We start from the raw sequence: 234,372 nt of genomic DNA on the forward strand, positions 1-234,372 counted from the left end.
CACTGTAAGGCTTAGCGTTTGTGGAGCCGTCTGACAGTGTGTTGTGTGTATGTTGTCTGTCTGTGTGTTTGTTAGGACCGGGACATGGACAGGAAGCGTATTGAGGAGTTGCTAGAGGAGAACCTGGTCCTGGAGATGGCCCAGAAACAGAGCATGGACGAGTCTCTCCACCTGGGGTGGGAACTACAGCAGCTTTCCATGACCCCTGACCTGACAGAGGGTGAGCAGCCTGGAGCAGCAGCCCTCAGCACTGGGGCCCTGGCTTTGGTCCTTCATACACACACAACAGATTGAACAGGGTTTATCTACACATGACTAACTCCTGTAATTAATATTCAACGACTCCAAGACCCAGATTAGCACTGGGCCTGGATTTGGAACGATGTTAATGGGGTTAACTGGTCTTGGATCAGGATAAACCCTGTCAGTAACTACAGTTAGGGATATTCCATACTTCCTCTTCCCTTGGGGGACTTCTTACCACTATAACAGAACCTGTAGCCTTTGCGTACAGTATGTTGTTGTGTGCCTAACCATAGATGGTTTCATTGTGCAGTGCCTCAGAAGTCCCTGGGCCACGAGGTCAATGAGCTGACATCCAGCCGGCTGCTGAAGCTGGAGAAGGAGAACCAGACCCTGCTGAAGACTGTGGAGGAGCTGAGGGGCTCTGCCAGCAAACACGTCCCCTCACGTCTCCTCAAGGCCGACAAGGAGAACCAGAGGCTCACCCAGAGGGTCAGAGCAGCTTCTGTACTTGTATAGAATGTATACTGAAATCCACTCACTTGTTTCCTGAACATTTCCCCTTCTCTAGCCCACCCAACATGGGATCCACACTTGTTCCTTATGCATCAACAACATAACAATGGCTGCTTGCTCTTTACCCCTACAGTAGCATCTTGGTCCAGCCCCCTATATTTCACCTCAGGACTTGGCGTTCAGGCCTCTTAGCTCCATGATACCAGAGGGAATTGAAAGAACAGAGTAATTCTTGAAGACCGTTTCCTATTCTCTCTCAGACTTGACACTTGAAGGCCCCTCCATAAGCTAACTCTCGGCTATTTTCAGACACTTAAGCCTTCTCTGTGCTCTCTGCATAGAATGCATGAAATGTGCCTTTCTCACACAAAGACAAGAGGCAAGACTGAGTTAGGCAGCACCACTGGATCGGTCTTTATGAGAGCCCATTTTAAAGTGAATCCAAGCAGGAGCTCTTGTACAATAACAGCCGTTTAACTGGCTGCCTGTAGATGAGCAATACGTAGGCAGTTTTGAGTTAAGCTGCTTTGACAGAATTAGGTGCTTGTGGGATATCTATGATATGATTAGTAATAATCAGTCTGCCTTGTGAAGAGTTTACCCTGTAGACTAGCGTCCTGTCCAGAGGGTGTACTTGTACATCAAGCTGCCTCGCGCTACACAAACAGGAGATGGGCTCCTGCTCCTATGAGCCGTTCCAGCTTGTGCAAGATTCATCAGAAGGGCTTTATATGGACCTGCCAACGAGTCCCTTTAATAAAGGACATGTATCACAACACTGCCACTGTGACTAGAGAAATATAAATAACATAATCAGCGTCAATTCAGTTTTATTTTTGCAAATTAAAATTCAAAAACAGGCACTTCAATTTAACAGTGACCGAATCCCAATAGAATGGTGGCCAACTGTGATGGGTAATGGTATGGTAATGGTATGGTAGACAAGTACCTGCCTGTACTGCACACTCTCATTGTGTCTGTGATCTAAGTGACTGGGTGCCATGGTAACACAGTGCGTGTCCTGTGTGTGCCTGCAGCTGGTGCAGCTGGAGAGTGAGCTGAACACAGAAAGGGAGAGTCTGCACAGTGCAGAGAGTCTCGGCACTGACCTGATGAAGGAGAAGGCTCTGCTGGAGAAAACACTGGAGACACTGAGGGAGAATTCTGAGAGACAGGTACACACACACACACACACACACACACACACACACGGTGGGTCGAGGGACTGAATCTGTTTTGATCTGGTCTGGTTCCAAGAGTCTCCAAATGACATTACTACCTATGTATCCGGATAGAGTTTTCTTAGGAGATAGCAGTCTTTGTGCTTGCATTCTCCCAACTAGTTGGAGAGCTCTGTGTGGCTTGGGGGGTAAAGCAGACAGAATGTAATGAGGTCACAGGGTGTATAGATTGATGATGTTTACAGTGAGAAGACATGGATACAAGCCAGATCTCTGGTGAAACTACACTACAGCATTAAGAACTAGGGCCAGGAGATTTTCCTGACCCCTCGACCTGACTAGAAAGAATTCAGAACCCTAGATATAGTCTTCTCAGTTCCCATATTCAGGAAAGACTCAGGGTTCTCTTCATATTAACACCATACTGAAACATGACTTGAGTTGATCTACCATACTGCCACTCCGACGTCCTCTATGTCGTGTCCCAGGTGAAAGGCCTGGAGCAGGAGAACGAGCATCTGACCAATACCGTCTCATCGCTGAGGCAACGCTCCCAGGTGGGCCCTGAGGCGCGGGTCAAAGACGTGGAGAAGGAGAACCGCGTGCTGCACGAGTCCATCCGGGAGACCAGCTCCAAGCTCAACAAGCTGGAGTTTGAGCGTAAGCAGCTGCGTAAGGACCTGGCGGTGTACAAGGAGAAGGGCGAGAGGGCCGAGGAGCTGGAGGTGGAGGCGCAGCGGCTGGAGAGGGAGAACGAGGCCCTGCAGAAGCGAGTAGCCAGCCTGGGCATCACCTGTGACAAGGTCTGCCTCTCTGCATGTATTGGAGGCTGTATAGTTCACCTCTAGTTGTCTGTGTACCTGCTGTCTATTCTGTGCCCCCATCATATACCATAGATGGGACTTTGAATGAGGAGAATTTATTATTTGATACATTTTCCCACATTCTCTCAAATCATCAGGTGGCGTCTCTGGAGAAGGAGAACGCAGAGCTGGAGGCAGAGGGCCGTCGTCTGAAGAAGAACGTGGAAGGCCTGCGGAGCACCTCCTTCCAGCTGGAGGCCCTGGAGAAGGAGAACGCCCAGCTGGACGAGGAGAACCTGAAGCTCCGCAGGGCTGCAGAGGCGCTCCGCTCGGCCGGGAACAAGGCGGCTCAGCTGGAACTGGAGAACCGGGAGCTGGAGAGCGAGAGGAGCCAGCTGAAGAGAAGCCTGGAGCTGCTCAAAGCCTCTTCCAGGAAGACGGAGAGGCTGGAGGTGAGCTACCAGGGCCTGGACACGGAGAACCAGCGGCTGCAGAAATCCCTAGAGAACAGCAGCCGCAAGATCCAGCAGCTAGAGGGGGAGCTGCAGGACGTAGAACAGGAGAACCAGAGCCTGCAGAGGAGCCTGGAGGAACTGAAGATCTCCAGCAAACGTCTGGAGCAGCTGGAGCAGGAGAATAAGACTCTGGAGCAGGAGAGCTCTCAGCTGGAGAAGGACAAGAAGCAGCTGGAGAAGGAAAACAAGAGGCTGAGACAGCAGGCGGAGATCAGGGACTCCAAGCTGGACGAGGACAACCTGAGGATCAGCCACCTGGAGAAGGAGAACCGCTCGCTGGGCAAGGAGATGACCTCCTTCAAGGACTCCTGCAACCGCCTCAAAGACCTGGAGAAGGAGAACAAAGAGCTGGTCAAACAGGCCACTATAGATAAGAAGACCCTGGTCACTCTGCGAGAGGTAATGGTGTAGCTACTACCCCAGAGAGGCATGTTGTAATGTTAGGAGATATATTGTAATGCATTGGGTGAATGCCCATAAGGCTTCAAATGTGCATTTAGATGATCAATAAAGTTCTGTTATAGTCATTGCACCTGCATTATGCAAGAAGTAATAGAACCAGAGCACTATGTCAACACACCTGAAACTTGGAACTACACTGTGCTCCATAAGATTATATTATTCATTAATAAAGGATTGGGTTCTAGGGACTACAAATGTAAAGTGATTCTGGGTTGGCGTTTTATGTTCCAGGAACTGGTGAGTGAGAAACTGCGGACTCAGCAGATGAACAATGACCTGGAGAAACTGACCCACGAGCTGGAGAAGATAGGCCTTAACAAGGAGAGGCTGCTGCAGGCCGAGCAGAGCTCTGACGACGACAGGTAACACACACACACACACACACACACACACACACACACACACACACACACACACACACAAACCACTATGCTGCTGCTCAAAGGTACCACATCAATGAAGGTTCATAGTAGGCACTCTGCCATTAATGCACTGTCAAGACCTTGAATTCTTTCCAGGAAAGACCCTTGGACTTTAATGATTGTGAATGTCCCTTATCTGCAGGTACAAGCTGCTGGAGTTCAAGCTAGAGTCCACTCTCAAGTCTTCTCTGGAGATCAAGGAGGAGAAGATAGCTGCCTTGGAGGCCAGACTGCAGGAGTCCTCTAACCTCAACCAACAACTGCGCCAGGAGCTTAAAACTGTTAGTTCCCAAACAATACATTACAACAGCCCAGAAGACCAAAACATTATCCCGGAGAGATTCTGTATTATGTTCTTTAACACATGACTCAGAGAAACGCTGAAATGCTTCTGAGGCCATGTATTATGTATTCATTCCTTGTTCATTGTGTTATCTATTCCTGAGGCACCAGGATCCTGGAAAACACGGAGAATAGTCTCCACAGCACGTTTTTCAACTCTGTGATGAAAACTAGAACCCTTGCTGGGGTGGCAGAACAGAGAACAGTATATTTTTGGAAGATTTGGGGGGGGATGGAGGTTTAACCCTTTGACCTTTCCAGGTGAAGAAGAACTACGAGGCCCTGCGACAGAGGGAGGAGGAGGAGGAGAGGATGGTGCAGAGCTCGCCCCCCAGAGGAGGGGACAGGGAGGACTCTCAGGCCGTCAACAAGTGGGAGAAGGAGAGCCACGAGACCACCCGGGAACTGCTCAAGGTCAAAGACCGCCTCATCGAGGTGGAGAGGAACGTGAGTACACACTATCTAATCAACAACTCAAAACAGCCGTCTTAGATACTGCATGTGACAGTGATGTGTCACTGAAGTGTGAAGGGCCTCTGCATATAATTAATGCCTGCGTATATCTTGTCTGTCTGTCTACCATCTCCAGAACGCCACCCTCCAGGCAGAGAAGCAGGCCCTGCATACCAACCTGAAGCAGCTAGAGACCCAGAGCAGTAACCTGCAGGCCCAGATTCTGGCTCTGCAGAGACAGACTGCATCTCTACAGGAGAACAACACCACCCTACAGACCCAGAACGCCAAACTACAGGTAAGCCCTGGTTCCCTCTGTTGCTCCCTCACTGCTGGTCCCTGAACTCTATTTTCTGGCCTTGTCTACACTGCATCTATAGCCTGTATTGTAGTTGAAACTCTCCCCAAGCGTGTCTCTTCTCTCCACTCTGCCCCGTGGCTAGAGATAATTCCTTTCTCATTGAGCTTTGCTCCACAACATCTATTTTGATATATTTTATGGCAGCGGATCAACAAAATCTTGCTTTCTGCTGCAAGCCAAAACGAATTACAACTTTGAACATGTCTGTGCTTGTGATTTGTACTGGCAAAAAAACATTTGACCACTGATGTCTATCCAAATCAGACAAGGACATGCAAAGTCTCAACCATCAGAGTGGACTGGAGGGACAGGCTGGCTGTGTACACAGTGCCCCCTGTTGTTCAGAAGTGACACCTGTGTCTATTCAAATTATTTTGTGGGATCTTACCCTGATTTTCACATAATCAGTTAATCTAATCCATTGCTATTCCTAGCAGGACATGACAAAACCCTTGAAAAAACAGTTATAGTTAAGGGCATTTCCGATTGAGTTCAGACTGCTCAGATCGTCCAATCAGAAGTCTTGTTTCCCTCCCCTAGGTTGAGAACTCAACGCTGAACTCCCAGAGTGGCGCTCTCATGGCCCAGAATGCCCAACTGGCGACGCAGCAGTCCAGTACGGAGAACGAGAAGGAGGGGGCGGTGAGGGACAGGGAAGACCTGAGGTCCACCTATGAGATGCTGCTAAGGGACCATGAGAAACTGGCTGCCCTGCATGAGAGACAGGCCTCCGAGTACGAGGGCCTCATCGGCAAACATGGAGGCCTGAAGAGTGCCCACAAGAGCCTAGAGTCACAGCACAGAAACCTGGAGGACAGGTGGGCTTTCTACTGGCACTGTTATGTGCTTAATGCCTACTGCAGCACAGCTGGCCTACCATCACACACTTAACCACACTCACGGCCAAACACACACGTGCACGACAGTCTTATTATGAATTCACCTCCACTCTACCATTGCACAGCACTCAAGTCAGAGACGCGTGTAAACGCACAGCTGCTGTTCACTAACAGGTAGTACTGTATTTACAGGTATAACCAGCCGCTGTTCACTAACAGGTAGTACTGTATTTACAGGTATAACCAGCCGCTGTTCACTAACAGGTAGTACTGTATTTACAGGTATAACCAGCCGCTGTTCACTAACAGGTAGTACTGTATTTACAGGTATAACCAGCCGCTGTTCACTAACAGGTAGTACTGTATTTACAGGTATAACCAGCTGCTGTTCACTAACAGGTAGTACTGTATTTACAGGTATAACCAGCTGCTGTTCACTAACAGGTAGTACTGTATTTACAGGTATAACCAGCTGCTGTTCACTAACAGGTAGTACTGTATTTACAGGTATAACCAGCTGCTGTTCACTAACAGGTAGTACTGTATTTACAGGTATAACCAGCTGCTGTTCACTAACAGGTAGTACTGTATTTACAGGTATAACCAGCTGCTGTTCACTAACAGGTAGTACTGTATTTACAGGTATAACCAGCTGCTGTTCACTAACAGGTAGTACTGTATTTACAGGTATAACCAGCTGCTGTTCACTAACAGGTAGTACTGTATTTACAGGTATAACCAGCTGCTGTTCACTAACAGGTAGTACTGTATTTACAGGTATAACCAGCTGCTGTTCACTAACAGGTAGTACTGTATTTACAGGTATAACCAGCTGCTGTTCACTAACAGGTAGTACTGTATTTACAGGTATAACCAGCTGCTGTTCACTAACAGGTAGTACTGTATTTACAGGTATAACCAGCTGCTGTTCACTAACAGGTAGTACTGTATTTACAGGTATAACCAGCTGCTGTTCACTAACAGGTAGTACTGTATTTACAGGTATAACCAGCTGCTGTTCACTAACAGGTAGTACTGTATTTACAGGTATAACCAGCCGCTGTTCACTAACAGGTAGTACTGTATTTACAGGTATAACCAGCCGCTGTTCACTAACAGGTAGTACTGTATTTACAGGTATAACCAGCCGCTGTTCACTAACAGGTAGTACTGTATTTACAGGTATAACCAGCCGCTGTTCACTAACAGGTAGTACTGTATTTACAGGTATAACCAGCTGCTGTTCACTAACAGGTAGTACTGTATTTACAGGTATAACCAGCTGCTGTTCACTAACAGGTAGTACTGTATTTACAGGTATAACCAGCTGCTGTTCACTAACAGGTAGTACTGTATTTACAGGTATAACCAGCTGCTGTTCACTAACAGGTAGTACTGTATTTACAGGTATAACCAGCTGCTGTTCACTAACAGGTAGTACTGTATTTACAGGTATAACCAGCTGCTGTTCACTAACAGGTAGTACTGTATTTACAGGTATAACCAGCTGCTGTTCACTAACAGGTAGTACTGTATTTACAGGTATAACCAGCTGCTGTTCACTAACAGGTAGTACTGTATTTACAGGTATAACCAGCTGCTGTTCACTAACAGGTAGTACTGTATTTACAGGTATAACCAGCTGCTGTTCACTAACAGGTAGTACTGTATTTACAGGTATAACCAGCTGCTGTTCACTAACAGGTAGTACTGTATTTACAGGTATAACCAGCTGCTGTTCACTAACAGGTAGTACTGTATTTACAGGTATAACCAGCTGCTGTTCACTAACAGGTAGTACTGTATTTACAGGTATAACCAGCTACTGTTCACTAACAGGTAGTACTGTATTTACAGGTATAACCAGCTGCTGTTCACTAACAGGTAGTACTGTATTTACAGGTATAACCAGCTACTGAGGCAGAAGGATCAGCTGGAGGAGCTGGAGAAACAGCTGAAGGCAGAGCAGGAGAAGATGCTGTCTCAGAACAAGAGCCACGAGGCCACGGCTGCAGACTACCACAAACTGAAGGAGGAGAATGAAAGGTTAAACTGAATACTTTATGTATAATGAACCGAGGGGGAGGGGGGTGTGCCCTGAGGTTTACTTTGGGGTGCAAGGGAACATCCCTAAACTGTCAATCCAGCTGCAGAGAAACCTGTACAACAAGATTTTTTGAGAGCGAGGGAAAAGAAAGTCTATGTTTTGAGTGGCAGTATGCAGACATTTTAAGTGGTTGGTTACAATTAGAGAACTAACCATTTAGCTGTTATTTTCCTCGTCAATTAGTGAATTTTCCCCTTCTCTCATAAAGGTCTCTCCCTCAAGCCATGGTTTGACCTGTACCAGGGGCTATGAGTAAAGAATGTGCTGTTTGAAACCCGTTCTGATGTTTCTGTGTGTAGGCTGAACATGGCACATCGTCAGCTGGTGAAGGATAATGAGGGCCTGCAGGTCGACCATAAGAACCTGAAGAGCCAGATGAACGGTGCCAAGCTGGAACAGACCCGCATGGAGGCAGAGTTCTCCAAACTCAAAGAGCAGTACCAGCAGCTGGACATCACCTCCACCAAGCTCACCAACCAGTGTGAGGTACGGTTACATACCCCTCAACCCCACTTCTCTACCTCCCTCTCACCAACCAGTGTGAGGTACGGTTACATACCCCTCAACCCCACTTCTCTACCTCCCTCTCACCAACCAGTGTGAGGTACGGTTACATACCCCTCAACCCCACTTCTCTACCTCCCTCTCACCAACCAGTGTGAGGTACGGTTACATACCCCTCAACCCCACTTCTCTACCTCCCTCTCACCAACCAGTGTGAGGTACGGTTACATACCCCTCAACCCCACTTCTCTACCTCCCTCTCACCAACCAGTGTGAGGTACGGTTACATACCCCTCAACCCCACTTCTCTACCTCCCTCTCACCAACCAGTGTGAGGTACGGTTACATACCCCTCAACCCCACTTCTCTACCTCCCTCTCACCAACCAGTGTGAGGTACGGTAACATACCCCTCAACCCCATTTCTCTACCTCCCTCTCACCAACCAGTGTGAAGTACGGTTACATACCCCTCAACCCCACTTCTCTACCTCCCTCTCACCAACCAGTGTGAGGTACGGTTACATACCCCTCAACCCCACTTCTCTACCTCCCTCTCACCAACCAGTGTGAGGTACGGTTACATACCCCTCAACCCCACTTCTCTACCTCCCTCTCACCAACCAGTGTGAGGTACGGTTACATACCCCTCAACCCCACTTCTCTACCTCCCTCTCACTAACCAGTGTGAGGTACGGTTACATACCCCTCAACCCCACTTCTCTACCTCCCTCTCACCAACCAGTGTGAAGTACGGTTACATACCCCTCAACCCCACTTCTCTACCTCCCTCTCACCAACCAGTGTGAGGTACGGTTACATACCCCTCAACCCCACTTCTCTACCTCCCTCTCACCAACCAGTGTGAGGTACGGTTACATACCCCTCAACCCCACTTCTCTACCTCCCTCTCACCAACCAGTGTGAGGTACGGTTACATACCCCTCAACCCCACTTCTCTACCTCCCTCTCACTAACCAGTGTGAGATACGGTTACATACCCCTCAACCCCACTTCTCTACCTCCCTCTCACCAACCAGTGTGAGGTACGGTTACATACCCCTCAACCCCACTTCTCTACCTCCCTCTCACTAACCAGTGTGAGGTACGGTTACATACCCCTCAACCCCACTTCTCTACCTCCCTCTCACCAACCAGTGTGAGGTACGGTTACATACCCCTCAACCCCACTTCTCTACCTCCCTCTCACTAACCAGTGTGAGGTACGGTTACATACCCCTCAACCCCACTTCTCTACCTCCCTCTCACCAACCAGTCTGAGGTACGGTTACATACCCCTCAACCCTACTTCTCTACCTCCCTCTCACTAACCAGTGTGAGGTACGGTTACATACCCCTCAACCCCACTTCTCTACCTCCCTCTCACTAACCAGTGTGAGGTACGGTTACATACCCCTCAACCCCACTTCTCTACCTCCCTCTCACCAACCAGTGTGAGGAACTACAATATCTGCACCCCTTTCCCACAGACCGACTAGATTGGAATTTGCATGTGCCACATATTTCCCAACTCTATCACAGGAAACTCTTGGTAAATATGCCCCCATGTTATGGAAGTGTTCATAGCTGATATTGGGCCACTGTCCAGACATGAGTGTTTGCCTGACATCTGTCTGTTGGAAAGGAAGGCTGATTGAGTAGTTGTGCCTGGGGATACACAACTGGTTTCTCAACACTGTGCTCTTTGAGGCTTAAAGAGTGTCAGACAACTATTCACACACTGCAAAAGGCACAGCCCACCTGCAGTAATACATACAACCATGGAAAAGAAATGTGGAAACTTGCTCAATAAGCATTTCCATTGAAAATGTAGGTAAAAAAAGGTTTATTTCTCTCTCCCTAGTTGCTGAGTCAGTTGAAGGGGAACCTGGAGGAGGAGAACCGCCACCTGCTGGACCAGATCCAGACCCTGATGCTGCAGAACCGCACCCTGCTAGAACAGACCATGGAGAGCAAGGACCTGTTCCACGTAGAACAGAGACAGTACATGTGAGAGATGACCCCACTATTACATTTTGCAAGCCTGTAACCGGTGTCAAACATGTCAACAGGAGAAATGTCTGTTTCTTGGCTATGTAGCTAGATGTCATTTGTCCCTGATCCTAACTGGTCTAGATGTCATTTGTCCCTGACCCTAACTGGTCTAGATGTCATTTGTCCCTGACCCTAACTGGTCTAGATGTCATTTGTCCCTGGTCCTAACTGGTCTAGATGTCATTTGTCCCTGACCCTAACTGGTCTAGATGTCATTTGTCCCTGACCCTAACTGGTCTAGATGTCATTTGTCCCTGGTCCTAACTGGTCTAGATGTCATTTGTCCCTGGTCCTAACTGGTCTAGATGTCATTTGTCCCTGACCCTAACTGGTCTTTCCCTCCTTCACAGAGACAAGCTGAACGAGTTGAGGAGACAGAAGGAGAAGCTGGAGGAGAAGATCATGGATCAGTATAAGTTCTACGACCCCTCACCTCCACGGAGGTCAGTAGCTAGGAGGGATCCACTCACTGCTGTCACTGTGGTTGGTGCTGTGGCCAGACTCGGGAATGCTGCACTACATCATGTCCATAGATATCTGTATACTATCTGTCATAGTAAACAACTGGCTGAGACAAAGCAGACATCCCCCACATGAAAATGAAATGTACAACTGCAGTCGATTGCTGCAGTCGTCTGGTTAGGGTTCATTCTAGTACCTAATCGACTGCACTATACCTAGCCATTCCGTTCTGATTCATTTCCGTGCCTGACTAAATGCAGATGGTTTACGTCTGAACGTAACCAACCCCTGCATATGGTTGAAATTTCTACCTAACCAGGCAGCTCTGGTTCATATTTATGCCTAACCAACATCATCATAGCTGTAAATGATGGCTGTCTCTGGGGAATTGGTATGCTGTGGTTTACAAGAACACCCCAGATGCTGGACAACCCCTGGTTCAATAGGCATGAAATGGGAAAACAAACGAAATGCATTCCCTTCATTTCAAAACATTTCCCCCCCTTTTCCTTCCTACTGAACACTAGCCAGAGTCAAATAACAAACCCCTCCTCCCCATCTCTCTCCTTTCCCTCCCCTTCCCTCATCTCTCCCTCCCCTCTCCCTCCCTCATCTCTCTCCTTTCCCTCTCCCTCCCTCATCTCTCCCTCCCCTCTTCCTCCCCTCCCTCATCTCTCCCTCCCCTCTCCCTCCCCTCCCTCATCTCTCCCTCCCCTCTCCCTCTCCCTCCCTCATCTCTCCCTCCCTCATCTCTCCCTCCCTCATCTCTCCCTCCCTCTCCCTCCCTCATCTCTCCCTCCCCTCTCCCTCCCTCATCTCTCTCCTTTCCCTCTCCCTCCCTCATCTCTCCCTCCCCTCTCCCTCCCCTCCCTCATCTCTCCCTCCCCTCTCCCTCTCCCTCCCTCATCTCTCCCTCCCCTCTCCCTCCCCTCCCCTCTCTCGTGTCAGACGGGGGAATTGGATCACCCTGAAGATGAAGAAGCTGATCAAGCCGAGGAGTCGGGAGCGGATGCGTTCCCTGACGCTGACTCCCACACGCTCCGAGTCCAGCGATGGCTTCCTGGGGCTTCCTCTGGACAGCCAGGACTCCTCCTCCATAGGCTCTGGCTCCAACTCCCTGGACGACACGCTGACACACAAGAGGAGCAGCAGTGAGTAGACACACTCTCAGGCCTGCATGGAATACTCCCTACTGAACAGATCAAATCCAGCTTTATTTGAAGTGCAATTAAAACACATCAATATACTTTACAGTAAAATAAACACAATAGAAGGAAGCAATAGACCTTTAAAAAACCTGACCAGGCAGTCTAGGACTAGGTCTTCCTCTCTCAGTACAACTGACCAGAGGGACTGACACACAGGAAGAAGGACTAGATCACATGTTAGCTAAAAGACCCAGGAAGCAGAGCACGTATTGTATTAATAAATACATGCAGGGTTGGACACAGGAAAGGCAGGCACAGGAAATATGATCCACACAGAGACCAAAGGACACTGGGTCAGACAGGAAAGTACACTCTGTCACTAGAACATGAGAGGGTCAGATTCAGATTCAGGAAATGAAGAATGAGCAGGGTCAGATTCAGGAAATGAAGAATGAGCAGGGTCAGATTCAGGAAATGAAGAATGAGCACGGTCAGATTCAGGAAATGAAGAATGAGCCGGGTCAGATTCAGGAAATGAAGAATGAGCCGGGTCAGATTCAGGAAATGAAGAATGAGCAGGGTCAGAAATGAAGAATGAGCAGGGTCAGATTCAGGAAATGAAGAATGAGCAGGGTCAGATTCAGGAAATGAAGAATGAGCACGGTCAGATTCAGGAAATGAAGAATGAGCCGGGTCAGATTCAGGAAATGAAGAATGAGCCGGGTCAGATTCAGGAAATGAAGAATGAGCAGGGTCAGAAATGAAGAATGAGCAGGGTCAGATTCAGGAAATGAAGAATGAGCAGGGTCAGATTCAGGGAATGAAGAATGAGCAGGGTCAGATTTAGGAAATGAAGAATGAGCAGGGTCAGATTCAGGAAATGAAGAATGAGCAGGGTCAGATTCAGGAAATGAAGAATATGGGCAGGGTCAGATTCAGGAAATGAAGAATGAGCGCAGGGTCAGATTCAGGAAATGAAGAATGAGCGCAGGGTCAGATTCAGGAAATGAAGAATGAGCGCAGGGTCAGATTCAGGAAATGAAGAATGAGCGCAGGGTCAGATTCAGGAAATGAAGAATGAGCCGGGTCAGATTCAGGAAATGAAGAATGAGCAGGGTCAGAAATGAAGAATGAGCAGGGTCAGATTCAGGAAATGAAGAATGAGCAGGGTCAGATTCAGGAAATGAAGAATGAGCAGGGTCAGATTCAGGAAATGAAGAATGAGCAGGGTCAGATTCAGGAAATGAAGAATGAGCAGGGTCAGATTCAGGAAATGAAGAATGAGCAGGGTCAGATTCAGGAAATGAAGAATGGGCAGGGTCAGATTCAGGAAATGAAGAATATGGGCAGGGTCAGATTCAGGAAATGAAGAATGAGTGCAGGGTCAGATTCAGGAAATGAAGAATGAGCGCAGGGTCAGATTCAGGAAATGAAGAATGAGCGCAGGGTCAGATTCAGGAAATGAAGAATGAGCGCAGGGTCAGATTCAGGAAATGAAGAATGAGCAGGGTCAGATTCAGGAAATGAAGAATGAGCGCAGGGTCAGATTCAGGAAATGAAGAATGAGCAGGGTCAGATTCAGGAAATGAAGAATGAGCCGGGTCAGATTCAGGAAATGAAGAATGAGCAGGGTCAGATTCAGGAAATGAAGAATGAGCAGGGTCAGAAATGAAGAATGAGCAGGGTCAGGTTCAGGAAATGAAGAATGAGCAGGGTCAGATTCAGGAAATGAAGAATGAGCAGGGTCAGATTCAGGAAATGAAGAATGAGCCGGGTCAGATTCAGGAAATGAAGAATGAGCAGGGTCAGATTCAGGAAATGAAGAATGAGCAGGGTCAGATTCAGGAAATGAAGAATGTGCAGGGTCAGATTCAGGAAATGAAGAATATGGGCAGGGTCAGATTCAGGAAATGAAGAATGAGCAGGGTCAGATTCAGGAAATGAAGAATGAGCGCAGGGTCAGATTCAGGAAATGAAGAATGAGCAGGGTCAGATTCAGGAAATGAAGAATGAGCCGGGTCAGATTCAGGAAATGAAGAATGAGCGCAGGGTCAGATTCAGGAAATGAAGAATGAGCAGGGTCAGATTCAGGAAATGAAGAATGAGCCGGGTCAGATTCAGGAAATGAAGAATGAGCAGGGTCAGATTCAGGAAATGAAGAATGAGCAGGGTCAGATTCAGGAAATGAAGAATGAGCGCAGGGTCAGATTCAGGAAATGAAGAATGAGCGGGGTCAGATTCAGGAAATGAAGAATGAGCGGGGTCAGATTCAGGAAATGAAGAATGAGCAGGGTCAGATTCAGGGAATGAAGAATGAGCAGGGTCAGATTCAGGAAATGAAGAATGAGCAGGGTCAGATTCAGGAAATGAAGAATGGGCAGGGTCAGATTCAGGAAATGAAGAATGAGCGCAGGGTCAGATTCAGGAAATGAAGAATGAGCGCAGGGTCAGATTCAGGAAATGAAGAATGAGCGCAGGGTCAGATTCAGGAAATGAAGAATGAGCGCAGGGTCAGATTCAGGAAATGAAGAATGAGCGCAGGGTCAGATTCAGGAAATGAAGAATGAGCGCAGGGTCAGATTCAGGAAATGAAGAATGAGCGCAGGGTCAGATTCAGGAAATGAAGAATGAGCAGGGTCAGATTCAGGAAATGGAGAATGAGCAGGGTCAGATTCAGGAAATGAAGAATGAGCAGGGTCAGATTCAGGAAATGAAGAATGAGCAGGGTCAGATTCAGGAAATGAAGAATGAGCAGGGTCAGATTCAGGAAATGAAGAATGAGCAGGGTCAGATTCAGGAAATGAAGAATGGGCAGGGTCAGATTCAGGAAATGAAGAATGAGCGCAGGGTCAGATTCAGGAAATGAAGAATGAGCGCAGGGTCAGATTCAGGAAATGAAGAATGAGCAGGGTCAGATTCAGGAAATGAAGAATGAGCGCAGGGTCAGATTCAGGAAATGAAGAATGAGCAGGGTCAGAGCCAGGAAATGAAGAATGAGCCGGGTCAGATTCAGGAAATGAAGAATGAGCGCAGGGTCAGATTCAGGAAATGAAGAATGAGCAGGGTCAGATTCAGGAAATGAAGAATGAGCCGGGTCAGATTCAGGAAATGAAGAATGAGCAGGGTCAGATTCAGGAAATGAAGAATGAGCAGGGTCAGATTCAGGAAATGAAGAATGAGCGCAGGGTCAGATTCAGGAAATGAAGAATGAGCGGGGTCAGATTCAGGAAATGAAGAATGAGCGGGGTCAGATTCAGGAAATGAAGAATGAGCAGGGTCAGATTCAGGGAATGAAGAATGAGCAGGGTCAGATTCAGGAAATGAAGAATGAGCAGGGTCAGATTCAGGAAATGAAGAATGGGCAGGGTCAGATTCAGGAAATGAAGAATGAGCGCAGGGTCAGATTCAGGAAATGAAGAATGAGCGCAGGGTCAGATTCAGGAAATGAAGAATGAGCGCAGGGTCAGATTCAGGAAATGAAGAATGAGCGCAGGGTCAGATTCAGGAAATGAAGAATGAGCGCAGGGTCAGATTCAGGAAATGAAGAATGAGCGCAGGGTCAGATTCAGGAAATGAAGAATGAGCGCAGGGTCAGATTCAGGAAATGAAGAATGAGCAGGGTCAGATTCAGGAAATGGAGAATGAGCAGGGTCAGATTCAGGAAATGAAGAATGAGCAGGGTCAGATTCAGGAAATGAAGAATGAGCAGGGTCAGATTCAGGAAATGAAGAATGAGCAGGGTCAGATTCAGGAAATGAAGAATGAGCAGGGTCAGATTCAGGAAATGAAGAATGGGCAGGGTCAGATTCAGGAAATGAAGAATGAGCGCAGGGTCAGATTCAGGAAATGAAGAATGAGCGCAGGGTCAGATTCAGGAAATGAAGATTCAGGAAATGAAGAATGAGCCGGGTCAGATTCAGGAAATGAAGAATGAGCGCAGGGTCAGATTCAGGAAATGAAGAATGAGCAGGGTCAGTTTCAGGAAATGAAGAATGAGCAGGGTCAGATTCAGGAAATGGAGAATGAGCAGGGTCAGATTCAGGAAATGGAGAATGAGCAGGGTCAGATTCAGGAAATGAAGAATGAGCAGGGTCAGATTCAGGAAATGAAGAATGAGCAGGGTCAGATTCAGGAAATGAAGAATGAGCAGGGTCAGATTCAGGAAATGAAGAATGAGCAGGGTCAGATTCAGGAAATGAAGAATGAGCAGGGTCAGATTCAGGAAATGAAGAATGAGCAGGGTCAGATTCAGGAAATGAAGAATGAGCGCAGGGTCAGATTCAGGAAATGAAGAATGAGCAGGGTCAGATTCAGGAAATGAAGAATGAGCAGTGATCAGTTGCAGACGGTGAGGTATGCCGGGCTGGAGACTCCAGGACAGTAGATGCTTGTTGCTGTGTGGTGGTTGGTTGTGTGGACCTAATGCTTGCGATGCTTGTTTTTCTCTCTCTGTGCAAAAGGGAAGAGAGACTCTCAGAGAGTGCAGCATTCCCATGTGCAGGGTAACCAGGGTAACCAGGGTTCCTCTAATGGTATGCTAAGAGGGGAGGGCTGGGCGCGGCTTGTAGTCGAGCTGTCCTCTCACTCAAATCATGTCAACGTGTCATGACTCATCCTTCAGTCAATGTCCATACCTATTAAAAGGTGCAATGCATTATGGGTCACCTCAATGCACCAGCTATTAACACATTTTTTGTCTTCAACTATAGTAAAGACAACCTTTTATGCAACTATTTGATTTGTCTTTGAATAGCTCTAATAACGTTTAAGTAACACACAATATGAGATATGTCTAAAAAAAAAAGACTGAAGTTCCGCTTCTTTATTTCTGTGAAATGCAGACTGGAGCTGGAAATCTAAAATGGTGTCTCTGTATAGTCAGTGTCCCAGAATCTTCTGTTTCCCTGTGAATACTCCTTTCACTGCAGTGCCACTCCCCTTGTCTCATCGTTTTACCTCCTAATTGCACCCTTTAATAAACATCACTGTGTGTGTGTGTGTGTGTGTGTGTGTGTGTGTGTGTGTGTGTGTGTGTGTGTGTGTGTGTGTGTGTGTGTGTGTGTGTGTGTGTGGTGTGTGTGTGGTGTGTGTGTGGTGTGTGTGTGTGTGTGTGTGTGTGTGTGTGGTGTCTGTTGGCAGCCTGATGCCTTCTATGTGACAACCCTCTTCACAGCCATCCCACTGAGCTGGTGTTTTGTGTATGAATTTGTTTGAACAGTGAGTGTTAGTGTGTGTGTGCTCATTTGCATGTAAGCGTTTTCACTTGTGTAACTCTGTGTGTTTGTTTTCGGTCCCAGTTGGGTCTTCAGGGCACTACCCTGGTTCTCTCCCCCTGGTTCTCTCCCCCTGGTTCTCTCCCCCTGGTTCTCTCCCCCTGGTTCTCTCCCCCTGGTTCTCTCCCCCTGGGTTTCTCCCCCTGGTTCTCAGCATTAACATCCATCTGTTTTCCCCTCCTTTCTGTTCCTCTCCATCTCCCCTGGTCTTTCTGTTTCTCCCCTCTCTGCTTTGGCTGTAAACTGACAGCTCTGAAAAGGTTGCCCTTTATGAGGACCAGATCGAAGGAGAAAGACAAAGAGAAGGCCATCTACCGCCGGTCCATGTGTAAGACCTCCAATAGCCCGCCCAGCGTCCTACCACCTCCCCCCATCGCTCCACCTCCTCTGGCCTGCGCCTGCCTCCCTCCATCACCTAGTCTCCTCTCATAGCTTCTAGCTGGTTTCTTTCCTTCCATTCTAGGAATACAAAACTCAAACACTACTGTATCCCTAATAGTAGCTGCATCTATCTTAACACATGTTGTTGTGTTTGGGTTAGATTTGTGTACAGTCAAAGTAATGACATACAAGAACTAACATATGTTGATATTAGAACAAACTAACACTCTCTTCAGTGATTAAGGACACGAATGTGAGTTAGTGTGATTGTAGAGGATAGAAGTGTTCTGTGAACTGTAGGGTTCACAGATATCGCTGTAGTGTTGTGATATCTGTAGATGAGCTGTAGATTATTTTTAGTCGAGGTCTAGTCCATGTATATGTGTGTGACAGTGCAGTCACGAGGAACTGTATGCCAGTTCACTTTTCTCTACTGTACCGTACTGTATGGTGTGGTGTGGTCTGTGGATGTGTGTGGCCTGCACTGTGTGACTCTGGCCCCATCTATATATCTCAGCCTGTGGTGTGAGTGCAGCCTGCCGTCTCACCCCTCTCTCACTACAGTGCTGATGCAGGCATGGCTTGGCAGAACCACACTGCGCGCGCTCTCTCTCTCTCTCTCTCTCTCTCAGCCACCATGTAGGAATTGAAATGGAGCCTTCCATTGATTTCTTTATCTTTTTCTCTATCTTGTTTTTTCTTTCTTTCTTTCTCTCATTTTCTCTATCATTCCCTGTCTTTTCTTTTATCTGTCACTCTCTCTGCTATTTTTATTGAGTCTTTTTTCATTTTGGCTGCATTTCAGCTCTTTTGCATGCCTTGCCAACATGGGCTTGCCGACACTGACTGTGTCACATCTCTGAATGCTGCTGCTCTGACTCTTAGCAGCCACTGCATGCCTAGCCTACCGCTGCTCCCTGTGCCCTCCCTCTGGGGCCAGTCAGCCCACCACATAAGGGTAGGAGGTATCGGCTAATTGATCTTCATCTCCAACCCAGCTATGAACGACTTGCTACAGACCATGGCCCTGGCGGGGGGTCAGTGGGCAGGCAGCACAGAGAACCTGGAGGGGCCCGTCGAGACCAACGGGGGCAGCAGTACCCGGCGAATGAAAGAGCTGGGTTCCATGGCCTACTCCACCAACGCTATCAACTACGCCACCCTCACCCTACCTTCAGGCAGCAGGGCCAAGAGGAGCCTGAAGATCAAAGGTAGAGACTACAGGACCGCTAGTCTATCCCCTCTTCCTCTGTGTGGTGATCTGAACTATCGTCTAGGGAAAGGGGATACCTAGTCAGTTGCACAACTGAATGCATTCAACCAAAATGTGTCTTCTGCATTTAACCATCTGAATCAGAGAGGTGCGGGAGGCTGCCTTAAACGACGTCCAGGTCATCGGCCCCTGGGGAGCAGTTGTTGTTGGGGGTTAACTGCCTTGCTCTGAGGCAGAACGGCAAATTTGTCCACCTTGCTGGCTCGGGGATTCAAACCAGCGTCCTTTCGGTTACTGGCCCAATGCTCTTAACCTGTGTATTTACTGTAGTAGAAAGATCTGCCGTCATTAATTTCATTTTTTTCATACTCTAGCTTTCAGAAGATTGGCTTACTGATTGGCTGACGCAGACTTTGCTTCCCTCATAAGCCCTATTCTCCTATAGTCTCTCCATCCCGCCAATCATAACTCATATTTCCTCATCTCTTTGTCTTTCTTCCAGACAACGCTTCCTGTGAAGATGTCCCAGCATCCTCAGACGACCCCATTGAGGTCAAAGGACAAGGTAAAATAACTGTTGACCTTAAGGACAGAAACTCCCATTACTATTATATACCACAGGGATTAACACCAGTTTACTACTGGAATGAAATATCAAATGGCCCCCAAAAAAGTCCCTGTTTTAAAAAGCCCTACAGTAAGTGTAAATGTTGTGTCACCATGATGTAAAGATAGCCCACTAACGTTAGCTAGAAGCTTGGCCCATATCTCGGCATTTCAGTTTGCTACCATTAGAAAGGGATTCTGCCAAAATGTTATCATTAACCGTAAACTCCACCTAACAAATGGTCTAAAGCTGCCTGCCTCCATTAGCTGGTAGATCAGGTTTTCTGCTTACTCCATATCCCCACTCACACACACATATAACACACACAAGTTATCTCTATTTCCTGTTCACTCTTGGCTAGTTAAAATGTCCTCCCACTGACATGTACATTGTGTAATACAGTAATTATACTTGTTTTTTTTTAATTGCATGAATTTCACAAGGACAGTCTGTTTCACTTACACTCTGTTACATTAATGTTCTGGAATGTTTGTGAGTTAACTAATATAATGGAAGATAGTCTAGAACCATGCAGTATTTCCTAGTGAGCGTAACTAGCAGTAGCTCAGTATTAGTGAACTGCACTGCTGTAGCCCAGTGTAGTGTCTAATATCTGTGGGAGCAGGTTAACCCAGGCAGTTATGTGTGTTGAATGTGCCAGGCCTGCAGGTCTTTAACAGTACTCAGGCTCTCACCCTCTGTTCTCGACCCATCCACTATGTGCAGAGTCCCCTGTAGCATCTGTTGGAAGTCACACGTCTGTCTAAGACCACTAAAAGTACCACTTCAAGATCGCTACCACTATAAATGATTACCGGCCTCATACCTGCTGACATCACTTTCCCAAATCTGAACCATCCTGAACCATCCTGAAGCCCACTAATAACAGCAACAACACTATCAGTTTGCATCTCACACACCTGTCCTCTAGTATAATCCTCCTCTCCCTCCCCTGTTGGCCTCTGGGTCATTCACAAAGCTCCTTTCCTCCAATCAGGTTTTAATATAGATCCTTCCTCTTGAATGATTCTTCCCTTCAAGTATGTGTGCCCCTCCCTCCCCACTCCCTTTGTGTGATCGGGCATGTTGTTGGAGTAGCATGGCACCGTGCCACCCTTCCTGCCTGCATGCACCATCTGCTGCCCTGTGTGACGTGCTCTCTCAAACTGTGTGCACTCGTCTCCCTATCCAGCCTCCAGACCCTCCAGCCTCCATAGTATCAAGACCATCAGTAGTAATGGCAATAATAACTCCCACTTCTCTCCACTCCAGACCAAAGGTACAGTCACCCCCCTCTCTCCCACGCTCCTGTATACCGTTGTTGATTCACACACACAATAGATTCAAACAATAAGAAACAGAAGGAAGAAATGAGTATACAACTCTTGGGAATTGCTTCTTCTCTTAGTCTGAGGGATGTTCTGGGAGGGTCCAGGTTTAGCATATTTTGTATTTATTTGCTGTGTCACAAAAAAGCAGGTTCCAGAGCTATGTTCCTGAGCGATGCTTTATATCCAGAGCCTGTCATCACCTTGGGGTGGTACTCTAATGTTAGTACTTGAGTTAGTCATACGCCGTTAGTACAGAACTCACCTACAGTACTGCTTCTCTTCAGGCACGTTGAACGGAAACCTCAGCAGGCCCCACAGTGAGAGTAGTGGGGAGTTCAGTCTCAGTCTGGACCAGGAGGAGTGGTCCAGCGGGAGCAGCCCTGTCCAGCACCCCCTGTCCCGCTCCTCTCACCAGAGCCCCATGCTGCTGCGGAGGTCCCTGGACCCCCAGGCCGCTCAGGTCAGGAAGAAGACGAGCAACTCCTCGGGCAGCACCAGTGAAGTGGTCTCTCTACAGCAGTTCCTAGAGGAGAGCACCGACCCTGCAGAGGTGACAGCCTGGAACACACAGCAACACTAGATTACAACACTGTACTATACCATTTTGGGATAGGAGTACTGTTTTATTCATAGGCTTCAGATGTGCTATGATAAGAAACAAGTAGAAGTTATTTCACCAATCAAGTCTGCTATAAAGCCCAGGTAATGTCATGGTATGGAAACTTGAATGTCTCCTCTCCATCTCCAGTCTGGCAGCCAAGAGAATCTGACCGTTGAGTCTCCCCGCCTCTCTGGAGGCACTGAGCATGTGCAGAGGGACCGGGCTGAGCGAGGCTCCACCTCCTGCACCGGCACTAAGGGGCGGGGCATCCTGCGCTCAGCCAGTGGGAAGGCAGCGCCAGTGCACTCAGACGGCCGCCCCGCAAGGGGTGGCCAACCAGGTCGTCCCAGTCTACGGAAGGCAGAGAGTACGCGTGTGAAGGGCACGGTCCAGCCCCGGGTCGTCCTCTCCTCCCAGAGTAAAGCCATGTCTGTGTCTGAGCGTCTGGACATCTCTTCCACCTCCTTCTCCACGCTGCCCCGGGCCAGCAGCGTCATCTCCACAGCTGAGGGCTCCACGCGTCGGACCAGCATACACGACCTGCTGTCCAAAGACGCCCGGCAGCCTGTGTCTGTGGACCACTCACCCTCCTCAAAGGCCTCGCCTCGCGCCTCCACCACGCCCAGTGAGTACCCCACAACCAGTACCCCCTCACAACACCCCAATCACCAGTCCATCCCCCTAGCCCCAGCCCTCGTGCCCAAGTCAGTCAGTATGCCCTGCACGGGCAGTCAGCAACCCCCCAATAGTAAGGAAACTGATCTCTCCAGCCTGGAGTCCTTCTTTGGAAAGTCCTTCACAGTAGAGTCAGTGTTTATGGACTCCATCTTCAGCGAGCCAACCTTCACAGGGGCCAAGAGCCATACCTTCCTCTCCCTCAACACCTCCCTGGTCAGTAACATCAGCGGCCCCCCAGGCAAAACCCACCCCCAGCCCAACTCTGTTCAAACCGCCCAGAACCAACCAAATGGTCAAAAGCCCTGCCCACCTGATCAGAATGGGGAACAGGAGGTAATTGACACCAATCGTGTGCTCGATGCTGACCAATCCCCATCCCAACCCCTTAGCCCAGAGGACCAACAATCGTTGTGGTATGAGTATGGCTGTGTCTGAATGTGTGGCGCCCTGGTCAGCTACTGATCTGGGACCTGCATAAGGACCAGTGATGGTGGGGGAGAAAGAAGGAACTCTGCATGCTTTATCAAAGCACTATCATGCTATGTTTCTGTTGAGCTTTCATGTTTTCATGGCTGATTTGTAAATCACAATTCCTCACCTCTGGTTTGGTCTATCCCTTTGTCTTGTGGAAGTGGGGTTCTCTGGATGTCTTTGCTTCAATATTCATTAATCAAACCTCTTGTTTGGCTCACATTTTAAAGCTATTACATGACTGCATTATGGGGGACATGAATAGCTGTTCTTGTTATTTTAATCAACATTTACCATTTATTTATCAATCACAAATGCATCTTCAGAAAACATGTTGCAACGCTACATTAACTATCATTTGGACATTCAGTTCAACTTTTTTTAAATTAATCTCCATGTCAGAGGTCCTCCAGAGTTATAATGGAGCTCTGTTTAATATTAACGTTATGAGACGTGCTGTCCCATGATAGGCTGTCTGAGGAACACATTAGCTGCCAATAAGCTCTATTTATGGAGTCATTAAGTAATCTAGCCCTTCAGAGGAAAGAGCTACTATCTTTAACAGGAAACCAGTTTCTCATCTATTAATGAGATATAATAGATTCTGTTTCCCTTTTTTTCTTATTGGGTGTTTGGTATGTGGGGGAATCCTGTCCTCTCTAAAGTACTGTGTCGCATTTCATTACCAGTCTAATTCTACTGTATCGACCTCAATGCATATTCACTGAACTGCATGGCTTTATTCTGTCTTGGTTTGTTCTGGACCTTTCATTTTGATTGTTGTGATCAAAATGGTTTTGTCTTTTTCTTTGGTGTGTTTGTGTTTTGTGCATATGACACGTTTTTTCTGTTCTATTTAATTTTCTGAACAAATCCTTCTCAATTGGGGTTAAGGGATGGTTTTGGAAGAAATGTCATTCACTAAATGATTTGAGAGGAAATGTAAGTTGTAGAGAGAATGTTGCCTTGCTAGTGTTAGTGATGAGAGAAATTTGCAAGTGAGACGAATGTGATTGTAAGATTATTTTGTGAATGAAGGTTCTTCTACTCTTGGTTGTCATGGTATTGGATCTGGGTAAGGTGTCGTGAGAATGCTCACGGCCACAATACAAATTCCAATAGCACAATAACTCATTTTAGGTTATGTATTATTGTAGACTGACTGGGTCCACCTTGTACAAACGTATATTATGAACCATATGAAGTTATATTCAAGGGCAGAAAGCACTCCTTTATGCACCAGTAGTAGGAGTAGTGATGTCGTTGGTAGTTTAGATGTATTTATTTCTGCTTCGTTATGTATTTACCATTTTGAAATAGTTTTATCGTATTTATCTTGTGTGTATAAACCATTAACTGCAGCCTTTATTCAGATGGAATATAACATGCTTTTGTTCTGCAGATGTGGAAGTGTTACAAGAGCGCAGAAAGTCAAAAAGCGGAACTGGGGAGCAACAAAGCTCCTAAACATTATTGATGAGCTCAAGTGGTGAGTGCTGCTCTCCAAGTCCAACAGGGAGATGGGGGGGGGGGGCTCCATGGTAACCCAAAGTGGTGTAACAGATGTCCCATCCTGGACGTGCTTGCTTATGCTACGCTGGTGTGTCGTCGTCGTCGTCCCCCCCGGCCTGGCTTGTGCCACCCGGTAAAGGGCACATGAATGGACCGTCTGCATGGCGTCTGGTGGAACACGCTTTGTCCATTTTTGTGCCCAACCCCTAATAACAGGAGGACCTGTCTGTCCTGCTACACCTACATGCACCCCCTCCCTCCCGTCCTCCCTGCTCCTCAGTGATACTGTGTGTGTCCATAGCTGGCTTTACTTCACTTTTTTCTGTTGGTATTCAGGAAAAAGCACTGGTGGCTGTATACGAGGTTGTGGTCCCTTTGCGAGCTTATCTATCTGCAGTACTGCATGGCTTTGGTGTCGTGCAGCTGAAACCCCTCCCCTTACCCGGACTGTCGATGCATGTAGACTGCTTTCCTGTGCGTCCATATCTACATGTTCATCTTCTTCTGTCATTTCTGCCTCTAACATTTTTCTGTCCCCTTCTCTTCTTCTCTTCACTCTGTCTGCCTCCAACTCAGAGGAAAGTGACCTTCGAGCTGTCTGTTTGACTTTGAAGCCTTTAAAAGTTGGTCTACTGAGATGGTCTTCAGTGAGAAAAGCTTGTAAAAACAACAACATTTAAATCAATTTCAAGAATGCTTCAATAGAGAAAAGTAAACGTCCTCTTTTTTCCTTGAATCAAGGAAACAAAACTCATAAAGGGACATTTCTAAAATGTTCAATTTCATATTCATCATCTCCAGCAACCACCCCAACAACAACATATGAGAAAATGCCACGTTTCTATGTTTTGTGGTAAAATATAGAGGAAGATGTGTTTCCAATTACATCATTGTTGTGCATGGTGTGATTTTGAACCAATTATGAGTAGGTATTGCTTACTAATTGGTTGATGTCATTGGAAAATATATTTTTTACTGCAAAACATAAATGCACCTTTTTTTTTTTTACATATGTTGATGTTGGGGTGGTGCTGGAGGTGATGAATATGAAGTAGAAACATGTTGAAATTTCCCTTTAAGACATACAGGTAACTGCCAAAATAAAAGAAACGCCAACAAAGTGTCTTAATAGGGCGTTGGGCCACCACGAGCCACCCAGAACAGCTTCAATACGCCTTGGCATAGATTCTACAAGTGTCTGGAACTCTATTGGAGGGATGCAACACCATTCTTCCATGAGAAATTCTATAATTTTGTGTTTTGTTGATGGTGGTGGAAAACGCTGTCTCAGGCGCCGCTCCAGAATCTCCCATAAGTGTTCAATTGGGTTGAGATCTGGTGACTGAGACGGCCATGACATATGGTTTACATCGTTTTCATGCTCATCAGACCATTCAGTGACCAATCGTGCCCTGTGGAGGGACATTGGGCCCGTTTGTTTCACATGGCCCGGTGCCCCGGGTGGGTGTAGATTTCACTTAAGGACCAATGGGAGCACCGGGCCATGCAAAACTACCTTGCCCATTGTTGTCCTGGAAGAGACCACTCCCATCAGGATTGAAATTCTTCACCATCGGTTGAAGGTGATCCTCAGAATAGATGTGTATATATTGGTGTTTACCTTGCCATCTAAGGGGTTGAGAGGATCTAAACCATGGCAGGAAAGTGCTCCTCACACCATAACAGTGCTGCCAGAACCCTCATTTACTCAAGTTTGTCCTTTATTTTGGCAGTTACCTGTATGTGGTGACAATTGTTTTTCTAAAACTGACTTTCTGGCAAATTTTTACCTTTATTTAACTAGGCAAGTCAGTTAAGAACAATTTCTTATTTTCAATGACGGCCTAGGAACAGTGGGTTAACTGCCTTGTTCAGGGGCAGAACGACAGATTTTTACCTTGTCAGCTCGGGGATTTGATCATGCAACCTTTCGGTTACTAGTCCAACGCTCTAATGACTAGGCTACCTGCTATGGTGACAGACTGCTAACGTTCACTCTACACGGACCTACACTTGGTGCCAATGTTCACGCAAAGCCAAATGGGTGAGCTTCAACTAGACCCTGGGGACTCCACATTGTCCTCTGTGTGACTTTGAATCAGCTGGACTTTTGCAGTCTGCCATTTGATGTTAATGATACTCTTTGTAAATGAGCATGCACATGCAACATCTTTCTTCTGTGGAACAGCTGACATCTACTTTCAGCAATATGCACAGGAAATAAAACTGCATGTGGACACAGAACAACAAGGTCAACCACATTCTGCATGGAGCAATCAATCAACACGCTTTCCTCCCAATCAGAATGGACTATGTTTTAAGTTGTGTTCCTCTGAAATGCCAAAATGACTATCGCAGGAAGCCATGCCATCTGTTTGATTGACAGCCAATCCAATCAAGATAAAGGTTGTGTGAGCTGAATGGCACAGCTGTGTATGTGTACAGTGCTGTCAGATTACTGTGTCTGTGATGATGACCTAGTGTCCATTTCCTTCTCCACTTTTACATAAATCTATTTGATGTAATGAAAATTCCAGAAGACTCCTGTGTGTCATTTCATCTTCACTGCCCACAGCGCCAAGTCTTCATCTCATAAAGGACTGTAACTGTCAAGTGTCATCTATTCTTCGTCTGATGAATAATTTGTAATCTAATCACCAACTGAAGTTGGATGATTGGATGAAAGTAATGTCATGATTTCTACAGACAGATTAATGTAATGCCCCTTTAAATATTATATATGACACTTTAGGGGGAATAGGCCTGCACTGTTTATTCTGCTTTATTGAAAATGTTTTGCTCCAAACCGGTGGATTGGGAGCATATACAGTGTGCAGACCTTCCTGTTCTTTACAGGTGTTCTTTATTAGCCCAGCACCTAAGTTAAGGATGTGCATAGAAAGATAGCGTATAATCCCAGATGATATGAGTGGAGTTCCATCATCTCCTTTATTACACTGCAGTGTTTAGTATCAAAACAGTGTAAATGACTAGATCTCGCAGAGGGAGATGCAATGCAAACACCGTAAATCACTACGACACTGTCTTTCAACCATGTACATATAACCAACTATCTACTGGCCTCTTGCCCATAGAAAACAAGGGCTCTCCATCCATTATTCTGTCCCAAATGTTTGATTATTTTTTTTACAATAATGGACATTTCTTGATAACCCGAAGTAAAGGCACAAAGTAAATAACTTTAAAATAAATCCTTGTACCAAGCCAAAGCACAGTCTGACAGGATAGTAAGTATGTTAATTTCAAGGTATTTACTAGTCAAAGCTCTGAAGAACTGGTTCATGTCCTGTCTCCTTTAAAAACTTCAAGAGATCCTCTGGCTTTAGTCCCATAGAGACAGCATTGGTCATGGGATGGAAGTAAACTCGCTCATGGCCTCCGTTGACCAGGTCGCTGTCCAGGACAAACTTGACGCTGTGGTCCTTATCACAGAAGAGTGCCAGGGCAGTGGCACAGCCTTGGCCCACCTTCAGTTTCTCCAACATGGCTGCCTCCTCAGCAAAGCGGAGGTTGCCGCTACCCAAGCCTAGCTTCTTAGCCAGGTCGTTGAGGTTGACCGGACGGTCATGGCGGACAGAGACTAGCCACAGGCCCTTCTTCTTCTTGTCTTTCAGGAAGAGGTTCTTAGTAACTGCTCCACTGAGGTCTTGCAGGTGAGGCATCATTTCTTCCACAGTGAATACCTAAGGGAGAAAAAAATATCACAGCAAGTTAGAGGACATGTTACTTTGGTATCTGATGTCTAAAATGTCTCCCTCTCGTTTCATCTACTCTGAAATGGAAGATCTGGACAAGTACAAATTCTAGTAGGCATCTATCCTACTGCTTTCACCTAGACTGGTAACAGATCAGCACTGGAGAGGCGACTACTGAAATGAAATACAATCCTACCAAAAATCAGAAGGAACAATTCACTGAAGAATAGTATAAGAGAACATATGATACGTCTATTAAAAGTCGCATGCGGGATAATTGTCACATTTTCTACCTGTAACGTTCTACACATCGAATAAGCACCAGTACTAAAATGAACATGGCTTGCGACACCTAGTTGTGGTTGTTAAAGGGAACACAAAATAAAGCTCAGTAAGTGTCAATTATTTTCCAAAATAGCAAAACAATGCACGGCTAAATTCTTATTCTAGGAGTGATGGTGGGGATGTGCATTTGTTCTCCAATCCAGTGCATTGAAATATTAAACTCACTGGACCACCTTAGCAAGCTAGCTAACGTTAGCTAAACTAACATTATTGGTTCTTACCGGTGGATGGTCTACGCAGACCGTCTGGATATTCAGACTTTCCAAATACTTAACCAACTCTGTCCGGAGCTCAGGTGTTGCCATTGTTAATTTGAAGAGGAAAGAAACGCTATTCAGGACAAATCGGAACACTCACGTAGCATACACTTCCTCAGTCTACTCATTCCACAAACCTGTATTTACACAACTGCGCAAGCGCAGCCGAACGTCTGAGCAAACCCAGTCAATGGAAGATTTTTGTTTCATGGTTTGTAGATGTATATGTGTCACCCATTAGTGTTTTTCAGTAGTTGCGACTCAATTCTGAAGCTCCATTGTATTAGAATATAATTAAAAGCCGCCCAGGGGTAAATTATTTCCTTGAAGTGATGACATAAGTGATGAACACAATTGCATCAATACAATGCAGTAGTTAAGCGAGTTTACACCTTTAAAGATTCGTTCAAAACCAACGGAGGACATACAAATGCCGCGTTCACGTGGTACAAGGTAGACGGCAAACATGTCAGTTTTCAACGAGAGCACGAACGTAAATGCCGTCAGCTGCCACACAAAATATTTCAACTTATGCCGTAGCGTTCCCTGCCCGGTGCTCAGTCGTGCTGTCACCAGCTCTCTTCCTTTCTTGTCCCACTACGTGAACGGGTATGACGGTTTTTGTGCCCCTCCGCTAAATGAAGCACAAGCTATGTGGAACATCCAGTGACAACTGAAAAGTCGCATTGTAAAAATCCATAGTTTTACAATGCCCATTTTATTTGAAATAATGTTCGAGCCTAAAAAGACAATTTTATTGGTAGCCCTGCTAATAACAACCCTATGAAAATGTCCAAATTGGAAACCAATCTATCCATTGTGAAAAAGAATATAAGAATCAAGCCATCACAGTGATTGGTAAAAACATTTTATTTACTCCAGTCCAATAGATTATTTGTCCTCAGGCTTGTTGAAGCAGTAGGTGAGGCAGCACTTTCCACAGTAGTGCCTATCAAAGTGGCTGGCCATGAACACGCCAGCGCCACACTCATCAGCGGGGCACTCACGACGCAGACGGTGGATCTTGCCGTTTTCGTCAACCTGAGGAAACACCATGGAAGCAATAAGTACAGCAATGGAACACAAGACAGTGGCTGTGTTCAGTAGGACACAACATAGCAAAGGGTTTGCAAAAAATAGTGCTATTTTTACAACAGGACTCATTGATGAGGAATTCTTGACAACACATGAAGTCTGAATATTAATTTTAATCATCAGCCAAAAATGTCCTTGGTTATTAGACAAGTTCGGGTTGCAGTATGTCCCCAGTTTCATTCAGCTTGAAAACAAGTAACAAATGTCTACAAAACAATAGTTGGCTCCAATCACTAGAGATATGGTAGTGGTCACAGCCAAAACAGCCTACTACCAAAATTCATAATATAATTACTTGAATCTAGCTGAAATCCACAATAAAGAAAATGCCTTACCTTGTAGTACTTGAGAACTGCGAGTTTGACCTTCTTCCTCTTGTGCTTGTTCTTCTTAGGAGTGGTGTAGGACTTCTTCTTCCTCTTCTTGGCACCCCCACGCAGTCTCAGCACCAAGTGCAGTGTGGACTCCTGCAGGAAAAAGCAACAGTTGAGCCAAACTGACAACATATAGCTATGGCTTCAATGGTCAACACTGCATATGACAAAATACTTTGACTGTATGATGGTAAGGAGAAACTCCAATAAACAAGGATTATTCACCAGTCACAGAATTAAAAGCACCCAGAAACAAAATATCAATACAATGCTGGGAAACAATTAATTATCTTACCTACCACCAATAATAACTCCTGATGGCAATAGATGTTGCATTAACATGAATTGGTATACTTTGAACGTTAACTGAAAATTCAGCACACCTCTTAAATGTGATCAGATAAATGTAACAAAAAAAGTATCTTTGTGGGCCTTGGGAGGTTAAAGGGGAGGCAGGTAGCCTAGTGGTTAGAGCGTTGGGCCAGTAACCGAAAGGTTGCTAGATCGAATCCCTGAGCTGACAAGGGAAAAATCAGTAATTCTGTCCCTGAATAAGGAAGTTAACCAACTGTTCCTAGGCTGTCATTGTAATTAAGAATTTGTTCTTAACTGACATAACTAGTTAAATAAATGTTTTGTAAAAATTTAAGAGGATGAACATCAGACCCAACAACACCCAGACCTATATTATAATATAGTTAAATTAGTTAGCCGAGCTGACCTGGTCATTTCCACGTGTATACTCAGGGCCATGCTATCAAAATGTTAGACTTGAACCGAGAGAGAAAAAAATTATTCCACCAAGTTGCTCTTCTGGTTACTGAATAAATCTATATATTTTGGCTAGGCCTTTTGAACAGAACCCACCCAGAGTCCCAGGTCAGGTAAACATAGAGACCTCTGAGAAACACTGGTCTAAGGGAATTCTGTGTTGGCACTTAGTTGATGTAATCTACTTCCTGCAACACCTTTACTAAAGTGTAGTATTGTCAAATGTTTAGGGAGGCTAAAATGTTCTCACCTTCTGAATGTTGTAGTCAGACAGTGTGCGTCCATCCTCCAGCTGCTTACCAGCGAAGATCAACCTCTGCTGATCAGGAGGGATACCTAGAGGGGGACCCGAGTGCAGAGTTCAGTCTTTGACAGCCAACGTCAGTGCTCTCTTATATTCAATTCAACGGATGAAAAATGTATGTAATTACCTTCTTTGTCTTGAATCTTAGCCTTGACATTTTCAATGGTATCTGAAGGCTCAACCTGGAAATATGAGAACCTGTCAGTTTTTAAAACAGTAACGTGGCTAACAAGCCTTCCCAGGATATTGATTAACGTCGACTTGTTACCAGCCAAACGTCAAGAACAAATATCACTTATTTGGAAAGTTATTAACATAGGGATGTTACAATAGTTAAATTAGTTATCCGAGCTGAACTGGTCATTTCCACGTGTATACGTAGGGCCATGCTATCCAAATGTAGCTAACTACTGTAACATTAGCCTACGTAGCATCTCAGAATAAAAAATATTAAGATCACAGGTTGGCAAATTCCGGCTAATCCAATTAAGATTTGTGGAGTTACAAATATAGAAGGCTGATTGATTACTGAAATAACGCACTCTAGAATGATAACAGAAAATGTACACATGCCCCGCTAGTAGAAGCAAGAAGCCCTCCATCACAACGCGTGACACAAGCCCTAAGTGCCCACCTCGAGGGTTATAGTCTTCCCCGTGAGGGTTTTGACGAAAATCTGCATCTTGGCGTTCAATCCACCTGCACATATGAACGACAGCGTTGTATTTATAACTACTTCAGCTTTAACACAGTATACAATTTCGTTATTATGGTAAATAATGGCCTAAAACAGAGAGCACGATCTTACCACAGGTCTCCTGCTAATGGCGGATCATGAGAAGAGGGCTTTCGAAGCGTGCGACGGGGTTTTCGGGGCTCGTCTGCAGGGAGTAGGTGTTAAATAAGATGCCTGTTAAAAATACCTCTCTCAGTAAAGTTTATTTACATAACGCTTATTTTCACCTTAACATATGTTGTTTAGTTTTTATCTGAAAATATTAAATTAGTTTTGATCGTTTTTTGTTGTTGTCGATGTTATAACTACATTACCCAGCATACCCTCGAGATGTCCATAGCAACCTTCCTGTTTATCTTTTGGACATGTCTCTGCGATTTTTCTCAGTGTTGGAGAAATGAAACCATGCTCTAAGCAGCAATTGAAAAACATAAGAAAATCATGTTTGGGGCTGGAAACTTACATAACTCCGCAGATGAATCTGAAAGAAGAACCTTGCCACCTATCAAATCTGCCAGTGACAAGTATTTCCTAGAATCTCTTGGTGAATACATTCAACATGAGAAGGAACGTCTGATGTGTCCAGATAAGGGACCTGATGAGCAACGTTACATCATTTACAGTTCTGCATTTGATAAGGTATCAACATGAATCACCATACCCTTTCGCCTTGTTTCAGCATCATCACTCAATCATTTTTTAGGCCTACACACGTGAACTGATCAGAATGCCTAGGCTAACTTGTTGCGTTGTAACTATGCCTGTCTCTTGCTTGTTTGATTTTCTCAGGTAATTGAGTATGCAACTGCATACAAAACCATTCTCACCTCCATCAAGAAAGAGTATGATGAGTTCATCTGTGCCATAAAGAAGAGTGAGCGTGATGCCAAGTTAGCACATGGGAAACTGAAGGCCATGGTGGCCCAGCCCACCTCCCTTATGTACTGTCAGAGAAGAGCTGTCCAGCTTCAGGAAAGGCAAGAGAATCACTTCAATTTTTCAACATGGCACAATGCGGCCCCAGAGTATAGTATATCATCCATGCCTGAACCTTGTTTTTTCCGTTCTAGGATTGCTATCATTCAGAGAGACACTGCAGAGCTGCAGGCTGAGTTAAATAGACTACAGGAGTCAAGGAGAGTCAAGAGACCCTCATTGCATCAGAAGACCTCAGACAGCAAGACATTACGGCCCGTTGGGCAAATTCCAGGCATGGCCCTACATTGCTGAACTCATTGTGCCGTTTTGTCTTAACATTATAATGGCTGTATGTTTCCCAAGTACATATTGTCATGTGTCATGTCATGTCAATATGTCATTCATGACCGGTGCTTACAGTATAGTTTTTTCCAGGTCTGACATTTGATGAGTCGATGAACCCAGCAGCTCTGGCAAAGCATTTGGAGTACCTTGAGCGAAAGCGAGACGACCTGCAGATAAAGAGAAGGAGCCAGTATGTATCTGTTTCTGTCAAGGATGACCTGGACAATAAAATGCGATCCGCCCTGGACCAGAGGGATGAGCTGGCAGTGGAGAATGAGAGACTCCAACTCCGGTGAGACTGTGTCTCACTTTGGTCAAGACTCACTGGCACAAGTGGCTATAGAATACCATTGAAGACACCTATGTTGTTGCTAAAGTTATCGGTTCTTCTGGTTTTCTAGATACAAAAAGATGAAGTTTCTGAATGACTCCCTCATGACATGGGAAAAGACAGGAAAAGAAGTCACTCTACTAGAGTTCATCACATCAAAACTGGAGAATATATTTCATCTGAAAAGTATTTTACACTTCCACTTTAGCATACAGTGTATGTTAGTATTAGTGACACTGGCAGTGAATGAAGTTCTAGTCAGGGATAATGTAGCCTAGCTTCTTTTTGTGTTGTAACCTATTTGTCTTCTACTTATGATGCGGCAGGCCTATAAACCTCACGAGAGCTTTTGTGTGTTTTTTAACTATGATAAGGCTGATGATACAGCAGCAATAAAGTGATATGATTTTCATTCTAGTGAGCGACACTGATTTCCTTGGCATTAGTGCAGTAGTGTTTGAAGAGGATGATCCCAGCAAGGTCAATGAATCGGAGCTCTTGGTGGATTACATTGAAAGGTACTTCAGTTCTTTTCCGAGTTCTAGTACTATGCTCTCAACCAATGCATACTGTATGTATAGATCATTCCTCTATGTGTTGTGTCTCCCTGCAGGTTCATTGACCTATTTGAGGGGGGTGAGTATGAGGCAGCTGCTTTCCATGCTGCCAAATCCCCTCATGGAGTTTTGAGAAACATGGAGACAATGGAAAGGTTCAAAGGTGGAAACTCTTTATTTTCTATCTTATACAGACGTCCTATAGTGTTGTGGTCCCTATGCACACATCATGTGGGTCATTGTGGTCTCAACCATAAAGTAACTCTGCATCTTGTACAGGCATACAGCACATAAATCTAATTTCATTTGTCACATGTGCCAAATACAACAGAAGTAGACCCGTAAATGCTTACTTACAAGCCCTTAACCAACAGTAAAGTTCAAGAAATAGAGTCAAGAAAATATTGACAAAATAAAATTATGTAAAAATAAAAAGTAACAGTAGATTTACACAACAATAATGAGACTATTTACAGGGGGCCATGTGCAGAGTAAATGTGCGGGGGTACAGGTTAGTCGAGGTCATTTGGACATGTAGGTAGGGGTATATAGAGTATATAAGTCTGTATGAACTGTTTTCAACCTATGTCATCTTTGTTTCCCCTCTAGCGGTCACAGTGTACCAGGGCCAGGGGGAACTGCCCCCTCTGCTTCTCTTCTTTCAGGCACTCATGATCTCGGTGCATGCTGGGAAACAGCTTCCTGGGGAGACCCTGTCAGTGGAGGGGGTCCGGTGTGCCATGCAGCTCAACTATGTAGAGCTGGTCACACACTGGGTAACCCAGAAGAGGTCAGCATATCAGAGTGTATAAATAATATGAGCATTAGGAGTTATGAGTCTTTTTGTTGTAGGGTTTGAATGGTATAGCTGGGCATGGTTGTAGCAATCACGATATAAGATATATAGATATTGTGTTTAGAGCTCTTTGTTATTGAGTCTATGTTGGGTTACAGCTTTCTCCATAACCTTCTCAGGCTAACATACAGCGAGGCTCTGGGGGATGTGATCTGTGAGCATGGAGACAGGAAGCCGCGGATGGCCGACACATGCCTGGCTCTGGCCCACATCGTCTACAAGGCCTGCGGCGTGCTCAGGAAGGCCGCACTGAGCATGTGCAAGAGAGGCATGACCAGCAGTACTATGGAGTTCATCTATCAAAGCAAAGGCTTTACTGCAGGTTTGGAACACTCATTTACAGATACTATTCACACACATCCTATGTAGTAAATGTGTGAGTGACTCAGTGTGTGTGTATTGTTCTCTGTGTGTATGTTTGTGCGCAGGTGACTGTCTGTTTGTGCTGAAGGGTTGTCCCAGTCTGGCTCTTCTCCAGGCGTTGACTCAGGAGTACCAGGGCCAGCCTGCAGTGCTTTCTTTGGGCTTTGCCTGCCATGCTCTGCTCAACTCTGATCTGGAGGACCTGGCACTGCAGATGGTGGAGAAAACACATTCAAGTGGGCAAGGTAGGTAGGCTATACCCACCCACCAATCAGCAGGGCAACCACACATGGTCGCGCACACACATACACAAGTTGAGTTGACTTGTGGTGCTGTGATTTTCAGGTACTTTGGAGAAGGTGATTCTGGATGATACTGGGTGTTCTGCAGAGAACTGGGGTGAGATAGCAGGTTGCTGTGGCCAGAAGAACAAGCCTTTACTGGCCCAGGAGATCCTCTCTATCCTGCTGTCTCAGTCAGGGACCATGTGCCTCTCCCCTGGCATAGAGAGCTCTGAGCTGATGCAGCATGTGTTCATGTAGAGAGACAGCCACCAGAGGGCGCCCATGGGACAGATCTGCATCACCAATCCAAGAGGCCTCCAACCATGGCAAGCCCATTCATAACTCACTGCGTCATCCTGCTCACTGCTCACAGAGAGAAATGCAGTCATCCACACTGGTCCTCCAGATCATTAAATCATTTGAATGTGATTTCACTTTGATTAATATCACAAGTGCCAAGTTACATCTTTGTCAGAAAGCACAATGCATTGCCATGTTATTAAATTGATATCACTTGAACATTGTCAAACGTCACTGAATAGTTGGTTTATTAGTTATTCCTCAATATAATTTACTCTTAACTAGACTCAGAATTTGAAACAGTTTAAACTTCATCTAAGAAAATGATCACTACGTGTTTAGATTTGGATCAATGGCATCTCCGACATCCAAAATAATTAATGGTGATAAGCTCTACAGAATATTGAATTTCCCTGTAATAAATTCCCCATTTCCTGCCTCCAGAACACCACTGTCTAATCCTTGGTGGTGTTAGTCATCATCCCCACAGAGATAAGACCTGATGGCCGCTCCCTGAGAGGCGTGCTATTATCTATATACACTGTATCACCAGAAATACGAGGAGGACACAATGGTAGATTGACCAGTAGCTCACTAACCTTCCACTCACACAGTGGACCCATTGTCCCAGACAGTGCAGGGCCAGTCTCAGTCACCCTGCCATATTAGAGTGAATGAAGCTTCCACACAGCACAAACAACGCCCACCATCAATAAACACAGCCTCCAGTTTCCTCTGCCTCTGCCTAAGAGACATGAAGCCACACTGAGCTAACTGTGTGTCTATGATTCCCACAGTTAATCAATTCCGCTTATGTCTGGGGGCGCGTTTCAGTGTACATCTGTTTGATCCGTTAATGGGTTAGTGAATGGACGTGTGTAGTTGATGGCCTTATATGTCATACTAATTTAAACTCAGAGCCGATCAACTGATATTGAAAGCAGGGCTCATATGGAGACTTTTATTCATACACATTGTGTACATTTAGCATCAGTGTTGTGATTATCAATATACTGTTATTGATGCTGGTATCTCTCCAGGCACTAGAGCTGTTTAGCCCCCACAGTCTGTGCTGTTGGCTCTTTGAACATCACTACTTGTAGTGTTAGCACAACGATACTAGCACTGTGTTGTCAGACGGCAGACTGGAGGCAGCTGGTATCCAAGGGAGACGGAGAGAGGAAAAAAGAGGGGGTTGGCAATACGTGAGGCAAAGATGGAGAGAGAGTAAGACTGACATGCTGGTATAGCATCTCTATTACAGAGAGGAAGGAGCAGAGAAACATTGTGTAGGGGAAAAAGAGGAACAAAGTGAGAAACAGGGAGAGTGTGAAAAGCAGAAAATGGTAGCGGGGGGTGAGAGATTATGCTGAATCAGCGCTTCGTGGCGCCACCCCTGCTGCTGTTATTGATCTCCCGCAGTAAGAGGAGCTGGAGCTGGCCTGGCTTGCTGATGGCCCCACTGCATGAAACAGCTCCCCAGACACCCTACCTCCCTGCCCCCACAGCTCACAAAGAACCCTAGTGCCCTGCCCTGAAGCCTACCTCAGCCCTGAATCTCTGTGTCAAGGGTAAAAGGTGTTGAGTTCTGCCTCCTCACATCTCTTGTTTCCTATGCTAAAACTATTATCAACAAGAAAAAGCATTGCAATTCATCTTCCCAAAACGATGCAATCAAGAGTTGTGTTTTACAAACTGCCTATTAGTCAGGATTCAGTTTATGACAGGATGTAACAAGATGCACTTAGTGTCCTTGGATAGCACTTCTGGAAAATGTAAAAATATTGATGGTCGTTTTTGCTAGTATCATATTGTCTTGAATGGTCCTTTAAATAGGTTTTTGCCTGCACCATCCTCCCTGTCAGAACCTGTTTAACAGCTCAGGATTTTTCCTCTGTATTCCAGCCCCAGCGTGTTTCTCATCTCCCAGAGTGTGGCACAGATAAGGGCCCTCTCCTCAGTCCAGCAACGTAATGTGAACTGACAGCCGTGTCTAGCTCACACAGTCTCTGGTCTAGATAGAGCTCAGTACAGCAGACCAGCAAAAATAGAAAGCAAGGGGGGCGTTGGACCTCATGTTTCACATCATTTTGTCCAGACAGTGTCCACAGTGGTTTGACTTACTTCTAGGCCTTTGTTTGATAGAGCAATGCTAGTGGTATACATGGTTTTAAAAGGAATGTGCTCAGGACTAAATAGCTGTGTCAAGCCTTCTATTTCTGATCCGTGATTGAGCAGACTTGCACATTTGTACTGGGGTGGGAAGGGGAATCTTTGGATTAAACAGCGCCTCTCTCACACTTTGTATTGATGTCTCCTGGCTTGACTGTGTATATTTAGCCACTGTGGTAGTGCCCTGTCCATTTTGTTGATATTTCCATGGATTAAAGCAGTGCCACATTAGGTTTGCAATGGGGATGGAAAATAGTCCATTGATTTCCAGCATGTCAGATGGGCAGAGAGAGAGTGCTTTGTTGTGCAGCTGTCTTTATTATATTGGCAGCAAATATCTCCTCTCCAGGGTTAGTTTATGTGACATACTCTGTAAACAGACTGGGGTCGACGGGGGTCGGAGAGGGGTCATTCACATAAAAGAAAAACACTGTTTGGAACAGGATCAATAGGAAATATCTAATTTTGCCATATCACTGATGAAACTCTTGGATTGTTAAACCTGATAACTGCCAGCTCTAAAATATCTGTTCTCTAATCTCCCAGTGCGTTTCTCCATCTTCAGTGTGTGGCTGGGTTTCTGTGTCAGAGAGAACAGAGATCTATCTGCCTTGTAATTACATTCTGGGTTTAATCTCCGGGGAATGGCAGCCAACCAGGAGGCCTGTGCTACAGAATTAAGGCTTCAAAGACGATATTCAATGAATCATCACTCTGCTAGTCCTAGCACGCCTAAAAAAAAACTAATTAGAGACATGGGGAATTTGCATATATGAATCATAATCTCCAATTAAGGGGTGAAAACAGTAGCCTTTGTTTTGTGTCCCAGAGGAGACGGGAACATGTTACGTAAGTATTTCCTCTTTCAATTAACACTGGCCTGCTCCAGTCACAACAGGAACAGCATGCTTTTAGGACAGTATATCGATGCACAACCTCCTGTAGACAGCCATTTTGGGCTTCCACCCTGAGAGGGGACTGCTTGTTTTCATTGGGGTTGATTAGTCATGCTATAAACATCTTTAGGGTGTTGTATGTAGATTCTGTTTGGCAGAATCTCCTTTAATCTTTCAAGTTGCTCGCCCACTGCCTTGGTCGGTCAGTATAAAGATGCTCATCAACACAATCTTTTAGGTTTTTAAGAATGTCCTAGTCTTAAGATAACCAATTAATAATGTAGAAAAAATTGGATTAGGTAACTTATTCAAAACAATCAAAAAATGTGTCACAAACCGTTACCCCGACAGTCTTCACTTCCCATCAGCATTCAAATAGAAGTTTTTTTTCTCATCAAGTGATGATTCTGTCTTAAAAGGCCTTATCACTTCCTCACTCTCCTGCATAAATGAACAAGGAAGTATGTGATCCGTTTGCTACATGATATCCTCCCACTGCCAACAATTTTCAAAGCTGAATGTGCATGTGAATTGTGAATCAATTACTTAGGCTGACATCATACATACCATAGATCAGGGGTTCCCAAACTCGGTCCTGGCCTCCCCGGGGGCACGTTTAGTTTTTTTCTCTAGCACTACAATGGTGGTTCAAATAATCAAAGCTTGATTATGAGTTGGTTATTTGAATAAGCTGTATAGTTCGAGGGCAAAAAAACAAAACGTGCACCCTGGGGGCCCAGGACCGAGTTTGGGAAACCCTACCTTAGATGATGATGTTAATGGTATTGTCTAATGATTAAAAGTTCATGAAAGTGCTGCTCACTGGGGGTGATACATGTCGTTATACTGGTAGTTTTACCGATGTATAATCATTGGTCTGTGCTGCGTCTACCTCGTGGTGCCTCAGAAGGTTGTCAGACTGTTTACTGCATCCTATCACAGGTTTCACTTGGCAAGCAGCCTGCTCAATGCAGCAGCCAGTGTTCATGGATTATGGGTATTCTGAAGTTTGCTAGGAGAGACAGTGTTGGCCAAAAAATATTGATGAGGTAATTCAAGGCATTTACCACTGACCTTCAGTCCCTTGTTCACACACACACACACACACACACATTACAATTGTCAATCACTTCCTCTGTCATGAACATAGCATTCTGTCATATTTGCTGTCTCATGCACTCAGCCTTTATTTCACATTTCTGGAGGACTCCACTGCCCCTCCTTCTTTGTCGATCTCTCTCACAACCATACATAGACACACCTACAGGATGAGGCTTTAGAGTCTGTCTCATTGCTGAGAACAGAAATGGAAAACTGTCTAACATCAACTGCAACAGAAAACTGGGTCAAATTCATCACTCTATCAAATAAGAAAATCTACTTGAGTGAAATGTTCTTCAAGCAAAGGCCTCCTCTTACTATGTTTGCTTTGAATCATATAATCGTTCCAAATATTGACAAACGCTAAATAAAATGAAATGTCAAAGAGACATACAGAGCATTCTTACTCATCAGATGCCATTGAAGAAGCTATGATAAGTGAACATTACAGACATTTCTGACCGAATACCAGCGTGTCTGTGTTATCAGAGCTATTGTGAGAGTTGGACAGGTTGAGTTAATTCTGGTTCTTCACCAAGGAGTCCACCAATCTGGTGAATCCAGTTCTCCCTCCTGTAGGGAAGCCATGTGATAAGAAATGGAGCTTCTGTAATTAGGCCTCTTATGTGGGCCACTTCTGCAGACTCATCAATAAAACAACATGTTAGTGTTGCTATACCGCTCCAGCTGGAGCAGAAACAGACCATAACATCATCTGTGCCATGATCCTCTACCAAAACAGACCAAAACAACGGTGAAAGTGAAAGCACAGTGCCCTTCTTTAATCTACTCAAACACTAGTGTCATGAGTATACGTACATTATGTATTATATTGAGCTGGTGTCCAATATTCTTTTATATCAGCTTGTGTTCCTTATATGTTCACATTTATTCACCCTGAGCTGTTTAAATGCCATATTATTTCCTTTCTCTGTGTTTTATTTCTGTAATCTTCATGGCCAGGCTCCGAGATGGCTATCTCTATATATCAGGGAGGTATGACTAAGCTGTGTGAGTCTGCTGATGACTGATGACTTCACCTCTAAAGCCACTCCAGGCCATAGTTTATAACAATGATGTAAAATACTGTAACAAAGATATTCAGAGGAGATGGAGTCACACCGGATAAAGGTCTTTTGCAACCACCAACACATGTCCAACAAGCTGAGTGGTTACCAGGAAACATTACTAAGCAGAACAACTGCCATCCTCCCACTTTTCTATTCACATTCCTTGAGTGCAGCTATGGATTAAACAAACATTTTACTTGTAAATGCATCTCTCATTTTTAATGAAAGTTTGACACCCTAGTCCTGCCTATGCCAGAGTTTGTCTGATGGAAGGAGGTGCCACATGCCTGTCCCATTTAAAACAAAGGCTCAAGTCTAGCCATGCCAATGGTGCTGACACCCCACTCTCTCACACCTGTTCTACTGAGGATTACCCCCTTATACTGCTATGCCAGGGCAATGCCCCTCTTCAGCCTCCATGCCTGCCCTACCATGACTCTGCACATTACCATTCAGGCAAAGGGTCATATCACAGGGCAGGGTCATATTCAAGGCCATAAGACCCATATGAGTAATTGTTTATGTTTGCCCTGCCTTGAGGCATGATTACATATTCCACGTAGATTCCAACTGTGTTCCCTTCAGAGGAACTGCACACAAACCTCTATAGTTCTACTCATTATGCCCATATCTACAGTTGAAGTCGGAAGTTTACATACACTTAGGTTGGAGTCATTAAAACTCATTTTTCAACCACTCCACAAATTTCTTGTTAACAAACTATAGTTTTGGCAAGTCGGTTAGGACATCTACTTTGTGCATGACACAAGTAATTTTTCCAACAATTGTTTATTTCACTTATAATTCACTGTATCACAATTCCAGTGGGTGAGAAGTTTACATGCACTAAGTTGGAAAATTCCAGAAAATTATGTCATGGCTTTAGAAGCTTCTGATAGGCTAATTGACCTCACTTGACTCAATTGAAGGTGTACCTGTGGATGTATTTCAAGGCCTACCTTCAAACGCAGTGCCTCTTTGATTGACATCATGGGAAAATCAAAAGAAGTCAGCCAAGATCTGTTGTAGACCTCCACAAGTCTGGTTCATCCTTGGAAGCAATTTCCAAACGCCAGAAGGTATCACGTTCATCTGTACAAACAATGGTACGCAAGTATAAACACCATGGGACCACGCAGCCATCATACCGCTCAGGAAGGAGACGCGTTCTGTCTCCTAGAGATGAACGTACTTTGGTGCGAAAAGTGCAAATCACTCCCAGAACAACAGCAAAGGACCTTGTGAAGATGCTGGAGGAAACAGGTACAAAAGTATCTATATCCACAGTAAAACGAGTCCTATATCGGCATAACCTGAAAGGCCGCTCAGCAAGGAAGAAGCCACTCGTCCAAAACCGCCATAAAAAATCCAGACTACGGTTTGCACCTGCACATGGGGACAAAGATCGTACTTTTTGGAGAAATGTCCTCTGCTCTAATGAAAAAAAAAATAGAACTGTTTGGCCATAATGACCATTGTTACATTTGGAGGAGAAAGGGGGTGGCTTGCAGGCCAAAGAACACCATCCCAACCGTGAAGCACGGGGGTGGCAGCATCATGTTGTGGGGGTGCTTTGCTGCAGGAGGGACTGGTACAATTCACAAAATAGATGGCCTCATCAGGTAGGAAAATTAGGTGGATATATTGAAGCAACATCTCAAGACATCAGTCAGGAAGTTAAAGCTTGGTCACAAATGGTTCTTCCAAATGGACAATGACCCCAAGCATGCTTCCAAAGTTCTGGCAAAATGGCTTAAGGACAACAAAGTCAAGGTGTTAGAGTGGCCATCACAAAGCCCTGACCTCAATCCTATAGAAAATGTGTGGGCAGAACTGAAAAAGCATGTGCGAGCAAGGAGGCCTACAGACCTGACTCAGTTACACCAGCTCTGTCAGGAGGAATGGGCCAAAATTCACCCAACTCATTGTGGGAAGCTTGTGGAAGGCTACCTACCCGTAACATTTGACCCAAGTGAAACAATTTAAAGGCAGTGCTACCAAATACTAATTGAGTGTTTGTAAACTTCTGACCCACTGGGAATGTGATGAAAGAAATAAAAGCTGAAATAAATCATTCTCTCTACTATTATTCTGACATTTCACATTCTTAAAATAAAGTGGTGATCCTAACTGACCTAAAACGTGACATTTTTACTCGGATTAAATGTCCGGAATTGTGAAAAACGGAGTTTAAATGTATTTGGGTAAGGTGTATGTAAACTCCCGACTTCAACTGTATAATTCACATCGCTTCCTATCTCACTCATCCGCATATCTGGTATTTATGTGGTAGCGGTTACAATGTTACCTTATTAGCATACCAGGTATTTATGGTAATGATTATATCGTTACCTCATCAGCATAGCGTCACATCCTACCTCCTTTACTATTAGCTACTGTGTGGAATGTCATTCACCTATTAACATTTACATTTACGTCATTTAGCAGACGCTCTTATCCAGAGCGACTTACAAATTGGTGCATTCACATTAACTTCAGCCTATGAGCGTGGCACACCAAGGCAATTCCACCGCTCTTGTTGATTAACCTACGGGCTCACTCGTGCATTAAGCACTCTCCTTTCTTTCAACCAATGGGCATGAATCTGGAGGAGTATTTACTGTATATGTCAACTCAAACCTTTGTGCCTCCCACTTGTTGTTTTGTAGCTACGACCTTCCAACTCCCCACCACCACCAGCATAATAACCTCCTTTCCCCCAGCAGGGGGGTTTTGATGCCAGCGGCCCAACACAGGACAGTCTGTCAACAGCATCTGGCTCTGAGGAGCATTCCTCGTAGGCGAGGCCTACCCCAAACTATTCAATATAATTCCATTTTTTTAGTCTGTCTATTTTGTCATTCAGTTAAGCCTATACTGGATTGAACTGAATTATGGGCCATCCTCCCCTCACCAGCCTCCTGTCGTCTCACCCACTCCAAAGAGAGGTCTCTGTGGCTCAGAATGTGATGTGTCTCTGACAGTCAGTGGCTGATTCTGTGTGACTGAAACTGTCGAGGGCCGCCACACTTGAGATCACTGGCAGATGCAGGCCGGCTTTTTCTGGCTCCCTATCTTCTCCACTTTCAGCACAAGGCCCCATTCCTCAGATAGCAGATGCTTTGGAAGACTCATGTAGTGAACTTACACATACATGCCTGAGCTCTGGCATGGACCTCGATCTGCTAACTATTCCCTCTCAGCGCCAGACAGGAAAGAGAGTGGATTTTTTTCAGCCATTGTGTGCCAAATTACCCGTATGACAGGCCAGCACCACATTACTATTGCAGTTTGCGTCACAAGATCGTAGTTTATGTATGTGTTTTAGCACCTCTAGTTGTTTGATGCATTGTCTGTAATGAATAAGTTACTTCATCACACTTGATGGTTGTGCACAATCTTGCTGAGAAGGTTTATTTTATTTTGGGGGGGGGGGGGGGGGGGGCATCTGTCCCACAAAGAGATGACTGGAAGCAGCACTGTCAACCTTTTTGAAGCCGAGGACTGTAGTAACTTAACAGGAAGTAGTGGGCAGGGTGATTCAAAATATTGTAGCATGGGCTATGTTAAACAGAAGAGGTTTTTACAAGCCTTGTCGTACCAGTTAAAGCAAGATACTATTTCAGGCTGACCATTTTCAAAGCTATCGGGTGTCTCCTCTGGATATTTGTATGTGAATGTACAGTAAGAGTACTCCCCTCCCCCTCATCTCTCTCACACACAGGTATGCAAATATGCGCACATATATCCACCGTTATGAGCTTGCAAAGCTATAGGAAAGGGTAAACTGCAAAGTCACAGTAGGATTTCTGTCCAGCTTCCACCAAGTGCACAGCTGAAATTCCTAGAAGAGAGGGGCAATCATGGTTATTTGGGAGATGATTGATATCCTAGAGCAAATGCCCCCCTAACATGGCCATGCTATGTTACTCTGAGGGAAAGCAATACAGTACTGGAAATGTAATCTAAAATCAAATTTTAGTCAAATAAATAATGTAAAAGTGATTTCCTTCTGCTCTCTATCTCTTTCTCTCTCTCTCCAGTGCGTGTAGGGTGCTGTTTATATTTTGTCAGCCAAGGAACTGACCATAACTAGAGCTACTGTATGTCTACATGTTGCAGTAATTCAAGAGCTGGCCAAGAGGGAATTGTCACCCTAATCACATTGCAAATCCATTGTAAGGATTAGACAATTTGACAAAATAGATAGGAATTTCGTAAGAATTTCTTAAGGAGAGTTTCTTTACATTGAATATATTGTGTCTAACGTAGTAGATATATCACATCACATAGACCACATTTAATCCATAACATCTATTTTGTAAGGTAGGAATCTGTATCACTTTGAGATGCTTTTTCATGCATGTTCTTCTACAGTTTCCCATGCTTCAACACACCTCTTAGAAAATGATCCTGTGCATGCCAAAATTGAGACTGCGGAGCAAAAATAAAAAAATTGCAGCGCCAGCCCTTTAAATTGAATGGTTTAATTGAGCTTGGGAAATCCATTCTACAAATTAAATATTATTAATTAGGATATCACTATATACAAAGCACAGAGCACCCACATAATAATCCACAAACAATGCAGTCAAAAATGCTTATTACCTAAAGCATGTGTCTCAAAGTTTTAGAGTGTTTTGAGGTGTTCATTTGATTGGTGTATGTGTAGGAAGAGCTGCTGTCCAGCCAAGGATTAAAGAGTAAATTAAAGTGATGTAACAATGTTCCATAAAAACGTAACTTTGTCTCATGCAACTGTAATGTTAGGTCATCCAATGACTGTCTGACATTCCAACATGTGTTCCTGAAACTATGGTTCTGACTGGAGATGCTGTTCCTGAAACTGTGGTTCTGACTAGAGGGAGTATGGGACACACTCTTTTCACGGCACTTTGATACAAAGTGATTTTCGTAGCAGGTTAGGTGAGCATTTTCTCGAACCCTAACTCTTTTCCTAACCTTAACCTCAGTCTCCTAACCTGCTGTGTACATTTTTACCTGCTACGAAAAAGTGACATCGGTATCGAAGTGGCATGAAAACCATGTTTCCAGAGGGGTGAGTACAGCTACATCCAGAAGTTACTTTCTCGTAGCAGGTTAGGAGAATTTACACAGCAAGTTAGGATAATTAACGTGGCAGGTTATGAGACATAGGTTAAGGTAAGGAAAAGAGTTAGGGTTAATTACAATTCTCTGTCACTTCCGGTCGTAGCTGTACTCCCTCTTGTCACAACCCTGAACTATTTTGGCCAACAGTGCAAGGTTTGAGAAAGGGGTGTTAACAAATTCAGCAATTCCCCCATCTACTGGGCGGGAACAGTTTACTTTTACAAACACGTATTGGTCACAGGTGGCATCGCTCAGGGTTATTCGGTAGTTATTGGTCACTCAAATCTTGTTTCTCGGTTTCAACATTCTGGTAGGACGCATGAGAGCGGATTGTTCTGTGGCAGTGGTCGTGGCGCATTTCTGTTACTTTAGTTTATTCGGCTCTTGAAGGTAGTCAACGACCGTATTGTATTGTTTGTTAGAGGTATTTTGGAATTTTTGAGTGTAGTTAGTTATTTTGGGAACTTGCCCTCCAAAGTATTAACTTTTTACGCAGATAACCGGCAATTAGATGGAAGACAGTGAACAAGTAGTATCGTCCACAACTCCGTCTGAAGACGAAATGAGAAGCTACAGACAATTCGGGAATCATTATGGCAACGAGGCCACAGCTAAAGTTGGCAAAGATGATATTCTAGACTTAGTTGGTGGAGCACAGGATGCTATTGAGAGGCACATGGCTTCTTACCCCGATGATTTAAAAGAATTTACGGAGGAAGCAAAGGAACAACTGACAAAAAAGGTGATTTCAGATATAACTCCATCAGATGAAGAACAGGAGGAAGAGGTGACTGACACATTTTCAGAAGCTGAACCAGTGATTGTTAATCCTTTGGAAGCAGACTATTTGCCAGAACTCATAAGGCCAGATCCCCCAAAAGCACCTCAAGAAGAAGCACCAGCCCCAGTCGTAGAATCCGCTCCAGTAGTAGAAGTGCTCCCCGAAGCGGCTCCAGAGAAAGAAGCGATTGCGGCTCCTCCAGCACCATCCCGTGAGTAGTAAATTATTTTAAACATTTTTAGACAATCTGTTTTTGTAATCAGTCTCTTGGTAAAGCATTATTAAAATAGACGTTTGTGTTTTCTTAACTATTATTTGCAAAATCCTTTACCGTTGACTAGCTAGTTAACTAACGTTAGCGTAGCTATGTGGGATTGCTGCGACAACCATTTTTAATAAAGGAAATGTGTGTAACCAGGGCATTGTGGACGTCTCGAGACAACAAATCCCTGGCATTGCCATTGGTATAGTTCGAAACGCCAAACCGGTAGAGTTGGCTAGGTAGCTAACGTTTCTGAAGTAAATACTGTTTTATTGATGGCCAATCACGCGAGGTAGCTAGCTTTGTGACGATGCGGCCCACCTGTGACAATCATCAGCAAGAAGGTAGCTAGTTAGCTAATATAACGTTAATGAACTGGCAGAATTGAGGTACCTATTTCAACAACTCCATTAAAAAGGTGATACAACAGTGTGGTAATTTTAAATTGCATGCAATGGTAGCTAACAAGAAGATAACACATTGGGTCATAGATTAATTCTGAGACTGTCATGCTCCGACCTGGTTTGGGTGTTTGCGCTAGCTAGCTAGCAGGCGCTGTATTGACTCAGTCAAGATGGCTTGTATTAGTCGTAACAAAGGAATCATCTAAAATCGACCACTCCCATTTTAGTTGTTTCTCCCAAAAATAGCCAAGTTATTTTCGTGAACTGGAACTAACGTTAACTATCTAATGGAAGTAAGCTAGCGAACATTATTTTTCTGATAACATTTTTGAACGCACGATGTTTTGGTTTTTCACACAAATCTTCCATCTGACCCTTCTGGTTAATGTTATTAACTCCCAACCATTTCGGCTGAAAAATAACATTAGTTGGGAGCAATGTTTGTAACTTGGTTGGCTAGCTAACTAACCACTTTCCCAACCATGTTAGGCAAGACAGTCAGGGCGGGGTTGGGAGACCATTACATTAGCTTCAAAGACCTGGTTGAATGACTGTCCATTTAATTGGTTTAGGCCCTACTATTGTCTTCGGACTAGCGAATTCTCATTTTGGGAGGACAGGCATGCTTTATATAGTCTACTTTGGTTTCCTGCAATAATTTGTGTAGACTTGTTAAACAGTAGAGATGCTAAAGACGTTCAGGAAATGGGCCTACTGGCTCCGACATGCCTGGTGGGTTTGCTCCCACTGTTTTGCTGTGTATTGTAGTCTCCATATCCTACAAAGGGCAAGTAGAGATAAGGGAATAACCCCCTACCCCACCTCTGAATGTTTTGCTCTTTACCACAACAGCAGCTGGGTTTGTCAGCTACCAGGGCACTGATTCATTTGCCTACTTTTATATATTGGCACACTGTGTAGGTGTAGCCAACTTCCTCAACTCCACAATGATTTCATCCAGAGTATATTGTGGAGACTAGAGTTTTTGAAATAATCTCAACTCGCTATGCCTTTAATACTTCATAAATGTATAGTCTTAAACTCTTCCAGTATATCTGTTTGTCCTCTGAGAGCCTTTCTATGTTTGCTTTATTCCATACTTTTTAATTAAACGTTAATCAAATACAACCACCAACTGTTTCCTTGTTGCGTTTTAATTGGCCATGCGCACTGTTGCCATCTTACAGCAACAAATTAGGAAACAGTCTGGTTGTATTTTATTAACAAGTATGGATTTCAACAAACAATGGCACGCAACAGGGGACCAACATAGGTACACGGTAAGGGTTTAAGTATTTACATTGAAGTATCGACTGCAATGCTCTAGTATTTGCTCAACTCTGTGTATAAAATCATTGTGGAGTTGCGGTATCTTGGCTAGGTTAGGTGCTGTAGTTGCTATGGTATCAGGTTAATTAGACCTCTGTTTCTTGACAAAAGGCGTGTTCTTCTGTATGTTATGTTATAGTAGGGAGTGCGTTTTGACAGCAAACATTCATTGGGTGTTTCTTAATATGCATACTACCATACTCCACACTCTCACGCTTCGACCACACTGACAGCATCACTGCGCGAAGTAGTATGCAACATCTGGATATGTATGCAACAAAAGTAAAACATTCACCTTCTGCAACCATGGCAATAGAGACAAGATATACATACACAAGCAAATGTTTTACTTCATAATTATCAGCTAGCTATATGTGAATCATAATAATCTAGCTCGCCGGCTAGTTAAACAGCCAAAAATATCCTTACGCCCATGTTACGCAAGGTAGATGCCAATTCTTCGTGGCTCGCAGGCAACATATGAGATGTGAAGGCTGAGTTTTTTTTTTCTCTCGCTTCAGCTCAAATAATGGCCAACATCGAGTTAAAGAAATGGGGTCCTTTTTACGTGGTTGCGTGACATTTCTCACCATACTTTTAGTTGAAGCTTGCAACAAGTGGAGTACGCATCCGAGAAGTGCCCTCCGTGCTCCTTTTGCATACTTTGATTTGAACTCATGCTTCAGCCCTCCCGTGCTACAGACTGCATGCGTGAAGCACAGTAGTATGCATATTGAGAAACACCCATTGTGTTCTTTGGCGAAGATAGCAGCAGGTGGATTATCCCACTGCATCTCATGTCGATGCCATGCAAGAGTTTTCCTCCCCCATTTAAAATCACACCACCAACAGGAAGGCCCCCTTCTCATGTCTAATACTGGCTTGACTAGAGTTAACATGACTTCCATTGCAGTTGCCATACGTGTAGCCAGCACATCCGACCTCGGATTGCCTGTGCAGAAAAGCATGAGATTGGACATCAGCATTTCTTGAGTTTTCCCCTTTAGTTAATACTATCAATGTTTCGCTCTACTGTGGGAAATGTGGTCGAATAAACGCCATATTATCCACGTTCAGTGTAATACACTGAAACAAAAAGAACAATGCCAGACTTAGTATGCAAAATTAACTGCAAGAGATTTTCTTGTAGGCCGAGCACATTGCATTGACAGGCACTGCTCAGGCCTGTACTCTACACCGACCGGTGCACCACAACCAATCAGAGCTGCAGTAGGCTTATATGCAAATGTTCATTGCCATATTTGGATCTGTGCAATTCACTTTGAACTGGACTGTGTTTAGGCTATGTATAAGCGGTCCTGGAGTAGATGTAAAGTGGTTTCTTGCGTCAAACACATTTTCAGTCACCACCTAGTGGATAAACGGGTTAATGTCAAGCCCTGCGTGTTTTTTATTTTTAAGTCTCATGGAATGTAGGAAGTTGCACAGAATTTTCACAATGTTCCAGTTTGCGTTCATCAGACCTGTTAGAGGGAACATTGGTCATTGTGAGGCAAGTGTTGGCTAACTTTTAGGGTTCCACAATACACTATTCAAGCAAAGTCATTGCCATAAAGGCCTTTAGCTTATGCAGAACAGGTGGACAGAAAATTTGAGCATCTTGGATTTCGTTATAGCTAATGTATAATGTCTATTGGTTAAATTTTAGGTGTACTTCAACGTTGGAACCTAGACAAGAGAGGTAACCGGCCTGGAACTGGTCTCATCTGAATAATCCACAGATTGGAATAATCAATGTAAAACATTAATTTTGTAATAAGAAATATTGCCGGCGTTTAATGAGTAAATGCTTGATCTCTTTTTTAATGATTTATTCAGAAGCGTTGTTGATTGCAACTCGTGAGTTTCAATTGTTCCATTCATGATCATTGAATCAACCAAGTATGATTTTTGTTTTTGACCTACTGAAATATTCCAAGATGTCTTAATCGGCAGGCTATTGAGAATATTGAAATTGTGGTGATCTGGCTGAAATTTAGCTCATAGCATTCAAATTACTCAAATTACAAGATTTATGCAATTAAACATTTCACATTTTGATTAAATGGTCTTGATTTGAGTATGTGCTCTTTCTATCTTTTTGCCAACTCTCACCTAATACTCTGCTACGGTGTGTCAGTCACGGATATTAGGCCAATGTCTTAAACAGTTGGGCCTAATATCTGGAATCAAGGGTTGAAAGAAGGATTACTGTTGAATAATACTCTAGACAAGAGCCAGAAGCACTTTTTTTTCCTACTTCGTTAAGCAATGCAATAAGATTATTGACATTAACATTTTGTAATATTTGTCATGTTGTTTGTCCATTGACCATGTCCATTGGCTAGATGGCACAGGTCGTTTCCCTTTTTATTATAGGAAAGTATTGAAAATGGTTTCTGTTGGGTTATTTTTCACTTGTTCCGTTTAAGGCGAATCTTCATTCTGCTACATGAAAAGGGAAATTCTTCTGTATTTCTGCCAAAAATATGACCATATTCCCTGGCTTTGTTGCATACCTGACATCTATTCCTGTCTTGTATGCTCTAAGCTGCCTGTGCAGAGAGGGTGTCTGCAATGTGTCCCGCTGTTAGGATCTGGTTCACATTATTGTGGTCTTGCTTGAATAACTTTCTACTCTGGTGTAAAACTTATATTATCCTCCTCTCAACTACTGGTATTGTCCATTTCACACTGCTACTGTCTCTCTTTCAGATGAACATTTTCTTCCTTCTACTCCGCTGCAACCTCTGATGCAATTCCCAAAAGGCAAGTTCTTTGCTGGCTGTGTCTTTACCCTCCTGCATCTTCTTTTTCAGTTCGTTCCTTTATACCTGAATTACATTTTGACTGTCTGTGAAATGCATGCCAAGTTTAAGGAATAGTTTTCATAGGATTTGCATTTGGGGGGATAAAGTGTCTTTTGTTTGTATGATCCTGTATTGTGAATCCCTGTGACCAAAGTCCACTTACTGTAGATATGACAGAAGAAACTAACTTTATAGTTACAAATTCATGAGGTTTATAAGTGATGATTCCCCTCATTGATTCCGCCCACGTTAAGTGACTAAATTGACACATTACACAGGGTTGTCTTAGAAAAAAATATGTTCATAACTGGTTTTGCATCTTTTGGCATGCCAGACATTTGGCATTTGAGATTTATCTGATGGGAATCACCACCTTACCTCTACAGAATGCTGGCAGGGCTTGCCCAGCACGGCTTGCTAGCACTGAAGGAATGGAGTGTGTCTTGATGTATTGCATTTTCCCTCTCTACTCAAGAACTTGGGCAGAAGGGTGATTCCCCTGCTCCCATCTCCCCCCTCTCTCCTCTTCACTCTCCTGACTCTCTGGAGGACCTCTCTTTGTCAGAGAGTCCAAATCCAACGTCTGCTCCATTGGGCTTCTCTTCTTGGCCTTCAACTGAGCCTCCCAAAATACAGACCAAGGATATGCCTTGTGATGAAGAGGGTAACACCAGATTAGGCTTTATTAAGAACGATGAGGATATCGTGAAAGGGTTAGAAGCTGCTTCCTACACTCAAAGTAAACATGATCAAAACATTTGCTCGGAGAGAGATGTAAGGCCCAAGTCTCTGTGTGAAGACAGTGGGGTTGTCTCTCCTGAAGAGCAGATTTGTAGCTCAGTCAGGTCTGCTACTCCTTCCCAGTCCCCCCAAAATCCCCCGATGACCCCTGAATCTTACATTGCACCTGCCTCCTCTACCCCAATAGAACACTGGGATTCTCCATCCCAAGCTTCTCAAGAGAACACAAGGGCCTCCATGGATATGTTCTCCAAGGACTCAGCCTCCAGAGGCTCCTCTGGGTATGTGCCAGATATGCTTGGCCAACCAGATGATGACTTAATGTTTGAGTTGAAGAAAAATCCATTCCAAGGCTTCTCACCTGTAGCAGATGCTGGGTTCTCCCATTTTGGGGATACCACTTCTGACAGCATGGCAGCTAAAATGTCTGAGAGTCCCACTCCAGACCTGGTCCAGTATGGCCAGGCTGGAGACTCCCAAGATGGCAGCCCACCATCATATTATGATGAGACAAAAACGTACGTGTCTGTCAAGATGGCTGCGGACTCACTCATGGAGCCACTCAATCAGTTCTCAACCACCCCAAAAGAGAGCGAAGACTCTGCACCTCCATCTCTCCCAGATATCTTAAAGCCCTTCCCTCTGAACCCTGACAAAGTGGACTCTGGCTCTTCTGAAGGAAGCACTGAGCCGAGCCCTGCTCCTGTCCGGAAGATAGTTGAGTCACCCACTGTCCCTGTCACTCTGTCAGCCACAAATCCCTTTGCTTTCGATTCCAAAGCTTTACTGCTAAAGGAGCTGACTGAGGAGACTGAAGCAAGATTAGCGGTGAAGACTGAAGATAAAGGCTTTAGTGCCTTTGACCTTGTAAAGGAGGCAGGGACCACACCCCAGAGCAAACAACCTGTCCAGATAGAACAAAAAGATTGGATGTTTTCCAGTCAAGATTCACCCAAAATAGTGAACAAATTAGAGCCTCTTAATATCCAGACTAGAAAGACCCCTGAAGATTCTGATTCCGAGAGTCCGTCCGCAGACTCTCTGTCCCCTGTTCTGGAAGCAATGGCCAAGAATCCTGCAAGTTTCCAAGTGGAGACTGAGAATGATGACATGAAAGCGGAAGAGCCAGAGGCAGTAGAGGAGAACTCTGAGCCTGAAGTCTCCTCGGAAGAGTTTGAGTTCATCGAAAGGCCCCCCAGGGGTGTGATGGATGAGTTTCTAGAAGCATTTGATGGTGCCAAGTTTGCCAAGGCACCAGAGCTAAGTATGGATGACGACGATGATGATGATGACATGAGCTTTGGGCTGCAGGATGTGACTTCTGCAAATGTAGCCCCAGAAGTTCAGGAAGAAGTTCCCAGTCAGAGCGCTTACCTCCTACTTACCCAGAAGGGTAAGGCGGACCTGGAGAAGGGTAAGGCCGACCTGGAGAAGGATGATATCAACAAGCCTGCGTCTCAGGCCCCTCTCATCCACTCGCCAGTTCGCGAACCGGAGATGCTCGCTAAGGACACAGAGGGCCCCAAAACTGCTCAGATGCCCAACCTGAGCACAGAAGCAGGTAATTTCCGCATGGAAGTTCGTCACCATTGCACTGACGCGTCGTCATTTCACTCTCCTTGGTCGTTGTTTAGCTCCGCCCATAACTCATTTTTCTCCCATGCACAGTTTTCACTTCTTTTACATCACCTTCTCTGCCTCGTCCCTTTTTACATATTTTTATTAACCATTACATTTGTGTGAGCATGTGTTGGCATGAGATTGGTTTCATGATCTTGGTTTTCATATTCAGTAGTTAATCCCCCCCCCCCCCCCCCCCCATTAGTAAATGTCAGTGTCTTAAATCTTGTCATTGTATTTTGCAATCTATCCTCTACATGTGGTAAGTACAGAATTAATTTCTCATGACTTCACTGTACAGAAATGGAATATAAATGTGTAATGGGGGGGGTGTTTATGTTACAAAGAGATTACGTTAAAAGGACATTGACATGACACATAATATATTTATAGGAAGTGACCAAGCAGTGTATAATCCCATTTCTCATTAAGGTATATCATACAATTCAGCCATCTAGTAATATTTGAATGCCTGTTATTACGTTTTTCATAATATGCCTGGTCAGAAAATGAACTTATCTACAAGGATTCATTTACCTTCTGGCCAATGGGGCCTGGTAAGAACTGCCCCTCACATGGGTAGTCACTAGTTAACACAGCCAAAAAGTCATAATTATGGCTAAACACCCATTTCTACAATTGATCTACTTAAAATGTTATTTAAAACTTAATCTTATACCTAACCTTAAATTAAGACCAAAAAAATTGTAGCCAATTTTGACTAGTGGAAACCTCACATGGAACAGGGCGTGGCAGTTTGCAAGCCTGCCTTTGTCTTGCTCACCCCCCAGTGGTTTTAGTTTGCCTAGAGCTTTTTGCTCTGTGGAATTAGATTACCTCTGTCTGCAGTCTTGTTTTAGCCCTACTGAAAATAACCAGAGATATGAAGCTGAAACTGTAGATCTCCTTATAGGCCTCATAGCCTTTGAGCCCCCATGTCCAGATGAAAAAAACAGCTCAGTGAAAAGGGCAGTGTTAAAGCAAAACAATTCCAGATGTTTAGTACGGTTTACCTCACAGGGGCAGTGCCCTTAAGATCTAGTACTTTAGTACGTATTTTTGTTGTTGCATGATTGCTTGAAATAACATAAATGAAGATGAAAGCAATAGCCTTTAGCCTTTACAGATGAATGGCTCAGTTGAATCTTGCTGGTTATTTACCCAGTGATGCACACGAGGCACCGATATCAGTGTACAGAGATTTATTTATCTGATTGTGACATTGCTCTGAGCCAGGCTGGCGGGCCCCAAGACAGTGTGCGAGGTATCTCCCTCCCTGCATTGCGACACCAGCCGATGAAGAATAGAGCTTGTCAGCAAGTGTTCTCTTATTTGTTCGACCGGATATGCAATACCATCTGAAACACCACCACCCCTGCCATCTCATTCGCAAAACCCCGTTAGTGAGATTGTGTGTTCGAATCCACATAGATCTGTAGTGACCGACCACACTGTATGATTAATCATTCACCCATCTTCTTTCTTCAGTACGACTACACCCTTATTCTAGAAAAATGTACCTTGTACAGTACCTGCTATTGACTCCAGCTCAAGTGCTGAGTGTTAATATACATTGGGGAGCTGTGATCATTTGTCAGCTCTCTGAAAGACTTAATAAAAGCACTAACGCATTATGAATAATTTGAAATTATAATTAAGTGTAAACCTAGGCAGACATTTAAATGAAATGAGCGGTGCCCTCTAGTGGACTAATACAACAATCACAATTTTCTTATGTGAATTTCGACTTCTGATGAGGTTTGATTGAGATGACCAGATGTGTTAATTGTTTGGCTGATTGATGATATGATACAGTTTATGAAGATGTGACAGTACACACTCTGTAGTCTAGGGATTGTCTATCTAATCTATGCGTTTGTAGTAACTACATAGAACTTTGGGTGGTGTACGCCGTATACCCTTTCAAAGTTTTTAGTGTGTATACGCCATATCCGTTATGTGTAACAGAGACATCATGCACAAAGTAGTCTACACAATCGCAAAGCATGTGAAATACACTATATACACAAATGTATGTGGACACCCCTTCAAATTAGTGGATTCGTCTATTTCAGCCACACACGTTGCTAACAGGTGTATAAAATCGAGCACACAGCCATGCAAACTCCATAGACAAACATTGGCAGTAGAATGGCCTTACTAAAGAGCTCAGTGGCTTTCAATGTGGCACAGTCATAGGATGCCACCCAACAAGTCAGTTTGTCAAATTTCTGCCCTGGTCAACGAAGTGCTGTTATTGTGAAGTGGAAATGTCTAGGAGCAACAGCGGCTCAGCCACGAAGTGGTAGGCCACACAAGTTCACACAATGGGGCCGCGGAGTGCTGAAGCGCGTTAAAATAGTCTGTCCTCTGCAACACTCACTACCAAGTTCCAAACTGCCTCTGGAAGCAACGTCAGCACAATAACTGTTAGTCAGGAGCTTCATGAAGTGGGTTTCCATGGCCGAGCAGCCTCACCCAAGCCTAAGATCACCTGAGCTGACAAGGTAAAAATCTGTTCTTCCTCTGAGCAAGGCAGTGTTCCCGGGCGCCGAAGACGTGGATGCCGATTATGGCAGTCCCCCGCACCTCCCTGATTCAGAGGGGTTGGGTTACATATGGAAGACACATTTCAGTTGAAGGCATTCAGTTGGACAACTGACTAGGTATCCCCCTTTCACCATGCGCAATGTTAAGCGGCAGCTGGAGTGGTAAAGCTCGCTGCCATTGAACACTGGAGCAGTGGAAATGCAGTCCGACGGACGAATCTGTTTGGAGGATTCCAGGAGAACGCTACCTGCACGAATGCATAGTGCCAAGTGTAACGTTCGGTGGAGGAGGAGAAATGGTCTAGGGCTGTTTTTCATGGTTCGGGCTAGGCCCCTTAATTCCAGTGAAGGGAAATCTTAACGCCACAGCAAACAATGACATTATAGACGATTCTGTGCTTCCAACTTTGTGGCAACAGTTTGAGGAAGGCCCTTTCCTGTTTCAGCAAGACAATGAATGAATTGGAACGCAGACTGTGGACCAGGTTTAATCGCCCAACATCAGTGCCCGACCTCACTAATGCTTGTGTGGCAGAATAGAAGCAAGTTCTGGCAGCAATGTTCTAACATCTAGGGAAAAACAATTGAAAAAGAGTGGATGCTGTTACAGCAGGAAAGGGGGGGGCAACTCCATATTAATTCCCATGATTTGGGGATGAGATGTTCAAAGAGCAGGTGTCCACATACTTTTGGTCATATAATGTGTGTTATTGCGAGCCACTCACACAGCCCAGTTTCAGTGGAATATCATCTGTCAGGCAGCAAGAGGGCGCAGCTGTCAACTGGTTGTCGCATGGAGTGGCTCACAGAAGAATGACATCGGTAGCTGGTAGGGTAGATAAGTTGAAACATCTTTCCTATCTACCAGTATCTATTGAAAAGGTTTGGTCCGTAGTCTTGGTTGAATCTTTGCTGCAGTCATCATGCACTGTTTGGATAAAAATGTAACGGTTCCCAATAAACCTAACCAATTAAATGTTGACTGCAAAGTAGGCCTACCTGGCAGAACAATATGATTTCTATCAATCCGGAGTGCATTTGTTTTGCTAACTGCCATCACATGTAGGCCTACATTGTTGTACAGAAACACTTCTAGCCAAACGGTCTCTTGCTAGGTGTGGAACTGAATTAAAGGGCAACTACACCCTCCCAAAAAACGATTTACATTTTTTCCAGACCTACATGGTCTATATGGTTTAAGCGTTATGGATTTAGAACATCCAATTTGTCGTTTTTGTCTAAAGTGTGATTTGAGAGTGAACCTGAAAAAACAAAGGGAAATACACAGGGCACCTTCACTGTGCCTTTGGGAATTATTGAGCTAAATTGGAGCATACCTACTTCTCCAGGCACCACTATACCACTGGGTGGAGTCATCTACTCACTGATTTGTCATATGTGGGGAGGGAAAAACACGTGTACATTTGCACAAGGGGAGGGAGAGTATCTCTCTGGGAGGTAGGGGGGAGGGAGGCGGGGGAAGTTCATAGCTGCTGCGTCAGAGCATTAGACGTTTTCTGTGCTAGCAGACAGTCTGCTGACCTCAGTCGTACACCCTGAGAGAAGGGGCGAGAGGGAGGGGAAGAGACAGAGAAAGGGAGAGCGAGGCAAGGAACACTGCAGTCTCACAGGAGGAAGGTTTGGTTGTCCCCCCCATCTTCCACCTCGGTCCCCGCACCCCACCCGACTGCAGGCCAACACACCGCACGCTGTCTGGAATGCCCTGCTGATACCTACATAGCGTCTCTATCATGGAAAACGGAAAAACTGAAAACGGAGACTCCCAGCCTCCGCCACAGTGGAAAGACAAGGGTATCCCTCTTCCTTATTTTACTGTTGCGGCAACATTTTCGTTTTTTTTTATTTTGCCCTGATGGCAGGGTTCTATAGACATTTCATTTGTGAAATGGAAAGTAGTCCATTTGTTTTTAGATGGTAGTTATTAAACAATGAGCAGGTATTGTGGACATTCATAGGATGTTACTGGAAATGACTTTGGTAGTTTTGAGTGGGTTGTCGGAGGTTGCTTGTCCTTTCCAATCATGCAAATCATTTACTCTATGAATGAGTAGCTGTCTGTAGATAACCGATTGTTGGTAAGAGGCACTCTTAAAATGCTTTTTTCCCCCCCTCTGGATTGCTGGCAGATGACCTTTGGTCAGAGTAGTGCTGACGGGAGGAAGTCTGTCCAAAGGTGCATGGTGGGAGGAGGGGCGTTAAGCGAAAGTGAGATTATATTGTCTAATGATTCCATGCAGCCTGGAGGTGACTCACCAGTGCACCAGGAGTCTCTTCCCCAGGGGTCTCTCTAACCCCTCGGACAAAAGTGCATGCTGAATGCAGGGCCAGCCTTCAGCCCTACAGTTTGAGGTGTTAGGAAGGTGTATAGAAGTAAATTGTTCAGCATGTGCAAAACAGTGGTCAGTAGCCTCAGGTTTTTAAATGGATTCACATTTAACCTATATGGCAAGCACCAGATGATCCATGTGGCTTATGGCAGAAGAGGTCTTCTAGTGTTTTCCAGGCCCAGCTATAGCCATCTGCTTTCAGATCAGACTGGGACATGGGTTGCCTAAGCATCACACTGGTGCTGGGGCTGTGCTAATATCTGCTGATTGTCATGTGCTGCTGCCTTTGCATCATTCTGGGATGGAGCATGGCAATCGGCACACATTGCAACAAAGGGCCTCTGTGTCAACTCTATTTGACTAAATGGTATGTCATCCATTCTCGCAATTACTATCTAGCCGAGCACTATCAGTAAAGCATGAAAGAGGCACTTGGCCACTATCGGATAAGGTAATGACATTAGTGTAGTAGTTTTATTAGGCAAGCATAGGTGGCCTGACAACTTCTCTACACATTTTAGTCTGCGACTGCAGTCATTGGACCGTCTCCAACCGTTCTGGGTATCAAACCCAATGGCAAATTTACGAACCGCCGCATTACCCACGTGTGTTCGGGCTCTGGGCCGACCCATTGGTTTCTGGACCAATCAGACTGCCCGAATGTTTTCGTATTCGGTGAAGGGTTGACAAGGTACTCCGATCCAGACTCCCGTGGGTGGTGTAGCCAAAGACCATACGGTATGAAGATGGGCAGAAACTACATTTCCAATAGAAATCCTTGGTCACACTTGTAGGCGATGTCATGGCGACGTTAGCTAGCAAAGCTTATGTGTAGAAACACGACACTGGGTCTTACAGTCGTCTTACGGCGAACTGCTCATGTGCAGTCTGTCAAATCAAAGACATTCCTTTGAGATTAAGTTGTTTTTTTTACCAAAATGAAAGCGTATCAGTGTCACTTTCACGGGGTTGGAGTAATAACATGTTCAACTACTTAACTAAGGAAGAATTGTTGACTTCCCTCATTGACTTCTCAAACCCCGGCCTGGTCTGTTCAGCAAGCGTTCCCGTAAATCTTGTGATGTAGCGCCCCTAGGTTTAGACCCCTAGGTGTAGCGTTTGGCTGTAGCTAGCCTACGCTAACATCCGGTTTTCAGGGATACAGTATTTTCAACATGACTTCTGTTTCCCTTGTAAAAACGGAAGTGGAAACTCCACTCTCTGCTTCTTTCTACGCCTGCCATGTTATGTTAGGCCGGAGCAAGGAGTCTGGGTAGCAAGGCAAAAGCATAGGCCTCGTTTTTCTTTGAATATGATAAAGGGTGAATTGATTTCCATTGGGGATATATTGTGACTCAAGAGTTTGACTGGTTCCAACTGGGGCATTAGGGCTACAAAAATCTGTTCCTACTAATATGAAATCACTGTCAGACACTAGTTGCTAAATATTGGTCCACACCTTCAAATGGTTGTATGAAAGACTTTAAATAAATTGCAAACTGCCTCTGGTCAGTTTCTGCATTTGTTGGAATATGGCTTTGTTACTCCTAATTTTAGATTTGATCTGGCTTTGTATGTCTGCAAGATGCACTGTTGTTGATTTGAGCTGGTCAACATTTGCGGAGTTACGTAACATTTACCACACCTCCTACTCCCCAATTTTCATTCTGTGTTGAAACCAAAAGATTATTCATGCCAAGCTTTACCACACTTCACCCGAATTGTCGAAAAGCTAATTCACATATTTGCATTCGTCATGTATTGAAACGTATTATGGGTTAAGTATTAAGGGCTGAGGCGCTGCAGAGCTGCGCATACAATTAGACCTCAAATCGACCGAGCAGGAGGTGAACTGCCTCGCTCTCCCTCGCGCAGCTGAGCTGGTGCTGAATGCGAGGAGGCTCAAGATGGATGCCAAACGGGGTTAGTGCTGTCATGCTCTTGTTTACGATGCTGCTTTTTTTCTTATCACATTTATATTCGATTGCATTGCAATTTTAATTAACCACTTGGCTTGACAAATGCTTTGGTGGGAGGCAGATGCGTAGGAATTGAGCTGTGCGTGGCACGCTACTGACGTTTCTTTATGGGGGCTACACTGGGCTGAGAACGATATGGCGTTATGGACGATTCATGGCCATTTCCCTGTTTATCTATATCCCCTATGGATATATTAAAGACGAGTGTGTGTATATATACTAATAGGGAGATGTATACGGAAGGACTTGATTAAAACATGGCGTGTTTATAGGATCAGATCAGCGTTGTTGATGATGCGTGGGCTATTTTTAGGTCCTCATGCTAGTGCATGCTTACCATGTGTAGCTAGACAGACACGTTCGGACCCCTTCACGTTTTTATTGATTGCACGTTAGCTAATATTGCTAGCAACATTATAGACCAAGGGCCATGGTGATGCACATTTTGGGGCTGGCCAGCTAACCGGCTAAGGCTAATATGCTAGCTAGCTATGTATGGAAAGATATGTAGCCAAGCTAGCTTAAGTTAGCTTTTCATTTGCCCAAAACCCTAACGGCGTCTCCGCCCAAAAACCGACACCGCACGACGTGGTCCATTTTTAAGCTAAGGGTATTGATTGTCTGACTTGTACCTCTGATTTGATGCCTCTCAAGAATCATTGTGACTTTTGACAGTCAAGTGTGTCCCTAGGCTGGCTAAAACTGCCGATGCTGCTTATGGTCTTGGTCCTGCAGTGTTTTTGGCATTCGACTTTTTAATTGTCAGCTGTATGATCATATCAATTCAATCACATTTATGCAACAAAAGTCGTTGCTTTGGTATCACGTACTTGATGATCTTTTTTGGCAGAAACTTGTCAAATGTGATTTAGGTTTTTAACTATAAACTCATTCATCACTTGTTAAGCCATTTGAAATCTGGCAGCCTGCTAAGTCATTTCACATTGCAGACTCCAATAATGTCAGCTTGCTGGCTAGCCTACGTTTTTGAAATCGTCTGTTTCACGTCTAATATTGTACACTGACCTGCTAGGAATTCATGGTGAAACACAAGCATGGGTCTGTCCTGCCCCCAGCTCTGTAATTTTAGCCAACCCCCACCCTGTCACCCAATCTTCACACAGAAATGGGCGCTAGGCCAATAACATGACTCCTATGAATGGACGATTAACTGCAGTGCTATACTGGTACAGCAGTAAACTAAAACACCCAGGATTTCCTTTTATTGAATTGCACGTATCCATACATGTGGCTAGGAGCTAAGATTTTCATAGATTTCTCCCTGATTCATCCCATCTCCACATCACCGCCATGATATAGCATAATGTGTTGAAAGGAAGCCCTTTTTTTTCTCATGCACTGCAGCTATCTGACCCTGTTCCTTCTCCCCTGCAGTGGTAGAGCTCCTGTACTGGCGCGATGTCAAGACCTCGGGCGTGGTGTTTGGCGCTAGCCTCTCCCTGCTGCTCTCCCTGACACTGTGCAGCATTGTCAGTGTCTCCTCCTACATCGGTCTGGCTCTCCTCTCTGTCACCATCTGCTTCAGGATATACAAGGGGATCCTGCAGGCCATCCAGAAGTCTGATGAAGGGCACCCATTCAAGTGAGTAACCCACTTCTCAATTTACACCATGATGTATTGCAGACATCCATATATTCTATTACATCATACATGCCATGACATATTGCAGACAACATCCATATATTCTATTACATCATACATGCCTTACTTCCAAGAGGCAGATTAGGATGCCTAGCAGAGTAACTTTGACGTCTCGCTTACATTTCTAATACCGCAGCCTTGTGGGCCCATTAGAAGAATATGAAAGGGGGATACCTAGTCAGTTCTACAACTGGAATGTGTCTTCCGCATTTAACCCAACCCCTCTGAATCAGAGGGGCTGCATTAATTGACATCCACGTCTTCGGGGAAGAACGACAGATTTTTACCTTGTCAGCTCGGGGATTCTATACAGCAACCTTCCGGTAACTGGCCCAACGCGCTAACCACTAAGACCATGGAACGGTGATCAATATACCAAGGAAGTGTTTCCAAAGAGTATGCATCTATACAGGGTTTTAGGATAATTCCATTTAGTCAATTCAGGAATTGTCAATTAAATGAAATTCAATCTGAATTGAAACCCCACATCTGTTATAGGAATTTTCCATTTGAACATTAATCTAGCTACTTGTCTGATTGATAGATGATTCTGTTGGAGGAAAACATTGACTTGAAAGCTGTTCAGGAGAAGTGAGCATCACTTGATTTGATGGGTTGCAGTAGTGGATATATTCTCAGCTATTAACCTCTCTGGGGTAGGTGGGACGCTAGCGTCCCACCTGCGGGACACACTCCCAACAGCCAGTGAAATAGCAGGGCGGCAAATTCAAAACAACAATCTCATAATTCAAATTTCTCAAACATACAACTATTTTACACCATTTTAAAGATACACTAATCCTTAATCCAACCACATTGTCCGATTTCAAAAAGGCTTTACGGCGAAAGCAAAACATTAGATTATGTTAGGACAGCGCCTAAAAAATAAAAGCCACACAGCCATTTTCCAAGCAAGGAGAGGTGTCACAAAAACCAGAAATACAGCTAAAATTAAGCACTAATCTTTGATCTTCATCAGATGGCACTCATAGGACTTCATGTTACACAATACATGTATGTTTTGCTCGATAAAGTTCATATTTATATCCAAAAACCCATTTTTATTTTTACATAGGCCCGTAATGTTCAGAAATGTTTTTCCTTCAAAAACTTCCGGTGAATGAGCACAACAATTTACAAAAATACTCATCATAAATGTTGATAAAATATTAAACTGTTATTCAAAGTATTATAGATAAACATCTCCTTAATGCAACTGCTGTACGGCGCTCAGAAAACAGGCAATACAGATACCCGCCATTTGAGTCCTCTAAAATCATAAATAGCATTATAAATATTCACTTACCTTTGATCTTCATCAGAATGCACTCCCAGGAATCCCAGGTCCACAATAAATGTTGTTTTGTTCGATAAAGTCCATTTATGTCCAAATACCTCCTTTTTGTTAGCGCGTTCAGTAAGCTACTCCAAATGTAGGAAGCGTGCGGAAAATTTCACAACGAAAAGTAAAAAAAAAGTTATATTTACGTTCGTAGAAACATGTCAAACGATGTATAGCATCAATCTTTAGGGCCTTTTAACCTCTCTAGGGTAGGTGGCACCAAATCGTCCCACCTACGTAACAGCCAGTGTAATCCCGTGGCGCGTTATTCAAAAACCTCAAAAATGCAAAAACTTCAATTTTTCAAACATATGACTATTTTACACCATTTTAAAGACAAGACTCTCGTTAATCTAACCACACTGTCCGATTTCAAAAAGGCTTTACAACGAAAGCAAAACATTAGATTATGTCAGCAGAGTACCCAGCCAGAAATAATCAGACACCCATTTTTAAAGCTAGCATATAATGTCACATAAACCCAAACCACAGCTAAATGCAGCACTAACCTTTGATCTTCATCAGATGACAACCCTAGGACATTATGTTATACAATACATGCATGTTTTGTTCAATCAAGTTCATATTTATATCAAATACCAGCTTTTTACATTAACATGTGACTAGCATTCCCACCAAACACTGCCGGTGAATTTACTATATTACTCACGATAAATGTTCACAAAAAGCATAACAATTATTTTAAGAATTATAGATACAGAACTCCTCTATGCACTCGATATGTCCGATTTTTAAAATAGCTTTTCGGTGAAAGCACATTTTGCAATATTCTCAGTAGATAGCCCGGCATCACAGGGCTAGCTATTTAGACACCCAGCAAGTTTAGCACTCACCAAAGTCAGATTTACTATAAGAAAAATGTTATTACCTTTGCTGTTCTTCGTCAGAATGCACTCCCAGGACTTCTACTTCAATAACAAATGTTGGTTTGGTTCAAAATAATCCATAGTTATATCCAAACAGCGGCGTTTTGTTCGTGCGTTCAAGACACTATCCGAAAGGGTAAATAAGGGTGACGAGCATGGCGCAATTCGTGACACAAAATTTCTTAATATTCCATTACCGTACTTCGAAGCATGTCAACCGCTGTTTAAAATCAATTTTTATGCCATTTTTCTCATAAAAAAGCGATAATATTCCAACCGGGAATCTGCGTTTAGGTAAACAGACGAAAGAAAATAAAGCATTCGGTCGACTCGGGCACGCGCCTAAGCCCATAGTACTCTGATCGGCCACTTGCCAAAAGCGATAATGTGTTTCAGCCAGAGGCTGCCTCTATCGTTCAGCTTTTTCCCGGGCTCTGAGAGCCTATGGGAGCCGTAGGAAGTCTCACGTTATAGCAAAGATCCTCAGTCTTCAATAAAAAGAGCCAAGATGAAACACAACTTGTCAGACAGGCCACTTCCTGCATGGAATCTTCTCAGGTTTTGGCCTGCCATTTGAGTTCTGTTATACTCACAGACACCATTCAAACAGTTTTAGAAACTTTAGGGTGTTTTCTATCCAAAGCCAATAATTATATGCATATTCTAGTTACTGGGCAGGAGTAGTAACCAGATTAAATCGGGTACGTTTTTTATCCGGCCGTGTCAATACTGCCCCCTAGCCCTAACAGGTTAACATAAATCTTCAATAATATTCCAATCGGATGATTCCAATGTCTTCAAAAAATGTAATGGAACACAGCTACCTAATGTGAACGCGCGTCACTGAACTCATGTCATTCTCTCATTCTTCTGACTCCAGGCCTTCTCGTTCGCTCTCTGTTCACTGTAGAAGCCTGAAACAATGTTCTAAAGACTGTTGACATCTAGTGGAAGCCTTAGGAAGTGCAAAATGAACCCTAAGTCACTGTATACTGTAAAGGCAATCACTTGAAAAAACTACAAGCATCAGATTTCCCACTTCCTGGTTGGGTTTTTCTCAGGTTTTTGCCTGCCTTATGAGTTCTGTTATACTCAGACATCATTCAAACAGTTTTAGAAACTTCAGTGTTTTCTATCCAGATCTACTAATAATATGCATATCCTACATTCTGGGCCCGAGTAGCAGGCAGTTTAATTTGGGCACGCTTTTCATCCAGAATTCCAAATGCTGCCCCCTACCCTAGTGAAGTTAAGGGAGAAAGGGACATGGCTACTATTTGAGAGTAAACATTGCCACTCAGTCGCACAAACAGAGCTGCTACTCAGGTTATCCCCGTTCTTGGCAGTGGCTCAAAGCCGCCTTATGAGTTCTCACTAACCACTTGTAAAGATTTGAATTAGCTGGGTTTAAGATTACGATCAAAATAACTGGTGCTCAGAAAGTCATAACTAAGCCGGTTCTTGGCTTTGCATTTAAGAAATCAATCTTGCATGCGAACAGAAAAAGGCCAACTATTCTCCTCGACAACCTGTGTGGGCTACAGAGGTTATTGTAGACCCTTCACCCATGTTTTGTGATTACGTTCTCCATATTGTTATTAGTGTTAAGGCACCATATTTGGATTCATAATTTGTCTTGCAACATATGTAGGTCGATCGCTCATGTTTTGTCTTGCAGGCTGTACCTGGATCAGGATGTGGCTCTGTCAGAGGAAACTGTCCATAAGTACAGCGACTGCGTTCTGACACGGTTCAACACAACAGTCACCGAGCTGCGTCGCCTCTTCCTGGTTGAAGACCTGGTGGATTCCCTAAAGGTGAGTGTTTATGCAACTGAAGATTTAAGGATGTAGGCCAACCTCCTGCATGAAAAAATAGTGCTTGTATAGGAGGTACGGCCACTCGTGACCTGCAAACCCATATTTGATTTCAGAATTGGTTAGGATAATAATAATTGACGACCTCCCGCTAGTTGGGAGCCCTGCCTTAATAGCTACTGACATTTCAGCTGAAAACATTTGCCCTTAAATCTATGATTACGTTCACATGTAAAATGAGTGGCTTTGAGCTTTCCTTTCATTTTGTCCATGTACAGTCAGGCTGAAGTGGGTGACCCCCAGGGTGTCTTAAAGGGGGAGACAGCAGCTGTTAAGCGCTATGAGGTTTCTACATGCTTGTCAACACCTTCCAGTTCAACTCTTGCCCTGTCCACTGCTAAGGCCACTCCAGCCCCCTCCTCCCAACCTGTCTGGTCCCTCTCTGTGGGTGGGGGGTATCGTTGGTCCTAGCCCGACCTCTGTTAGAGCAGTGGTTCCCAACTCCAGTCCTCAAGTACCCCCAACAGTACACATTTTTATTGTAACCCTGGACAAGAACACCTGATTCAACTTGTCAACTAATCATCAAGCCCTCTGAGTTGAATTGGGTATGTTTGTCTGGGGCTACAACAAAAATGTGCACTGTTGGAGGGTACAGTGAATTAGACCTCTGCCCATTCAACAGAGCCATTGGCTACATCGATTTAGGTTTATTAAGGTTCATGAAGTGTCATCTATTTATTGTGAGCAGAGGGAAATAGTGACATCGTAAACCTCTGCCAAATGTCGTAAATTAACAAAATCACTTTGGCTACACCACTATGACCTTATTTATACATTTGCAACAAGGTATAAATGCTTGTTGATGTTTTGATTCCAGGACAGAGATTCTCAGACAGTTTCTTTAGTTGATCATTTTAAGAGCTCTGTCTACCATGTCCATTTTTAAAGTGGGGCTATCCACCTAGCATATTACCATGTAAGGATGCATGTGATCCTGGATTACGTCTGCAAAGTACCTAGTGTCTGTAAATGCCGTAGGAATGAATATGCTACATTGAGGGAAATTGTTATAATGTCTTTGCTAATCAATATATGGAAAATGCTCTCCTACATATTGGCCTAGTGTTTTAAACACACTGAAATTAAACCTGTCATTCTTCTCCCATTCAGTTTGCTGTGCTGATGTGGATTCTCACCTATGTTGGTGCCTTGTTCAACGGACTCACTCTCTTTATTCTGGGTAAGATGCTTTATAAATCCTCATTAAAAACTTAAAGGCATTTATGTTTTGTTGCTATGGTGCCTAGGGAAACAGTATCATGTGATTAGCTCAGTAATACTCTCAGGAACAGGCCTAAGCTGGATTTATTTCCGGATACCATGCGAGTCTGTATAGAGACAGTGGTTGACTGACAGGTTTCGGTCTGACACCCATTATAACCGCCAGCTTACTTTTTAAGTAGTTTGACATGCATCTGATCCACCCTTCTGGGTATAAAGGGACATGCCCTCAAGATACTGTTTAGAGATTGCAGCATAGCCAGGTTGAATAATGCCTCCTTGTTGTAGAACATTATCTTATTTTTCCCCTCTCCCTCCAGGTCTGGTTGGAATGTTTAGCTGCCCCATTGTCTATGAGAAGTACAAGGTATGAGCTGATAAATGTATGAAAACAAACAAGTTAATGTGAAGTAATCATAGAACACCCACACCTCTCGACAGTAACCACGATCCCACACCTCTCGACAGTAACCACGATCCCACACCTCTCGACAGTAACCACGATCCCACACCTCTCGACAGTAACCACGATCCCACACCTCTCGACTGTAACCACCATCCCACACCTCTCGACTGTAACCACCATCCCACACCTCTCGACTGTAACCACCATCCCACACCTCTCGACAGTAACCACCATCCCACACCTCTCGACTGTAACCACCATCCCACACCTCTCGACTGTAACCACCATCCCACACCTCTCGACTGTAACCACCATCCCACACCTCTCGACTGTAACCACCATCCCACACCTCTCGACTGTAACCACCATCCCACACCTCTCGACTGTAACCACCATCCCACACCTCTCGACTGTAACCACCATCCCACACCTCTCGACTGTAACCACCATCGCACACCTCTCGACTGTAACCACCATCGCACACCTCTCGACTGTAACCACCATCGCACACCTCTCGACTGTAACCACCATCGCACACCTCTCGACAGTAACCACCATCCCACACCTCTCGACAGTAACCACCATCCCACACCTCTCGACAGTAACCACCATCCCACACCTCTCGACAGTAACCACCATCCCACACCTCTCGACAGTAACCACCATCCCACACCTCTCGACAGTAACCACCATCCCACACCTCTCGACAGTAACCACCATCCCACACCTCTCGACAGTAACCACCATCCCACACCTCTCGACAGTAACCACCATCAATTGACTTCATAGCCAATTGAGGGAGAAGTATTATACCTGAGCTTTTCACTAGTTATTGTTTTTTTGTTTATTTTAGGTACAGATTGACCATTACGTGGGTATGGCCAACAAGCAGGTTAAAGACATTATTGCAACGTAAGTAAATACCAGTGGACAAAATAAAAATATATTGGCATTGTCTTAATGAAGAAAAGTAGGTATCCAAAAACAAATACTTTCTTTCAATAACCATGTCAATTGTCGAGGCCCAAACCTTGTTGTGAACTAAGTTAATACTGGGGGACAAAATGTAAATATCTTGGCAGTGATGTAATCTTTCAAGTATTGAAAGTGTGTATGGAAGAGGAATGTGATTGAAGCCCTTTAGCCTTTTCTATTAATGACACTAATGGGACAGTGTTAAGGCATGCTCTGTGTTGCATTCCAATGTCTTTCTGTCAGGGGAAATACAGAAATTAAAACACTTATTTTAAATATCTGAATAATTTGATTTTATGAAATTCAGTGGCAAAAAAAACAAGGTCATTATTGAATAGTTTGGAAAAGAGTAGAAGAAATCTGTCACATGAAATCCCTCATGTTATACCTCTTAAACATTTTGTGCACGTTTTTGTTCATCAGACATATTATATTGGGTCAACTGATGGGTTCTGCAAGAATTCTATTATTGTAGACAAAAATGAAAGGTGTACAAGTGTTCCACCTGACCGAAGTAATCCAAACGGTGTTTACATGCAAATTTTATCAAAAGGTATACCCCACCCCTTGTATTCAATTCATTTTCATTCAAAACCAGGATTTAATTACCTGAACACTTGTAAAATCTTCTATGAACCTTTGGCTGGATTTTTATAATTACTGTTCATATTTTTTTACAAGTTGGTATTGTGTAGTTGTGACTGTCGTACCTTATTTGGTTTTTACGTAGCTGCACTCCTGCCTACATAATAAGTAGGCTATATTGGTGTTTTCTTGAGGGTGTTTCTACTCAGAATGAGATTTCTTTTTGGAGTTTTTTTTTAAAGCTGCGTATAAACATGGTCTGTGACTAAAGCTGTGCCGCCTTTCACTTTCAGGGTGCAGGCCAAAGTCCCAGGACTGAAGCGTGTGAAGGCAGAGTAAAGAAAAGAAAATGAGCCAGTCCCTGAGACTTCCTATGAGAGGGTGGAGGGGAGGGGGGCATGCACCCCTGCTATTTTCAATCTCTTTTCAGTTCATAATTCCTTGTTCCCTGAAACACCCTGGGTTATGTTAAAAAAAATATATTATTCACCAGCTCAAGTGTTCCCAACTTTTGATGAACTAAATTGAACATGCTGATCTATCTGGCTTAAAATGCTAGTTTGTGTGAATATGACAGAAAAAAAAATAAGGCATATTATTTTAATCTTGCACTTGGACCTGACCAGTGATGCGTTTTGAAATAAAATTGTGTTCCATGAGCTGGTTCATCTGTTCTCTCCCTTGATGCAGTGTTCAGAAATTGGAATTGCATTGTCTTTTTTGTAATGAAGGAGGGTTAATTGGTACCTTTGTGGAAACCTGAGTACCTGTCGTTATTTGGTATGATAAAGTTAGTGGTGTTTGTGATTTTACTGTTTTATTGATAGACTGTAGTTTCAAAGCTTCTAGCTCTCTTCAGTGGCTATTGAGTGTGCTTGACACAAGGTGTTGACGTGTGTCATTGTGCTTGACTATGGTCTTTAATGCCAGCAGGGCGATAATCCATAGCACTTCATGCTTCTGAGTATTTCTAGCTAGAAACATTTAGAACTTTGAGAACATTTTAATGATCATTTCACCTCATGCAGCTGCCTATTTAAACTCTGGAAGAACACGTTTACAAACAACTTAAGACAAAAAAAATTAACATACCATCTGTGGACCCTATCTAAAGCTGCAAAATTATGTAACATGGAAACTTCAAGCATTGTTTATGCAAGTAATTGTGAATGATACTTCATACAATTGTAATGAACTCTTATGAGAACTGTTTGTGGAATGCATTGTTAAATAGAAACAATTACAATAAAGCTTATAGATGAATTACTGTGGATGTTTTTTCTCTCAGTAGGCAAGATGGAGGATATAGTTACAGAAAACCTCTGCCTAAAACAACCCCATGGTCATATAGGAAAGGATGTCACTAACATTTTCCGAACCATAAGAATTTACTGTATGCTGAGCTGTTCTAAATAGCATGTAGGAATGTTAATACATAGTAAATACTTCAGGTACATGATGTAGTACACATTTGGCGTGTAATGTCTCAATTTTGTAACTCCATTTTTGAATTATTTGATAGCCAGTCTCAACATTTAGCAGATGCTCTAATCCAGTGATTTAAGAATACAAAGTGAAAAGAATGTTGGAAGACAAAACAGCTCAATGCCTTGAGTCATACCCAAGTGTTTGCGGACAAATTCGGTATTCTCATTTAATCTTAACCTACACTTAATATTTGCACATATACACTCACAAATTGGTATAAAACATTGTCATTCATACGATAATGTCACCACAAATGTCTTGATTAAAAAATAAATTCATGCATTTGAGCATTTTTTTGTAATTTACAATAGAGAATCTCTTGTACAAAAATTAAATAAATATGTAAACAGGAATCCATACTGCTTAAAGAATGCACATATAGTAACATATTACTGCTAGCTAAACATTAGTGAGACTGACAGGCTAAAGACAGCAAGGCTAAGGATGCTATTCATTCTGTAAAGCTGAAGTGTTACACATTCCGCAATAGAAATGTAAAGGTCATTTCTGAGCCGACATGTGCAGAGTTTACTGTGAATGCGGTCTCCGCTAAAGCGGGAAATGTTCCCCCCTTTAAATTTCGATCACGCTGTAAAACTGAATTTCCGTGATGCGGATTAATGAGACGACTAAGAGTTCAACAGTAGACCAAGGCTTGTTTAAGACTGTACAGTCCGCTTTGGTGTGACAGGCCACTGTCTCCTGGACTGTCTATTTCACTTAGCCTTTTAGCACTTTGAGGAAAAATGTACTCGATACGATTGACGTCTCGCCTAACTATTTTAAGATGAATGTAAATCGCTCTGGATAAGAGCATCTGCTAAATGACAAATGTAAATGTAAGCCACCCCGTTGAAATCCCTTACTGGAAGTGAAGGTTGAAACGTATGGTAATGCTTCAGTGTACTAGTTCTATGAACATTATTTCTGTTGAATCTTTTCACAATGGTTATATGGAAGCATGTTTCACCAAGATATTTCACAAAATTTAAGTAACATTTTGACAATAGTTAAAAGCATTTTAAGAATGCTTCCTAATCTTTTTTGTAACTATCACAAGCTGAAAATTGATCGTCAGATCACAGAGTAACATTTAAATATTTTCAATAGAGCTATTATAACTTACTATGTCACATGTTACATCATCTCATTATACTTTGGATGTTGTATGCATAAACGGCAGCAAACTAATGCCCCTTTCTGCATATTGAATGAGAAACTTTACAATCGAATAGCACCAGAGGTGTACAAAATAATTTCAAACGTGAAACTGCAAAAAAATATAACGCAAGTAGAAATATTCATAAAGGCACTTAAGGATATTAATACTTTCAAATGAATTATGGGGGGAAAAAACTTTTATCCTCTACACTGGCCAGGATTTAGGGCTCTATTCAATCTACTGCTGTAGCGATACAGATTGCACAATAGAAATTAAGGGAATTTCAGATTGAGCCGACATATGCAGCGTTTACTGTGAATGCAGTCCCCGCCAACGCGGGAACATTGCCTTTCAATTCCATATTGGGTTTTGCTGCTGAATTTCCACGATATTAATTGAATAGAGCCCCTAATCCATGGAGCGCTGTCAACAATGTGGCATTTAAAGGTAATTTGCAATTGAGCTGACATCTGCTGCGTTTACTGTGCATGCAATCGCTGCAAACGCAGGAACATTGCCTTTAAAAGCTGCATTGTCAACAATGCGCGATTTGATTGAATCCCAGACATTATCAATGGTTTAAATATAAATCAATAGCTGGCATGGCAACCTGCTTTCATGTGTCCTTCATTGAAAGCAGATGTGAATGTAAACACTGCCATTTCATGTTAGGCCAGAAAGTCAAACATTTTCTAGTGGCAAAAAAAATGTACTTCAATGTGGTTTTCTTGTTAGAAAAGGAGCTACCTGCTCTGCCTAATGCTTAGACTTGAATTAATAGTACAGTGATTAGCGTATTGCCCATCCCCAGGTGTTGTTCTAAGGATGGGGAGACAGTTGCAGGCAAAAAGGTAGACCGCAGCCAGACACTTGAGGCGTTGGGATCCTGGCTGCATTCCTGTCGGAATCCAAGACTTACTGCGGTGGGCTAAGGAGTCTGGGTGCATGTTAGTGGATGGTTGTGGAGAAAAGGCTCTGGTTTACAGGCATTTCCACACAAAGACACTAAAAAAGAGGAAGACAATACAGAAAATCAGACCTGTCTGGAGTACAAGATGAGCTGTGAAAAATTCTAATGCAAATCACTTGTGAATGCGCCTATTTATTGTAGAGTAGCTTTAACGTAATTAATCTGACATGTTTAAACCCGGTAACAAGCTCTGCATACCTGCAGTCGTCTCCTCCAGTGCTGATCACATATTTATCATCATAGGAGAAGCGAATGTTGGTCACGTGTGCCGAGTGCCCAAAGTAACGCTTGTGTTTGGCCTGCAGAGGATCAAAATAAGTAATAATTAAACACTTGTATTTTTTTTTTGCTGATGCTCTCATCCAGAGCACTTACAGGAGCAATTAGGGTTAAGTGCTTTGCTCAAGGGCAAATAGTTTTTCATCCAGTCAGCTCGGGGATTCAAACCAGCGACCTTTCAGTTACTGGCCCACCTCCACAGTTGGAGCCTCAGCCAGCAGTCTGTGTTCTATGGCTTCAGTAACTACATATCTTTAAAAGCTATCACAGTCATGTTGTTGAGAGGAAGTGAAGCACTCACAAACTTCTCAGTGCAGGGGAAGTCGAAGAGCTTGACCAGTCCAAAGTCGTCCCCGGTGACCACGTTGAGGCCGGCGTGGGAGACACAGGCACAGTTGACGTCAGCCTTATCAGCATTCCGTGGCCAGATCCCCAGCACCTCATCTCCCAGGATACTGAGAAGGAATGAGAGAGACAAGCCATGATCAGACTGCAGAATATGCTGAACAAAACCACAGGCCTGCCAGTACTGAGAGGACATTAGTCCACCAAAGAATAACCTTTTAAATGTTCCCTCCAAGTCAACTGAATTACTATATAGTACTCTTCTCAGTAGTAAAACATATGCAATATATATAAAACATTTAAAAAGATTCCTGCATACTTCAAAAGATCTCAACCAGACATTTGTTTTTCTGTACATGTTTCGAAATGAGTATGCTACGATCTATATGCAGAATGTATTTTAACCCATTAACCTTAGGGAGAGTGATGTTAGAGGAAGTTTGGGGTCTATTCATGAGAAGTGAACAGTGACTGCTGTGCTGCAGACAGTATTGATTGACCTCCATTATTCCATTGATCAATAACACTCAAACACAACTACAAAACAACATGTCTAGGTGTGCCCACTAAACTTCCGTACGCAGACGTGCCCAGATGGCTTCAACTAGCCTAAAGCTCAAAAACAAGTTGAACCAGCAATATCTTTGTACCGCTTCACCTTGCATTCCCATATTACAAAGTCCCTAACAGAGTGAGATGTTATGTTTAGCTCCCGTTGTTGACGCCATATCTCAATAGTGTTACCATGCAGTTTTTGCATTCCTTACTGAATATTGATCTCAGTTTCATTTTGGAGAGTATGTGAGTTTGATTGAATTCCAGTGACTACAATGAATCATTCTACCTGGTCCAGGTGGCCCAGGTGATCCTGTCAATCACAGTCTGTTCTGTTACCATTTTCCCAGAAGGCATCTCATGCACCTGGCGCTTATAGTTTCCTGTAGACACCTGTCGACACACAGCCAGTGACACGTCAGAATACACACTCATGCATATGCGCACACAACCAGAGGTCAGAATATTGTAACTGTCTGAAATACATCAGTCATCCAGTGTACTGTGCCTTCAGAAAGTATTCATACCCCTTGACTTATTCCACAGTTTGTTATTACAGCCGGAATTCAAAATTGATTAAATGCATTTTTTCCCCCTCACCCATCAACACACAATACCCCATAATGACAAAGTGAAAACATGCTTTTAGAAATGTTTGAAAATGAAATGTAATTTACATACAGTATGTATTCACAGCCCTGAATCAATCAATACATGTTAGTCACCTTTGGCAACAAATACAGCTGTGAGTCGTTCTGGGTGTGTCTAAGAGCTTTGCACACCAGGATTGTACAATATTTTCCACATTCTTTAAAAAAATGTATTCAAGCTCTGTCAAGTTGGTTGTTGTTGATCATTGCTAGACAGACATTTTCAAGTCTTGTCATAATTGTCAAGACGATTTAAGTCAAAACTGTAACTATGCCACTCAGGAACATTCAACGTTGTCTTGGTAAGCAACTCCAGTGTATATTTGGCCTTGTGTTTTAGGTTATTGTCCTGCTGAAAGGTGAATGTGTCTCCCAGTGTCTGTAGACTGAACCAGGTTTTTTTCTAGGATTTTTCCTGTGCTTAGCTCTATTCTGTTTCTTTCTTTCCTAAAAAAAACTCCCTCGTCCTTGCAGATGACAAGCATACCCGTAACATGACGCAGCCACCACCATGCTTGAAAATATGAAGTGTGGAACTCAGTGTTGTATTGGATTTGCCCCAAACATATCGCTTTTGTATTCAAGACATAAAGTTCATTTTTTTTGCCACATTTTTGGCAGTTTTACTTTAGTCCCTTATTGCAAACAGGATGCATGTTTTGGGATATTTATTCTGTACAGGCTTCCTTCTTTTCACTCTGTCATTTAGTTTAGTATTGTGGAGTAACTACAATGTTGTTGATCCGTCCTCAGTTTTCAATCACAGCCATTAAACTAACTGTTTTAAAGTCACCATTGGCCTCATGGTGAAATCCCTGAGTGGTTTACTTCCTCTCTGAGAACTGAGTTAGGAAAGACGCCTGTATCTTTGTTGTGACTGGGTGTATTGATACACCATCCAAAGTGTAATTAATAACTTCACCATGCTCAAAGGGATATTCAATAAGTGCCCTTCTTTGCGAGGCATTGGAAAACCTACCTGGTCTTTGTGTTTCAAATTCACTGCTCGACTGAGGGTCCTTACAGATAATTGTATGTGTGGGGTAAAGAGATGAGGTAGTCATTCAAAAATCATGCTAAAAACTATTATTGTACACAGAGTGAGTCCATGCAACTTATGTGACTTGTTAAGCAAATGTTTACATCTGAACTTATTTATGCTTGCCATAATGGGTTGAAGACTTGACATTTCAGCTTTTCATTTTTAATAACATTTGTTAAATTTTCAAAAAACATAATTCCACTGACACTGAGGTACAGTGTGAGGCCAGTGATACAAAATCTCAATTTAATCAATTTTAAATTCAGGCTGTAACACAACAAAATATGGACAAAGTCAAGGGGTGTGAATACTTTCTGAAGGCACTGCATCTACCAGCACTGTCTGTACAGCACAGTCTGCACAGCTAGGAAGTTAAGAAAATAAAGTGGCATGTCATTTTCCATATTACAAATGTGTTAAAGATATAGAAGCCTCATCACGACTTCATGTTAATTGTTGTGCTTTTAATCAACCAAAATATGGATTTACAATGAAATCATAATGAGGTTACTCCATTATATAACTTAAAATTGCAGGAGGACCATGGCAAACTATACTTGTCCCTCCCCTTCAAGGCACAGTCACATGTACTTGTAATTGTACGCTGAGGACAGGTTAAATTTAGAAGGCCAAGTCACCATCTTACTCTTTCTCTGGTCGGCATGTGGCAGTCATAGCGACATTCCATAAAAGGGGTAAAGCTTTCCATAACAGCAAAGAATTGGTCTGAGTCTATAGGAATACCTCAAATACCTCAGATAGGGCTCCTTTTTAGCACACTGAAGCCTGTCAGGTTATTCTGGGGCGGCTCCAGGCTACTGTTAACTAGAAGGGGACTTGTCTATAAACGATTTTGACCTGCCTGCCATATATGTGTGAGTCTAAATATAGGTGTTTTCCACTCTCAGCATGCTTTGGAATGGATATACGAGTATCCATCATGGTGAGATCACACTGTGCAACATGATCAAATGGTCAAGAGGGCTGTATTAAAAAGACAACACTGACATGGTTGCCACGATGGTAAAAAAAAAAAGGCTTTTACTAGACTATTCAAACATAATGACCTTGACAGCAAAAGAAAATGGACCTCATTCTACTATTTTGTGTGCGGTTTAGAAAATACAGTATGTATGTCAGCCTATCAAAACCCCCATGGCTTGTAACAACAACAAAACTCAGTCTGTTTTTAAAACCCCTCCAGCTGTATTCTACTTCACGTTCAGTGTGGCATACCTCGATGAACCTGCTGTCTGCAGAGAAGTCCATCTGGATAACGAAGCTGGAGATGTCCTTACAGTAGCCCACGCGATTGAGTGTGGGGCCCAATGTAAGGTCATACAGGTCAACCGTACTCTCCACTGAGCCCACTGCCAGGAGGTGTTTGTCTGGACTGAACCTGAGAGGGTCACAGAATAGACATACTGTACATAATGTATGTATGACATTGGACAACACAGACATTCTCATAATTAAAATGTAATTGACTGGCCTTTAACTGACCCAATGCCATTTAAAATGAGTTCACTTCCCCCTTTTGGTTAAATCAGAGTCTCCAGAGTTTGAAAAATTAAATTGTTTAATTTTGGTTAGTTGTTTCCTTGGTTGTAACCACAGGTTAAATTGTGAATTCAGATTTGGGGGAGCCATATTTTGGGATTAGGGTTGAGCCAGGGTTGACCATAAGGCTATGGTTAGAGTAATGTGAAATTTGGGTTAGGTTTGTGGTTGAGGCTAGGGTTAAGATTGAACAGGGATTTGGACATGAAACAGGCTAGTTTTGAGGCTAGAGTTAGGATTGAACCAGGATGTGGACATGAAGCACTGTTAGGTTTGTGGTTGAGGCTAGGGTTGTTGTTAAGGGTTAGGGTTGTGGTTGAGGGTTAGGGTTGTGGAGAGGGTTGTTGGTTAGGGTTGTTTCCAGGGTTGTGGTTGAGGCTAGGGTTGTGGTTGAGGGTTGTGGCCAGGGTTGAGGTTAGGGTTATGGTTGTGGCTAGGGCTTTGGTTGAGGTTAGGGTTGTGGTTAGGTTTGAACCTATGTTGAAGATGTCAAAGGTTAAGACAACAGGGTTCTAATATCCCATAACTCTTTGAGAAAATGGGGCCAGCGTTGCTAGTTAGCAATGGTGCCAGTCGTTATCAATGGCACTGGTCCAATTAATTTGTTTATTTTCGAATGCTGCCTGATGTAATAATTACGTTGGGTTAACCTGTATATTTTCAACCTAGGGTTGAACTGGGATGATGCTAGGGCAAGGTTTACTGCCAGGATGTGGACATGAAGCTAGGGTTAGGACTGATGCTAGGGTTATTTACTGCCAGGATGTGGACATGAAGCTAGGGTTAGGGCTGATGCTAGGGTTAGTTACTGCCAGGATGTGGACATGAAGGTAGGGTTAGGGCTGATGCTAGGGTTAGTTACTGCCAGGATGTGGACATGAAGCTAGGATTAGGGCGGATGCTAGGGTTAGGGCTGATGCTAGGGTTAGTTACTACCAGGATGTGGACATGAAGCTAGGGTTAGGGTTGATGCTAGGGTTGGTTACTGCCAGGATGTGGACATGAAGGTAGGGTTAGGGTTGATGCTAGGGTTACTGCCAGGAAATGGACATGAAGCTAGGGTTAGGACTGATGCTAGGGTTAGTTACTGCCAGGATGTGGACATGAAGGTAGGGTTAGGACTGATGCTAGGGTTACTGCCAGGAAATGGACATGAAGCTAGGGTTAGGGTTGATGCTAGGGTTAGTTACTGCCAGGAAATGGACATGAAGCTAGGGTTAGGGCTGATGCTAGGGTTAGTTACTGCCAGGATGTGGACATGAAGCTAGGATTAGGGCGGATGCTAGGGTTAGGGCTGATGCTAGGGTTAGTTACTACCAGGATGTGGACATGAAGCTAGGGTTAGGGTTGATGCTAGGGTTACTGCCAGGAAATGGACATGAAGCTAGGGTTAGGGCTGATGCTAGGGTTAGTTACTGCCAGGATGTGGACATGAAGGTAGGGTTAGGACTGATGCTAGGGTTACTCCCAGGATGTGGACATGAAGCTAGGGTTAGGGCTGAGCTAGGGTTAGTTACTGCCAGGATGTGGAAATGAAGCTAGGGTTAGGGCTGATGCTTGGGTTAGGGCTGATTCTAGGGTTAGTTACTGCCAGAATGTGGACATGAAGCTAAGGTTAGGGCTGATGCTAGGGTTAGGACTCATGCTAGGGTTAGTTACTGCCAGGATGTGGACATGAAGCTAGGCTTAGGACTGATGCTAGGGTTATTTACTGCCAGGATGTGGACATGAAGGTAGGGTTAGGACTGATGCTAGGGTTAGTTACTGCCAGGATGTGGACATGAAGGTAGGGTTAGGACTGATGCTAGGGTTACTGCCAGGATGTGGACATGATGCTAGGGTTAGGGCTGAGCTAGGGTTGGGACTCATGCTAGGGTTAGTTACTGCCAGGATGTGGACATGAAGCTAGGATTAGGGCTGATGCTAGGGTTACTGCCAGGATGTGGACATGAAGGTAGGGTTAGGACTGATGCTAGGGTTACTGCCAGGATGTGGACATGATGCTAGGGTTAGGGCTGAGCTAGGGTTCGTTACTGCCAGGATATGGACATGATGCTAGGGTTAGGGCTGATGCTAGGGTTAGGACTGATGCTAGGCTTACTGCCAGGATGTGGACATGAAGCTAGGGTTAGCACTGAGCTAGGGTTAGTTACTGCCAGGATGTGGACATAAAGTTAGGGTTAGGGCTGATGCTAGGGTTAGTTACTGCCAGGATGTGGACATGACGCTAGGGTTAGGGCTGATGCTAGGGTTAGGACTGATGCTAGGGTTAGTTACTGCCAGGATGTGGACATGAAGCTAGGGTTAGGACTGATGCTAAAGTTACTGCCAGGATGTGGACATGAAGCTAGGTTTAGGACTGATGCTAGGGTTACTGCCAGGATGTAGACATGAAGCTAGGTTTAGGACTGATGCTAGGGTTACTGCCAGGATGTGGACATGAAGGTAGGGTTAGGGCTGATGCTAGGTTTAGGACTGATGCTAGGGTTAGTTACTGCCAGGATGTGGACATGAAGCTAGGGTTAGGGCTGATGCTAGTGTTACTGCCAGGATGTGGACATGAAGCTAGGTTTAGGACTGATGCTAGGGTTAGTTACTGCCAGGATGTGGACATGAAGCTAGGTTTAGGACTGATGCCAGGGTTACTGGCAGGATGTGGACATGAAGCTAGGTTTAGGACTGATGCTAGGGTTACTGCCAGGATGTGGACATGAAGCTAGGTTTAGGACTGATGCTAGGGTTACTGGCAGGATGTGGACATGAAGCTAGGTTTAGGGCTGATGCTAGTGTAACAGTACAGCTTCCGTCCCTCTCCTCGCCCCAACCTGGGCTCTGCACAAATTAACAACTGACACTAGGGTTAGTTAGTTACTGCCAGGATGTGGACATGAAGCTAGGCTTAGGGCTGATGCTAGGGTTAGGACTGATGCTAGGGTTAGTTACTGCCAGGATGTGGACATGAAGCTAGGGTTACTGCCAGGATTTGGACATGAAGTTAGGGTTAGGGCTGATGCTAGGGTTAGTTACCGCCAGGATGTGGACATGAAGGTAGGGTTAGGACTGATGCTACGGTTACTGCCAGGATGTGAACATGAAGCTAGGTTCGGGCTGATGCTTGGGTTAGTTACTGCCAGGATGTGGACATGAAGCTAGGCTTATGGGCTGATGCTACGGTTAGGACTCATGCTAGGGTTATTTACTGCCAGGATGTGGACATGAAGCTAGGGTTAGGGCTGATGCTAGGGTTACTGCCAGGATATGGACATGAAGGTAGGGTTAGGACTGATGCTAGGGTTACTGCCAGGATGTGGACATGAAGGTAGGGTTAGGGCTGATGCTAGGGTTAGGGCTGAGCTAAGGTTAGTTACTGCCAGGATATGGACATGATGCTAGGGTTAGGGCTGAGCTAGGGTTAGTTACATGAAGTTAGGGTTAGGGCTGATGCTAGGGTTAGTTACTGCCAGGATGTGGACATGACGCTAGGGTTAGGGCTGATGCTAGGGTTAGGACTCATGCTAGGGTTATTTACTGCCAGGATGTGGACATGAAGCTAGGGTTAGGGCTGATGCTAGGGTTACTGCCAGGATGTGGACATGAAGCTAGGGTTAGAACTGATGCTAGGGTTAGTTACTGCCAGGATGTGGACATGAAGGTAGGGTTAGGACTGATGCTAGGGTTACTGCCAGGATGTGGACATGAAGGTAGGGTTAGGGCTGATGCTAGGGTTAGGGCTGAGCTAAGGTTAGTTACTGCCAGGATATGGACATGATGCTAGGGTTAGGGCTGATGCTAGGGTTAGGACTGATGCTAGGGTTAGTTACTGCCAGGATGTGGACATGACGCTAGGGTTAGGGCTGATGCTAGGGTTTGGACTGATGCTAGGGTTAGTTACTGCCAGGATGTGGACATGAAGCTAGGGTTAGGACTGATGCTAAAGTTACTGCCAGGATGTGGACATGAAGGTAGGGTTAGGACTGATGCTAGGGTTACTGCCAGGATGTGGACATGAAGGTAGGGTTAGGACTGATGCTAGGGTTACTGCCAGGATGTGGACATGAAGCTAGGGTTAGGACTGATGCTAGGGTTATTTACTGCCAGGATGTGGACATGAAGCTAGGGTTAGGGCTGATGCTAGGGTTACTGCCAGGATGTGGACATGATGCTAGGGTTAGGGCTGAGCAAGGGTTGGGACTCATGCTAGGGTTAGTTACTGCCAGGATGTGGACATGAAGCTAGGGTTAGGACTGATGCTAGGGTTATTTACTGCCAGGATGTGGACATGAAGCTAGGGTTAGGGCTGATGCTAGGGTTACTGCCAGGATGTGGACATGAAGGTAGGGTTAGGACTGATGCTAGGGTTACTGCCAGGATGTGGACATGATGCTAGGGTTAGGGCTGAGCTAGGGTTCGTTACTGCCAGGATATGGACATGATGCTAGGGTTAGGGCTGATGCTAGGGTTAGGACTGATGCTAGGCTTACTGCCAGGATGTGGACATGAAGCTAGGGTTAGCACTGAGCTAGGGTTAGTTACTGCCAGGATGTGGACATAAAGTTAGGGTTAGGGCTGATGCTAGGGTTAGTTACTGCCAGGATGTGGACATGACGCTAGGGTTAGGGCTGATGCTAGGGTTAGGACTGATGCTAGGGTTAGTTACTGCCAGGATGTGGACATGAAGCTAGGGTTAGGACTGATGCTAAAGTTACTGCCAGGATGTGGACATGAAGCTAGGTTTAGGACTGATGCTAGGGTTACTGCCAGGATGTGGACATGAAGCTAGGTTTAGGACTGATGCTAGGGTTACTGGCAGGATGTGGACATGAAGCTAGGTTTAGGACTGATGCTAGTGTAACAGTACAGCTTCCGTCCCTCTCCTCGCCCCAACCTGGGCTCTGCACAAATTAACAACTGACACTAGCGTTAGTTAGTTACTGCCAGGATGTGGACATGAAGCTAGGCTTAGGGCTGATGCTAGGGTTAGGACTGATGCTAGGGTTAGTTACTGCCAGGATGTGGACATGAAGCTAGGTTTAGGGCTGATGCTAGTGTAACAGTACAGCTTCCGTCCCTCTCCTCGCCCCAACCTGGGCTCTGCACAAATTAACAACTGACACTAGGGTTAGTTAGTTACTGCCAGGATGTGGACATGAAGCTAGGCTTAGGGCTGATGCTAGGGTTAGGACTGATGCTAGGGTTAGTTACTGCCAGGATGTGGACATGAAGCTAGGGTTACTGCCAGGATTTGGACATGAAGTTAGGGTTAGGGCTGATGCTAGGGTTAGTTACCGCCAGGATGTGGACATGAAGGTAGGGTTAGGACTGATGCTACGGTTACTGCCAGGATGTGAACATGAAGCTAGGTTCGGGCTGATGCTTGGGTTAGTTACTGCCAGGATGTGGACATGAAGCTAGGGGTAGGGCTGATGCTAGGGTTAGGACTCATGCTAGGGTTAGTTACTGCCAGGATGTGGACATGAAGCTAGGCTTATGGGCTGATGCTAGGGTTACTGCCAGGATGTGGACATGAAGGTAGAGTTAGGGCTGATGCTAGGGTTACTGCCAGGATGTGGACATGAAGGTAGGGTTAGGGCTGATGCTAGGGTTAGGGCTGATGCTAGGGTTAGTTACTGCCAGGATGTGGACATGAAGCTAGGATAAGGGGTGATGCTAGGGTTAGTTGCTGCCAGGAAGTGGACATGAAGCTAGGATTAGGACTGATGCTAGGGTTACTGCCAGGATGTGGACATGAAGTTAGGGTTAGGACTGATGCTAGGGTTAGTTACTGCCAGGATGAGGAAATGAAGCTAGGGTTAGGGCTGATGCTTGGGTTAGGGCTGATTCTAGGGTTAGTTACTGCCAGAATGTGGACATGAAGCTAAGGTTAGGGCTGATGCTAGGGTTAGGACTCATGCTAGGGTTATTTACTGCCAGGATGTGGACATGAAGCTAGGGTTAGGGCTGATGCTAGGGTTACTGCCAGGATGTGGACATGAAGGTAGGGTTAGGACTGATGCTAGGGTTACTGCCAGGATGTGGACATGAAGGTAGGGTTAGGGCTGATGCTAGGGTTAGGGCTGAGCTAAGGTTAGTTACTGCCAGGATATGGACATGATGCTAGGGTTAGGGCTGATGCTAGGGTTAGGACTGATGCTAGGGTTAGTTACTGCCAGGATGTGGACATGACGCTAGGGTTAGGGCTGATGCTAGGGTTTGGACTGATGCTAGGGTTAGTTACTGCCAGGATGTGGACATGAAGCTAGGGTTAGGACTGATGCTAGGGTTACTGCCAGGATGTGGACATGAAGCTAGGGTCAGGGCTGATGCTAGGGTTACTGCCAGGATGTGGACATGAAGCTAGGATTAGGGCTGATGCTAGGGTTACTGCCAGGATGTGGACATGAAGGTAGGGTTAGGACTGATGCTAGGGTTACTGCCAGGATGTGGACATGAAGCTAGGATTAGGGCTGATGCTAGGTTTAGTTACTGCCAGGATGTGGACATGAAGCTATGGTTAGGACTGATGCTCGGGTAGGAACTGATGCTAGGGTTAGTTACTGCCAGGATGTGGACATGAAGGTAGGGTTAGGACTGATGCTAGGGTTACTGCCAGGATGTGGACATGAAGCTAGGGTTAGGGCTGATGCTAGGGTTACTGCCAGGATGTGGACATGAAGCTAGGGTTAGGACTGATGCTAGGGTTACTGCCAGGATGTGGACATGATGCTAGGGTTAGGGCTGAGCTAGGGTTGGGACTCATGCTAGGGTTAGTTACTGCCAGGATATGGACATGAAGCTAGGGTTAGGACTGATGCTAGGGTTATTTACTGCCAGGATGTGGACATGAAGCTAGGGTTAGGGCTGATGCTAGGGTTACTGCCAGGATGTGGACATGAAGGTAGGGTTAGGACTGATGCTAGGCTTACTGCCAGGATGTGGACATGAAGCTAGGGTTAGCACTGAGCTAGGGTTAGTTACTGCCAGGATGTGGACATAAAGTTAGGGTTAGGGCTGATGCTAGGGTTAGTTACTGCCAGGATGTGGACATGACGCTAGGGTTAGGGCTGATGCTAGGGTTAGGACAGATGCTAGGGTTAGTTACTGCCAGGATGTGGACATGAAGCTAGGTTTAGGACTGATGCTAGGGTTACTGCCAGGATGTGGACATGAAGCTAGGTTTAGGACTGATGCTAGGTTTACTGGCAGGATGTGGACATGAAGCTAGGTTTAGGGCTGATGCTAGTGTAACAGTACAGCTTCCGTCCCTCTCCTCGCCCCAACCTGGGCTCTGCACAAATTAACAACTGACACTAGGGTTAGTTAGTTACTGCCAGGATGTGGACATGAAGCTAGGCTTAGGGCTGATGCTAGGGTTAGGACTGAAGCTAGGGTTAGTTACTGCCAGGATGTGGACATGAAGCTAGGGTTACTGCCAGGATTTGGACATGAAGTTAGGGTTAGGGCTGATGCTAGGGTTAGTTACCGCCAGGATGTGGACATGAAGGTAGGGTTAGGACTGATGCTACGGTTACTGCCAGGATGTGAACATGAAGCTAGGTTCGGGCTGATGCTTGGGTTAGTTACTGCCAGGATGTGGACATGAAGCTAGGGGTAGGGCTGATGCTAGGGTTAGGACTCATGCTAGGGTTAGTTACTGCCAGGATGTGGACATGAAGCTAGGCTTATGGGCTGATGCTAGGGTTACTGCCAGGATGTGGACATGAAGGTAGAGTTAGGGCTGATGCTAGGGTTACTGCCAGGATGTGGACATGAAGGTAGGGTTAGGGCTGATGCTAGGGTTAGGGCTGATGCTAGGGTTAGTTACTGCCAGGATGTGGACATGAAGCTAGGATAAGGGGTGATGCTAGGGTTAGTTGCTGCCAGGAAGTGGACATGAAGCTAGGATTAGGACTGATGCTAGGGTTACTGCCAGGATGTGGACATGAAGTTAGGGTTAGGACTGATGCTAGGGTTAGTTACTGCCAGGATGAGGAAATGAAGCTAGGGTTAGGGCTGATGCTTGGGTTAGGGCTGATTCTAGGGTTAGTTACTGCCAGAATGTGGACATGAAGCTAAGGTTAGGGCTGATGCTAGGGTTAGGACTCATGCTAGGGTTATTTACTGCCAGGATGTGGACATGAAGCTAGGGTTAGGGCTGATGCTAGGGTTACTGCCAGGATGTGGACATGAAGGTAGGGTTAGGACTGATGCTAGGGTTACTGCCAGGATGTGGACATGAAGGTAGGGTTAGGGCTGATGCTAGGGTTAGGGCTGAGCTAAGGTTAGTTACTGCCAGGATATGGACATGATGCTAGGGTTAGGGCTGATGCTAGGGTTAGGACTGATGCTAGGGTTAGTTACTGCCAGGATGTGGACATGACGCTAGGGTTAGGGCTGATGCTAGGGTTTGGACTGATGCTAGGGTTAGTTACTGCCAGGATGTGGACATGAAGCTAGGGTTAGGACTGATGCTAGGGTTACTGCCAGGATGTGGACATGAAGCTAGGGTCAGGGCTGATGCTAGGGTTACTGCCAGGATGTGGACATGAAGCTAGGATTAGGGCTGATGCTAGGGTTACTGCCAGGATGTGGACATGAAGGTAGGGTTAGGACTGATGCTAGGGTTACTGCCAGGATGTGGACATGAAGCTAGGATTAGGGCTGATGCTAGGTTTAGTTACTGCCAGGATGTGGACATGAAGCTATGGTTAGGACTGATGCTCGGGTAGGAACTGATGCTAGGGTTAGTTACTGCCAGGATGTGGACATGAAGGTAGGGTTAGGACTGATGCTAGGGTTACTGCCAGGATGTGGACATGAAGCTAGGGTTAGGGCTGATGCTAGGGTTACTGCCAGGATGTGGACATGAAGCTAGGGTTAGGACTGATGCTAGGGTTACTGCCAGGATGTGGACATGATGCTAGGGTTAGGGCTGAGCTAGGGTTGGGACTCATGCTAGGGTTAGTTACTGCCAGGATATGGACATGAAGCTAGGGTTAGGACTGATGCTAGGGTTATTTACTGCCAGGATGTGGACATGAAGCTAGGGTTAGGGCTGATGCTAGGGTTACTGCCAGGATGTGGACATGAAGGTAGGGTTAGGACTGATGCTAGGCTTACTGCCAGGATGTGGACATGAAGCTAGGGTTAGCACTGAGCTAGGGTTAGTTACTGCCAGGATGTGGACATAAAGTTAGGGTTAGGGCTGATGCTAGGGTTAGTTACTGCCAGGATGTGGACATGACGCTAGGGTTAGGGCTGATGCTAGGGTTAGGACAGATGCTAGGGTTAGTTACTGCCAGGATGTGGACATGAAGCTAGGTTTAGGACTGATGCTAGTGTTACTGCCAGGATGTGGACATGAAGCTAGGTTTAGGACTGATGCTAGGTTTACTGGCAGGATGTGGACATGAAGCTAGGTTTAGGGCTGATGCTAGTGTAACAGTACAGCTTCCGTCCCTCTCCTCGCCCCAACCTGGGCTCTGCACAAATTAACAACTGACACTAGGGTTAGTTAGTTACTGCCAGGATGTGGACATGAAGCTAGGCTTAGGGCTGATGCTAGGGTTAGGACTGAAGCTAGGGTTAGTTACTGCCAGGATGTGGACATGAAGCTAGGGTTACTGCCAGGATTTGGACATGAAGTTAGGGTTAGGGCTGATGCTAGGGTTAGTTACCGCCAGGATGTGGACATGAAGGTAGGGTTAGGACTGATGCTACGGTTACTGCCAGGATGTGAACATGAAGCTAGGTTCGGGCTGATGCTTGGGTTAGTTACTGCCAGGATGTGGACATGAAGCTAGGGGTAGGGCTGATGCTAGGGTTAGGACTCAAGCTAGGGTTAGTTACTGCCAGGATGTGGACATGAAGCTAGGCTTATGGGCTGATGCTAGGGTTACTACCAGGATGTGGACATGAAGGTAGAGTTAGGGCTGATGCTAGGGTTACTGCCAGGATGTGGACATGAAGGTAGGGTTAGGGCTGATGCTAGGGTTAGGGCTGATGCTAGGGTTAGTTACTGCCAGGATGTGGACATGAAGCTAGGATAAGGGGTGATGCTAGGGTTAGTTGCTGCCAGGAAGTGGACATGAAGCTAGGCTTAGGGCTGATGCTAGGGTTACTGCCAGGATGTGGACATGAAGTTAGGGTTAGGACTGATGCTAGGGTTAGTTACTGCCAGGATGAGGAAATGAAGCTAGGGTTAGGGCTGATGCTTGGGTTAGGGCTGATTCTAGGGTTAGTTACTGCCAGAATGTGGACATGAAGCTAAGGTTAGGGCTGATGCTAGGGTTAGGACTCATGCTAGGGTTATTTACTGCCAGGATGTGGACATGAAGCTAGGGTTAGGGCTGATGCTAGGGTTACTGCCAGGATGTGGACATGAAGGTAGGGTTAGGACTGATGCTAGGGTTACTGCCAGGATGTGGACATGAAGGTAGGGTTAGGGCTGATGCTAGGGTTAGGGCTGAGCTAAGGTTAGTTACTGCCAGGATATGGACATGATGCTAGGGTTAGGGCTGATGCTAGGGTTAGGACTGATGCTAGGGTTAGTTACTGCCAGGATGTGGACATGACGCTAGGGTTAGGGCTGATGCTAGGGTTTGGACTGATGCTAGGGTTAGTTACTGCCAGGATGTGGACATGAAGCTAGGGTTAGGACTGATGCTAGGGTTACTGCCAGGATGTGGACATGAAGGTAGGGTCAGGGCTGATGCTAGGGTTACTGCCAGGATGTGGACATGAAGGTAGGGTTAGGACTGATGCTAGGGTTACTGCCAGGATGTGGACATGAAGGTAGGGTTAGGACTGATGCTAGGGTTACTGCCAGGATGTGGACATGAAGCTAGGATTAGGGCTGATGCTAGGTTTAGTTACTGCCAGGATGTGGACATGAAGCTATGGTTAGGACTGATGCTCGGGTAGGAACTGATGCTAGGGTTAGTTACTGCCAGGATGTGGACATGAAGGTAGGGTTAGGACTGATGCTAGGGTTACTATTAGGATGTGGACATGAAGCTAGGTTTAGGGCTGAGCTAAGGTTAGTTACTGCCAGGATGTGGACATGAAGCTAGGCTTAGTTACTGCCAGGATGTGGACATGAAGCTAGGATTAGGGCTGATGCTAGGGTTAGTTACTGCCAGGATGTGGACATGAAGCTAGGATTAGGACTGATGCTAAGGTTACTGCCAGGATGAGGACATGAAGCTATGGGTAGGGCTGATGCTAGGGTTAGGACTCGTGCTAGGGTTAGTTACTGCCAGGATGTGGACATGAAGGTAGGGTTAGGGCTGATGCTTGGGTTAGGGCTGATGCTTGGGTTAGGGCTGATGCTAGGGTTAGGGCTGATGCTAGGGTTAGTTACTGCCAGGATGTGGACATGAAGCTAGGCTTAGGGCTGATGCTAGGGTTACTGCCAGGATGTGGACATGAAGGTAGGGTTAGGGCTGATGCTAGGGTTAGGACTGATGCTAGGGTTAGTTACTGCCAGGATGTGGACATGAAGCTAGGATAAGGGGTGATGCTAGGGTTAGTTGCTGCCAGGATGTGGACATGAATCTAGGATTAGGGCTGATGCTAGGGTTACTGCCAGGATGTGGACATGAAGGTAGGGTTAGGGCTGATGCTAGGGTTAGTTACTGCCAGGATGTGGACATGAAGCTAGGATTAGGGCTGATGCTAGGGTTAGGGCTGATGCTTGGGTTAGTTACTGCCAGGATGTGGACATGAAGCTAGGGGTAGGGCTGATGCTAGGGTTAGGACTCATGCTAGGGTTAGTTACTGCCAGGATGTGGACATGAAGCTAGGATTAGGGCTGATGCTAGGGTTACTGCCAGGATGTGGACATGAAGGTTAGGGTTAGGGCTGATGCTAGGGTTACTGCCAGGATGTGGACATGAAGGTAGGGTTAGGACTGATGCTAGGGTTACTGCCAGGATGTGGACATGAAGGTAGGGTTAGGACTGATGCTAGGGTTACTGCCAGGATGTGGACATGAAGGTAGGGTTAGGACTGATGCTAGGGTTACTGCCAGGATGTGGACATGAAGGTAGGGTTAGGACTGATGCTAGGGCTACTGCCAGGATGTGGACATGAAGGTAGGGTTAGGACTGATGCTAGGGTTACTGCCAGGATGTGGACATGAAGGTAGGGTTAGGACTGATGCTAGGGTTATGGCTGATGCTAGGGTTAGTTACTGCCAGGATGTGGACATGAAGTTAGGGTTAGGGCTGATGCTGGGGTTAGTTACTGCCAGGATGTGAACATGAAGGTAGGTTCGGGCTGATGCTGGGGTTACTGCCAGGATGTGGACATGAAGGTAGGGTTAGGACTGATGCTAGGGTTACTGCCAGGATGTGGACATGATGCTAGGGTTAGGGCTGAGCTAGGGTTAGTTACTGCCAGGATATGGACATGATGCTAGGGTTAGGGCTGATGCTAGGGTTAGGACTGATGCTAGGCTTACTGCCAGGATGTGGACATGAAGCTAGGGTTAGGACTGATGCTAGGGTTAGTTACTGCCAGGATATGGACATGATGCTAGGGTTAGGGCTGATGCTAGGGTTAGTTACTGCCAGGATGTGGACATGAAGTTAGGGTTAGGGTTGATGCTAGGGTTAGTTACTGCCAGGATGTGGACATGACGCTAGGGTTAGGGCTGATGCTAGGGTTAGGACTGATGCTAGGGTTAGTTACTGCCAGGATGTGGACATGAAGCTATAGTTAGGGCTGATGCTAGGGTTAGGACTGATGCTAGGGTTAGTTACTGCCAGGATGTGGACATGAAGGTAGGGTTAGGGCTGATGCTAGGGTTAGTTACTGCCAGGATGTGGACATGAAGCTAGGTTTAGGGCTGATGCTAGGGTTACTTACTGCCAGGATGTGGACATGACGGTAGGGTTAGGACTGATGCTTGGGTTACTGCCAGGATGTGGACATGAAGCTATGGTTAGGGCTGATGCTAGGGTTAGGACTGATGCTAGGGTTAGTTACTGCCAGGATATGGACATGATGCTAGGGTTAGGGCTGATGCTAGGGTTAGGACTGATGCTAGGGTTAGGACTGATGCTAGGGTTAGTTACTGCCAGGATGTGGACATGAAGCTAGGATAAGGGGTGATGCTAGGGTTAGTTGCTGCCAGGATGTGGACATGAATCTAGGATTAGGGCTGATGCTAGGGTTACTGCCAGGATGTGGACATGAAGGTAGGGTTAGGGCTGATGCTAGGGTTAGTTACTGCCAGGATGTGGACATGAAGCTAGGATTAGGGCTGATGCTAGGGTTAGGGCTGATGCTTGGGTTAGTTACTGCCAGGATGTGGACATGAAGCTAGGGGTAGGGCTGATGCTAGGGTTAGGACTCATGCTAGGGTTAGTTACTGCCAGGATGTGGACATGAAGCTAGGATTAGGGCTGATGCTAGGGTTACTGCCAGGATGTGGACATGAAGGTTAGGGTTAGGGCTGATGCTAGGGTTACTGCCAGGATGTGGACATGAAGGTAGGGTTAGGACTGATGCTAGGGTTAGGACTGATGCTAGGGTTAGTTACTGCCAGGATGTGGACATGAAGCTAGGGTTAGGAATGATGCTAGGGTTAGGGCTGATGCTAGGGTTACTTCCAGGATGTGGACATGAAGCTAGGATTAGGGCTGCTGCTAGGTTTAGTTACTGCCAGGATGTGGACATGAAGCTATGGTTAGGACTGATGCTCGGGTAGGAACTGATGCTAGGGTTAGTTACTGCCAGGATGTGGACATGAAGGTAGGGTTAGGATTGATGCTAGGGTTACTGCCAGGATGCGGAATGAAGCTAGGGTTAGGACTGATGCTAGGGTTAGGGCTGATGCTAGGGTTACTTCCAGGATGTGGACATGAAGCTAGAATTAGGGCTGATGCTAGGTTTAGTTACTGCCAGGATGTGGACATGAAGCTATGGTTAGGACTGATGCTCGGGTAGGAACTGATGCTAGGGTTAGTTACTGCCAGGATGTGGACATGAAGGTAGGGTTAGGACTGATGCTAGGGTTACTGCCAGGATGCGGACATGAAGCTAGGCTTAGGGCTGAGCTAAGGTTAGTTACTGCCAGGATATGGACATGATGCTAGGGTTAGGGCTGATGCTAGGGTTATGGCTGATGCTAGGGGTTAGTTACTGCCAGGATGTGGACATGAAGTTAGGGTTAGGGCTGATGCTGGGGTTAGTTACTGCCAGGATGTGAACATGAAGGTAGGTTCGGGCTGATGCTGGGGTTACTGCCAGGATGTGGACATGAAGGTAGGGTTAGGACTGATGCTAGGGTTACTGCCAGGATGTGGACATGATGCTAGGGTTAGGGCTGAGCTAGGGTTAGTTACTGCCAGGATATGGACATGATGCTAGGGTTAGGGCTGATGCTAGGGTTAGGACTGATGCTAGGGTTACTGCCAGGATGTGGACATGAAGGTAGGGTTAGGGCTGATGCTAGGGTTACTGCCAGGATGTGGACATGAAGGTAGGGTTAGGGCTGATGCTAGGGTTAGTTACTGCCAGGATGTGGACATGAAGCTAGGATTAGGGCTGATGCTAGGGTTAGGGCTGATGCTTGGGTTAGTTACTGCCAGGATGTGGACATGAAGGTAGGGTTAGGGCTGACGCTTGGGTTAGGGCTGATGCTAGGGTTAGTTACTGCCAGGATGTGGACATGAAGGTAGGGTTAGGGCTGATGCTAGGGTTAGGACTCATGCTAGGGTTAGTTACTGCCAGGATGTGGACATGAAGCTAGGATTAGGGCTGATGCTAGGGTTACTGCCAGGATGTGGACATGAAGGTAGGGTTAGGGCTGAAGCTAGGGTAACTGCCAGGATGTGGACATGAAGGTAGGGTTAGGACTGATGCTAGGGTTAGGACTGATGCTAGGGTTAGTTACTGCCAGGATGTGGACATGAAGCTAGGGTTAGGACTGATGCTAGGGTTACTGCCAGGATATGGACATGAAGGTAGGGTTAGGACTGATGCTAGGGTTACTGACAGGATGTGGACATGAAGGAAGGGTTAGGGCTGATGCTAGGGTCAGGACTGATGTTAGGGTTAGTTACTGCCAGGATGTGGACATGAAGCTAGGTTTGGGCTGATGCTAGGGTTAGTTACTGCCAGGATGTGGACATGAAGCTAGGATTAGGACTGATGCTAAGGTTACTGCCAGGATGTGGACATGAAGCTAGGTTTGGGCTGATGCTAGGGTTAGTTACTGCCAGGATGTGGACATGAAGCTAGGATTAGGACTGATGCTAAGGTTACTGCCAGGATGTAGACATGAAGCTAGGATTAGGACTGATGCTAGGGTTACTGCCAGGATGTGGACATGAAGGTAGGGTTAGGGCTGATGCTAGGGTTACTGACAGGATGTGGACATGAAGCTAGGTTTGGGCTGATGCTAGGGTTAGTTACTGCCAGGATGTGGACATGAAGCTAGGATTAGGGCTGATGCTAGGGTCAGGACTGATGTTAGGGTTAGTTACTGCCAGGATGTGGACATGAAGCTAGGGTTAGGGCAGATGCTAGGGTTACTGCCAGGATGTGGACATGAAGGTAGGGTTAGGGCTGATGCTAGGGTTACTGCCAGGATGTGGACATGAAGGTAGGGTTAGGGCTGATGCTAGGGTTAGTTACTGCCAGGATGTGGACATGAAGCTAGGATTAGGGCTGATGCTAGGGTTAGGGCTGATGCTTGGGTTAGTTACTGCCAGGATGTGGACATGAAGCTAGGTGTAGGGCTGATGCTAGGGTTAGGACTCATGCTAGGGTTAGTTACTGCCAGGATGTGGACATGAAGGTAGGGTTAGGGCTGACGCTTGGGTTAGGGCTGATGCTAGGGTTAGTTACTGCCAGGATGTGGACATGAAGGTAGGGTTAGGGCTGATGCTAGGGTTAGGACTCATGCTAGGGTTAGTTACTGCCAGGATGTGGACATGAAGCTAGGATTAGGGCTGATGCTAGGGTTACTGCCAGGATGTGGACATGAAGGTAGGGTTAGGGCTGAAGCTAGGGTAACTGCCAGGATGTGGACATGAAGGTAGGGTTAGGACTGATGCTAGGGTTAGGACTGATGCTAGGGTTAGTTACTGCCAGGATGTGGACATGAAGCTAGGGTTAGGACTGATGCTAGGGTTACTGCCAGGATATGGACATGAAGGTAGGGTTAGGACTGATGCTAGGGTTACTGCCAGGATGTAGACATGATGCTAGGGTTAGGGCTGAGCAAGGGTTAGTTACTGCCAGGATGTGGACATGAAGGTAGGGTTAGGGCTGATGCTAGGGTTAGGACTCATGCTAGGGTTAGTTACTGCCAGGATGTGGACATGAAGCTAGGCTTAGGGCTGATGCTAGGGTTACTGCCAGAATGTGGACATGAAGGTAGGGTTAGGACTGATGCTAGGGTTACTGCCAGGATGTGGACATGAAGGTAGGGTTAGGACTGATGCTAGGGTTAGTTACTGCCAGGATGTGGACATGAAGCTATGGTTAGGGCTGATGCTAGGGTTAGGACTGATGCTAGGGTTAGTTACTGCCAGGATGTGGACATGAAGCTAGGGTTAGGACTGATGCTAGGGTTACTGCCAGGATGTGGACATGATGCTAGGGTTAGGGCTGAGCTAGGGTTAGTTACTGCCAGGATATGGACATGATGCTAGGGTTAGGACTGATGCTAGGCTTACTGCCAGGATGTGGACATGAAGCTAGGGTTAGGGCTGAGCTAGGGTTAGTTACTGCCAGGATGTGGACATGATGCGAGGGTTAGGGCTGATGCTAGGGTTAGTTACTGCCAGGATGTGGACATGAAGTTAGGGTTAGGGCTGATGCTAGGGTTAGGACTGATGCTAGGGTTAGTTACTGCCAGGATGTGGACATGAAGCTATAGTTAGGGCTGATGCTAGGGTTAGGACTGATGCTAGGGTTAGTTACTGCCAGGATATGGACATGATGCTAGGGTTAGGGCTGATGCTAGGGTTAGGACTGATGCTAGGTTTAGGACTGATGCTAGGTTTACTGCCTTGATGTGGACATGAAGCTAGGATTAGGGCTGATGCTAGGTTTAGTTACTGCCAGGATGTGGACATGAAGCTATGGTTAGGACTGATGCTCGGGTAGGAACTGATGCTAGGGTTAGTTACTGCCAGGATGTGGACATGAAGGTAGGGTTAGGACTGATGCTAGGGTTACTGCCAGGATGTGGACATGAAGCTAGGGTTAGTTACTGCCAGGATGTGGACATGAAGCTAGGCTTAGGGCTGATGCTAGGGTTAGGACTGATGCTAGGGTTAGTTACTGCCAGGATGTGGACATGAAGCTAGGGTTAGGGCTGATGCTAGGGTTGGTTACTGCCAGGATTTGGACATGAAGTTAGGGTTAGGGCTGATGCTAGGGTTACTTACTGCCAGGATGTGGACATGAAGCTAGGTTTGGGCTGATGCTAGGGTTAGTTACTGCCAGGATGTGGACATGAAGCTAGGATTAGGACTGATGCTAAGGTTACTGCCAGGATGTGGACATGAAGCTAGGTTCGGGCTGATGCTGGGGTTAGTTACTGCCAGGATGTGGACATGAAGCTAGGGTTAGGGCTGATGCTTGGGTTAGGGCTGATGCTTGGGTTAGTTACTGCCAGGATGTGGACATGAAGCTAGGGGTAGGGCTGATGCTAGGCTTAGGACTCATGCTAGGGTTAGTTACTGCCAGGATGTGGACATGAATGTAGGGTTAGGGCTGATGCTTGGGTTAGGGCTGATGCTTGGGTTAGGGCTGATGCTAGGGTTAGGGCTGATGCTAGGGTTAGTTACTGCCAGGATGTGGACATGAAGCTAGGATTAGGACTGATGCTAGGGTTACTGCCAGGATGTGGACATGAAGGTAGGGTTAGGGCTGATGCTAGGGTTACTGACAGGATGTGGACATGAAGGAAGGGTTAGGGCTGATGCTAGGGTCAGGACTGATGTTAGGGTTAGTTACTGCCAGGATGTGGACATGAAGCTAGGGTTAGGGCAGATGCTAGGGTTACTGCCAGGATGTGGACATGAAGGTAGGGTTAGGGCTGATGCTAGGGTTACTGCCAGGATGTGGACATGAAGGTAGGGTTAGGGCTGATGCTAGGGTTAGTTACTGCCAGGATGTGGACATGAAGCTAGGATTAGGGCTGATGCTAGGGTTAGGGCTGATGCTTGGGTTAGTTACTGCCAGGATGTGGACATGAAGCTAGGTGTAGGGCTGATGCTAGGGTTAGGACTCATGCTAGGGTTAGTTACTGCCAGGATGTGGACATGAAGGTAGGGTTAGGGCTGACGCTTGGGTTAGGGCTGATGCTAGGGTTAGTTACTGCCAGGATGTGGACATGAAGGTAGGGTTAGGGCTGATGCTAGGGTTAGGACTCATGCTAGGGTTAGTTACTGCCAGGATGTGGACATGAAGCTAGGATTAGGGCTGATGCTAGGGTTACTGCCAGGATGTGGACATGAAGGTAGGGTTAGGGCTGATGCTAGGGTTACTGCCAGGATGTGGACATGAAGGTAGGGTTAGGACTGATGCTAGGGTTAGGACTGATGCTAGGGTTAGTTACTGCCAGGATGTGGACATGAAGCTAGGGTTAGGACTGATGCTAGGGTTACTGCCAGGATATGGACATGAAGGTAGGGTTAGGACTGATGCTAGGGTTACTGCCAGGATGTAGACATGAAGCTAGGGTTAGGACTGATGCTAGGGTTACTGCCAGGATGTGACATGAAGCTAGGTTCGGGCTGATGCTAGGGTTAGGACTGATGCTAGGGTTACTGCCAGGATGTGGACATGAGCTAGGGTTAGGGCTGATGTAGGGTTATGATGCTAGGGTTAGTTACTGCCAGGATGTGGACATGAAGCTATAGTTAGGGCTGATGCTAGGGTTAGGACTGATGCTAGGGTTAGTTACTGCCAGGATTGGGACATGAAGCTAGGGTTAGGACTGATGCTAGGATTACTGCCAGGATGTGGACCTGAAGGTAGGGTAGGGACTGATGCTAGGGTTAGGGCTGATGCTAGGGTTACTGCCAGGATGTGGACATGAAGCTAGGGTTAGGGCTGATGCTAGGGTTAGGACTGATGCTAGGGTTACTGCCAGGATGTGGACATGAAGGTAGGGTTAGGGCTGATGCTAGGGTTAGTTACTGCCAGGATGTGGACATTAAGCTAGGTTTAGGGCTGATGCTAGGGTTAGGGCTGATGCTAGGGTTACTTACTGCCAGGATGTGGACATGACGGTAGGGTTAGGACTGATGCTAGGGTTACTGCCAGGATGTGGACATGAAGCTATGGTTAGGGCTGATGCTAGGGTTAGGACTGATGCTAGGGTTAGTTACTGCCAGGATATGGACATGATGCTAGGGTTAGGGCTGATAGTAGGGTTAGGACTGATGCTAGGGTTAGGACTGATGCTAGGTTTACTGCCTTGATGTGGACATGAAGCTAGGATTAGGGCTGATGCTAGGTTTAGTTACTGCCAGGATGTGGACATGAAGCTATGGTTAGGACTGATAATCGGGTTAGAACTGATGCTAGGGTTAGTTACTGCCAGGATGTGGACATGAAGGTAGGGTTAGGACTGATGCTAGGGTTACTGCCAGGATGTGGACATGAAGCTAGGGTTAGGGCTGAGCTAGGGTTAGTTACTGCCAGGATGTGGACATGAAGCTAGGGTTAGGGCTGATGCTAGGGTTACTGCCAGGATGTGGACATGAAGCTAGGTAGTTAGGGCTGATGCTAGGGTTAGTTACTGCCAGGATGTGGACATGAAGCTAGGGTTAGGACTGATGCTAGGGTTAGTTACTGCCAGGATGTGGACATGAAGCTATGGTTAGGGCTGATGCTAGGGTTAGGACTGATGCTAGGGTTAGTTACTGCCAGGATGTGGACATGAAGCTAGGGTTAGGACTGATGCTAGGGTTAGGACTGATGCTAGGGTTACTGCCAGGATGTGGACATGAAGCTAGGGTTAGGGCTGAGCTAGGGTTAGTTACTGCCAGGATATGGACATGATGCTAGGGTTAGGACTGATGCTAGGCTTACTGCCAGGATGTGGACATGAAGCTAGGGTTAGGGCTGAGCTAGGGTTAGTTACTGCCAGGATGTGGACATGAAGCTAGGGTTAGGGCTGATGCTAGGGTTAGTTACTGCCAGGATGTGGACATGAAGTTAGGGTTAGGGCTGATGCTAGGGTTAGGACTGATGCTAGGGTTAGTTACTGCCAGGATGTGGACATGAAGCTATGGTTAGGGCTGATGCTAGGGTTAGGACTGATGCTAGGGTTAGTTACTGCCAGGATGTGGGACATGAAGCTAGGGTTAGGACTGATGCTAGGATTACTGCCAGGATGTGGACCTGAAGGTAGGGTAGGGACTGATGCTAGGGTTAGGGCTGATGCTAGGGTTACTGCCAGGATGTGGACATGAAGCTAGGGTTAGGGCTGATGCTAGGGTTAGGACTGATGCTAGGGTTACTGCCAGGATGTGGACATGAAGGTAGGGTTAGGACTGATGCTAGGGTTACTGCCAGGATGTGGACATGAAGGTAGGGTTAGGGCTGATGCTAGGGTTAGGGCTGATGCTAGGGTTAGTTACTGCCAGGATGTGGACATGAAGCTAGGTTTAGGGCTGATGCTAGGGTTAGGGCTGATGCTAGGGTTACTTACTGCCAGGATGTGGACATGACGGTAGGGTTAGGACTGATGCTAGGGTTACTGCCAGGATGTGGACATGAAGCTATGGTTAGGGCTGATGCTAGGGTTAGGACTGATGCTAGGGTTAGTTACTGCCAGGATATGGACATGATGCTAGGGTTAGGGCTGATAGTAGGGTTAGGACTGATGCTAGGGTTAGGACTGATGCTAGGGTTACTGCCAGGATGTGGACATGAAGCTAGGGTTAGGGCTGATGCTAGGTTTAGTTACTGCCAGGATGTGGACATGAAGGTAGGGTTAGGACTGATGCTAGGGTTACTGCCAGGATGTGGACATGAAGCTAGGGTTAGGGCTGATGCTAGGGTTAGTTACTGCCAGGATGTGGACATGAAGCTAGGCTTAGGGCTGATGCTAGGGTTACTGCCAGGATGTGGACATGAAGGTAGGGTTAGGACTGATGCTAGGGTTAGTTACTGCCAGGATGTGGACATGAAGCTATGGTTAGGGCTGATGCTAGGGTTAGGACTGATGCTAGGGTTAGTTACTGCCAGGATGTGGACATGAAGCTAGGGTTAGGACTGATGCTAGGGTTAGGACTGATGCTAGGGTTACTGCCAGGATGTGGACATGATGCTAGGGTTAGGGCTGAGCTAGGGTTAGTTACTGCCAGGATATGGACATGATGCTAGGGTTAGGACTGATGCTAGGCTTACTGCCAGGATGTGGACATGAAGCTAGGGTTAGGGCTGAGCTAGGGTTAGTTACTGCCAGGATATGGACATGATGCTAGGGTTAGGGCTGATGCTAGGGTTAGTTACTGCCAGGATGTGGACATGAAGTTAGGGTTAGGACTGATGCTAGGGTCTAGGATATGCTGAGGGTTAGGGCTGATGCTGGGTTAGGACTGATGCTAGGGTTAGTTACTGCCAGGATTGGGACATGAAGCTAGGGTTAGGACTGATGCTAGGGTTACTGCCAGGATGTGGACCTGAAGGTAGGGTAGGGACTGATGCTAGGGTTAGGGCTGATGCTAGGGTTACTGCCAGGATGTGGACATGAAGCTAGGGTTAGGGCTGATGCTAGGGTTAGGACTGATGCTAGGGTTACTGCCAGGATGTGGACATGAAGCTAGGGTTAGGGTACTGATGCTAGGGTTAGGACTGATGCTAGGTTACTGCCAGGATGTGGACATGAAGCTAGGTTAGGGCTGATGCTAGGGTTAGTTACTGCCAGGATGTGGACATGAAGCTAGGGTTAGGCTGATGCTGGGTTAGGGCTGATGCTAGGTTTAGTTACTGCCAGGATGTGGACATGAAGCTATGGTTAGGACTGATGCTCGGGTTAGAACTGATGCTAGGGTTAGTTACTGCCAGGATGTGGACATGAAGGTAGGGTTAGGACTGATGCTAGGGTTACTGCCAGGATGTGGACATGAAGCTAGGGTTAGGGCTGAGCTAGGGTTAGTTACTGCCAGGATGTGGACATGAAGCTAGGCTTAGGGCTGATGCTAGGGTTACTGCCAGGATGTGGACATGAAGGTAGGGTTAGGACTGATGCTAGGGTTAGTTACTGCCAGGATGTGGACATGAAGCTAGGGTTAGGGCTGATGCTAGGGTTAGGACTGATGCTAGGGTTAGTTACTGCCAGGATGTGGACATGAAGCTAGGGTTAGGGCTGATGCTAGGGTTAGTTACTGCCAGGATGTGGACATGATGCTAGGGTTAGGGCTGAGCTAGGGTTAGTTACTGCCAGGATATGGACATGATGCTAGGGTTAGGACTGATGCTAGGCTTACTGCCAGGATGTGGACATGAAGCTAGGGTTAGGGCTGAGCTAGGGTTAGTTACTGCCAGGATGTGGACATGATGCGAGGGTTAGGGCTGATGCTAGGGTTAGTTACTGCCAGGATGTGGACATGAAGTTAGGGTTAGGGCTGATGCTAGGGTTAGGACTGATGCTAGGGTTAGTTACTGCCAGGATGTGGACATGAAGCTATAGTTAGGGCTGATGCTAGGGTTAGGACTGATGCTAGGGTTAGTTACTGCCAGGATTGGGACATGAAGCTAGGGTTAGGACTGATGCTAGGATTACTGCCAGGATGTGGACCTGAAGGTAGGGTAGGGACTGATGCTAGGGTTAGGGCTGATGCTAGGGTTACTGCCAGGATGTGGACATGAAGCTAGGGTTAGGGCTGATGCTAGGGTTAGGACTGATGCTAGGGTTACTGCCAGGATGTGGACATGAAGGTAGGGTTAGGACTGATGCTAGGGTTACTGCCAGGATGTGGACATGAAGGTAGGGTTAGGGCTGATGCTAGGGTTAGGGCTGATGCTAGGGTTAGTTACTGCCAGGATGTGGACATGAAGCTAGGTTTAGGGCTGATGCTAGGGTTAGGGCTGATGCTAGGGTTACTTACTGCCAGGATGTGGACATGACGGTAGGGTTAGGACTGATGCTAGGGTTACTGCCAGGATGTGGACATGAAGCTATGGTTAGGGCTGATGCTAGGGTTAGGACTGATGCTAGGGTTAGTTACTGCCAGGATATGGACATGATGCTAGGGTTAGGGCTGATAGTAGGGTTAGGACTGATGCTAGGGTTAGGACTGATGCTAGGTTTACTGCCTTGATGTGGACATGAAGCTAGGATTAGGGCTGATGCTAGGTTTAGTTACTGCCAGGATGTGGACATGAAGCTATGGTTAGGACTGATAATCGGGTTAGAACTGATGCTAGGGTTAGTTACTGCCAGGATGTGGACATGAAGGTAGGGTTAGGACTGATGCTAGGGTTACTGCCAGGATGTGGACATGAAGCTAGGGTTAGGGCTGAGCTAGGGTTAGTTACTGCCAGGATGTGGACATGAAGCTAGGGGTAGGGCTGATGCTAGGGTTAGTTACTGCCAGGATGTGGACATGAAGCTAGGGTTAGGGCTGATGCTAGGGTTACTGCCAGGATGTAGACATGAAGCTAGGATTAGGACTGATGCTAGGGTTACTGCCAGGATGTGGACATGAAGGAAGGGTTAGGGCTGATGCTAGGGTCAGGACTGATGTTAGGGTTAGTTACTGCCAGGATGTGGACATGAAGCTAGGGTTAGGGCAGATGCTAGGGTTACTGCCAGGATGTGGACATGAAGGTAGGGTTAGGGCTGATGCTAGGGTTACTGCCAGGATGTGGACATGAAGCTAGGTTAGGGCTGATGCTAGGGTTAGGACTGATGCTAGGGTTAGTTACTGCCAGGATGTGGACATGATGCTAGGGTTAGGGCTGATGTAGGGTTAGGCTGATGGTAGGGTTAGGACTGATGCTAGGTTTACTGCCAGGATGTGGACATGAAGCTAGGATTAGGGCTGATGCTAGGTTTAGTTACTGCCAGGATGTGGACATGAAGCTATGGTTAGGACTGATGCTCGGGTTAGAACTGATGCTAGGGTTAGTTACTGCCAGGATGTGGACATGAAGCTAGGGTTAGGACTGATGCTAGGGTTACTGCCAGGATGTGGACATGAAGCTAGGGTTAGGGCTGAGCTAGGGTTAGTTACTGCCAGGATGTGGACATGAAGCTAGGCTTAGGGCTGATGCTAGGGTTACTGCCAGGATGTGGACATGAAGGTAGGGTTAGGACTGATGCTAGGGTTAGTTACTGCCAGGATGTGGACATGAAGCTATGGTTAGGGCTGATGCTAGGGTTAGGACTGATGCTAGGGTTAGTTACTGCCAGGATGTGGACATGAAGCTAGGGTTAGGACTGATGCTAGGGTTAGGACTGATGCTAGGGTTACTGCCAGGATGTGGACATGATGCTAGGGTTAGGGCTGAGCTAGGGTTAGTTACTGCCAGGATATGGACATGATGCTAGGGTTAGGACTGATGCTAGGCTTACTGCCAGGATGTGGACATGAAGCTAGGGTTAGGGCTGAGCTAGGGTTAGTTACTGCCAGGATGTGGACATGATGCGAGGGTTAGGGCTGATGCTAGGGTTAGTTACTGCCAGGATGTGGACATGAAGTTAGGGTTAGGGCTGATGCTAGGGTTAGGACTGATGCTAGGGTTAGTTACTGCCAGGATGTGGACATGAAGCTATAGTTAGGGCTGATGCTAGGGTTAGGACTGATGCTAGGGTTAGTTACTGCCAGGATTGGGACATGAAGCTAGGGTTAGGACTGATGCTAGGATTACTGCCAGGATGTGGACCTGAAGGTAGGGTAGGGACTGATGCTAGGGTTAGGGCTGATGCTAGGGTTACTGCCAGGATGTGGACATGAAGCTAGGGTTAGGGCTGATGCTAGGGTTAGGACTGATGCTAGGGTTACTGCCAGGATGTGGACATGAAGGTAGGGTTAGGACTGATGCTAGGGTTACTGCCAGGATGTGGACATGAAGGTAGGGTTAGGGCTGATGCTAGGGTTAGGGCTGATGCTAGGGTTAGTTACTGCCAGGATGTGGACATGAAGCTAGGTTTAGGGCTGATGCTAGGGTTAGGGCTGATGCTAGGGTTACTTACTGCCAGGATGTGGACATGACGGTAGGGTTAGGACTGATGCTAGGGTTACTGCCAGGATGTGGACATGAAGCTATGGTTAGGGCTGATGCTAGGGTTAGGACTGATGCTAGGGTTAGTTACTGCCAGGATATGGACATGATGCTAGGGTTAGGGCTGATAGTAGGGTTAGGACTGATGCTAGGGTTAGGACTGATGCTAGGTTTACTGCCTTGATGTGGACATGAAGCTAGGATTAGGGCTGATGCTAGGTTTAGTTACTGCCAGGATGTGGACATGAAGCTATGGTTAGGACTGATAATCGGGTTAGAACTGATGCTAGGGTTAGTTACTGCCAGGATGTGGACATGAAGGTAGGGTTAGGACTGATGCTAGGGTTACTGCCAGGATGTGGACATGAAGCTAGGGTTAGGGCTGAGCTAGGGTTAGTTACTGCCAGGATGTGGACATGAAGCTAGGGGTAGGGCTGATGCTAGGGTTAGTTACTGCCAGGATGTGGACATGAAGGTAGGGTTAGGGCTGATGCTAGGGTTACTGCCAGGATGTAGACATGAAGCTAGGATTAGGACTGATGCTAGGGTTACTGCCAGGATGTGGACATGAAGGAAGGGTTAGGGCTGATGCTAGGGTCAGGACTGATGTTAGGGTTAGTTACTGCCAGGATGTGGACATGAAGCTAGGGTTAGGGCAGATGCTAGGGTTACTGCCAGGATGTGGACATGAAGGTAGGGTTAGGGCTGATGCTAGGGTTACTGCCAGGATGTGGACATGAAGGTAGGGTTAGGACTGATGCTAAGGTTAGTTACTGCCAGGAAATGGACATGAAGCTAGGATTAGGGCTGATGCTAGGGTTAGGGCTGATGCTTGGGTTAGTTACTGCCAGGATGTGGACATGAAGCTAGGTGTAGGGCTGATGCTAGGGTTAGGACTCATGCTAGGGTTAGTTACTGCCAGGATGTGGACATGAAGGTAGGGTTAGGGCTGACGCTTGGGTTAGGGCTGATGCTAGGGTTAGTTACTGCCAGGATGTGGACATGAAGGTAGGGTTAGGACTGATGCTAGGGTTAGGACTGATGCTAGGGTTAGTTACTGCCAGGATGTGGACATGAAGCTAGGGTTAGGACTGATGCTAGGGTTACTGCCAGGATGTGGACATGAAGCTAGGGTTAGGGCTGAGCTAGGGTTAGTTACTGCCAGGATATGGACATGATGCTAGGGTTAGGACTGATGCTAGGGTTACTGCCAGGATGTGGACATGAAGCTAGGGTTAGGGCTGATGCTAGGGTTAGTTACTGCCAGGATGTGGACATGAAGCTAGGGTTAGGGCTGATGCTAGGGTTAGTTACTGCCAGGATGTGGACATGAAGCTAGGGTTAGGGCTGATGCTAGGGTTAGGACTGATGCTAGGGTTAGTTACTGCCAGGATGTGGACATGAAGCTATGGTTAGGGCTGATGCTAGGGTTAGGACTGATGCTAGGGTTAGTGACTGCCAGGGTGTGACTGCCAGGGTTGGACTGATGCTAGGGTTACTGCCAGGATGTGGACATGAAGGTAGGGTTAGGGTACTGATGCTAGGGTTACTGCCAGGATGTGGACATGAAGCTAGGGTTAGGGCTGATGCTAGGGTTACTGCCAGGATGTGGACATGAAGCTAGGGTTAGGGCTGATGCTAGGTGTTACTGCCAGGATTGGACATGAGATAGGGTTAGGGTGATGCTAGGGTTAGGACTGATGCTAGGTTTACTGCCTTGATGTGGACATGAAGCTAGGATTAGGGCTGATGCTAGGTTTAGTTACTGCCAGGATGTGGACATGAAGCTATGGTTAGGACTGATAATCGGGTTAGAACTGATGCTAGGGTTAGTTACTGCCAGGATGTGGACATGAAGGTAGGGTTAGGGCTGAGCTAGGGTTAGTTACTGCCAGGATGTGGACATGAAGCTAGGGGTAGGGCTGATGCTAGGGTTAGTTACTGCCAGGATGTGGACATGAAGCTAGGGTTAGGGCTGATGCTAGGGTTAGTTACTGCCAGGATGTGGACATGAAGCTAGGGTTAGGGCTGATGCTAGGGTTAGTTACTGCCAGGATGTGGACATGAAGCTAGGGTTAGGGCTGATGCTAGGGTTACTGCCAGGATGTAGACATGAAGCTAGGATTAGGACTGATGCTAGGGTTACTGCCAGGATGTGGACATGAAGGTAGGGTTAGGGCTGATGCTAGGGTCAGGACTGATGCTAGGGTTAGTTACTGCCAGGATGTGGACATGAAGCTAGGGTTAGGGCTGATGCTAGGGTTACTGCCAGGATGTGGACATGAAGCTAGGGTTAGGGTTGATGCTAGGGTTAGGACTGATGCTAGGGTTAGTTACTGCCAGGATGTGGACATGAAGCTAGGATAAGGGGTGATGCTAGGGTTAGTTGCTGCCAGGATGTGGACATGAGGCTAGGATTAGGGCTGATGCTAGGGTTACTGCCAGGATGTGGACATGAAGGTAGGGTTAGGGCTGATGCTAGGGTTAGGACTCATGCTAGGGTTAGTTACTGCCAGGATGTGGACATGAAGCTAGGATTAGGGCTGATGCTAGGGTTACTGCCAGGATGTGGACATGAAGGTAGGGTTAGGGCTGATGCTAGGGTTACTGCCAGGATGTGGACATGAAGGTAGGGTTAGGACTGATGCTAGGGTTAGGACTGATGCTAGGGTTAGTTACTGCCAGGATGTGGACATGAAGCTAGGGTTAGGACTGATGCTAGGGTTACTGCCAGGATGTGGACATGATGCTAGGGTTAGGGCTGAGCTAGGGTTAGTTACTGCCAGGATATGGACATGATGCTAGGGTTAGGACTGATGCTAGGGTTACTGCCAGGATGTGGACATGAAGCTAGGGTTAGGGCTGAGCTAGGGTTAGTTACTGCCAGGATGTGGACATGATGCTAGGGTTAGGGCTGATGCTAGGGTTAGTTACTGCCAGGATGTGGACATGAAGTTAGGGTTAGGGCTGATGCTAGGGTTAGGACTGATGCTAGGGTTAGTTACTGCCAGGATGTGGACATGAAGCTATAGTTAGGGCTGATGCTAGGGTTAGGACTGATGCTAGGGTTAGTTACTGCCAGGATTGGGACATGAAGCTAGGGTTAGGACTGATGCTAGGATTACTGCCAGGATGTGGACCTGAAGGTAGGGTAGGGACTGATGCTAGGGTTAGGGCTGATGCTAGGGTTACTGCCAGGATGTGGACATGAAGCTAGGGTTAGGGCTGATGCTAGGGTTAGGACTGATGCTAGGGTTACTGCCAGGATGTGGACATGAAGGTAGGGTTAGGGCTGATGCTAGGGTTACTGCCAGGATGTGGACATGAAGGTAGGGTTAGGGCTGATGCTAGGGTTAGGGCTGATGCTAGGGTTAGTTACTGCCAGGATGTGGACATGAAGCTAGGGTTAGGGCTGATGCTAGGGTTAGGACTGATGCTAGGGTTAGTTACTGCCAGGATGTGGACATGACGGTAGGGTTAGGACTGATGCTAGGGTTACTGCCAGGATGTGGACATGAAGCTATGGTTAGGGCTGATGCTAGGGTTAGGACTGATGCTAGGGTTAGTTACTGCCAGGATGTGGACATGAAGCTAGGGTTAGGGCTGATAGTAGGGTTAGGACTGATGCTAGGGTTAGGACTGATGCTAGGTTTACTGCCTTGATGTGGACATGAAGCTAGGATTAGGGCTGATGCTAGGTTTAGTTACTGCCAGGATGTGGACATGAAGCTAGGGGTAGGGCTGATGCTAGGGTTAGTTACTGCCAGGATGTGGACATGAAGCTAGGGTTAGGGCTGAGCTAGGGTTAGTTACTGCCAGGATGTGGACATGAAGCTAGGGTTAGGGCTGATGCTAGGGTTAGTTACTGCCAGGATGTGGACATGAAGCTAGGGTTAGGGCTGATGCTAGGGTTACTGCCAGGATGTGGACATGAAGCTAGGGTTAGGACTGATGCTAGGGTTACTGCCAGGATGTGGACATGAGCTAGGTTAGGCTGATGCTAGGTTAGGCTGATGCTAGGGTTAGTTACTGCCAGGATGTGGACATGAAGCTAGGGTTAGGCTGATGCTAGGGTACTGCCAGGATGTGGACATGAAGTTAGGGTTAGGGATGCTACTGCCAGGATGTGGACATGAAGGTAGGGTTAGGGCTGATGCTAGGGTTAGGACTGATGCTAGGGTTAGTTACTGCCAGGATGTGGACATGAAGCTAGGGTAAGGGCTGATGCTAGGGTTACTGCCAGGATGTGGACATGAAGGTAGGGTTACTGCCAGGATGTGGACATGAAGGTAGGGTTAGGACTGATGCTAGGGTTAGGACTGATGCTAGGGTTAGTTACTGCCAGGATGTGGACATGAAGCTAGGGGAAGGGCTGATGCTAGGGTTACTGCCTGTACTGGACAGGAGGTAGGGTAGGACATGAAGCTAGGGTTACTGCCAGGATGTGGACATGAAGCTAGGGTTAGGGCTGATGCTAGGGTTAGTTACTGCCAGGATGTGGACATGAAGGTAGGGTTAGGGCTGATGCTAGGGTTACTGCCAGGATGTGGACATGAAGCTAGGGTTAGGACTGATGTCTAGGGTTACTGCCAGGATGTGGACATGAAGGTAGGGTTAGGACTGATGCTAGGGTTACTGCCAGGATGTGGACATGAAGGCTAGGGGTTAGGGCTGATGCTAGGGTTAGTTACTGCCAGGATGTGGACATGAAGCTAGGGTTAGGGCTGATGCTAGGGTTAGTTACTGCCAGGATGTGGACATGAAGTTAGGGTTAGGGCTGATGCTAGGGTTACTGCCAGGATGTGGACATGAAGCTAGGGTTAGGGCTGATGCTAGGGTTAGGACTGATGCTAGGGTTAGTTACTGCCAGGATATGGACATGATGCTAGGGTGAGGGCTGATGCTAGGGTTAGTTACTGCCAGGATGTGGACATGACGCTAGGGTTAGGGCTGATGCTAGGGTTAGGACTGATACTAGGGTTAGTTACTGCCAGGATGTGGACATGAAGCTAGGGTTAGGGCTGATGCTAGGGTTAGTTACTGCCAGGATGTGGACATGAAGCTATGGTTTGGGCTGATGCTAGGGTTAGGACTGATGCTAGGGTTAGTTACTGCCAGGATGTGGACATGAAGCTAGGGTTAGGACTGATGCTAGGGTTACTGCCAGGATGTGGACATGAAGGTAGGGTTAGGACTGATGCTAGGGTTACTGCCAGGATGTGGACATGAAGGTAGGGTTAGGGCTGATGCTAGGGTTACTGCCAGGATGTGGACATGAAGGTAGGGTTAGGACTGATGCTAGGGTTACTGCCAGGATGTGGACATGAAGGTAGGGTTAGGACTGATGCTAGGGTTACTGCCAGGATGTGGACATGAAGGTAGGGTTAGGACTGATGCTAGGGTTAGGACTGATGCTAGGGTTAGTTACTGCCAGGATGTGGACATGAAGTTAGGGTTAGGGCTGATGCTAGGGTTAGGACTGATGCTAGGGTTAGTTACTGCCAGGATGTGGACATGAAGGTAGGGTTAGGGCTGATGCTAGGGTTAGGACTGATGCTAGGGTTAGTTACTGCCAGGATGTGGACATGAAGCTAGGATTAGGGCTGATGCTAGGGTTACTGCCAGGATGTGGACATGAAGGTAGGGTTAGGGCTGATGCTAGGGTTAGTTACTGCCAGGATGTGGACATGAAGTTAGGGTTAGGGCTGATGCTAGGGTTAGTTACTGCCAGGATGTGGACATGAAGCTAGGGTTAGGACTGATGCTAGGGTTACTGCCAGGATGTGAACATGAAGGTAGGGTTAGGACTGATGCTAGGGTTACTGCCAGGATGTGGACATGATAGCTAGGGGTTAGGACTGATGCTAGGGTTAGTTACTGCCAGGATATGGACATGAAGCTAGGGTTAGGGCTGATGCTAGGGTTACTGCCAGGATGTGGACATGAAGGTAGGGTTAGGACTGATGCTAGGGTTAGTTACTGCCAGGATATGGACATGAAGCTATGGTTAGGGCTGATGCTAGGGTTAGGACTGATGCTAGGGTTAGTTACTGCCAGGATATGGACATGACGCTAGGGTTAGGGCTGATGCTAGGGTTACTGCCAGGATGTGGACCTGAAGGTAGGGTAGGACTGATGCTAGGGTTAGTTACTGCCAGGATGTGGACATGAAGCTAGGGTTAGGGCTGATGCTAGGGTTAGGACTGATGCTAGGGTTACTGCCAGGATGTGGACATGAAGCTAGGTTAGGGCTGATGCTAGGGTTAGTTACTGCCAGGATGTGGACAGGAAGCTAGGATTAGGACTGATGCTAGGGTTAGTTACTGCCAGGATGTGGACATGAAGCTAGGGTTAGGACTGATGCTAGGGTTAGTTACTGCCAGGATGTGGACATGAAGCTAGGGTTAGGGTTGATGCTAGGGTTAGGACTGATGCTAGGGTTAGTTACTGCCAGGATGTGGACATGAAGCTAGGGTTAGGACTGATGCTAGGGTTAGTTACTGCCAGGATGTGGACATGAAGCTAGGGTTAGGGTTGATGCTAGGGTTAGGGCTGATGCTAGGGTTAGTTACTGCCAGGATGTGGACATGACTAGATGCTAGGGTTACTGCCAGGATGTGGACATGAAGGTAGGGTTAGGGCTGATGCTAGGGTTACTGACAGGATGTGGACATGAAGGAAGGGTTAGGGCTGATGCTAGGGTTAGGACTGATGCTAGGGTTAGTTACTGCCAGGATGTGGACATGAAGCTAGGGTTAGGGCTGATGCTAGGGTTACTGCCAGGATGTGGACATGAAGGTAGGGTAAGGGCTGATGCTAGGGTTACTGCCAGGATGTGGACATGAAGGTAGGGTTAGGGCTGATGCTAGGGTTAGTTACTGCCAGGATGTGGACATGAAGGTAGGGTTAGGACTGATGCTAGGGTTAGGACTGATGCTCGGGTTAGTTACTGCCAGGATGTGGACATGAAGCTAGGTGTAGGGCTGATGCTAGGGTCTAGGATCTGCTAGGGTTAGTTACTGCCAGGATGTGGACATGAAGGTAGGGTTAGGGCTGACTGCTAGGGTTAGGACTGATGCTAGGGTTAGTTACTGCCAGGATGTGGACATGAAGGTAGGGTTAGGGCTGATGCTAGGGTTACTGCCAGGATGTGGACATGAAGCTAGGATTAGGACTGATGCTAGGGTTACTGCCAGGATGTGGACATGAAGGTAGGGTTAGGACTGATGCTAGGGTTACTGCCAGGATGTGGACATGAAGTTAGGGTTAGGGCTGATGCTAGGTAGGGTTAGTTACTGCCAGGATGTGGACATGAAGCTAGGGTTAGGACTGATGCTAGGGTTAGTTACTGCCAGGATGTGGACATGAAGGTAGGGTTAGGGCTGATGCTAGGGTTACTGCCAGGATGTGGACCTGAAGGTAGGGTAGGGCTGAGCTAGGGTTAGTTACTGCCAGGATGTGGACATGATGCTAGGGTTAGGGCTGATGCTAGGGTTAGGACTGATGCTAGGGTTAGTTACTGCCAGGATGTGGACATGAAGCTAGGGTGTAGGGCTGATGCTAGGGTTAGTTACTGCCAGGATGTGGACATGACGCTAGGGTTAGGGCTGATGCTAGGGTTAGGACTGATGCTAGGGTTAGTTACTGCCAGGATGTGGACATGAAGCTAGGGTTAGGGCTGATGCTAGGGTTAGTTACTGCCAGGATGTGGACATGAAGCTATGGTTAGGGCTGATGCTAGGGTTAGGACTGATGCTAGGGTTAGTTACTGCCAGGATGTGGACATGAAGCTAGGGTTAGGACTGATGCTAGGGTTACTGCCAGGATGTGGACATGAAGCTAGGGTTAGGGCTGAGCTAGGGTTAGTTACTGCCAGGATGTGGACATGAAGCTAGGGTTAGGGCTGATGCTAGGGTTAGTTACTGCCAGGATGTGGACATGAAGCTAGGGTTAGGGCTGATGCTAGGGTTAGTTACTGCCAGGATGTGGACATGAAGCTAGGGTTACTGCCAGGATTTGGACATGAAGTTAGGGTTAGGGCTGAGCTAGGGTTAGTTACTGCCAGGATGTGGACATGAAGCTAGGGTTAGGGCTGATGCTAGGGTTAGTTACTGCCAGGATGTGGACATGACGCTAGGGTTAGGGCTGATGCTAGGGTTAGGACTGATGCTAGGGTTAGTTACTGCCAGGATGTGGACATGAAGCTAGGGTTAGGGCTGATGCTAGGGTTAGGACTGATGCTAGGGTTAGTTACTGCCAGGATGTGGACATGAAGCTATGGTTAGGGCTGATGCTAGGGTTAGGACTGATGCTAGGGTTAGTTACTGCCAGGATGTGGACATGAAGCTATGGTTTGGGCTGATGCTAGGGTTAGGACTGATGCTAGGGTTAGTTACTGCCAGGATGTGGACATGAAGCTAGGGTTAGGACAGATGCTAGGGTTACTGCCAGGATGTGGACATGAAGGTAGGGTTAGGACTGATGCTAGGGTTACTGCCAGGATGTGGACATGAAGGTAGGGTTAGGGTTGATGCTAGGGTTACTGCCAGGATGTGGACATGAAGGTAGGGTTAGGACTGATGCTAGGGTTAGTTACTGCCAGGATGTGGACATGAAGCGTAGGGTTGGACATGAAGTAGGGTTAGGGCTGATGCTAGGGTTAGTTACTGCCAGGATGTGGACATGAAGGTAGGGTTAGGGCTGATGCTACGGTTACTGCCAGGATGTGGACATGAAGCTAGGGTTAGGGCTGATGCTAGGGTTAGTTACTGCCAGGATGTGGACATGAAGCTAGGGTTAGGACTGATGCTAGGGTTACTGCCAGGATGTGAACATGAAGGTAGGGTTAGGACTGATGCTAGGGTTACTGCCAGGATGTGGACATGAAGCTAGGGGTAGGGCTGAGCTAGGGTTAGTTACTGCCAGGATATGGACATGAAGCTAGGGTTAGGGCTGATGCTAGGGTTAGGACTGATGCTAGGGGTTACTGCCAGGATATGGACATGACGCTAGGGTTAGGGCTGATGCTAGGGTTAGTTACTGCCAGGATGTGGACATGAAGTTAGGGTTAGGGCTGATGCTAGGGTTAGTTACTGCCAGGATATGGACATGAAGCTAGGGTTAGGGCTGATGCTAGGGTTAGGACTGATGCTAGGGTTAGTTACTGCCAGGATATGGACATGAAGCTAGGGTTAGGGCTGATGCTAGGGGTTACTGCCAGGATGTGGACATGAAGGTAGGGTTAGGGCTGATGCTAGGTTTAGTTACTGCCAGGATGTGGACATGAAGCTAGGGTTAGGGCTGATGCTAGGGTTAGGACTGATGCTAGGGTTAGTTACTGCCAGGATGTGGACATGAAGCTAGGGTTAGGACTGATGCTAGGGTTACTGCCAGGATGTGGACATGAAGGTAGGGTTAGGACTGATGCTAGGGCTACTGCCAGGATGTGGACATGAAGGTAGGGCTAGGGTTGATGCTAGGGTTACTGCCAGGATGTGGACATGAAGGTAGGGTTAGGACTGATGGTAGGGTTAGGACTGATGCTCGGGTTAGTTACTGCCAGGATGTGGACATGAAGCTAGGGTTAGGGCTGATGCTAGGGTTACTGCCAGGATGTGGACATGAAGCTAGAGTTAGGGCTGAGCTAGGGTTAGTTACTGCCAGGATGTAGACATGAAGCTAGGGTGAGGGCTGATGCTAGGGTTAGTTACTGCCAGGATGTGGACAGTTCTTACCTGATGTCCTGTATGGCAGCACTGCGGTCTCGTTTCTTCCCCCACATCTTGAGTGAGTTGGTGAGGAGGATGATGAACTCCCCATTCTTCATACCCACAGACACCATCTCCCCATCGGGACTGTAGCTGGCACACTTGGCTGGATGGCCCAGGCTCACCTTGTTCAGCAGTTTCTAGCAGGGAAACGGACGCAGGGTTGTAGACAACAAAACATGCCATTCAACGGTTAACTAAATTCACGTGCAAAGGAAACCAAGAACACAAACCTATTTACACACAGATTTGAGATGCAAAAAAGTTGTTTCTGCAATAAATCAATTAAGACATTCAATGTAAGTTCAAACGCAACTTCATAACTCAGCAGACCATTGGAACCACATAGTATTTATTTGTGCTGTACCTTGTCGGCCAGGTCCCATATGCGGATGGTGCTGTCGTCGCTAGTGGAGATGAACAGGTCTTTAGAGGGGTGGGTGGCCAGGCCCCAGATCTCGCCCTGCATGTGACCGTTGATCAGGATGTTGGACGCAGCGTTCTTCTCTCCCACCTCAATGATCTCACCATCCTTTGTACCTACCAATATCTTACCCTGGTAGACAGGGACACAAGAAGGTTACTGTTTTTAACCCTTCAGAACCCTAGCTATAGACTTAGGGCTTGCTTCAATCCGGATCGCTAAGAGCATCTGCTAAATGACTAAAATATTATAGAAATATATATGATATTCAATTAAAATATATATATATATATATATATATATATATATATATATAACATTGCGACAGTACATTTATTTCCGAAAGGATTGTTCAGGGAGTTTCTTTAAGGTTAAACATCTGCTGTAGACATGCTCAAAGTCTCTTTCACTGATGTGTGCCCTGGCTGTGCTGAACTCACCTTTCCCCGACAGACGGACCTCACACACTCAACAGTTTGGCCCGTCTCCAGCTGAAACGCTCGGCAACGCTTCATCTCCTGGTCCCACAGTTTCACTGCACCGCCCTCCTTTGTACTGAAAAAGTGCATGCACGCACACACACACACACACACGCATGCAAACACACCATCATAATCATCAATGTATCATCATCATAGAGGATAGAGGGTTAACCGAGATTCAGAACTATTCTTAATGTAATCCAATGGAATTCCAGATGTGATTTTTGGTGCTAGTGTGTCTCGTTACTTTAGGTGGGATTAATGGTGTTGTCTCAAGTAGGTCAGTGTTATAAAGATATCATTCTGATTGTCAGTGGTCTTGGCAGCAGGTAGCCTAGCGGTTAAACGAATACTTCCCCTGAGTCCGATGAACTAGTGGATACCATTTTTATGTCTGTCTCTGTGTCCAGTATGAAGGAAGTTAGTTAGGTAGTTAGTGTAATGACTGGAAGTCTATGAATATCTACTAGCATACTGGTAGAAAAATGGCCTCATTGCCAAAATATCCCTTTAAGAGCGTTGGGCCAGTAACCGAAAGGTCACTGTTTCAAATCCCTGAGCTGACTAGGTGAAAAGTCGGTCAATGTACCCTTGAGCAAGGCACCTAACCCTAATTTCTCCTGTAAGTCGCTCTGGATAAGAGCGTCTGACAAATGACTAAAATGTAAACTGTAAATGGTCATGCAGCAGTACGGTACTCACGGTCTCTCCTTGCCCCCTGTGACGATGAGGCCGTCCCTCAGTGTGGTGTACATGGTGAACACTGGCCCGGTGTGGGCTTTAGCCACGACACGAAGCAGGAAGTGGTCTCTCCACACGTACACATCCCCATTTATAGCACCTGTGAATGTTAGGTTATTCTGGAGGAAGAGAAACCACAGCTCAGGATCACGAAACCGTTTAATGTATCTCTGAAATGAATTACTACCCATTAGGGTAGACTTAACCTGTTGGGGCTAGGGGGCAGTATTGAGAATTTTGAAAAAAATATGTGCCCATTTTTAACTGCCTCCTACACCAACTCAGAAGCTAGAATATGCATATTATTGTTCAGGTTTGGATAGAAAACACTCTGAATTTTCTAAAACTGTTTGAATGGTGTCTGTAAGTATAACAGAACTCATATGGCAGTCAAAACCCTGAGACAAATTCTGACAGGAAGTGGATACCTGATGTGTTGAATTACCTTTAAGCCTATGCCATTGAAACACACAGGGGTTTATTAATCTTTGAGCACTTCCTATGGCTTCCACTAAAAAAGGCACTAATGATTTATGCTATACAACGTTTGACATGTTTGAACGAACGTAAATATTTTTTTCCCCCTCGTTTATGAAGACAAGTCCGGCGGGCATAGATCATGTGCTAACAACACGGAGCTTTTTGGACATAAATTATGAGCTTTTTCGAACAAAACTACATTTGTTATGGACCTGGGATTCCTGCAAGTGACATCTGATGAAGAGAATCAAAGGTAATGGATTATTTACATAGTATTTTCGATTTTAGATCTCTCCAACATGGCGGTTAGTCTGTATCGCAAAGCGTATTTTTCTGGGCGCAGTGCTCAGATTTTTGCAAAGTGTGATTTCCCAGTAAGGTTATTTTTAAATCTGGCAATCCGGTTGCGTTCAAGAGAGATGTAAATCTATAATTCTTTGAATGACAATATAATATTTTACCAATGTTTTCGAATAGTAATTATTTAATTTGTTGTGCTGATTGACTGGCGGTTATTGGAGGGAAACGATTTCCTCAACATCAATGCCATAGTAAAACGCTATTTTTGGATATAAATATGAACTTGATAGAACAAAAAATGCATGTATTGTCTAACATAATGTCCTAGGAGTGTCATCTGATGGAGATTGTCAAAGGTTAGTGCATCATTTTAGCTGGTTTTCTGCTTTTGGTGACGCCTGTCTTTGAATTGACAAAACATTACACACAGCTATTGTCAATGTACTCTCCTAACATAATCTAACTTTATGCTTTCGCCGTAAAGCCTTTTTGAAATCGGACAACGTGGTTAGATTAAGGAGATGTTTATCTTTCAAAGGGTGTAAGATAGTTGTATGTTTGAGAAATCTGAATTATGACATTTAATTGTTTTCAAATTTGGCGCTCTTGATATTTCACCTGTTGTTGATAGGGTGTACCAGGGGTGGGACGCTTGCGTCCCACATAGCCCATAGAGGTTAAGAGTTTAGTGTCAAATTCTGTCGATACTCACCGCACCAAAGGCCACAGACAACATGGTCTGCATCCTGCCGTCCTCCACTGAGCCCACCACTCCCTTCTTATACATGAGAGAGCCTCCAGCCAGTGTCCAGAACTTGATGTGCTTGATCCCAACAGACACGAACTGAGAGTCGGAGTCTGGCCGGAACTCAACTACGAAGATCCTGTCTGGATGGCCACCTTTACTGGTCACTTTAGCACCTGGACAGGGGAACCCACACAAGCACAAACACTCCTATGACCTGCTATTTACAGTTACAGAGTGATATCTAACAACATTGTTAGGATTAGCGATCCCAAAAATGCCCAGACCAATCTAAGCTGTAGCCTACCACCATCTCAGTGAATATTACCAGGGTCAGAATGGCTCACCTTCCTGCCAGCGCCACACAGTGATCGTGTGTTCAGGCTCCACCCCCACAGAGAGCAGCAGCTTTCCCGTGGCGCTGAAGTTGACGTAGCCCACCCCCTTGGCGTGAGAGCAGCGCAGGATGGACAGCGTCTGTTTACTCATGGCGTCCCACACGTGGATGGAGGGAGTGGTGCCTGGAGCACAGAGAAAACCACCATAGTCTGATCCAGTATACAAGGCAACAGTATGGAGCAGTCCAGGGCAATTGATTGGCTGTATTATAGTACTGGGTAAAAAAGGTCAGAAAAGTAGGGTTGAATACAGAGGGATAACTACTGGAGGATAGAAAACACAGGACAGGCCACTGGGAAACTGCAGGAGAACAGCAATAAGAGGGTAAACCTATAGGGGTGGTTTCCCTGACATAGATTAAGATTTTTTTTCTCATTGAGCTTGCTTTTTTATTGCAGGACTGGGATTTATCTGTGTCCGGGAAACCGGCCCATAGGTATAGTAACTGAAGGGCACACTGTAAAGGTCAATCTGGACGGGGGGGTTTACCTGGCAGGTCTGTCACTTCACCTGTGGTGTGTGAGCGATGGGAAATTAGGCAACAAAAGAACAAATGAAATCTAAAGTGAGTGCCTTCTCAGATGCTGCTGAGGGCCATGATATTAAGCACCAATAAAAACTAATTCTAGCAACAAACAAAATTAAAACGTGTCAATGCAGATTGAACAGGTCCTCAACAAAGTCCCAGAAAAATGCTAAGATAAGGCTAAACATGGGCATTCAATATCTCTCTCGCTCTCATATGCCCACACTCAGCCCACACACCAATGCTATTGATAAGTACATGCAAAATACGTAAATGCATAACCACAATAAAATAAAACATGTTCATTCACTGCAGTACAGTACATACCAATCTGTCCTGTAGCGATGACATTTTTGTATTTAGGATGTTGATTGACGGTCAAACAGAGGATGTCATCTGTATGCTCCAAGTAGAAACTCTGAGTCCCTGAGGAAAAATAGCATTAAAACACAGAGTTCATCTTCATCTTATCATGTACACGCCTTTGAAAATCACAAGCCCTGATGTCAATATTGAGTACGGTATCTGAAAGTGACAACACGTAGCTGTACCAGTGGAGAGGCTGTGCACCATGGCCGTGGCTGCTGTGTGGAAGACGATGTCGGCGCCGTCGTTGAGGTAGTGAAGGTTGTTACGACAATCGAAGCCCCTGAATCCAAACACATGGTCCAAAACCAGGTCCTGGAAGTACACACATCACCGACCAATCACATCCCACAGCGCACCAAACGTACCCAACAATGGTTCATAAAAAAAATTAAACGGTTAGAAATGTAACAAGACACAAGCATTTCGCTACACCCGCAATAACATCTGCAAAATATGTGTATGTGACCAATAAAATTTGATTTTGTAACATTGTGTTGAGTATGACATCAAAGTTATTCAGAGTTAACATCAACACCACTGTGAGACAAACCTCGACAAGCTTATTCTTTTTGGTGATATTGTTCTTCTGCAGCTTCTCTGGTTGGGGAGCAGCTCGACTAACAGGTGGCCTGCAGTGAGTAAACAGATAGTACTGCCTCACACAGTAGATATATTGGATAGATACAGTATATTAACATGTGTACCACAGAGCTAAGTCGTGTTTTCTCAGAGCAATTTCATTACAGGGCACAGCAATGCCACATTAAGGATAGATTAGACCAAGTTATAAAATATCTCTCTAGTCTGACATGAGAGAGATAGAAACAAATAAAGAAAGAAAAAAGAGAGTGTGAGAAAGAAAATATCTATGTACTAAACTACAGCTTGAGGAACTCAGAAAGTACAAAACAGCTGCAATAAGTCATATCCCTCTGAATAGAAACCTTGTTAAGCATGGCTACAGTACATCATTGTTTGTTAATCACTCATAATAGCCTTTACTGTTTATAATACACAAATATTCAGTGTTCCTCATGAAACACACACAGTATATAACACAATATCTACAGACAGATTCAGTGCTACATAAAATGGAATAAATTGTATACATCACTGACATTTTCCTATTACATTTTCCACATGTATGAATTTTGGCCAGCCACTGCACAAATATCACCAAGGTGGGCACATCACATTCACAATGTTAACAAGCGTCAACTTTCACATAAGGATCACACCAATAACAACACATTACACCAGTTGGCTGAGGCCACATTTAACATGTATGGCAATGAGCCACAATGAGCAACAGAATACAATTCCACTCAGTCTCTGAGTCAGTTTCTAGGAGCTCTACACTGCCACCTGCAGCACATCTACCTCTGCGTCTCAGTGAGGCTTTCCCTGGATTTCCTTCTCTGTCTCCCCCTCATTGAAATTGCAGATTGCCCCTTTAAAGTGAGTGGAATTCCACTCTCCTTAAAAATGAAGTCACTGGATGTGTTGGAAAATGTGACTTCCTAGGCGGTTGGTTACCACAGTGATGTGTCCTGGCTGAGACCTGAGGTCCATGGTCACTCTCAGGGGTTAACAGACCATGTAAAACATCTGACATATCAATACTATTGATAGCTGACACAAAAGCACAGAGCCATTAAAGGAAGAATAGAAGCACTCCACACTTCCCTTTCCTACCTGGACAAAAGGAATACCTATGTGAGAATGCTGTTCATTGACTACAGCTCAGCGTTCAACACCATAGTGCCCACGAAGCTCATCACTAAGATAAGGACCCTGGGACTAAACATCTGCCTCTGCAACTGGATCCTGGACTTTCTGACGGGCCGCCCCCAGGTGGTAAGGGTAGGCAATAACACATCTGCTACGCTGATCCTCAACACTGGGGCCCCTCAGGGGTGTGTACTTAGTCCCCTCCTGTACTCCCTGTTCACCCACAATTGCGTGGCCAAACATGACTCCAACACCATCATTAAATTTGCTGACGACACAGCAGTGGTAGGCCTGATCACTGACAACGATTAGGGAGGAGGTCAGAGAACTGGCAGTGTGGTGCCAGGACAACACACTCTCCCTCAATGTGAGCAAGACAAAGGAGCTGATCGTGGACTACAGGAAAAGGAGGGCCGAACAGGCCCCTATTAACATCAACGGGGCTGTAGTGGCATCACTGCCTGGTATGGCAACTGCTCGACATCTGACCGTAAGGCGCTACAGAGGGTAGTGAGTACTGCCCAGTGCATCACTGGGGCCAAGCTTCCTGCAATCCAGGACCTATATACTAGGCGGTGTCAGAGGAAAGCCCATAAAATTGTCCGAGACTCCAGTCACCCAAGTCATAGACTGTTTTCTCTGCTACCGCACGGCAAGAGGTACCGGAGCGCCAAGTCTAGGACCAAAAGGCTCCTTAACAGCTTCTAATCCCAAGCCATAAGACTGCTGAACAATTAATCAAATGGCCACCGGACTATTACATTGACCCCCCCCTCCATTTGTTTTGTACACTGCTGCTACTCGCTGTTTATTATCTATGCATAGTCACTTCACCCCTACCTACATGTACAAATTACTTCTAACCTCAACCCCCGCACACTGACTCGGTACCGGTACCCCCTGTATATAGCCTCGTTATTGTGTTACTTTTTATTATTTTTTACTTTAGTTTATTATAAATATTTTCTTAACTCTTCTTGAACTGCACTGTTGGTTAAGAATTTTTAAGTAAGCATTTCACGGTAAGGTCTACACTTGTTGTATTCGTCACATTTGACAAATACAGTTTGATTTGATTTATTAAGTTGTTGGTCCTTAACATAGGTTGTAAAAGGTTCATGGAAATGTGTGCATGCTCCCGTGAGCACACACACTGACAGACAGTCTACACGTTAACAGGGAAACACATACTGAAGAAGACCTTGGAGGTTGAAATCCCACAGGAGGTTGAACAGTGCAATGACAATGCAGAAGCATTAGTTATACAGCACCAACACTGTGTGCAATGGCCTGGTAGAACTACAGCCGTGTCATACAAGACAAGGTTCCAGCTCACTGGCAAATTACTAGCCCAAAGGTGATAGCTGTGATCACATACATAGTTTACACTCCTTACAGCTGACAGACACTACCGTCATTCTCTGTTTGTCTGAACAGCATTTAACAAGCATTGTTTGGATGATCATGCACGGCAGGGAGCTAATATTTCCAACATCTACTTTCTCCTATTTCGTTTGGTAATCAGACTCCCTCTTCCACATGTGTTTTATCAATATTATCAGTGTCTACATGCTCTGAAGTGACTTCAATCAGCATGTCAGAGTTTAGTGTTGCCACACATAACACCGCAGAGGAAATATCTGTAGTAGTGTTGTAACTCCTAAGGACTGATTGCAACATTTTTCATGCTGAGCCAGGATTGTAGAATCATTTTAATTTATTTTAATTTAACCTTTATTTAACTAGAGAGTCAAAGAGTGACGCTGCCTAGCTCCATGTCTCTATCTAGCTCCATGTCTCTATCTGAACAAGAAAGAGAAGATGGGAAAAAAGCCCCACTGGGTGTGAAACTCTGCAGTCTGGATGCAAACATGCAGTTCTGATCAGATGGGAATGAGATGAGCTGACTGCCACCATGCAAGTACATACAGAACATCACAGAGAAACACGTGGACCTGGAGCCACAGTGTACGCACACAGCGTGATAGACACAAGTAGCCCACTTTACCTGGATCCCCTTGAGAGCAGTGGACAGAACCAAGTGAGAGGTTTAGAGGACAGGTCGGAGTCCGAGGGGACTCAGTATAACTATAAAGGCTCTATGCTCATGCAAAAAGCAACCTGGAGAGCTATTAGCCGTCATTTCTGCCTGGTGCACACCATGCTCTGGCCGTCAGCCTACTGTCAGCATGCTAGAAAGAGAGACAGCTCGAAGGAGAAGTGTGGAATGAGAGAGTGCACCAGTCTACAGAGCGATAAGGGGAGGGGCTCATACCCTGGGGTCCCTGTGCAAACTGTGCAATAGAGCTCCTATGAGAGGAGGAGGAAGGGCACAGGAAGAGAGAAATGAGTCAGTGCCTCTATCTCAACCCCCAAGGGGTTATGGGAAAACAAGGTCCTGTGATGTCTGGGGCTCCATGAGAGGGGAAGAAGAAAAGAGAGGGGGAGAGACAGAAACAGAAAGAAAGAACGGTCTCCTCCAGTATCACTTGGTAAATCATCGCTGTACTCGGAGTACTCCACAAAATAAATTGTGATACGAATGACCCAAAAGGATCTGAAATACAATGTCTTACTCATGCAGTTGACATAACGTCATATTGGCCTTATTTTGAGCAATATGAGTGATATTGAGATCCATGGGCTATGGGAGATTATGCCCATAGTCCATATAAATAGATGACTAGAAAATACAGCTGTTTCAGAACTGCTTCCTGTAGTACCATTATAGGAGATCAGTGAAAGAACAAACACTTTTGGATAAAATGTCAAGAATGTACGGTTATAAAAGGAAAAACATGGAAAATTCTGTTGGAATCGCTGGATTAAAATACCAACACAATGTACTCTATTGAATGTTAGATATTCTGCCTACACACTCAATAAAATAAAATACTCATCTCTGCACATCCAATGTATGGAAATACCACCCACATCCCATAGCTAACACAGAATGTATGCATAGGTCATACTTACTTGACAATGCCCTGCCTCCAAAGGAATGCAAGTTAAAACACAAGAGAGATATTAAAGAGATTGAACAGGATGTTAAGCACTTACAAATTTGTAACATTCTACGAATTGGAATTTGTGACATATAATACGAAATGGATTACATCATATACAATTGTCGGGGACCTGTTATGGATTGTGAGCACTACTTTTAAAACTACTGGCTGAAATTACACCTTTATAACGCATCTTTCAAAGGTAGACTCAGTGAAATGACGTTGCCACGAGCAGCACCGCAGATAATGAGATGAGCGAGACGCAAGACTTCGCTCTCACACACACAGTATCTGCGCATGTGCACGGGTTACCTTCACGCTGTTAGAGCGTGGTAGCCAGGGCACCAAAACAACTGAGAAGTTGAGCCTCGCGGTCCAATGCTCTTAGTTGTTGCAGAAATGGGCCCACTATTCTGCTTACTTTCTGAATCTACAGCATATCGCTGAGTCTACCTTGAAGTGTTTCTCAAGACAGAAGCGGGCACCAGATGGTATGGTTGTGGGGACAAATCAGCATGGTAGCCTACCATCAGGGCCAGATTACCGAACGGGCATGCAGGGTACGTGCACCGGGGCCACCGACCACTCCGGGGGGTGGGGGGGGGACGTTGTGAGCCCCCCAGATAGCATATGATAGGTTTTTCACTGGTTCATGTTCTGTAACTATTTCATGTTTCCTGTCATTCTGTGATGCTGTATAATTGGGTAAATGTTATTCTACACATTATATGAAAGAGAATGGACAAAGTCAAAGTCTTCCATACATAACAGCACTGCTATATGTGACAATAATGGAAAATAGTGGGGAGCGTCATGGTAAATAATGCACATTTTATGGCTTAAAATACAATTTGTGGCAACGCAACCTTTGGCTCTGACAAAAATCAATCATTGTCTCCTCGGGCTTTACATGCTATTTCCACAGTATATTTTGACTTCCCCTAGCTGCACATAGCTGAATAAGTCATTGATATTGATGGTGGAACCACTGATGTGGCAATACTCTATACAGTCTCAAAGCAACTGAGATCATACCAATGATACTGTATAGGTACTGTATACACAACATATCGGTATCATAGCAACAGATATCACACAGAAGCTCAAGAGAGCACACCTGCTACACATGCACATAATATTGTGCAATACTTTGACAAGATTCCTTCACAAGGCACAAGAACATGCCATCTCATACTGTAACACCACACAGACTACGACCCAAACACGTACACCCAACAATCCGCAGATGGATCACACATAAAACATGCACACGGCATACGATATCAATGGGCTACATCCACAATGCATGCCCAGGACAATCCACAGTATCATAGCAACAGAGGTGAATAGAGAGAGCGTATTAGAGAGAGGACACATAAAGCACACGTGTACACTCATAAAGTGCAGAAAGAAATAACATAGAACTGGGGATAAAGATCTTTCTATGAGCATATAATGTCTTGTTTTTTAATGCAAGTAGTACAGATAGACATTATAGACTACTCTTTACCTATCAAACTAAATCAGGCCTCATACTTCATTTTAAATAGTCTAACATGAAAACAAACCCCACGCAGTCTTCCCTTAAAACTTCAAATGCTGTCAGCTAAGCACTGAAAAAGTCAACTCACTCTGTATCATAAAAAAGCAAGATCAAACTCTATACCCATGTCAACCCTACAATGACCACCTCTGAGGCTTTACAAAAGGTATAAATACTGTAGATATGAATTATACTCATATAGATGTGTACTGGTAGACAGGTACATTTCCTGTTTCTGACACCAGAGGACTATAAGCATTCCTGTGTAGACAGTCAAATGGTGTTGGAAGCTGATGGCAGCCTGATTAGGATCAAGACTTTAACAGTCTTTTGAGGCCTAACATAACAGATAAAACTTGGGCATTTTTTATTGTCACTGCCTCAGACTTTAAATTGTTTTAAATCTACACACAACACAATAGTCAGGGGCCAAGACACTAATGTTTAAGCTCTATCACTGAGTGACAACTACCAGTCCCAAAACAGAATCTGTACAGTTCAGCCATTAGAGAAGGGAAACGTGGACAGAGACAGAAGTGTGGGGGTGTACCTTTCCTCTGCTGACACCTCCTTCAGTTGCTGGTGAGGTTTGATGCCACACATACCCCGGATGCTAACAGCATAGATCTTAGTGGTGTAGTTGATGCTGTTCTCCCTTGCCACATCACTGTCATACCCTACAGACACGCACACAGGAAGAGACTCGCCAATTAGAGCAGTGTGTAAAAAGTAGTATTTGATCAGGATAGCTTTGTGTGTGTCTGTTGAGAATGTTGTATGGGAGTTCTGAGAGTAGAATGTGAGAGAGTTGTAAGAATGTGTATATAAAAAAAGTAATATTTATGTTTTATTGTCACTTACACAGGATAGTTGCAGTGAAATGTGCTTTTTTACAGGGTCAGACATAGTACTACAGCGTTAAATGCCTTGCCCAAGGGCACAGACAGATTTTTCACTTTGTTGGCTTGGGTGTTTGAACCGGTGACCTTTCAGTTACTGGCCCAACATTCTAACCACTAGGCTACCTTCCGCCCACAAGCACTACTGTATATAGTAGTATTGTACTGTATGGATCAGTAGTCTAAAGGCTGCCGTTTACCTCCGTCCTCCTCAATGTCATCGTCTGACTCCTCGCTGTCCACAGGGTTCTCCCTGTGACCCTCTCCGGTTCTCTCCAGGCTCCAAATCATCAATGCTGTGTCAGCTCCGCCCAGCGTCAGTAGCGTGGAGTCATCTTGTGCCCATCGCACGTTGGTTATATGGGCACTGTGGCCCACGTACTTCTTGAAGCGGGCATATTGACCCTGAGGGGGGAGCAGACAGTGCCAAGTTGAACAAAGAGACAATATTGAACCAAGTTGAACCAATAGACAACATTGAACCAAGTTGAACCAATAGACAACATTGAACCAAGTTGAACCAATAGACAACATTGAACCAAGTTGAACAAAGAGACAATATTGAACCAAGTTGAACCAATAGACAACATTGAACCAAGTTGAACCAATAGACAACATTGAACCAAGTTGAACAAAGAGACAATATTGAACCAAGTTGAACCAATAGACAACATTGAACCAAGTTGAACCAATAGACAACATTGAACCAAGTTGAACCAATAGACAACATTGAACCAAGTTGAACCAATAGACAACATTGAACCAAGTTGAACCAATAGACAACATTGAACCAAGTTGAACCAATAGACAACATTGAACCAAGTTGAACCAATAGACAACATTGAACCAAGTTGAACCAATAGACAACATTGAACCAAGTTGAAACAAGAGACAACATTGAACCAAGTTGAACCAAGACACAACATTCAACTTGAGTCAACAACTGAGACATGTACCAGCGTTGGGATCAATTCCATTTCAGTTTAGGTGAGTAAAATGTAAATGAACACTAGTGCCTGTGTACTGAGCTGTCGCACCCTGGTTGGATAGCTGAAGAGCTTGAGGAAGCCAAAGTCGTCTCCGGTGGCAAGCAGCTTCTTGTCTTTGGTGAGCGAGGCGGCGTTGACATCTGTGATGTCACTGTGGGTGGGCCAGATCCCCTCACAGGTGGGGCCCAGGACACACGTCCAGGTAGCCCACTCCATCTTCTCTATCTGACAGGCGGAAACAGGAACACACACACACACACACACACACACACACACACACACACACACACACACACACACACACACACAGTGTGTTAAACACTGCATCCTGCTTTCATGGAGTGTCCATTAATATTTGATTCTAGCTGAGAAAAATGACAATCTCAGTTGGGTCTCTTACCTCAGAATTTGTTATGGTTTGTCTCTTCCCTCTTGGAGCTTCGAAGAATAATTGCTCTTTGGCACCTGAATTTACTTGCAGCAATTTACCTACAGAAAATGTTTTTACTTTCTCAGGATCCAAGGACAAAATAGAACTTGTATCTACGGACTACTTAGGAGAATTCATGCTTCTCTTGCAATTACACCATAAACTCACCACGAGAGTCCCAGTCTATGTGAGTGATATAGCTTGAAGCTCCTTTACAGATTCCCACCCTCTTACTGGACAGCACATTGTAGATATCCACAAAGTTATCATGCGAGGCCACAGCGAGGTATTTACCAGCGTCTAAGGAAGCCATAGAAACAGTGATCAACACCTCAGCCAGGTGGGCGATAATGCTATTCAGTGAAACCTCACTGCATACACTCTTAGAAAAAAGGTGCTATCTAGAACCTAAAAGGGTTATTCGGCTGTTCCCATAGGAGAACCCTTTGGAGAACGCTTTTTGGTGCCAAGTAGAAGCCTTTTGGTTCCAGGTTGAACCCTTTTCACAGAGGGTTCTATCTGGAACCAAAAAAGGGTTCTACATGGAATCAAAAAGGGTTCTCCTATGAGGACAGCCGAATAACCATTTTGGAACCCTTTTTTCAAAGAGTGTATATTAGGAACTGTTGAACTCAAATTAACCTTACTAATGAAATACTCATGCGTATTATCAGTGTTATGAAATACAAACAGCAGTGAATGAACATATCAGTCATAAGTGATCCAGTCGGCTGATAGTACAGAGTCTATGTCAAAGGTTACCTTGTGAAAACCTGACGTCAGAGATAGACTCCTTCCTGTGATGGAAGGACACCAGGTCCTCCAGGGTGTCAGAGTTCACCACCAGGAAACTACCATCGTTGAGGCCCACCGCTAAGGCTTTCCCATCAGGGGAGAAGGCACAGCATCTTCCACCTCACACACACACACACACACACACACACACACACACACACACACACACACACACACACACACACACACACACACACACACACACAGAGTTAAACACTTCCAAAATGTAGATACAGACATAGACTGACAGACACAGAAGGTTACACTAGGGTGCCTTACAGATGTAGGATCTTAATTTGATCCTTCTTTTGTTGCTGAGAATTTTACTGCAAACCAGGAAATGCAAACTTGGAGTGTATTTGAATTTTAGAAGGCTTCTAAAGTTTGTAATTTTCACTGACATTTCAGACTTGATTTGCCCTTACAAAAAATGTATCAACCCCTACAAAAAAATGTATTTTAATTATAATCCACATTTCCTGTTGCTGCAGAGTTATTTTCCTGCTGTAGCAAACTTGCTCAAATTACGATCCTACATCTGTATGTTTTGTTGATGATGATGGGAGTTAATGACTCATTAGTCGAGGAAGATATCAACATTCAGCAGTACCTTTTTTAAGTTTGCGAACTGCCACCATGCGGTGGTTAGTGAAGAGCTCCCATATTCGCAGAGTTTTGTCATCACTCACTGTGGCACATATGGGAAGCAGGGGGTGAGCAGCAAGACCCCACACCTCGCCGTCCATGTGACCCTGTAACCATAGCAATAGACGGACACGCAACTGTTAGTCAGTCACAGTTGACATGCCCTGAACCATTACACCTAATCCATTTGACACACCTGTCACCCACAAAATCATTCACTCTTTTTTCTCAGAATGATACATTGTGCTCATATTGATGTGGAATTTGAGTGAGAGGCTAAACAAAAGCCCCAATCCATCGCATCCCAGATAGCAGCAGCGATTTTACCCAAGAACACTTCCATACCGATCCTTCATAACCCATCCCCATCAGGTCTGTTCACCATGGCAACAGAGCAAGGGTACCTGACTGCTAAGGAGTCGTGGAGGCTCTGACTGAGCTGTAAGGGCTGCTCTGCACCCATAAGAGGGAACTACCACAGCAATGTACTGACAGTCAGAACCACACATGCACGCAAGGAAGCATAGACACGCACGCACGCACGCACACACACACACGTACACACACTCATCATACCAACTACTGTAACTGCCATGTACGCAGCAGCACCACAGAGCCCATACACAAGCCTTGTGACACAGCCAAGAAAAACAATAATAAGGAAGGTGTTGAGATATTAAGCTATGGACTATTCCGGTTAATCAAGAGGGAACACAGAGCTTTTCAGAGCCAACCAAGCAGCAGACTGTCAGATAGAAAAGGTTGCCTCGGATAACCAATGATTTATTTCCGACTGCAGTCCCTGAGTAGGAGTATAGAGGAAGTGAGGAATAAGCCAACACATCAAGAAGCCTGAGTAACAAGCCAACACATCAAGTAGCCTGAGTAACAAGCCAACACATCAAGAAGCCTGAGTAACAAGCCAACACATCAAGAAGCCTGAGTAACAAGCCAACACATCAAGTAGCCTGAGTAACAAGCCAACACATCAAGTAGCCTGAGTAACAAGCCAACACATCAAGTAGCCTGAGTAACAAGCCAACACATCAAGTAGCCTGAGTAACAAGCCAACACATCAAGTAGCCTGAGTAACAAGCCAACACATCAAGTAGCCTGAGTAACAAGCCAACACATCAAGTAGCCTGAGTAACAAGCCAACACATCAAGTAGCCTGAGTAACAAGCCAACACATCAAGTAGCCTGAGTAACAAGCCAACACATCAAGTAGCCTGAGTAACAAGCCAACACATCAAGTAGCCTGAGTAACAAGCCAACACATCAAGAAGCCTGAGTAACAAGCCAACACATCAAGTAGCCTGAGTAACAAGCCAACACATCAAGTAGCCTGAGTAACAAGCCAACACATCAAGAAGCCTGAGTAACAAGCCAACACATCAAGAAGCCTGAGTAACAAGCCAACACATCAAGTAGCCTGAGTAACAAGCCAACACATCAAGTAGCCTGAGTAACAAGCCAACACATCAAGTAGCCTGAGTAACAAGCCAACACATCAAGAAGCCTGAGTAACAAGCCAACACATCAAGTAGCCTGAGTAACAAGCCAACACATCAAGTAGCCTGAGTAACAAGCCAACACATCAAGTAGCCTGAGTAACAAGCCAACACATCAAGAAGCCTGAGTAACAAGCCAACACATCAAGTAGCCTGAGTAACAAGCCAACACATCAAGTAGCCTGAGTAACAAGCCAACACATCAAATAGCCTGAGTAACAAGCCAACACATCAAGAAACAGTCAGTAGAGAACAGGCAACACCTGAAGGCTGCTGTTTCACTGCAGGATGCTGATGTAAAAATGTGTCCTCCAACCCAAATTGGGAAAAATAAGCTGAAATGGAAAAACACCCCACTCTAGGTGTTTCAGCTGAGCGCGCACACACACACACACACACACACACACACACACACACACACACACACACACACACACACACACACACACACACACACACACACACACACACACACACACACACACACACACACACACACACACACACACACACACACACACACACGCACACACACACACACACACACACACACCTGGACTAGCAGGGTCATGGGTCCACTCTTGTCGATTTCAAGTATTTCTCCATTCTTGGTTCCCACCAGGATGTGTCCGTGTCCCAGAGTTATGGCACGAATGGAGGGGTTGTCCTCCAAGAGCAGACCTGGGGGACACACACAAATAGCACTGTAAAGGCTAAGTACAGTCGTAGCAGTGAAATCCTCCCAGATCAATAGCAGCAGATAGAAGCACTACCATGCTTCTACACCTGCATTGCTTGCTGTTTGGGGTTTTAGGCTGGGTTTCTGTACAGCACTTTGAGATATCAGCTGATCTAAGAAGGGCTATATAAATACATTTGATTTGATTTGAAGTACCATTCTTTGCATTTTCACATGAGGCCACGAGATGGCAGCACTGACTAGAGGAGGATAGAGTGCTCAATGATGGCTAGAGTATCTATTGAGTGTTTATGGTCAAATTTCAAACACATTACGCTTCCTGATACAGGTATGTGTTTTACAGGGTCAGAGCTTGCCTTTAAGAGAGAATTACAGTACTTCTCAGATAGTGTTTCTGTATCTGTCAAAGACTTTGGTTGACTGTCAGTTACTGTAGGGAGTGTTATGGGGGCTGGTGGGAGGAGGCGCTATAGGAGGACAGGCTCATAGTAATGGCTGGAATGGAATAAATAAAAAGGAGTCAAACATGTGGTTTCCTACCTTTAGATCCCGGGGAGAGGGCTGCTCTCTTGATAGCGTATGTCTTCAGGCACCTCTCAAACATGTCGTCCCACAGCTCCACCACTCCATCCTTCCCACCTGTCACAAAGCCCTGGAGGGAACAACAGCAGAGGGACGTCACCCAAGGTACTCCACCACTGACAACCCCACTGAGGAACACTAACAGTGATGAGGGCCGGATGAGACAGGGGCTCTGACCGACGCTAATGTTCCGCCTGACAGCTTGTCAAGAGGTCTGTCTGAACCGCTGAAGGATGGTAGGGGGTCAGTTTGTCTTGAAACTGAGAAGGAAGTGTTGGATGAGGAAGTGCAGGGGGAAGGTATGGATGGAGGGAAGACAAATAAAAAACATTGTCTGTCTCTGACATCTTTCACAAGACACAGAAGCAGTTGGGAATTGCAATGACTTCTACTACCAGACAGGGCCTGTCAAAGATCTGAAGCAGCAGCAACAACACATCAGGAATTCAGCGGCGGTCTCCCCCAGGAAAGCCCTCCCACATCCTCCTTAAGACTGCTTCTCTGATGAAAGTTTTTGGAAACAGCATCACATAAATGTTACATCTAATGAGACTATAATATTTTGTTTTGATCTAAGGCGTCTCTACTTGAAGAGATTGCAAATAAATAGACAATCTATTTGTACGAGAGGGAGAAAACACTAGAAGATGTTTAATTAAAAACACTATCATGGACTGAAGCCATGAGATAGGATTGACTGCTTATAATCACGCCAGTCTTCATTAGTAACAGTAAATAGCGATATAATGATTTTCCACAGAACAGAAGTTCATGGGAGACAATCCAATCTCAGCATCAGGAGGGAGATGCATGATGCAATACACACCAAGGTTTCCATCGGTCATTAAGACTACATTTTACATTTTAGTCATTTTTTTTTTGTAACAGTATTTTTATTGGAGTTTCACAATTTTCACCTATATTAAGAGATACAACAACAAGGACAAGGCAAAAAAAAAACGCACTCACTTACACATATCCGTATGTATGCATGCACCCACACACACACACACACACACCCACACACATACATACACACCCACCATTTTCCTCTCCCCGCTCAGCGCTTCTCTCACCCCATCCCCCCCATTGCGTCTCTTAATACATACATTTAATCAAACATGAACAGAGAAAAAAAAAAAAAAAAAAAATTATAATAATAATAAATAAATAAAATACAAAAAAAATAAAATACATGAAAATAAAGAGCTCAGTTTAAACCAAGAAGTTGAGTTCCCCACATGGAACGTACAGTGTAATTCTGAAATACATAGATCACCATTCTAAGAGAATCCTTGCAGCATAATAGCTGACACTTCAGGTTCTAGGTAATTTAGGTAAGGTTCCCATACTTTGTAGAACTGATCTGTCTTAGAATGCAATGTACATGTCAGATATTCCAGCGGTACCCATTCAAATAGTATCTTATGCCAATCTTTAATAGAGGGAACCTTATCACTAATCCACTGTAAAAGTATGTTTTTCCTTGCTGCGAAGGTGAGGATGTTGTAAAGCCTCCTCTTACCCACAGAAGTTACATGCCTACTAGGTAGACCTAACAGTAGAGAGACTGGGTCCAATTCTAGATCGACCCCTAGGATCTTTTCAATTTCTTGCAGAACACCAGACCAATATCTTTGTATTTTGGTACATGACCATAAACAATGTGTTAGGGTGCCTGTATCAGTTTTACATTTAAGACATTGAGGAGAGGAGGAAGAGGGGCTAAAAGCATGTCTGCGATTTGGGGATATATGCAATCTGTGTATTATTCTTAATTGAATTGCTCTAGTACGATTACATATAGATATTGTTTTTGCATATTTCCAAATGTCCTCCCACATCTCTTCATCAATAGTAACAGACAGTTCTTTCTCCCACACTTGTTTCACCCTCTGTGTATCGACAGCGGAAAAGGACCTTAAAGCATCATAAAGCAGACTTACAGACATTTTCCTTTGTGGGAAAAAAAGCATTCTTTCAATGACAGACATATCAGGGTTGCCAATTAAGGTGGTGCTCTTCAGAATATAATGCCTTACTTGTAGGAAACGGAAAAAGTCCTGCTTTGGGAGTTGATATTTCTCGACCATCTGCTCAAATGACAATAAAATCTTATCTGCAAATAAGTCATTTAGTCTGCGTATGCCCTTATTAAGCCAAACGTTAAAGCCAGCATCCAGCAATCCTGGAGCAAAATCTGGGTTGTTAAGAATTGGGGTAAGAGCAGAGGTTAGTTTGGACCTTCCCAGGAAACGTTGAACTGACTTCCATACTTTGAGTGTGTTAAGTGTAATGGGGTTGTTACAATGATCTTTTACAGACTTGAAACTTGTGAAAAACAGAAGATCCTGTAAAGGGTATTTTGAAAGAGAAGTCTCAATGTCTAACCAAATAGAGGAGTCATCGTTTGTGATCCAGTCTGAAATATAACATAGGTGGGCACACCACTGATAGAACCTGATATTGGGCAGATCCAAGCCACCCATAGAATTTGGCAGCTGCAATATTGCCATCTTAAGTCTTGGCTTGCGTTTACTCCATATAAAGGAACTTAGCCATCCATTTACATCCTTTATTACCTTATTGGAGAGTAATACTGGGATCATTTGGATTGGGTAGAGTAGCCTAGGTAAAATGTTCATTTTCAAGAGGGATATTCTACCCAACCATGAAATCGGAAGAGAGTTCCAGCGCTCCAGATCCTGTCTTATTGTGTCGAACAAGGGAACAAAATTGGCTTTGTACATTTGTTGGAATTTAGGAGTTACAGATATACCCAGATACGTAAAACCTGAGGGAGACCATTTAAAAGGGAAGGGGGGAGAAGTATTAGGTACAGAGTGAAGGTTACCAAGTGGCATAGCCTCTGATTTAGTGAGGTTAATCTTGTAGCCTGAGAATTCGCTGAATAACTCAATAATATTAATAAGAGATGTGATTGAAGTCTCAGGATTAGAAATGAATATCAGGACATCATCAGCATACAAGCTTATTTTATGGTGAACATCGCCAATGAGCAGCCCCTGTATAGCAGGCGTTGCCCTGATGGCCTCGGCCAGTGGTTCCATAACAAGTGCGAATAGGAGGGGGGACAAAGGACAGCCCTGTCTGGTACCTCTGTGTATAGGGAAGCTATTTGACCGTAGTCCATTAGTAAGGACAGCAGCCTGAGGGTCATCATATAAAACTTTCACCCATTTTATAAAGTTGTCCCCCAGTCCGAATTTATTTAGAGCAAAGAATAGGTAAGACCACTCCACACGATCAAATGCTTTCTCAGCATCTAGGGAGAGCACAAGACCATCCATAGCACTTCGTTGGTAGACTTCAATTACATTAAGAAGCCGTCTGACATTGTTACATGACCTACGTCCCTTAATGAAGCCAGTTTGGTCTCCTTTCACAATTAGCGGCAGTGAGTCCTCTAATCTTGTGGCTAGAATTTTAGAAAGCAATTTTCTATCCACATTCAGAAGGGAAATTGGTCTGTACGAGGAACAAGACTCCGGGCATTTTCCCTTTTTGAGAATAAGTGATATGTTGGCTTCTCGCAGCGTTTGGGGGAGCTGGTCATTTGAAAATGAGTGGTTAAACATATCACGCAATGGCTCAAGGATCAGGCCATGGAATTCTTTATAGAACTCACTACAAAACCCGTCCGGTCCTGGGGCCTTACCATTTTGCAGATTCTTAATTGCGGACAATATCTCTTCCTCGGTAATAGGGGCATTAAGGAGAGACCTCTGTTCTTCGGAGATAGTAGGGAGCTCAATCTTAGAAAAGAAGTTCTCCATTAACTTGGCTGCGTCATTTGGCAGTTCTGAGGCATAAAGATTTGCATAGAATTTCTTAAATGAGTCATTTATCAATTTATTTTCATATAAATGATTGCCATCAGAATCAGTAATAGCTGCAATTGACTGTGAGTCAGCTCTCTTTTTAGCTAGGTACGCCAAGTACTTTCCTGGCTTATCGCCATGTTCATATAGCTTTTGCTTGACAAATCTAATTTTCTTTTCAGCGTCCTGTGTTAGGAGGGAGTCCAACGTTGATCTAATGACTGATATTTCCTTTAATAGGGCAGGAGTGGGAGTTTCAATGTAGTCCTTCTCTTTAGTTCCTAATTCACCCTCTAGTGTTTTTTGCTTTTCACGCTTTTTCCGCCTCTTAGTGGCTGCGTATGACATAATCAGACCCCTGGCGTACGCCTTACAGGTTTCCCAAAGGAGTGAGGGGTTATCTGTTGATTGAGAGTTAATAGAGAAAAATGCCTTAAACTCTGTAATAAAATATGATGTGAATGTATGGTCTTTAAGAATGGTTGTATTCAACCTCCAGTGTCTTGACTGATTGAATGCCCCGTTGAGTTTTATGTCCAGGATCACCTCCGCATGATCAGATATGACTATGCTTCCTATCCTAGCGGATAAAACCGACTGCAGTGACGTCCTGGGCATAAAAAAGTAATCTATTCTAGTCTGACATCCATGAGGTGCAGAGAAAAAAGTGAACTCTCTGTTGGAGGGATGAAAAGCTCTCCAAACATCAGCATACCCCAGATCGTCACAAATAGCCGTAAGTGACTTAGCTTGAGGAGAGAGTGAGGCTATACCACTGGGAAGCTTATCAATAAGGGGGTTCAACAAACAGTTAAAATCTCCTCCAACCACTGCAGTGTCTGAGTTTAATTCTGAAAAGTCTAGAAATACCTTAGTGAGGAAGTCAGGGGGGTGGGCAGGGGGGAAGTAAATATTCATTATGGAAATGCTCTGCCCTTGTAAAGTACCATTAATTATAACAAAGCGACCCAATTTATCTTTCACACACTTCAAGACCTTAAGTGGTAGGTTCTTTTTCACAAGAATTGCTACACCTCTACTTCTGGATGTAAATGATGAGAAAAACACTTGACCATACCCCCCTTGTTGTAATTTCAGATGCTCCTTATCATTCAAATGAGTTTCTTGTAATAGGGCAATATCAATATTTTCTTTTTTCAAAAAGGACAGTATCTTCTTCCTTTTAATGGGGTTATGGCTCCCTCTAATGTTCCATGTACATATACGTAATCTGTTACCTGCCATTGCGCTTTGACCATTCAATATCCAGACTGAATCCTACTGTAAAAATGGGGTGGTACCTTTTTCCATGTGTTGAACTCTCCTCTATCTCACTGAGCGTAAACAAACGATATGAACCCTGAACTCGAACTATACTAAACCCAAAAATTAAACATGAAAAGATCCAAAAGGGGGTTTTCCCACTAGCTAACATGCAGGGGATTTCAACTCTCCAATGTAGACTCTTAAGTCCGCATTGCCACTCAATAGCCTCATCCTTTATATATGTGGAAATTAAAATCAATAGAAGATTGAGGCTATTCCACCTAAAACCAAGCCTGGGCACCAATATAGGTTCACACATATCTCAGTCTGAGCTAAGGCGGCAGTTACTTTAGCAAGAAAAATAATAACAATACGAATGTCACTGAACAGGAGCACATGAGAACTTACACCCCTGTTTCATGATCAGATTAAAAATAAAATAAGACGTTATCCAATGCTGCGGAGGTGCAGCTTAAGGTTATTTACCCGAGAGAGTCAATAAACGCAGCAGCCTCTTCAGATGTGTAGAGTTTTTTAGGCGATCCGTTGACCATAATCTTCAATGTGGCCGGGTACAGCAGTGCGTAGTCGATCTTCATTCTCTTGAGTCGGGCCTTCACCTCATCAAACGCTTTGCGCCTTCGTACAACTGCTGTGGAATAATCATTGAAGAATGAGACCTTTGGACCTTTACGTTGACTACCATCAGAACCGATGTTTCTAGCCGCATCCATGACGCGCTGCTTGTCGGTAAAGTTGTGGAACTTTATAACCACTGGTCGTGGGCGCTGATTGGGACCAGGTATCGGTGCTTGAGAGCGATGTGCTCTGTCTAGCTTCACCCGACCAGCCTTAGTGTCCATTTGTAGGTAGCCAGGGATCCATTCCTCAAAAAATTTTACTGAACGTGTCCCTTCAGAATTTTCCGGGAGTCCCACAACACGTATATTGCATCTGCGTCCTCGATTATCCAAGTCGTCAATGTGCTCCGCCATTTCGCGCACCTGTTTCTCAAGTGCTTTTATCTTAGTGTCCATGGATGTAGTTGAAGTTTCCACAGTAGCAATTCTTCCTTCCGCCTCATCAACACGTTTGACAACCCTCTGTAGTTCAGCTGAATGGCCTGCTATTGCTTCCAGGACCGTTCTTATCTTAACATCGATCACTTTAGTAATGTTATCCGTCATCCTTTGAATCACCAGGTCCATTGTGCCTGGATCTGTAATGCTGTTAGATTCGCTAACGTTAGCTAGCTCCTCCTGCACATCTACATGGATGGCGGTTTTGGTCGACTTCTTAGTAGCTCTGTTGGGCATGTTGTCGGAGATTTTTGAGAAATAGTCGCCAAGACTCATTGTAGGGTAACTTATTTAGCCAATTCTACCACTTTTTCAAGCTAGGAGATTAATGAAAGAATATAAATTTACGAATACCGCGTGAGCTCGCTGAAACACCGTGTTCTCTCTACGGCGCCATTTTGTTCCCCACATTTTAGTCATTTAGCAGATGCTCTTATCCAGAGCGACTTACAGTAGTGAATGCATACATTTCATACATTTTTTCTCCATACTGGTCCCCCGTGGGAATCGAACCCACAACCCTGGCGTTGCAAACACCATGCTCTACCAACTGAACCACACGGGACCCGTGTACATAGTATTTGCACACAGTCAAATGACAGGCTGCAAATGGCCAATTAGGAAAATGAGGAATCTATGTGTGACTTAATCATGCTGCCTAATGATGCTGTGTTTGCCCCCAAACACAATAACCACCATGCCTCAACACATCACGTCTCTCCATAGCTCCTCATCAGAGCACTACAGTATTGATAACTTCCTCAACTACAGGCCAATTATTGTTAAACACATCCATAACTACAGCCAGCAGCAACAATATCACTCTGAAATTATTCTAGCGGACAACATTACATCAATTCCATATGAAGTCCTCATAGAGCAGTTATAGGGCGTTTATGAGTCAATGGGAAGAAAGACAATGGAATATTTACACCAAGTGGGTGTGGGGAAAGCAGAGTACAATACAGAGCTCTTCCAGATGTTGATCTTATTATAAGGTTAGTGAAAACTAGTTGACCAACAGTCTGTTGTTATCAGACAGGGCTGACACCCAGTAGAATACCTTGTCCAGGGAGTACATGGCGAACACAGGTCCGTCGTGGGCCTTGATGGTCTTCAGCAGCACGGGCTCCTTCCAGACGTATATGTCCCCCGTGGCGGCTCCAGAGAATACCAGCTTGTCTGTCCGGCCGTAACACACTGACATCATTGTCTCCAGCTTCCCCAGGTTCCCAAAGACGCCTCGCTGGAACATAAGGCCCCCACCTTTAGAGACAGCACACCATTAGAAACTCATGCATACATCAATTGATTTCCACAAACATACCACGCCTGACAAGACAGACAGAGTTGTTCCAATGTTCATTAAGAAAATGTCAGGGTGGATCACTTTCCTAAAGACAGAATCACAGTGTGAAAACACCTGGAAGGATATACTTGAAAGAAAAACAGGGACATGAGAGGAGAGGAGCTAGAAAGAGAGAGACTGATAGTATAACAGAGTCTGATAGTATGATAGAGACTGATAGTACGAGAGAGACTGATAGTATAACAGAGTCTGATAGTATGATAGAGACTGATAGTATAACAGAGTCTGATAGTATGATAGAGACTGATAGTATAACAGAGTCTGATAGTATGATAGAGACTGATAGTATAACAGAGTCTGATAGTATGATAGAGACTGATAGTACAAGAGAGACTGATAGTACGAGAGAGACTGATAGTACGAGAGAGACTGATAGTACAAGAGAGACTGATAGTACAAGAGAGACTGATAGTACGAGAGAGACTGATAGTACGAGAGAGACTGATAGTACGAGAGAGACTGATCGTACGAGAGAGACTGATAGTACGAGAGAGACTGATAGTATAACAGAGTCTGATAGTATGAGAGAGACTGATAGTACGAGAGAGACTGATAGTACGAGAGAGACTGATAGTACAAGAGAGACTGATAGTACGAGAGAGACTGATAGTACGAGAGAGACTGATAGTACGAGAGAGACTGATAGTACGAGAGAGACTGATAGTACGAGAGAGACTGATAGTACGAGAGAGACTGATAGTACGAGAGAGACTGATCGTACGCTACAGACTGATAGTACGAGAGAGACTGATAGTACGAGAGAGACTGATAGTACGAGAGAGACTGATAGTACGAGAGAGACTGATAGTACGAGAGAGACTGATCGTACGCTACAGACTGATAGTACGAGAGAGACTGATCGTACGCGACAGACTGATAGTACGAGAGAGACTGATCGTACGCTACAGACTGATAGTACGAGAGAGACTGATAGAACGAGAGAGACTGATAGTACGAGAGAGACTGATAGTACGAGAGAGACTGATAGTACGAGAGAGACTGATAGTACGAGAGAGACTGATAGTACGAGAGAGACTGATCGTACGCTACAGACTGATCATACGCTACGGACTAATCCAACGCTACAGACTGATAGTACGAGAGAGACTGATAGAACGAGAGAGACTGATAGTACGAGAGAGACTGATAGTACGAGAGAGACTGATAGTACGAGAGAGACTGATAGTACGAGAGAGACTGATAGTACGAGAGAGACTGATAGTACGAGAGAGACTGATAGTATGACAGAGACTGATAGTATGAGAGAGACTGATAGTACGATAGAGACTGATAGTACGATAAAGACTGATAGTATGACAGAGACTGATAATATGAGATAGACTGATAGTATGACAGAGACTGATAGTATGACAGAGACAGATAGTATGACAGAGACAGATAGTATGACAGGGACAGATAGTATGAGAGAGACAGATAGTATGAGAGAGACAGATAGTATGAGAGGGACAGATAGTATGAGAGAGACAGATAGTATGAGAGAGACAGATAGTATGAGAGGGACAGATAGTATGAGAGAGACAGATAGTATGAGAGAGACAGATAGTATGAGAGAGACAGATAGTATGAGAGAGACAGATAGTATGAAAGAGACAGATAGTATGAAAGAGACAGATAGTATGAAAGAGACAGATAGTATGAAAGAGACAGATAGTATGAAAGAGACAGATAGTATGAAAGAGACAGATAGTATGAAAGAGACAGTCGGGCAGAACAGTAGGACAGACCTGTATGCTGCCAGAACTTGATGTGTTTGATTCCCACTGTGACCAGCTTGTCCATGAGGCTAGGATTACACTTCACCACAAACAGCTTGTCTTTGTGTCCCCTGGGAAGAACAGAGATAGAATATCCACTTCCTCTCAAATACATAGAGCCTTATGTGTTTCATGGTCTGTTCATGCGGTCAGAAGAAAACTCCTGGCTGTCCCTACAAATGTGTTAACATTAAGACAACAGACCTGAGTCCAAGTAGTATTTGATATATTTTCAATACTTTGAGCACTTGATGGAGCCTTCCTGGAGTATGGCGGGGTTTGCACTTTTGACCCTATACCATAGGTTCCAATGTGCCAGGTATGTATATTCAAGTGCAGCTAAAGTATCTGATAGAAAACTCAAACGATTTGAACCCGGCTTAGCTGGACTACTTTATAAAACCTTGTTTGTGTAATAACTCTAAATGTCTAAATGTACTGATCACACTAATAGCAGCTTTCAGCTGGTGTGTAAAAGCTTTTAGTACCTTGCAGTGGCCAGCTTCTCGCCCTTCCTCCAGTCCCACAATATGATAGAGTGGTGATCATCAATGCCCACTGAGACCAGGCTCTTCCCATCCGCTGCACATAGAGGAACAACAAGCTACTCTTAGTTTGAAATCATAACGGACTAGGGACAGATCACCAACACATTTACAAAATAAAACATTTTTGGCCCAGGAAAACACATTAGCCATACCGGAGAAGTCAAGAGCACACACTCCTCTCTGGTGAAAGCCCTTGAGCAGGGAGAAGCACTTCAGGGTTTGGATGTCCCACACATGGATGGCTGGATCCCTGCCAACCTGGACACATTCACAAAGAGGTGATTAAGATCAGTGTGTGAGAGAGAGATTGAGAGTGAGAGTGAGAAAGAGAGAGAGAGAGAGAGAGAGAGAGAGAGAGAGAGAAAGATAGAGAGAGAGAGAGTCAGAGAGAGAGAGTGAGAGACAGAGAGAGAGTCACAGAGAGAGAGAGAGAGAGAGAGAGAGAGTGTGTATGATTGTTTTTGTTGATATATATTATTGCTCAGACATAATGTTATGGTCCTCCCCTCCAACGGACTAAATGGAATGACATCAAACACATAGAAACCATGTATTAGATGTATTTGACACCATTCCACCCATTGTGCTCCAGTCATTACCACGAGCCCGTTCTCCCCAATTAAGGTGCCACCAACCTCCTGTGCTTCATATACATTGCTTTGGCAACAGTGGCAACCACCCATTCCTGACAATAAAGCAGAGCGAGAGAGAGAGAGAGAGAGAGAAAGCGAGAGAGAGAAAGCGAGAAAGAGAGAGAGAACCTGTCCAGTGGCTGCATAGTCTTTGAGTGGGTGTACAGTCAGACTGAGAATGTCATCATCGTGGCCCAGGTAAAACCGCTGACTGTGTTGCTCTCTGTTGTAGACCACGCCCACCGCCGCCACATGGTACACCACCTCCCCGGCCTGGGTGTAGAACAGGTTGTTTCTGCAGTCGTAGCCACGGTACCTACACACGCGCACGCACGCATGCGCACACACACACAGACAGAGAGAGAGCGCGAGTGAAAAAAAGATCACAGGACTGCAAACACAATGAACAATCACAATTATACTAAATTAAGCGGAGTTAAATCCACCTAGGGAAAGCTGACTAGAGAAAGTGACAATCAGAGAAGAGCTGAAATCACAGTTCATATGCCGTCTCTCCCCACATGGCCTATTTAAGAGTGTCTGATGAACCCTGTGGTGTGTGTGGGGAATTTTAATCAAATGTGTCATGTGTGGCATTTATTTAATCGCTCAAACGCTGAAAGACTGCTCCCTCCCCCACTGTGAGGTCTTTAAATTTTACAAAAAGGGAGTATTAGAGCTGCTATAGCGAAGTCTTAAAGGATTGCTAGTGCTGAATCAGTAACTTAAACTGCTTCACACCAATTTTTTTTTTAAACTACAGCTTTGAAAAGGGATTTACATATTCAAACAGCTGACGCACAGGTACATTTCAGAGGAAGATAGTTTTTTTCATGATGGAAATACCCAATTTCATCTCAATACAATAAATCTGTCCTTGTCATCTCAATCAATTTGACTTTGAGAAGATGATACCTAAAACCCACGTATGACTATGTTTCTGAGGATCATGAGACCAATAAGACCTGTCATACAGTAAGAACCCATTACCCGTGGACAAACTTGAGACGAAGGGCTTCGTCTGGGCCTCTCTGGCGCTTCAGGGAGCCGACCTGCTGCTTTTTCTCTCTGCTCTGCAGCCTCAGCTGGGGAAGGTCCTCCTTATACACCTGGAACAACCACACACAGTCCTCCTTATACACCTGGAACAACCACACACAGTCCTCCTTATACACCTGGAACAACCACACACAGTCCTCCTTATATACCTGGAACAACTACACAGTCCTCCTTATACACCTGGAACAACCACACACAGTCCTCCTTATACACCTGGAACAACCACACACAGTCCTGCTTATACACCTGGAACAACCACACACAGTCCTGCTTATACACCTGGAACAACCACACACAGTCCTCCTTATACACCTGGAACAACCACACACAGTCCTCCTTAAACACCTGGAACAACCACACACAGTCCTCCTTATATACCTGGAACAACTACACAGTCCTCCATATACACCTGGAACAACCACACACAGTCCTCCTTATACACCTGGAACACCCACACACAGTCCTCCTTATATACCTGGAACAACCACACACAGTCCTCCTGGAACAACCACACACAGCCCTCCTGGAACAACCACACACAGCCCTCCTGTAAATCATACACACAGTCCTCCTGTAACAATCACACTCAGTTTTCCTGTAAATCACACTATGTTCTCCTGTAACAATCACACACAGTCCTCCTGTAACAACAACACACAGTCCTCTACATCTGAAACATCAGTCCCTCATACGGTGCATCATTTGTCAACCTGCTACCCTCCACTGTCTGACTGATATAGGACCCACCGAATAATGATATCAAACAAATATTTCAAAGTATTACATGAGGACTAAAATTAAGTCTTAAGAGAAGCAGAGAAAATAATATTTTGTCCCCACTGTTGAAACTTTGAACTGGCGACTCATTGTTCTGTCATGAAGCAGTGTGGGTGCCGACGGCTGGGTATCTCCAGAGAACATATGGCAGCGCTGAGTGTGGCACAAACCCGCAGCGCTCCGTGTGGCAGCAACCCGCACCGTCAGGCCAACAGATGCAGACCCAGCTGCCAGTGGAGATAAGGCTTGTGACGGATGCTATGGCAACCCAGCCGTTCTCCGACAAAATAGAGCCTCAGTCAGCGCTGAGCCCATTCAAAGCCACTGAGAGGAGCCTATTTAAATATCTTATCTCCCCTTCCGTCTGCCTTGCTCTGCTCACATCAATCAATATCAGAATATCTCCACTCGGTACCTTGATTGACTTTCAGGACTTCTCAGGATCCTAGATCATGGCTGGAGGCATTCTGGCTAACACGGGCTATTTCAATCCAGATAACACTGACTGATGTTGGTGTTCTAACAATTTACTCTCTCTCAACTTACTGGAGGGTATTTTAACAAGGTATTGTTTAGGCTTTGAGTAGTGTGTTGTCGTCTCTCTCTCTTTCTGACAGCATTTTATAATGGGGGCATATTCTCCTCTTATTCAACTGTCATTCTCAAATAGATATGTATTATCTTAATTTGATCACTCTGTTATCACATAATTTTCATGCGCTGCAGGAAGTTAAAATGCGCCATCGTGATTTACATTTAAAGAAACACTGAAAACCCACAGTTCTCTTTTCCTCACTAAAGCTTACTCTTAAACTTGTCTACTGTAGTCTATCAAAACACATTTTCCCCGTTAGAAAGTATCACTTATTTTTTATAATCAAGATTATCCCTCCAGTGGTGTGGGGGCTGTGCTTTGGCAAAGTGGGTGGGATTATATCCTACCTGTTTGGCCCTGTCCGGGGGTTTCATCGGATGGGGCCACAGTGTCTCCTGACCCCTCCTGTCTTAGCCTCCAGTATTTATGCTGCAGTAGTTTATGTGTCAGGGGGCTAGGGTCAGTCTGTCACATCTGGGGTATTTCTCTTGTCTTTTCCGGTGTCCTGTGTGAATTTAAATATGCTCTCTCTAATTCTCTCTTTCTCTCTTTCTTTCTTTCTCGGAGGACCTGAGCCCTAGGACCATGCCTCAGGACTACCTGGCTTGATGACTCCTTGCTGTCCCCAGTTCACCTGGCCGTGCTGCTGCTCCAGTTCCAACTGTTCTGCCTGCAGCTATGGAACCCTGACCTGTTCACCGGACGTGCTACCTGTCCCAGACCTGCTGTCCCAGACCTGCTGGAACCCTGACCTGTTCACCGGACGTGCTACCTGTCCCAGACCTGCTGTTTTCAACTCTCTAGAGACAGCAGGAGTGGTAGAGATACTCTCAAAGATCGGCTATGAAAAAGCCAACTGACACTTACTCTTGTGTTACTGACTTGTTGCACCCTCGACAACTACTATGATTATTATTATTTGACCATGCTGGTCATTTATGAACATTTGAACATCTTGGCCATGTGCTGTTATAATCTCCACCCGGCACAGCCAGAAGAGGACTGGCCACCCCTCATAGCCTGGTTCCTCTCTAGGTTTCTTCCTAGGTTTTGGCCTTTCTAGGGAGTTTTTCCTAGCCACCGTGCTTCTACACCTGCATTACTTGCTGTTTGGCGTTTTAGGCTGGGTTTCTGTACAGCACTTTGAGATATCAGCTGATGTAAGAAGGGCTATATAAATCAATTTAATTTGATTATTTTGCTACGGTGACCAAACTGGTCAAATTAGGATCTGACACCTGTACTGACACTCATTCTCTCTCTACCTCAAACGCAGCATCAATGTAAGGCATCTGTTATAGAACTTTGTCAGTGTCCCTCACGTGGTGTATCATCTCTAAACCTGATATCACCCACTCTCTGTCTGACCCATATAGCACTCCATCCAGTGTCTGTGAGCTCCACACACCCACCTGTCGGTCGTAGTTGATCTGGGTCTCTTGCTCGATATCAGAGTCCAGCTCCGGGACATCAGACACATCAGAGTCAGACTCCTCACTGTTGGAGTCTGCATGGCCATCTAGAGGGAACCGATACCAGGAGACAGCAAGGAAACAGATTTTCACTGGTGCAACAATCACTCATTACATTGGCTTTTGACAAGATCATGAATATTGTGTACAGTAGTCACTTCCCTAAGCACTGTTGTGCTATTACATCATATAGCTCAGACACAAATCTACCCAAGAATACTTCAGCACCAGCTCTACATGACCATATGGGGCCTCTCATTAGAACCATACAGTACATTCATAAACATTTAAAACCCCCAGGTTCCTCTGGGTTTACACTGAGTGTATAAAACAATCCATGCCTCGACGAGGCTGTTCTGAGGTCAAAAGGGATGGGGTGCAACTCAATATTAGGAAGGTGTTCTTAATGTTTTATTCTCTCAGTATACTGTACCGTGTGGTATACTGGTCTCCAGTCCTCCATTCATGATGCCCTCAGGCAGGAACTTCCACTGGAACACAGAATGGTCAGACCCGCCGGTGGTCAACACCCACTGCAGGTCGTGAGACCAGTGCACGTTGGTCACGTGGGCCGAGTGGCCAATGTACTTTTTGAATTTTGCCCCTGTGCACAACATCAGGGAAAGAAAAACTAGTCAACATGAAATGAGAGAAGGGGAGTGTTCAACACAATTCCTTCTCTCAACATTGTATATTTGCAAAAACATTTACTGACCTTTCTTTAGGCAGGGGAAGCGGAACAGTTTGACCAGGCCAAAGTCATCTCCAGCAACCAGCACAGCGCTGCAGTAGTTGGCATCCACAGAGTTTACGTCACTGATGTTGGTGTACTTGGGCCAGATCCCACTCACCTCTGGACCAATCACACTCGTCCACGAGCTCCAGTGGATCCCTTTTACCTCCTCCTTAGTGGTCAGGTGCTTCCCAACTTCAAGGGAGAAAAACAGGATGGAGGACTAACATGGGCAGAATCTTACAGGTAAAATCAGGTTGTTCTGCATAAATAATCACACTTTAAAAAAATGTTGACTATGTTAAAGCTCTACTAACCTCGCAGCTAAGGTTCTTAGTCAGAACTAAAAGACATTAAATAAACAAGTAAAGATGACATAAACACGAGTGAAGGTGTTAAGACACACAACCTCTGTTCCTGTATTAATGAGGGCTTTAATGGTGAACATGCATAAAGTTGGCAGAATTCAGATATGACGTCATTGTTTTAGCACTATCCATTGAGGTTTTAAACTACGGCGTGCGACATGGTTCAATATGCCAATAAATCAGCACTATTTACTTCCTGATTTTTCAAATTGACAGCATCTTGAAGCTAAAATTGGGTTCATGTATACTGTTCTAATATACAGTACCAGTCAAAAGTTTGGATACACCTACTCATTCAAGTTTAAAAAAAATAAATATTTTCTAACATTGTAGAATAATAGTAAAGACATCAAAACTATGAAATAACACATATGGAATCATCAGACCAAAGGACAGATTTACACCGGTCTAATGTCCATTGCTCGTGTTTCTTGGCCCAAGCAAGTCTTTTCTTCTTATTGGTGTCTTTTAGTAGTGGTTTCTTTGCAGCCATTCGGCCATGAAGGCCTGATTCACACAGTCTCCTCTGAACAGTTGATGTTGAGATGTATCTGTTACTTGAACTCTGTGAAGCATTTATTTGGGCTGCAATTTCTGAGGCTGGTAACTCTAATGAACTTATCCTCTGCAGCAGAGGTAACTCTGGGTCTTCCTTTCCTGTGGCAGTCCTCATGAGAGCCAGTTTCATCATAACGCTTGGTGTTGAACACTGAGCTATAGTCAATGAATAGCATTCTCACATTGGTGTTCATTTTGTCCAGGAGTGAAAGGGCAGTGTGGAGTGCAATATAAATTGCATCATCTGTGGATCTGTTGGTGCGGTATGCAAATTGGAGTGGGTCTAGGGTTTCTGGGATAATGGTGTTGATGTGAGCCATGACCAGCCTTTCAAAGCATTTCATGGCTACAGACGTGAGTGCTACGGGGCGGTAGTCATTTAGGCAGGTTACCTTAGTCTTCTTGGGCACAGGGACTGTGGTGGTCTGCTTGAAACATGTTGGTATTACAGACTCAGACAGGGAGAGGGTGAAAATGTCAGTGAAGACACTTGCCAATTGGTCAGCGCATGCTTGGAGTACACATCCTGGTAATCTATCTGGCCCTGCGGCCTTGTGAATGTTGACCTGTTTAAAGGTCTTACTCACATCGGCTGCGGAGAGCGTGATTACACAGTCGTCCGGAACAGCTGATACTCTCATGCATGTTTCAGTGTTACTTGTCTCGAAGCGAGCATAGAACTTATTTAGCTCGTCCGGTAGGCTCGTGTCACTGGGCAGCTCTCAGCTGTGCTTCCCTTTGTAGTCTGTAATAATTTGCAAGCCCTGCCACATCCGACGAGCGTCGGAGCCGGTGTAGTACGATTTGATCTTAGTCCTGTATTGACACTTTGCCTGTTTGATGGTTCATCGGAGGGCATAGCAGGATTTCTTATTAGCTTCCGGGTTAGAGTCCAGCTCCTTGAAAGCGGCAGCTCTACCCTTTAGCTCAGTGCAAATGTTGCCTGTAATCCATGGCTTCTGGTTGGGTTATGTACGTACAGTCACCTTGGGGACGACGTCCTTGATGCACTTTTGATAAAGCCAGTGACTGATGTGGTGTACTCCTCAATGCTATCGGAAGAATCCCGGAACATATTCCAGTCTGTGCTAGCAAAACAGACAGTAATTTAGCATCTGCTTCATCTGACCACTTTTCTATAGATCGAGTCACTGGTGCTTCCTGCTTTAATTTTGCTTGTAAGCAGGAATCAGGAGGATAGAATTATGATCAGATTTGCCAAATGGAGGGCGAGGGAGGGCTTTGTACGCGTCTCTATGTGTGGATTAAAGGTGGTCTACAATTTTTTTCCCACTGGTTGCACATTTAACATGCTGATAGAAACGAGTTAAAACTGATTTAAGTGTCCCTGCATTAACCTGTTAGGGCTAGGGGGCAGTATTTGCACGGCTGGATAAAAAAATGTACCCGATTGAATCTGGTTACTAATCCTACCCAGTAACTAGAATATGCATATACTTATTATATATGGATAGAAAAAACCCTAAAGTTTCTAAAACTGTTTGAATGGTGTCTGTGAGTATAACAGAACTCATTTGGCAGGCAAAACCCTGAGACAGATTCTGACAGGAAGTGGATACCTGATGTGTTGTATTACCTTTAAACCTATGCCATTGAAAAACACAGGGGCTGAGGAATATTTTGGCACTTCCTATTGCTTCCACTAGATGTCACCAGCCTTTACAAAGTGTTTTGAGTCTTCTGGAGGGAGATCTGACCGAACAAGAGCCATGGAACGATGATGGCCCATTAGACACCTGGCGCGCGAGTTCATGTTGGGTACCCTCGTTCCAATACGTTATAAAAGAGAATGCATTCGTCCACCTTGAATATTATTCATGTTCTGGTTAAAAAAGGCCCTAATGATATATGCTATACAACGTTTGACATGTTTGAACGAACGTAAATATATTTTTTCCCCTCGTTCATGAAGTGAAGTCCGGCGGGCTTAGATCATGTGCTAACAAGACGGAGATTTTTGGACATAAATGATGAGCTTTTTTGAACAAAACTACATTCGTTATGGACCTGTGATACCTGGAAGTGACATCTGATGAAGAGAATCAAAGGTAATGGATTATTTACATAGTATTTTCGATTTTAGATCTCCCCAACATGGCGGCTAGTCTGTATCGCAACGCGTATTTTTCTGGGCGCAGTGCTCAGATTATTGCAAAGTGTGATTTCCCAGTAAGGTTATTTTTAAATCTGGCAAGTTGATTGCGTTCAAGAGATGTAAATCTATAATTCTTTAAATGACAATATAATATTTTACCAATGTTTTCTAATTTTAATTATTTAATTTGTGGTGCTGACTTGAATGCCGGTTATTGGAGGGAAACGATTTCCTGAACATCAACGCCACAGTAAAACGCTGTTTTTGGATATAAATATGAACTTGATAGAACTAAAAATGCATGCATTGTCTAACATAATGTCCTAGGAGTGTCATCTGTTGGAGATTGTAAAAGGTTAGTGCATAATTTTAGCTGATTTTATGGTTTTGGTGACGCCTGTCTTTGAATTGGCACAACATTACACACAACTCTTGTAAATGTACTATCCTAAATTTATGCTTTCGCCGTAAAACCTTTTTGAAATCGGAAAAAGTGGTTAGATTAAGGAGATGTTTATCTTTCAAAGGGTGTAAAATAGTTGTATGTTTGAAAAATTTGAATTTTTACATTTATTTGGATTCAAATTTGCCGCTCTTGAAATGCACCTGCTGTTGATGGAGTGCACCACGGGTGGGACGCTTGCGTCCCACCTAGCCCATAGAGGTTAAAGTCCCCGGCCACTAGGCGCACCGCCTCTGGATGAGCGTTTTCCTGTTTGCTTATGGCGGTATATAGCTCATTGAGTGCGGTTTTAGTGCCAACATCGGTCTGTGGTGGTATGTAGACAACTACGAAAAATACAGATGAAAACTCTCTAGGTAGACAGTGTGGTCTACAGCTTATCATGAGATACTCTACCTCAGGTGAGCAAAACCTCAAGACTTCCTTAGATATCATGCACCAGCTGTGGTTTACAAATATGCATAGGCCCCCGCCCCGTGTCTTACCAGAAGTTGCTGTTCTATCCTGCCGATAGAGTGTATAACCCGCCAGCTGTATGTTCTTAATGTCGTCGTTCAGCCACGACTCGGTGAAACATAAGATATTACAGTTTTTAATGTCCCATTGGTAGGATATAAGTGCTTTCAGTTCGTCCCATTTATTTTCCAGCGATTGAACGGTAGCTAGCAGGACGGAAGGCAAAGACAGATTAGGCGCTCGTCGCCTGATCCTCACAAGGCACCCTGATCTTTTTCCGCAAAATCTCAATTTTCTTCTCCAGGGAATGACAGGTCAAGTGTCTGTAGTATCTCCCTCCCGTCTGACTCATTGAAGAAAAACTATTTGTCAAATCTGAGGTGAGTAATCGCAGTTCTGATGTCCAGAAGCTCTGTTTGGTCATACGAGACGGTAGCAGCAACATTATGTACGAAACAAGTTATGAACAACGCAAAAAAAATAAACAATATAGCATGGTTGGTTAAGAGCCGATAAGATGGCAGCCATCTCCTCCGGCGCCATCACACATCACACCATAGTGCCCTCAAAGCTCATCAGTAAGATTAGGACCCTGGAACTAAACACCTCCCTCTGCAACTGGATCATGGACTTCCTGATGGGGCGCCCCCAGGTGGTAAGGGTAGGTAACAACACATCCGCCACGCTGATCCTCAACACGAGGGCCCCTCAGGGGTGCGTGGTTAGTCCCCTCCTGTACTCCCTGTTCACTCATGACTGCACGGTCAGGCATAACTCCAACACCATCATTAAGTTTACTGATGACACCGACAACAATGAGACAGCCTATAGGGAGGAGGTCAGAGACCTGACCGTGTGGTGCAAGGACAACAACCTCTCCCTCAACATGATCAAGACAAAGAAGATGATTGTGGACTACAGGAAAAGGAGGACCGAGCACACCCCCATTCCAATCGATGGGGCTGTAGTGGAGCAGATTGAGAGCTTCAAGTTCCTTGGTGTCCACATCACCTACAAACTAACATGGTCCAAGCACACCAAGACAGTCGTGAAGAGGGCACGACAAGACCTATTCCAGGAGACTGAAAAGATTTGGCATGGGTCCTCAGATCCTTAAAAGGTTTTACAGCTGCACCATGGAGAGCATCCTGATGGGTTGCATCACTACCTGGTATGGCAACTGCTCGGCCTCCGACCGCAAGGCACCACAGAGGGTAATACGTATGGTCCAGTACATCACTGGGGTCAAGCTTCCTTCCATCCAGGACCTCTATACCAGGCGGTGTCAGAGGAAGGCCCTAAAAATTGTCAGACTCCAGCCACCCTAGTCATGGACTGTCCTCTCTGCTATCACATGGAAAGTGGTACCGGAGAGCCAAGTTTAGGTATAAAGAGGCTTCTAAACAGCTTCTACCCCAAGCCATAAGACTCCTGAACAGGTAATGAAATGGCTAACCAGACTATTTGCACCCCCCCCCCCTTCTACGCTGCTGCTATTCTCTGTTATTATCTATGCATAGTCACTTTAATAACACTACCTACATGTACATTTTATGTCAATTACCTCGACACCAGTGCCCCCACACATTGACTCTGTACCGGTACCCCCTGTATATAGCCTCGCTATTGTTATTTACTGCTGCTCTTTAATTATTTGATATTCTTATCTCTTACTTTTTTTTAGGTATTTTCTCCAAACTGCATTGTTGGTTAAGGGCTTGTAAGTAAGCATTTCACTGTAAGGTCTGATTTGATGGTTTTTGCGACTGCACTTGAAGAAACTTTCAAAGTTCTTGAAATTTTCCACATTGACCGACTTTCATGTGTTAAAGTCATGATGGACTGTTGTTTCTCCTTGCTTACTTGAGCAATTTTACCAAATAGGGCTATCTTCTGTATACCACCCATACCTTGTCACAACACAACTGATTGGCTCAAATGCATTAAGAAGGAAATTCCACAAATTAACTTTTAATAAAGCACACCTGTTAATTGAAATGCATTCCAGGTGACTATCTCATGAAGCTGGTTAAGAGAATGTGTGTGCAAAGCTGTCATCAAGGCAAAGGCTGGCTACTTTGAAGAATCTCAAATATAAAATATATATGGATTTGTTTAACACTTTTTTGGTTACTACATGATTCCATATGTGTTGTTTCATAGTTTGATGTCTTCACTATTATTCTACAATGTAGAAAATAGTAAAAATAAAGAACAATTCTTGAATCAGTAGGTGTGTCCAAACTTTTGACTGGTACTGTAGGTGCAGTGAAATGTGTTGTTTTACAGGGTCAGCCATAGTAGCACAGCGCCCCTGGAGCCAATTTGGGTTGTCGTCTCAGGTATTCGAAACCAGCAACCTTTCAGTTCCTGGCACAACGCTCTATCCACTAGGCTACCTGCCACTCTGAATCAGAAGAAACTATTGCATAATCACGTTGATGGATGTTTAAGCCGGACGTGATGTGAAGATTGCTGGTGTGTGTGTGTAACAGGGCTTGCTTGGCATGGCGATAAGCTAGCTGTGAACCACCTTCATGGGCCTAATTGCTGTTTACTGTCAAGCTGATTGCTGTGTGATCTGTTTATGTAACCTCTCCCGATAAGGAAACAAGAAACATCCGATTTAATCACTGATTGTGTTCACAGCAAGCTGAGGTAATATGAGTTATATCATGGTTATCATGGCCTAGTTCAGAGGAAAGACACAGGGTCATTATGAAGCCTTGCTTTTTCACCGGTGGCGTTGATTCACTCACTTGGCATCCTGTAGAAGAGGCGTTCTCCCGCCCCGTCGTTGCTCTGGAGGAACTTGCTGTCGATGGACCAGTCCAGGTGGGTGATGAAGCTGGAAGACTTGTTGCACTCACCCACCTTCTTGTAGCGCTGCGCCACAGCGTACACATCCACCAGGCCGTCATTAGAGCCCACGGCCAGGTAGCTGTCATCCGGAGAAAACTTCATCTCATGAATCACTTCCTTCCTGTCTTTAATGTGTACCACCTCTGTCATGTCCCTGGTAGAGAGAGAGGAGTGGGAGGGTGGATGAGAGGGAGGGAAGAGAGATGGAGGGGGAAGAGAGAGAGAGAAAAAGCGAGCAAATCAGCAAAAGAGAAAGAGTGAGGAGAGGGGGAGACAGAGAAAGAGAGAGGGAGAGAGAGATAGAGAGAAAGAAAAGAGTGAATCCCTCGGCTCTGTACAGGAGGCTGGCTGGCTGGCTAGCTCATTCATCTACCTAGTGGCTTTGTTTAGACAGGCAGTCCAATTCTGATCTTTTGATCAATCACATCAGATATTTTGACATCAGACCTTTTTCAGAGCTGATCTGATTGGTCAAATTAGTGAAAAATATATCACAATTGGGCTCCCTGTGTAAACTCAGCCAGTGAGCAGTAGCAGATGGACTGGGTCCATTCATTGTTATTATGGGCCAATTGCAACCATCAGTGGCCACCAGATGATCATCAGCTGATCTCTCGCTAAACCATCAATACGCACTAAATTCCTCCGCAGAGCTGATCTCAATTGGAACCATTATTGGTCACCTCATTACCACTCCCTAAAGCCGATGTCAGCGTTAATATAGTCCAGCGTTTCCCAAACTCGGTCCTTGGGACCCCACATTTTGGTTTTTGCCCTAATACAACACAGTTGATTACATTTTCAAAGCTTGATGATTAGTTGTTTGAATCAGCTTTGTAGTACTTGGGCAAAAAACAAAACATGCACCCTTTGGAGTCCTAAGGACAGAGTTAGGGAAATGCTACTTTAGTCCTTGCTACCAAAATCTCTGAAGATGTGTTCGCCCTCTGGTGGGTATTATCATCGGAACAACGTTTTAAGCAGACCTAGGGCGATTTATCTATTTGACAATAATTCTGCACAACTGAAATAAGTATTTCCTTGTTTACCACAGCAAATCTACTGTGGCAATTATCCAACATGTTGTATGAATGGAAACGTTGGTGTAGCCTACTCTTATTGTTTTATTTGTTTCCAGTTGATGTGATCCATTAAATCAGGGACGTAACTTTGGTTTTAGAAGTGGGGGGGGGATATGATATATCTTTGTATCCAGTCGGATAAACACTCCAAACAGCCTACCCGACCGCTCGGAGACATCCGCATGGTCCTAAAGCACACAGTTGCCTCGTTTTGTATCACATTCCAATGAGAAAACTGGGGGGGGACAAAAATGTGAAAGTTGCACCCCTGCATTAAATACAACTGTCTTTCAAAGAAAATGGTCTGATATGGTTATTTCTTATCAAGATCAGGGGTAAAATATCCCTGGACTGTCCCTATTTGAAATATGTAACTAATCTATATTGATCAAATGAAAATGAAGGCTAATAAAGTTATTTGAAATGGCATATATTACATTAGTTATCTATTTAAGGTGAAACGTTTGAATGAAATATAGGCCTTATATTCTTATACTCTAAGGCTGCGTTTTCCCCAGGGTTTCCCAAACCGGGCCCTGGACGCAACGAGAGATCAACTGATCAGCTGGTTTATTCTTTTGGGTTTTTTGTTACTAGCAAGTCTGCTTTAATATGCAGACGCATGTAACTTCCCGTTAGTAGCATTTTAACAAATCCAGCAGTAATGCATAGCACAGCGCTACCTTCTGCTTGTTATTTGTAAAGCCAGCTGAAACAATGAGGCAGCCTTGCCACTAGACTCGTCCTCCTGCTGTCTCTCTCTGCGGAGGATGTATTACAATGAAACCACCACAGTCTTATCACACCTGCTGCTCCCACACAAAAGCAATTTTACGAGCCCAGATTTGATTAACTCATTTTTGACTGGTCATTTTAGATGGGGGGAGTATGTAATCGCAGGATGGCTAGACTGTATGGCTTCATATTCTAACAATGTGCTGTAATTGTTAATCATGTTGCCAGTGATGGGTGTCTCTTATCCTGAAAAACTCCTAACCATTAGATATGGTGAACAGTAATTATAGGGAATAGCCTATGGGGAATATCAAGGTATAGAGTGCACTATGTGGCTCAATAATCAGCCAACAGCTATAGCCAACGATGAGGTGAATAAAAAGTCAAAGTAACAAGTCAAACCCTTCTAAACATACCGTCTCTCCGTCAAAACCATACAGCACAATAAAACATAGCCCCAGGCAACAGAAATTCAATCCAATCAGAAAAAGCTGCTTCTGCTGCTGTAAGCTCACTCATTTCTAATAGACTGAATACAAATCAGGAGCGCTGCTCACTTCAAAGTGCAGCGTGGGGATTAGCCACTTCAAAACGTATTGATTAACAGCACTGCGGACCAATTTACTATAACTTAATGGAAAGTGCAGGCCTGCACACTGGGTCTGCTGGGGAGTAAATTAAACTGAAGCCTTCAATCTGTCTTTAAGTGATGAATTCAGCATCTCAATATAGGGCTGTTTAAACCCGAGGTTTTGGCCCACTATAGGCTAGGTTTCATAACTTTATGGCCCTTCTTTACAAGATGTATCTGAAGAGTTTGATGCTGAAAATACTTTCACCAGCTTTGGCATAATTCAACCCGCTGGGCACACACTGGTTGAATCAACGTTATTGCCACGTCATTTCAATAAAATCAAGGAAATTACAAATCTTAGAAGCCTTATTAAACCTTGAATACACTACAAGTTTGCATTTCCTGCAAATACCGGGTGATCAAATGAAGATTCTCTAGGGACTAAAGATGTTAGCAGTACCTGACTCGAAGCACAGTGAAGGAGCCGTCCTTCATGCCAAGAGCAAGCTGAGAGCCATCGTGGCTGAAGGCCACACTGCGGACAGCCTCTTCCATGTTACAACGAGCTATCAGGGTGTGGTCTGCCAGGCTCCACAACCTGAAAACACCACACACACACACACACACACACACACACACACACACACACACACACACACACACACACACACACACACACACACACACACACACGCACACACACACACACGCGCACACACACACACACACACACACACACACACACACACACACACACACACACAGTCATGACCAATCAGCACAGTTTCAGCTATGAACATTGCTGCTGTAGAGACAGTCATAATAGAGTAAATTATATGAGTTGTAGTTAAGTGACAGAAGTTTTAATGAGCTAGTTGCAGCTGCAGGGTGAAGGCTTGAATTAAGTTGAATTAAGTTGAATTAAGTTGCTGAGATGCAGGAGGTGTATGTGTGTGTGTGCGCATGTGTGTGCACTCGGGCTTGTGAGCGTGTATGTGTGTGCGTGTGTGTCTGTGAGACAGAGACTAATTGGCTCCTTGATTGGGCCCTCAGAGAGCTCTGTCTCTCCTGGTAGAGCAGGGTTGTGTGGGTCTGTGTGTGTGTGTTGTGGAGGGACTGATCCAGTTCTACTGATAGCAGACGTGAGGCCTCATTATGCATGATCTGTCCCCTGCACAAGCTGACACTGTGACTTCTCGATAGCTAGCTCTGAACTAGCCTACAACTGTCCCTGTTAGAAATGTGAAGAACAGTGTCTTACAAACTAAGGGCTGTCTGAGAGCGAGGAGAACCAATGAACCAAATAGGACGAGTAGGACTGCGGGTCAGGGTTCACTGAGTGGATGTGATTAAGATGAAAAGCCTGGATGGACTGGTGGATTAAAATAGAATGGACAGAGATGTTGGCCTGGGTGATAACAACTGGGTCTATGAAGACGCTCCTGAGGGAATTGATGTATGAGCTACATTGTTGCTGGAGTTAATACTGACCGTACAGATCGATCGTCACTGCCGGTCACAGCGAGCGGTTTCTTGGGGTGGACGTCCAGAGCCCAGAGCTCTCCCTCACAGTGACCCTGAATGATGAGCAGAGGCTTGTCTCTGTCCCGAACCATCACCTCAAAGATCTCACTGTCCTGCGTCCCTGCCAGGATACGGTCTGCCCTCCAACACACACTGCGGATAGACAGCCCTGAGAGAGAGAGGGAAGAGAGGGAGGAGGGAGAGGGAGAGAGAGGGAGAGGAAGATAGATGGATAGAGAGAAAGAGAGAGGGAGAGAGGACATGACAAATAATGAATGCTCTATCATGTATAACAAAAGTGGTGAGTCGAATGCAATCCCACCCGTTCTTCAGCAGGTGATGAAGGGTAGCATCCAATCCACTGACAACGTTCCGATTTTCACAGTAAACTGCAGAAGGAGAATGTGTGGCTGATACAGGTCGACTTTCATTTGGGAAGAGAGAGATGAAGCAGACAACTCTAGAGAGAAACAGATTGAGCTGCTTCAGCGAAGCCATCTCAAGCAAGCAAGACATCAGCAAGACATCACCCAATGCAAGACATCACCCAATGCAAGACATCACCCAATGCAAGACATCACCCAATGCAAGACATCACCCAATGCACCCCATCAGTACTAAAGAGTCTATAATTCAGTCAGTAGAAGCACAGCTATAAATCCCCAGACTCTTGTTATAACAAGGGTAGGTCGTCATTGTAAATATGAATTTGTTCTTAACTGACTTGCTTAGTTAAATAAAGGTAAAAAAGAATAATAATAAAAAAACTCAATAACATCACAGGATATGAAAACAATTTTAAAACAATACCTGGCAACCAGAAACCAGCTACAACATGTTTTATAGTCTACAGTTTACAGCGTACCTGCAACCGAACCAGTCTCATAATCTGTGTGGACATAAAATACCTGGCAACCAGATAACTCGAGTTAATTGGCTGCACAATACACTTCAGCTTTGACACCCTGGGGGGAATAACCATTTCTGAAAAGTAATTACTTATCTCAGATGTCTTCTCTCTAAAACCGATCTGCAGTTGGGAATCAACCCTTCACTGGGATTCAACATTTTCAAGAACAGAAGTTGGAAATCCCTTAATACAGAGGGTACAGAAATCATTTCCACAAGCTGTTGTGAAGGTTTACTAATTTACGTTTGGAAAAGTTATCTTTTTGCATAATGACATTCCTACTGACCAAACCGACAAGATCGATTTAAACTCAATCAAGATTCATATTACAATATTTATTTCCGAAGGTCTTTGACCGGCCACCCAACACCCAACAAGGCCAGTATCTAATCCCAGGGTGTCTGTGGGGCTTTCAGAAAGGCCACAGCCTTTATAACTGTCACTTTCCTGTGAAAGGTCAAATATTAGTATTCCCCACCCCCGGGGATGGCTGGGGACACAGAGCTTTACGGAGCTTTTACCAGCCCCGAGCTACCACTAACAGCCAAGCAGCCCCATCTCAGAACAGAGGAGAGGAGAACAGAGGAGCAAAGGAAGGGAAGCGAGAAGAGACTCATTGATAATACATGAGTGCCACTGATGGTTTCCTCAACTTAGCAGGAGGCATAGAGCAGAGAGAAACAGGGAGTTGACTAAATGTCATCTGTCACAATGGTTTAGAAACTGTTTCATCCATACAGCACAGACTCTCTCAGGCCCAACCATCTTTTATTTTTATGTCTGATTTGACTAACATGGCTTCCTCTGGCTCAGATGGATTGAAATGGATGAGTGGCATTGATTCTCTCTCTCTCTGGCATATTTGATTCTCTCTCTCTCTCTGGCATATTTGATTCTCTCTCTCTCTGACATATTTGATTCTCTCTCTCTCTGGCATATTTGATTCTCTCTCTCTCTGGCATATTTGATTCTCACTCACTCACTCACTCACTCACTCACTCACTCACTCACTCACTCACTCACTCACTCACTCACTCACTCACTCACTCACTCACTCACTCACTCACTCACTCACTCACTCACTCACTCACTCACTCACTCACATAAATACACAGGGATAGGCTAATAAAACACCATGGCAGGGATCTCAATGAGCTGAACACACATCGGTCTCTATTAGGCAGAACCCACTGACTTAAGTGACCTTCACATACTCACTGGTTACAGTATGTTAACCCCTGTACACATACATGAGTGTCTGGATCGACCTGCTCACACACCCCTGCATCAGAAGCGTGGACTCTGACCCTTAAATCTATAGACAGCACACACAACCCTGTGAGCTTAGATGGATCTCCTTATAAAGATGTGCCTCTCATCCTCTGTCTCTCCATTAAAAGATATGCTCTGCTTTTTTGACACCACACTCCAAAAAGCCTGCAGGCTCTAGTTTTGTCTTATCTTGATTATTGTCCAGTCATATGGTCAAGTGCTGCAAAGAAGGACCTACAGTGAGGGAAAAAAGTATTTGATCCCCTGCTGATTTTGTACGTTTGCCCACTGACAAAGAAATTATCAGTCTATAATTTGAATGGTAGCTTTATTTGAACAGTGAGAGACAGAATAACAACAAAAAAATCCAGAAAAACACATGTCATAAATGTTATAAAATGATTTGCATTTTAATGAGGGAAATAAGTATTTGACCCCTCTGCAAAACATGACTTAGTACTTGGTGGCAAAACCCTTGTTGGCAATCACAGAGGTCAGACGTTTCTTGTAGTTGGCCACCAGGTTTGCACACAGCTCAGGAGGGATTTTGTCCCACTCCACTTTGCAGATCTTCTCCAAGTCATTAAGGTTTCGAGGCTGACGTTTGGCAACTCGAACCTTCAGCTCCCTCCACAGATTTTCTATGGGATTAAGGTCTGGAGACTGGCTAGGCCACTCCAGGACCTTAATGTGCTTCTTCTTGAGCCACTCCTTTGTTGCCTTGGCCGTGTGTTTTGGGTCAATGTCATGCTGGAATACCCATCCACGACCCATTTTCAATGCCCTGGCTGAGGGAAGGAGGTTCTCACCCAAGGTTTGACGGTACATGGCCCCGTCCATCGTCCCTTTGATGCGGTGAAGTTGTCCTGTCCCCTTAGCAGAAAAACACCCCCAAAGCATAATGTTTCCACCTCCATGTTTGAGGGTGGGGATGGTGTTCTTGGGGTCATAGGCAGCATTCCTCCTCCTCCAAACACAGCGAGTTGAGTTGATGCCAAAGAGCTCCATTTTGGTCTCATCTGACCACAACATTTTCACCCAGTTGTCCTCTGAATCACTCAGATGTTCATTGGCAAACTTTAGACGGGCATGTATATGTGCTTTCTTGAGCAGGGGGACCTTGCGGGCACTGCAGGATTTCAGTCCTTCACGGCGTAGTGTGTTACCAATTGTTTTCTTGGTGACTATGGTCCCAGCTGCCTTGAGATCATTGACAAGATCCTCCCGTGTAGTTCTGGGCTGATTCCTCACCGTTCTCATGATCATTGCAACTCCACGAGGTGAGATCTTGCATGGAGCCCCAGGCCGAGGGAGATTGACAGTTCATTTGTGTTTCTTCAATTTGCGAATAATCGCACCAACTGTTGTCACCTTCTCACCAAGCTGCTTGGAGATGGTCTTGTAGCCCATTCCAGCCTTGTGTAGGTCTACAATCTTATCCATGACATCCTTGGAGAGCTCTTGGTCTTGGCCATGGTGGAGAGTTTGGAATCTGATTGATTGATTGCTTCTGTGGACAGGTGTCTTTTATACAGGTAACAAACTGAGATTAGGAGCACTCCCTTTAAGAGTGTGCTCCTAATCTCAGCTCGTTACCTGTATAAAAGACACCTGGGAGCCAGAAATCTTTCTGATTGAGAGGGGATGAAATACTTATTTCCCTCATTAAAATGCAATTTTTGACATGCGTTTTTCTGGATTTTTGTTGTTGTTATTCTGTCTCTCACTGTTCAAATAAACCTACCATTAAAATGATAGACTGATCATTTCTTTGTCAGTGGGCAAACGTATAAAATCAGCAGGGGATCAAATACTTTTTCCCCTCACTGTAGTTAAGCTGCATCTGGCCCAGAACAGAGCAGCACGTCTTGCTATTCACTGTAATCAGAGGGCTAATATCAATACTATGCATACCAGTCTCTCTTTTGTGTGGACCCCAGGAAGAGTAGCTGCTGCTTTTGCAACAGCTAATGGGGATCCTAATAAAATACAGGGACAAGCACAAACATGCGGACCCTGACAAGGTTTGATCAGCCTTCTGGCCCCGTGCTTCTCTGGCATCTCCCGGGAACCTGTGAAGGGCATATCGGCTAATGCACACCGCTTAGACTCTGTGACGTTGAACAGATCAGAGGGCTAACGCTCATCAATCAATGAGCCCCATGTTGATTAAACCAGGCCTTCAACCCGACCTTAAAACAGGCCTACCTTTATACCCCTGCTCAGCTTCCCGAAGGTCGATCTTAGTGATAGGCTTGAAGTCCACGTCCCAGAGCCTGACACAGCCGTCACGTCCCCCCGTCGCGAAGCCCTCCTCACAGGCATACATGCTGAAGATCCCAGCCTACACACAGTGAAGTCAACTTTAGTTTTAGGCAGGGGGATTATCAAACTGTTCTGTGCATAGAAAAAGGTACTTGAAAAGGAATATGATTTCAGATGGAGTGTGGGTCAAAAAGTTTATTTTCTGTATTGGAGACAAAAAAAGGGGCAAAATCCTCATTTTGAATGCTTTTCAACACCTTATAGATTTACAAAAGGCTTTAGGGATGGGATTCATAGGCAGGGTAGGGGAATTGAGTTGCTGCAGTATATGGATTTACGCAATTATAGACATGAGAAGATTTGGGTTTAGCCGGAGTGGGAGTTTGGATGTCCGGAAGTGTACAGCCAATGAGTGTTGAGAATTAGAGTGACGTATTTCACTCACCCCATGAGCGGCCTGCACCGTGCGCATAAGGTTCAGTCCTTTCCACACGTAGATATCCCCATTCAACGCCCCAGAGTACGTGACATCATCTTTAGCCGACGCAACACACAGAATAGTCTGTAGGTCACCCGTCTTCCCGAATATCCCCCGTTTGGGCGTCAAGGCGTTCCCGCAGAGAGCCCAGAACTAGAGACATGGAGAGGGGGAAGATGCAGAGGTGGCGAGCGAGTGAAAGAAGAAGGAGAGATGAGACAGGGAATGAGAGAGAAGTACAAGTATGCAATGATAGAGGGAGGAAAGGAAAGGTGAAAGACAAAAATTGGAGAGGTGAATAGAAAGGTGGATAAAACAGAAGATGGAGGAAAGAGAGAGAGGTGGATAAAACAGAAGATGGAGGAAAGAGAGAGAGGTGGATAAAACAGAAGATGGAGGAGAGATAGAGAGAGGTGGATAAAACAGAAGATGGGGAGAGATAGAGAGAGGTGGATAAAACAGAAGATGGGGGAGAGATAGAGGTGGATAAAACAGAAGATGGGGGAGAGATAGAGAGAGGTGGATAAAACAGAAGATGGGGGAGAGGTAGAGAGAGAGGTGGATAAAACAGAAGATGGGGGAGAGGTAGAGAGAGAGGTGGATAAAACAGAAGATGGGGAGAGAGAGAGAGAGGTGGATAAAACAGAAGACGGGGAGAGATAGAGAAAGGTGGATAAAACAGAAGATGGGGGAGAGGTAGAGAGAGAGGTGGATAAAACAGAAGATGGGGGAGAGGTAGAGAGAGAGGTGGATAAAACAGAAGATGGGGGAGAGGTAGAGAGAGAGGTGGATAAAACAGAAGATGGAGGAGAGGTAGAGAGGTGTATAAAACAGAAGATGGAGGAGAGATAGAGAGAGGTGGATAAAACAGAAGATGGAGGAGAGGTAGAGGTGGATAAAACAGAAGATGGAGGAGAGATAGAGAGAGGTGGATAAAACATAAGATGGGGAGAGATAGAGAGAGGTGGATAAAACAGAAGATGGGGAGAGGTAGAGAGAGGTGGATAAAACATAAGATGGGGGAGAGAGAGAGAGAGGTGGATAAAACAGAAGACGGGGAGAGATAGAGAGAGGTGGATAAAACATAAGATGGGGGAGAGATAGAGAGAGGTGGATAAAACAGAAGACGGGGAGAGATAGAGAGAGGTGGATAAAACATAAGATGGGGGAGAGATAGAGAGAGGTGGATAAAACATAAGATGGGGGAGAGATAGAGAGAGGTGGATAAAACAGAAGATGGAGGAGAGGTAGAGAGAGGTGGATAAAACAGAAGATGGGGGAGAGATAGAGAGAGGTGGATAAAACAGAAGATGGAGGAGAGGTAGAGAGGTGGATAAAACAGAAGATGGGGGAGAGGTAGAGAGAGGTGGATAAAACAGAAGATGGAGGAGAGATAGAGAGAGGTGGATAAAACAGAAGATGGAGGAGAGATAGAGAGAGGTGGATAAAACAGAAGATGGAGGAGAGATAGAGAGAGGTGGATAAAACAGAAGATGGAGGAGAGATAGAGAGAGGTGGATAAAACAGAAGATGGAGGAGAGGTAGAGAGAGGTGGATAAAACAGAAGATGGAGGAGAGATAGAGAGAGGTGGATAAAACAGAAGATGGAGGAGAGGTAGAGAGGTGGATAAAACAGAAGATGGAGGAGAGATAGAGAGAGGTGGATAAAACAGAAGATGGAGGAGAGGTAGAGAGGTGGATAAAACAGAAGATGGAGGAGAGGTAGAGAGAGGTGGATAAAACATAAGATGGGGAGAGATAGAGAGAGGTGGATAAAACAGAAGACGGGGAGAGATAGAGAGAGGTGGATAAAACAGAAGATGGAGGAGAGATAGAGAGAGGTGGATAAAACAGAAGATGGAGGAGAGATAGAGAGAGGTGGATAAAACAGAAGACGGGGAGAGGTAGAGAGAGAGGTGGATAAAACAGAAGATGGAGGAGAGATAGAGAGAGGTGGATAAAACAGAAGATGGAGGAGAGGTAGAGAGAGGTGGATAAAACAGAATATGAGAAAGAGAGAAGGTGGACAATGACAGGAAAGGATAGAGTGAAGAGGGAGAGAACAAGAGCACAGAGATCAGCGTTTGGAGATGCGTTGCTTCAATCACAACTGTTCATTTGCTAGCCAGCCTGATCTTCTCCGGGCATATAGCATGGTGCTTGTTTCTAATAAAGCTCATAGCGGTTAATTCAAAGATGTATGTCTCATACCATAACTGGAAATGGTACACACTCTTAGAAAAAAGGGTTCCAAAAGGGTTCTTCGGCTGTCCCCATAGGATAACCTTTTTTTGGTTCCAGGTAGAACTCTTTTGGGTTCCATGTAGGAACCTCTGTGGAAAAGGTTCTACATGGAACTAAAAAGGGTTCTACCTGAAACCAAAGGGGTTCTACCTGAAACTAAAAAGGGTTTTTCAAAAGGTTCTCCTATGGGGACAGCCAAAGAACCCTTTTTGGTTCTAGACAGCACCTTTTTTTTTTCTAAGAGTGTAAGCAAAAAAACTACAAATGTGATTATCCATTGCTACTCTTTGTGAGGAATTTCCATGTACATATTTATTGTAAACTGAGGGCTCTTCAGTAAGTTCAGTGTTGTATCTGTGTGTGAGTGTGAGTGTGAGTACACTAGAAGACAGCCCTTCTAGAGGGGAATGACAGACCAGATTACTGCTTTTGACACAATGAAAACAATATGTCCCCCTAACACCACTTTCTCATTCTGCTGCTAGGATATCTGAGAGCACCTACTTACTCCTCCACTTTTAACAACAACCGTATAAACGTACATGTTGAAGAACAGGGGTTCCCAACCTAGGGGTCACACCCCTGTGGAGGGACCGTCCTTGATTGTTTTATTGTATTCTTTCACTTTGCAATGCTTTGGTCTAGAAACAATCAGTAAAATGCAGAGGAAGTGGCAACTCTGATGAACATTGGTTTGTCTTAATGACATTCAGAAGCTGAGCTATGGCCTTCTAAAGTAAAACAAATTGGACAGTCAAATGTGAAAAAGAGATGGGAACCCCTGTTGTAGAACTTGAAAATAGACTGCTGCTGGCTGCATTGGGTAAGGGTAACCCATCCCAACATTGATAGCTCCCCAAAAGTTATTTTTGGACTTGTCTTAATGGTAGTGCATGGACAGACTGAGCAGACTGTGTTGTTATTCTGAAGCTCACCTTGATGTGCTTTACCCCACAGCTCACCAGCCGGTTCTGCTGAAAGGGATCCCAGGATATATCGAAGATCTGAAAGACAGCCAAGCCAATAACACACAAACATTTCCTCAATCACACAGAAAGTCAAGACGCAAACACATTGTATACTCACATACACACTTAATCAATACACAACACACATACAAAAATGCAAACATGTGCACAGCACACACAACAGCCTACCCTGTCTGAATGTCCTGTCGCAGTGGCCAGAATCTTTCCTTTCTTCCAGTCCCAAACACACACTGTATTTTTGCCATCCAGCCCCACAGAGGCCAGCCGCTGAAAAGGAGAGAAAGGGGGACCTATTCATTAATCTGCAAAAGAAAGGAGGGAGGCTGTTTCTATTCAATGGAGAAAGCTTAAGAAATATTCATTAATATACTGTAAATGGAGGATTTCTTTCTTTATATTTTCAAAATCAATTAATTTACAGTACCAGTCAAACGTTTGGACACACCTACTCAGTCAAGGGTTTTTCTTTATTTTTAATATGTTCTACATTCTAGAATAATAGTGAAGACATTAAAACAATGAAATAAGACATATGGAATCATGTAGTAACCAAAAAAAGTGTTATATTTTATATTTTGAGATTCTTCAAAGTAGCCACCCTTTGCATTTCAATTAACAGGTGTGCCTTGTTAAAAGTGGATGTGGAATTTCTTTCCTTCTTAATGCATTTGAGCTAATCAGTTGTGTAGTGACAAGGTAGGGGTGGTATATAGAATATAGCCCTATTTGATAAAAGGCCAAGTCCATATTATGGCAAGAACAGCTCAAATAAGCAAAGAGAAACGACAGTCCATCATTTCTTTAAGACATGAAGGTCAGTCAATGCGGAACATTTCAAGAAGTTTGAACGTTTCTTCAAGTGCAGTCACAAAAACTATCAAGCGCTATGACAAAATGTCTCTTATGAGGACCGCCACAGGAAAGGAAGACCCACAGTTACCTCTGCTGCAGAGGATAAGTTCATTACAGTTAACTGCACCTAAGATTGCAGCCCAAATAAATGCTTCACAGAGTTCCAGTAAGAGACATATCTCAACATCAACTGTTCAGAGGAGACTGTATGAATCAGGCCTTCATGATCGAATTGCTGCAATGAAACCACTACTAAAGGACACCAATAAGAAGAAGAGACTTGCTTGGGCCAAGAAACACGAGCAATGGACATTAGATCAGTAGAATCTGTCCTTTGGTCTGATGAGTCCAAATTTGACATCTTTGGTTCCAACCGCCGTGTCTTTGTGAGACGCAGAGTAGGTGAACGGATGATCTCCGCATGTGTGGTTCCCACCATGAAGCATGGAGGAGGAAGTGTGATGGTGTGGGGGTGCTTTGCTGGTGACACTGTCTGTGATTTATTTAGAATTCAAGGCACACTTAACCAGCAGGCTCCCACAGCATTCTGCAGCAATACATCATCCCATCTAGTTTGTACTTTGTGGGAATATCATTTGTTGTGCAACTGAACAATGACCCAACACACACCTCCAGGCTGTGTAAGGGCTATTTGACCAATAAGGTGAGTGATGCATCAAATGACTTGGCCTCCACAATCACACGACCTCAACCCAATTGAGATGGTTTGGGATGAGTTGGACCGCAGAGTGAAGGAAAAGCAGCCAACAAGTGCTCAGCATATGTGGGAACTCCTTCAAGACTGTTGGAAAAGCATTCCTCATGAAGCTGGTTGAGAGAATGCCAAGGGTGTGCAAAGCTGTCATCAAGGGTGGCTACTTTGAAGAATCTCAAATATAAAATACTACATGATTCCATATTTGTTATTTCATAGTTTTGATGTCTTAACTATTCTTGTACAAAGTAGAAAAGAGTAAAAATAAATAAAAACCCTGGAATGAGTAGGTGTCCAAACTTTTGACTGGTACTGTATATGGTACTGCATCATTTCAACATAGATATTTGGGTAATATTTGGTAGATACGTTGATCAATGAGATTTCATCCTATTTTCATCCACTCAAAAAGACAGCCAGAAGATTGTTGAATTCCCAATGTGTTATCACTATGCTTTCAACCATCTAAAAAGCACAACCAAAGTCCAAATGAAAATCAATGTCTGATATTTTGTTTATTTATACAACAACTTAATGTATTATCACTGTGCTTCATCTTATAGCACAACCACATGACCTGGATTGCAGTTTAGATTACATTAAATGTACATGGTGCAAGTGATCAATGCTGTTCAAGATTCTGAGCAGATTATTACAGCAATTATGAAGCTCTCCACAGACCTGCGATGACCTATGCATACTACCGTGAACATGCATGCTTTATATGATTATATAAGACTTATAGTTACAGTAACCTCAAAATGTGGCCATGGATGTGTTACTCATTACATTAAGATAGCCTTAAGACTATTTACTATATTACGAAAGTAATATTGAGTTGTGTTTGGTTGACAATGCGAACAAATATCAACATTTAAAAGAGATGTGTCTACTGCTTGGATACTTAGATCTAAGCCACTGGCTTAATCTTATCATTTTATTTCTTTAACAAAAGTGTTTGGTTATAATGGAGACGTGAATCCAACATATCATTTCTTAACAAGTTAATAGGCAATGTACCGTATTGCGAAAGTGATATTGAATTGTGTTTGGTTGTCAGCTCTATCAAATAACAACATTTGAAGGATATGTTTTTTCTGCTTGGATAGCTCCATCTGTTCCACTGAGTCAGGCTTTAATTCCAGTTTGTCTACAATTGAATAATTAATATTTTGGATTCGCGTCTTGATTTCAACCAAAAATCTAAGTTAAAGAATAGGACTAATTCAAACTTGAAATGCACTTTACAGTTTGATTTGATTTAATCCTATTCTTTAACTAAGATTGTTGGTTGAGATGGAGACGTGAATCCAACATATAAATGACTAACTTATTAACTGAAATCAACCAAAACTTGAAACCCTAGGCCTATATGAATTGTCTATTTTTAGTTGAACCCTGGGTTGAATTGAAACAAAAGCTGTTGATGACTTTGTAAATGCTATATATCCCTAAACGGCATAATTGATGATACAGTGCATTCGGAAAGTATTCAGACACCTTGACTTTTCCCACATTTTGTTACAGCCTTATTCTAAAATGGATTGAAAAAAAATAAAAAATATGTCAATCTACACAAAAATACCCCATAATGACATCACAATACCCCATAATGACATCACAATACCCCATAATGACAGTACAATACCCCATAATGACAAACACAGGTTGTTAGAAATGTTTGCAAATTATATATGAAAAAAAAACCTCAGTACTCAGTATTTTGTTGAAGCACCTTTGGCAGCGATTACAGCATTGAGTCTTCTTGGGTAGGATGCTACAAGCTTGGCTGTATTTCTCCCATTCTTCTCTGCAGATCCTCTCAAGCTCTGTCAGGTTGGATGGGGAGCGTCGTTGCACAGCTATTTTCAGGTCTATCTAGAGATGTTTGATCGGGTTCAAGTCCGGGCTCTGGGTGGGCTACTCAAGGACATTCAGACACTTGTCCCGAAGCCATTCCTGCGTTGCCTTGGCTGTGTGCTTAAGGTCGTTGTCTGTTGGAAGGTGAACCTTCGCCCCAGTCTGAGGTCCTGAGTGCTCTGGAGCACAGAGCTCCTGACTAGTCTCCAAGTCCCTGCTGCTGAAAAACAACCCCACAGCATGATGCTGCCACCACCATGCTTCACTGTAGGGATGGTGCCAGGTTTCCTCCAGACGTGACGCTTGGCATTCAGGCCAAAGAGTTCAATCGTGGTTTCATCAGACGAGAGAATCTTGTTTCTCATGGTCTGAGAGTCTTTAGCTGCCTTTTGGTAAACTCCAAGTGGACTATGTGCCTTTTACTGAGGAGTAGCTTCTGTCTGGCCACTCATTCATAGAGGCCTGATTGGTGGAGTGCTGCAGAGATTGTTGTTCTTTTGGAAGGTTCTCCCATCTCCACAGAGGAACTCTGGAGCTCTGTCAGAGTGACCATCAGGTTCTTGGTCACCTCCCTGACCAAGGCCCTTCTCCCCTGATTGCTCAGTTTGGCTGGGCGGCCAGCTCTAGGAAGAGTCTTGGTGGTTCCAAACTTCTTCCATTTAAGAATGACGGAAGCCACTGTGTTCTTGGGGACCTTCAATACTGCAAACATTTGTTGGTACCCTTCCCCAGATCTGTGCCCCGACACAATCCGCTCTCTGAGCTCTACGGACAATTCCTTCAACCTCATAGCTTGGTTTTTGCTCTGACATGCACTGTCAACTGTGGGACCTTATATAGGCAGGTGTGTGCCTTTCCAAATCATGTCTAATCAATTGAATTTAACACAGGTGGACTCCAATCAAGTTGTAGAAACATCTCAAGGATGATCAATGGAAACAGGATGCACCTGAGCTCAATTTTGAGTCTCATAGCAAAGGGTCTGAATACTTAAATAAGGTATTTATGTTTTTTATTTTTATACATTTGCAAAAATGTATAAAAAGCTGGTCACTTTGTTGTTATAGGGTATTGTGTGTAGATTGATTAGGGAAAAAAATAATTGAATCCATTTTAGAAGAAGGCTGTAACATAACAAAATGTGGAAAAAGGGAAGGTGTCTGAATACTTGCACTGTACATGCCTTATAGAGTGTGGATCAGTTTGTGCCCAGTGGGAGGGGAAATATGACATCATTTTCCCATGTGACAGCTGCAGAGATGCAGTTCACAGGCAGCATAGCAATTTGCAGCTAATAGAGTAAGACCTTGAAAAACACTAGCTGTATTTTATCACGCTCACCGTAGAAAGGAATGCAAATTGTTTCCAATTAGTCTGGCGGAAATTACCATTTAGGAAGTTAATTGTTAATTACCCATCTTATGAGACAAAGGCATTTAGGAACATTTCTGCCAACTGTCTCCCTGCACAGTGAACATTTTACAGGGATTTGTGGGATGACAAAGAAATATGACTAGATAAAAACATTTATTAGACTTAAATGTCAGGGATATTTCAGATGTGATGCTCCAATATAAGGCATTTCTACAAATTGTTCAAAAGAGAGTAGATGAATGCCAAATGTAAGTTGACCTAATGTGCTTAACTGAATGACAGTGAAAGGTAATGTGTGTCCATGAATCAATACATTTCAGTGGGAGAGAATATGTTCTCTTTTCTTTAGGAAAACCTGTTCTGTCATATTTGTGGTTTGCCACAACCGTTCATCCACAAATCCATTTAAATCCCAACCAAAAAAGACATCCATCTGCTTTATATTACACCCAGAGTTGTTTACTCGCTGTGCACACAGGGGTTCCAAGAACACAGCCATCTAATGCATTTTAGAAAGGAGCCTAAATGTCTTTATGATTGACCAAGGGTCTGAGGTAAACTTTGCTTGCTGCCCCTCCCTGGTCCAGATACTCAGTAGCATTAGGGTTGGTGAGGAGAGCCAGAGGGTTGGTGAGGAGAGCCAGGGCTAATGCTACCGAGTATCTGGAATAAGAGAGGAGAGAGGAGAGAGAGAGGGAGGGTTGGTGAGGAGAGCCAGGGCTAATGCTACCGAGTATCTGGAAGAAGAGAGGAGAGAGGAGAGAGAGAGGGAGGGTTGGTGAGGAGAGCCAGGGCTAATGCTCTCCTCACTAACCCTCTGGCTCTCCTCACCAACCCTCCCTTTCTCCTCTCTCCTCTCTTCCTCCAGACACTCGGCTACATTAGCCCTGGCTCTCCTCACCAACCTATCCCCTCCCTCCCTCCCTCCAGACACCCAATTACTTAGGGAGCTGTGAGACACATTCTTCACCCACCGCAGCCTCCTCTGACGTGACATTGCATTTGTCAACGCTAAAACCACAATGAAGGCAACGACAACAGCAACCATCCCTGCTTCCCTCCCTCTGTCCCCTCCCTCCATCCCTTCCCTCTATCCCCTCCCTCTGTCCCCTCTCTCTGTCCCTTCCCTCTGTCCCCTCCATGGATCCCCTCCCTCTGTCCCCTCCCTCCATCCCTTCCCTCTGTCCCCTCCATGGATCCCCTCCCTCTGTCCCCTCTCTCTGTCCCTTCCCTCTGTCCCCTCCATGGATCCCCTCCCTCAGTCCCCTCCCTCCGTCCCCTCCCTCCGTCCCTTCCCTCCGTCCCTTCCACCCGTCCCCTGCCTCCGTCCCCTCCCTCCGTCCCCTCCCTCCATCCCCTCCCTCAGTCCCCTCCATGCATCCCCTCCCTCCTTCCCTTCCACCCGTCCCCTGCCTCCGTCCCCTCCCTCCGTCCCCTCCCGTCCCCTCCCTCCGCCTCCGTCCCTTCCCTCAGTCCCCTCCCTCCGTCCCCTCCCTCCGTCCCCTCCCTCCGTCCCTTCCACCCGTCCCTTCCACCCGTCCCCTGCCTCAGTCCCCTCCCTCAGTCCCCTCCCTCCGTCCCCTCCCTCTGTCCCCTCCCTCCGTCCCTTCCACCCGTCCCCTGCCTCCGTCCCCTCCCTCCCTCCGTCCCCTCCCTCCGTCCCTTCCCTCCGTCCCCTCCCTCCATCCCCTCCCTCCGTCCCCTCCATGCATCCCCTCCCTCAGTCCCCTCCCTCAGTCCCTTCCCTCCGTCCCTTCCCTCCGTCCCCTCCCTCCATCCCCTCCCTCAGTCCCCTCCATGCATCCCCTCCCTCCTTCCCTTCCCTCAGTCCCCTCCCTCCGTCCCTTCCCTCAGTCCCCTCCATGCATCCCCTCCCTCAGTCCCTTCCCTCCGTCCCTTCCCTCCGTCCCCTCCCTCCGTCCCTTCCCTCCGTCCCCTCCCTCCGTCCCTTCCCTCAGTCCCCTCCCTCAGTCCCCTCCCTCAGTCCCCTCCCTCTGTCCCTTCCCTCTGTCCCCTCCCTCCGTCCCTTCCACCCGTCCCCTGCCTCCGTCCCCTCCCTCCCTCCGTCCCCTCCCTCCGTCCCTTCCCTCCGTCCCCTCCCTCCATCCCCTCCCTCCGTCCCCTCCATGCATCCCCTCCATCAGTCCCCTCCCTCAGTCCCTTCCCTCCGTCCCTTCCCTCCGTCCCCTCCCTCCATCCCCTCCCTCAGTCCCCTCCATGCATCCCCTCCCTCCTTCCCTTCCCTCAGTCCCCTCCCTCCGTCCCTTCCCTCAGTCCCCTCCATGCATCCCCTCCCTCAGTCCCTTCCCTCCGTCCCTTCCCTCCGTCCCCTCCCTCCGTCCCTTCCCTCCGTCCCCTCCCTCCGTCCCTTCCCTCCGTCCCCTCCCTCCGTCCCTTCCCTCAGTCCCCTCCCTCAGTCCCCTCCCTCAGTCCCCTCCCTCTGTCCCTTCCCTCTGTCCCCTCCATGGATCCCCTCCCTCAGTCCCCTCCATCCATCCCCTCCCTCAGTCCCTTCCCTCCGTCCCTTCCCTCCGTCCCCTCCCTCCGTCCCTTCCCTCAGTCCCCTCCATGGATCCCCTCCCTCTGTCCCCTCCCTCTGTCCCCTCCCTCCATCCCTTCCGTCAGTCCCCTCCCTCCCTCAGTCCCCTCCCTCCGTCCCCTCCCTCCGTCCCCTCCATGGATCCCCTCCATGGATCCCCTCCATGGATCCCCTCCATGGATCCCCTCCATGGATCCCCTCCCTCCGTCCCCTCCCTCCGTCCCCTCCATGGATCCCCTCCCTCTGTCCCCTCCCTCTGTCCCCTCCCTCCATCCCTTCCGTCAGTCCCCTCCCTCCCTCAGTCCCCTCCCTCCGTCCCCTCCCTCCGTCCCCTCCATGGATCCCCTCCATGGATCCCCTCCCTCCGTCCCCTCCCTCCGTCCCCTCCATGGATCCCCTCCCTCCGTCCCCTCCCTCCGTCCCCTCCCTCCGTCCCCTCCCTCAGTCCCCTCCATGGATCCCCTCCCTCCGTCCCCTCCCTCAGTCCCCTCCCTCCGTCAGTCCCCTCCCTCCCTCAGTCCCCTCCCTCCGTCCCCTCCCTCCCTCCGTCCCCTCCCTCCGTCCCCTCCCTCAGTCCCCTCCATGGATCCCCTCCCTCCGTCCCCTCCCTCCGTCCCCTCCATGGATCCCCTCCCTCAGTCCCCTCCATGCATCCCCTCCCTCCGTCCTCTTTCTCCATCCCCTCCCTCCGTCCCCTCTCTCAATTCCCTCCCTCCACCCCCTATCCTGGGTGTAGCTTACTGGTCTTGTAGGGGAAGTGAATAGGCTGCTGCTGTAGGAGACTCTCAAAGAGCCCCATCCATCAATCTAAAGGTCATAGGAGAATGGTGCTGTCCCAGCATTCCTCCCAGTAAACATGATTAATGAGAGGGCTGTACATCATCCCCAGTAGGCTTCACTTCTCTCAGCAACCCACCACCACAATCCCATTCCCACGGCTATAGGCTATGTGATACTCTTTTTATTTCATTATTTTCCAGTTTTCCGTTCTGTTCCCTGAACCGGTTCCAAGCCCTGAGTATGACCCTACAATCTCGCAAAGGATGGAGCACTCGCATTGCTGCGTGACAAAGTATTGTTGTTTTTCAGTGAGACTCAGAATATCCAACAGGTTTGCCTTGTTAACAGGGTGATAGGACAGGAAACCATCCACTAAGACAAGAGGTGAATGAGAGACAGGTGCATGCAGGAGTGCGTGAGGTGAGTCAGGTGTGAGGTGGTGTGTGTGTGTCTCACCTGTCCATCTGCGCTGAAGGCCAGGCAGGCCACTCCATGGGAGTGTCCGTCCTTGAGGACAGAGATGGTCTGTACGCTGAAGGTGTCCCACACACAGATGTAGGGTTCCTTCCCTACCTGACCTGTTGCCACCAGAGACCTCTCAGGATGAAGGCCAAGGCTGGAGAACCAGAAGAGGAGATATAACAGTATGATATAACAATATGACAGGAAATACGCACACAATGCTGTTGAAAGAAACTCATGAAATTCAGATGAAATATGTATATATTGTGTTGCTCTTTCTGGTTAAAACAGGGCGTGCCCACTCTTACTCAGGCCAGTGGTCTTGGGAACAAGGGTGTGTAATTCAGTTGCAGAGTGACTCCAGCTTTAGCACTCAAAAAACCTGATATCGCCTACATTTCTCTTTTATTACAAAAGGTGTTACCATGTGCTTGATTGATCATTGACATTACTACTCTTGTCAATATACACAGTGTTTGTTCCTTTGTCATTAGCCATTTTCAGCCCTATTCCTAAGTCAAAGGTCACGGTAATGTTTATACATTTACATTACATTTACATTTAAGTCATTTAGCAGACGCTCTTATCCAGAGCGACTTACAAATTGGTGCATTCACCTTATGATATCCAGTGGAACAACCACTTTACAATAGTGCATCTAAATCTTTTAAGGGGGTGTATTTCATGAAGTAGTAGTACACTCAACATACAGCATCGGTAACATCTAGCTCAAGAAGCTCATCTGATGGATCCATGTCTCTGTCTAATAGCGTTCAATCTGAAAATCATAGGTTATAGACGCCACAGTGGGTCATTGGTAGCTTCAGGTGCCAACCTCCCTCCCTTGTTCCTTTTCTTCCCCCTCTCTCCCCCCTCTCTCTCACCCTCTCTCCCTCTCCCTCGGAAGAGAAGAGTCCTGTTGTAGAACTTGTTGTTGAACAGAAGCCCACAGGTCATTGTGCTCCTTTATGAAAGGTGCCCTGGTGTTCTATAAATACATGTGATTGATGGCATCATTACTGGGGCCTGGCCGAGCGGCAGACGTTACTGTGTTCCTAGCATCAGCCACACAGGGTCAGGGATCATCACACCACCAATGGACTGAGGAAAGGGAGGCGACCACGCTCAGTACCGCTCAACACAGTGAAGTCCTCTGTGACCTTGACCATAAACACAGTACAGAGGACAAGTGGTAGCCTTACAAACCAAGCCTTGCCATTGTAAACGGTCCAATCGTAAGGACCATTTCTATCAGGAGAAATGTCCTGACAGTACAAAGCAGACATGACAGTACACACTGCAAAGCACACTGCCATGTCTTTCCTTCTCGTTCTCTTTCCTTGCTCTCTCAGTCCCTGAACGTCTTTCTCTCCCTCTGTGCTCAGTCTGACTGTCTCAGACTCTTTCATCTCAAAGCCTCTTTCTGTATGAAGCTCATGGCTGTAAATCTGGGCTTGGAGCTCTGCCTGGAGCTGAGGTGCAGCAGAGGAGAGAGGGGGGGAGGGAGGAAGAAGACAGAAATAAAGGCTGAGAAAAGAAAGGGAGTGGGAGAAATGGAGAAACCCTCACGCAAGAGAGTAAGAGAGAAAGAGAGAGAAAGAGAGGGAGAGAGAGCTCAGTTCTACTCAGCTGACTCTCATTCCCAGGCAGTCTATGTCCCAGCTGGTCCTAACAAGAGCAGACGTGCAGAGCTTGCTGATGGAGATGGAGAGACTGTGGCATGAGGGCAGATTTGCATAGGTTTCAATGGGCTGTTGGGTTTGCAGAGGCCAGGGCCAGGAGCAGAGGGACAGTGAGTACAGACATGAGCAAATGCTCCATTCATGCAGTGTGTGATGGCAGCCTAGCCAGAAAACTGTCAGTGGTGGACAAACCTGTTGATTTATTGACAGCAACAATCATGATGAATGTATTTGGGTACATTACATTAAAAAAAACATGAACCAGAAGGAAAATATGTATTTTAAAGAGAAAACCCCATATCTTTTTTTGACTCCATAAAAATAACAAATGTAAAATAATATACATACAAATTTGATCATTGATGAGATCATTTATTATACTAATCCATTATTCATATACAAAATGGTAAATAGTGAAGAACACAGAGTCAGTAGGACCAGACTGCAGTATCAGACTCTCGTTACACAAACAAACAGTAATGTGATACTCCTCTGTAGACGGTACAGGGAAATCCCCCCGGGGAAGGAAATCAGAGCCAGGCAACACTGCTGCCACCTGGGAGAGTCTCCTGATGCCTGTTCTGATGCCCTACCTACCTCAACAGACTGTTGCTGTCTATGCAGCATCGGTACTGTAGGAAGAAAGACACTGTCTATCAATCACTATCTCAATCATTTTCTTCTGTCATATTCTCTCTGAATAACTCTACAAGTTAAGGTCCTTCAGTACATGCAACAAGGTTGGTGATAATCTTACTCATATTAACTGAAAACATACGGTACTCAAATGATTCACGAGATTCATTTTCTGTCGTCCACTGCCTGCCAGCGCCGTATGTGAACAGTATAAGCTAATGTGAACCAATAGGTCTCCAGGGAACGATTTAACAAACAGTGCACTAGCAACCAACCTGCTGACAGCATGGTTGCCTTGACAACCAGACAGCCAAGGACACAGGAATCAAGAATAAGAATTAAAGTTTAACTAGAGGTGAAGTATCAGCAGACGTGGACAACAAACTTTACCTACACAAGAGCAAACCATCCTCAACCAACAAAATGTCCCACAAAATATATCCTTATGTAGCATAGTGCCTTTATGTTAAGAACACAATATTGAGATAAATTGAAGAAAGGTATGCACACTAGAAAAAGGCAATATGTGGTCTCTTCTCCCCAGCCGAGCACGACTAGGCTGTATGTAGCCTAAATTGCTCCTTTAAAAGGCATTAATAACCATGAAATAGAAGACAGTGAGAAGGATGGGTCTGTCCCTTTCCACCATTTATAAGAAACATACATACATTCCACTCTCCCTAAAATGTGTATTTTCATTAGATCTGGAATTGCAGCTACCCTGAAGGTGTATGATGAATAGAGGTCAATTGGGCCGATCCATTACTCACTATGCTGCCACATAACTCTGTCTTATCAGAAAGCCCTGGTCCTATCTACTTCACACACAGATCCTTATCATTTAGACCAGGGGTGTCAAACTCGTTCCATTGAGGGTCGAGTGACTGCATTTTTTGGGGGGGTTTCTCCTTTCAATTTGTGTCCAATTAAGACTTAGACAACCAGTTGAGGGGAGTTTCTAATCACTGACCTTCATTCATCAATCAAGTACAAGCAAGCAGCGAAAACCTGCAGGCACTCAGCCCTCCGTGGAATGAGATTCACACGTGATTTAGAGTAATGGAATGTTGAGATTGAGGCAGAAATCCTTGAAACACCGCAACAGATCCAATCAGTTCTAACAGAGAAGCATAAATCAAAACATTTTCACTAATGTGATAGCCTACAATCTCTCCATGACCTAAAACATCACTCTACAGTTCACTATAACAGGCACCTAGGTCTACTTAGCATTCACCTTAACATTGTCATTCATCCAACCTACACTGCTCACACATCCACTCCACAACCATACCACTCCCTGTTTCCTCTAACCCTTCCGTGACCTCTGCTGCTCGTGATGTTAGTCTGACTTCCTGGAATCTTTCCCACTCATTACTAGTGTGTTCCTCTCCTGTAATCGTGCCCTCTCTGTCACACCCTGATCTGTTTCACCTGTCTTTGTGCTTGTCTCCCCAGCCCCTCCAGGTGTCACCCATCTTCCCCATTATCCACAGTGTATTTATACCTATGTTCTGTTTGTCTGTTGCCAGTTCGTTTTGTTTCATCAAGCCTACCAGAGTTTTTGCCCGTGCGCCTGTCTTGCTCTAGTTCCTGTTTTCCCGGTTTTGACTATTCTGTCTGCCCTGACCCTGAGACTGCCTGCTGTTCTGTACCTTGTCACACCACCCTGGATTACTGACCTCTGCCTGGCTGCCCTGACCCCGAGACTGCCTGCTGTTCTGTACCTTTCGGACTCTGCTCTGGATTACTGACCTCTGCCTGCCCTTGACCAGTTGTTTGCCTGCCCCCCTGTTTTTGTAACACACTTCAAACTGTCTGCATCTGGGTCTTCTCTTGAGCTTTGACACTCATAATTAGTGTTCCTCTCCTATAATCTTGCCCGCTCATAATTAGTGTGCCTCTCCTGTAATCTTGCCCGCTCATAATTAGTGTGCCTCTCCTGTAATCTTGCCCTCTCATAATTAGTGTTCCTCTCCTGTAATCTTGCCCTCTCATAATTAGTGTTCCCCTCCTGCAATCTTGCCCTCTCATAATTAGTGTTATCCTCTCCTGTAATCTTGCCCTCTCAAAATTAGTGTTCCTCTCCTGTAATCTTGCCCTCTCATAATTAGCGTTATCCTCTCCTGTGATCTTGCCCTCTCATAATTAGCGTTATCCTCTCCTGTGATCTTACCCTCTCATAATTAGCGTTATCCTCTCCTGTAATCTTGCCCTCTCATAATTAGTGTTCCTCTCCTGTAATCTTGCCCTCTCATTAGTGTTATCCTCCCCTGTAATCTTGCCCTCTCATATTTAGTGTTCCTCTCCTGTAATATTGCCCTCTCATAATTAGTATTATCCTCTCCTGTAATCTTGCCCTCTCATAATTAGCGTTATCCTCTCCTGTAATCTTGCCCTCTCATAATTAGTGTGTTCCTCTCCTGTAATATTGCGCTCTCATAATTAGTGTGTTCCTCTCCTGTAATCTTGCCCTCTCATAATTAGTGTTATCCTCTCCTGTAATCTTGCCCTCTCATAATTAGTATTATCCTCTCCTGTGATCTTGCCCTCTCATAATTAGTGTGTTCCTCTCCTGTGATCTTGCCCTCTCATAATTAGCGTGTATCATCTCCTTTAATCTTGCCCTCTCATAATTAGTAGTATCCTCTCCTGTAATCTTGCCCTCTCATAATTAGTGTGTTCCTCTCCTGTAATCTTGCCCTCTCATAATTAGTGTTATCCTCTCCTGTAATCTTGCCTTCTCATAATTAGTGTGTATCCTCCCCTGTAATCTTGCCCTCTCATAATTAGTGTGTATCCTCTCCTGTAATCTTGCGCTCTCATCATTAGTGTGTATCCTCCCCTGTAATCTTGCCCTCTCATAATTAGTGTGTATCCTCTCCTGTAATCTTGCCCTCTCATAATTAGTGTGTATCCTCTCCTGTAATCTTGCCCTCTCATAATTAGCGTTATCCTCTCCTGTAATCTTGCCCTCTCATAATTAGTGTGTTCCTCTCCTGTAATCTTGCCCTCTCATAATTAGTGTTATCCTCTCCTGTAATCTTGCCCTCTCATAATTAGTGTGAGTTCCTCTCCTGTAATCTTGCCCTCTCATAATTAGTTTTAGTTCCTCTCCTGTAATCTTGCCCTTCTCATAATTAGTGTGTTCCTCTCCTGTAATATTGCCCTCTCATAATTAGTGTGTTCCTCTCCTGTAATATTGCGCCCTCATAATTAGTGTGAGTTCCTCTCCTGTAATCTTGCCCTCTCATAATTAGTGTGAGTTCCTCTCCTGTAAACTTGCCCTCTCATAATTAGTGAGTTCCTCTCCTGTAATCTTGCCCTCTCATAATTAGTGCGAGTTCCTCTCCTGTAATCTTGCCCTCTCATAATTAGTGTGAGTGCCTCTCCTGTAATCTTGCCCTCTCATAATTAGTGCGAGTTCCTCTCCTGTAATCTTGCCCTCTCATAATTAGTGTGAGTGCCTCTCCTGTAATCTTGCCCTCTCATAATTAGTGTGTTCCTCTCCTGTAATCTTGCCCTCTCATAATTAGTGTTATCCTCTCCTGTAATCTTGCCCTCTCATAATTAGTGTGCCTCTCCTGTAATCTTGCCCTCTCATAATTAGTGTTATCCTCTCCTGTAATCTTGCCTTCTCATTATTAGTGTGAGTTCCTCTCCTGTAATCTTGCCCTCTCATTATTAGTGTGAGTTCCTCTCCTGTAATCTTGCCCTTTCATAATTAGTGTGTTCCTCTCCTGTAATCTTGCCCTCTCCTAATTAGTGTGTTCCTCTCCTGTAATCTTGCCCCCTCATAATTAGTGTGAGTTCCTCTCCTGTAATCTTTCCCTCTCATAATTAGTGTGAGTTCCTCTCCTGTAATCTTGCCCTCTCATAATTAGTGAGTTCCTCTCCTGTAATCTTGCCCTCTCATAATTAGTGCGAGTTCCTCTCCTGTAATCTTGCCCTCTCATAATTAGTGTGAGTTCCTCTCCTGTAATCTTGCCCTCTCATAATTAGTGTGAGTGCCTCTCCTGTAATCTTGCCCTCTCATAATTAGTGTGTTCCTCTCTTGGAAGCCTGTGTCCTCGGGAAAACCACCATCTGCTCCAGCAAAACGATAGCAATATCACCCTGGCTATTCTTAGCAGCCACAGAATCAGCTCAGGCTAAAAACAGCAGAGAGGAACTCTGCCAAGAGAGGCTGGATTTCACAGTAAAATGCAATAACCCTGTTTATAACTGATTCAACCAGGTTGGAGGGCGGGGGGAGATAAACAGGAGAAAATTAAATGGTGCTTTGTTTGTAGTGCCTCAGAAGATTCAATACATCCCTCTGCTCCTGAGAAAGATGTTTACCTTACAGCGATAGCTCAGCCAAGATACAAAAACATTCAAGAAACATAGCTAGAACTCATAGTGAAAAGGTACTCATTGAGCTTCATTCGAATGGCTACAGCATATTTTGTATGAACAGCAGGAAATATAACCGATTAGCAATGGAAATTCTGCAATAAGGGGAATAATTTAAAACATGAATAGTCTCAGTTAATCTATAATGAGCGCAATTCCTCCGAACATTTTAAATAACTTAATGAATAAGAACAATAAGGGCTCTATTTTAACAAACCTTACGCAACGGTAAATCTTAGTGCTGGCGGTGGCGCTATAGGTCCGGGTGTGTGTCAGAAATATTTTTGCTATTTTCACAGCAGGAATTATGGGCGCAATAGCTGGCGGTGGCGCAAAAGGGCTGGGTTTTCATGAATAAACTAGTTGTAGGTGTGTCTAGGCTTGCCCCTTCACTGGCCAATCAGAACATGCTCCATGGCTAAATATGTGGTTGCTTCAACTTGTGTTTAGGTTATTTGGTTATCAACTTTTATGTTAGTCCATTATAAATAGCCTATAGAAACAAAATAACAAAATGTAGGCCTATCCCATATTTGCTAAATATGTTGAACATGTTTGTTGTCCACATTGTACTAAGTAGGCTAATTGCATGGCTTCAATATGAAAAAATATATTTTTAAACATAGCATTAGCACTGATATAGGCCTACAGTAAATTACAGTATGTCTGAGCTATGCCATACATAGTCAATATGCAAGATTAAATTCATTATTGAAAGGACATAAAAAGACAGTGAATAATTCTAATCAAATTCGAATAAAACGACAACTTGTTTTGAATAGCCTAAATACAGCTACAGGCACCATAATTTCTCCACTTTGCCATATAATATTAAGAGAAAGTAGACTATGGAGGGTTTTATGCACATCCAAAATTCTCAATATCCAATATAAAGAGAAAGGGGGAATGTCCACTTACTGTTATACTGTCCCCAAATGTTTTATAAACATCTTGAAACCGTCTTACAGATCATATTTGCACACGGCTTCTAAATTGCATTACAGCGAGCCATGCGTTCTCACCATAAAGCCATGGACAGTGAATCATTCTAATAAACTTGGTTTTTAATACAATTTTACGAAAAACAAGCTATTCTTAGACAACAACAATATTCCTAAATAAGATGGGATCAGAATCATGATATCATAAATTGCATATCTTGTTCCATTAGCAGGCACACGTAGGCCTAAGGCCAAGGGCTCTTAGGCAGGAGTAGCCTATGATGTTTGTCCAATTCATCGAAGATAGCTATTAAATAGTAGCCTAGGCCTATACAGTAGCCTAACACTACAATAGTCCTAGTTATAACAAACATGTAGCCTATCTAGTGTTCTACATTTAAAAAAGTAATCGGCTTCAACATGAAAATATTAGGCTATAGACAATGCATTCGCTTTTCCACTTAGCTTACCATCGCCATTGATATTTTCCACTTAGCTTACCATCGCCATTGATATTTTCCACTTAGCTTACCATCGCCATTGATATTTTCCACTTAGCTTACCATCGCCATTGATATTTTCCACTTAGCTTACCATCGCCATTGATATTTTCCACTTAGCTTACCATCGCCATTGATATGGCCAGTAGTGACTTTGTAAACAAGCCTAAAAGCAGATTCAGCACCATAGACAGCTATCAAAATTCACACAATTTGACAGTTAGGTCCAACAGAGGAAAGTGGAAGATGCAGTATTTTTTAAATAACTTGATGTTCCTAAACAGGCTTCCTACAGTCACTAACACATTTCATGTGATGGAAATCGTACATAATGAGCCCAGACTTTTCACAGAAGCTGGACGAAAATTATGTCCAATATAACAAAAAAAGGGGGATTTCATTGACTGTTTTGCTGCAATTTTTTTGGTAATATAGCGATAGGGCACCACTCATGTTTCGTGCGCAAGCGTTGCAAAATAAATGTACACATACATGTTATTCAATCATTTCATCTAAACTGCTTGCGTGTGTCAACGAGCGTCTGCGTAGCCAGGCACTAAAAGTCCTGCCTCTCCCATCTCCTCATTGGTTTTTAGGAGCATATACCCACGTCCCATCTCCTCATTGGTTTTTAGGAGCATATACCCACGTCCCATCTCCTCATTGGTTTTTAGGAGCATATACCCACGTCCCATCTCCTCATTGGTTTTTAGGAGCATATACCCACGTCCCATCTCCTCATTGGTTTTTAGGAGCATATACCCACATGGGTGATTGAAAGATGAACTAAGATCCACACATGGAGAACACATGATTTTGTGTGACTCAAAATGGGTCAAAATTCTACAAAGATCCAGAAAAAAAGAGCCTTGTGCATTTCATGTAAAATAACAACCCAATGTTTATATCCCAGAACAAATTAGCTAGCAACAGCAAGCTAGCTAGCTAAATATCCATGAATGTTTCATGTGTTTCAACCTGTCCCCAAATTGGCATATTGGCACACGTTATTAAGGACACACCTCAAATATTTCCACCCATCCCACCTCTGCCCAAGCAAGCTGATGTTAGACGGGTAAATTACAAACCATGGCGTAAGGGGTGGAAATGCCTGCGTGACATTTTTTACATGACGAAATTGCTAACTAACATGCGTTTGACACTGCACCTCCTTACCGCCATCTGAAAATAGAGCCCCTAAGTGTCTGCCACCAGACAGTGTTGGAAGAAGTACTGTTATTAAACTGAGATTATAGAGCTGTGATTATTGCAACTCGCTGTTGGCTGGGCTCCCTGCCTGTGCCATTAAACCCCTACAACTCATCCAGAACGCCGCAGCCCGTCTGGTGTTCAACCTTCCCAATTCTCTCACGTCACCCCGCTCCTCCGCTCTCTCCACTGGCTTCCAGTCGAAGCTCGCATCCGCTACAAGACCATGGTGCTTGCCTACGGAGCTGTGAGGGGAACGGCACCTCCGTACCTTCAGGCTCTGATCAGGCCCTACACCCAAACAAGGGCACTCCGTTCATCCACCTCTGGCCGGCTCGCCTCCCTACCTCTGAGGAAGCACAGTTCCCGCTCAGCCCAGTCAAAACTGTTCGCTGCTCTGGCACCCCAATGGTGGAACAAGCTCCCTCACGACGCCAGGACAGCGGAGTCAATCACCACCTTCCGGAGACACCTGAAACCCCACCTCTTCAAGGAATACCTGGGATAAGATTTAGATGCACTATTGTAAAGTGGTTGTTCCACTGGATATTATAAGGTGAATGCACCAATTTGTAAGTCGCTCTGGATAACAGCATCTGCTAAATGACTTAAATGTAAATGTAAATGTAAATGAAGTTAGATACACCAAAGGCTAACAGCAGATCAGTCATTCTAACAGGCCTCTCAGAAAACATTAATCTCAATAATGGAACAGGCAGTTTACTGTGAGTGGTTTTGTCTGGAGAAAGCATGAGCTGTTATGACTGGGCTAATGACTGGATTACACCACCTTCAAAATGGATAGGATTCCCTATTACAGATGTAGGATCTTAATTTGAGCCAGTTTGCTACAGCCGGAAAATAATCCTACAGAAACAGGAAATGTGAATTATATGGATTATAAATAATGGACATTTTTGTAAGGATTATACATTTTTACGTAAGGGAAAATCAAGTCTGAAATTTCAAAGTGGAAATTACAAACTTCAGAAGCCTTTTTAAACCTCAAATACACACACGTTTTAAATGCTCTGCATTCCGGGAAAGCTATCCAGCAACAGGGTGATCAAATTAAGATCCTACACCTGTAGATACAATTCCAAAGGTATCCAGTGAATAGTCTAGTAGTACTGGAAAATGCCTGATGGAAATACAGTCCTGTATAGCCTATTATTTCATACAATTTCAGTACAGCACAGCAAGATAAGCATCTATGTCACAGTGCTCAGGAAAGAGCAGAGACATCACAGATTTGCATGATGAAAGATGTGCTTAAATGGTCTGTACCGTAGTTGCCTAGGAGTGTCAATGACAAGACTTGTTAAAGTAGAAACCAATTGGAAACCAAGCTACTCCTCAGACACTCACACACTGAGGTAAATTCAGCTACTGAGATCTCATAGAGATGCGGTGAAGTGAGATAGCAGGCGTGGTAGGTGTAAGAACAGAAAGTGGGAACATTCATTGCTCAAGGGGCAAAGAAATGGTGGCAAACTGAGAAGCCAATTTCCGTGTCAATTTTAATTAAGTGTGCTGAGGGTGAGAGGCAATTACAGGAGAGGAGACATGCATCAACTATTGATATCTGTTGTCATTATCCTGTGACAGGTAATCCCAAGGCTGATCAAACTACATGCTCGAATAGGTCTTTTGACACATCCTGTTACAGAACCTAATGAAATCCTACATACTTCAACCCTACTACATAAAGACGACTTTTCTGATCTCCATGGTTTGACCTAAGAGGCACTTAAGTTGATCAAAAGTTCAGCTTCCTCAACACCCTACAGCTTTTAACCAGTTTCCACGGTTCTTTCTTTCAACCGTGTCCATGCATCGAATGAAGTGCCATCTTTCACCGGTGAATGCCTTTAGATAAGCCAGAGCTCCCATATACTTCATTAATTTAGCTCCCATATACTTCATCAACTCATTACGGTCCTTTCTCATGGTGTAAGACAACTGAAGCGTACAGGCCGTGGTGTTCCACCACCCACACAGCTTGGAGGAGAGCTGCCAGCAAGGCCATGTCACTAGTAAGATGGAACTATGCCCACTGACAGACCATTGTCTAACATCCCTCCAAGGCCTACTGTTCTTATATTTAGGGCCTAATGTGGTCAGGAAAACTACCTTCATATTATCAATACAAATCTGGGCAAATGCCATAAAATCACTGAGAGCTAAATAATATATCCCGATACATGATCTTAACATGCCTGATCAGCATGCATAAGATGGTGCAAATATATACCAGGATATGGTACTGAATGAATGTATTTCTTGGCGGAGAAGTGTGTCAACAAGATAATCTATTTGTCAACCAGAGGAGGCTGGTGAGAGCAGCTATAGGAGGACAGGCTCATTGTAATGGCTGGAATGGAATAAATGGAAACCTTTCAAATAAATAGAAACCACATGTTTGACTCTGTTCCATGAATTCGATTCCAGCCATTACAATGAGCCTGTCCTCCTATAGCTGCTCTCACCAGCCTCCACTGGTGTCAACACAGTACAAAATCGATGCGTCATCAAGGTAATCAATACATTATCATAAGCACCCATGCAGTTACAATGTGTGTTTGTGAGACACCTTGGCCCAGCAACACAGTCAACCAATGGAATATCCCATCCCTTTTCATAATTTATTTTATAATATACTGTAACATCACCAATTATTATCAAGTCCGATAAACATGTTGAAAACCACTGAGAGAAAATTATGTTTGAGCATTGACTAAAGATTTTCTTTCCTTATGCACCCATCTATTTTTCAAAGGACTCCATATTGTAGTGAGGCAGAGAGAGGAACCAGTAAAGGTCAACGGCTCATTTGAAGTCTTCAGCTCCGTGAAATCAGGAACACTTCGAGCCCAGCCTGGTGTTAATGGAGCATCGTGGGAGTAGCGCTGTGTCCATCTCTGATACAGTCATTACCCCCTGGTTAATGAGACCAGCCAGTAAACACTGTCACATCTCAGATCTGTCACACACTCGCAGACGCACAGACACCAACACACACCAACACACACACACACACACACACACACACACACACACACACACACACACACACACACACACACACACACACACACACACACACACACACACACACACACACACACACACACACACACACACACACACACACACACACAAAAACACCATCAGCAATCCGTGCCCATCTCCTGGTCTCTGCATACTGGCCCTAATAAAGCTGGTATTGTGGTGTCCCAGTCAGCCCCAGTAATGTATGCAAAGGTCATGAGGAGGAGACAGAGGGGATGAGCCAAAGCTGGTGGCAGTGATGAGGGAGAGAGAGGCTGACAAGGTCTCTCTATTTCCAGTACTAATTCATTCAATCAGTGATACTACATAAAACAAATATCATATCAACCATGTCATAAGATGTCCTGGTGTCAGATTCTAGCTGGTTGATAAGTTGTAGAATAGTTCTAATAGCTTGTGACTATGCTATATAAACATTTGGTTTAACACTAGACTGTGGAGTGTGTGACTGTGACAGTAGACTGTAAAGGTCTAGTTTAAAGACTTGCTTGTCTGAGTGTGAAAGGGCTGTTTGAAAGTGTGGCTGAGTCCCGGTTCTTCCTACTTCTGCCTGGCTGGCTGGCAGTGACAGATGTATCCGGAGCCGGGTTCTGCCCTGCAGCACTGACGGAAATGGGACAGCAGAGGGAGTTCAGAGAACCAGAGCATGAGAGTAAGCACAGCCCAACCGGAGCCAGGCCGGGGATTCCAGCCAAGGGTACAGCACTGTGAAACACACCAGCTGGAGCCACAAGCACCAGTCACTTCCAGACACACGGACACATGACAAGAACACACAACTGAACCTGTGAATTTAGCAAGAGCTTTCTTCTGAATGCAGAGGCTTCCATTTTCTGACTGCCCGTTTGTATCTGCCAAGGGGATACATCTCCACACCTTTGTAATACCTCAAGGAAACGGCTGTTCAGATGGAGAGCATTCAAGAACCCATTGACTTATAAACCACTAATGTAATTCTACATTTTTTAAACTAGGCTTCTTACGGGTTCTTAGAGGTGATTTTACCTTGCACTGGGTTCATCACTGTATCCAACACTAGGTGTCTCTGTGTCTCTGTGTATGCAATGCCACAGCATTAGGGTAAAGGTAATCTCTGTTAAGACAGAACTAAAATCTTGAAGTCGTGACTTGCGACATACGCCTAGTTTCCTGAATCGGGTCACTTTTGGTGAGGTATGTTTATGTACTCTGTCCGCAAGAGATAAAGGTAAAGGTAGAGTTGCAAAATTGTGGTAAATTAAAATTAATTTCTCTGGTTTTCCCAAAATACCGGTTGGAGGAACCCCGGAATCAGGACGGAAAAAGCTAGAAATCTGGAATTCTCAAAAGAAGAATTCTGGAAAAAAATGGGAATTTATTGAAAGTTCCTGGAATTTTGGAACACTGGGTAATAACAACTGCAATGGTGACTATTTTGTTGCCCAGGTACATGGGGACATGAGAGATGGGTGGATGGGTAATTCTAAAGACTCTCATGAAAGAGACTGGATTCTAAAGCCGCTCATAGTGGAAACTAGATTCTAAAGCCTTTCATAGAGGAGACTGGATTCTAAAGCCTGTAATATAGGAGACTGGATTATAAAGCTCTCATAGAGGAGACTGGATTCTAAAGCCTGTCATAGAGGAGACTGGATTCTAAAGCCTGTCATATAGGAGACTGGATTATAAAGCTCTCATAGAGGAGACTGGATTCTAAAGCCTCTCATAGAGGAGACTGGATTCTAAAGCCTGTCATAGAGGAGACTGGATTTTAAAGCCTCTCATAGAGGAGACTGGATTCTAAAGCCTGTCATATAGGAGACTGGATTCTAAAGCCTGTCACATAGGAGACTGGATTCTAAAGCCTGTCACATAGGAGACTGGATTCTAAAGCCTGTCATACAGGAGACTAGATTCCAAAGCCTGTCATACAGGAGACTGGATTCTAAAGCCTGTCATACAGGAGACTAGATTCCAAAGCCTGTCATATAGGAGACTGGATTCTAAAGCCTGTCATAAAGGAGACTGGATTCTAAAGCCTCTCATAGAGGTGACTAGATTCCAAAGCCTGTCATATAGGAGACTGGATTCTAAAGCCTGTCATATAGGAGACTGGATTCTAAAGCCTGTCATATAGGAGACTGGATTCTAAAGCCTCTCAAAGAGGAGACTGGATTCTAAAGCCTGTCATATAGGAGACTGGAATCTAAAGCCTGTCATATAGGAGACTGGATTATAAAGCCTGTCATATAGGAGCCTGGATTCTAAAGCCTCTCAAAGAGGAGAATGGATTCTAAAGCCTGTCATATAGGAGACTGGATTCTAAAGCCTGTCATATAGGAGACTGGATTCAAAAGCCTGTCATGTAGGAGACTGGATGATAAAGCCTCTTTATAAGAGACTGGATTCTAAAGCCTGTCATATAGGAGACTGTATTCTAATGCCTGTCATATAGGAGACTGGATTCTAAAGCCTGTCATATAGGAGACTGGATTCTAAAGCCTGTAATATAGGAGACTGGATTCTAACGCCTCACATAGAGGAGACTGGATTCTAAAGCCTGTAATATAGGAGACTGGATTCTAAAGCCACTCATAGAGGAGACCGGAATCTAAAGCATCTTGTATAAGAGACTGGATTCTAAAGCCTCTCATAGAGGAGACTGGATTATAAAGCCTGTCATATAGGAGATTGGATTTGAAAAACCTCTCAAAGGAGACTGGATTCTAAAGCCTGTCATATAGGAGACTGGAATCTAAAGCCTGTCACATATTAGACTGGATTCTAAAGCCTGTCATATAGGAGACTGGATTCTAAAGCAAGTCATATGGGAGACTGGATTATAAAGCCTGTCATATAGGAGACTGGATTATAAAGCCTGCCATATAGGAGACTGGATTATAAAGCCTCTCATAGAGGAGACTGGATTATAAAGCCTGCCATATAGGAGACTGGATTATAAAGGCTCTCATATAGGAGACTGGATTATAAAGCCTCTCACAGAGGAGAATGGATTCTAAAGCCTGTCATATAGGAAACTGGATTCTAAAGCATGTCGTACAGGAGACTGGACTCTAAAGCCTGTCATACAGGAAACTGGATTCTAATGCCTGTCATATAGGAGACTGGACTCTAAAGCCTGTCATATAGGAAACTGGATTCTAATGCCTGTCATATAGGAGACTGGATTTTAATGCCTGTCATATAGGACACTGGATTGTAAAGCCTGTCATAGAGGATACTGGATTCTAAAGCCTATCATACAGGAGATTGGATTATAAAGCCTGTCTGTCATAGAGTAGACTGGATTATAAAGCCTCTCATATAGGACACTGGATTATAAAGCCTGTCTGTCATAGAGGAGACTGAATTATAAAGCCTCTCATATAAGAGACTGGATTCTAAATCCTATCATACAGGAGATTGGATTATAAAGCCTGTCTGTCATACAGGAGACTGGATTCTAAAGCCTCTCATATAGGAGACTGGACTCTAAAGCCTGTCATATAGGAGACTGGATTCTAAAGCCTCTCAAAGAGGAGACTGGATTCTAAAGCCTGTCATATAGGAGACTGGAATCTAAAGCCTGTCATATAGGAGACTGGATTATAAAGCCTGCCATATAGGAGACAGGATTATAAAGCCTGTCATATAGGAGCCTGGATTCTAAAGCCTGTCATATAGGAGACTGGATTCTAAAGCAAGTCATATGGGAGACTGGATTCAAAAGCCTGTCATATAGGAGACTGGAATATGAAGCCTGTCATAGAGGAGACTGGAATCTAAAGCCTCTCATATAGGAGACTGGATTCTAAAGCCTCTCAAAGAGGAGAATGGATTCTAAAGCCTGTCATATAGGAGACTGGATTCTAAAGCCTGTCATATAGGAGACTGGATTCTAAAGCCTGTCATGTAGGAGACTGGATTCTAAAGCCTGTCATGTAGGAGACTGGATTATAAAGCCTGTCATATAGGAGACTGGATTATAAAGCTCTCATAGAGGAGACTGGATTCTAAAGCCTGTCATATAGGAGACTGGATTATAAAGCCTGTCATAGAGGAGACTGGATTCTAAAGCCTGTCATATAGGAGACTGGATTATAAAGCCTGCCATATAGGAGACTGGATTATAAAGCCTCTCATAGAGGAGACTGGATTATAAAGCCTGCCATATAGGAGACTGGATTATAAAGCCTCTCATATAGGAGACTGGATTATAAAGCCTCTCACAGAGGAGAATGGATTCTAAAGCCTGTCATATAGGAAACTGGATTCTAAAGCATGTCGTACAGGAGACTGGACTCTAAAGCCTGTCATACAGGAAACTGGATTCTAATGCCTGTCATATAGGAGACTGGACTCTAAAGCCTGTCATATAGGAAACTGGATTCTAATGCCTGTCATATAGGAGACTGGATTTTAATGCCTGTCATATAGGACACTGGATTGTAAAGCCTGTCATAGAGGATACTGGATTCTAAAGCGTATCATACAGGAGACTGGATTATAAAGCCTCTCACAGAGGAGAATGGATTCTAAAGCCTGTCATATAGGAAACTGGATTCTAAAGCATGTCGTACAGGAGACTGGACTCTAAAGCCTGTCATACAGGAAACTGGATTCTAATGCCTGTCATATAGGAGACTGGACTCTAAAGCCTGTCATATAGGAAACTGGATTCTAATGCCTGTCATATAGGAGACTGGATTTTAATGCCTGTCATATAGGACACTGGATTGTAAAGCCTGTCATAGAGGATACTGGATTCTAAAGCCTATCATACAGGAGATTGGATTATAAAGCCTGTCTGTCATAGAGTAGACTGGATTATAAAGCCTCTCATATAGGACACTGGATTATAAAGCCTGTCTGTCATAGAGGAGACTGAATTATAAAGCCTCTCATATAAGAGACTGGATTCTAAATCCTATCATACAGGAGATTGGATTATAAAGCCTGTCTGTCATACAGGAGACTGGATTCTAAAGCCTCTCATATAGGAGACTGGACTCTAAAGCCTGTCATATAGGAGACTGGATTCTAAAGCCTCTCAAAGAGGAGACTGGATTCTAAAGCCTGTCATATAGGAGACTGGAATCTAAAGCCTGTCATATAGGAGACTGGATTATAAAGCCTGCCATATAGGAGACAGGATTATAAAGCCTGTCATATAGGAGCCTGGATTCTAAAGCCTGTCATATAGGAGACTGGATTCTAAAGCAAGTCATATGGGAGACTGGATTCAAAAGCCTGTCATATAGGAGACTGGATTATGAAGCCTGTCATAGAGGAGACTGGAATCTAAAGCCTCTCATATAGGAGACTGGATTCTAAAGCCTCTCAAAGAGGAGAATGGATTCTAAAGCCTGTCATATAGGAGACTGGATTCTAAAGCCTGTCATATAGGAGACTGGATTCTAAAGCCTGTCATGTAGGAGACTGGATTCTAAAGCCTGTCATGTAGGAGACTGGATTATAAAGCCTGTCATATAGGAGACTGGATTATAAAGCTCTCATAGAGGAGACTGGATTCTAAAGCCTGTCATATAGGAGACTGGATTATAAAGCCTGTCATAGAGGAGACTGGATTCTAAAGCCTGTCATATAGGAGACTGGATTATAAAGCCTGCCATATAGGAGACTGGATTATAAAGCCTCTCATAGAGGAGACTGGATTATAAAGCCTGCCATATAGGAGACTGGATTATAAAGCCTCTCATATAGGAGACTGGATTATAAAGCCTCTCACAGAGGAGAATGGATTCTAAAGCCTGTCATATAGGAAACTGGATTCTAAAGCATGTCGTACAGGAGACTGGACTCTAAAGCCTGTCATACAGGAAACTGGATTCTAATGCCTGTCATATAGGAGACTGGACTCTAAAGCCTGTCATATAGGAAACTGGATTCTAATGCCTGTCATATAGGAGACTGGATTTTAATGCCTGTCATATAGGACACTGGATTGTAAAGCCTGTCATAGAGGATACTGGATTCTAAAGCCTATCATACAGGAGATTGGATTATAAAGCCTGTCTGTCATAGAGTAGACTGGATTATAAAGCCTCTCATATAGGACACTGGATTATAAAGCCTGTCTGTCATAGAGGAGACTGAATTATAAAGCCTCTCATAGAGGAGACTGGATTCTAAAGCCTGTCATATAGGAGATTGGATTTGAAAAACCTCTCAAAGGAGACTGGATTCTAAAGCCTGTCATATAGGAGACTGGAATCTAAAGCCTGTCACATATTAGACTGGATTCTAAAGCCTGTCATATAGGAGACTGGATTCTAAAGCAAGTCATATGGGAGACTGGATTATAAAGCCTGTCATATAGGAGACTGGATTATAAAGCCTGCCATATAGGAGACTGGATTATAAAGCCTCTCATAGAGGAGACTGGATTATAAAGCCTGCCATATAGGAGACTGGATTATAAAGCCTCTCATATAGGAGACTGGATTATAAAGCCTCTCACAGAGGAGAATGGATTCTAAAGCCTGTCATATAGGAAACTGGATTCTAAAGCATGTCGTACAGGAGACTGGACTCTAAAGCCTGTCATACAGGAAACTGGATTCTAATGCCTGTCATATAGGAGACTGGACTCTAAAGCCTGTCATATAGGAAACTGGATTCTAATGCCTGTCATATAGGAGACTGGATTTTAATGCCTGTCATATAGGACACTGGATTGTAAAGCCTGTCATAGAGGATACTGGATTCTAAAGCCTATCATACAGGAGATTGGATTATAAAGCCTGTCTGTCATAGAGTAGACTGGATTATAAAGCCTCTCATATAGGACACTGGATTATAAAGCCTGTCTGTCATAGAGGAGACTGAATTATAAAGCCTCTCATATAAGAGACTGGATTCTAAATCCTATCATACAGGATATTGGATTATAAAGCCTGTCTGTCATACAGGAGACTGGATTCTAAAGCCTCTCATATAGGAGACTGGACTCTAAAGCCTGTCATATAGGAGACTGGATTCTAAAGCCTCTCAAAGAGGAGACTGGATTCTAAAGCCTGTCATATAGGAGACTGGAATCTAAAGCCTGTCATATAGGAGACTGGATTATAAAGCCTGCCATATAGGAGACAGGATTATAAAGCCTGTCATATAGGAGCCTGGATTCTAAAGCCTGTCATATAGGAGACTGGATTCTAAAGCAAGTCATATGGGAGACTGGATTCAAAAGCCTGTCATATAGGAGACTGGATTATGAAGCCTGTCATAGAGGAGACTGGAATCTAAAGCCTCTCATATAGGAGACTGGATTCTAAAGCCTCTCAAAGAGGAGAATGGATTCTAAAGCCTGTCATATAGGAGACTGGATTCTAAAGCCTGTCATATAGGAGACTGGATTCTAAAGCCTGTCATGTAGGAGACTGGATTCTAAAGCCTGTCATGTAGGAGACTGGATTATAAAGCCTGTCATATAGGAGACTGGATTATAAAGCTCTCATAGAGGAGACTGGATTCTAAAGCCTGTCATATAGGAGACTGGATTATAAAGCCTGTCATAGAGGAGACTGGATTCTAAAGCCTGTCATATAGGAGACTGGATTATAAAGCCTGCCATATAGGAGACTGGATTATAAAGCCTCTCATAGAGGAGACTGGATTATAAAGCCTGCCATATAGGAGACTGGATTATAAAGCCTCTCATATAGGAGACTGGATTATAAAGCCTCTCACAGAGGAGAATGGATTCTAAAGCCTGTCATATAGGAAACTGGATTCTAAAGCATGTCGTACAGGAGACTGGACTCTAAAGCCTGTCATACAGGAAACTGGATTCTAATGCCTGTCATATAGGAGACTGGACTCTAAAGCCTGTCATATAGGAAACTGGATTCTAATGCCTGTCATATAGGAGACTGGATTTTAATGCCTGTCATATAGGACACTGGATTGTAAAGCCTGTCATAGAGGATACTGGATTCTAAAGCCTATCATACAGGAGATTGGATTATAAAGCCTGTCTGTCATAGAGTAGACTGGATTATAAAGCCTCTCATATAGGACACTGGATTATAAAGCCTGTCTGTCATAGAGGAGACTGAATTATAAAGCCTCTCATATAAGAGACTGGATTCTAAATCCTATCATACAGGAGATTGGATTATAAAGCCTGTCTGTCATACAGGAGACTGGATTCTAAAGCCTCTCATATAGGAGACTGGACTCTAAAGCCTGTCATATAGGAGACTGGATTCTAAAGCCTCTCAAAGAGGAGACTGGATTCTAAAGCCTGTCATATAGGAGACTGGAATCTAAAGCCTGTCATATAGGAGACTGGATTATAAAGCCTGCCATATAGGAGACAGGATTATAAAGCCTGTCATATAGGAGCCTGGATTCTAAAGCCTGTCATATAGGAGACTGGATTCTAAAGCAAGTCATATGGGAGACTGGATTCAAAAGCCTGTCATATAGGAGACTGGATTATGAAGCCTGTCATAGAGGAGACTGGAATCTAAAGCCTCTCATATAGGAGACTGGATTCTAAAGCCTCTCAAAGAGGAGAATGGATTCTAAAGCCTGTCATAGAGGAGACTGGATTCTAAAGCCTGTCATATAGGAGACTGGATTCTAAAGCCTGTCATATAGGAGACTGGATTCTAAAGCCTGTCATGTAGGAGACTGGATTCTAAAGCCTGTCATGTAGGAGACTGGATTATAAAGCCTGTCATATAGGAGACTGGATTATAAAGCTCTCATAGAGGAGACTGGATTCTAAAGCCTGTCATATAGGAGACTGGATTATAAAGCCTGTCATAGAGGAGACTGGATTCTAAAGCCTGTCATATAGGAGACTGGATTATAAAGCTCTCATAGAGGAGACAGGATTATAAAGCCTCTCATAGAGGAGACTGGATTATAAAGCCTGTCATAGAGGAGACTGGATTTTAAAGCCTCTCATAGAGGAGACTGGATTCTAAAGCCTGTCATATAGGAGACTGGATTCTAAAGCCTGTCACATAGGAGACTGGATTCTAAAGCCTGTCACATAGGAGACTGGATTCTAAAGCCTGTCATACAGGAGAATAGATTCCAAAGCCTGTCATATAGGAGACTGGATTCTAAAGCCTGTCATATAGGAGACTGGATTATAAAGCCTGCCATATAGGAGACAGGATTATAAAGCCTGTCATATAGGAGCCTGGATTCTAAAGCCTGTCATATAGGAGACTGGATTCTAAAGCAAGTCATATGGGAGACTGGATTCAAAAGCCTGTCATATAGGAGACTGGATTATGAAGCCTGTCATAGAGGAGACTGGAATCTAAAGCCTCTCATATAGGAGACTGGATTCTAAAGCCTCTCAAAGAGGAGAATGGATTCTAAAGCCTATCATATAGGAGACTGGATTCTAAAGCCTGTCATATAGGAGACTGGATTCTAAAGCCTGTCATATAGGAGACTGGATTCTAAAGCCTGTCATGTAGGAGACTGGATTCTAAAGCCTGTCATGTAGGAGACTGGATTATAAAGCCTGTCATATAGGAGACTGGATTATAAAGCTCTCATAGAGGAGACTGGATTCTAAAGCCTGTCATATAGGAGACTGGATTATAAAGCCTGTCATAGAGGAGACTGGATTCTAAAGCCTGTCATATAGGAGACTGGATTATAAAGCTCTCATAGAGGAGACAGGATTATAAAGCCTCTCATAGAGGAGACTGGATTATAAAGCCTGTCATAGAGGAGACTGGATTTTAAAGCCTCTCATAGAGGAGACTGGATTCTAAAGCCTGTCATATAGGAGACTGGATTCTAAAGCCTGTCACATAGGAGACTGGATTCTAAAGCCTGTCACATAGGAGACTGGATTCTAAAGCCTGTCATACAGGAGAATAGATTCCAAAGCCTGTCATATAGGAGACTGGATTCTAAAGCCTGTCATACAGGAGACTAGATTCCAAAGCCTGTCATATAGGAGACTGGATTCTAAAGCCTGTCATATAGGAGACTGGATTCTAAAGCCTGTCATATAGGAGACTGGATTCTAAAGCCTCTCATAGAGGTGACTAGATTCCAAAGCCTGTCATATAGGAGACTGGATTCTAAAGCCTGTCATATAGGAGACTGGATTCTAAAGCCTGTCATATAGGAGACTGGATTCTAAAGCCTCTCAAAGAGGAGACTGGATTCTAAAGCCTTTCATATAAGAGAATGGATTATAAAGCTTGTGAAAATGGAGACTGGGTTCTAAAGCCTGTCATATAGGAGACTGGATTCTAAAGCCTGTCATATAGGAGACTGGATTCTAAAGCCTGTCATATAGGAGACTGGAATCTAAAGCCTGTCATATAGGAGACTGGATTATAAAGCCTGCCATATAGGAGACTGGATTATAAAGCCTGTCATATAGGAGCCTGGATTCTAAAGCCTGTCATATAGGAGACTGGATTCTAAAGCAAGTCATATGGGAGACTGGATTCAAAAGCCTGTCATATAGGAGACTGGATTATGAAGCATGTCATAGAGGAGACTGGAATCTAAAGCCTCTCATATAGGAGACTGGATTCTAAAGCCTCTCAAAGAGGAGAATGGATTCTAAAGCCTGTCATATAGGAGACTGGATTCTAAAGCCTGTCATATAGGAGACTGGATTCTAAAGCCTGTCATGTAGGAGACTGGATGATAAAGCCTCTTTATAAGAGACTGGATTCTAAAGCCTGTCATATAGGAGACTGTATTCTAAAGCCTGTCATATAGGAGACTGGATTCTAAAGCCTGTCATATAGGAGACTGGATTCTAAAGCCTGTCATATAGGAGACTGGATTCTAAAGCCTGTAATATAGGAGACTGGATTCTAACGCCTCACATAGAGGAGACTGGATTCTAAAGCCTGTAATATAGGAGACTGGATTCTAAAGCCACTCATAGAGGAGACCGGAATCTAAAGCATCTTGTATAAGAGACTGGATTCTAAAGCCTCTCATAGAGGAGACTGGATTCTAAAGCCTGTCATAGAGGAGACTGGATTCTAAAGCCTGTCATACAGGAGACTGGACTCTAAAGCCTGTCATATAGGAAACTGGATTCTAATGCCTGTCATATAGGAGACTGGATTCTAATGCCTGTCATATAGGACACTGGATTGTAAAGCCTGTCATAGAGGATACTGGATTCTAAAGCCTATCATACAGGAGATTGGATTATAAAGCCTGTCTGTCATAGAGTAGACTGGATTATAAAGCCTCTCATATAGGACACTGGATTATAATGCCTGTCTGTCATAGAGGAGACTGAATTATAAAGCCTCTCATATAAGAGACTGGATTCTAAATCCTATCATACAGGAGATTGGATTATGAAGCCTGTCTGTCATACAGGAGACTGGATTCTAAAGCCTCTCATATAGGAGACTGGACTCTAAAGCCTGTCATAGAGGAGACTGGATTCTAAAACCTATCTTATAAGAGACTGGAACCTAAAGCCTCTCAAAGAGGAGAATGGATTCTAAAGCCTGTCATATAGGAAACTGGATTATAAAGCCTCTCTTATAAGAGACTGGATTCTAAAGCCTGTCATAGAGACTGGATGGTAAAGCCTGTCATAGAGGAGACTGGATTCTAAAGCCTCTCATAGAGGAGACTGGAATCTAAAGCCTGTCATAGAGGAGACTGGATTCTAAAGCCTGTCATATAGGAGACTGGATTCTAAAGCCTCTCATAGAGGAGACTGGATTCTAAAGCCTGTCATACAGGAGACTGGATTCTAAAGCCTGTCAAACAGGAGACTGGATTCTAAAGCCTGTCATACAGGAGACTGGATTCTAAAGCCTGTCATACAGGAGACTGGATTCTAAAGCAAGTCATACAGGAGACTGGATTCTAAAGCCTGTCATACAGGAGACTGGATTCTAAAGCCTGTCATAGAGGAGACTGGAATCTAAAGCCTGTCATACAGGAGACTGGATTCTAAAGCATGTCATATAGGAGATTGGATTTGAAAAACCTCTCAAAGGAGACTGGATTCTAAAGCCTCTCATAGAGGAGACTGGATTCCAAAGCCTCTCAAAGAGGAGAATGGATTCTAAATCCTGTCATATAGGAGACTGGATTATAAAGCCTGTCATGTAGGAGACTGGATTATAAAGCTTGCCATATAGGAGACTGGATTATAAAGCCTCTCACAGAGGAGAATGGATTCTAAAGCCTGTCATATAGGAAACTGGATTCTAAAGCATGTCATACAGGAGACTGGACTCTAAAGCCTGTCATACAGGAAACTGGATTCTAATGCCTGTCATATAGGAGACTGGACTCTAAAGCCTGTCATATAGGAAACTGGATTCTAAAGCCTGTCATACAGGAGACTGGACTCTAAAGCCTGTCATACAGGAAACGGGATTCTAAAGCCTCTGATATAGGAGACTGGACTCTAAAGCCTGTCATAGAGGAGACTGGATTCTAAAACCTATTTTATAAGAGACTGGAACCTAAAGCCTCTCAAAGAGGAGAATGGATTCTAAAGCCTGTCATATAGGAAACTGGATTATAAAGCCTCTCTTATAAGAGACTGGATTCTAAAGCCTGTCATAGAGACTGGATGGTAAAGCCTGTCATAGAGGAGACTGGATTCTAAAGCCTCTCATAGAGGAGACTGGAATCTAAAGCCTGTCATAGAGGAGACTGGATTCTAAAGCCTGTCATACAGGAGACTGGATTCTAAAGCCTGTCATACAGGAGACTGGATTCTAAAGCCTGTCAAACAGGAGACTGGATTCTAAAGCCTGTCATACAGGAGACTGGATTCTAAAGCCTGTCATACAGGAGACTGGATTATAAAGCATGTCATACAGGAGACTGGATTATAAAGCATGTCATACAGGAGACTGGATTCAAAAGCCTGTCATACAGGAGACTGGATTCTAAAGCCTGTCATAGAGGAGACTGGAATCTAAAGCCTGTCATACAGGAGACTGGATTCTAAAGCATGTCATATAAGAGACTGGATTCTAAAGCCTCTCAAAGAGGAGACTGGATTCTAAAGCCTCTCAAAGAGGAGAATGGATTCTAAAGACTGTCATATAGGAGACTGGATTCTAAAGCATGTCATACAGGAGACTGGATTCTAAAGCCTGTCATATAGGAGATTGGATTTGAAAAACCTCTCAAAGGAGACTGGATTCTAAAGCCTCTCATAGGGGAGACTGGATTCCAAAGCCTCTCAAAGAGGAGAATGGATTCTAAATCCTGTCATATAGGAGACTGGATTCTAAAGCCTGTCATATAGGAGACTGGATTCTAAATCCTGTCATGTAGGAGACTGATAGGAGACTGGATTATGAAGCCTCTCATATAGGAGACTGGAATCGAAAGCCTGTCATATAGGAGACCGGATTATAAAGCCTGTCATATAGGAGCCTGGATTTTAAAGCAAGTCATATAAGAGACCGCATTATAAAGCCTGTCATATAGGAGACTGGATTCTAAAGCCTGTCATATAGGAGACTGGATTCTAAAGCAAGTCATATGGGAGACTGGATTCAAAAGCCTGTCATATAGGAGACTGGATTATAAAGCCTGTAATATAGGAGACTGGATTATGAAGCCTGTCATAGAGGAGACTGGAATCTAAAGCCTCTCATATAGGAGACTGGATTCTAAAGCCTCTCAAAGAGGAGAATGGATTCTAAAGCCTGTCATATAGGAGACTGGATTATAAAGCCTGTCATATAGGAGACTGGATTCTAAAGCCTGTCATATAGGAAACTGGATTATAAAGCCTCTTTATAAGAGACTGGATTCTAAAGCCTGTCATAGAGACTGGATTCTAAAGCCTGTCATACAGGAAACTGGATTCTAATGCATGTCATATAGGATACTGGACTCAAAAGCCTGTCATATAGGAAACTGGATTCTAAAGCCTGTCATACAGGAGACTGGACTCTAAAGCCTGTCATATAGGAAACTGGATTCTAATGCCTGTCATATAGGAGACTGGATTCTAATGCCTGTCATATAGGACACTGGATTGTAAAGCCTGTCATAGAGGATACTGGATTCTAAAGCCTATCATACAGGAGATTGGATTATAAAGCCTGTCTGTCATAGAGTAGACTGGATTATAAAGCCTGTCTGTCATAGAGGAGACTGAATTATAAAGCCTCTCATATAAGAGACTGGATTCTAAATCCTATCATACAGGAGATTGGATTATAAAGCCTGTCTGTCATACAGGAGACTGGATTCTAAAGCCTCTCATATAGGAGACTGGACTCTAAAGCCTGTCATAGAGGAGACTGGATTCTAAAACCTATCTTATAAGAGACTGGAACCTAAAGCCTCTCAAAGAGGAGAATGGATTCTAAAGCCTGTCATATAGGAAACTGGATTATAAAGCCTCTCATAGAGGAGACTGGAATCTAAAGCCTGTCATAGAGGAGACTGGATTCTAAAGCCTGTCATACAGGAGACTGGATTCTAAAGCCTGTCATACAGGAGACTGGATTCTAAAGCCTGTCATACAGGAGACTGGATTCTAAAGCCTGTCATACAGGAGACTGGATTCTAAAGCCTGTCAAACAGGAGACTGGATTCTAAAGCCTGTCATACAGGAGACTGGATTCTAAAGCCTGTCATACAGGAGACTGGATTATAAAGCATGTCATACAGGAGACTGGATTCAAAAGCCTGTCATACAGGAGACTGGATTCTAAAGCCTGTCATAGAGGAGACTGGAATCTAAAGCCTGTCATACAGGAGACTGGATTCTAAAGCATGTCATATAAGAGACTGGATTCTAAAGCCTCTCAAAGAGGAGACTGGATTCTAAAGCCTCTCAAAGAGGATAATGGATTCTAAAGACTGTCATATAGGAGACTGGATTCTAAAGCATGTCATACAGGAGACTGGATTCTAAAGCCTGTCATATAGGAAACTGGATTATAAAGCCTGTCATGTAGGAGACTGGATTCCAAAGCCTGTCATAGAGGAGACTGGATTCCAAAGCCTGTCATATAGGAGATTGGATTTGAAAAACCTCTCAAAGGAGACTGGATTCTAAAGCCTCTCATAGAGGAGACTGGATTCCAAAGCCTCTCAAAGAGGAGAATGGATTCTAAATCCTGTCATATAGGAGACTGGATTCTAAAGCCTGTCATATAGGAGACTGGATTCTAAAGCCTGTCATGTAGGAGACTGATAGGAGACTGGATTATGAAGCCTCTCATATAGGAGACTGGATTCAAAAGCCTGTCATATAGGAGACTGGAATCGAAAGCCTGTCATATAGGAGACCGGATTATAAAGCCTGTCATATAGGAGACTGGATTATAAAGCCTGTCATATAGGAGACTGGATTCTAAAGCAAGTCATATGGGAGACTGGTTTCAAAAGCCTGTCATATAGGAGACTGGATTATAAAGCCTGTAATATAGGAGACTGGATTATGAAGCCTGTCATAGAGGAGACTGGAATCTAAAGCCTCTCATATAGGAGACTGGATTCTAAAGCCTCTCAAAGAGGAGAATGGATTCTAAAGCCTGTCATATAGGAGACTGGATTATAAAGCCTGTCATATAGGAGACTGGATTCTAAAGCCTGTCATATAGGAAACTGGATTCTAAAGCCTGTAATATAGGAGACTGGATTCAAAAGCCTCTCATATAGGAGACTTGAATCTAAAGCCTGTAATATAGGAGACTGGATTCTAAAGCCACTCATAGAGGAGACCGGAATCTAAAGCATCTTGTATAAGAGACTGGATTCTAAAGCCTCTCATAGAGGAGACTGGATTATAAAGCCTGCCATATAGGAGACTGGATTCTAAAGCCTCTCATATAGGAGACTGGATTATAAAGCCTCTCATAGAGGAGACTGGATTATAAAGCCTCTCATAGAGGAGACTGGATTATAAAGCCTCTCATAGAGGAGACTGGAATCTAAAGCCTGTCATATAGGAGACTGAATTATAAAGCCTGCCATATAGGAGACTGGATTATAAAGCCTCTCATAGAGGAGACTGGAATCTAAAGCCTGTCGAATAGGAGACTGGATTCTAAAGCCTCTCATAGAGGAGCTGGATTCTAAAGCCTCTCATAGAGGAGACTGGATTATAAAGCCTCTCATAGAGGAGACTGGAATCTAAAGCCTGTCATATAGGAGACTGGATTATAAAGGCTGCCATATAGGAGACTGGATTATAAAGCCTCTCACAGAGGAGAATGGATTCGAAAGCCTGTCAGATAGGAAACTGGATTCTAAAGCCTGTCATAAAGGAGACTGGATTATAAAGCCTGTCATGTAGGAGACTGGATTATAAAGCCTGCCATATAGGAGACTGGATTATGAAGCCTCTCACACAGGAGAATGGATTCTAAAGCCTGTCATATAGGAAACTGGATTCTAAAGCCTGTCATACAGGAGACTGGACTCTAAAGCCTGTAATATAGGAAACTGGATTCTAATGCCTGTCATCTTGATGACTGGATTCTAATGCCTGTCATATAGGACACTGGATTGTAAAGCCTGTCATAGAGGATACTGGATTCTAAAGCCTATCATACAGGAGATTGGATTATAAAGCCTGTCTGTCATAGAGTAGACTGGATTATAAAGCCTGTCTGTCATAGAGGAGACTGAATTATAAAGCCTCTCATATAAGAGACTGGATTCTAAATCCTATCATACAGGAGACTGGATTCTAAAGCCTCTCATATGGGAGACTGGACTCTAAAGCCTGTCATAGAGGAGACTGGATTCTAAAACCTTTCTTATAAGAGACTGGAACCTAAAGCCTCTCAAAGAGGAGAATGGATTCTAAAGCCTGTCATATAGGAAACTGGATTATAAAGCCTCTCTTATAAGAGACTGGATTCTAAAGCCTGTCATAGAGACTGGATGCTAAAGCCTGTCATAGAGGAGACTGTATTCTAAAGCCCCTCATATAGGAGACTGGATTCTAAAGCCTGTCATACAGGAGACTGGATTCTAAGGCCTGTCATAGAGGAGACTGGAATCTAAAGCCTCTCATAGAGGAGACTGGATTCTAAAGCATGTCATTCAGGAGACTGGATTCTAAAGCCTCTCATATAGGAGCCTGGATTCTAAAGCATGTCATTCAGGAGACTGGATTCTAAAGCCTGTCATAGAGGAGACTGGAATCTAAAGCCTCTCATAGAGGAGACTGGATTCTAAAGCCTCTCATATAGGAGAATGGATTCTAAAGCCTGTCATTTAGGAAACTGGATTCTAAGCCTGTCATATAGGAGACTCGATTCTAAAGCCTGTCATACAGGAGACTGGATTCTAAAGCCTCTCATATAGGACACTGGATTATAAAGCTTGTCTGTCATAGAGGAGACTGAATTATAAAGCCTCTCATATAAAAGAGACTGGATTCTAAAGCCTGTCATACAGGAGACTGGATTCTAAAGCATGTCATACAGGAGACTGGATTCTAAAGCATGTCATACAGGAGACTGGATTCTAAAGCCTGTCATACAGGAGACTGGATTCTAAAGCATGTCATACAGGAGACTGGATTCTAAAGCCTCTCATATAGGAGAATGGATTCTAAAGCCTGTCATTTAGGAAACTGGATTCTAAGCCTGTCATATAGGAGACTCGATTCTAAAGCCTCTCATATAGGACACTGGATTATAAAGCTTGTCTGTCATAGAGGAGACTGAATTATAAAGCCTCTCATATAAAAGAGACTGGATTCTAAAGCCTGTCATACAGGAGACTGGATTCTAAAGCATGTCATACAGGAGACTGGATTCTAAAGCATGTCATACAGGAGACTGGATTCTAAAGCCTGTCATAGAGGAGACTGGATTCTAAAGCCTGTCATAGAGGAGACTGGAATCTAAAGCCTCTCATAGAGGAGACTGGAATCTAAAGCCTCTCATAGAGGAGACTGGAATCTAAAGCCTCTCATAGAGGAGACTGGAATCTAAAGCCTCTCATAGAGGAGACTGGAATCTAAAGCCTGTCATAGAGGAGACTGGATTATAAAGCCTCTCATAGAGGAGACTGGAATCTAAAGCCTCTCATATAGGAGACTGGATTATAAAGCCTCTCACAGAGGAGAATGGATTCGAAAGCCTGTCAGATAGGAAACTGGATTCTAAAGCCTGTCATAAAGGAGACTGGATTATAAAGCCTGTCATGTAGGAGACTGGATTATAAAGCCTGCCATATAGGAGACTGGATTATAAAGCCTCTCACACAGGAGAATGGATTCTAAAGCCTGTCATATAGGAAACTGGATTCTAAAGCCTGTCATACAGGAGACTGGACTCTAAAGCCTGTAATATAGGAAACTGGATTCTAATGCCTGTCATCTTGATGACTGGATTCTAATGCCTGTCATATAGGACACTGGATTGTAAAGCCTGTCATAGAGGATACTGGATTCTAAAGCCTATCATACAGGAGATTGGATTATAAAGCCTGTCTGTCATAGAGTAGACTGGATTATAAAGCCTGTCTGTCATAGAGGAGACTGAATTATAAAGCCTCTCATATAAGAGACTGGATTCTAAATCCTATCATACAGGAGACTGGATTCTAAAGCCTCTCATATGGGAGACTGGACTCTAAAGCCTGTCATAGAGGAGACTGGATTCTAAAACCTTTCTTATAAGAGACTGGAACCTAAAGCCTCTCAAAGAGGAGAATGGATTCTAAAGCCTGTCATATAGGAAACTGGATTATAAAGCCTCTCTTATAAGAGACTGGATTCTAAATCCTGTCATAGAGACTGGATGCTAAAGCCTGTCATAGAGGAGACTGTATTCTAAAGCCCCTCATATAGGAGACTGGATTCTAAAGCCTGTCATACAGGAGACTGGATTCTAAGGCCTGTCATAGAGGAGACTGGAATCTAAAGCCTCTCATAGAGGAGACTGTATTCTAAAGCCTGTCATTCAGGAGACTGGATTCTAAAGCCTGTCATAGAGGAGACTGGAATCTAAAGCCTCTCATAGAGGAGACTGGATTCTAAAGCCTCTCATATAGGAGAATGGATTCTAAAGCCTGTCATTTAGGAAACTGGATTCTAAGCCTGTCATATAGGAGACTCGATTCTAAAGCCTGTCATACAGGAGACTGGATTCTAAAGCCTCTCATATAGGACACTGGATTATAAAGCTTGTCTGTCATAGAGGAGACTGAATTATAAAGCCTCTCATATAAAAGAGACTGGATTCTAAAGCCTGTCATACAGGAGACTGGATTCTAAAGCATGTCATACAGGAGACTGGATTCTAAAGCATGTCATACAGGAGACTGGATTCTAAAGCCTGTCATACAGGAGACTTGATTCTAAAGCATGTCATACAGGAGACTGGATTCTAAAGCCTCTCATATAGGAGAATGGATTCTAAAGCCTGTCATTTAGGAAACTGGATTCTAAGCCTGTCATAGAGGAGACTCGATTCTAAAGCCTGTCATACAGGAGACTGGATTCTAAAGCCTCTCATATAGGACACTGGATTATAAAGCTTGTCTGTCATAGAGGAGACTGAATTATAAAGCCTCTCATATAAAAGAGACTGGATTCTAAAGCTTGTCATACAGGAGACTGGATTCTAAAGCATGTCATACAGGAGACTGGATTCTAAAGCATGTCATACAGGAGACTGGATTCTAAATCCTGTCATACAGGAGACTGGATTCTAAAGCATGTCATACAGGAGACTGGATTCTAAAGCCTGTCATAGAGGAGACTGGATTCTAAAGCCTGTCATACAGGAGACTGGATTCTAAAGCCTGTCATACAGGAGACTGGATTCTAAAGCCTGTCATACAGGAGACTGGAATCTAAGCCTCTCATAGAGGAGACTGGATTCTAAAGCATGTCATATAGGAGACTGGATTCAAAAGCCTGTCATACAGGAGACTGGAATCTAAAGCCTCTCATAGAGGAGACTGGATTATAAAGCCTGTCATAGAGGAGATTGGATTATAAAGCCTGTCTGTCATAGAGTAGACTGGATTATAAAGCCTGTCTGTCATAGAGGAGACTGAATTATAAAGCCTCTCATATAAGAGACTGGATTCTAAATCCTATCATACAGGAGATTGGATTATAAAGCCTGTCTGTCATACAGGAGACTGGATTCTAAAGCCTCTCATATAGGAGACTGGATTCTAAAGCCTGTCATACAGGAGACTGGATTCTAAAGCCTCTCATATAGGAGACTGGACTCTAAAGCCTGTCATAGAGGAGACTGGATTCTAAAACCTCTCTTATAAGAGACTGGAACCTCATGCCTCTCAAAGAGGAGAATGGATTCTAAAGCCTGTCATATAGGAAACTGGATTATAAAGCCTCTCTTGTAAGAGACTGGATTCTAAAGCCTGTCATAGAGACTGGATGCTAAAGCCTGTCATAGAGGAGACTGTATTCTAAAGCCTCTCATATAGGAGACTGGATTCTAAAGCCTGTCATACAGGAGACTGGATTCTAAAGCCTGTCATACAGGAGACTGGATTCTAAAGCCTGTCATACAGGAGACTGGATTCTAAAGCCTGTCATAGAGGAGACTGGATTCTAAAGCCTCTCATAGAGGAGACTGGAATCTAAAGCCTGTCATAGAGGAGACTGGATTCTAAAGCCTGTCATACAGGAGACTGGATTCTAAAGCCTGACATACAGGAGACAGGATTCTAAAGCCTGTCATACAGGAGACTGGATTCTAAAGCCTGTCATACAGGAGACTGGATTCTAAAGCATGTCATAGAGGAGACTGGATTCTAAAGCCTGTCATTCAGGAGACTGGATTCTAAAGCCTGTCATGCAGGAGACTGGATTCTAAAGCCTGTCATAGAGGAGACTGGAATCTAAAGCCTCTCATAGAGGAGACTGGATTCTAAAGCCTCTCATATAGGAGACTGGATTCTAAAGCCTGTCATACAGGAGACTGGATTCTAAAGCCTGTCATTTAGGAAACTGGATTCTAAGCCTGTCATATAGGAGACTCGATTCTAAAGCCTGTCATACAGGAGACTGGATTCTAAAGCCTCTCATATAGGAGACTGGATTATAAAGCTTGTCTGTCATAGAGGAGACTGAATTATAAAGCCTCTCATATAAAAGAGACTGGATTCTAAAGCCTGTCATACAGGAGACTGGATTCTAAAGCATGTCATACAGGAGACTGGATTCTAAAGCATGTCATACAGGAGACTGGATTCTAAAGCATGTCATACAGGAGACTGGATTCTAAAGCATGTCATACAGGAGACTGGATTCTAAAGCATGTCATAGAGGAGACTGGATTCTAAAGCCTGTCATACAGGAGACTGGATTCTAAAGCCTGTCATAGAGGAGACTGGATTCTAAAGCCTCTCATAGAGGAGACTGGAATCTAAAGCCTGTCATAGAGGAGACTGGATTCTAAAGCCTGTCATACAGGAGACTGGATTCTAAAGCCTGTCATACAGGAGACTGGATTCTAAAGCCTCTCATAGAGGAGACTGGAATCTAAAGCCTGTCATAGAGGAGACTGGATTCTAAAGCCTGTCATTCAGGAGACTGGATTCTAAAGCCTGTCATGCAGGAGACTGGATTCTAATGCCTGTCATAGAGGAGACTGGATTCTAAAGCATGTCATAGAGGAGACTGGATTCTAAAGCCTGTCATACAGGAGACTGGATTCTAAAGCCTGTCATAGAGGAGACTGGATTCTAAAGCCTCTCATAGAGGAGACTGGAATCTAAAGCCTGTCATAGAGGAGACTGGATTCTAAAGCCTGTCATACAGGAGACTGGATTCTAAAGCCTCTCATATAGGAGACCGGATTATAAAGCTTGTCTGTCATAGAGGAGACTGAATTATAAAGCCTCTCATATAAAAGAGACTGGATTCTAAAGCCTGTCATACAGGAGACTGGATTCTAAAGCATGTCATACAGGAGACTGGATTCTAAAGCCTGTCATACAGGAGACTGGATTCTAAAGCCTGTCATAGAGACTGGATTCAAAAGTCTCTCATAGAGGAGACTGGATTCTAAAGCCTCTCATACAGGAGACTGGATTCTAAAGCCTGTAATAGAGGAGACTGGATTCTAATGCCTCTCATAGAGGAGATTGGATTCTAAAGCCTCTCGTAGAGGAGACTGGAATCTAAAACCTGTCATAGAGACTGGATGCAAAAGCTTCTCATAGAGGAGACTCAATTCCAAAGCCTTCATATAGGAGACTGGATTATAAAGCCTCTCAAATAGGAGACTGGAATCTAAAGGCTCTCATATAGGAGACTGGAATCTAAAGCCTGTCATATAGGAGACTGGATTATAAAGCCTCTCATTTTACATTTTACATTTTTGTCATTTAGCAGACGTTCTTATCCAGAGCGACTTACAGTAGTGAATGCATACATTTCATTTTCATACAATTATTTTTTATTTATTTTTTATTTTATTTTTTTTCTTCTTCATACTTGGCCCCCCGTGGGAATCGAACCCACAACCCTGGCGTTGCAAACACCATGCTCTACCAACTGAGCTACGGGGGAGACTGGACTCTAAAGCCTCTGATATAGGAGACTGGACTCTAAAGCCTCTCATATAGGAGACTGGAATCTAAAACCTGTCATAGAGACTGGATGCAAAAGCTTCTCATAGAGGAGACTCAATTCCAAAGCCTTCATATAGGAGACTGGATTATAAAGCCTCTCAAATAGGAGACTGTATTCTAAAGCCTTATAGAGGAAACTGGATTCTAAAGCCTGTCATATAGGAGACTGGATTCTAAAGCCTGTCATATAGGAGACTGGATTATAAAGCCTATCATACAGGAGATTGGATTATAAAGGCTGTCTGTCATAGAGGAGACTGGATTCTAAAGCCTCTCTTATAAGAGACTGGATTATAAAGCTTGTCATATAGGAGACTGGATTCTAAAGCCTATCATACAGGAGACTGGATTATAAAGCCTGCCATATAGGAGACTGGATTCTAAAGCCTGTCATACAGGAGACTGGATTCTAAAGCCTGTCATACAGGAGACTGGATTCTAAAGCCTGTCATACAGGAGACTGGATTCTAAAGCCTGTCATACAGTAGACTGTATTCTAAAGCCTGTCATAGAGGAGACTGGATTCTAAAGCCTCTCATAGAGGAGACTGGAATCTAAAGCCTGTCATAGAGGAGACTGGATTCTAAAGCCTGTCATACAGGAGACTGGATTCTAAAGCCTGTCATACAGGAGACTGGATTCTAAAGCCTGTCATACAGGAGACTGGATTCTAAAGCATGTCATAGAGGAGACTGGATTCTAAAGCCTGTCATTCAGGAGACTGGATTCTAAAGCATGTCATGCAGGAGACTGGATTCTAAAGCCTGTCATAGAGGAGACTGGAATCTAAAGCCTCTCATAGAGGAGACTGGATTCTAAAGCCTCTCATATAGGAGACTGGATTCTAAAGCCTGTCAAACAGGAGACTGGATTCTAAACCCTGTCATTTAGGAAACTGGATTCTAAGCCTGTCATATAGGAGACTCGATTCTAAAGCCTGTCATACAGGAGACTGGATTCTAAAGCCTCTCATATAGGAGACTGGATTATAAAGCTTGTCTGTCATAGAGGAGACTGAATTATAAAGCCTCTCATATAAAAGAGACTGGATTCTAAAGCCTGTCATACAGGAGACTGGATTCTAAAGCATGTCATACAGGAGACTGGATTCTAAAGCATGTCATACAGGAGACTGGATTCTAAAGCATGTCATAGAGGAAACTGGATTCTAAAGCCTGTCATACAGGAGACTGGATTCTAAAGCCTGTCATAGAGGAGACTGGAATCTAAAGCCTCTCATAGAGGAGACTGGATTCTAAAGCCTCTCATATAGGAGACTGGATTCTAAAGCCTGTCATATAGGAGACTCGATTCTAAAGCCTGTCATACAGGAGACTGGATTCTAAAGCCTCTCATATAGGAGACTGGATTATAAAGCTTGTCTGTCATAGAGGAGACTGAATTATAAAGCCTCTCATATAAAAGAGACTGGATTCTAAAGCCTGTCATACAAGAGACTGGATTCTAAAGCATGTCATACAGGAGACTGGATTCTAAAGCCTGTCATACAGGAGACTGGATTCTAAAGCCTGTCATAGAGACTGGATTCTAAAGTCTCTCATAGAGGAGACTGGATTCTAAAGCCTCTCATACAGGAGACTGGATTCTAAAGCCTGTAATAGAGGAGACTGGATTCTAAAACCTGTCATAGAGACTGGATGCAAAAGCTTCTCATAGAGGAGACTCATTTCCAAAGCCTTCATATAGGAGACTGGATTATAAAGCCTCTCAAATAGGAGACTGGAATCTAAAGCCTGTCATATAGGAGACTGGATTATAAAGCCTCTCATTTTACATTTTACATTTTTGTCATTTAGCAGACGTTCTTATCCAGAGTGACTTACATTAGTGAATGCATACATTTCATTTTCATACAATTATTATTATTTTTTTTTTTTATTTATTTTTTTTCTTCTTCATACTTGGCCCCCCGTGGGAATCGAACCCACAACCCTGGCGTTGCAAACACCATGCTCTACCAACTGAGCTACGGGGGAGACTGGACTCTAAAGCCTCTCAAAGAGGAGACTGGACTCTAAAGCCTCTCATATAGGAGACTGGAATCTAAAACCTGTCATAGAGACTGGATGCAAAAGTTTCTCATAGAGGAGACTCAATTCCAAAGCCTTCATATAGGAGACTGGATTCTAAAGCCTGTCATATAGGAGACTGGATTCTAAAGCCTATCATATAGGAAACTGGATTATAAAGCCTATCATACAGGAGATTGGATTATAAAGGCTGTCTGTCATAGAGGAGACTGGATTCTAAAGCCTCTCTTATAAGAGACTGGATTATAAAGCTTGTCATATAGGAGACTGGATTCTAAAGCCTATCATAGAGGAGACTGGATTATAAAGCCTGCCATATAGGAGACTGGATTCTAAAGCCTCTCATATAGGAGACTGGAATCCAAAGCCTGTCATATAGGAGACTGGATTATAAAGCCTGTCATATAGGAGACTGGATTATAAAGCCTGCCATATAGGAGACTGGATTATGAAGCCTCTCATAGAGGAGACTGGATTCTAAAGCCTCTCATAGAGGAGACTGGATTCTAAAGCCTCTCATAGAGGAGACTGGATTCTAAAGCCTCTCATAGAGGAGACTGGATTCTAAAGCCTGTCATATAAGAGACTGGATTCTAAAGCTTCTCATATAGGAGACTGGATTCTAAAGCCTGTCATAGAGGAGACTGGATTCTAAAGCCTGTCATATATGAGACTGGATTCTAAAGCCTGTCATATAGGAGACTGGATTCTAAAGCCTGTCATACAGGAGACTGGATTCTAAAGCCTGTCATACAGGAGACTGGATTCTAAAGCCCGTCATACAGGAGACTGGATTCTAAAGCCCGTCATACAGGAGACTGGATTCTAAAGCCCGTCATACAGGAGACTGGATTCTAAAGCCCGTCATACAGGAGACTGGATTCTAAAGCCCGTCATACAGGAGACTGGATTCTAAAGCCCGTCATACAGGAGACTGGATTCTAAAGCCTGTCATACAGGAGACTGGATTCTAAAGCCTGTCATACAGGAGACTGGATTCTAAAGCATGTCATACAGGAGACTGGAATCTAAAGTCTGTCATAGAGGAGACTGGATTCTAAAGCCTGTCATATAGGAGACTGGATTCTAAAGCATGTCATACAGGAGACTGGATTCTAAAGCCTGTCATATAGGAGACTGGATTCTAAAGCCTGTCATATAGGAGACTGGATTCTAAAGCCTGTCATACAGGAGACTGGATTCTAAAGCCTGTCATATAGGAGACTGGATTCTAAGGCAAGTCATATGGGAGACTGGATTCTAAAGCCTGTCATATAGGAGACTGGATTATAAAGCCTGTAATAGAGGAGACTGGATTCTAACGCCTCTCATAGAGGAGATTGGATTCTAAAGCCTCTCATAGAGGTGACCGGAATCTAAAGCATCTCGTATAAGAGACTGGATTCTAAAACCTGTCATAGACACTGGATGCAAAAGCTTCTCATAGAGGAGACTCATTTCCAAAGCCTTCATATAGGAGATTGGATTATAAAGCCTCTCAAATAGGAGACTGGAATCTAAAGCCTCTCATATAGGAGACTGGAATCTAAAGCCTGTCATATAGGAGACTGGAATCTAAAGCCTGTCATATAGGAGACTGGAATCTAAAGCCTGTCATATAGGAGACTGGAATCTAAAGCCTCTGATATAGGAGACTGGACTCTAAAGCCTGTCATAGAGGAGACTGGATTCTAAAGCCTGTCATATAGGAGACTGGATTCTAAAGCCTGTCATATAGGAGTCTGGATTCTAATGCCTGTCATATAGGAGACTGGATTTTAAAGTCAATCAAACAGGAACTGGACTCTAAAGCCTCTCAAAGAGGAGACTGGACTCTAAAGCCTCTCATATAGGAGACTGGATTCTAATGCCTGTCATATAGGAAACTGGATTCTAAAGCCTGTCATACAGGAGACTGGATTCTAAAGCCTGTCATATAGGAAACTGGATAATAAAGCCTGTCATGTAGGAGACTGGATTCTAAAGCCTGTCTTATAAGAGACTGGATCATAAAGCTTGTCATATAGGAGACTGGATTGTAAAGCCTATCATACAGGAGATTGGATTATAAAGGCTGTCTGTCATAGAGGAGACTGGATTCTAAAGCCTCTCATATAGGAGACTGGATTCCAAATTCTGTCATATAGGAAACTGGATTCTAAAGCCTGTCATACAGGAGACTGGATTATAAAGCCTGTCATGTAGGAGACTGGATTATAAAGCCTGTCATGTAAGAGACTAGATTCTAAAGCCTGTCATAGAGGAGACTGGATTCTAAAGCCTGTCATATAGGAAACTGGACTCTAATGCCTGTCATATAGGAGACTGGATTCTAATGCCTGTCATATAGGAGACTGGATTCTAAAGCCTATCATACAGGAGATTGGATTATAAAGCCTGTCTGTCATAGAGGAGACTGGATTATAAAGCCTGTCTGTCATAGAGGAGACTGGATTATAAAGCCTCTCATATAGGAGACTGGATTCTAAAGCCTGTCATACAGGAGACTGGATTCTAAAGCCTCTCATATAGGAGACTGGATTCTAAAGCCTGTCATACAGGAGACTGGATTCTAAAGCCTGTCATATAGGAAACTGGATTATAAAGCCTATCATACAGGAGATTGGATTATAAAGGCTGTCTGTCATAGAGGAGACTGGATTCTAAACCTCTCTTATAAGAGACTGGATTATAAAGCTTGTCATATAGGAGACTGGATTCTAAAGCCTATCATACAGGAGACTGGAATCTAAAGCCTCTCATAGAGGAGACTGGATTCTAAAGCATGTCATATAGGAGACTGGATTCTAAAGCCTCTCATATAGGAGACTGGAATCCAAAGCCTGTCATATAGGAGACTGGATTATAAAGCCTGTCATATAGGAGACTGGATTATAAAGCCTGCCATATAGGAGACTGGATTATGAAGCCTGTCATATAGGAGACTGGATTCTAAAGCCCGCCATACAGGAGACTGGATTCTAAAGCCCGTCATACAGGAGACTGGATTCTAAAGCCCGCCATACAGGAGACTGGATTCTAAAGCCCGTCATACAGGAGACTGGATTCTAAAGCCCGTCATACAGGAGACTGGATTCTAAAGCCCGTCATACAGGAGACTGGATTCTAAAGAATGTCATATAGGAGACTGGATTCTAAAGCTTGTCATACAGGAGACTGGAATCTAAAGCCTGTCATACAGGAGACTGGATTCTAAAGCCTGTCATACAGGAGACTGGATTCTAAAGCCTGTCATTCAGGAGACTGGATTCTAAAGCCTCTCATATAGGAGACTGGATTCTAAAGCCTGTCATACAGGAGACTGGATTCTAAAGCCTGTCATAGAGGAGACTGGATTCTAAAGCCTGTCACACAGGAGACTGGATTCTAAAGCCTGTCACACAGGAGACTGGATTCTAAAGCCTCTCATATAAGAGACTGGATTCTAAAGCCTGTCAAAGAGGAGACTGGACTCTATAGCCTCTCATAGAGACTGGATTCTAAAGCCTCTCAAAGAGGAGACTGGACTCTATAGCCTTTCATAGAGACTGGATTCTAAAGCCTGTCAAAGAGGAGACTGGACTCTATAGCCTCTCATAGAGACTGGATTCTAAAGCCTCTCATATAAGAGACTGGATTCTAAAGCCTCTCAAAGAGGAGACTGGATTCTAAAGCCTCTCATAGAGGAGACTGGACTCTATAGCCTCTCATAGAGACTGGATTCTAAAGCCTCTCAAAGAGGAGACTGGACTCTATAGCCTCTCATAGAGACTGGATTCTAAAGCCTCTCAAAGAGGAGACTGGACTCTATAGCCTCTCATAGAGACTGGATTCTAAAGCCTGTCATACCGGAGACTGGATTCTAAAGCCTATCATACAGGAGACTGGACTCTATAGCCTCTCATAGAGACTGGATTCTAAAGCCTGTCATAAAGGAGACTGGACTCTATAGCCTCTCATAGAGACTGGACTCTATAGCCTCTCATAGAGACTGGATTCTAAAGCCTCTCAAAGAGGAGACTGGACTCTATAGCCTCTCATAGAGACTGGATTCTAAAGCCTCTCAAAGAGGAGACTGGACTCTATAGCCTCTCATAGAGACTGGATTCTAAAGCCTGTAATATAGGAGACTGGATACTAAAGCCCGTCATACAGGAGACTGGATTCTAAAGCCTGTCATACAGGAGACTGGATTCTAAAGCCTGTCATACAGGAGACTGGATTCTAAAGCCTGTCATACAGGAGACTGGATTCTAAAGCATGTCATACAGGAGACTGGAATCTAAAGTCTGTCATATAGGAGACTGGAATCTAAAGCCTGTCATACAGGAGACTGGATTCTAAAGCATGTCATACAGGAGACTGGATTCTAAAGCATGTCATATAGGAGACTGGATTCTAAAGCCTCTCATATAGGAGACTGGATTATAAAGCCTGTAATAGAGGAGACTGGATTCTAACGCCTCTCATAGAGGAGATTGGATTCTAAAGCCTCTCATAGAGGAGACCGGAATCTAAAGCATCTCGTATAAGAGACTGGATTCTAAAACCTGTCATAGAGACTGGATGCAAAAGCTTCTCATAGAGGAGACTCATTTCCAAAGCCTTCATATAGGAGATTGGATTATAAAGCCTCTCAAATAGGAGACTGGAATCTAAAGCCTGTCATATAGGAGACTGGAATCTAAAGCCTGTCATATAGGAGACTGGAATCTAAAGCCTGTCATATAGGAGACTGGAATCTAAAGCCTCTGATATAGGAGACTGGACTCTAAAGCCTGTCATAGAGGAGACTGGATTCTAAAGCCTGTCATATAGGAGACTGGATTATAAAGCCTGTCATACAGGAGACTGGATTATAAAGCCTGTCATGTAGGAGACTGGATTATAAAGCCTGTCATGTAAGAGACTAGATTCTAAAGCCTGTCATAGAGGAGACTGGATTCTAAAGCCTGTCATATAGGAAACTGGACTCTAATGCCTGTCATATAGGAGACTGGATTCTAATGCCTGTCATATAGGAGACTGGATTCTAAAGCCTATCATACAGGAGATTGGATTATAAAGCCTGTCTGTCATAGAGGAGACTGGATTATAAAGCCTGTCTGTCATAGAGGAGACTGGATTATAAAGCCTCTCATATAGGAGACTGGATTATAAAGCCTATCATAGAGACTGGATTCTAAAGAATGTCATATAGGAGTCTGGATTCTAAAGCCTCTCATATAGGAGACTGGATTCTAAAGCCTGTCATAGAGGAGACTGGATTCTAAAGCCTGTCATATAGGAGACTGGATTCTAAAGCCTGTCATAGAGGAGACTGGATTCTAAAGCCTGTCATATAGGAGACTGGATTCTAAAGCCTGTCATAGAGGAGACTGGAATTTAAAGCCTCTGATATAGGAGACTGGACTCTAAAGCCTGTCATAGAGGAGACTGGATTCTAAAGCCTGTCATATAGGAGTCTGGATTCTAATGCCTGTCATATAGGAGACTGGATTTTAAAGTCAATCAAACAGGAACTGGACTCTAAAGCCTCTCAAAGAGGAGACTGGACTCTAAAGCCTCTCATATAGGAGACTGGATTCTAATGCCTGTCATATAGGAAACTGGATTCTAAAGCCTGTCATACAGGAGACTGGATTCTAAAGCCTGTCATATAGGAAACTGGATAATAAAGCCTGTCATGTAGGAGACTGGATTCTAAAGCCTGTCTTATAAGAGACTGGATTATAAAGCTTGTCATATAGGAGACTGGATTCTAAAGCCTCTCATATAGGAGACTGGATTCGAAATTCCGTCATATAGGAAACTGGATTCTAAAGCCTGTCATACAGGAGACTGGATTATAAAGCCTGTCATGTAGGAGACTGGATTATAAAGCCTGTCATGTAAGAGACTAGATTCTAAAGCCTGTCATACAGGAGACTGGATTCTAAAGCCTCTCATATAGGAGACTGGAATCCAAAGCCTGTCATATAGGAGACTGGATTATAAAGCCTGTCATATAGGAGACTGGATTATAAAGCCTGCCATATAGGAGACTGGATTATGAAGCCTGTCATATAGGAGACTGGATTCTAAAGCCCGCCATACAGGAGACTGGATTCTAAAGCCCGTCATACAGGAGACTGGATTCTAAAGCCCGCCATACAGGAGACTGGATTCTAAAGCCCGTCATACAGGAGACTGGATTCTAAAGCCCGTCATACAGGAGACTGGATTCTAAAGAATGTCATATAGGAGACTGGATTCTAAAGCTTGTCATACAGGAGACTGGAATCTAAAGCCTGTCATACAGGAGACTGGATTCTAAAGCCTGTCATACAGGAGACTGGATTCTAAAGCATGTCATACAGGAGACTGGATTCTAAAGCCTGTCATTCAGGAGACTGGATTCTAAAGCCTCTCATATAGGAGGCTGGATTCTAAAGCCTGTCATACAGGAGACTGGATTCTAAAGCCTGTCATAGAGGAGACTGGATTCTAAAGCCTCTCATATAAGAGACTGGATTCTAAAGCCTGTCAAAGAGGAGACTGGACTCTATAGCCTCTCATAGAGACTGGATTCTAAAGCCTCTCATATAAGAGACTGGATTCTAAAGCCTCTCAAAGAGGAGACTGGATTCTAAAGCCTCTCATAGAGGAGACTGGACTCTATAGCCTCTCATAGAGACTGGATTCTAAAGCCTCTCAAAGAGGAGACTGGACTCTATAGCCTCTCATAGAGACTGGATTCTAAAGCCTGTCAAAGAGGAGACTGGACTCTATAGCCTCTCATAGAGACTGGATTCTAAAGCCTCTCATATAAGAGACTGGATTCTAAAGCCTCTCAAAGAGGAGACTGGATTCTAAAGCCTCTCATAGAGGAGACTGGACTCTATAGCCTCTCATAGAGACTGGATTCTAAAGCCTCTCAAAGAGGAGACTGGACTCTATAGCCTCTCATAGAGACTGGATTCTAAAGCCTCTCAAAGAGGAGACTGGACTCTATAGCCTCTCATAGAGACTGGATTCTAAAGCCTGTCATACCGGAGACTGGATTCTAAAGCCTATCATACAGGAGACTGGACTCTATAGCCTCTCATAGAGACTGGATTCTAAAGCCTGTCATACAGGAGACTGGACTCTATAGCCTCTCATAGAGACTGGACTCTATAGCCTCTCATAGAGACTGGATTCTAAAGCCTCTCAAAGAGGAGACTGGACTCTATAGCCTCTCATAGAGACTGGATTCTAAAGCCTCTCAAAGAGGAGACTGGACTCTATAGCCTCTCATAGAGACTGGATTCTAAAGCCTGTAATATAGGAGACTGGATTCTAAAGCCCGTCATACAGGAGACTGGATTCTAAAGCCTGTCATACAGGAGACTGGATTCTAAAGCCTGTCATACAGGAGACTGGATTCTAAAGCCTGTCATACAGGAGACTGGATTCTAAAGCATGTCATATAGGAGACCGGAATCTAAAGCATCTCGTATAAGAGACTGGATTCTAAAACCTGTCATAGAGACTGGATGCAAAAGCTTCTCATAGAGGAGACTCATTTCCAAAGCCTTCATATAGGAGATTGGATTATAAAGCCTCTCAAATAGGAGATTGGAATCTAAAGCCTGTCATATAGGAGACTGGAATCTAAAGCCTGTCATATAGGAGACTGGATTCTAAAGCCTGTCATATAGGAGACTGGAATCTAAAGCCTGTCATATAGGAGACTGGAATCTAAAGCCTGTCATATAGGAGACTGGAATCTAAAGCCTGTCATATAGGAGACTGGAATCTAAAGCCTGTCATATAGGAGACTGTATTCTAAAGTCTCTCATAGAGGAGACTGGATTATAAAGCCTGTCATATAGGAGACTGGAATCTAAAGCCTCTGATATAGGAGACTGGACTCTAAAGCCTGTCATAGAGGAGACTGGATTCTAAAGCCTGTCATATAGGAGACTGGATTATAAAGCCTGTCATACAGGAGACTGGATTATAAAGCCTGTCATGTAGGAGACTGGATTATAAAGCCTGTCATGTAAGAGACTAGATTCTAAAGCCTGTCATAGAGGAGACTGGATTCTAAAGCCTGTCATATAGGAAACTGGACTCTAATGCCTGTCATATAGGAGACTGGATTCTAATGCCTGTCATATAGGAGACTGGATTCTAAAGCCTATCATACAGGAGATTGGATTATAAAGCCTGTCTGTCATAGAGGAGACTGGATTATAAAGCCCTCTCATATAGGAGGCTGGATTCTAAAGCCTGTCATACAGGAGACTGGATTCTAAAGCCTGTCATAGAGGAGACTGGATTCTAAAGCCTCTCATATAAAAGACTGGATTCTAAAGCCTGTCAAAGAGGAGACTGGACTCTATAGCCTCTCATAGAGACTGGATTCTAAAGCCTCTCATATAAGAGACTGCATTCTAAAGCCTCTCAAAGAGGAGACTGGATTCTAAAGCCTCTCATAGAGGAGACTGGACTCTATAGCCTCTCATAGAGACTGGATTCTAAAGCCTCTCAAAGAGGAGACTGGACTCTATAGCCTCTCATAGAGACTGGATTCTAAAGCCTGTCAAAGAGGAGACTGGACTCTATAGCCTCTCATAGAGACTGGATTCTAAAGCCTCTCATATAAGAGACTGGATTCTAAAGCCTCTCAAAGAGGAGACTGGATTCTAAAGCCTCTCATAGAGGAGACTGGACTCTATAGCCTCTCATAGAGACTGGATTCTAAAGCCTCTCAAAGAGGAGACTGGACTCTATAGCCTCTCATAGAGACTGGATTCTAAAGCCTCTCAAAGAGGAGACTGGACTCTATAGCCTCTCATAGAGACTGGATTCTAAAGCCTGTCATACCGGAGACTGGATTCTAAAGCCTATCATACAGGAGACTGGACTCTATAGCCTCTCATAGAGACTGGATTCTAAAGCCTGTCATACAGGAGACTGGACTCTATAGCCTCTCATAGAGACTGGACTCTATAGCCTCTCATAGAGACTGGATTCTAAAGCCTCTCAAAGAGGAGACTGGACTCTATAGCCTCTCATAGAGACTGGATTCTAAAGCCTCTCAAAGAGGAGACTGGACTCTATAGCCTCTCATAGAGGCTGGATTCTAAAGCCTGTAATATAGGAGACTGGATTCTAAAGCCCGTCATACAGGAGACTGGATTCTAAAGCCTGTCATACAGGAGACTGGATTCTAAAGCCTGTCATACAGGAGACTGGATTCTAAAGCCTGTCATACAGGAGACTGGATTCTAAAGCATGTCATATAGGAGACCGGAATCTAAAGCATCTCGTATAAGAGACTGGATTCTAAAACCTGTCATAGAGACTGGATGCAAAAGCTTCTCATAGAGGAGACTCATTTCCAAAGCCTTCATATAGGAGATTGGATTATAAAGCCTCTCAAATAGGAGATTGGAATCTAAAGCCTGTCATATAGGAGACTGGAATCTAAAGCCTGTCATATAGGAGACTGGATTCTAAAGCCTGTCATATAGGAGACTGGAATCTAAAGCCTGTCATATAGGAGACTGGAATCTAAAGCCTGTCATATAGGAGACTGGAATCTAAAGCCTGTCATATAGGAGACTGGAATCTAAAGCCTGTCATATAGGAGACTGTATTCTAAAGTCTCTCATAGAGGAGACTGGATTATAAAGCCTGTCATATAGGAGACTGGAATCTAAAGCCTCTGATATAGGAGACTGGACTCTAAAGCCTGTCATAGAGGAGACTGGATTCTAAAGCCTGTCATATAGGAGACTGGATTATAAAGCCTGTCATACAGGAGACTGGATTATAAAGCCTGTCATGTAGGAGACTGGATTATAAAGCCTGTCATGTAAGAGACTAGATTCTAAAGCCTGTCATAGAGGAGACTGGATTCTAAAGCCTGTCATATAGGAAACTGGACTCTAATGCCTGTCATATAGGAGACTGGATTCTAATGCCTGTCATATAGGAGACTGGATTCTAAAGCCTATCATACAGGAGATTGGATTATAAAGCCTGTCTGTCATAGAGGAGACTGGATTATAAAGCCTGTCTGTCATAGAGGAGACTGGATTATAAAGCCTATCATAGAGACTGGATTCTAAAGAATGTCATATAGGAGACTGGATTCTAAAGAATGTCATATAGGAGACTGGATTCTAAAGAATGTCATATAGGAGACTGGATTCTAAAGCTTGTCATACAGGAGACTGGAATCTAAAGCCTGTCATACAGGAGACTGGATTATAAAGCCTGTCATACAGGAGACTGGATTCTAAAGCCTGTCATACAGGAGACTGGATTCTAAAGCCTCTCATATAGGAGACTGGATTATAAAGCCTGCCATATAGGAGACTGGATTATAAAGCCTGCCATATAGGAGACTGGATTATGAAGCCCGCCATATAGGAGACTGGATTCTAAAGCCCGCCATACAGGAGACTGGATTCTAAAGCCTGTCATATAGGAGTCTGGATTCTAAAGCCTGTCATATAGGAGACTGGATTCTAAAGCCTGTCATAGAGGAGACTGGATTCTAAAGCCTGTCATATAGGAGACTGGATTCTAAAGCCTGTCATAGAGGAGACTGGAATCTAAAGCCTCTGATATAGGAGACTGGACTCTAAAGCCTGTCATAGAGGAGACTGGATTCTAAAGCCTGTCATATAGGAGACTGGATTCCAATGCCTGTCATATAGGAAACTGGATTGTAAAGCCTGTCATACAGGAGACTGGATTCTAAAGCCTGTCATATAGGAAACTGGATAATAAAGCCTGTCATGTAGGAGACTGGATTCTAAAGCCTCTCTTATAAGAGACTGGATTATAAAGCTTGTCATATAGGAGACTGGATTCTAAAGCCTATCATACAGGAGATTGGATTATAAAGGCTGTCTGTCATAGAGGAGACTGGATTCTAAAGCCTCTCATATAGGAGACTGGATTCGAAATTCTGTCATATAGGAAACTAGATTCTAAAGCCTGTCATACAGGAGACTGGATTATAAAGCCTGTCATGTAGGAGACTGGATTATAAAGCCTGTCATGTAAGAGACTAGATTCTAAAGCCTGTCATAGAGGAGACTGGATTCTAAAGCCTGTCATATAGGAAACTGGACTCTAATGCCTGTCATATAGGAGACTGGATTCTAATGCCTGTCATATAGGAGACTGGATTCTAAAGCCTATCATACAGGAGATTGGATTATAAAGCCTGTCTGTCATAGAGGAGACTGGATTATAAAGCCTGTCTGTCATAGAGGAGACTGGATTATAAAGCCTCTCATATAGGAGACTGGATTATAAAGCCTATCATAGAGACTGGATTCTAAAGAATGTCATATAGGAGACTGGATTCTAAAGAATGTCATATAGGAGACTGGATTCTAAAGCTTGTCATACAGGAGACTGGAATCTAAAGCCTGTCATACAGGAGACTGGATTATAAAGCCTGTCATACAGGAGACTGGATTCTAAAGCCTGTCATACAGGAGACTGGATTCTAAAGCCTCTCATATAGGAGACTGGATTCTAAAGCCTGTCATATAGGAAACTGGATTATAAAGCCTATCATACAGGAGATTGGATTATAAAGGCTGTCTGTCATAGAGGAGACTGGATTCTAAACCTCTCTTATAAGAGACTGGATTATAAAGCTTGTCATATAGGAGACTGGATTCTAAAGCCTATCATACAGGAGACTGGAATCTAAAGCCTCTCATAGAGGAGACTGGATTCTAAAGCATGTCATATAGGAGACTGGATTCTAAAGCCTCTCATATAGGAGACTGGAATCCAAAGCCTGTCATATAGGAGACTAGATTATAAAGCCTGTCATATAGGAGACTGGATTATGAAGCCTGTCATATAGGAGACTGGAATCTAAAGCCCGCCATACAGGAGACTGGATTCTAAAGCCCGTCATACAGGAGACTGCATTCTAAAGCCCGCCATACAGGAGACTGGATTCTAAAGCCCGTCATACAGGAGACTGGATTCTAAAGCCCGTCATACAGGAGACTGGATTCTAAAGCCCGTCATACAGGAGACTGGATTCTAAAGCCCGTCATACAGGAGACTGGATTCTAAAGCCCGTCATACAGGAGACTGGATTCTAAAGCCCGTCATACAGGAGACTGGATTCTAAAGCCCGTCATACAGGAGACTGGATTCTAAAGAATGTCATATAGGAGACTGGATTCTAAAGCTTGTCATACAGGAGACTGGAATCTAAAGCCTGTCATACAGGAGACTGGATTATAAAGCCTGTCATACAGGAGACTGGATTCTAAAGCCTGTCATTCAGGAGACTGGATTCTAAAGCCTCTCATATAGGAGACTGGATTCTAAAGCCTGTCATACAGGAGACTGGATTCTAAAGCCTGTCATACAGGAGACTGGATTACAAAGCCTGTCATACAGGAGACTGGATTCTAAAGCCTGTCATAGAGGAGACTGGATTCTAAAGCCTGTCACACAGGAGACTGGATTCTAAAGCCTGTCACACAGGAGACTGGATTCTAAAGCCTCTCATATAAGAGACTGGATTCTAAAGCCTGTCAAAGAGGAGATTGGACTCTATAGCCTCTCATAGAGACTGGATTCTAAAGCCTCTCATATAAGAGACTGGATTCTAAAGCCTCTCAAAGAGGAGACTGGATTCTAAAGCCTCTCATAGAGGAGACTGGACTCTATAGCCTCTCATAGAGGCTGGATTCTAAAGCCTCTCAAAGAGGAGACTGGACTCTATAGCCTCTCATAGAGACTGGATTCTAAAGCCTGTCATACAGGAGACTGGATTCTAAAGCCTGTCATACAGGAGACTGGATTCTAAAGCCTGTCATACAGGAGACTGGATTCTAAAGCCCGTCATACAGGAGACTGGATTCTAAAGCCCGTCATACAGGAGACTGGACTCTATAGCCTCTCATAGAGAATGGATTCTAAAGCCTGTCATACAGGAGACTGGACTCTAAAGCCTCTCATAGAGACTGGATTCTAAAGCCTCTCATAGAGACTGGATTCTAAAGCCTCTCATAGAGACTGGACTCTATAGCCTCTCATAGAGACTGGACTCTATAGCCTCTCATAGAGACTGGATTCTAAAGCCTGTCATACAGGAGACTGGACTCTATAGCCTCTCATAGAGACTGGACTCTATAGCCTCTCATAGAGACTGGATTCTAAAGCCTGTCATACAGGAAACTGGAATGTGTCCTCTTGAAAATAAGAGTCCTGAGGTAGGTGTTGACTTGAGACCACGTAGACAATCACAGTGTGAGGACCAGACTTCAATTCAACTTCAATTACAGACAGCACCGCAGCCCTACGTCAAGAGATAATTACTTTGAGCGCAAATTGGAAAAAGGAAATTACCTGAAGAGCCTGACTGTGTGTGTGTGTGTGTGTGTGTGTGTGTGTGTGTGTGTGTGTGTGTGTGTGTGTGTGTGTGTGTGTGTGTGTGTGTGTTTGTGTGTGTTTATACGTGCATCAGTGGAGGCTGCTGAGGGGAGAACGGCTCATTTTAATGGCCAGAACGGAGCAAATAGAACGGCATCAAACACCTGGAAACCATGTGTTTGACGTATTTGATCCCGTTTCACTGATTCCGCTCCAGTCATCACCACAACCCCGTCCTCCCCAATGAAGGTACCACCAACCTCCTGTGACGTGTATGTGATATTGAGTGTGTGTATGTGACGTGTACATGTTTATCCATGGAGCGGTGGCTACGTGGTTGGCATTCTTATAATGACTCCCTAACCATCCCTCTGCACATACTGATCTGCATGCATGGACACACACACAGATGTGAAGGACATAGAGAGGCGTATAGACACCATCTGCATGCACACGCACACACATAGACAATGGCACAGAGACACACATACATGAACCTCATCACCCCCACCCACAAACCATATTTTCAACAGACTGATACATTTCAGAGGCACTCATTGCCAACTGGTCACACAGGAGTCATAGGTAATAATGCAATAACACAAGACATTTACATGTCAATCATATCATTTCAACGCTATCTCGTCCCCTTCATTTAGTTGAAAGCAATCAGAACAAGAAGGGAGACAGTCTTTCTTCTGCCTCTGTTGAGATGATGTGAGACGGTGATTTTAAGAAAGCCTGTCTTTAAAAAAAACTCCCAACTTTTGACTGTGTAAACACCTTCAGCCTTCCTGGAGCAGTGGCACAAAGTAGGTCTCATTTAAAGGGAAATGTAAAAAAATAAATAAAAAAAATCTACTTCATATTGAGTACCATACCCTTAGCCATGGTTTATTGGCCATATGCCACACCCCCTCGTACATTATTGCTTAATTATACTGGGTATTATACTGGCCGTTGGCTATTGGGTCTCTCCAAATTCAGGTTCAGCCTGTTTCCATGGTTTCCCAGACCGTCTGGGTCCAGTGCTCCAGCTACACAAGGCTTCTGCAAGCATTTACAAGGCTAATCCTTCAATATTGACTTACATGTAGGCCAAGAGAATGTGTGATGAACAACTATTCAATAAAAGTGCATCACTCTAAACAAATCCACTTTGTCTAGATCTACATGTATACGCTTTCTGAAGGGGAGTGGGTCTAATTGTGTTAAAAACCACATGTTTAATGGTAGTCTTTTTTGTGTTCAGTCCTGGCCTTGGAGACATGTAATATTCGTTCAACAGCAGCGAGTGTCCACTGAAAAGGCCCTTTCCAGAAATTATAGGTCCAACATGGATTTAATCCATCAATATGACTGCCACAATTACAGACCTAATCCATCAATACGACCACTGTGATAAAAGTGTCTGCCGCAGAATGATTCCCTGACAGAGTGGAGAGAAATAACAGTGCACTATTTAAAAGCCTTTCAACAAAAGTATATGGGGATGGATTGGTGACACAATCTGACCAGCACTGTAGGCCGCACCAAGTTTGATTGTGTTCTGTGTGACTTGAGGGAGACTTTGCATTGACTAGAAATAAACAGTGGCTTTGCAGAGAGCCTTGTAGTTTCTAGCAATTCTGAGGACAAACTACAGATCACGGCTTATCATGAGTGCGTTTGTGTTTGGGTTGTTACCGTGGTTTGCTTGCACCAGCTTGGCTTGCTATCACTGAACCACAACAAAGATCAGGAACCTAGTCACAAAGCATTCTCAAACAGTACTGGGCTCAATCCAAACAGCACTGGGCTCGATCCAAACAGCATTGGGCTAAATCAAAACGGCACTGGGCTCAGTCCAAACAACACTGGGCTCAATCCAAACAGCACTGGGCTCAATCTAAACAGCACTGGGCTCAATCTAAACAGCACTGGGCTCAATGCAAACAGCACTGGGCTCAATCCAAACAGCACTGGGCTCAATCCAAACAGCACTGGGCTCAATCCAAACAGCACTGGGCTCAATCTAAACAGTACTGGGCTCAATGCAAACAGCACTGGGCTCAATCCAAACAGCATTGTGCTCAATAGCAACCAGCTCCCCATCTGCGCCGTCAGCTCATGGTCTCTTAAAAATACTCTAGTTGCATACAGAACTAAGAAATTAACACTTCACACATCCCCCAGCCTCAACCCCTCTCCAGGATGTGCTTTACAGGGGGCACTGCTACCATACTTGCAGGTATGCAAGGGATACAAGAGCTTTAAAGGGGCTTTTTGGCTCTTGAATACCTTGGAGTGAGGAGCTGTGGACCGTCTCAGTGCTTTCAAATCAGCATGATTGACTCGAAAAAGCAAGGAGCTGTCCAATAAACGGTGGTGCTGAAATAGCTGTTTTGACATAAGTAGACAGTCGTGATGCAGACAGTCGTGATGCAGACAGTCGCGATGCAGACAGTCGCGATGCAGACAGTCGCGATGCAGACAGTCGCGATGTAGACAGTCGCGATGCAGACAGTCGCGATGCAGACAGTCGCGATGTAGACAGTCGTGATGCAGTCAGTCGTGATGTAGACAGTCGTGAAGTAGACTGTCGTGATGCAGTCAGTCGTGATGCAGACAGTCGTGATGCAGACAGTCGTGATGCAGTCAGTCGTGAAGTAGACTGTCGTGAAGTAGACAGCCGTGATGCAGTCAGTCGTGATGCAGTCAGTCGTGAAGTAGACAGTCGTGATGCAGACAGTCGTGATGCAGTCAGTCGTGATGCAGTCAGTCGTGATGTAGACTGTCGTGATGCAGTCAGTCGTGATGCAGTCAGTCGTGATGTAGACAGTCATGATGCAGTCAGTCGTGATGTAGACTGTCGTGATGCAGTCAGTCGTGATGCAGTCAGTCGTGAAGTAGACAGTCGTGATGCAGACAGTCGTGATGCAGACAGTCGTGATGCAGACAGTCGTGATGCAGACAGTCATGATGCAGACAGTCTCGATGCAGACAGTCGTGATGTAGACAGTCGTGATGTAGACAGTCGTGGTGCAGTCAGTCGTGATGTAGACAGTCGTGGTGCAGTCAGTCGTGAAGTAGACTGTCGTGATGCAGTCAGTCGTGATGTAGTCAGTCGTGATGCAGTCAGTCGTGATGCAGACAGTCGTGATGTAGACAGCCGTGATGCAGTCAGCCGTGATGTAGACAGTCGTGATGCAGACAGTGGTGATGCAGACAGTCGTGATGCAGACAGTCGTGATGCAGTCAGTCGTGATGCAGTCAGTCGTGAAGTAGACTGTCGTGATGCAGTCAGTCGTGATGCAGTCAGTCGTGATGCAGTCAGTCGTGATGTAGACTGTCGTGATGCAGTCATTCGTGATGCAGTCAGTCGTGAAGTAGACAGTCGTGATGCAGACAGTCGTGATGCAGTCAGTCGTGATGCAGTCAGTCGTGATGCAGACAGTCTCGATGCAGACTGTCTCGATGCAGACTGTCTCGGTGCAGTCAGTCGTGGTGCAGTCAGTCGTGGTACAGTCAGTCGTGGTGCAGTCAGTCGTGGTGCAGTCAGTCGTGACGCAGTCAGTCGTGACGCAGTCAGTCGTGGTGCAGTCAGTCGTGGTGCAGTCAGTCGTGATGTAGACAGTCGTGATGTAGACAGTCGGGATGCAGTCAGTCGTGATGCAGTCAGTCGTGATGTAGACAGTCGTGATGCAGTCAGTCGTGATGCAGTCAGTCGTGATGCAGTCAGTCGTGATGCAGTCAGTCGTGATGTAGACTGTCGTGATGCAGTCAGTCGTGATGCAGTCAGTCGTGAAGTAGACAGACGTGATGCAGACAGTCTCGATGCAGACAGTCGTGATGTAGACAGTCGTGATGTAGACAGTCGTGGTGCAGTCAGTCGTGATGCAGACAGTCGTGATGCAGTCAGTCGTGATGCAGACAGTCGTGATGCAGACAGTCGTGATGCAGACAGTCGTGATGCAGACAGTCGTGATGCAGACAGTCGTGATGCAGACAGTCGTGATGTAGACAGTCGTGATGTAGACAGTCGTGATGCAGTCAGTCGTGATGCAGACAGTCGTGATGCAGACAGTCGTGATGTAGACAGTCGTGATGCAGACAGTCGTGATGCAGACAGTCGTGAGAGATATAAGGAAAGTCATAGTACAAATAGTAGCCCAATGACCTCTGTGAATAGAATTATTGCAAGACTCCCTCACTAGTACACATAGCCTCTCTGGACAGGATACACATTACATCTGCACAGTGAAGGCTCACAAGGGACAGCAACACTGGAGTGAAGCCATGCATCAATTTACTGCTTTAATTAAGGGATTCATTGAGATTATTTTAGATTAAATAAAATGTGTGATTTTGACGAGATGCTAATGAAAGGACAATGTTATTAGATATTCTACGAAATTATAAATTTTTAAATTGTGCGAATTTTGTTCGCACTTTACGCACAGAATTCGTGGTGTTGTTTTGAAGGCTACTGTGTGTAGTAACACTCACCTTATAATGTCATCGTTGTGGCCCAGGTAAAACTTCTGAGTGTGTTCTCTGGTATTGTAAACCACGCCGACGCCAGCCACGAAATAGACCACTTCTTTGCCGGCGGTGTAGTACAGGTTGTTTCGGCATTGATGCCCCCTGTACCCGTAGATCCATTCTAATCTCAGTTGGCATTGCGGAGCAGTCCGATCCGCCATGATATCTGACAGCTTGTTTGTTTAGTGAATTATTCCACCCTACAGTAGGCTGCACCACAACCACGGATCACTGACATGCACGTGCAAACCTTATGAGTCCCTCACTGATTAAATTAGAAAAATCCTAACAGATTACATGTTCCTATATGTAGCCTATCATAAACAGCTTCATTCCCGCATCCTACAGCAGATGTGCACATTGCGTTTTGAGGAAACACCAGCAATGACAGATACACCTCAGGACCATTCATCATTTTTGCCTTTAGACACGGTGTTGCCTGAATTGTTACTATGTTAGCCTACTCTAATTTAGATTGTGGATTAATTCATTATTTTCCTCATACAAATATTTTTTTATCTTTTACCATGTCTTACAAAAGTTAATTTACTCCACTAAATAACATTACATTGCTTTTTTATCCATTTAAAATTGGTTCCTTTTCAAATGACAACGAAAACAGAGGAACTGGCCAAATAAACAAACAGCAAATGAACACAACTGCTGGAGGATTCGGCTGCTGCTGAAATATAATCCGCACACTAATCCTTAACCGTAACATCAGCCATAGTTACTACGGTTTTATATATTTCTCAAGACAATAACTAACAAATAAACATTTCAAAGCAAACAAACATGTAGAAAATAGGCCGAACATGCAATGTCTCTTCCATTCACAAATCTGGTTGGAGTAAATCCGAGAATCGAACAATTGTGAGGAATTACGGATTTTCACGGCAAATCACTCTGACAAGAGTACAACCTGTTTTGACAGCCACAGCTGGTTCGCCGCTGTCAGTTTGAAGACGCCCCAAAATGAAAATTCTCTGCTAACTTCCGTGCAGAGGCAAACAATCTATGGGCTTCCAAACACAGCCGCTCACCGCGCGACTCCACGGTATCTCCCGCATCTCACATGGATGGATGAAAGTAAGGATTCCGGGCACCGAGCGAAAGAAGCCTACTCATATGGGCGAATGGCAGGCGATGCCTTTGATAAACCGGGGTGGAAAGCTGAGCGGAGGTCTAGCACTGTGTTATTCATTGCATATTAATATTAATGTAGTAACGTAATGGAGACTTTCCCCATCAAGTACTTAAACGTAATCTTTTTTAGAATAGCCTCTCTCTGGTTTCGAAGAGCTAGTAACCACAACACCCTGCAAGCCACCCCTGCACTGCCACCGACGTTGAGCGGCTATCTGCACAGGTTTATGGGTATTGATGTGTTTATGGCTGAGGCATTCCCTCTCTCACTATTTCTCGTTGGTGCAAAACATTCAAAACTACAACTACCAGTCAGCAATGCTAAAGCGCTGTCCAAGGTCTTGAAGACCTACAGATGAAAAATACATCCGTTAGGTATGAAAACAGAATGGCAGCTTCCACGATCAGCAATAATTGAGTCAATTCATATGAGTGAAATGTACTTTAATTTAATCATTAATATTGTAGGCCCTAATTAAAATAAAGAGATTAGACCAATAGGAACTGACTGAATCGAATAGCAACTTATAATTTTTGATTTTTTTTGTGACAAGTTCGATGGTAGATGATTGACCCGAAACTAAATGGGATGTAATAATTTTGCCTGAATCATATTCATATTTTGATTTGTCAAATTTGAGAGAGTTGAACCAAAGGGAGAGTCTTTAACTCACATGTGATACAGATGCATTCTAGAACTGAATATCTCTTGTATCCATGGATCTCCAATCAGAACACCAGTACATTTTCTGTAAAGGGTCGAACAACCATAAACCCTTACTGATTATTAAGTTCCCCTTTGACTGATCCTCTGTACACTAATATCCTTGCATACTTTTACATTTACATTTTAGTAATTTAGCAGATGTTTTTATCCAGAGCGACTTCGAGTGCATTCATCTTAAGAAAGCTAGGTGGGTGGGTGGGTGGGTGGGTGTATAGTACAATAAGTATTCTAGATGGAAACTGGACTCTTGGGACTGATGTGTAGAACTTTCTCAAAGGCTAAATGCTAAGTAGAGCATGCCATTGCCAGCCCCTTGAACAGCACTGCAGGGTGACAGACTTCACTGGAGAGCCAGTGCAATCTACCATGCCATTCAACTGGGCCTCCTGTAGGGCTCTCTGTGATTATGTTGCATGTGAGAGGAGTTGGCTGGCTGAGTTCATAGTCTTCTAGTCGTATTCACATAGACCTTGGGAGAATCTCAAGTGTCCTCTCTCCTCGCCTCCTTATCAACACCCTTTGGAGGAGAAGGTCAGAGGGAAGGGACCTCTGGCTCTCACATCCAATGGATTTTGAAAAGGAGGCGAGGAGAGAGGATGCGTGAGTATGCAATTGAGATTCTCCCCTTGAATGACAACTCCCATGGGACTCTAGCAGCCTACCTATTTCTCACCATAGCAACTGCTTGGGGTTTGAATCTCTGCTCCACCCAGCCAAGCCTGTTGTCAGATAGCCAACTCCTCTGACATGTGTTGCCATCAAACCTGGGTTAAAATAATATTTGGGGTATTTCAATTACTTTCAGAGACATTTGGAATTGAGTATTTAAATAGGTAGGTGAATATTGGAATGTGTTTGGAAATTCTAAAATATTCTGACTCAAATACATTCCTGTGCATTTAACCAAGGTACAGTTGAAGTCGGAAGTTTACATACACCTTAGCCAAAGACATTTAAACTCAGTTCCTGACATTTCCTGACAATTCCTGACATTTAATCCTAGTAAAAATTCCCTGTCTTAGGACAGTTAGGATCACCACTTTATTTTAAAGAATGTGAAATGTCAGAATAATAGTAGAGAGAATAATTTCTTTCAGCTTGTATTTCTTTCATCACATTCCCAGTGGGTCAGAAATTACATACACTCAATTAGTATTTGGTAGCATTGCCTTTAAATTGTTTAACTTGGGTCAAACATTTCAGGTAGCCTTCCACAAGCTTCCCACAGTAAGTTTGGTGAATTTTGGCCCATTCCTCCTGACAGAGCTGGTGTAACTAAGTCAGGTTTGTAGGCCTCCTTGCTCGCACACACTTTTTCAGTTCTTCCCACAAATTTTCTATGGGATTGAGGTCAGCGCTTTGAGATGGCCACTCCAATACCTTGACTTTGTTGTCCTTAAGACATTTTGCCATAACTTTGGAAGTATGCTTGGGGTCAAGCTTTAACTTCCTGACTGATGTCTTGAGATGCTGCTTCAATATATCCACATCATTTTCCTTCCTAATGATGCCATCTATTTTGTGAAGTGCACCAGTCCCTCCTGCAGCAAAGCACCCCCACAACATGATGCTGCCACCCCCGTGCTTCACGGTTGGGATGGTGTTCTTCGGCTTGCAGGCCTCCGACCTTTTTCCTCCAAACATAATTATGGTCATTATGGCCAAACAGTTCTATTTTTGTTTCATCAGACCAGAGGACATTTCTCCAAAAAGTACGATCTTTGTCCCCATGTGCAGTTGCAAACCGTAGTCTGGATTTTTTATGGTGGTTTTGGAGCAGTGGCTTCTTCCTTGCTGAGTGGCCTTTCAGGTTATGTCAAAAAGACTCATTTTACTGTGGATATAGATACTTTTGTATCTGTTTCTTCCAGCATCTTCACAAGGTCCTTCGCTGTTGTTCTGGGAATGATTTGCACTTTTTTCACCAAAGTACGTTCATCTCTAGGAGACAGAACGCGTCTCCTTCCTGAGCGGTATGACGGCTGCGTGGTCCCATGGTGTTTATACTTGCGTACTATTGTTTGTACAGATGGACGTGGTACCTTCAGGCATTTGGAAAATGCTCCCAAGGATGAACCAGACTTGTGGAAGTCTACAATTTTTTTTCTGAGGTCTTGGCTGATTTATTTTGATTTTCCCATGATGTCAAGCAAAGAGGCACTGAGTTTGAAGGTAGGCCTTGAAATACATCCACAAGTACACCTCCAATTGACTCAAATTATGTCAAGCTTCTTAATCCATGACATCATTTTCTGGAATTTTCCAAGCTGTTTAAAGGCACAGTCAACTTAGTGTATGTAAACTTCCGACCCACTGGAATTGTGATACAGTGAATTATAAGTGAAATAATCTGTCTGTAAACAATTGTTGGAAAAATTACTTGTGTCACGCACAAGTCCTAACCGACTTGCCAAACTATAGTTGGTTAACAAGAAATTTGTGGAGTGGTTGAAAAACTAGTTTTAATGACTCCAACATAAGTGTATGTAAAGTTCCGACTTCAACTGTATTTGAAAATAGTTTTTGAAATAAGTATTTGAAAATACTTTCAAGTAGTAGGCTATTTATAAGAAATTATTTGAAAATATTTTAAATACTTCCAGTAGAAGTCATTGATTTAGGCCACATTATTTGAAAACACTAAAATACACAGAAAATAAGTATTTAAATAACAAATACTGAAATACATTCATTTGAACCCAGGTCTGGTTGCCATACACGCCATATATCATGGATGAGTGATAGAGGAGAATGAATGATAGAGAATTTGGTTAAAGCAAAAACAGAACTGGCCATACTCAGACCATTGCTATGCTCCACCTAGCCTAACCATGGCAACAGAATAAGCTGCTATATCAGTGCCAAGCCTAATCCAGCTAAAACAACTGTTCATGTTGTCATGGTGCTGGGAGTCAGTCAAATGTTACTTTGTTATAATACATCATCCCCTCCCTTAATCATCTAACCAGGGCATGCTGCTGGGTGAAAGTATGTAGTAATAAGATAGGTTCTGTGGTTTATTTCATGCACTGTGTACTGTAAAAAAATACAGTATTGTTTGCGTGCAATCAAGTATCTAGTTTTAAGTACCAGACAAGACAACGGTCTTGTTTATTGATTTATTTGGATCCCCATTAGCTTTTAGCAGAACCAGCAGCTACTCTTCCTGGGGTTCTAACCTCATACTCTTTGTGACTAGAAAAAGAACAAATACTACTGACGCACAAAGTAATTGCGAGTCACTGCTTGAATTAATGCAGTGGAGAATTTGTTTCAAACTGTATTGATTTGTTGACCCCAGATATCTGGTTGTCAGGGTTGATAGAATAGAGCAGTGGCTCTCAAACTTTCTCATGAGAAATTGACCGTTCTTCTGTGACCCAAATTAAGAGTGTGTGATTATAGATGTATTCTCATAACTCGTGACCCACCTCTCACATGTTTAAGAAACCCTGGAATAAACCCATCTATCCTAAACAAAAATATAAGTGCAAGATTTAAAGTGTTGGTCCTATGTTTCATAAGCTGAAATGAAAGATCCCAGAAATGTTCCATACGGACAAGAAACGTATTTCTCTAAAATGCTGTGCACAAATTTGTTTACATTCCTGTTAGTGAGCATTTCTCCTTTGCCAATATAATCCATCCATTAATACGGCCAAGAGTTCCAATAAACTGGTTCTCTTGCGCCCTCTTGTGATAGAAATTCTGAAGGAACATTACTGCTCTCTCCCAATTAGAGAGACAGGGAGCATAGTCCGCCTCATAATCTCAATGAAATATAGCCCACGCTCCTGTCCCCTCAGGTTGGCTGTTAGATAACTCAGAGGTGAGTACTCTGCCAAGGGGGTTACTTTGATAGCCAAATTACAACCTGTAAACACTGAGTCTTCTTTGTGGTCTCCTTCCTTTCATGGCCATTGGTATGAAAGGACGTCTAAATTAAAAGCAACATGGTTAACCCATGGTCTGATTATTTTACCGCACAATTTTCATCATAGGGGATTCTCCTACCTACAGCGCACCCTACACAGTCTTGCAAAGTCAAACACGTTATTCTTACATTTGTTTGGAGGACAGGCTTCAATTTACCCAAATGACTTGACAAACCTAATTGGTCGGCAGTGCTGATGTTTCTGGAGGGGCTAGAAGTAGTTAATTAAATGAACAGTAGGCCATCTGTAATCCCTATACTCCATGCCTTCTTACCCTCTAAACCATTTGACCAAACTGGTGCCCATAGTAGTCTTATGTCTCATATCAGAACAAATTAAAATAACATCTTTGTATTCTTCCATTGATATATTGTTTAGCTTTCTGATGACCTCGTGCCAAGTGTCTGGGAATGAGATTAGTTTTCTGAAGAAATGTTAAACACTGGGGCTGCAACATCTCCATTCGGCCACTAGATGGTGCACAGGCAATTGTGAAAGGGAACCAA

At 44.5% G+C, this 234,372-nt stretch overlaps 6 protein-coding genes and 2 non-coding genes across 21 annotated transcripts in view; 3 read left to right on the top strand and 5 right to left on the bottom strand.

Moving 5' to 3' along the window:
• Positions 1-27,009, top strand: part of LOC106577115 (girdin) — a 102,992-nt gene extending 75,983 nt beyond the window's left edge. Inside the window, exons 12-35 of one of the 6 annotated variants that reach the window (XM_045700967.2) lie at positions 76-220; positions 557-735; positions 1,797-1,934; positions 2,429-2,743; positions 2,902-3,657; positions 3,952-4,082; positions 4,285-4,423; positions 4,746-4,931; positions 5,074-5,235; positions 5,839-6,116; positions 8,040-8,183; positions 8,544-8,730; positions 10,611-10,756; positions 11,152-11,244; positions 12,212-12,414; positions 16,872-16,943; positions 17,935-18,012; positions 19,064-19,276; positions 19,781-19,843; positions 21,078-21,164; positions 21,501-21,766; positions 21,965-22,442; positions 24,369-24,455; positions 25,055-27,009. In XM_045700967.2, coding sequence (XP_045556923.2) covers positions 76-220; positions 557-735; positions 1,797-1,934; positions 2,429-2,743; positions 2,902-3,657; positions 3,952-4,082; positions 4,285-4,423; positions 4,746-4,931; positions 5,074-5,235; positions 5,839-6,116; positions 8,040-8,183; positions 8,544-8,730; positions 10,611-10,756; positions 11,152-11,244; positions 12,212-12,414; positions 16,872-16,943; positions 17,935-18,012; positions 19,064-19,276; positions 19,781-19,843; positions 21,078-21,164; positions 21,501-21,766; positions 21,965-22,442; positions 24,369-24,433 — 4,524 coding nt within the window. In that variant the 3' untranslated portion in view covers positions 24,434-24,455; positions 25,055-27,009. Of the gene's footprint in view, positions 1-75; positions 221-556; positions 736-1,796; positions 1,935-2,428; positions 2,744-2,901; positions 3,658-3,951; positions 4,083-4,284; positions 4,424-4,745; positions 4,932-5,073; positions 5,236-5,838; positions 6,117-8,039; positions 8,184-8,543; positions 8,731-10,610; positions 10,757-11,151; positions 11,245-12,211; positions 12,415-16,871; positions 16,944-17,934; positions 18,013-19,063; positions 19,277-19,780; positions 19,844-21,077; positions 21,165-21,500; positions 21,767-21,964 lie in introns of all 6 variants that reach the window. The other 5 variants (XM_045700966.2, XM_045700961.2, XM_045700963.2 and 2 more) reach the window with 5 other exon arrangements.
• A 390-nt stretch (positions 27,010-27,399) lies between these two features.
• On the bottom strand, positions 27,400-28,978 carry prorsd1 (prolyl-tRNA synthetase domain containing 1). Its single transcript, XM_014154862.2, has 2 exons — positions 28,761-28,978; positions 27,400-28,182 (listed from the first exon to the last, which is right to left on the bottom strand). The coding sequence occupies exons 1-2, from the start codon at positions 28,842-28,844 to the stop codon at positions 27,754-27,756; spliced, it is 513 nt and encodes a 170-aa protein (XP_014010337.2). The 5' UTR covers positions 28,845-28,978; the 3' UTR covers positions 27,400-27,753.
• Positions 28,979-29,651: 673 nt separating this feature from the next.
• On the bottom strand, positions 29,652-32,238 carry LOC106577118 (ubiquitin-ribosomal protein eS31 fusion protein). Its single transcript, XM_014154864.3, has 6 exons — positions 32,149-32,238; positions 31,975-32,039; positions 31,468-31,522; positions 31,287-31,372; positions 30,227-30,358; positions 29,652-29,837 (listed from the first exon to the last, which is right to left on the bottom strand). Exons 2-6 carry the CDS (start codon positions 32,020-32,022, stop codon positions 29,688-29,690), a joined length of 471 nt encoding a protein of 156 aa, XP_014010339.1. The 5' UTR covers positions 32,023-32,039; positions 32,149-32,238; the 3' UTR covers positions 29,652-29,687.
• Positions 32,161-36,469, top strand: LOC106577116 (clathrin heavy chain linker domain-containing protein 1). The gene is made up of 11 exons (XM_014154861.3): positions 32,161-32,715; positions 32,866-33,053; positions 33,147-33,286; positions 33,430-33,631; positions 33,741-33,856; positions 34,089-34,188; positions 34,284-34,390; positions 34,837-35,017; positions 35,203-35,405; positions 35,512-35,691; positions 35,792-36,469. Exons 1-11 carry the CDS (start codon positions 32,518-32,520, stop codon positions 35,986-35,988), a joined length of 1,812 nt encoding a protein of 603 aa, XP_014010336.1. The 5' UTR covers positions 32,161-32,517; the 3' UTR covers positions 35,989-36,469.
• Positions 36,470-46,674: 10,205 nt separating this feature from the next.
• On the top strand, positions 46,675-71,426 carry rtn4 (reticulon 4). Of its 8 annotated transcripts, NM_001123719.4 has the most exons (10): positions 46,699-47,373; positions 50,827-50,859; positions 51,873-51,926; positions 52,443-54,269; positions 62,600-62,807; positions 66,775-66,913; positions 68,087-68,156; positions 68,518-68,564; positions 69,457-69,515; positions 70,457-71,426. In NM_001123719.4, the coding sequence occupies exons 1-10, from the start codon at positions 46,893-46,895 to the stop codon at positions 70,500-70,502; spliced, it is 2,964 nt and encodes a 987-aa protein (NP_001117191.4). In that variant the 5' UTR covers positions 46,699-46,892; the 3' UTR covers positions 70,503-71,426. The 8 variants fall into 8 exon arrangements, with proteins under 8 accessions (XP_014010297.1, XP_045556367.1, NP_001117191.4 ...); XM_014154822.3 differs by lacking the exon at positions 52,443-54,269 and having other exon boundaries at positions 46,675-47,373; NM_001374724.3 differs by lacking the exon at positions 50,827-50,859.
• On the bottom strand, positions 70,875-229,401 carry LOC106577113 (echinoderm microtubule-associated protein-like 6). 2 transcript variants are annotated; one of them, XM_082964859.1, is made up of 42 exons: positions 228,023-229,401; positions 173,106-173,265; positions 164,698-164,796; positions 164,476-164,544; positions 161,264-161,449; positions 160,762-160,897; positions 156,339-156,540; positions 155,308-155,445; positions 152,354-152,610; positions 145,616-145,828; positions 145,334-145,504; positions 144,841-144,947; positions 141,988-142,106; positions 141,127-141,313; positions 140,518-140,623; positions 140,306-140,399; positions 139,788-139,888; positions 137,737-137,939; positions 130,445-130,556; positions 129,758-129,885; positions 127,659-127,800; positions 127,016-127,168; positions 126,422-126,553; positions 126,224-126,312; positions 125,872-126,048; positions 125,035-125,239; positions 124,486-124,612; positions 122,361-122,375; positions 118,204-118,282; positions 117,836-117,965; positions 117,612-117,710; positions 116,707-116,880; positions 116,327-116,535; positions 114,796-114,953; positions 114,052-114,166; positions 113,555-113,743; positions 113,155-113,327; positions 77,891-78,053; positions 75,252-75,355; positions 74,364-74,517; positions 73,982-74,082; positions 70,875-73,818 (listed from the first exon to the last, which is right to left on the bottom strand). In XM_082964859.1, exons 1-42 carry the CDS (start codon positions 228,217-228,219, stop codon positions 73,794-73,796), a joined length of 5,898 nt encoding a protein of 1,965 aa, XP_082820985.1. In that variant the 5' UTR covers positions 228,220-229,401; the 3' UTR covers positions 70,875-73,793. The 2 variants fall into 2 exon arrangements, with proteins under 2 accessions (XP_082820985.1, XP_014010334.1); XM_014154859.3 differs by lacking the exon at positions 122,361-122,375.
• trnaa-ugc (transfer RNA alanine (anticodon UGC)) lies at positions 207,949-208,023 on the bottom strand. The gene has a single exon. It is a non-coding gene; the product is annotated as a tRNA-Ala (tRNA).
• Positions 210,008-210,082, bottom strand: trnaa-ugc (transfer RNA alanine (anticodon UGC)). Its single transcript has one exon. It is a non-coding gene; the product is annotated as a tRNA-Ala (tRNA).
• Positions 229,402-234,372: the final 4,971 nt, after the last annotated feature.

Source organism: Salmo salar, chromosome 18 (assembly GCF_965601325.2).
Source record: "Salmo salar chromosome 18, fSalSal1, whole genome shotgun sequence".
Taxonomy (NCBI): domain Eukaryota; kingdom Metazoa; phylum Chordata; class Actinopteri; order Salmoniformes; family Salmonidae; genus Salmo; species Salmo salar.

Coding starts and splice junctions, on each gene's coding strand:
- LOC106577118 (XM_014154864.3), bottom strand. CDS start 32,022: ATGCAGATTTTCGTCAAAACCCTCACGGGGAAGACTATAACCCTCGAG. Junction 30,359..31,286: donor CTGACTACAACATTCAGAAG/GTGAGAACATTT, acceptor TTTTTCCTGCAG/GAGTCCACACTGCACTTGGT. Junction 29,838..30,226: donor CAGTTCTCAAGTACTACAAG/GTAAGGCATTTT, acceptor GTGTTTCCTCAG/GTTGACGAAAACGGCAAGAT.
- prorsd1 (XM_014154862.2), bottom strand. CDS start 28,844: ATGGCAACACCTGAGCTCCGGACAGAGTTGGTTAAGTATTTGGAAAGT. Junction 28,183..28,760: donor TCTGCGTAGACCATCCACCG/GTAAGAACCAAT, acceptor TTTCTCCCTTAG/GTATTCACTGTGGAAGAAAT.
- LOC106577113 (XM_082964859.1), bottom strand. CDS start 228,219: ATGGCGGATCGGACTGCTCCGCAATGCCAACTGAGATTAGAATGGATC. Junction 141,314..141,987: donor CGTCTCAAGTTTGTCCACGG/GTAATGGGTTCT, acceptor GCGCGTGTGTAG/GTACCGTGGCTACGACTGCA. Junction 139,889..140,305: donor GAGAAGCTGGCCACTGCAAG/GTACTAAAAGCT, acceptor TGTTCTTCCCAG/GGGACACAAAGACAAGCTGT.
- rtn4 (NM_001123719.4), top strand. CDS start 46,893: ATGGAAGACAGTGAACAAGTAGTATCGTCCACAACTCCGTCTGAAGAC. Junction 51,927..52,442: donor TCTGATGCAATTCCCAAAAG/GCAAGTTCTTTG, acceptor TCTCTACTCAAG/AACTTGGGCAGAAGGGTGAT. Junction 69,516..70,456: donor GTTAAAGACATTATTGCAAC/GTAAGTAAATAC, acceptor TTTCACTTTCAG/GGTGCAGGCCAAAGTCCCAG.
- LOC106577116 (XM_014154861.3), top strand. CDS start 32,518: ATGTTTGGGGCTGGAAACTTACATAACTCCGCAGATGAATCTGAAAGA. Junction 32,716..32,865: donor ACAGTTCTGCATTTGATAAG/GTATCAACATGA, acceptor TGATTTTCTCAG/GTAATTGAGTATGCAACTGC. Junction 34,391..34,836: donor GACAATGGAAAGGTTCAAAG/GTGGAAACTCTT, acceptor TTTCCCCTCTAG/CGGTCACAGTGTACCAGGGC.